The sequence below is a fragment of the Megascapheus bottae genome, chromosome 15 (genome assembly GCF_031878675.1).
Source record: "Megascapheus bottae isolate mThoBot1 chromosome 15, mThoBot2.hap1, whole genome shotgun sequence".
NCBI lineage: Eukaryota > Metazoa > Chordata > Mammalia > Rodentia > Geomyidae > Megascapheus > Megascapheus bottae.
This window is the reverse complement of record NC_143523.1, coordinates 49,905,270-50,189,867: the sequence shown is the minus strand read 5'-3', so window position 1 is coordinate 50,189,867 and position 284,598 is coordinate 49,905,270. Positions and strand designations below refer to the sequence as shown.

The following is a 284,598-nucleotide window of genomic DNA, read 5'->3' as shown; positions in this document are numbered from 1 at the left end:
GAGCCCTCTGGGAAGGTTGCAGGGGAAGGCACCTCCTTTTCCTGCCAAGTAGGAGCATGTCCTCTTCCTGTCTCCAGCGAGAAGGCCCCATCTCTCAGTTGTCCTTTTCTCCCAGGGGAAGAAGAGAATCAGCAATCAGGATTGGTGGCTTGATTGCTTTTTTTGTTTTTGTTTTTGCCTCAACACTATGACTCTGTAGGAAAAAGAAAAAAGAAAAAAAAAAAAGAAATCAGACCACAAAATGGTCCTGAAATTCAAATGTTTACCACGACCGGAGTATACCCATCTGGTGCCCAGTCGCCTTCTGTTTGCAAGTGAACGTTCTTTGTACAGTTGAAGAGTTACCGTAAAGTGTTAAGCAAGGTCCAGGGAACGAGTGAGAGAGACTGAGTGCTTCTATAGCCGGAGCACTGTAGGAAGGGGTGTTTGTTTTGGGGGGCACGCACTCTGAGCACTTAACATGTATATTTACAGCAGCCTCCCTGCCACCAGCATGCCCACTGCTGACAACTTTAGCTCCCTCTCAGTACTCCCAGCCCAGCTGCTGCCCTGAAGGAAGCTGGGTGGCCTTGACCCAGTGTTTTTGTCCTCCCAGCCGGAGCTGTTGCTGTCAATCATCCTCCTGAATGTTGGGGCAGGGGGAGGGGAGAGGCAGTGGGCTTGTCTCAGCTGTGCCGATGAATGGGGTTTGGAGTCCCTTGGCCCAAGGAGATCTGGGGAATGCCAACCCTGCTGCAAAGGTAGGGGGTAAGCCCACACCCTGCAGAGAACCCAGACTCCAGACCGCAAGAGGCCCGGCCAGCAGGAGAGCTATCACCCCACAGTGACCTTTTCTTGGGGGGCTGGTCCAGCCAGCAGTCATAACCCTGTAATGACATCTGTGCAGCAGCCCAGCCTCCCTCCCCCACCCCACCACCACCTCTGCCTGGGGCAGCCCCCACCATGCTTCCTTTCTCTCTGACTTTGGGAGCTTTTAGGGTCAGCAAAAGACATCACTGCCCAGGCTAGTGCTTAGAGAGAATTAAGTGCTCAGAGAATCTGGTAGCCCAGGGGACAGGAAAGTGTGCAGTTGTAATTAAGTTCAAAAGGGACATTTGCTTGTATTAAGTAGATCTAGCGATCTAGTTGAGAGGTTATAGTGGATGCCTTATATAGGAAGTATCTTAGCTCTATTTGTGAATTTGTATTTATTTTGAGTTATACTTGACACAGAATTCCTTTTTTAAAAAACAAAACAAAACAAAATAAAAACACCCGGTGTGTATTATGAGGAAGAAAAATTCACAGTTGTTAACATTTCTACAATGACCAGTTTTTGTCACAACACTGAATTTGGTAGCTTCTCATGGAAAAAAAAATCTTTTCAGTGATTTTTTTATCTGTATATATTTGAGGGCCTTTTTTAAAAAAAAAGAAAAAAGAAAAGGATGATGATGGTTTGATATTTTGAGATTTTTTAAAGCAAATAAAAAGAGGCATTTTCAACACTTTAGTTTTTTTAGGAAAGGAATAAAATATTAAAGATTTTGGGAAGCATTTTGCAAAGCTAATTGAGCTGAAAGAAAATATTTGTGGTGAAAACTTTTCTCTTTTTCCTATTAGTTCTTTTTTTTTTACTATGCTTTGGTATGTAAAAAGTATGCAGCTGCATTACATTAAGAAGGAAATATTATCACATAGAATATTATATGAAGTTGGTACATAATTTTGATAAGAGGAAAAACTCTTTGCAATTCTCTAAGCCATATTGTTATTCTGTATTGTCCCTCTTGGGTGAAAATATCAGTATTAAGTAGTAACAAGTGTATTAGCCAAGTGTTTAGATTTATTAATATGCTCTTGTTCTGTATTTATACATATGTGTATTTTGGAACATATTGCCTTTCTTAAGGGGAGCTGTTTATAAACATATAGCAAAAAAGGGGGGAACAGTGGCCCCATTGTGTTTGTTAATGCTGATATTAACCAACAGACCATTGTAACAGATGTTCACCAACCTTTGTGTTTTTCTCTCATGATGATGATTTTATTAAATTTCATGGGGGGCGAGGGGAAATGAGGTATGGACAAGGGGAAGAAAGCTTTGGATAAACCAGCCCTCTGCTGTGTGCCAGCCAGACCCGATAGGGGAGGAAGGGGCGGGGCCAGCCACAGCCTCCCGATGGCCCCGCCCAGATTTTGTATATGAGCCACGCCCCCAGGCCCCTTTGCTCTGTAAACTCGGATCTGCCCACTTGCCCCTCCAGCATCTAATAGACTTGAATCTATGCCGAACAAGTACTTAATCCACTCTCACGACACTGCAGCCCAGTGTAACAACTAACCTAAAATAAAAGAGGGGTGTTGCCTGCAATGAAGTGGTCGAGCGCCACCCCCTTTCCTTCTACCCCTTCCCCAGGGCTGGCGGCATCTGTGATCACTGCTCCTATGGCCAACCTCACTGTTTGACCTCCACCCCCTGGTCCTGTGTGTGTGTGTGTGCGCGTGTGTGTGTGTGTGTGCGCGTGTGTGTGTGTGTGTGTGTCCAGCTAAAAAGACAAACAGAACCCGTGGGCCCCTGCTCGGAGGGTAGATGGTGCAGACTACCCACCCTGCCAAGGGCGCCCGGGATGGCATTCCGTTGTGTGCCTTATACCTGGAGTCTCTGTATTTGGCTTGCCTAATGGGACTATAGCCTTTTCATGCTGTATTAAAAAGGACTTTGGAAAGCAAAAGAGGCTCGTGGGTTTGTTTACAGCGAGCATCAGGGGAAGATGGGCGTTTTCACAGGCCTGGAAGAGGGCCAGGGTGGGGGAGGGGATTGGGCTGCTCCAAATTGTCCGGCCTCCGTGTTCCCCATCTGATTTGCCTCCTCCCAGCCTCTCTGCCCCCAAGTGGACGGTGTCTCCTTCTCAAGGGTGAGGCCTCTCCCCCAAGCTAGGCCCCAGGCTGGGTGAGATTGTTGACAGATTAGGTCACACATCAGCTCAGGGCTGGGCCTCTGGGTAACCATATATAGGAGAGAATCTGCCGAGGATAGCAGGCTGAGGCCTGACCAGGGCTGCTAACATTTGGCCCTCGTAGTTGGGATTGGGATTGGGATTGGGGCTGCAGACCCTGGGCACTACACACTGAATAGATGGAAGAAAGTCAGTGAGCAGGAAGTTTTCCTTCTGTGCAAAGCCAGTGTTAGGAGGAATCATAGAGCCACACGGAAACAAGGCTAGTGGAAGTCATCTGCCCACATCCATGGCCCCTGCTTACCAGTGTGTGTTTATCTATTTATTTATTTACTTATTCATTTATGTATTGCCCATCCTGGGGCTTGAACTCAGGACCTGGAGCACTGTCTCTGAGCTTCTTTCTGCTCATGGCTAGCACTTTACCACTTGAGCCACAGTACTACTTCTGGCATTTTCTGTTTGTATGGTACTGAGGAACCAAACCCAGGCCTTCATGCGTGCTAGGCAAACACTCTACCACTAAGCCACATTCCTAGTCCCTTATTTATATTTATGCATTTATTTAGTGACGGTGCTGAGGCTTGAGCTCAAGACCTGGGCAGCTCAAAACTGTTGCTCTACCATAGGAGCCATAACTCTACTGGTGGCTTTTTACTGGTTAATTGGAAAGAAAACAAACTCCAGGATACCACAGCCTGCATTTCGACATCTCCCACAGCCCTGGAGACCAGTCATTCCCCCAGCAGGAAGGCCTTCCGGTTGGACTTAATAGCCCTGTTCAGAGACAGTGACCATCAGAGACTCAGAAGAGAGCAAAGTCCACCCATCGAGGGGCTGGCTGTCAGAGGCCTGGCTGCTGCTGAGACTTCCCCAGAGGAGAAAGTCTCTCCTGGTTTTGCCCAGCAGACTTGAGGTAAAACCAGGATCTGAACCTCATGTTTTCACCTCCCGGCTCTGTTTAAAGGCAGAGCTGGGATGAAGCCCTGAGTTGTAAAGGATGATGAGGAGTGAATGTCACAGCAATCTTGTAGGAGACCAGCAGGGGAAGTGGGGTGGTAGCTTCACCGCTGCTGGAAGGCTGTGAATGCAGATCTGAGGAGGCACAGGTACGGGGTTCAGGCAGAGCAGCAGCAGCAGAGCCTGCTAGGAGTTTAGGGTCCCCAGGTATGACCCTGACTCCCAATATATGACACAAAGCAATCAAGATACCCTGAGGACTGACATTCCAGTGATCCCTGCCCATAGCTCAGGGAGGGGTGCACAGCGGTCCCTGGTGCCTCCCCGGTCTCCCTGACAGTCCTGGCAGGGTGGGAAAGGCAGCAGAGGCTGGGGAAGGCGTGGTGCCCAAGGCTGACAGCAGGGTCCTTTGTAGGATCACCAGCACCACCCCCAGTCTGTGGGCTCTGATCCTGGTGAGATCCTCAAACCCCCATCTCTCACTTCCTCAGAGCTGGCCCCACCATATCACCTCGGATGTCCTGACCCCAGCCCCTTACACCTGCAAGTCCCAGGGCCAGGCATCCAAAGATTTGCTGCCTTTCAAGCTCGTCCCTCCAGGGTTGGGCATTCTGGCTGTTCCCCCAGAGTTCAAGCTGCAGCCAGGGACAGCCTGTCCTCAGTCCTCAGTGCTCTGTGTGGAGGCCCCTCTGCTCCCCTCAATCTATCCTGAAACTGAGTTCCCAGCAGAGGCCCAGAGGCCACTGCTCCCGGGACCCCAGCCACTGCTCCCACACTCCTACATATTAATGCAATTACACGTGCACATGCACACATGCACACACACACACACACACACCACAAACAGGCATCGGGTTCAGAGAGGTTGACCTTAGAATTGGTGAAGAACACACCCCTCCCTGCACTACTCTCCCCTGCTTCCTACTCCCAGGGCAGAGCAGGTGCCAAATTGGATCCCTGCTTTCTGTAGCCTCCTGTGGCTGAGCTGCCTTCCCAGCCCCTGTAAGCAGCCAGCCTTCCTTAGCCCCTGTGCTCTGCCCTGGCCCCTCACCCCTGCCCAGCCTACCTGCAGCCTTCCTAAGAACCATCCAGGGCAGGCAGATGGTTACCGAAGGCCTGAGAGACAATCAGAACCCAAGCCCAGCCCCTCAAGGCCTCTATGCACCCCTTCCATGTCTGCCCTTGACAGTTTCCCAGGGGTCCCTTGGAGGTGATTATGGCTCTGCCCCTGCTTCCACTGTGGTCAGGATGAGAAAGCCTGATGAGCACCCAAGCTTTCTCTCCTTGGGCATACTCTCCATGCCCTCTCCACGTGGCCCCAGAGCCTCCTGGAGTGGTCAACTGAGCTCAGTTCTCCTTCCGGACCCTCGATTATAGTTTAGAAAACACAATGGCTTTCTCCCCAGTGAAGCTCCCTTGGTGCTGGAGCTGAGCTGTTCAGCTTGCCTTCCTCCAACTTCTCAACTTCCTCTACTCACTTGACACTAGGCTGGGCCCCTCTACCTCCTGAGAGCAGTCAGGGGCTGACCCCTGCCTTCTAAGCCTCAGATCCTAGCTCCAGCTATGACCTCGTGTCTTTCACCCACATCTTGTGCAAAACATCTAGATTCAGATGGACTGAATGGAGCCTCAGTTTCCTCCTTTCTAAATGGGAGTCAAGGTCTACTCGAGGTCAGAGTCAAGATTAAACTAGGTGAGTAGAAAGGTGTTCAGTACATAGGGTATGCTCAGAATGGGCCCAATGGTTCCAGTCTGCCTCCCTCCCTCTCCCCCTGCCCCCTGAGGCCACCAAGAGCTTCTGACTCCTTCCCCCTGGTGGGCTGGCAGCATGGAACCCACACCTTGCCCCTGGAACAGCCAGCCCTGGGAGCGCTTCTGGACCTGCCATTCCCTTCCTCAGACAGATACCTACCTCATTTAGTTCTGACAGGGCCTCTGCCTCTGTTTCCCTGTTGTGCTGTGACAAAAGACCCTTGTCCAGCACCCAGCTGTCTAGTCCTCTTTTCCCTGGAACCCTGGTCTCATACCATGGTGGAGACCACTTCAAATTGTGTGGTCTGCTCTCCCAGGACAAAGTTGCCTAGGCATGCAGAATTCCTAATTACTTGTTTCTTGTATATTCAGCTAGTCCTCTTCTGCCCTCTGGTGGCTAATTTTAAGATCTGCAACTCCGGACGGGGGGGCCAGTCTGATCTGTATAGGACACAAAAGGAATCTCCCAGACCTCTCCCACCACACACACACATCCTGGGTGAACCTTAATCCCCTTCTGGCACGCTACATTTGTGCTTGAGAAAAACTTCCAAGTGGTAATATTGGGCTTTCCTCCTTTGGTTAAAAAAAGGAATAATATTTCCAGGTACCTGTGGTTCATGCCAGGACAAGAAAAGCCATGAAATTCTTATTTCCAGTTAACCACCCAAAAAGTCAGAAATGGAGCTGTGGTTCAAGTGGTAGAGTGCTCACCTTGAGTGAAAAAGCTCAGGGACAGTGTCCAGGCCCTGTGTTCAAGAGCCAAGACCAGCACAGAAGGACAAAAACGGGTAATATAGATTGGAAACAACAGAGAAAGAAAGGCAACATCTTTCAAGGCCCAACTTCCCACAGAGCAATCCCGTTCAGACAAAACGCAACCACGTCCTTCCACATTCATCACATTCCTCCCCTCCTCCTCTTTTAAGATAAAGAATTAAATCTAGTAAGTCAACCGTGGCAATAAAAACAATCATTTGGGAGAAAATTAATCCAAAAGAAAGCAACACGAGAAAAAAAAATGGCAGGATCAACAGGAAAACAAATGGTAAGCCAGTTGATCTTCAATTAGCCCCATGGGCAATCCCATTAAATGCAAATGATCTAAATAGATAATTGATTGCCAGATTGGCTCAGAAAAGCAATGCTCAGTGCAGCAGGGATCTGTCTATTGTCTTCCTAGCTCTCCTCGCTGTCCTCCAGTGGCAGTGGACCCATCACTTTGCCATGTGAGTTATACCAGGTTTCATGTACAGAGGGCACTGGGAGGTACCCAGGGTCTCACACTCTTGCCTCCCACGTCCCTGTCCACGCTGCTGTATGGTTTCAGCTTCCTGTTTGAATGCTGACTGTATCGTCGTACAGACAGCAGCAGTGGTCTTGGGAGATGGGACGTAAACATCAGTTTCACTGTGCCCCTGGCCTTGAAGACACAGGGGAATGGTATGCTGGTAACCCTTGGTGTGCAATGACATCAGAATGATTCATGTTACCACCTGCTTTTACGTGGCATGTGTCCCAGGAGGCCATGGCAAGGGGCTGCCCGTGGCCTGCCACTCCAGCAGAGACGACGGTGAAGATGGCAACGTGGGGTACATTTCTTGGAGGATATTTGATGGCTTAACCAAAGAAAACCAAACATGAATGCCCTTCAATTCTAAGTAAAAGAAAGAGACAGAGAGAGAGAGAGAGAGAGAGAGAGAGAGAGAGAGAGAGAGAGAGAGAGAGAGAGAGAGAGAGAGAGAGAGAGAGGAGAGAGAGAGAGGGAGAGGGAGAGAGAGAGCGCGCAGTGGCTCAAACTTGTAATCGTAACTGAGTAGCTAGGAGGCTGAAATCTGAGGATTGCAGTTCAAAGCCAGCCTCGGCAAGAAAAAAAAAGTCCATGAGACTCTTTATCTCCAATTAACTGCCCCCTTACCACCAACCCCGCCCCCCAACACACACACACCAAAAGTGGAGCTGTGGCTCAAGTAGTAGCTTGAGCACAAATGCTCAGGGATAACTCTCAGACCCTGAGTTCAAGCCCCAGGACCAGCCAAAAAAGAAAGGGGAGGGGGAGGGAGAGAGAAAGGAAGAGAGGAAGGAAAGAAGAAAGGGAGGAAGGAAGGAGGGGGGGGAGGTGTGGTTGGTTGGAGTTTTTTGGTTTTGTTTTTGGTCTTGCTGTTGGTGGTGGTGCTGTTGTTAACAATACTGGCATTCGAACTGCACGCTTGCTAGGCAGGTCCCCAGCCTTTGGTATCACTTAACATCAAACAAAACTTACTATAGCTGGCTCTGGTGGCTCACACCTGTAATTCTAGCTCCTCAGGCGGCTGCCATCTGAGGATCTTGATTCAAAGCCATCCCCAGCAGAGAAGTCCGCTGTAGCAAGTGTTGAAATCACCAAGTGTCAGTCCCCTACCTCAGGCTACTTTTCCAAGATGGTTTTGGCCATCCTGGGTCCTTCATACCTGCCCACGAATTTTGGAATCTGCTTGTGAAATTCTACCACTTAGTCCCCTGAGCTTGTTAGGGGTTGTGTCACATGTGTAGGCCAGTTTGAAAACTGCAGACACTGGGCCAGTCTGTCTTCAGATCCATGGATACAGAATGCTTGCCATGACTTTGGATCTAATTGTTTTCAGCCATATTTTAGCTTTCAGAAGGTGTAGCGTCTCTTTTGGTTCAAGTTGTCCCTAAGTATTTCATCATGAGAATTTTCTTAATTCCATTTTTTTGATTCCAGTGTGGAGACACTCACACCTGGAATCCCAGCTACTCAGGAGGCTGAGATCTAGAGGCTTGAGGTGTGAAGGCTAGACTCCATCTCCAAAATAACCAACAAGAAGCAGTGCTGGAGGTGTGATCCTGAATGCAAGCTGCAGGACTACACATGTTAAAAAATGTCTGGAAAGATGGACATTTTAATTGATGGTGACACATCACTTATGACGGATGAGTTTTGCTCTGTGTAACTCAGACCTCAATGAGATCACTATGGAAGGCTGCCAGCCATCTCTGATGTTTCTGGCTAGTAAGAACATGTTTGCAGGGTGTCATGTGTGCCCACACGTATGGGAGAACGTGCAGGGACCACCTTGACATTTGTCCAGCCATCAGTGATTCTCCCCAGCCAGCAACAAGCCAATATTTCCTTTATATTGCACTCAGACTCTTCTATATACAAGAAACAAGACCAGGCTTCTGTGTGCAAGGCTAGGAGACCTGCAAAGGATGGTGTGGGTTTTAGAGGAACTGTTTCTAGAAAAACCCTGCTTTTTTGCTTCACCCTCCAACCCTGACTCCTACGGACATATCTACTTCCTCAAGTGAGAAATATCAGATGACTAAATACAAACCCCTCCCTCCCGGCCTCTGCACCTGAGGGCTGTTCCTCAAACTTGTCCCTGCCTCCCTGAAGTGCTAGGGATGGGGGGGGGGGGTGGGCAGGAAGAACCCTGGAGGGCCCCACGCCATGGGGACCTCAGTTTACCTACTTGAGAATGATTAGAACCATTACCCATTATCATTTGGCTCAGATCTCAACCCTCAAGCGAAGTCTCTTGCTGAGCCTCACTGAAAGTAAAATGGGGAATACCTATGATTAGAAATGGGACTTGGGGGCATGCTATTTCCCATGCTTCCCTCTGAGGACCCCAAAGCTTTTATCCTGCTGCTCGCAGCCCATGAAGCAGAACTGAGCTGGTGGAAAATCTGACTCTGAGGATCCAAACCCCGGGCACTATGACTTCAGAGGGACTGTGGTAACCTGTGACCAGATTCAGAGAACCCCACAGGACACCTCAAACAGAGTCCTTCTCCTTGAATGATGCTGCTAGCCCTGGACTACATGCAGCCCTGGCTAAGGAAGCTCACCCCATCCCTCCCCATCTCCACCCCAACTTGCAATTCTGCTTTGAATCTAGAATTCCAGATTGTTTGGATTTACCAAGCAGTTTAAAGCCCTTCGCTCACCTTAGGCACTGGGGGCCCTTTGTTTAGGATCATCCCTTTTTTTTTTTTTTAATTTTTTTTATTGTAATTAGTAAAAGGGTTACATGCTATTTGCCAGATAGAAGGTGCATTAATTCACATACATTGATACCCTTTCACATGTCTTGGTACCCATTTCCCTCCCCCCCTTCCCTATCAAATTTCAAATATCCAAATACAAATAAATTCAATATATCAGATAACAAAGTGAGATACTATACCAATATGAGGTAACCAAGGGACAGCAAAGGAGATGAGAGACAACATAGTACATTAAGGACAACATTCATTATTCATTTCTGACATGACAGAACTGTCGTTCCAGGGTTCTTATTAGTGTTGAGTATCTGGGCCACACCCTGTGTGACGAGTATTATGTACCCAGCTGAGGGAACTGGAAACTACCCGTGATGCAGCTGAGGAAAATGAAATCTGGTCACTGAGGGGTGGAGCCAGTGCTCAAGGTGGGGGCTGAGGGTGCTAAGGTGGCCTCTCCTCCTTCAAGCAGATAACAGTTCTTCATGGGCTGCTGGGGTGGTGAGACAGCCACAGGCAAAGAGCACTTCCCTAGCGGGTCTTGGGCTCCATCCCCAACACTGCAGAAGCCAAGCCCTCTACAGGGCACCCAGATACATGACAATTATAAAAGGAGGCACCTGAGAAGTTATGAACTTTTTAAAGCCAGACACCAGTCTTTTATAGAAAATATGATTTATTATTACATTTAAGGTGAACACCAGTGTTCCAGAAACTGATTTATTTAACATACAAAGAAAGCAACAACCACCAGGAACTATTTTCTTTCTAAGCACAAGGGTTTTCCAGAAGTTTCCAACATGCGGATTCCAATATGGGGATTCACATTGACTGGGACAGCTCGCAGGTTTGTTCTCAGGCCCACTGTGTCATGGGCATTCTTCAAAACTTACAACAGCAGCTGGGTACTGGTGGCTCACACCTGTAATCTTAGCTACTTAGGAGGCTGAGATCTGGGGATTGTGGTTCAAAGTAAGCTCAGACAGGAAAGTGTGTGAGACTGGGTTTTTTTTTTTCGAGTCCTAGGACTTGAACTCAGAGCCTGAGCACTGTCCTTGGGCTTTCTCAAGGCTAGCGCTCTACCACTTGAGCCACAGCACCACTTCCAGCTTTTTCTATGTATGGGGTACTGAAGAATCAAACTCGTGTCTTCATGCATGCTAGGCACGCACTCTACCATTAGGCCAAACTCCTGGCCCGAGACTCTTTTTACCTAATAAAAACTAAACTAAAGCCTAGGTCCTGAGTACAAGCCCCAGGATGGGAACATCAACAACAAAAAAAAAGACAACGGCAAGCCAGTAGGGTTCACAGTAACCAGAAGGAAAGTCCTCACTCTTGGAGACTATCACAAAAGCCCTGAATTGTGTTTCAAAATTGGGGCCTAGGGTTCTGAGGCCTGTGCCAGCAGGTGGCATCAAAGCTTGGCACAGCTTTATTTCTAGGTGATGCCAGCACAGGATAGCGAGTGGCTGCCCACCTGGGTGAATGAAGGCATTAGAAGCATCCTTCCTCAGACAAAACCATCACCACCATCGATGTCCAGGCACCCAAACCCGGGCTGGGCAGTCACGTGTAATGCTGTGCGATACATTGGGGGCCCAGAAACAGGGCTGTGAGGAAGAGTGGAAGTGGAGAAGCACCCTGGGGGCCCTGGTGGAGGTGTGAGCTCCAGAGCAGCCTTCGCGGTGACAGGGCTGTGCTGTAAGCCCCTGGTGCCAAAACGCCATCCTCGCACCTGGCCGCTCATCAGCTCAGCTGGCCGCAGTCTGTGATGACGATCTTCTTGGATGTCTTCCCATTCTTTGAGCCAAAAGATTCTATTTTCTTCACAACGTCCATGCCCTCCTTCACGTGTCCAAACACGACATGCTTGCCATCCAGCCTGTGAGGAGGCAAGAGCTAGATGAGCAGAGGTGAGCAGGGCCAGGTCGCCCCACGTTCCAGATGCCTGGGCAGAAACAAGTTCTGAAAGCTCACCTGGACAGCTGGATCCTCTAACCCAAAACTCAACCTGAGTTCCCCGAAAGGCTCCCCGGAGGATGCCTGACCCTCAAAGATACATTCTGTTGCACCGGCCCTGTGAGGCCATGCCTCAGGCTGTTCAACCCCATCTGTGACCAGTGAGCCATGTGTTCTGCCCAGAGACGGCAGGGTTACGGAGTGATTCTTTCGTGAGAAATCTACCGAAATGGAACTTCTCAGCCACGAATCATCAATGATGGGCGTGGAAAAACATGGAAGTCCATGAGCAACCCCTGACTCGAGTTCCAACAGTGCAAGAAGCCTTTAGCTCAGCACATAAAGCCAGGAGAGATGACAGATAAGGGCAGAACTGCAGGATCCCCAAGGACTCCTTGGATAGAGTAAACGACAGAAGAGATGGACAGGCCTCTCCATCTCTCTTGCTTGGAGGGTAGACTAACAAATGTCTACTCTGCCATTTGTGATCCTTCAAGTCCTGGAAATAGGCTTCATGAAGTCCTAGCTCTGGGCCAGATGTCCGCCAACACCAAGTGTTGAGACACCAGGGACTCTGTGCAGAGAAACGTCCTTTATTGGAAGTGTCACCAGGGCAAAGATGACCCTAGAATCTGTGGGCACCGGGAGTCACATACTGATACAGGGAGTGATCAAATTCTGCTGTGACACCCATTTCTCTAGGTACGACCCATGATGGAAATAAGCCAGAAAATCTGAGGATAAACCAAGTAATCTGCCTTCTACTCAGGACAGAATGAAATCCAATATGCAGCAGAATTCCCCAAAGGTGTGGAGGGTGTGTGTGCGTGTGTGTGTGTGCACGCGCGCACAGGGTTATAGGTCAAAACCAATGATGAGAAGGCTACCGATGAGCAAGTTGGAATTGAGTTCTCCCTCAAGACTTCCACCAACTTCATCTCTAAACAGATACATAGTCAGATACATAGCCTAGACTTACATGCAGCCACATACTACAGCCACAAGGCTGGTCCCTCATTCCCAGAGGCCTGGTGTGGAGACTTACCAGTCCGTCTTTGTGGTGCAAATGAAGAACTGGGATCCATTGGTGTTGGGGCCTGCATTTGCCATGGACAGGACGCCTGCAAAGGCAAGCAGAGATGAGGCCTGGGCTTTCTGCCTTTGCTGCCTGCTACGTATCAGGGGAGTGCCTTGGGGAGGCTTCTCAGGGGGAAGCTTCTATGGCCTCATTTCTACTTCTCCACACTCCACCTTGGTCCTTAGGTGATGGCACACTGTAAGTTCTTCTTCAAGGTTCTCCCATACCAAGTTACCAAAGGAAAGTCTGTTTTTTAACTAGGAGCTAGGAATGAAAAGGCTCTGGGGAAACACAAGCCAGAAATACAGGGCTACGGGGATACTCCAGGAAGAGACTCATCATAGGATAGGAACGTGTGTGTGTGTGTGTGTGTGTGTGTGTGTGCGCGCGTGTGTGTGCACACGCGCGCGCGCGCGCGTGCATGTGCCTATACTGGGGGCTTGAAATCGGAGTGCTATCTCTTAGCCTTTTCACTCAAGAATTGTGTGCTGCCACTTGAGCCACAGGATCTACTTCTAGCTTTTTGGTGGCTAAGTGGAGGTAAGAGTCTCACAGACGTTCCTGCCCAGACTGGCTTCGAATCGAGACCCTCAGCTCTCAGCCTCCTGAGGAGCTAGGATTACACAGGTGTGAGCCACCACTGGGGGCGGGGAGTGAATCCAGCAGTGCTGCAACTGCAAGGTTTACTCAGGAGCAGGGAGCAGGGACCCTGTCCCTCCACATACCTGGTCCCTCGTGCTTCAGTGTGAAGTTCTCGTCAGGAAAGCGGCTCCCATAGATGGATTTCCCCCCAGTGCCATTGTGGTTGGTGAAGTCCCCTGCCTGCACACAGAGCATGTACTGAGTGGTGGCCACAGAGCCATTCCAGCACGTAAAGGCAGCCATTCACCCTGGCCCACCCACTGGAAGACCCGTGGCCAAGGGAGCTATGCTCATCATTATTCCAATGAAGCAGGAACTAATGAAGTAGCCAGCACTCGAGTATCCCTGCCAGAACAGCCCTCCTCCCCAACAACTCATTACACCTTTTGTCAGAGATAGTTCTTTTGGGGAGGAGAGAGTTGGCCATAGGGCTTGAACTTAAGGCCTGGGCACTGTCCCTGCACTCTTCAGCTCGAGGCTAACCCTCTACCATTTTGAACCACAGCTCCACTTCTGGGTTTTTGGTGGCGAATCAGAGAGATAGTCTCACAGACTTTCATGCCGGGGGTTGGCTTCAAATTGTGATCCTCAGACCTCAGCTTCCTGAATAGCCAGGATTACAGGTGTGTGCCACCAGCACCCAACTGGAGCACATTCTTAAGTAACTCTCCAAAGACCTATCAGAGACGTTTCCCAGGATGTGAGCAACCTCACATCTGAGATGTGACAGGATTTTCTACCCTCAGCCATGAGAGCCAGGAGCACCACCCCCAAGTGTGATGTGAAGGGGCAGACAGCTTCTCAGCCTGGTGCCCACCCTGCTCCACCTTGTCCTGGCAGCCCTCTCAACAAGCCCAGGAGACCCCTGACCAACAACAGGAGGCCTGGGCAGTCCTGTCAGACTTCTGTGGAGTCCCTGATAAGGTGTCCCCAGGTGCCGGCCTGGGCCTCTGGGGACTACTACCTCATGCCATAGAGAGCACTCTGACTCTGGAAGGCTGTGCCCACCTTTCCATGCCTGGGCCATGTTTAACGAGGACCTGGGCATCATGGAAGGCCAGCAGGCCCAGTCCCTACCCACTGCCATTCACATGGCATACCAGCCCCTAGGTGAGGGTGGGGAGGGAATGTGAGGCAGAAGGGATTCAGAGCTATCTCCCCTGGCTGCTTCTGCCCCTGTCTCTGCCCACAGGAGCTGCTTGCCCCAGGATCTTGAAGGCTTGCCCAGTAAAGGACAATGGATGACCTGCAGAGCTCCTGAGGTCCCAGCCAAGCTCTTGTTGCCACCATCCACTTCCCAACCTGACCCAGCAGTGTCAATGTTTTTGAGGTGCAGGCAGGATATGACTAAAGAAATGCATTTAACCGAGAAGACGTGCTGGCTGGGAAAAGCGGCTCCAAGTCGAGGCTTGTCAGTCCCACCCGGTCCTGCCTTCATCCTTCTCCTCTCCCCGTCTTCCTCCCTATCCCCCATGCCCAGTGCTTTTGCAACATGAATGGGGAGCCAAGTCAGATGCTGGCCCTACAAAGCTTTTAGGTCCACCTCCGCCCCACACACCTCCCTCCCAACCCCTCTCCTTTGACATGATCAAGGCCGCCAATGCAGCTGGGCAGGGGCTCTGCGTTACTGGCCTCACTGCTTGACTTCTAGGCAAGCAGAAGCCATGGCAGCTTGAACACTGGCCTCTTAGGGTGAGGAGATAAGCCAGTGGATCCTCACAGCAGCTCCCTGCTCCAGGCATGAACTTACTGTGTCCCCCACAGCTTCCAGGCACTTCCACTACCATCCACACTCACAGCCCACATGGCCAAAGTTCAAAGACCACATTACCTGGCACATGAAGTCTGGGATCACTCGGTGGAAGGTGGAGCCTTTGTAACCAAAGCCTTTCTCACCAGTGCATAGGGCTCTGAAGTTCTCTGAGAGAAGAGGGAGGGAGAGGCAGGTCAACAAGCCCAGCCCCACTGCAGGCTCACACCAACCCCCGAAGGTGAATGGGGTTACCCAGCCCCACCCCTCAGGCAGCAAGAGAATTTACACAAGCCTTCCACTGGTTCAGGAGGAAAGAGCCAATAGTAAGGCCCAGAGAGGGACAGAGACAGCCCCAAGTTGCCCAACAATTGAGCCTCCTGTGGAACTCTCTCCTGGTCACTGTTTTCCCTCAGCCCACAGAGGCCTCCCCACTCCTGCCCACCAGAAACTGAGGAGAGTCCTGGCTCTGCTTTACCTGCTGTCTTTGGGACGACATCAGCCTTCAGCTGTGGGGAGGGAAGAGAGACAAAAAGATCATCAGTCCTCCACCAACCCCAGCAGCAAGCAGCCCTCCATGGCCCACCGGCCCATTCCTGTGACTGTCAACCCCACAGGAGCAGGGGAGCAGCTATCACTTATGGCAAGCTGCTTCCTGAACCTAAGGCTTAGAGAGGCAGCCTCAGTTTCCTAGCCTGTCAGAAAAGATAATGGTGCCACTCTGGCCCACTTCTTGGGTAAACTGGCAGGGAGCTTCTTCAACTGGGGCCAGAGCATCAGAGATCCTTAGGAAGAGTCAGATCCAAGATCCTCAATACAGATGAGAAACTGAAGCACAAAGGGACACCAGAGGTGACAAGTAGGAGATTAAGGTTAGACTGTGACCAGCTAAGTTGGCCTCTGGCCTATCTGGCTCTGAAAGTTATTCTTATACACTAAATATGAACAGAGTGAAATGTAAACTGAGGCAAAACCAGAAACAGATCAGTCAACACCCTGTTCACAGTGAAGCAGCGGTGAAGGTTACTTTGGGGCTCCCCAGTTCCCAGGGACTGTTTCCTTTATTTTTTGAGGGGTGGTGGTGAATCTTAAATTAAGAGGCTGAGCGTGATCCCTAAGCATTTTCACTCAAGACTAGCACTCTACCCTTGAGCCACAGCTCCACTTCCAACTTTCTGGTGTGTCGTTAGAGATAAGAGTCTCACAGATTTTCCTGCCCAACCTGGTTCAGAGCCTCAATTCCCAAGGTCTCGGCCTTCTGAGTGGCTAGCCATTACAGGCCTCAGCCACAGGCACTGGCTGTTCCCTTTTTTAAAGTGCCCCAACGAAAGGCCCCCTCCACCCAGGCAAATGCTGAGTGTCGATCCCCACGAGAGTGGCTGAGTTAAGGCTCATCACCCCACTCCCAAGAGGGACCTTTAGGCCGCTTCCAACCCCCCTGCCCCCCTCGAGGTGGGAGGGCCAGGACAGGGTCCGGTGGAGCAGCTGAGGTGGCCCCACTGCCCAGGTCCCACCCCACTCCCCTTCAGAGCTGGGCCTCGGAACCCCTTCCTCACGACGGATCGGTGAGCCGGGCTCTGGGCACCAGCCCTCCGCAATGTGACCTTGAATTTTCTCCTCCACCCCCACAGTTCCCAACGACCAAGCTGATGCCCCTTCTCGGGAACGGGGAAACTGAGGCTCCGAGCCCGGATGGGGAGGCCCAAGGTCCCCCAGGACGGCCCGCACAGGGCCTGGCCGGGTTCCAGGGCCTCCCCCGTTCCCAGGCCGGGCTGGCCCGGCGGCGCGGCCTCACCTCCAGCACCACGCGGCCGAGCGGCTGCCCGTCGGCGCCCACATCCAGGTAAACCAGCGGGTTCCGGGCGGAGGTGGAGGCCGAGTCTCCGGCGCCGGCGCTGCTGTAGGCGCGGGCCGCGGGGAACCGCAGCGGCACGGAGCAGGGGCGGGAGAGCGGGCGGAGTCCGAGGAGGCGGGAGCCGCAACGCAGCGCCAGCATCGCCGGCGGGAGACAGGCGGGCACACCGGAGGAGACTGACGGGCGGACCGGAGAGGGAGACGATGGAACCGCGTGCGCACGGGAAGCGACCCCGGAAGCCGCGCGCCGCCGCATTTATTGGTCCTCAGACCACGCCCCTTCCTGCCCACGCCACGCCCACGCCACGCCCCCTACGAGCCGGTCCGAGAGCGACCTCTGCCGGCGCCAGACGGCAATGCAGGAAGCTCGTGGTGTTCAAGGACGTGAAGCCCTTCAAGCTGAGCGGGGACCAGAGCTCTATGTAGGGCCACAACCGTGCTCTCCACCTCCCTCCCCAATAAGGCTGGTTCATTTTGGTGAGGACCTCAGTGGTATCTTTTATTAAGGAAAAATACTAACATGTGGTCAGATCTAAAATATGAGCACAAACAAGCTTTTATTTGAATGTAATAAACGTCTACCTTTGTGCCTCTCATATAAAGGCTCAAACCCAAATGATTTCCTGCTGCTCCCTCCTCCATAGTTATTGCAAACAGACACCAGGAGAGTCGCTGGCACTGAGAGTCTGAGAAAGGTGGAGATAAGAGGCGGGATTAGAGAAGAGGAGGCAGCAAGAGGAATCAGGCAAGCAGAGACACCTCCCTTTGGCCCACAGAGTGACCATGGGCCTCCCTGTCCTGACCTGGGACTGTCTCTGCCAGCAAGACTGGAAATGCAATCTGGGGCTATTGTGCTCCTGCCAGACCCCAGACTTCTCTACACCAGCCATTCCATAGGGAAGGCAAGGAAACATGACAGGAATAACATCTGTATTCTACAGAAGGGAAACTGAGGCCCAGACAGAAGGTCTAGCCAGAACCAGGAGCACCACTTCCAGCCTATGTCACTCCTCCCAGACCTCCAGTGCAAAGGAATGGTCATAGTCTCTATTATGCTTTCTATTCAGGTCTTTGCCAGCTGCTACACACTGTGTATTGGTGATGGCAATGTCAAGTCTGACTAGTGAGGGTTTAGAGTTCAGACAGTGGAGGTTCAGCTGTAGAAGTCCAGAGGCTGAGAGGCCAGGGAAACCATAGGAGCTGAGCCCTGGAGACAGGTGGCCTTAGTCCCTGGATCAGTTTATAGAACAGTGTGGAGCGATCACTGCTGACCCAAACAAATTCATGAGATCAGAACAGTGTCTAGATCCCTCCTTCTGGAGACTCACAGCCTCTGCCTTTGTTTTCCTAGCATGCAAACGTGCTGAGCCCTCAATAAAAGCCCTACAATCCTTAGCTTCTCAGGGGGCTGAGATCTGAGGATAGTAGTTTGAAGCCAGCTGAGGCAGGAAAGTCTATGAGAACTCTTGTCTCCAAGAAACTACCAAAAAGCCAGAAGTAGAGCTGTGGCTCAGGTGGTAGATCACTGGCTTTGAGCAAAAACAAGCTCAGTGTGCAGTGTGCAGATTTTGAGATCTGCCTTTGTTCACAAAGCTCCTTTTGTCCAGTCAGAGCCCGTTCATAGCCCTCAGCTCCCTGATCAGCACCATAGCCTGTGAGTGGAGGAACTGAGCCAGTCTGGGACAGGGAATTGCCAAGGGCAGAGCATTGATTGATACTGGGGCCAACATATCTAACTTCAAGGTCAGGCTTCCTCTGGCTCTCCTCAAGGCCTTTAGACAGACTACACAGGAAAAAAGGAAACGGAGGCAGTAGCAGGGACCATGGAACCCAGGGTCAAGAGCAATGATTCCAGGGGAATCAACCTAAATATAACTGAGACTGAGGACAAAGGACAAAGATGGGAAGAGGTGATTGGGACAGGGGATGACCAACCCCAAACTGGGAGAGGTCAGAGCAGCTTTGAGGAATGGCTGTGATATTGGGGATACATGGGGTGACAACTGCGGAGGGCCCCGAAGGCCAGGCTGATGCCTACAATTGTGGATCTGAACTGGGCAGTCATCAAAAGTGCTGTGCATCTCCCCGCTGCTTCCTGCTAATTCTCCACCATCTCAAAAAAAAAAAAAAAACAGCCATCATCACTACCATGCGAATGAACCTGAAGCAAGTTCTACCTTTTCCACCAGCTTGGCCATGAGGTCACTCCTCTGTGGGCTGTCCTTAGTGGTATCAAGAGGAGGGACAGTCCCTAAGCTGAGTCACGATGACACCTACCCAGTCCTGGAGGATGCCAGGTGCAGGTGAGATGACACAGGTGTTGGACTCACCTGCTCTTCTAATATGGACCGTGTCTGAGAAAGTGCAGCACTTCTCCCCACGAGGCTAGGGTAGTTTCTAAGCCAGAGAGCTGATGCTTGTTGTCATGGTGGATTCTATGACACGTTGAGCTCACAGAGCCAAAGAACTGCCAGATTGAGTGGACTTAGAGCCAGCTTTGCAGGGAGGGGACATGGCAAATTCAGGTGTCTGCGGGAGACAGGCAAGTGTATGAGATGCTACAGACACAGGGGCGTCCAGCGGGGCCCCAGCCAGAGGGGCCACCACTGCTGAGCCAGCCTCATTGACTAACGTAAGCTGGAAACTTCAAGTTGCATGAAAATTGAGGTTTTCAATGTTGACAACCAATTTTCAAATGAAATCAAACACCAAATGAGCCATCAAAGCACATCTACAAGTTAGATGAAACCTCAAGTTCACAATTTGTTCTTTCCAGTGCATACGTAAGAGGGGGTTAGAAGTCAGCGAGGGACAAAGACTTGGCCATCACCAGAAAGTGAGGCAGGTTTAGGATGTGGTCAAACCCTTCTCTGCACTTGCCAGGATCGTTTCTAAAGATTCACTCGCAGATGTATTTTTAGAGCAGGGCTAGGCCCCGAACTTCCCCTGGGCATGGGCAGGTGCCATGTTATGTAATAGGCATGTAGGTGGCATGTGTGCAGTGGATGCTGGGGTTGTTCTAGGGGCCCCAGGAAGGGCTGGGTAAAGGCAGGTGCCCATGTGGGCACAGGGTGGGTCTGCTCAGCCCTTATCAGTGTTAGTCACTGGGAGATACAGCTACTGGGCAACATGCTGGAGAGGGCTAGGACCCTTGGAGAGACCTTGGAGAGCTGCTGGGCTAGACTGGGAGAAGAGTTCATGGGTCCATCTCTCTAGGTGCTGATTGAGGAGCCTGGGAGAACATTTTGTTCTGGGCAGGTGATAGGGAGCTGTGACAGCTGTGCTGTGGCAATGCTGTCTGGTGGCATCTGCACAACTGGTAAAGTCATCAAGGAGCGTATCAGCCTGGCTCGACTAGAATAAGAAGCCAGGCCCTGAGAGGAGGCAGAGAGGACCAGGAAAGGAAGTAACTGTTGAAGCCCAAAGTGGTTGGTGATAAGCACAGTGACCAGAGAGAAACAGAGCTCAAGGGTCCCTGCAGCAGGGTTTGACCCATCTCCAACTTCCTAGATCTTGTCTACCCTGCCAGGCCATGGACTTCCCAACCTGAAACTGTAGGCAGCTAGCCATTGGGGGTTATCTATATACCTGGTGTGAGCCAGGCTGAGGAAGGAGAAGTTGAGAAGCTGTCACTGAAGAGTTGGTAGGAGGACAGCTGAGGCCTGGGGGAGAAGGTGACTCTACTGGCCCAGGCCTGGAAGTGTGGACAGAGCCCAAATGGGGGAATCTGACCTCCCATTTCCTTCTAGCATTTTCCTTTGCTTCTACATCCTTTCATTCCCTCCCCAATTACTCTCTGAACCCTTGTTGCATGCTCCATCTTTTCTATGGTAATTATTCGTCCAGAAAGATGATGTTATGGAGCTCTGGGTTCTCAAGGGGTCAAGGAATGAAGGAAGGAGAGAAGGAAGGAATGAGCGAGCAACTGAATGATTGAATTAGTAAATGACTAGATGAGTAAGCAAACGAGAAGATGAGTAAGGGAATGAATGAATGAGATAATGATTGAAGGAGTGAATGCACTCTGTCCAGGCCAACCAAAAATTAAAATAAAGGGCCAGGAGTTTGACCTAGTGGTTAAAGTGCTTGCCTAGCATGCATGAAGACCCGGGTTTGATTCCTTGGTACCACATATGTAGAAAAAAAAGCCGGAAGTGGTGCTGAGGCTCAAGTGGTAGAGTTCTAGCCTTGAGAAAGTCCAAGGACAGTACTCAGGCCCTGAGCTCAAGCCCAGGACTGGCAAAAAAAAAATTAAAATAAAGATGATTTCAAGTACATAACATTGTGCCCAATCGTTTGGATTCTGTGGGGTTGTTATGGGTGAATTTTTTTCTCTTCTCACCCTGGGTTCCCCTGGGAAAGATCATTATACCAATTTAACCCCCAAATGGCATGACCAATTTGGGAGTTCTTCCTCTGAAAGTGTGCTCAGAGCCAGTGTTTTTGAATTAACTGGGGCCTGTGTGGCTGCTAGTCTGGGCTGCATCCTCCTTCAATGGAAGGGACGGGGCTGAGGTATGAAGGTGGGGGAGACCACTGCTGCACTAAGAGCCAGTGCTTCTATCATGCAGAGAAAATAGGTATCATGCCAGTGAGGAGCCAGTGGCTCAAACCTGTAATTCTAGCCACTCAAGAGGCTGAGATCTGAAGATCCCACTTCAAAGCCAGTCTAGGCAGATAAATCTGCCATCTGCCATGGGAGGAAGTTTGAAACAGGACCCTGCAGCCGAAGGTTGAAATGACTACTGCCCCAGCCCACCGCTGGACTTGCAGTGTCCTGAGTCAGAAGCATCCAGCTAGCCCATTTCTGGATTATCTGCAGAAACTAAAGCAATCCACATTGGCTGTTGGGTCATCACTCCAGGAGCAGATAACTAATACCCAATACCTCCCACACCAGCCAAAGCCCCGGATTGTCCCAGTGCTCTGTGCCACTCAGCATGCTTGTGTCACCAGCTGTTCTTGGCCAAGACCCCGCAGGTTCAGACAGGAAGCTGGCAGGGCAAGACAGAACTTGCTTGTGTCTATGAAGGCAAGGAGTAGATTGGCCAAGTTATCTCATAATCTGAAAGTGAACAAATAAAGCCTAAGGAGGGGGAGTGTTGAAGGAGCTAGAAGTCCTGGCTTGAGCTGGATCTAGGAGGATGGCACCTCACCTTTTTTTTTTTTTTTTTTTGTCAGTCGTGGGGCTTGAAGTCAGGGCCTAGGCACTGTCCCTGCTGTTGTTGTTGTTTGTTGTTCCCAGTTCAGAGCCTAAATGCTGTCCCTGAGCCTCTTTGTGCTCAAAAGAGGCTAGCACTCTACTACTTGAGCCACAGTGCCACTTTCTGGCTTTTTCTGTTTATGTGTTACTGAGGAATTGAACCCAGGGCTCCATGCATGTTAGGCAAGCATTCTACTACTAAGCCACATTCCCAGCCCATCTCTGAGCTTCTTTGCTCAAGGATTACTCTACTACATTGAGCCACAGGGCCACTTTCTATTTGCTGCAGGTTACTTAACGGGGTAGGGTGGCTCACGCCTGTAATCCAAGCTACTCTGGAGGCTGAAATCTGAGGATCAAGGTTCAAAGCCAGCCCGGGCACAAAAGGACCTAAGACTTATCTCCAATTAGTCTCTAGAAAATGGGAGGTGGTGGTAGCCTTGAGCAGGGACAGCACCCAAGGCTGAGTTCAAGCCCCGTGACCCACAAGAAAAAAAAAAAAGGTCTCACAGACTTTACTGCTCAGGCTAGCTTTGAACTGCGATCCTCAGATCTCAGCCTCCTGAGTAGCTAGGATTACAGGTGTGAGCCACGGACACTTGGTTCAGTACCTCATTTTGTGACTCCGTTCTGGAAATTGACCCAAGATGCCTCCTACAGGATGGCCTTATAGGACTGAGTCTGCAAGCTCAGCCTTGAAAGTGAAGAAGTGGAGGCGCTGGCAGGAGGAGCAATTCATGCAAGATCATACTTGGATGAAATAATGTGTCTTCCTGCCTGCTCCCTGGTCTTCATCTTTCTTTGGCAAGTGGTGAGCTCCAGGGGTGTCTCTGAGATAGATCACAGGGGACACCACACAGCCTTTGCCCAGCCTGATGCTGGCATTAGTCATGTAGGTTGGTAGTCCTGCCCAGTCCTCTTCCAGAGGGTCTTTGGTCTCTCTGTGATAGATTCCAAGTGGATGATCTGGACTTGAACCTAGGCCAGGCTCACCCCACAACCTGGGCTTTCCCCCTCTTGCTGGGCCTTCTTGCTGTAGAGAATCTTCCATTGGCCTCTGGACTTGTCTGATGGCCTCTGACAGCATAGCTAACCACCATATAAACCTAAAACCCTGAGTTTGTATACACAGTTCCCACCCAGAGTCAACAGGGAAAGGAGCCAGTGAACAGAGCCCAGGAGGTGCCCAAGCCAGCCCAGACCAGCCCTTCCTACAGCCTCATTCCCACCTTTATTTACCACTTAGGATTTACTTTTCTCAGTGCCTCACCATTCTAAGGAAAGGATCCCATTACCAAGATTGTCTAATAGTGGGGTCTGACCCATTGCCAGTGCAGCTTGATAAGACCTTGCCTGACCTCTGAGCTCTCCACCATGCAGACAAACAGCCTGCAGTTTTACACTCTATCCCTTCCTTGATCTGTTGGCCAGTGCAGTTTTCTTTTTCCCTCCCTCCCTTCCGGCTCTTCCCTCCTTTCTTTTTGCTTTCTTTTTATTTCATTCTTTGTGTCAATCAGTACTGGGGTTTGAACTCAGGGCCTTACATTTGCACTTGGCTAGTTTTATTTGCTCAAGGCTAGTGCTCTCCCAATTTAGCCACAGCTCTTTTTTTTTTCCCCAGCATTTTGCTGGTTAATTACAGATGATAAGAGTGTTGTGGATTTTTCTGCCTGATCTCAGTCTCCTGAGTAGCGAGGATTACTGGCATGAACCACTGACTGGAGGCTTGCCCCACCCACTTCCCTAGACACTTTTGTGTGGTCTTGGGCATACAGAGACCAGCCCACCTGCCCTCAGCAGGGTCACAGGTGAGGTAGAAACCCCTGGGGATGGAGCACATGCGGGAATGTCTTCACCTCCTGCTGTGTGCATAATTACTTTCCTCATAGTCAGTGGCTTCTTTGGCTTCTTCAGACAAATAGGGCTTCAAGTCATTCAAAGTTCCAGGAATTTCACCAGCTAGAAGCAGTGTCCAGGCAGACAGACAGACCATGCTTTAAAAAAAACAAAAAACACTAAAATTTTCATAGAAGTCTTATTGCAAGAATCTGCCTTTCCCAGAATCCAGCTTTCCATCTTTTTATACCGCTCACCTCCTCCTTCCCCACCTCCTCTGCACACATCTCTCTCTCTCTCACACACACACACACACACACACACACACACACACACACGCACACAGGAACTGTGATTTCAGGATTTGATGTTTTGGGGGTTTAATATTCCAGAATTTAATTTTGGGGGATTGTGGTTTTGTTTTTTTAATTTTGTGGTTATTGTTTGTTTTTAAGAATTTAGGAATTGGGCCTAGAGTTTGGCCTAGTGGTAGAGTGCTTGCCTAGCATGCAGGAAGACCCAGATTTGATTCCTCAGTATCACATACATAGAAAAGGCCAGAAATGGTACTGTGGCTCAAGTGGTAGAGTGCTTGCCTTGAGGAAAAACCCAAGGACAGTGCTCAGGCCCTGTGTTCAAACCCCAGGACTGGCAAAAAAAAAAAAAAAAAAAGAATTTAGTAATTCTGAGCTTTTGGGATTTCATATTATGGCACCCCTCAATTTTCAGATTATGGCAATCCTTAGATCTTAGCCTCCCGAGTAGCTGATGGATGGAAGCCTCTAAAACCCAGCTGTAGCCCCTTCTGAACTGAACAAAGCAGTTTTCTGCCTGTCTTCTGTTTCTCTCCCATACTTCTCTCTTCCTCCTCCTTTCCTCTCTTTGTCTTTTGTGATTATGACTGGCATCACACCCAGCCAATCCTCCCTCTCTCCTTTTCTTCCTCCTTCCTTCCAGTATCTTCCTTTCCTTCTCTCCTCACTCAAGGTTGGACTTGACTCACCCTCCGACCCATCCTTTGTATATATTTCCCTTAATGCATTTCTATAGCTTTATCAGGCCTGGATCTGCTTCCAGGACAAGTCTGAGAAACTAATACCCTGACCTGGATGCTTCTCGTAGGAGTGGCTTCCTGCCTCCACCTCCTCACAGCCAGACCAACCCTCCTTCTCTTCTCTTTACGTGTGTGTGTGTGTGTGTGTGTGTGTGTGTGTGTGTGTGTGTGTGTGTGTGTGCATATGCACTTGGGCTTGGATTCAGAATCCTGTGCTCTTGCTTGGCTTTTTTGCTCAAAGCAGCTACTCTACCACTCAAGCCACACCTCTGCTTCTACCTTTTTGCTGGTTAATTGAGACAAGAATTTCCCTGGCTTTGAATCATGATCCTCAGATCTCAGCTTCCAAAGTAGCTAGAATGACGGGTATGAATGAGCTACCAGCCTCTGGTAAATGTTTGTTTTTGTGCTTGCAGCCTCCAGTCCTGCACAGGACTTGGCTATGAGCCTAACAGAGGCAGGACTAGGTGAGGGGGACTGGAGAGGGGGGAATGGTCCCCTTGTAGGTCTTCCCTTCCTCTGGCCATAGATTTGCTACCTAGCCAAGCCAGCCTGTCATCTCCATTCAATAGCGTCCTTGGCCTCTCTCTGGTTAGGCCTACTGGCTCACCACATAACTCTGCACACAGCCAGATCCCACTGTGACTCCAGCTGGAGACCCATCCATATCATAGGTGGAGCTTTCCACTGCAGACCAGGCAGAGATGACTGCCCTCCACCTCAGGAACTGTGAGAAGTCTTGTCTGGAAGATTCTCTGACCCTCACCCTAAGCACTCAGGAAAGAGTTAATATTTCTATTCTCCTCCTCCTCTTCCTCCTCTTCTTCCTCCTCCTCTTCCTCTTCCTACCCTTCCTCCTTTTCTTCCTCTTCTTCATCCTCCTCTTCCTCCCCCCTCCTCTTCTTCCTCTTCTTCCTCCTGTTCCTTTGTGTGGTAACTGGGGCTTGAACTCAGGGCCTGGGTGCTATCCTTGAGCTTTTCAGTCAAGGCTAGCACTCTAACACTTTGAGCCACAGTGCCCCTTCTAAGGGTTTTCTGGTGGTTGACTGGAGATAAGAGTCTCACAACCTTTCCTGCCCAGTCTGGCTTTGAACCTTGATCCTTGGATCTCAGCCTGCTGAGGAGCTAGGATTACAGGAGTGAGCCACTGGTACCCAGAAGTCCCTGAGCTTTTTTGCTGAAGGCTGGCACTCTACAACTTAAACTATAGTTCTATATCTGGTTTCTTGACAGCTAATTGGAGACAAGAGTTTTTTGGACTTTACTGCCTCCCTCCCTACTGACTTTGAACCACGATTCTCAGATCACAGCCTCCTGATTAGCTAGTAGTATGAGACCCGTAAAGACCCCACAACGTCCTAACGCTGCCTCACTGGGGATCAAGCTTCCAGCCCACGCATTGCTGAGAGACACACTCTAACCACCTCCAACCTCTACCAGTCAGTTTTCCAATACTATAAAAATAACTGAGGCTGTCAGTGGTGGCTGCTGTTTGCTTCTGAGAAGCCAGCTGCTCAGCCACCAGCCAAGGCTGGCAGGGGTGAATGCCCAGGCTGGACAGTGTGCCCGCTTCATGCAGCTGTGACTTCCTGTGAACAACTGATGATTTATATCCTTGTGCCAAGTTTCTACAAATAAAGGATGGGTGGATTATTTTCTCGTTGGAGGGCAAAACCTTCAACTGTAGAAGTTCTAGAAAGTATACATTAGGAAATTCAAGCATTCGAAGAATTTAGAAAAAAATCAGAGATTACAAAAATTACGGGTTGGGAGATTAATTCTCTATTCTTCAGTTCTATATCTGTTTACATGCTTAATTGTGTACTTGTGGTATCTACCTGAAGAATTTACAGCGAGACTTGCCATGACACTCCCATTTTTTTGCTTTTCCATTGATATGAAGCATTGGATGAATTAAAATCACAGAAGAAAAAAATACTTGAAGAAGTCATGGAAAAGGAAACTCACAAAACAGCTAAGTAAATTCGTGAAAGGTTTGATCCGAACTCGAAGAAAACAAAAGAGTTTGAGCCACCATCTGCTGGAGCAGCTGTAACTGCAGGACCCGGACAAGAGAGTCGTCAGCAATCTGCAGCTCAAAGAAAACTTTCACCAACACCCACAAGCTCTAATCAGAGACCTCCTCCTCCACAAGTTCCAGTATCTCCTGGACCACCAAAGGATGCTTCAGCTCCTCGTGGGCTGCCAGAAGGCACTGTGACTTCCGCCCTACCGTCAAATGCTTTACCGAGACCTCTTGGACCCCCTGCTACTTCAGTGCCTGGAATGGGTCTTCATCCTCCAGGTCCACCCTTAGCAAGACCTGTTCTTCCCCGAGAATGAGGTGCTCTGGATAGCACTGTTGAATATTTAGTTGGTGATGGTGCACAGAACAGGTATGCCCTATTGTTAGCAGTGTTTGTCTCATAATGTATGTCTTTGAAGGAAGAATTTGAATACATTGCCTTTCAATGTGCCTACTGTTTTTTCTTGAATCCTTCAAGAAAAACTTAGACCCCAGGCTCCAAGACTTCCAGAGTTTAATTTTGAGAAGAGGCAGGCAGTTGAAGGCTCAAGTTTAGTTGATGCCTTGACATCAGAAAGTATGCTTTCGTCTGAGAACCAAGTTAGTGAAGAATCTTTAGAAGAACAAGATGCTCTTGATAACAGCACAGAACAGACAGATGACAAAATACCAGCTACAGAGCAGACAAACCAAATGACAGAAAAGGCATCTGGCTCAGAAGGACAAGAGGAAAAACTAGAAGAAACAGAGAATGAGGAAAACTCAACAAATGAAGACAAATCAACAGTTTTCAGAGCTGGTTCTATTACTAATCTTGAACTAAGTGGAGAATCTTTGATGACAAAGTAGTAAATGTTTCTATGCGCCTTCAACTGCATATTTGTAGTCTTGTTGATGTCAGTTATTACTTTTTTGATGGTACTTAAACAATTTTTTGCCCCTAAACATGTATTCTTGATACCATTTAAGTTCAGATTGCCTAGAAATTTCAGGATATCAAATAAGCTAGTGGATGTTAAGGTTAAAAGCAAGCAATACCAGTGAAATAGGATACTTTTGAATGCACAATGATCCACAATGTTCCACAATGTTAGATAGCTTTTAGATATTTTATCTATCCTAACCAAAAAATGAATAGCATTTTTGTTTTCTATATGTGTATCATTTGTAAATAATATCTATTTTGACATAGGAAAACTTTTGGTTAAGAATAAATTCTCTAGTTGTGTTTGTCTTAAGGAATGCAACACAATTAAGATTTTTGAATATTTCATCATTAAACACTGGTAGAATTTTAACTCTTGAAATATTTGCCAATGGGGTAGAGATATCTGTTTAGGTGTTTACAGTAAGTGATATTGAAGTTATAATCGTAACTACATAGGCATTGATACAAATTCTCAGTAAGAATGCAATTAAACAGTCAAGTGCAGTGTTTCTATTGGTGTCTTTTATTTTGCAGCTGGGCCAAAGGCATATGATATATATATGTATATATATAATTAGTTTACGCTTACATATTAATATATAGGAAATATGCCTGCATTTGACTATACTTGAATTCTTAGTATTATTTATGCTTGTAAAATAATGATGACGATACATAAGTGAATTTTGTGCCCTTGTATGTGTTTTGTTAAGGAAAATAAAGATGACCTGGCAGCAATAAAAAAAAAATAACTGACATAAACCAACTTACAAAGGAAGAAGATTTGCTTAGGCTTACAGTTTGGGATATTTCTGCCCTCAGTCCCGTTGCTCTGAGCTTGTGGTGGTGATGAAGGCTGGGGCGCGAAGGAACAGGAATCAGCATAGTTGAGACTAGCTAGCAGCAATACCTCCCTGGTCAGGACTGGCTCCAGTCCCCACAGGCGCTGTGGCTGCTGGGTAAGTCTTGTTTGCTGAGGTCCTCCATCCTGCCTGGCGCCAGCCTGGCTTGCTCAGCTCAGTCGCACCTTAAGTTTGTCCCAGCAAGCCATCTCTCCCAACAAAGAGCCAGTGTCCTTGAGACAGCAGGTTCTTTCCAGGCAGTCAGATCATCAAAGCAGTGACCAGGCCCTGAGCAGCTGAGGACACAGTGAGTGGTTCTTTGTGGGTGCTTGGCTTTGAGCCTCTACCCTTCAGCAGAGGTCAGAGCAGAGAAAACAAGAGGTTCAGGCTGGAGAGCCAAGGGAACATTTGCCAAGATGGTGGCCAAAGGCCAGACAAGGGCTCCCTAGGTGGGATGCAGGATTTTTGCCCCCCTCACACACACAACTCAGGCCTCCAGGATCCAGCTTAGCCTGACACCCAGCAGCAAAGAGTTGTAGTTTACACCATTTTCTAGCCAGGGAGGTGATCACATTTTTATACTGCAACTTGGTTTCTCCCTTCTTCCCTGCTCATCTCATGCCCCACTGTTTCTTTTTCTGCCTATTCTGATCACCTGTTGAAACTCACGTGCAAGCCAACTATCTTTGCTGCTGGAATGGCTCACCAGTTCCACAGAGCCAGCCTCAAACACCCACAACTGGCTAGTGAGTAGTGCCCAATGGGGACACTGGACTGAATACATCCTAGTCACCAGCAAGATTTAAGTCAATGGTCAGTGCTGTTGGCCATCCCACACTCTTTCAATAAAGGCTATTTAAAGGAGAGATCCCAGTGGGTGACTAAACAACTCCAACACAGTAAGGGAGGCAGAATAGAAGCTGGCTTAACTCTGGCCAGATGGTGTGGCACTGACTTGTCAGAGGTTGCCTACAGAGGATGCACAACACACTCAAGAGTAAAGATGAATAACTTAAATTCTATGAACATCAGTAACTTATATTCACCAAAAGAACCCATTTAGAAATGAAATTAGTTGAATGCCAAATATCTCACACCTGCAAATTCTAACTACTCGGGAGACTGAGATCTGAGGAGCAAGGTTTAAAACCAGCCAAGACAGAAAAGTCCATGAGACTCATCGCTAATTAACCAGCAAAAAATGGCTCAAGTGAAAGAGTGCCAATCTTGAGAGAAAAAGCTAAGAGAGGCTGGGCGTGCGGTGGCTCACACCTGTAATCCTAGCTACTCAGGAGGCTGAGGTCTGAGGATCAAGGTTCAAATCCAGCCTGGGCACAAAAGGACCTGAGACTCTTATCTACAATAACCTCTAGAAAACAGGAAGTGGGGCTTGGCTCAAGGGTAGGGTGGTAGCCTTGAGCTGAAGAGCTCAGGGACAGAGCCCAGGTCAAGTTCAAGCCCCATGACCCACCAAAAAAAAAAAAAAAAGAGAGAGAGAGAATGAAGCCCTGTCCTGGCATACAACAAAAATAAATGAAATTGGGACTGGGAGTTTGGCCTACTGGTTAAAGTGCTTGCCTAGCATGCATGAAGACCCGGGTTCGATTCCTCGGTACCACATACATAGAAAAAAGCCAGAAGTGGTGCTGAGGCTCAAGTGGTAGAGCTCTAGCCTTGAGAAAGTCTAAGGACAGTGCTCAGGCCCTGAGCTCAAGCCCAGGACTGACAAAAAATAAAAATAAAAAAAATAAATGAAATTAATGGTAAAGCTATAAACTGGAATGTAATATTCATAATACATTTCTCCAAGCCAAGTGTCTATCTAGTGTGTAGAAAGAACTCCCACGAGTCAATAAGAAAAGGTAAACAGCTCAGTGGACTGGTTGAAAGACTTGAGCAGGCATTTCACATATGCACACACAGGAAAGCAAATGACTCATAGGTGGGAGAGAAGGCAGCACATAGCCTCACCTGTCTCCTGCAGAAAGCCCACGAAAGCTCTCTCCCTGGATGCCATTTGTACCCACTAGAATGGCTAAAATTATTTTTAAAAAAGGCCATAACTGGAACTTTCCTACGTTGAGACTTGGGAGCATAAGTGTCATCACTGCAAAAACAAACCTGGAGTTACCTAATAAAGCTAAAAATACAGTTACCTATGACACCGAAATTCCATTCCTAGACAGGTATTCAGAGAAGTGAGTACGTGTATGTCCACACAAATATTTACACAAATATACATCAGAGCCTCAAACCAGAAACTGCCCAAGTGTTCAAAAATGGATCCATGTATCCAGGTATTCCCAGACAGCAGAATGCACAAAAGCGTAACTTCTGGCTCATGCCTATAATCAAACCCCATGACCCGCCCCCCCCAAAAGAAAACATTTTCAAAAACTGTTGCCAGGCTGCAGTAACTTAAATCTATACTTCTAGCTGCTACCCAGGAAGCTAAGATCTGGGGATTGTGATCCAAAGCCATCCCGGACAGGAAAGTCCAAGAGACTCTCAAGTCTATTTGACAAGCAAAAAGCCTGAAGTGGAGGCATGGCTCAAGTGGTAGAGTACTATCCTTGAGCAAAATAGCTAAGTGAGAGTGTGAGGCCTTGAGTTCAAGGGGTTCAGTACTGGCACCCAAATAAGTAAATGAATATATAAATACCACATTTTCTTTATTCTGGAAGAATTCAGTGCATAGTGTGGAAGGGCAGAGACAGGGAGAATGAAATTCTGCTTTTCAAAGACAGTTGGTTCCCAGGACTTCAGACAAGGCATTATTTGAGTGCTGGGAGGCCAGAATGCTGGACTGGATGATGACAAGCAAGGGGAAGTAAGTCCAAGGGCGGATAAGATGGGGTGCATCATGGGAGGGTGACACAGCTGGAACTTGCCTGCAGGACTGTGCCCCAGGTCCCACCCACCTCACCTGCCGGTGTCTCAGGAGGAGCAGGTGGGAGCGTCAGCTTCCTGCTGCATGCCCTGGGCTCTGGAGTGGCCTACACTGGCAGTCGTGCCAGCTGTGGAGCAGAAAACATGGGTGTGTAGAAGTAGGTAAGGAAAAAACGGTGAGGGCATCCTCTCCCGGCACCTCTGGACCGCAGGGAGAGCATCCGGCCTCGTGGGTGGCTCCTCAGGCTCTGAAGCTTCCCTAAGCATCCAAACCACCCAAAGCTAGGGCCCTCTCAAGAACCCCCTTCCCCTCCTGCAGAAGCCAAGTCACCTGGAAAGCCTAGGGGCTCTCTCTGCTTAGGTCAAGAAGCCGAAGTCACCTGGGCTGCTTCCCCCATGAGTCCAAGAGAGTCACAAGAGCTGACACAGGTGACAGTCTGTGAGCAGGTCCCAGAAAGCAACTGGGGCCTGGCCACATCAGGAAGGAAACTCCTAGAAGAGGAGGACTGGGCCCACTGGTTTTCGCAGGTGTCGGGAAGAATTCATGAGTCATCCTCACCTCTTCCCTTGGCCCCAGATTAGGCCTCGTGCTGCCTCAACACCTATTAGCATCCCCTGCCTCCTTCCTCAGGCCTCACCCCTCATCCTGCCTCCATCCAGTAGTCTTGTTTGTGCTGTGGCAACGGCAGGAGGCCCTGACTGCCTCCTGCTCTAGCCCGAGCCCCAGTTCTCACTGTTGCCCGCCTCCCCCCCCCCCCCCCCCCGCCCCGCACCCCGATCCAACACAAGAGCTAAAGAAGCTGTGGCGAATTCAAACCCTGTGTCAGCAACATCAGAGCATACAGCATTTCTGTCATCTGGAATGGGGCCCTGTATCCCCTTTCAGACACCCAGCTTGCCCTGAAAAACACCTCGGGGCTGGAATCTATCCCTACGCTCAGGGACAGTGCCCAGTCCTTGAGTGCAAGCCTTAGGACACACACAGACACAGACACAGACACGGACACACTCACACACACACACGTGTGCGCATGCGCACACAGAACATACAGTACATTTCTTTTTCTTTTTTTTTTTTTTTGCCAGTCCTGGGCTTGAGCTCAGGGCCTGAGCACTGTCCTTGGACTTTCTCAAGGCTAGAGCTCTACCACTTGAGCCTCAGCACCACTTCTGGCTTTTTTCCATGTATGTGGTACCAAGGAATCGAACCTGGGTCTTCATGCATGCTAGGCAAGCACTTTAACCACTAGGCCAAACTCCCGGCCCCACAGTACATTTCTTTACACCTGGGTCATTTCACTTGTAGTCACACCTTCCCCACTACCCTTCTGTGATTTTCATTGTGGATATGTTTTCGTTTTGTGAATGCAATTCAGTTTGTCTATCTACCTTCCTTTTGATGGAGCAACAGAATGAGAATGTTTTAAGTCTTCGAGTTGTTGTTGTTGTTGTAGTATAGGGGTTGTAGACAAGTTGTTGTGGGGGCATATGTTTTTATTTCTTTTAGGTAAATGCCTATAAATTGAATTTCTAGAAAAAATATGCTTGTGGTATCTATCTATCTATCTATCTATCTATCTATCTATCTATCTATCTTTCTGGTTGTAATAGTCAAAGCTCCCACCTCTAATATCATAGAGTTCTGGCTGTGTTCATGCCAGCATTTGGTATTGCCAAAATATATTATTTTATCGTGTTTTTGATTGATTGATTGATTGATTGATTGAAAGTACTAGGGCTTGAACTCAGGGCCTGAGGTTGTCCCTTAGCTTTTTCATTCAAGGCTGACATTCTGCTACTTGAGCCATACCTCTGCTTCCAGCTTTTTGGTGGTTAATTGGAGATAAGGTCTTATGAACTTTCTGGCCTAAGCTGGCTTCAAACTGAGATCCTCAGATATCAACCCTGAGTCTCGAAGATTACAAGTGTGAGCCATCTAGCACCAGCTAGATCTTTTTTTAAAAAAAAATCTCTTGGCTGGGAGTTTGGCCTAGTGGTAGAGTGCTTGCCTAGCATGCGCGAAGACCTGGGTTCAATTCCTCGGTACCGCATACATAGAAAAAAGCTGGAAGTGGTGCTGTGGTGCTGAGGCTCAAGTGGTAGAGCTCTAGCCTTGAAAAAGTTCAAGGACAGGGTTCATGCCCTGAACTCAAGCCCAGGACTGGCCAAAAAAAAAAAAAATCTCTAAGTACTTGTACAAAGGAGTTCTATTTAACAAAGAAGTTTATGAATACAATATATCTTGATCTATGTCACACTTTTCAACATTCTTTTTTTTTGGCAACTTCCTAATTTTTTTATTGTAATTAGTAAAAGGGTTACATGATATTTTCCAGATAGAAGGTGCATTAATTCACATACATTGATACCCTTTCACATGTCTTGGTACCCATTACCCTCCCCCCACACCCCCCACCCGTCTTGGTTTTCCCCCCTTCCCTATCAAATTTCAAATAACCAAATACAAATAAATTCAATATATCAGATAACAAAGTGAGATACTATAACAATATGAGATAACCAAGGGACAGCAAAGGAGATGAGAGACAACATAGACTTTTCAACATTCTTACCCATCTCTCCCCTTATTAATTCTCTCCCTCTTACTAATTTTATAGGATATACATCGAATTCTTGTCTGAATTTTCCCCCTCTTCTCTTTCTCCTTTGTCTGCCCCATTCCCTTTAGCCCCACCCCTTTTGAGTAACTACTTCCTGGTGTTTTACTTCAGAAGTTTCTTTTCTAAGCCACATTTAAACATCTCTAGCATCCACACACCTTGCCTTGTCTTTGACAAGAACCTGTATTATCTAAGCCAGATATGTCAACATCATTTCCCTGTCCATATGTAGAGTGGACAGTCTACCTTTGCTAGGTACTCTGGGTGCCATCTTGCCTCTGAGCACTTGCACATACTGTTCCTTCTTGGAATGCAGCCCCTGTCCTACCTCATCCCTGACTCATCCCCTGTGGTTCAGATCACTTGACAGCTTTTTCTTCCTCCTCTGCACTCATCCATTCATCAGGCATTCATCAATTCATCACATGCACTTATTAGGCACTAGCCACGTGTCAGGCTTTGTTTTAGACACTGGGGAAATAGTAAATAAAGCAGACGTAATTCCCCATGCATAATCTGTGGGAACAGACTGAGAAATTAGTGTGTGGTGTGGCCTTCTGCCCCCTTGTGGACAAGCCCTGCTTTGCAGCCTCCTCTAAGCTTTGCATGCTCTTTGGTTAACTCTTCTCCAAGACTTGCACGCAGCAGCACGCGCTTTCCCAGCCAAGGTAAGGAGTACAGGAGAACAAAGACCAGGCTCAAGTCTCCTGGACATCACAGAAAATTTATAGAGGTATTTTATTCACGATTATGCTCATCCAGTAGGGCTGTGAAGGGAAATAAGAAAGTAAGATGCTTGCTGCCTCAAGGAGGCAATGGAAGAACTCAAAGCCAGCTGGAAAGCATGACAGGGAGCTGTCTTCCCTCACTTTCCACCAGGGGAAGCTCCCTGTGACCTGACTACCTTTGACAGGTAAGATTAGGGTCCTGGGGTGCTGCTCAGATTTCTATTGCTAGATTCTGGCAGCAAGGGGGCAGGATCATCAAGAGCATGGTGTGTCCTCTGTGCCCATCCCTGCCCTCAGCCTAGCTCAGGTGGAGCTGAGCACCTGAGTCTAAACTGGTTGTCCTCAGAGCTTTCTAGCAAGGGTGCATTTTACTAGGAAAACCACAGGACACAGACCTGTAGAAAGACCTCCTTCAGGGCGTGACCAACCACCTTAAGAGATGACCTTGCCCTCTAAGGCCTTGGCCCAAGGTGGTGCTCGAACACAGGGTCTGAATGATGCCCCTTAGCTTTACCGTTCAAGGCTGGTTCTCTACCAGTTGAAACACAGCTCCAATTTTGGCTTTGTTTTTTGTAGTTAATTGGAGATAAGGGGGCAGGAGTTTGGCCTGGTGATGGAGTGTTTGCCTAGCATGCAGGAAGACCCTGGTTTGATTCCTCAGTACCACATATATAGAAAAGGCTGGAAGTGGTGCTGTGGCTCCAGTGGTAGAGCTCTAGCCTTGAGAAAGCCTGAGGACAGTGCTCAGGCCCTGAGTTCAAGTCCCAGGACTGGACTTTCCCTTCCTAGGCTGGCTTTGAACCTTGATTCTCAGATCTTAGCCCCCTGAGTACAGGAAGATTATAGCTGTGAGCCCCCCAATGCCTGGCTAGGTTGGGTTTGGTTCGATGAAGATTCCTCTCTAGTCACTTACAGATCTAGCCCATATTGCATGGCTGAGATGGATTTCCTTTAAGAGGAAGTTTTGTGACTTCACATAGTAACCATGGCTGATTCGGCCTAAGGGGCTGGAGGCTAACTCTACTCAGTAGTGTGGTTCTCCTTCCAAGGGTCATGTGGCCTCCATCAGATGGTGACTCATTCACAGGTCTGGTGACATTTAGGACTGGAGTAGCCACCCTTAGTCTCTCACTTTCCACGTGGCCTCACCACATGGTCTGTGCACATGGCAGCTTTGGAGATTTGGATTGGCACGAGTGGCTTGAGGGAGATTGGACCTATGAGAGCATTCCCATGTCTCTGTTTTTACCACTCCCAACTCTCAAGCCTGATTGCAACCTTGACTTAACTGTGCTGAAGAGTTCCCACCCCTCCCAGCTCTAAGCTGCATTGTAAAGCGGCTCTTCCCCTGGCCTGACAAAGACAATGAAGGACATCCTGTCCCAATCACGTCCCTTCATCCCTGGTGTTTTTCCCAGATGGCAGCTGGCATGCAGACACCTTGGTTTAAGAAATTTTGGTTTATGGATACACGTCTAAATGCACACGCATACACACTGCGGGGAGGGAAAGGAAGAAGGACAGAGAGAGAGAGGGAGTGAGAATGAGGAAGAGGGGGGCGGAGGGAGAAAACCATTGACTATTCCAAATTCTTTCCCTTTCTGAGCTCAAGGAAAATTTTCTCCATCACCTGCCATTGTAGGTTACTATATTAGGGTGTCTGAGCTCTCCTGTTTTAAAAAAAAGTCTGCAAACATTAAAAGCTTAAGCTATTCTTAGTGTGTGAGCTGTACAAAATGGAAATGTTTCTTTATTTGGAACCAAGACTTGTAGTTTTCTAATTCTTGATGGGATCCACAAGTGTCCTTGAGACATCTTCTTACTCTCACCACCAGGAACAAAGGTCTATGGGGATTGGGGAACAGTTTGGCCTATGAATTTGACTCAGTAAATCAGTTGAGTAATTCATAGCAGGAGATGGTGCCAGGACGAGGGGGAGACCTTGGAATTTCTTTCTTTCTTATATCAAATCTCATGGGGCAATGAGTTGCTGTACCCAACCCTATCTGAGAGATACTTCCTGCCTGTTCTAAGCTTCTCTGGCATGTGTCCTTCTCAGCCTCTCAACTCATCTTACCTGCAAACACTTCTTCAAGAAATCAGAGCTGGAACTGTGTGCCAGTAATCCTTACTACTCAAGAAGCTGAGGTTCGAGGTTTGCAGTTCAAAGCCAGCCCACCCAGAGTCTTATATCTCCAATAAACTACTCAGAAAATGCTGGAAAGGATGCGGGGCTCAAGTGGTAGAGTGCTAGCCTTAAGCCAAAGAAGCTCAAGGACAGTACCCAGGCCCAGAGTTCCAGAGTTCAAGCTCCAGGACCAAGGGGTGGGGGAAAGCAGAGCTAGTTTCTGTTGCTGGCACCCTGAGCTTCCTGATTGGCATATATACTAGGGAGGTGGGATGGAGGTGGGAGTTGTCATTCATTGTCTGGCCTCACTGAGATTTTCTAAGCATGTATTTTAGAGGACAGAGACCCAACAAGACTAAGGACGCTGATTCTGATACCTTAATTTTGCCCTGGACTTTCTAAGTCCTCAGGTAGACTCCTGAGAAACTCATCCTTCTTTTTGGGGTCAGATGGCACTGTAAGCTGGGGGAGGGATGTCTGGCACTATTCCCGCCCTAATCTATGTCTTGAGCATTGTTGTTTTATGAATCCTTCTACACTCATCATTGCAGCAGAGACCCAAGGCCAACTTGGCTAGAAGAAAGGAGCTCGCCTGGCTCCTACCACTGAGGAAGATAGGAGTGTGAGTGGATAACACTGGAACTAGGTTGTCTTTCTGTCACTCTTCTCCATCATTCTTAGAATGGCGGCCTCATGGCCTCCAACTTCAAGCTCTTCAATACCTTCCTGAGACATGACAAATGGGCAGTCCAATTCCACATCCACCCAGTTTCATAGGGATGCTTATTGGTCCAGATGGATTCTAGGCCAGCCCCTTATTCCAGTCATTGTGAGCTGGAAAGCAGTATTGTGTGCTTTGAGCATGGAACATTGAGTCAAGTAATTCCATACCAGTTCTGGGCTCTAAGAAGCCTCACACACTTCACACACATTGTCTTTTAGAACCCACCACCACCACTGGAACTAGCCAGGCTGGCCTTATGGTAATGAGAGACATACAGCCTAGTTACCTCATTATTCTGCTTGACTATCAGACAACTACCAAACATAGGGGTGTAGCAATCCTAAACCAACCTGCCTAGGAAGACAGACATCTGAGCAAGTCCAACTGCGATTAGAAAAGCCTGGCCCAGTCAAGCACACTATAGGTAAAAAGACAAATGGCTTCTTTAGGCCATTAATGAGATAGAACTGCTTTATATGTGGCCAAATCAAACTGATAGACTGCCTAAATGTTCATCATATCAAACCACGGGAGCAGTCACAGCTCTGCCTTCCAGTTGACAATGGACTAATCAGAATCCTTCCCTAAGAGCTCTTTCTAGACACATAGCTAGGTTACATTTCCACGAGCCTTTGCTTTCTCTCCCCACCCCGCCTTTTTTTTCTTGTCCTAGGGCTGGAACTCAGGGCCTGGGTGCTGACCTTGAGCTCTTTTTGTTCCAGGCTACTCATTTTGAACCACAGTACCACTTCCAGACTTCCAGTATTCTAGTGGCTAATTGGAGATAAGACTTTCCTTCCTTGGGCTGGTTTTGAACCTTGATCCTTAGACCTCAGTCTCCTGAGTAGCTAGTATTACACACGTAAGCCACGGGAGCCCTTTTGAACATGTGCCTTCTTATTATGATCCTTTCCTGCTGGCCCTCAAACTCACTTTCTATGGGGTTCGCCTTGGTTTCCCTGATCTGGCAGCTGAATACAGGGCATTTCAGCAGTGCTCCGCTCAAAGAGCAGGTCACTCACTGGGTTCTGGTGGTATGATGTCCCTTTGAGGATGAAGAGAGACACAGAGGGAAGTGAAGAGGATACGACTCACAGGGAAAGGGACTGGCATTCCTGGAAGTCACACACACACTGGAAGAGTGTGATGGGGACAGTGGGATCTGAGGGCTGCTGTCTTTATTGGGTCCAGGGAAAGCAAGGAGATCAGGTCTGGCCAGCGCCATCTTGGCCACATGGTAGGATCTGGCATCTGTCTTCTTGGTGGGGGAAGGTGAGGCCCCCAGCTCCCAGACGAGGGGTGTGCCTGAATCCTTGGACAGAGGGGTGGCTGATAGGTAATTAGACCTCTCAGTCCAGTGCCTGGAACTGGCAGTTTCCTGTAACCCTGTCCCCTGCCCTAACCCTATTTAGGCCTAGACCAACTCAGGTGCCATCACGCTATGCCACAGGTCTCCATGTTTGTGTCTGGTCTCCTGTCTTGCTGGCTGTTCTCCCGTCTCCATGGCATCCCAATCCAGCTCTCTCTTGGGGCTGAACTGGCTTGATATTGTTTTGGTTCTTTCTTTCCTCCCTGGCCTGTTTCCTAACTGTGTTAAGTGTATTTGGCTACAGGTCTAAGACTCCAAAATCCAACCTCTCGAAATACGGCTTCTCTGTATTCTCATCTTACAGCAGAGGTGCAATGGGGTGGTCACAGTCAGCAGGCTGGAGCTCCAGAAGGTCATCCTCTGACCTGTGGCATATATGTCCAGTCTGCACGGGTGGCTGGGCCAGTCCAGCAGGCTGGATCCAGATAAGCCTAGAGAAGTGGTGGGCAGGAGAAGGTTTCAGGACACAGATATCTGTAATGGCCACACGGAGGAACCGGGAGGAAGCAAAGAACTAGAAATAGTTTCAAGGGTGACTGGTCATGTTTTGGAGATGAGAGTGGAACTTATTTCTGAAATACATTCCAAGGCAGCCTACAATGGGAAGGATTCATCACATAGGCATTCGGGCAGCCATGGTCTGTGGAGAGAGGAGACACATAAGGAAGAGGAGAGTGGAGTGAACAAGGGCCTCAGGTGTCCTTGGCAGGACACAGGGCCAGGACTTCCCGGTCTCCTGAGAGTGACTCTGAGCGTGAAGAAAGGACCAGGTACGCTGCTGGTGGCCGGCTCCACAGCAGTTGAAGGACAGAAGGTCTTCATGGGGGCCTCACAAGTGCCTGGATACTCCAGGGACTATGGGGAAGACATCAGAACAAATGGAGAGGATATTGTCTAGGAATCCCTTGGAGGAGAATTTCCAGAAAGGCAGAGCAACTGTCAAGTGTTGCTGTGAGATGCAGGATGTGAACATAGGCTTTTTGCAACCAGGAAGTTACTGGGGAGCCAGTACTGGACACAGAAGAGAAGGGGGAGCTGGTATGAGGCCAGGGAGGGTTGCTGATCCCCCAGGAATGGGTGGCCCCATACCTTCTGGGCCTGGGCACAGGATGATCTGGCTGAAGGATGAAGGTGAGTCCTTGGGTCAGATTGACAGCTTGTAGCCATCTCAGTGAGGGTGTGGGGTGAGAGTGAGGTGGGTGTGGCTGAGGAGGAGGTAGGGGAGAGGCCATTTCCTTGGAATGGTGGTGGGTGGAAGGGAGACCATGGAAGCTGGGCAGGTGCCCCGAGGCCTCGGTGACCCTGGAGACCCCGGGGTCTCCTCCTGGAAGCCCCCCCAAAGAATGTATACGGAGACTTTGCAAGCAAGGTGGGCTGCAAGAGAACAAAAACTTCAGATGACCCCTGGCCTAGGGTCACAGTTTGTGGAGAGGAGCAGAGGGAAGGCTGAGCCCAGGTGCCCTGAGGTAGGCCCACCACTGGGCTTTCGGGTTTCAGGTTGTTAAGCAGAAATGTTAAGAACTTTGCTTTTTATCCTGAAGTTAGGAGAGCAGAGAGTACTCCCTCCCTGCTTACTTCCTGCATTTAGGGCAGAGATATTCTCCCTCCCCCCCTCTCCTCACCAGTCCTGGGACGGAGCAGTAGGCCTGGCCTGGGTTACATTCCTGAACTTTTTTGCTCAAGGCTACACTGTACCAGTTGAGCCACGGCTCCGTTTTCTATCTTTTTGTGTCAGGTGGAGATGATTCCCATGGACTTTCTTGCCTAGGCTGGCTTCAAACTATGATTTTTGTAAACATAACCTGAAAACAAGAACTCCCATGATGATGTAGCCTGTGTGCACCTCCCGTTCCACACCCCCACTTTGTAGAGCTCCTGCCTCCCTTTCTTCCTCTTTCTTTCTTTCTTTCTTTTTTTTTTTTTTTTTTTTTTTTTTGAGGATTGTGGGCCTTGAACTCTGGGCCTGCGTCTTGTCCCTGAGCTCTTCAGCTCAAGGATACCACCCTACCCCTTGAGCTACAGTGCCACTTCCGGTTTTCTAGAGGTTAATTGGAGTTTCACGGTCTTTAGTGCCTGGACTGGCTTTGAACCATGATCTTCAGATCTCAGCCTCGTGAGCAGCTAGGCTTACAGGCGTGAGTCACTGCACCTGGCTTGTAGAGTACATTTCTGATTTCTATTGTTTTTTCATAAAAAATATAGGTTGTCCCTCATCATAGTGGGCCCTTAGCTCCCTGGAGGCGTCAGTGCCTTAGGGCATAAAGAACTGGGTAGCCCCATTGGAAAGCTCCTTATCCCCAGTCCCTCAGCCCCTTCTTAGGCTGCTCAGATTTCTACCATACAAGACTGGCAGAGGGTAAGGCATGAATTTAGCCCTCATCAGGACACACACTCTCTCTCTGTTTTTGTTTTGCTTGTATTGTAGCTTGAACTCAGGGTCTAGGAGCTGTCCCCGAATTTCTTTTGCTCAAGGCTAGTGCTTCACCACTTGAGCCACTGCTCTACCTCTGGCTTTTTCCAAATAGCCACAAGATTCTTACAGACTTTAAAGCCTGGGCCGGCTTAATGTGATCCTCAAATCTTAGCCTCCTGAGTGGTAAGAATTATAGGCATGAGCCACTAGGACCCTGCTTTATGGCGTTCTACCACTTGGGTCATACCTCCACGTTTATCTGGTTAATTGGAGACAAAAGTCTCATGGATTTCTTGCCCCAGCTAGCTTCAAACCATGAACTTTGGATCTCAGCTTTCTAAGTAGCTAAGATTATGCTACTGGGGCCCAGCTTAGAGCTCTATTTTTCATGCAAATTCTTCTTTCATATCTTTATCTCCCCAAGAGAATCTAGCTACCCAAGTGCTCATCCAGAGGACAGGAGTGAGCACCCAGACCTCCAGGACAGGCCTGTCCCCTGGGACCTCAGTCTGCCTTGTCTCCTGCTCACTCATTTCTCCCAACCCGAATTACCACGTACCCAACTCACACTGGTGGATGCATTTGGGGTTCCTTCTCAGAGCACACAGAACCAAGGTGGCCATGCTTGTTTCTCCCTAGTGCTGTGGCCAGGCTGAGTGGAGAAAGGGCAGTGCCAGCCATCAGGCTCTGCCAATCACATATACTTCCTCTAAACTTAAATTCCAGACACAGAAATGTAGCCTGTGCTGGAGTGCTGAGGCTGTAAGGCTGGTCAGACTGTGGTATGGGTAGGAGCTAACAGATAGAGCCTGAAGAGACCTAAGCTATCCTTAGAGGTGTGTCTTCTGAATGTGGTGACGCAGAAACCTGGCTCTTCCTCCATTTCTTTAGTCCTGGGTGCTCTGGTCCTCTGTGGCTGTAGGGACATGAAGGGGGAAGTCCTCAAAACCATTCCGATGTTTGCTGTGGGCATGTGTTTAATGACAGGATAGGGTGGTGGTCTGTAAGAACAGAAGTGAAATACCCAGACAACACCTCACCACTCACAAAACAGCTAATTCACCAGAACCTTTTTTTTTGTCAATTTATTTAGAAAAAAATTAACATGGGCAAATGAGATAACCTCAGTGTTACAACAGAGTATAGAAATGTCTAGCAATAGTCAAATAATTTGATCTTTAAATACAAAATAACCACATGAACACCTAATATACAGGTTTCATCTGAATACATATTTATTAGATAAATATTAGAGGTCACATCATCTAACTACATACAGCTTTGCAAGACTAGAAACCACAATTAGTTTTCTGACCAGTTGAAGAGATGAAATGATTGCATTGTACAATGTACAGACAATGGCGATTTGGGTGGGTCACTTCAGGCTGCACTGGTGGGTGTGTCAATGTGTGGGCGTGTGGATTACCTGTGATCATGATATCAAAAAATTATACAAAGTTATGAATTTGGTTACAATTTTCTTCTGAAATCCCCCATTTCTTTTCATTATTTCCATAGCACCCTAAAAATACACAGGTGGCAGAACTAGCACACTGAAGCTCAATAGTACAGGTAGGTAGAAATTAAAAACAAAAACGAGAACAAAAAAAAAAAATAAAATACCTTTCCACACAGGGTCAGAGTATATTACACGGCTGAGACAAATGCTAACAGGATCTAGTTTTTTAAGTTTTTTTTTCTTCTTTTCCACGCATGATGGAGTTTCAAGCCTTTTTTTTTGTGGTTGTTGTAAAATAAAAACAATACACATTCCAAGAGAAATGAAAGCATCTGTTGACATGTCTATTTCTCATTTACATATGTACACACGTCCCTTGAGTCACTGGGGCTGCTCACTGCCCTGTCAGGACAGGTCAGGCCTGAGACCTGTCAGCAGCAGAATGTAGCTCTCTGGGCGTTACAGGTCAGAGGGGAAAAGGATTAGAAGTTTCTTCAAAAATAAAATTGCCACAGGGGAACATGACACATGGATAAAGCTTCAAACCAAGGAGATGGGAGTGAGTGATTGCCTGTAGGGGCCCTTTGTCTGCCTGTTCCCAGTCTATAGTGGGGAGTGGGGACAGACTCATGCCGGCGGGTGGGTGGAAGGATGCTGGCACAGGAAAGTGGCTTGCTGACTTTTTTTTGTTAAGGTTACTTAATGGCTCCAGGATCAGGAAGTTAACTTTCTAGAACTCAGGCCTACCTCTGCTACGGGATGTTGCCTTTACTTGTCTTGTTATTTATACGGGATGGCTCCAGTGCTCTCATATTCCAAACTACTCTGGAAGGGGGCAATCCTAGTGCCTGGGTTTCAGGTATCAGGGTCTAGAGCTGGCCAGGAGGGCTCTGGAAACCAGCCCAAGATGGCAGGAGGAGGAGTGCCTGGTTGTATGTAGATTCTCTGCACTAGAAAGCCAAGGGTAAGTCTGTGAACAGAACTGAGGTGCAGTCAGGGACCCCAGGTCTTTCTGGGTGACTATCCACATTACAAAGCAGAAACTTCTAAGGCATCTGTCTCTCTGAAGCTGACATTCCAGGTGGTCCGATGCAGATTGTGGCCATGTGCTAACTGGCACAGTCTTGTCCCTATCAGCTGCCAGGGGTGGGGGAGATGGCTCTCAACAGTAGGCTTCCAGATCCACAACCTCCCAGTATAGCCACCCATTCTGTTCCTCTCTCATCTATACAAGTAGCCCTGGTTGTTTTTTTTTGTTGTTGATTTTTTTGTTGTTTTGTTTTTTTAAAAAAAAGACTCAGTTTTTGTTGTTGAGTCAAGGTATTTTTTAAAAACACCAGCAAGGCAATAACCAGGTCATGAAAATGTTTGGAGTATTATCAAAGACGATACCAAAATATTCACAAAGATATTTACAAAAGCGATTCTTAAAATAACTGCTTTGCATACTGAACAACAGGTGGTCTGGAAAAAACCTTGACAAAAAGGGTCAAAGGAAGAAAAAGGGGAGAGGAAACAATGGCAGCTTTCCTACAAGAAAACCTTGTGCCGTTTCGGTGAGGAGACTGAGTCAACTGCTGGGACCACCTTTCAGGTACAAGCTGAACAAGCCCTGGGGGACACTAACTGCCCACAATAAGACAGGGACATCGACAGCCACCAAGGATACTGACAATGGATGGGAGGGCAGGAAAGGGCCCTAAGTGGTGGTAGCAGCAGCAAGGAAGGGTGCCAAGAATATACAGCTAGGACCCCAAATGACAGGACAATCCAGCAACACCATGGCTTTGCCTGGAACAAAGTGGATGCGTGACAGTGCCCCATGAGGGCCCTAAGCCAGATGGAGTGAACAGGGAAGACCAGAGGCGGCTCTCGCCGAGCAGGAGTGTGTGTGGACGGGGGGCAAAGCAGGGAGGGATGGGGTGGCTAACTGCCACACACACAACCCATGCGTTGCCTGTGGGATATCTTGGGGCATACGGTGACGGCCTGGGCTGCAGCTTGAGGCAGCCTTGAGACAGATGTGCTGGGCTCCTATTGGCCAGCTCAGGCTTCTGTCCCAACTGCCCCTGTCCTGTCTCTCCACTGTGTACCTCTGCCACTGGCTGGACACACAGGGATGGGGACCCAGAAGGAAGCCATGTCCTACTGAACAGTCAGAGAGGCAGGTGGGGTCGAGAAGAAGAAAACAAGAGCACACGAAGGAAATGGTTTGCTTGTCGCCGAAGTCCAACGTGCCTTTCCTTTGGTGACTTCATAACTTTCCACGGTCACTTTCACAGTTTAAAAAGCAGGGAGTGGCTTATGGCAAAGTTACAAGGGGCTGCTCCTGATGGACTCCCGGCTGTCCCTTTCCCCCTCGACGGCCCCCATCTGAGAGCTGGGGTGTGATGGTTGGGTGTACACACAGGTGTCCTCTCTCTGACACGGGCTCTCTTTCCTTCTCTCTGTCCAAGACTGGGCTCTGATCTGAAGGCCTGGTCATGGAGCCTCCAATGTGTTGTCCCGGCTCCAGGGTGACCCCGATCCCCCTTTCCCATCGTCCCCGAGTAGAGGTGGGGGATCTTCAGACTCATCACCTCTTTTCTGACAAGTGTTTACAGGGCTTCTTGGTGTAGATGGTGGAGGCCAAAGTGCGGGCCCTTGGCCTGGAGAGATGTTCTCCTTCCTAGATTTGTGCTTTTCTGGGGTGGGTTGGTGGTGGATAGGTAATTTTCACTGTGGCCAACTGTCATGGCTCCTCCAAAGGCTTGTTGTCTCTCCCCACCCTGACCTGGCCTGGCGGTGGGGGTGGTTCTTTCAGGCTCTAGTCACTTGAAGGAGGCTCTGGGCTGGGAAGCAGGGCTAACAGTTTAGAAAATGGAAGAACTTTGGGGGGCACTGTACTGGAAGGTCATCTAGAGGGACCTGAAGCCACCACTGGCCTGGGCCTCTCGCCTCTGGACCAGGCACCCCTCTGCAGGGGGTCATCTTTGAGCCCTGGGCATTCAGGTGGATGCAGCCTCAGCCCTACACAACCTTCCCGGTGCACCTGCCCGCACCCTGGCCTGAGATTCTGGCGAGGGGTGGCTTGACACCGGCACCTAGGAGGGAGGGCAAGTGTGTGGGATAGAGGGGGCAAGAGGCAGAGTGGGGAGGGTTGGCCCCCGACGGAGGGTGGGCTTCAGTTGTTCTCAAAGAGAGATAGGAGGTCATCGTTGCTATTGCTCGGAAGGTCTGGGGGATCCAGATAGGAGAGGAGCTCATCAGGATTGGTGAGTTCTGGCAGGAGCTGGAAAAGAGGAAGGAGGAGGTCCAGGTGAGGGGCGGGCCGAGACGTGTCCAGCAAGAGGAACAAGGGGTCCTGTCGGCCTGCTTAACCCCCCTCCACTTGCTTCCTGTGGTGCTAGTCCACAAAGGGGACAGTGAAGTGCCAGGTGTGGGCCCGCTAGCTGTCCCCTCCATGCCTGTTGCACTCCATCTGGGGCAGGCGCAGCCAGGCCCCTCTCAGGCTCCGACTCAACTCCATAAGCGAGGAAGGCCCCGTTGGCAGGCCACAGCTTCCTCCTGCTGGAGAGTTTCTCTGCCTCCTCGGATATGACCATGGCCACAGCAGACCACACGGCCTCCTGGAGAAACTGCACTTTGCAGGAGGTGCTTCTCAAAATGCTGGTCCTGCATCTCTCCCTAGAGGTCCTGATGATACCACCTGTCCCTGAGGCCAGAGGGCCCCTGTCCCTTACTGTGACATTGGTGTGGAGTCCCTGTCACATGGGAGGGGGGCAATCCTAACTGATAGCAGTTCACTGCCCTAGTGGGAGGAGGGGGTGAGATGGGTGAGAACCCAAGACAGCTTCATAGTAACCGAGTTCCCACAACACAAGGCCTCTGACACTAGGGAGAAGGTGACAGGGCTGGGAGGTAGAGAACAAGAGTGGCCGAGAGGCTTCCTCTGAAAATCTAGCATCTGCATAGGTTGGCCAGCCAGCCGTAGCCCCACGTCCCCAGGTGGAGAATGGAGGGCCAAGTGTCCAGTTCCATTCCAAACAGGTGCCCCGTCCACCTGCCTAGCCCCAGTTGCCCCACAGTGCCCAGTCTTGCAGACTATGAAGGCCTCAAGGTGAGAAACTCTCGAAACTCAGCTGCCTACTCGGACCTACCGCCTCCTGAATGTGCCCCAGAACGGATTCTCCTGGCCCCCCTCCCCATCTTGGCACCCCACACAGGGGGTCTCTTGGAGTGAGCAATGGAGCAAGCGGAAGCAGGGAATGGATAACACGTGGACAAGAAAACTGCAGACAGACAAGACCAGCAGGATGGACAGAAGGGCCTTGCTACTCCAGGCCCTCGCTTGACAAGGGCCAGAGAGGGAGCCACACAGAAACAGCAAGCTCAACATGGGGAGGGTCAGGGAGAGTCGGAAGAAGGGCAGGGGACCTCCTGAGCTGCCTCCAAAGTCCTGGCCCCGAGGGCCCCTGCAAGGGCCTATGGAGGGTGGACAGGACTAGGGGACAAGGCTGTGGCCAGCGGGGTAGGGAGGAAGGGGCTGGGTGAGGAGGGGAGGGGTCCTCGGTGACACTTTTCTCCATGGTGGGGCTGTCTGGGCCCCACCCACCAACCTCCCACCTCTCCCCCACACCAGGGCCTTGAGCCCTCAACACCCTCCCCTTCTTCTCGGGCAGGTCCCAGTGCCAGGCCTGACCCCAGGCCGAGGTTGTGTGGTGACCCCAACTTACATCCAGTGAAGGCTCCGGCATGTCGGATGCTCCCTGCGCTCCGGCCTGACCCTCTAAGGCTGAGGAGGGGTTAAAGGTCAGGTCGCTGTGTGGATGGTTGCTGGGAGCGGCCTGTGCTGGCTGCCGGGGAGGCTGGGAAGGAGGAGGAGGAGGAGCCCCACTGTGGTGTAATGGAGGCCCTGACTGGCTGCTGGGGTGTGGTACGTGCAAGCCTTGTTGTATGGAGGGATGGGGCTGGTCAGAACTGCCAGCGTGGGGCATCTGTGGAGGAGGAGAGAGCAGGAGAGAAGAGAGGTGAGGTGACGGAGGAAGTAACGAACCCCCAATAGGAATGTCCTCCCCCCGCGCTGCTATTCGGGGAGGTTTGTGGAAGGGGGGGGAGGGGAGGGGGCCGCAGGCGGCACAGAGCCCAAGAGGGCTTTGAGACGGGCACAGACTTCTCGGCGACCTCCCACTCGACACTGTCACAACGAACCACAGTGAGGGCAAAATGGAGAAGCAACATGGGCATGTTTCTGGGGAGCGGGCGGGTGCTGCCAGCGGTGGCGTGGGAATGCAGGCCTCTCACAGGGCCAGGGCAGCGGAGAGAAGACGCAGACACACAGCACGGGCGGGCGTGCAGCTCAGGATGGGGGACGGTGTCCCAAGTGAACCCTGTATCCGAGGCAAGGCTGGGCAAGCAGGTGTACCCAGTCTGCCTCTGGGGAGCCTGTGACTCAGTAGGCCCAGGCTGGTCTTCCTTCCTGGCCACTTCACAAGTCAAGAACAGGCCTCAAGCTGGAAGGATACCTGGGGAAGCCAGGTGCCTTCAGATCGTCAAGGATGGGGCGTTGCTCACGATTTCTGAGGAAGGGAGGGGGCCCCTGCTGGTGGTTCCCTGATCAGCTCCTCAGTTTACACCCTTCAACTTGCATTCCCATTCAAAACCAAGCAGCCACCTGGGTGCCAGTCTCCCGCCTGTAATCCTAGCTACTCAGGAGGCTGAGATGGGGAGGATTTCAGTTTGGAGCCAGCCAAGGATATGTGAGACTCTTATCTCCAATTAGCCAGCAAATCCCCCCTCCCTCATTAAAAACAAAAACAAAAACACCATGAAGCTGTCTGTGTCTTCAATGGTAGAGAACATGCCTTGAGCAAAAACAAAGGCCAGGTGCTGTTGGCTGGCTCCAGCCTGTAATTCTAGCTACTCAGGAGGTCGAACTATGAGGCTCAGGGTCGAAAGTCCAACTTATCTCCAATAAATTACTAAAAAGTCGCGAGTAGAGCATAGCTCAAGTGGCAGACCAGTAGCTTTGAGCAAAAGAAGCTCAGGGACAGAGCACAGGCTGAGTTTAAGCAACCCTTCCAATATCCCCCCCAAAACAAACAAAGTCCCAAAATCATAACCAAAACAAAATGAAACCAAGTTGCCCACGGAGCAAAGGATGGCTCTGATGCAACTCTGTCCTCCGCTGTTTGTTGTCACAAGCAGGCTGAGTGGAAGCCTCTGGGGGGCTTCCAGTCCCACTTCCATACTGTCCCTCAAATCAGGCTGCCTGGGACCAAGTATTTCCCTGGTCTTCCGTCCCCTGCCCCCCATTTCTTGGGTAACACAGAACACAGCTCCACATTCTTCCAAGTGGCCTCCATGCTATCCTGACCTCCCAGACCCTTGTGTTCCTCCTCTTATTTCTGCTAATAGTGACTTCTCAGGCCTTTGGTGGCCTGTAGTCCAAGCAGACCCTTCTTCCTGGGAGACAGACTTCCTCCCACCCCACCCCCACCCCCCGCCCATTCCAATGTAACAAGTTGCAGCATGGTGCTCTTTTACTCCAGATCGTGCAAATAGGAGATGATCATATGACCGTGGGGGTGGGACCCCACCTATGACTATGATATGACACCAGGCAGGTCACAACTGTCTACAGTGGAGGCCCCTGCTCATGCCTATGGACTGTCAGGCCACCCCAACCCATACCACAGTGCCCATTCTGGGGGAGCAAAGAGGAGCTTCACCCTCCAGGGGGGCAGCCCAGAATAGACAAGTCCTTAGATCTTCACACATAGCTCTGCCCCTTGACCCCAGCTGGTTCACCTTCTATCTCCTGGCAAGGAAGAATCCTTGGATACATCGGTATCTGGCTGGGGGATCTCAGAGCTGGTGTGCATGGGAATGCTCGGCAGTTGGATGTGTTTTGAGTATGTTTGATGTAGCACTCTCCCCCTCCAAGCACAGCTGTAGCTCGGGGTCTGTTTGCCTTCTGTGAGAAGTCTAGGGAGTAACCTGGGGACTCTGAAGTCAGCCCCCACCCCCCCTTGCACAGAGCCCTGGTGGCAGGGCTAACAGAAGATAAGACAAAGCCTGGCTGGAAAAAGTATATGGCCTGCCACCACCATCTTCCAGAAGGCCTGAGGAGCGAGGAAGTCTCTGGAGGTGGAAAGTCTCACATGGTGTAGAAAGTTAACATTCATTGTTGCTGAGGCTTGGGGGGTGGGAGGCTGTGTGGTCCCTTTCTTTGGGACACAAAATGGAAGATGAGAGGCTTGGAGGTCATGGCCTCATGCTCTCCCTTAGCTTTTACACTCAAGGCTCGTGCTCTACCACTTGATCCACAGCTCCACTTTGGACTTTCTGGTGGTTAACTGGAGGTGACTTTCCTGCCAGGGTTAGCTTTGAACTGGGATCCTCAGATCTCAGCTTCCTGATTGCCTAGGATTACAGGCGTGAGCCAATGGCATGGGGCTGGAGTGCTCTTTCTGACTTGGGCCCTCAACTCTGCTGGAGAGACGAGGATCCTTTCTACCCCCAACTCTGGCTGCTAAGTTCCTTAGCAGTGGATTCTACTCAAGGTCACTGAAACCTCAGACAAGGTGATTCAGTCCTTTGGTCTTGGTTTCCCCTTAAGCCTCAAATACTCTTTCTCTATCCAGGCCCTTCAAGGGTAAAAAGCCCTCTATATTTTGGTTCACACTTGGCAAAAGCCTGATCCAAGAGCACGGTTCAAGAAACACTTGTTACATAGAAGTGGGATCGCCCAGCATATACTAGACAGGACTCTGGAAGACAGCCAGGGCTCCTACCACTGCTGCTAAGCCACAGGAAGGAAAGGCAAGTGGCCAGCACAGGACACCAGGCTCCAAGGCGGATCCCAGCCACTCCGGGATGAGGGCACTCACAGGGCACTTGTGCTTCCATGTCCTTCCTTTTGCAGGAGATGGTGATGCCCTGAAGATTTACATCCTTGAGGGAACAAGTGCCTGGGTGTGGAACAAACTTCTAGGTGGCTGGATCGTGTGTGTGTGTGTGTGTGTGTGTGTGTGTGTGTGTGTGTGTGTGTGTGTGAAGCAGTCTCCAGAAACTACAGAGTCTTGGGAGAACAGCCAAGTTCATAGGTGCTGATGGCCTACTTTAGTCCTCTTCTTTCCTTCTAAGTCGACAATATCCAATTCTTAGAGGTCCCTTTGCCTGGGAGAGAATCAAACTTCTCCCCATGAAGAAAAGTCCCAAGGGAGGGCCTCTGCCCCAGTCAGCCCGGGATAGAAGCCCAGACAGCAGCTGTGGGAAAGGTCAGGGTGCCACAAGGAGGTACTCACAGTTTCTTGCATGGGGTGACTGAGGGGTTTCTCCAGGGCAGCCATGTTGTTGGGCATGTCCGGGGGGTGGGAGAGCTGGGGGGGTCCATGCATGAAGTCGTTCATGGATGTCCCACCGGGGTTCCCGTGGGGAAAGTCGAAATTGCCATGGCCTTGGTAGTTGTTGCCTGGGAGGGGAGGGAGGGAGATGGGGGTAAGGTGGGGGCGGACACCCACAGGGAAGGGGTTGCCCCCAGGGATTAGGACACATGGAGATAAAAGCCACATTCTCTTCTTCCTGGGTAACTGGCAAGGCACCTGTACCCTTAGGTTTCTGGGCAGTAATGCAGCTTTGTCCAAGGTGCCTAGTCCAGGGACCAGTTCTGTGGCTAGAGTGGGACAGATTGGGAGAAAAGTGGACAGGCCAGCTCCTGTGGGGCAGGGAGGACATGGAGCAAGCCTGCAACAGTTGCTGCTGAGCTAGTCCCCTCCATGGTTGCATGGTATAACTGAGATGCAGCCCCCCCGGCTCTTCTGTAAGCTGCCCCAGGCTCCTAAGGATTTGGATGCAGGAGGTCCGGCAAGCCACTGTATCCCATGCCACACGGCAATGGCGAAGCTCAGAGGGTCAGCGCGCTGAAATGCTGTGGGACTTTGGCAGGGTAGACTGGTGCCTCAGGGCCACATATTATCTGGGAGCTGCCACCTTCTGCATTAAAAGGTGGAGTATTTTCTAAACAGCCACAGGGTGGTGGTGACCTGGCAAAGGCTGGGGCTCCCAATGCCTGGACTTCTAGGGGAGGTGAAGGGATGGGACAAAAATGGACATCATGAGAAAACCACAGGAGTGCCCAGGACAGGAAGCAGCTGCAGAACCCAGCAGAGCAGGTTCTGAAGCCCCTGGGCTTGGCCCACTGTCCCTCAAGTTTGGTGAGTTTTGGGGGTGTGCTACCTCGGCTTCTTTCCCTTCCTCTTCTCCACCTGCCACCATCAGCACAGACATTAGACACCCCTTAGGGTCCCTCCCTCCTGCCCAGCTTCACACACCTTGGTTGCTGTAGTCACTGGAGTTGGTGCCACTGGGGGGAGGCGGGAGCGGATAGGGGGATGGGCCGGGGCCCAGGGCAGCGATCATCTCCATGACATTGGGCATAATCATCTGGCTAGGGCTCATGGTCTTGAACCGCTTCGAGGGGATGCCATCAGGGTCATCCTTAATGTGCAGGTCGGATTTGATGGGCACCGGCCGCCAGCTGCAGGTGGGGTCGATGGTGACTTCTTCGAACTCGGAGCTGGGGGGAATCAATGAAGGCAGCGCTGAGGATCTGGGTTTGCCTGGCTTTGCAGGCAAGGGTGGAGACAAACATCCTAGGTGGAGGATCTCTACCCATTCCCATTATTGTGCACAGGGCAGGACTCTACATCTGAGTGAGATGGGGAAACTGAGGCTCAAAGAAGCAAGCGGCTGGGCTTTAGGTAGCTGGCCACAAGGCTCCCCTTCTGGGAGTTGCTATGAAACACTGTTGGCTTCCTGCTCTGGCTGAGCCTCTGTCCCCTTTGGGATGCTCATTTGCCCCCAGGCCCACAAACTTCCAAAGTCAGATTGTAAGGAAGTATGAGTGAGTGTGCGTGTGTGTGTGTGTGGGGGGGGGGGGTCTTTTGGCCTGGCCAGGGACATGATCAGGGCTGTCTTCACACCACTCTTTCTCACAATCCAGGCCCCACCAGTAGGGGCCCACTTACTGTTGGATGGCATTCAGGATCCCCCACATGTACTGATCCACCTCCAGACCCTCCAGCAGAGCGGTTTTACTGCAAAAGAAGACCCTCTGTGACCATGGGACACAAACGAGAGCCCAAGAACGGAGCTTCTCTGTGGAGTTCGGGTTCAGTGCTGTGTTCAGAACAGGAAGAAGTAGGTGGAGCCCCAGGGAGAGGCCAAGGGTGGGGAGTCCTTCTCTCTCTGTGGCCTGGCAGGGATACCCCTGGTGGGGATGGGAATCACTCACTTGCAGACAGGACACCTCCAGGTCCCTCTCTCACAATTCAGCTGCAGGTACGACTCCAGGTCAAAGCACTACAGAGGCAGAGAGAGAGAGAGAGACAGAGAGACAATCAGACAGTCAGACAGACCAGACTACACCCTGGGGAATCTTAGGAAGAAGTTTCTGTTAGGGATGGAGACAGGGAGAGGGTGGAATAAAATGACATGGTAAACCAGTCATGCAGACTCTCCGGTGCCTCTGCCCACCCCACCATCCCTCTCATCAGCACTTTGTACGCACACGACTCCCTGCCTACCATCCTTTGGGAAGTTCTCCTGGTCTTCCCTCCAGCCCTGCTGACACACTGTTTTTGCCTCCTGAGACCAAGAGTGGCCCAGGGACCCAGGACAAAATGGATCAAAACCCAGGGGTGACACCTGGGTTTTGGCAGGAGTGACTCCTCTTCTGGAGAGCAGCCCTCATATAACGCATCTCTCCCCGCCTGGGCTGCCCACAGTTTTTCAGAGCCAGCCTAGACCGTGACACTCATCTCTCAGCCACCTGCTCAGGCAGAGGTATGCCAGCCTGCTCTCTGATTCCCCAACCTGCTGGCCTCTGACATCTACCACAATGACATGTCTAGACATTTCGGGGTACCCGGAAATGGAACCTAAAGGAGAAAGGATGCCCAGGCAATATGTGAGGTCATACTGATGACCAGACCCGGGCCCCGTGGGCCCCTCTGCCTGTCTCTTGCTATCCCTGCCACACCCTGGGTGCCTCGCTGGAGACATGTCTCCTAGAAATGCCCACCTGGACGTGCTTGCAGTCATGGCCCCGAGCTGGCAGCTGGATGCGCCGGAATGTGATGGGACACTTCAAGGACACCTTGATGGCTGTCTGCTCCACGCCATCCTCCCCGTTGAGGGTCGTGTTGCCCGAGGAGGCAGCCACACTGCTGAAATTCCTCTTGACTACAGAGGGCAGAAGAGACATGTGGGTGAGGCGTGAGGCTGGAAGAGGGGAGGGGTAAATCCTGCTGAAGGGGCAAACCCTGAATGTTCCTTATGCCCATGTACAAAGGAGAACTTAATTCCTCAGACTCCGCTCCCCTGAACTTGAACGGGAACTTCAAGGGCGACACATGGCCTGAGGAGGGGATGAGGCATTCTCCTGATCTCTGCAGAACAGACCCCACCCTTTATGAAGCATGGGAGGGGGTGGGTGGATTTCTGCAGAGCTCACAGAAACTCAATCTGGCACTTGTCAGATTTACTGGATCAGCAAAAAGCTCCCTTCAGGCCTAGCCTCACACTCCCTCCCCGCAACCTCCCCACGGACTCACTTTTTGTGATGCAGTGCTCGGCTGGGAGCAGGCGCTTCTTGAGGAGACCCTGTAGCACGGAGCGCACTGAGGGCCTGTGCACCAGCTGCAGCACGAAGAGGTGGGACTGTGGGGATGAGCAGAGAGCACGCTTAGTTCTCACCTTGGGCCTCCATGCCTACCCCATCTGTAGCTTCTGTACTCCAGGTCACCCCAGGCTTAAACAACGCCTCCATGATCTGTAGGACAGGGTCCTCTAGGACCTGGGAGAAGGAGTCCCAGAAGCCAAAAGATACCCAGGGACTGAGAAGCTCTGGGACAGTGTCTCTGCTCCAGGCCAACAAGGTGGACACTGACTCTGACTCTGGAGGGGTTTAATCCTCTAGGTAGTGGAGGTGGGTTTGGAGAAAAAGGGTGGTTAGCCTGTGCAAATTTCATGCAAATGTGGGTGCCCCGGGGGAGGGGCTGAGGAGGGAAATAGAGGCATACGTAGGCTGTGTGGAGGCAGGAGGGGAAAAGGGGAAATGCTTGAGGTCTGAGCACAGAAGCTTTGATCATTCTGGAGACAGGGGTGGCATCCCCAGGACATGTCTTGACCCTGTTCCGGGCCCGCCCAACACACTCACGCAGCAACAGGCTGTCACGGTGATCTGGATGGTGTTGCGACCGGGCTGGCAGACGTGCTTGAGGTGTAGTGGCTTGTGTGAGGTCTTATTGTCGCCACGCTCAATGGTGAGGGGTGTGGCATTGACGCTGACCTGCACGGAGGCCGGCCAGTTGGTGTTCATCTGCCGGTCCTCATGGTGGTAGCACTTGAACTGTAGCTCTAAGTCGGACCTAGAGTCGGGGTGCGGGGTGGGATGGGCTCAGCTTGACTCTGTGAGCCAACCCCCTTCCCCACCTCCAGATGCATCATCAGCCTTCAGCTCCCAGGACCCAATCCTGGTCACTGGTCTTTCCATTGCTCTCTCACCCCAAAGACCCACCCCCAACACCCTGACCCCTCATCATCTCCACACACCTGCTGTACTCCTGTTAGGACCTTCCTGGCATCTCCCATTCCCCCAGGACAGACAGAAGGAACAAAAAGACAGCTGCTATATGACAAGACTAGCTCAGAGGCTAGATCCATGGAAGCAGCCCTTACAGGCCAGGGCACCTCTAAGGAAGGGGTATGGCGGTACAGGCACTCTCAGTTTAGGCCCATTTACATATTGGATATTCTTCTCTCTAAGCATCTTAGCTCTTGAGTCCTGAAGGCCCTCTGGAGGCCAGTGCCACTCAGAGCAGTCTAGGGGATCTGTGTGAGTCTGAGTGTGTGTGTGTGTGTGTGTGTGTGTGTGTGGTGGCTTGTCCAGAGCAGAGCCCCATCTCCCGTCTTTGGGATGCTCACTGGTAGCTAGCTAGTTCTAGGCACCAGGTGACCATGTGAGTGAGCTTTGCCCAAGTACGAAAGACACAGATGAAGACGCTTTAGGTTGATTATGGCCTCTTGAAGCTGTTGGCCCATGTTTCAGATCTGCCTCTTGCCGGCTGTGGGAACCTATTAATGCTCTTCTCCAGCTTGCTTCCTCATTTGTCAAGATCACAGCAAGACAAAAACCCAGGTGCTGGCCTGGGAGCGGCCCTCCACGCCCTGTCCTCAAGCCTGTCCTTAGGGTGAGGGTCAGCCTTACTGGGTCAGGTCCCTGCCTGTATAGGTCGGTAGTGGTCGCTGAGCCTGCCTGGCCCTTCCTGCTGCCCTGTATCTCTGTGGCTCTTCCCAGCCTTGGGTGGCTGGTTCCTGCCCTGAGCCTGTGGGTTCCACATGACCTCCCCTGGGACTTGGGAAGACGGGATGCACAGGTAAGGGTGACAGGAAGGTATGGCCACAACCTGTGCAGGCCCCACCGGGACGATGCTCACCTCCACATCAGCGTCTGGTGGACTGTGGGCCTCAGGTGGAACACGTGGTTGCTGACGGCCAGGTTGTGCTCCAGGCGGAAGGGCTCCAGCACCACGCCATCCCGCACGGGGAATGTGAGCCGCAGCTCATCGGTGTGGTTGGCTGGAGCGGGCGGGGTGGGGGTGGACACAGGGCTGGTCAGCCACAGACTGCTCGGACCACAGCACGATCTCCCTTGCCCACCTCATGTGCCACCCCCAGGCATGCTCAAGGAACCCAGAGGAGAGCTAGAGCCACAGATACGGTGTTGTGACCACATCCACTATGGAACCCTGGACTTCCTTAAATCTGCTTGACCCCGAATTCCCCAGCTTCTCCTTTTGTTGTCTTGTTTTAGAAAGCCCAGGGTCCTCCTGATGGCCTTTCCCAGCTGGAAGCTGGGAAGTGGCCTGGGGCTGGTACAGCCCCCACCCCACACTTGTAATCTAGATCTGAGTACTGAGGTTTGAAACTAGCTGGGTAGGGAAGTCTGTGAGGCCTGTATCTCCAATTAACCAGTCCAAAATATCCAATAGTGAAGCCATGGCTCTAGCACTAACCTTTGAGGAAAAAAAAAAAAAAGCAAAGGGATAGCACCCAGGTCCCGGGGTTCAAGCCCTAGTACTGGCATACACACACACACACACCCGCACCTGCACACACATTCCAAGTAGAGCTTTTCTACAAAGTGCTCCCATGCCTCTGCACGGTTCTGCACAGGCAGGCAGCCCAGCACCCAGACATCTTGTTTCTGGTCCACTGAGTTCCTGTTTGGAGCCAAATTCAAGGAAATGAAGAAAATGTGTGGGGCTCTTACCTGGGGGTGGCGGCAGAGCGCTCATATTTGGCTTGATGTCTGGTGGGAAAGGTGGTTTGACATCTTGGCTGGGGGACAGGTAGGGAGGGATGCTGCTCCCGGGGGTCATGGGGGGCGTAGGGTTGCCTGGAACAGGCGAGTGGGGGTAATTTGCCACAGGAACCGGCCTGGGAGGCTGGAAGAAAGAGAAACCACAGATGGGCTATGGCTCACAAGCATGGCAGGGGGTCGTGGCTGTGAACTTTCACTGCATCTACTCCTACCTAGGGCTATTCCCCAGGAATGGAATCATCCCAGGGAAATCTTTCTCTCCTTCTGGCCCCCGATCCCTCTGGAAGATAGGCTAGGGAAAGGATTTTCACCCTTCATTCAGGGCCCAAGCCCTGAGCTTCTGCAAAGGCAGGTGGATGCAGATTTCCACACCCACTAGACAAAGTTGCACACAGAGGCTCAGAAGAAGGGGAACTTGTCTGCCCAGGAAGGGAGGAGAGCGGCGACCAGCCTGGCAGCCTCCCATACATTGTGGCTCGAGGATCCTCTTGGGGTCCTTGATTCACGTTTCCTCTTTCTCTCTCAATTCTCTAGGGCCTTTGTGTGTCTTTAGCCAATCATCAGAACTGCAGACTTTATATGGTGGGTATACTTCCCCCATGAACCCCAAAAAGCTGGGTCTGCAAAGTGTGGAATTTCTAAGAATGATGGTGGTACATACCCTGTTGACATTCCCTTGGCTGTAGTTGCTGTAGCTGCTCCCCGAGAAGGCATTGTTCTGTCCATTAAACTGTTCTGGCTGTTGAAAACAGGATAGGCAGCTTGGTGAGTGGAGGGCATAAGCGCTCCCTCCCTGATTCTCCCCTGAGACTGGAATCTGAGGAGGGAACTTCAGGCCAGGGAGGGCCATCCAGACTGGTCTGGAGTCTACCCATAGCTATCAGCTTAGCAAAGGCATCCACAAAAATAGCAACACCTGCTGGGCGCAGGTGGCTAATGCCTGTCCGTAATCTTAGCTACTCAGGAGGCTGAGATCTGAGGATCGCAGATCAACGTCAGCCCAGGCAGAAAAGTCCCCATGAGGTTCTCATCTCCAAGTGACCACTCAAACACTGGAAATGGTACTGTGGCTCAAAGTGGTAGAGCACTAGCCTTGAGCAAAAGAGCTCAGGGATAGCACCTAGGCCTTGAGTTCAAGGCCCAGGACCACCACCACCAACCAGCAAAAATATCATCAACATCTAGTAGGCTGAAGTTGGGAGTCAAGACGGCAAAGACACAAGGCAGGTGACCATGTCTGCCAGCATGATTGTTCGTTGAGTCAGTATAAAATAGGGCAATGATGCCATCCCTCTAGAGAATGAGTTTCATGGTTCTCCTGAAGGAAAAGCCTAGAGGCCCCAGGATACTTGTCACAATATCCTTATAGAGTAAAACATCTTCAGTTAGGCTCTGGTAGCTCACACCTGTAATCCTGGCTACTCAGAAGGCTGAGATCTGAGGATCCTGGTTTGAATCCAGGTTGGGCACGTAAACCCTAGACTCTTATCTCCAATTAGCTAGCAGAATTATTGAAACAGAGGTGTGATTCAGTTTAAGCCCTACTACTGGGGAGCATGAGCATGCATATGTGTGTGCGCACACACACACACACACAGAAAAGCAAAACAAAAACAAGAGGAGAAAAAAGTAAACTCAAATACCCATGGTGTATGTATATATATATAATATATATACATATATGTTTATATATCTATATACATATAATGATCTCTGTGGCAATAATTAACATACTATAAATTCAGGCTAAGTACTAGTTCATGCCTATATCCTAGCTGCTTAGGAGAATGGGATCTCAGAGTCATAGTTCCAAGCTAGCCTGGGCAGTAAAGTCTACCAAATTACCAATGAATCACCCAAACAAGCAAATGAAAAACCCTGTAAGTGAAGCTGTGAATCAAGTGGTAGAGTGCCAGTTTTGCGCGAAAAAGCTAAGGGAACATGCCCAGACTCTGACATCAAGCCCCAGGACCAATACAAAAATAAAAACAACCACAAAAACCCCAAATCCTACCTGGGTAAACAAAACAAAACAAACAAAAAAACCCAAACAGATTCAAGACTGGCTTCAATAACTGCTTCATTGCTGCCCTATCTGCATGGAGATAACAGTTTACATAATAAAATGTTAATATATTCAGGGTATATTCTTTAAAAAAAAAACCCACAACTTTATTGTTATTTCCTTGTTGGTGCCATAAATAACAAGAAAAAAAATCGCTATCCAAATTCTGTAAAAATAGGAACCAGGAAAAGCCAGTCTGCCTTCCTGTCCACTGACACCAGACTCCAAGCATGGAGCTTCTGTAAGAAAACATGAATGTATTGTATGGTCCTCCCTGAAATCTCCCCTGGATGCTTCTTCAGGGAGCACATATCAGGGTCAGGACTCAGGGTGGGGCCACAGATGGGAACAGTAAGCATGGGAGATTTGAGGCATCACCAGGGTGTGCACTCACCTTGTAATACTGCCCCATGTTGACGGTGGGGGGCGGGTACTGCCCAGTGCTGGGCTGACTTGGCATCCTTTGCCCAGGGTAGTTGGGGGAGGTGAGTGGCCTTGGTGGAGTAGGAGTGGGGTACTGGCCTGGCTGGGTGGGGAATTGGCTGTTTGGTCCATATTGCTGGCTTCCATAGTTGGGCTGTGGCTGCAGAGAGAGGACAGGAGAAAGGCTGTCACGTCCCTGTCACCTATCTGCTCCCTCTAATTCCAGAACTGAATTCAGGAAATCATTCCTTGACTCTAACCACGAACACCCTCCCTGCCTAGAAAAGGAGGCAGTCTGAACCAGATGGTGCCTTCAACTCAAGCACAGGTCCTGCCTGGCCAGCTCATGGCCCACCTTCCAATGAAGCCATTCTTCCCGACTCACTTGTCCTTTGACACTTTCAGAGCATCTCTACCAGGCCATTTTAAGGGGGCTGAATTCTAAAGCGTGCCTTTGTGTCTCATAGTGTTTGCATCGGGTATGTTGCCCCCTTCTGTGGTACCCCAAAGTAGCAGGCCACTGGATGTGCTCTCCAAAAGCACCCTACAGTCTGAGGGCAGATCTAAGCTCACACTCAGCAGAACAGTGAGCAATGTCTAGATCTAGGCCACTGTCAACCTGCCACGTTTGCAGAGATCAGGAGAACGGGCTGGTGAAGGGGCTGGACAATCCCTCCTGGCAGAGGAGATTCAGACAGGGGACATTCTCTGCCTGGAACATCAAGCTCCTCATCTGGGCTTGTCTTATGTGGTACACTCAGGGGTATGGCAGGCGACGGTGCTCCTGTGTATGGTGGGGCATGTCAGAGTGGCCAGCACTTCAGGAACTCTCCATGACTCACTCATGTGGAATGCTCTGGCTATTCTGAATACAGAGCTCATCCTTCAGCATTCTGTGCCTCTCTCCACGGCAGGTGTGTGGTGTCTGGTGCCTGCGGCTTACCAAACAGAAGAATCTTGCAGGGACCAGGTAACCTGACTCAAATCTACCCTAAAGTTCCACCATCTCTCTGCTGGGATAAGCGTGTCTGGCAAGATGAAGGCCAGAGCTCCTCATCAGCACCTGGCCTGGGATCAAGCACTGCACATCCGGACAACAGTTGCGCAGTGTGGAAAGTGCTCCGTGAGGAAGACAAGTATTCCTTTAGGAGCCAGGGAGACAGGCATGGTCATTCAAGACTATAACCCTAGCTGCTCGGGAGGCAGAGAAGGAAGGATCAAAGTTTGAGGCTGGCCCAAGGATAAAAGCCTAGGATGGCCTAAAGCATAAAATGAGATCATATTCCCAAAATAAAGGCACTGGAAGAGTTGTGCAAGTGACAGAGTGCTTAGTATGAGACTCTTGAGTTCAATATTCAGCAACACACACACACACACACACACACACACACACACACACACACACACACACACACACACACACACAATCTCATCCAAGTTCTCATTCCTTAAGGCTGAGGAGGCAGAGAAGAGGCCTCAGCAACCGTGTGGTATACCAGGAGTCAGGCCAGCAGCTCGAGGTCCCCCAAGGACAGCCATGATCCTGTCTTTCTCATACCCACTGTCCCCCGCCACCCCCTTCCCTGAACTAGTGCCAACTAGTTAAGAGGGTCAGGGTTTGCTCCAGCCTCCAGGATAGTTAGCAAAGTCTCTGGCCCCCATTCTTGAGTCTCCATTCTTCATCAGACTCTGGATAACCTCTGGCCAGTGCCAGGGTAGATGTGGGAGGGAACAATTAAGGAACTTGGTTTCTTTGGTCTGGAGACTTAGGCCACAGTGTGAAACCAGATGGTCTGAGAGTGGGGTGCTTATAAAGTGGGCTTCAGTACGTGAACAATTGAGGCAGGCTTCATGGGGTAGGGGGTAAAGGGAAGCATGGCTGAGGGAGGTGTCACTGTCACAGCTACATGACTTGCTCAAGTTGGCAGATGACAGCCACATCTCAACCCCCAGGAGTTTAGACTCCCAGAGCCCTTTCTTTTGGCCCCATCCATAGCCCCTGACACTAGTCTTCAGGGCCAGCCCTTCCCAGTCTCAACCTGTTTCCACACTCACCTCTCCGGGGTATGGCCTCTTTATGCTCTGAATAGGGAGGGACTGGGGCCGGGGGCCCGGGTACGTCTGCTGGGGCATCCGCTGCCCATGTGTGCCAAAGGGGCTGATGCCGGGAGGCCGGGGCTGGTTCATGCCCATGGGAGGGCCGCTCATCCCCGAGGGAGTCATGCCAGCTGCCATGCTGGCAGGGTTCATGCTACCCCCCATGGAGGCAGGCCCACGTGGCCCGGGCTGGTTCATGAATTGGCTGTTATACGCCTGGGTGGGACCCATCTGGAAAGAGGAACAGACCTTCAACGGGAGAAGAAGAAGAAAAAAAAAAAAAGAATAAAATGCCACATGCATTGAAAGTGCAGGGAGGGCAGGGTAGGGGGGTGGGGCTAAGGGATAAGGGGCACTTTCCTGTATGGCTTGCTGCTACTGACCAGGCCCCCAGAGGAGGCTCTGTCCTTCTGGGCTCACTGTTGCCCTCTGCAGGCCACACAGAAAAGATGTAGCTGGGGCATTAAGGGAGGGCAGGGAGCAATCACTCCAATGCACAGGCAGCATTTCCAGGGAGGCAGGCAAGAGGACCAGGGTGGGGGCTGGGGAGGGCAGGGGGAGGATACAGGAGAGGGAGACAGATGAGGATGGAGGCTGAAGTCCTTTCCTGCAAGCCCTGGCGCCTGGTCAATGGAGAACACATACCCTCCATTTACCAAGACATGGCCCTAGCTTCCATTTCTATCTAGCTGCTCCGTGGACCCACCTCCACGCCTCCTGTCCTGCATCGTTAAGGGGCACCCCTTCTCCTCACATCCAACCCCATCCTTCTGAAGGTCTGGGGAGTTTCCCTGAGGCCTGAACAGGACCCACAGAGGGCATTAATAGGACAGAACTGGCCTTCAAGTTCTGGGGACAGGCTGGGAAGAAGGCCATGTCAGGCACTGAGTCCACCCACTCACTCTTTGGGGATGAGGGTTCCCGGAGAGCAATGCCAAACCTCTTCCCCCCATCCCTAACACCAACCACCAACCCACACCGAACACAGCACCCAAATATCCCCGCTGTCTCCAGGGCACGGCCACACCAGATCCTAGCACACTGCCTTCCCTCCATGTGCTTCCACGGAGAGCCAGCACACGGACCAGCTCCCTGGTGGAAAGCACCCACACCCAGCTCACTTCCCCAGGCTAGACGGGGACCAGGGGACCCTTACCGGTCCATACTGGTTTATATCCTTGTTCTGTGTCTCCTGCAAAGCTGCCACTGTAGCCGTGGCTGTGGCCGTGGCTGTGGCAGCGGCGGCTGCTACTGCAGCTGCTGCGGCTGCAGCTGCAGGCTGAGTGAAGTCGGCTGGTGGCCTGGTGTGTGGAGGGATGCCCATGCCTGCAGGGGCGTTAGGACCCCCAGGGTAACTGTGGGGAGAAAAGGGTAGAAGAGTTACAGATGGAGCCGTGTCTGATCCTAGCTGGGCTAGGAAGACAGGGATGGGGCAGTACCCAGGGCCTTCCCGCACCCAGCTCGTGCACCTGGAGACAGCAGAATGCAGAGCCCAGGGTGGGCAGGGGCTTCTTGAGCTGGTGGTCACCACCAGTTGGTAGTGGCTGACTGCAGTTGTTGGTGCTAGGTGGTGCCTAGCATGTCTTCATCACCCCGAGTACATGGAGTCTTAGAACACCCGGGCCTGGTGCCCAAGCCCCCCCAGTGTTGCATGGCGGGGCTGTGGTCAGTTCTAGGAGCTAGGCAGAGCTAAGGCCTGGGTAGAATTGGGGTGGCTTGTCTGCTTTGCTCTGCCTCACCCCAAATCTCTCCTAGGGGTTCCCTGCTCCTTCTTCTATAAAATGGGGGACTTTAGTCTCCACCTCATTCTTACTTCCTAGATGAGGCACAGCTCTAAGGCAAATGACCCCGGGGCCTCTGCTCTTTAGCATCTTTCAGTTGGTGGAAATAAAGCACACAAGGATCACTTTGAGAGGCGAGCATGTCACCCGGCTTGTGTAGTTTCTGATCCTATGACCAGCCCCCAACCCTGATAGGTTACCAGGACTAAGGCAGGTGACAGCCATGCTCACACTTCCCGGGCTGGCATCTGCACTGGCACACGGAGGGAGGGGGGAGGGGAAGGGAGGGGCTGATCTGCTCACCTGGCCCCGAAGCCCCCGCTGCCGGGGTAGCTGGGCCGTCCGTACATGCTCGGCTGGATATAAGGCTGTGCAGGGCCGGCCTTGGTGGAGAACTGCTGCTGCTGCCCAGCAAACTGGGGGGAGTTGAGGCCGGGGTTGCTGGTGGTCATGCCTGATGCCATGGGGTTGCCGCCTGGATTCATGGGGTTGTTGGCATTGGCCATGGGGTTCCCCAGGACCTGTTAGCACAGAGAGTGGCAGTCACCCATGGAGGGGTCATGGGGAAAAGGAAGAAATCGAGGCACGGGGAGTGGTGCCAAAGGGGCGTGGCAGGTGGCATGAACCATCCCCACGAGGTATGAGAGCTTCCGACAGGGATGGGGTTTGGTGATGGGGGGAGCAAGGAAGTGTTTTAGGAACCCCAGGGAAGCACAAAGTCTCCCTCCACGCTGAAATGCAATCACTTGCTGAAATCTAACTCTGGCCACGCAAAGGCCAAAGACCTCCACTTTACAGAACTCTAACAACACAGAGAAAGTTCTCTTGCTTATCCAATCAGAGTAAATGTTGCTTACCCTATCACCTGCTATACCCTAGAAAGCTAGCCCCCTCTCCCCACAACACACTCTGAAAGCCCTCTAAGGGAAGGCCCCATGAGACAATCTACAACTGAGGCAACTGGAGACCATTTCTGGGCATGGAAGTGGATGGCCCCTGCAAGCAGGGCTCCAGAGCTGGAGGGTGATGGCGAGGGCAGGGGGTGGGGGGGAGCAGGCACAAGGCGGTGGTGGCCTGAGAGCGCAGGGCATGAGAGGGTAGGCTACTTTCTAGAAGAGGATCTAACTGGAAACAGAACAGGCGCTTACCTGGCTCTGGGAGGTGTTGGTCACTCCCCACACCGTGGTAACCACGGAGAGGGAGCCGGGAGGCTGGTTGGTATTCTGCTGCCAGGGGACAGAATCATAGGGAAATGACCCATCACTGCAAAGGAGACAGAAGAAGGCCCATTAGGGCTGCTGGACCAGGGCTCTGGTGGCCCAGCCAGTATCTTCACCCCACTGGCATGCCATCCTATATCATGGTCACCCCAGGCCCATGCCGTGTCCTGTGCACTGTGACAGGCCATGCACAAGTGGCTACTCTCCACCCTCTCCTGCCTGGCTGTCTCACCTGGGCCCAAAGTCTTTAGGCCATGTCAAGAAGGAAGCAGCGTCACTTGAGGCTCACCCTGAGCCTCTTCTTCACTCTATCTCTGGCCCTCACTCAGGAGATGCCTGGGGCTCCGGGCCCAGCCTCAGTAGAAGCTGGAAGGCCATGTCTGAGAGCTCTTTCTCTACCGGAGGCTGCCTCTGGCCTGGCCTTTGGAATGTAGGTTTCCTGTTTCCCCCACCCCCACCCCACAAACCCCTACTTATCACTTACACTCTATGCTTCACCCCATCTCCTGCTACATTCTGAAGCACTCAACCTACCCTACACACCTAAGGCTCAACTTGATCAGAGCCCCTCACAGCTTCCAATGCAGGTCAAGCCCAAAGACTTAAGAATGATTTACCTGACTGGCTACCTCCCCCGACCCCATCAGTACCATCTTCTCTGAGCTGTCCCTGGACCGCTCTTCTGTTACCAGTGTCCCCTGACTCCCTCCCTAGCTAAGCAGGGCCTACCTGGATGTGTGAGGCCTCCCTAAAGGAACCAATCCATATCAGACGCAAGGGTTCTGCCTCTCTGGTGGGCCTGCCTTAGGCCTACTAGGTAAGGGTGAAGGGAGGTGTCCGTGCTGGAGGAAAGGCAGGTGTGGGGTACAGTTTCCAAGGGCTCTGGTTCTTTCCCAAAATCCCAGACATGGACCGCAGGAAGAACAGTCCATGTCTGTCACTGGCTGCATTGCAGGTATTTCATTGGGCTGAGGTGTGAAAAGCAGGTGTCTACAGATGGGCACGCTGGTGTGTCCTGTGCCAGGGTGAGTGGTGGGGCCGCTGCTGCCCAGGGACCCAGCCCTCGTGAGCTCAGGGCCCTGGGGCAGGTTTCTGTGCTCAGCTTCCTTTTTTGCAATAATAAGGGCATGAGAACAATACCTCATGCACTCCATGTTTGCCAGCTGCATACCTCAAGATCCACAAGGAACAAGACAGAGCATCATGGGAAATAAAATATTGAGCCTACTTCTCAGAACACAGAACCCTGGGGCCTCAGGGATCCCTCCACTGACACTGGGAATCTGGATATGTTTTTTTTTTTTTTTTTGTAGGATATGGCTTTACAAAGTAAAGAAGAGATCCTGAGTACCTGCTCTTTAGCATGGCGACTAAATATGCAGGAATAGGCAAGGGTTCTCTTAGCAACCTAACAAAACAAGCCCCAGTTTGTCTCTTCTCCCCCCTGTTCTCACTGATACCCCTGGCCAGTGTCTGCTACAGGGTGACTGCTGTTCTTACACCCCACTGGAAGCTGGCCCCTGCACCCTGCAGGGTACCGTCCTGCCGCACTGGAGGCTCTCAACCAAGCTTAGTTCCAACTTCTCTGTGGTGGGTGGGACTTGTGGGCCAAAACAGGTTCTTTCCTGTTTGATCCCATTCCTCTCCACATGCTTGTGAGAAGCAGTTAAACGACAGTGCCCAAAGTAGGCATCCCTACCACCTGGCTGGCACACTCACTACCCCACAGAAAAGACTCACATCTGACATGTACACAGGGAGCCAGCAGACGCGTGCCCTGGGAGATGTGGCATGTACACCAGGAAGTGACAGGTTCCCCATGGGGGTGGGGGCTGTAGGACACACAGGCTTCCCTTCCATAGGCATCTCCACATTTGTGGGGCTGGTGACTCTTATGCTGAAGGCTCACACCTGTGCAGTCCCCATTGCAGTAAGCCTGCTGATATGTCACCGGGGGAGAGCGGGGAGCCTAGTCTGATGCACAGGCTCATGGCTGTGCCTGCTACCAGACAGAACGGAGGAACTTGCTAGGGCTTGCCTAAGGAGCTCAGAGATGTCCTTTGATAAACACTGTTTAGTCTACAGCATATGAAGCCTAGGTAGGGGTGCTTTGGTATTTGGGGGCCACCCACTGGAAAGTACTTTTCTCCTTGGTACATTCCTGACTTCTGTGCAAAGGGAGAGCAGATCTCCAGGGACCTGAGAGCCTCAACTCTGTTGGTGATCCTGCCCCACTCCATACAACCTGATCCTGCTTGGCACTGATCTGAAATCACCAAAGGCCCTCATATATAGGCCCATCCAGGCAAAACTGGCCCCCACTCACTCATCTCACCCGAGGGGCCAGACCAGAAGCCATGCCTGCCACGTGCCTCCTCATTCGGGCAGTTGTGTCCCCACTGTGCCTCTTCTCATTCTAGAAGCTTGGTTACCAGGAATAGACCAGGAAGCCTAGCCCTTTGGCATGAAATTCTGCCAGCTCCTTGCACTAGGTTAGAGCCTCCTGCTTTGTTTCTCTCGCCCAAGGAGTTGCTGCTTTGAGGTCTTAGGCTCCTCAAGTCTGGCTTGATGTTCTTACATACTGAGAGGCCTGAGAGGCTGAACACAAAAAGGTACCCAGGAAAAGGCCACTGCTCCAGGGGGATGCTGAGAATAAACTGTATGTCCACTCACAAAGCCTGATTGCCCAATACCTGCAGTATCTGTGGCCACTTGGGCCTTGGGGCCCAGGGAAGGGCAATGATCCCAGCTCTCCAGGTAGAACAGAGAGTTAGCTTGTTCCCCTTCCTATAAGCAGTGTCAGGGTCCTCATCTGCAAAGTGGGTGTGATCACAGACCACCCCCCAGGGGCTGCAGTGAGAGCTGGCTACTGGTATTATCATGCTCTGACAGTGACCCCCAAAGGGGGCTACACCATCCCTGGTTTTCTCAAGAAAGTCATTGTGGGGTATGTATGTATGTGTGTGGGTGGTGGTGGTGCCTTTTAGCATAAAGGGACAGGGGCAATTCAAAGTTGGGCCTCACAGACAGCAGAGAAAATTCAAACAGCATCCATCCCCTGAGAAGATGCTTTACATAGGAAATCACTTCCCTTAGCCTTGGGTGGCTCAGCTGAAAGGGAGCCAGGGATTGGAAATTATTATTATTATTATTATTATTATTATTTTGTGGCTTGAACTCAGGGCCTGGGCTCTGTACCTGTGCTTCTCTGTGGTCAAGGCTAGTGCTCTACCATTTGAGCCACAGCCTCTGTTTATGGTATTGAGGAATCAAACACAGGGCTTCCTGCATGTTAGGCAAGCAACTACCACTAAGCCATACTCCCAGCCTGGAAGATTATTTTTCAGTATAACATTTTGAAATTTTGCAGGATTACAGGTCACTTATAGGATCTGGAGCTTGTTGGCTCTGCCACTGACAGCTTCAGCCTCCTCATCTAAACACTGCCATAGGATGAAATGTGAGAGAACTCAAGCCAAGACCAGTGTGGTATTTGCCAGACAGGCATTCATTCTCACTCTTATTTCTCTAGCACAGCCATGGTGTGTGCTCCCCCAGTCACATGAAGGTGTTGTCCTTTGAGGACTTACTCACCTAATAGGAAGGACTCGTACCAGTGATTCCTGACTGTTAACTGAAGAGAATGTGCTTTCCAAGCTCTGAGACTTTCCTGTTTGCCTGCCTCTCTCCAGCTGGTGAACTCCTACCCATACTTCTAAGCCTAGCTGCATAATCCCTTTGATGATCGTCCTAGCAGAACCAAGGGTATTTTTCTGTTTGCCGAGCATATTTTATATCTTTATTTTTTTCTTGTAGCAGTACTGAGGCTTGAACTCAGAACCTGGGTATCATCTTTTAGCTTTTCTGCTCAAGGCTACCACTCTTATCATTTGAGCCATAGCTTCGTTCTCGGCTTTCTGAGGCTTCATTGGAAATCGAGGAGTCTCACAGGCTTTCCTGTGGGTTGATCCTCAGACCTCAATCTCCCAAGTAACTAGGATTCACAGGCGTGAACCACTTACTGGTGCCCGGCCTGGCAGGCATCTATTTCATATAGAGCTCTTCCTGTGGTGAATACCCTACATGGTTTACATGTCTGTGTGCCAGCTCCACAGTGATTGAGGTTGGTTTCCTGAATGCAAGAAAATAAGCTAGCCCAGGGATAAAGGAGGTGATTCCTAGCTCTGCCCCTACCCCACCCCCTACCTCCCACCTCTGGAGTCAGTGTCTACACTGGCATCCCCAGAAGGCAGAGAAGGGGAGGGAGAGGTGGGCTATTTCTTGCCTGGCACTTGTGGCAGCTGTTTTATTTGGGAGAAGCAAGCAGTTCCCACTATGGGCGCTGTCAGAACCTAATTAATTTCCCCAATCCAGCTCTATGGGTGGGGCTGTGGGCCAGGCTGTACATCGGCGGCTAATGAAAGGTTAAGCCAGTGAGAAGCTGAAGCGCCTGGTCTCTTTTAATTTCAGGGAGCCATTAACAGCATTCTCCATCATCACAATTACCAGGGCTGGCTTCCTCACCTCTGTGGAACCCAGAAGGGACATGCGCACTTCCCGCACAGGAGAGGGTGTGAAAATTTTCCAAGGAGAACGCAGAAAGGGAAAAGCTCCTTACATCTTAGCAATCTGGAGCAGATGGATGGAGTTAGATGTGTGGCTCTTTCCATTTTCTTTTCTGTGTTTTTCTTTCCTTTTTTTTTCCCCCTTTAACATTTTTTCTTAACATTTCTTGGGCAAAAAGGGTCTACTACAAACTGAGCTTTTGGCGCATCGCCACAGAAAAGAGCTAAAAACGGCTGCGAAGATCAGGGAGAAGATGGCAGCTGGTTTTGATTGACCTTCTCTCTCGGCTGGCCAAATGAACACATACTAGATGGTACTAGGCTCTGAGGGCTAGAGAGTAGCCTGGGCTGCAGGGGTAAACAGAGAGTCCACGGGGCTCCTGCAATATGCATTCTGGTCCGGCTCTTAATGTTATTCCCTCTATGGATGAGGAAACAGGCACAGAGAGGTTGAGACACTGCTCATTTTGCCCAGCTGAAAGACAACTGAGGTGATGATCCTCACACCTGGAAGAGGAAGGTAGCCTCTGATCTTGAGCCTTTGTAATCAAATTAACAGCACAAACAAGATTTAGTAGGCTCCTAATTACCTTTGCAATGCTAATTTGCATACAGATAACGTACTAATCATACATGACTGTTTTAACCACTCATTAAAAGCTTGACAGAGCCAGGCTGTAGTGATTTATGCCTATAATCTTAGCTATATACAGTAGGTATACATCACAGCTGGATGCCAGCTTGGACAAAGAAGTCCATGAGGCTCTCATCGCCAATTAACCAGCAAAAATCCAAAAGTGGAGGTGTGGCTCAAGTGGTGGAGCATAAGTCTTGAGCGGAAAATCGAAGGGAAAATATAAGACCCTGAGTTTAAGTTCTGGCCAACCACTGAAGGCCACAGAACAAATGCCAGATGGATCTTCAAGCTCCCTGCCAAGTTGTTTTGCACTGTCTATCAAGAGCTGATCTTGTGTGTGTGCGCGAACGTATGTCCACGTGTGTGTGTGGGGGGGGGGCTGCTGCCCATCTCTTATAAAGCCATCGTGAAGTTATAGAGCCCATGTGGCCATTTCCAGCTCAAGTCTTTGCTAGTCAAGACCCCTCATCCTTGAGAAGGGTCCTGGCCTGTTTTCTCCTCTGGAATCCAGCCCCAGGCTGCCTCTAACCAGGCCTTCATCAGCAAGTTCCCAGTTTTGCCCAGTGACTTACTTCTCCACTGGCCAGACTGAGTTTTTCTAGAGTGGAGATATTCTGCATCTCTGCCCAGCTCCAGGATAGAGTCATCTCATTCCTGATGAGCTCAACTCAATGAAGACCCAGTAAAGGGGTGGCTGTGGTCCAGATATGGCACTCTCTGGCCCAAATGATCATGGCCAAGCAAATCTGAGACAGGTCTATAGTGAGAACACTGGCCCAACATCATCAACCTGAGCAAAATGACTCCGGGTAAAGAAGGTGAGGCAGGATGTGACAAGAGCAGATGACAGGCTGGATGATTCTGGAGAGATGATGGCTGGGTCAGAATGGTGAACCTAAAGTATCACACCAAGAGCACTGCCCAGCCATGTTGATGAGATGACATCATCTGTTGCCCGTGCTCAGCGCTAGAAATAGCCTACAGCTTTTAACCTGATTGAGGTGAAGGGAAACGAACGGTGTGTGTGTGGTGTTTGCTCCTCCAAAGTCTTGGTTCTTAAGTCTAGGAGTGATACCACTCAATTCCTCTGAATATGTAAGGGTGTTTTTGCTGTTGCAGTGCTTAGGAGAAGCAGCTACTTATTAGAAGAATCATTAGGCAGCAATCCCCCAATAGTAAACATTCCACCAAACTCTGCACAGGCCATTGGCCATCTCCCAATCCACAGGAATACTGGCACAGGGCGGAGGTAGCTGTGACTATTAGTTGGGGTGGGCTTGGTTGGGGTGATGCTGTCCAGGCAGGGGACACTAGCCCTAATGAGTGAACCAAAGCCTTCTCTAGTTCACAGTCAACAAGCCTCTAATTCAATTTATAAGCGTGGATGATGGAGCTCCTAGTTCTGCATGCAGTGTGCTCTGGGCCACCAGTTCCTCGATCGGGAGGGATAATGAGAGCCGATCAGACTGCAAATGTTCTCCCTGTTCATTAGCAGGGTGCGCCCAGGGAATGCAGACAGTATGACAAGCCCCGCTGTTCCCAGGTCAGCCTGCAGAGGGCTGCAGAGAGCAGCCAGGCTCAGCAAGGTGCCCTCCAAATAATTAACTGGGGGAAAGAACTAATCCTGGCCACGGGCTCATGTGTGGCTAGTGCAGAGCAGCCTGGCCAGCGTCTAGGTGCCCAGAGGCCTAAAATAAGCGTGTTCCTACCCAGGATTCCAGTCTTTTGGCAGATCTGGCCCAGGCTCATATGGCTTCATTGCGATGGGTGTAGGCTGGGTTGTGTTCCTCCATTAGGGTGACACCACCAGTCCCAAGACCCTTCTGACATCCTGCCTGCTCTCGGTTTTCTTGATTTTTCCTAAGTCTGCTCAGGAAAGAGTCAGAAAGGTCCTGGTTCATGGCTCCCAATATTCTACCTGATACTTTGAAGGAGAGACAGTCCCCTAGGGAAGGACTTGGCCGGTGGGGGTTGGGGAGTACTGCTCTCTTCCTATTTTTGCCCTTTCCTTTTCATTCCCACCCCCTCCTTTCCTTCCTTTCTATATGTTTTTCCATCTTGCTATATAGCCCAGGCTGGCCTCAAATTCCTCTGTAGCTAGGATTATAAGCATGTATCATTACATCCAGCTCAAAACAGCATTCATTCACTATGGAGATTTTTATTTTTAATTAAGAAAAGAGGAAAGGAAAAACAAGTGCCTCTCTGAAGACCTGAGAGTCTCCCAGTTGCTCAGAGGCCCTGCCCCAGACCCCAGTTCTTACATCCCGGGGCTGGGGGATTCCCAGGGAGACCTGTGCATCTGCACAGGGAGGCACCTGCCCACTCACCTGTGCGACAGAGTGGGTTTCATGGAGCTCATGGAGTTGAGGGGGGGCTGCATGGGGAGTTTCCCAGGGGGGTCGCTCTGACGGCTCTTCTGATGTCGGAGCAGCAGCAGGCGGCCAAGCTCCTCACACCAGGAGGACAGCAGGGCTGTAAGGAAGGACAGGGTGGTCAGTGGGCATCCTGGCTATCATCCAGCTTCCACCACACCCTTCCCACACTGGGTGATGCCAGCTTGGCTCCCAGGATTCAGTAAGCAGCGTTTTCCTCCGTGAAAGGAGACTAACACCCCCACTCCCCCACGAAGGATTCCAAAACATCCATTGCTAAAGGTTAGTCGGAGGGGACAGCGTTTACTGACAACCACACTGAGAAGCACTATGGAGTCCAGACAGTGAAGATGTGGTCAGAGATGGAGCCAAGGAGGGATGGGAGAGGACAGGAGAATGGTAACACTTCATGTTCAGGGCAGGTAGGCACTACCTTCAGACATGTCTCCTCAGACTGGGACTCAACTTCCTCCAACTCCCCTTTGGACTTTTTTTTTTTTTTTTTTGCCAGTCCCTGGGCTTGGGCTCAGGGCCTGAGCACTGTCCTTGGACTTTCTCAAGGCTAGACCTCTTGGGCCACAGCACCACTCCTGGCTTTTTTCTATGTATGTGGTACTGAGGAGTCGAACCTGGGTCTTTGTGCATGCTAGGCAAACACTCTACCACTAGGCCAAACTCCTGGCCCTCTCTTTTGGACTTTTAAGGAATTCTTTCCCCAATGTGCACTTTGAACAGCTCTACCTGGCTTCTCCCCGTGGATACGTTAAGCCTGTGTGCACAACCAGGAGTGTCTTTAGGGAACCTCCTTGACCCCGAGACTCCCACCCGAAACACACATAGTACCTGCCTTCTCACCAAACCCACTGCTGGTCACTGCACTGCTGGGCATTAGGAAAGGAAGGATGTTTCAGAGTGGAGGGGGGTAGAGGGTTATGGGAGAGACTGCCACAGCCACCACACATGGGAATAGGCACAAGCCAGGCTGATGTCCAGGCTGAGTGAGCTTTGAATAAACTGATAATGGGGAAGGGGTGGAGAAGGTGATTTTCTTTCATCCTTCACTGTCCCAATGTGGTTGCCAGAGGCCAAAAAGCATTGTATAGATCAGCGAGTCTCTCAGCCTGGGCTCCATTCACAGCTGTGTGACTGTAAGCTGCTCACAGACCCCTTCTGGGCCTCAACGTGTTTGGAGGTAAAGAGGTGTCACCTCCTTGCTGTGCCCTCCTGACTGTGAGAAGGGGCAGATGAGAACACTGAGAGAGACATCCTGGGAACCCCACTTCAGCTCATTATCTCCTCTTGCTGAGTCCCTGGAAATAAGCCCATCCCTTCTCTTCAAGGTCTTCAGTGTGCATGCAAATTTGCTCCCCCATTTGTGCGTGTGTGAATGTGTGTGTACACATAAGTACGCAGATACTACTGGGACCTGAACTCAGGGTCTGGAAGCTGTTCTGTAGCTTTTTTGCTCAAGGTTGGCACTCTGCCACTTGAGCCACAGCTCCACTTGTGGCTCTCTGCTAGTTAATTGAAGGTAAGAGTCTCACAGAATTTCTTGCCTGGGCTGGTCTAACTGCAATCCTCAGATCCAAGCCTCCTGAGTAGCTAGGATTACAGGCATGAGCCATGGCTGCCCAGCTGGGGTGAATTTTAAAGGATTTCATGTGGGCCCCTGCTCCATCTGTGCGGGTGCCCTGGCTGCCATCACACAGGGAAGAAAGTGTGAAGGAGGAGAGGTCCTTCCCCTCGCCTCTCACATGCTCAGAAACTGGCAAGGCTCCTCCAGTGGTGCCCAGCACACATCTGCTGTGGCTAGAGGGAAAGCTGCCTATTCAATGAGGCTGGAACAAACAGAAGTGCATTTCCAGATTGCTCCATTCTTCTCCAGGCCCCTCGTTACGTTCCTTGTGTGGGGGCACTGGGCATCTGGGAACTCATTTGCATGCCAAGCACGAGGCAGCCTGATCACAGCGCCAGGACGTTCACCGCCAGCCAGCACAAAGGACTGCAGATGGTGCGGCCCACCGCGTCTTCCTAGCCTTGCTCTCTCTGAGGGAAAGCATGCACACCACACTAAGGGGCTAGGGCTTTCCTTCCCCTTCACCGGCCACCTGCTTGGCCAAGGGTGCCCCTTTTCTTCCTGTCGCTAGCGGAGTGCTATCTGGAGAGGGAATTAAGGCAGAGGCAAGCTTTTGTGCAGAGCCTAGTCACAGGGGCCTGACATGCTACAAGCAGACATGGTGTGTGTGCGTGCGTGTGTGTGTGTGTGTGTGTGTGTTAGGCAGCCACAACTACTTCACACACCTTGAAGACTGCATTCTTGCAACCGAAAGGGCACGTGGGACAGTGAGGGAGGGCTGCTTCTGCCCTCTACCCCCTCAGCAGAGAGGCTGGCTACTTGCAGAGGCTGCATGTCAGTTTCCTCCCCTCCTAGACCCCTGGACAGTAAGTGGGTACAGAGTAGGCTGTCACCGTGGCCCAGATCAACAGGAACTGTGGGGAGGCAAATGTTGATGACTGACAACAAGAGGGAACTGGAAGTCCCCCCCTCCCCCCAAAAAAGGAGAACCTGGGCAGCATGCTCTGGAGCCTGACAGGTCAAGGCAGAGGCAGGTAGGGACTGCACAAAGGCTGGGGCGGGGTGGGGGTCAGCAATGTACCCAGTGGTGAGAGGGTGGTGTCAGTCCTGGCTTGGACCTCTCTTTGAAACAGCTGGAGTCAACAGGGTCTCTTCTATCCCCTAGACAGCCAACGTGCTGGCCCTCACCTTGTCCTGAGAGCCCCTTGTGTGTGTGTATATGCATGTTCTGATACTGGGGCCTGGACTCAGGGACTCACTCAGCTTTTTCACTCAAGGCTGGTGCTCTACCATTTGAGCCACACCTCTACTTTTAGCTTTTTAAGGTTCATTGGTAATAAAGAATTCCATAGATCTGTCTGCCTAGGCTGGCTTCAAACTAGGTCTCCCCAGATCTTAGCCTCCTAAGTAGCTAGGGTTACAGCCATCAGTGCCCCATCTCTTTTTTTCCTCTTCTTACAAAGAGCACTTGCTTGGCCCCAGGGAAGCCCCAGCAGTGTGACCATCTCTCTGATGGACAGAGGATGTTTGGCTCCCTGCCTGGTGCACTTGTGGCCAAAGCTATATATACCACTGGCCATAGAACCACTAAGATCTAAAGCTGTACCCTCTAGGAGCTGAGTGTTTTTCAAGGAAGATGCTCTAAAGCTGTGGACTGGCCAAGGACAGGCACTTCAGGTTTACCATGTCCCTTCTGGACTCCTCCCAATTAGAGGCATGGAAGGGGGGGAGGGGTCCCTCTGCCTCTGGGGAACTGAAAAGCACAGATCTGTCTCAGCCAGGGTTGGAAGTTGGAAAGGGGTTGAAGGGTGAGACCAGGCAGATGACAACAGCTACAGTCTCCTCAGTTCAGGCAGGATCTGTAACAGACCCTGGCCTTCCCAGGAGGGTACAAACTCATCTCCTCTATGCAGTGCCCAGGTGTGGAGAGGTGGCCCCTGGAGAGTTTCTCTCTACCCCCCAGCTCCAACCTCCTATGGCAGGCCTTGTGCAACACAAACAAGCTGGGTGGAGCCACAGGAATCTGGTCTCTCAGGCTTCTCACTAAGTCCTGTCCTCAGTCCTCACCAGCACATCAGACACCTCACTGTGTCCATAGACAGAACCCAGGGTGGCAGCAGGGGTACAATCTGAAGGACTCCATCCTTCGGCCCTGAGCCTCAGCCCAGATTTTCCAAGTGCTCTCCAAACTTCTCAGCACAATTGGCAGAGGTGTGGAGCACACAAATACCAACAGCCCAACGCTTCCAAAATGATTCACTGCGATCTCCACCCCTCTTAGCCGGTGTCTCTGTCACCAGGCTCCAGACACCTAAACCACTTCCACCATAGGTGCCAACATGTCTGACAGCTCACCCAGGATTCAACTCACCAACAACTGCTGAGCTCCTGTGCGCAGAGAGCCTGCAGTGGAGTGAACTAGGCTAGGGTGGGCTCCCCTCCTCTGGTCTAAGCCTCTCAAGACAGCATGCCAAGCCTGTCACCGGGTAGGTGTAAGTGCGGACTGAGTCATCACCCTGAGGCACTGCAGTCCCCGGATCAGTGTTACCTGCCTGCTACTACAATGGATGGCAATTTGCATCTGTGCCCTTGGTAGAGGGACCATGAGGAGGGCTGCAGGACCTTGGCTTGGCTGTCCATTTTTGATCCCAGAAGAGAGACAGATGTCCTAGGTATGCGTGAGCAGCGGTCCATAAGGGGTCACGCAGGTGGCTTATCTAGTTATCTAGGTTACTTAGTTATCTTCCTAGACAACCGGTTACCTCGCTCAGACTGCAAGGCAAAAAGGCAGTTCCCCCATGCAAAAGCAGCTGTCTCTCCAGGTGGAGAAAAGGCACTTGTGGCCCTGCAAGGAGGTGGTGTGCACACATGCCGGCTCCTGTAACTGCACAACCGCAGTGAGAATGGAAATGGAAGATGAAGGGTCTAAGGACAGGGGTACCCAGAAAAATAGGTCTGAGAGGGTAGTGAGGAAGAGGGAGGTCACCAAGGGAGAGCAAGGTCCCTCCCATCCCGCCAGGATCTTTCCAGGAACGCACCTCACATTCAAAAGGGCCACCCCTAATAGCCTTTGGACAGAGGAAAAATAAAAGGGAAACTAGAGGTAACAGTAGGACAGGCCTAGAGATCCCCAGGTGTGCCCACGATGGATTTATTCAGGCAGAGGCTGGGCCAGACATCTAAGGGAACAAACAAGCTTCTCTGGCCACGTAGGATAGGTTGGTCCTTTTCACACTGGGCTCAAGTTTGCCAAGGAACAAGAAACCAGGGGCAGCTACAGTGCCACAGAGCAACAGAAGTTCCCTGGGAAGGTGTGAACAGAGAGCTGTGGGGTGCTCATTGTGCTTCAAATCTGGGAACAAGGATGACAGGAGCTTTGTCCAACATGGTGCAGATGGCAGACCACACACAGAATGAAACAAAGGCATATTGAGGACCAACTCATGGTGAGAAGGATAATAAGGAGCGGAGGCCTGTGTTCGTGTGTGTGTGTGTGTGTGTGTGTGTGTGTGTGTGTGTGTGTGTGTGTGCGTGTGTCCCAAAGGGAGGGAGGGGTTCTGAGACTCAGGAGGTCCCTGGGACGGGAAGACCCTGAAATGGTGAGGAAGAGGTCTTCAGGGCAGAGGGCTGCCTCTTTTCCCTCCAATCATACCCTGGGAAGGGGAGAGGGTAGGCAGAATCTCTGGATGGATACAAGTAGAGTTCACTTTCAATAAAACAAAACACTAATGATACATTCCAGATGCACCTCCTGGGACAGCCAGATGAAACGAGAGATCTGACCAAGGCCTCTCGCATGCTGTACCAGGGACAGGAGAGCTAGATCCTCATGCTGAGCCCCTTCCTGCCTCTCCTTCCCCCCAAGATATGTACCAAATTCTTCTTCCCAGAAGAGGTCTGGGAGCACTTGCAGCCACTTTCTCAAGATGGACTCCTGCCTTGTGCTACCCACCGACTGATTACTGCATGTCATGTGTCCTTGCAGCCTAGTTCACTTGCATTTTGCCTTCTGGCATCCAAGCATCCTGTGCCAGTCTGGACACTTGTAATCACAACAGCACTATCCCACCATTTGTCTTTCTCCCCTGCCACCCCACCCAGTCACATGGCAGCCAGAGGGATTTTTCCCCTAAATGCATTCTGGTTACCTGTGGTGGACAGGAGATGTTGATGGAGACAGACAGGAGCCATGAGTTAGGCTAGCCAGGGCTTGTCCCAGGGCTCAGGAGCATCTCCCCAGAGGCCATGGTGGGATTGGGAGGGGGGCTTTCCACAACCCCAGCACCCAGTTCAAGGTTGAGCACATGCTATGAAGCCAACACATGACTAACTTGTCACCAAGAGTCACAGGCAGAAAACACCTAGTATGAGGAGAGGATGGGGAGACACTGAGCACACTGAAACCTGGGCCACGGGTGGGTATGTCTTCTTTAAGAGCAACACATCTGAATGGAATCCTAACAGGATGTCCAGAGACTGGTGTTGTCACCAACTAAAGCCTGCCATAGTATTGAGTAATCCACTTGATGACACACACAGCCACGATGGTAGTAGAATAAAGGTGAGCAGTTTACCTGTTAAGCAAGTAACCTAGGACTCTACCTCCAGCCTGTGTCTCCCCACCAAGGAGGCTGGTGTTGGAGCTTGGATTAAGGAATTTTTTTTTTTTTTGGTGTCCATTCGCATTCCTTCTCCAGCCAAGAACACGGCCTTCTTGTCCCTTCTGAGAGCAGGTTTTACATTCTCCTGCCCTCTGAACTTCCATTTCCCCATTGTTGGCGCTTCAGGGAGTTAAAGGCAGCAAGTTTCCTGCCTGTGCCTGATCTAAGACTCCAGACCAGTACACAGAAAAGGGGTGGCTCAGGTCTGTAATCCTAGCTACTCAGAAATGTGAGATCTTGGGCTGGGAGTTCGGCCTAGTGGTAGAGTGCTTGCCTAACATGCACAAAGACCCAGGTTCAATTCCATGGTACCATGTACTTAGAAAAGGCCAGAAGTGGTGCTAAGGCTCAAGTGGTAGAGTTCTAGCCTTGAGAAAAAAATCCAAGGACAGTCCTCAGTCCCTGAGCTTAAGCCCAGGACTGGCAAAAAAAAAAAAAAGAAAGAAAGAAATGTGAGATCTGAGGACTTAGTTCGAAGTCAACCCATGAAGACAAATCCAAAGCTCTAAGACTACAAAGCCCTAATTAACTACTACAGGTCTAGAAGTAGAGCTGTGGCTCAAATGGCAGAACATCAGCCTTGAATATAAAAGCTCAGGGACAGTGCCCATACTCTGAGTTCAAGCCCTAGGATTAGGACCGGCGCGCATGCACACACACACACACACACGCACACACACGCACACACATGCACGCACATGCACGCGCGCGCGCACACACACACACACACACACACACACACACTGCAAGATCCTGAGTTTAAGCCTGAGAGGGGACTGGGGGAGGAGACATCCATTGAGTTTGAGATGACATATCCTGAACTTATCTCTTCATCCTATCTACATAACGGGACAGGGAGCAGAATCCCTCTGTGTGAAGCCCCCTGAGACAAAGGATAGGCTTGAGCTTTACTCACACATGAGGTGGCAAGTCTGAGGCTAAAGACCCCTCTGAGAACATAGAAAGCAACAAAATGCTGACAACATCCTGCTTCCAGGAGGCGGCAGTGTGGGCCACAAGCAGGCTGGAGCCAGGGCGCCTGGGTCAAAGCTTAGCTTGACAGTATAGCAGCTGTGTGCGCCTGGCTGGCTGTGTTCCTTAATTTCTCTGAGCTTCGGTGTTCCCTCTGTCAAATGGGGACAGTCAATGTTACTTTCCTCATAAGAGTCTAAAACAGGCTGGGGCCCTGGTGGCTTACTCCTGGAATCCTAGCCCCTCCTTCAAACTTCATGACCGACCAAAAAAATAAAAATTAAAGAGCATTAAACAGGCTCACACATGAAATGCTTGGTCAATGGACAGCCTCAGCTCCAAGCCCTGTAATACTCAGGTGCTCCACAGAAATAGAAAACAGAACCCTGCCCAGTCCCTGTCAGTCTTGTCTCTGACTCCCTGAAGATTCCCCCAAATACTCAAAAAGCCAGCCTGACATCTTCCTTCACTCTGACTGGCAAGCAGTGCCCCCACCCCAATTACCCACATCATCTGTTAACCTAGACCCCAGGTACTACATGCTCGCCCCAACAGCTGCCCACCCTAGACTCAAAAGCACAGGGAGATCTGGACTGTGGGCACTGGTGAGACCCCCTCCTCAGATTTTCCCTTTCCCCGTGCATCCTGCTCTGGGCCCCCCGAAGCCCCTTCACTGACAGGCACCCCCAGTAATGGAGCAAAGGCCCTGCCTCTCCCCTCTCGTTCGTGGCACTGTCCCCTGTCCCCCTCCTGGGAGGAAACAACACAGGAAGTGCATGACAGGAGCACTAGCCACTATGGGCTCTGAGGTCACTAAATGTCAGTGTCGTCTTGGGCCAGGGCTACAGGGGTACAGCTGTAGGACGGACAGACCACGTGAGACCACAGACAATCTTTCACTTGTCCAGTCATTGGGCACTATCTTATCTCACTCACACCTCACAAGTGTCCCCTTTGGGGCATGCCTGAAGGTGATCCTGTGCATACCGGAAGAAGGGGAAGAGGGAGGTGGCTCTGCTTCCCGCCTGTGTCCCCAATCTGTGACATGGCATTGGAGAGTAGACAGTCAGCAGTAGATAGCTCAGTGCCATCCTGGCTTCTTTCCCCGCTCTGATACCAACTTTCCATGGGCAACAGGACCACTTTGTGTTCTTAGACAAGGAACCGGTCATAGGGAATGTCACGTGAGCCAGGGTGGGGGGAGAGAACTAGCTCCTGACAGAATGACTGTGCTGTTTCTCAGCTCACCCTTAGCAGCTTGTGGTCCTGTGAAGTGTTTCTGCCTTTTCTAGATCATTCCTGTATCCTGCTCACCAGCAGGTGTGGTGAGGTGAGAAGGCAGACCATCTGCTGGTCTGGAAACCTATCTTTGTCACCCCTGCAGCTCGGGGGAACAGCTGCCTGGGACAAGCATGGCGACTCACAGCCTGTCCCCGGGCTCTGCCGGCTCCCCAGGTTGGGAAGGGCCTGTCTATTCTGATGCTGCGGTTCAGCCTCAGGCCAGCTCTAGCCCTGGAACATGGCTGCTTGCTTCACCCTCTCTCTGGGAGGGCTCCAGGCGTGTGAACGCTTCTTGGGAACTGAACTCTGGAGGACCTCTGAGCCCACTGGGTTGATTTCCCAAACCGGTTTGGCCTTTCTTCACTGAGCGGAGCCTGTCTGGGAGCCTCAAGAAAATCTCGGCTTGACAAGTGCCCTGCCCACCTCACACTTCCACCTGGGCATGCCTGAACAATTCAGGCTCAAATGCCAAGATACCCTGGGCACTGTTCCCATCAGAAAAAAAAAAGGTCCCTTCCTTCTAGGGGATCCCACCTCAGCACTGTCCCCAAAGTGCTGTGGCCTGCGGATGGGCCTGGACTGGGACAGGGGCCAACATGCAGCGTTTGGTTGGCAGAGAGCAGCTGGCAAGAAGCCGGGCCTTGGGAGCCAGTGGCTCACACTGCTGCTTCCATAGACCCTCCCAAGCCCGCCAGGCAAGACTAAGCCTAGGCTTTCTGTCATCTCAGAGATGGACATTTGCTTAATGGGAGCAGCAGACAGTCCATCGCAGAGGAAAAGTACACAGCATTAAGAACACAAGTGCCAGGGGCTCATGTCTGCTGTTCCAGCTACTCAGGAAGCTGAGATCTGATGATCGGGGTGTGAAGTCAGCCTGGATAAGAAAGTTTGTGACACTCTTATCTCTGATGGACCGCCAAAAGCAGGAAAAGAACTGGCTCAAGTGGTAGAGTGTCAGCCCGGAGACATTATTTGCCCCAGTACTGGCAAATAACAACAACAACAACAACAACAACAACAACAACACAACGTAATTCTAACTAATCTGGAGGCTGAGACCGGTTTTAAGCTAGTCTGTTCAGCTATAAAAGGTCATCTCCAAAATAACCAGCAAAAACTAGGGCTAGAGGCATTGCTGAAGTGGTAGAACACCTCTGGCTGAACAAGCAGAAACCCTCAGTCCAAATTACAGTATTGTTAAGAGAAAGGAGAAGGAGGAACAGAAAAAATGTGCTGGAGAGAGAGGAGGAGCAGAAGAAACAGAACAAGGATGTTAGAGAGAGAGAAGGGGCCTTGAAGAGGGAAGGACACAGTCACAGCGTCCACTTTCAGGGCCCTTGCCAAGGCCTGACCCTGCCTTCACAACAGGCTGAGACCAGGGGGTCTCTATGTACGTGAGCTCTGTGTTCTGGGAGGCACAGGTTCCAGCAGGACAGATCTCAGTGTGTCAAGGTGCACCAATGTCTAGGCAGGCTGCCGGGGCCACCCCATCCGACATTGCCCCAACAGTCAGAGCACAGCCCAGAAGCAGAGCTCTGGGCGGTGATGAAATCTGCCACCCAGGGAGGCGAGGATTCGTTTTCCTAGCTGGCCTCTTTGGGTCAACACTCGCAGTGTGGTGTGCGTGCAAGGTGTCGAAGAAGCCACACCTACTGTGCCCACGGCCATCAGCTGCCCAAGAAGCCTGCAATTGCGCTCAGGCCTCATTCCAGCAGGAGCCACCCCGAGAGCCTGTTTTCCATTCTGCACATATGGCAACTCCCCTGGGCTAAACACCATAGCCTATTGTTTGCTCCCAGGAAAGCTGGAGGGGCTAAGAAGGGGTTATGAGAATCAATTTCTCTCCTGGGTAATTTACTTTCCTGAGACTTCTCAGCTGGGTGAATGCAGTCTGGCTGTGCCCTCCTCCCAGCCTAAGGAGGAGAGGCTGCAGTGAGTCCTGATCCTTTCCAGAACTGCACAGAATCCTGGCTGTGTGTGTGTGTGTGTGTGTGTGTGTGTGTGTGTGTGTGTGTGTGTGTGTGTGTGTGTATGTATGTGTGTGTGTGCACACGTGCGTGTACTAGGGCTTTAACTCAAGGCCTTGAAACTGTCTTTCTGCTTAAAAAAATTTTTAATTGTTATTATAAAGATGATATACATAAGTCAGGTAAAGCTCTTTTTGGACAATGTCACCTCTTCCCCTTGGCTTTTTCACTGAAGGCTGGTACTCTACCACTCAACCCACAGCTCCATTTCTTTCTTTTTCTTTTTGCCAGTCCTGAGGCTTGAACTCAGGGCCTGAGCACTGTCCTTGGGCTTTCTCAGGACTAAAGCTCTACCACTTGAGCCACAGAACCACTTCCAGCTTTTTCTATATATGTGGTATCAAGGAATCGAACCTACGTCTTTGTGCATGCTAGGCAAGCATTCTACCACTAGGCAAAATTCCTGCCCCCCCCCCCCCAAAGCTCCATTTTAAGAGCCTCATTGAGGCTAGGGGTTGGTGGCTCACATCTGTAATCCTATCTACACAAGAGGCTGAGATCTGAGTATTACAGAATGGAACCAGCCTGGCCCGGAATACCCACGACTCCATACCAGCAGCTCCCTAGAACCACACAGGCTCTAGGAGCTCAGAAGGCACTGCAAGCCATGTGCAGTGTCAGTTCCCAATGGGTTTTCCCACAAATGCCTTGGCTATTTGACAGGATCTTAAAAAAATCACCTGAACAAGCCTATTATTATGTCCCACGTGCTCAGTGGGAGATGGGCAGGCAGATGACCTTATTGCTTCATCTACCCCAGGGTGCACTCCTTCCCTGGAGTCTCCATATACTCTGGAGGACGCCTGCCACTTTCAAAATACTTGTTCAGTCACAGATATGTGTGTGTGTGTGTGTGTGAATACTTTTCTATTTGCAGAAGGTTCTTTATGTGATGAACCGATTCTCCGTGGGTTTAAGTATCTAGTTGCCTCGTAGTGATGAAAACGAGAATGGTTTATAAGAATTCCATTTACTGCCAGAGCTTCCTGGGTGCACCTGTTACTCAAGGTGTCACACAGCTGGGTGATGTCTGGGTAAATCCATCTCAATGGGGGAGTCCGGGGGCAGGGCTGAACCATGTGGAGCTCTAGGGCTCTCTCCATTTTTCCCAATCTCAGAATCCAGTGGTGGGCCCTACCTCTCGTAGACTTCTCCATCAGTAAATGGAACCAAAGAAGATATATTCCTAACCAGTTCCCAGTTGGCTAATGCAAATGAATGTACCTCTCAAAAACGACTGCTCTTGCCAGGTGCGATGGCTCATGCCTGTAATCCTTGCTACTTAGGAAGCTGAGATCTGAGGATCGTGCTTCAAAAGCCAGCCTGGGCAGAAAAGTCTGCAAGACTCAATGTATCAAGTTTGAGTCCCAATCTTAGACCAAAAAAAAAAAAAGCTAAGGATAGTGCCCAGACCTTAAGTTCAAACTGGCAGAAAAACAAACAAAAAATTAAAGATCATCATCAACAACATGCACACACGCATACACGCATGCACAAATGCACGCCCACGCACACACTCGCACACACACACACACACACACACTCCCTGTTGCTTTGGACCAAGGGGTGGGAGTGAGCTCAGAGCCTGGCTGGAGGCAGATGCTCAGTTTCTGCGTGAAATGCATTTGTGAGGGAGCAGCACTTCCCTTTTCCCTTCTGTTGCAGAATGCATGGATACTTTGGGGAAACAGAAGAGCCATGTGGCCAGCAAATGTCCTCTTGGGTTTCTGCTGGCCTGCTCCGACTGCTTCACTCGAAGCCCTGGAGATAGATGCCCGTGGGACAAGAAAAGGACTATGGGGCAGGTCATCGAGATTGGGTGGAGTCCCGGTTTACTGAGTAGCTATGAGCCCCGTGATCTTGCACGAGGCCCCAGTGGGCGTGGGCCCCTGTTGCTTCACCTGCCTTGACAGGTGATCATGGCTATGGCTGGAAAACTTGTCTTGGCCCGGCACTGCTCTGGGCACTTGGGCCATGTGGTCTGATGAAAGCTCCTAGGCTCCATTCTAACCCTATTTCCTCTGTAGCTTCCCAGCTGCCTGGGGGACAGCAGTGTGGTTCTACACCTCATGGTCCTTGGGGGCCCACTTCAGAGTGTCTACAGGGGCTGAGTTGGGTCTTGCAACCCCACTGGGCTCTTGGGAAACAAGTTCAGGTACATCGGGGAACAGACAGCAGCCAGGGCCATCAGCAGCTCAGGGCCATTTCCTTGCTTCTCTTCCAGAGCTGCTGGCAGAGAAAAGCATCATTTGTTTGGGTCTCTGCAGTATTTAATCACCATGTAGCTCTCCCTCCCTCCTTCTCCAATCCAGCGCCTGCTCTCTCACTGCAGGAAAACAGCTCTCTGCCTTCTGCCTCTCATACAGGCTATGAAAAAATAAACACGGCATGCAGAGAAAGAGAGGGAAACATGTGGAGGGAGGGGCCTGAGAGTCAGATGACCAGCTAGCTGACCTAAACCCGAGTGGGTACCAGCTATGTAAGCTTGGAGCTCAAGCAGCCCAGACAGGGGTAAAGAGTGGTTGCCCCTACCACAGGAGACCGGATAAATCCAACAACCCCTTGGAGAGCTACATTAAACAGTCCTGACCTTGTTGGGGTCTAGAGGCCATGGAGAATATGACGACAAGAATATACTCTGTTGCCTTTAACAGAGCTTGGTAAACCATGCAGGTTGGACATGCCTTCAATTCTACACCCAAAAGGCAGTTACGCAGGAAGACTGTGAATTCAAGGCCAGCCTGAGCTACACAGTAAGATTCTGCCTCAACAGAAACAAATATACTGAAAGGAGAGCTAGAACACACAGGAACATGTCCTTGGAAAGGTCAGTTGCAGATTGAGCAGAGATTTTCTCTGTTCACTTTCTGGACAAGCCTGTGAAACAGGGACCATGATACCCACTTTATCTCCTCTCTGGGATGCAGACAGGGTAAGCATGTGTCTAACAGCCACCAGCAAAAGTAGTCAAAAGGATAGCTCTATCCTCTTTGAATGAATGGAATTACTTTTGTGTGCATGCTGGTCATAGGTCTTGAACTCGGGACCTGGGTGCATTCCTTAAACTTTTTGTGCTCAAAGCTGATACTCTTATCACTTGAGCACAGCTCCACTTCCAGCTCTTTTGGTGGTTAATTGAAGAAGAGAGTCTCACGAACTTTCCGGCCCAGCTGGCTTTGCACTAAGATCCTTAGATCTCAGCCTCCTGAGCAGCTAGGCTTACAGGTGTGCACCTCTGGTGCCTGGCTGAAATTACCTTTTATTTATATAAAGGCTCAAATCCATTCTCCTAACATTTTGGATACAGGTTGGAATAGAAAGCAGGGGTCATATCAGCCAGAGTTAGTATGTGTGGTTGCACCTTATCCTTCTCTTCCCTTCTGTGTGTGTGTTTGCGCGCGCGTGTGTGTGTGTGTGTGTGTGTGTGTGTGTGTGTGTATAGATACTGGAGCTTGGACTCCTGGACTCGTGTTCTTCTTACTTGGCCTTTGCTGTTCAAGGCTGGCCCTCTACCACTTGAGCCATCTCTAGTTTTGAGGCTTTCATTTCTTATCTCTGAAATGTTCTTTTGAAGAGGTGGGGCATGCACACAATATGGGACATACAGGAGCCAGAAAACAGTCTGTGTCCATGAAACGCAGGTCTTCAGCTTCAGCCTTGTCACACAGTTCTCTCCTAGGGAAAGATCACTCCTGGTGGCTTTGGGGCTTTCTTTCCAGCACTGTTGTATCATATCAGGGCTTGACAACTTCTGCCTGGAAGGCTGTTTTTGCCTAGACATCCACATGGTTCATTCCCTCACCTCCTCAGCCAGGGCTTCCTCGACTTTCCATTTTATAAGTTCTAACACCTCTCTATCTGACCCTCCCCCCATTTCCTCCAGCGCTTCTTACCTTCTAGTGTTAAAAAAAAAAAAATCTTACTAGCTGACTCTCCACTCCCCACACTGGCATTCCCAATGCCAAGGATGGCATGTGCTACAAGAGCAGGCCCCAGAGCCATACCCGGGGAAGAAGGTGGGAAATGGGCTGAGAGGAAGTGGGGGGGCACAGCCACCCTCTCTCCAGTTATAGAGAGCCCTGCTTTACCTGCTGCTAGGACCCCTCTTCTCCCTCTTGAATCTATGTTTCAAGACAAATACACTCCTGGAGGACAGAAAAATGGTTGTTCTTGTTTCCTCTGGGGATCTGGTGTGATCCCTCCTTCACACCATCGAGATTTACAAAACAACAACAACAACAAAAAGGTATGTGGGCAAGGATATGCATTATCTAGGTGACATGGGATGGCAGGAGAATACTTTTATCATCTTGAGTTCACAGAAGACTCTCAAGGAAGACAAACTAGCGTTAACCCTAAGGGAGAGTAGATAAAAGTTTCCTGTGATGCAAATACAGGAAAGTGGAAAGGAAAGGGCTGGAGGCATGGCTCAAGTGGCAGAGACCCTGCCTAACAAGCAAAAAATGTTCTCAGTTCAAGATCTAGTACCATAACCATCAGGAAGTAAGAAAGAGAACCATTCAACTAGCTCAGAATGAGTCACATGAAGCAGAAACCACACAGCACAGGGAGACAATTTCTGGAAGGATGGACTTCCTTTAGGCTGTGCAGTGACATAGGACAGTCTCACAGAAAAGGCAAGAGGTGATTCGATGCCTCTGCTCCCCAGTCTGGCCTCCTATCTCTATGAAAAACCAAACACTGAAAGACAGAAGAGCTCCAGCCCTGTGTCTTGCTCCATGCATAGATAACCATGCAAGAAGAAACAAATTAAAGAGCTCAGGGCCTGGTGGGGCCTTGAGAAGTTTGGCTCGACAGGGCAACAGCATTTAACAAAACTCACACCATCCATCACTTGGGCCCAGCCATTTAGATACTGGGCATTTGATTAAACTAATATGGGCTGCTAGGGCGAAGCGTGGCTGGACGCTTCCTACCCTCGCCTACAAATTAGACCGTCACACACAATCCGATTACCTTGACTGCCACATTTATCTAGAGAGAAGGGCCATCTATCACTCCTCAGCAGCTGGCTCTGCCCACCCCACATTAACTCTATCACAAGAGGAGTCAAGTCTGCCCGGAAGTTACAGCAGGAGATATTTACTTAGTCATTCGCTCCAGCATCTCCTCAACACATACACTTGTGCTACTCCATAAATTTAGCCAGGGAGAAAGTCCAATCCTTGCTCCTTCCCTGCATGAAATCTGTACCTGTAAGCTCTTGGGTCTATGCTGTTTCAGATAGCCTCCAGCTGAGACCTTGTGCATAACCCATTACCAACCCAGTCCTCAGCACCACATCTGGGAAACAGGATGGGGGATGTAGCACTGCATGGGATTCTAGAACTTTCTAGACTCACCTAGAATGTTCTAGATTCCTGCTGCCTAAAACTAAGATTGGGGGCCTCATCTAGCTATTGAGCACTTGACCTCTGATCAAGAAGCTGAGTTCAGATTTCATTTCACTTTTACAAAAGTGTCAATGTCCCCATGGGCCACCGGCTGCAGTGTTGGCCAATGCGGATGAGTGACTGCTCTTCAGGGTATGTGCCCAGTGCAGAGCTCCAGACACCTCACAAAGGCTGAGTCAATGCCTCCTGGAGTCAGGTAGTCACACCAACCTTATGAGAACTGCCCTGAGGCTTCTGTAGGGTGACCAAGGTCATGGGAAGACCTCAGGGACACTAGTAAGCACAGGACTGGGAGTCTGGTAATGGATGGGGGTGTTCATAATAGCTTTCATCACCAGGTTCTGGGGAAGCCCAGTCCTTGCCCTGGTCTTCAGTTTGGTCTAACTGTCTGCTTGGGAAGAGCTGGTATGTGGAAGGGGCAGGGATGTGCTTGCTGAGGCTCGTTCTAGGTCTCAGGGCAGGCAGACACCAGGTGAGACTTGGATCTGCTACAAATGGGTTTGGTGGGGATGGGGAGGGAGGGGGAAGGAAGGAGGATAGCATCTAGGAACATATACTTAACCCTAGTCCTCACTTATGGGCTGTGTGAACTGCTTCAAGCCACCTCACCTGAAAGGTTTCCTTTTTAATCACAAACTACAATAAAATCACAGGCATGCACAATCCTTTGTATGAGGATCAGATGGGACAGGACAAAGCCTGCATGTCAGCTAGGCGTGATGGAATCTGTGTGCCAGTGGCAGGCAGGCAGTGTCTCCCCTCCTCTCCCCTGCTGCTTCAGAGCGGCCTGATGCAGAGCAATCACCTCCCACGGCCAACGCACCCCCTGTGGGCACAGCTGGAGCTAAAGAGTCCAGTTCTCAAACCCACAGGCATCCTGCTGGCAGGCCACTTCTCACAAACCAAATGCTGGAAAGGAGCAGACGCCGGTCAACCGGAGCTGGCCACATCCCCTGCTGGCCCCTCTCAGAACGTGATTCCCAGGACTACTGCCTGGGTACCTGGCAAGGGTACTGTGGGCTCCAGCTGGCCTGAGTGGTTAGGAAGGACTGCAGGAGAAGAAGGGAGGGCACTGTCTTCACGAGAGGTCCCTGACCATGCCTGGGAGATGTGGACAGGCGACCTTAGGAGTAGAGGGCAGGCCAGGAGAGTCCAGAGGGATGAGGAAACTTAAAGAAGCTTGAGGTGAGAAAGGAGTGGGGAGCTGATTATTGGGGATCTAAGCAGGCTCCCCAGAATGCCTTCCTCCCTCAAGGTTCTTTCACTTGCTTTCACTGACCCAATCTGAAGGTATATTCAGCCACTCACCCATTAATCTAAATGAGTTTATAATGTACTTCACCATGATAGGCAAGGAACAATAACTGAAGGGAAAATAATAGGGTAGGGGAAGGTGGCAAGCCGCTCTCTCCCTAGCAAGCTGCCTCCTCAACGGCAACACAGGCAGCCAGGAGCTCAGGACCAGTAGCATCGCCCCCCAGCTCTCCCCAAAATGCCAAAGTGCCAACACTCCTTTGTTGCTACTTAAACCAATTTGGGGGTAATTCTGCAAGCAATTGTCTTCCCATTTACACTGCGTCTCTGTGATTGCATCCAGGCTGATGGTTCAGGCTGTAATTGTATGGTAATCACTTCTGTTTATGATCGATGAGGAAATCACTATTGTTTTCCAGTATGCTTGTTAAATCAGAGGAGTGCAGGGGTGGGGGAATACGGTGGTGGGGGGGGGGAGAAGAAGCATTTATTTTTGTGAGTTGGAGCCTTGGGAAAAAGAAATATGGAGAAGTACCCCCATGAGCTCAGAACCAGAGGCGGAGATAGAGAGAGACAGAGACAGAGACAGAGACAGAGACAGAGACAGAGACAGAGACAGAGAGAGAGAGAGAGAGAGAGAGAGAGAGAGAGAGAGAGAGAGAGAGAGAGAGAGAGAGAGAGAGATGTGGTGGCACAGAGAAACAACTGGGGGAGACCTGGGTTGCCCAGGATGGGACAGAAATAGTCAAGAAGAGCTAGGAAACATATCAAGACGCTGCCATGGGCCCCACTCCTCATCCACAGTAAGATGGAGTCAGGCACCAGTGGCTCCAGCCTGTAACCCTAGCTACTCAGAAGGCTGAGCTCTATCTAAGGATCTCGGTTCTAAGCCAACCCCGGTAGGAATGGCCAGGCAACTCTCCCCTCCAACTAAACGTCAAAAAGCCAAAAATGGAGCCGTGGCTCAGGTGGCTCGAGTGCTAGCCTTGGGCAAACAAGATTGAGGACAGTGCCCTGGCCCTGAGTTCAAGTACCAGTACTGGCGTGCACATGCTCGTACACAGGGAAACAAGATGGTGCTACACTAGACAGACTTGTCCTTACACACCCATGCCCACATTACCATGCCTGCTTCTCATCCTTTCTAGGTGCCAGGTGTCAGACAGGACGCTAGTTGCCCTCAGGAAGGGAGCCCCGTACCTTCCCTATCTGGAACCTTTGTGCCTTCTCCTTGTCCCTGCCCTGAGGCCACCTACCTGCCTCCAAGAGACAGGGTGGCAGATGGCACTGAGGGCCCAGGTGGCAGGAGCAGGGCATGATTGTGAGCCAGGCCGCTGTTCACTGGGGAAAGCGAGGATCTGCCCACCTGGTGGGTGGAAACCTAAACCTCCCAGAGGCTGCAGAGCACAGGCCTGGGCTGAATGGGAGGGAAAATGCCTCATAGGACAGTGGCAGGCACTATGCAGCACCAGAGGGCCGAGCATGCTAAGGTGGAGGCCAATGGCCCTGCAGAGTTCAAGCAGGCACCAGCTGGTGTGTGCAGCCCAGACAAACCTCTGAGCTGAACTTGGCTGCAGGGCACACATGTTCTTTCAAGCAAGACTCCTCTCCAGCAAGAGTGCATGAGGGAGACAGGCACGGTGTTAAAAATCAGGAGGATGGCAAAAGGTTATCAGGTGCAAATCTGGTTTACTAGATCTGCTGTAGCTAGCCCTGGGGTCACTTTGGCAGGTGGCTTCAGCTATGCTCCAAAGGGAATGGGGAGATGCAGGCTGTACCCCATTATGGATTGATTCCTAACTAGCAGGCAGGCATTCAGAGGGCTTTTATAGCCATGTAGACTAAGGGGTTTCCTTTACACTGGAGTGTGCAGATTGCTTGTGTCCAGAGGCAGTGAGGTCTGGGATGAAAGCAATGATCTCAACCCCATTGGAGGCTGGAAAGGACAATTTATTTCCCTGAGCCCTTCAGATGTACTCCTCACCCCCTCCGCTTGGGGTACATGTCCTAGACTTGCCTAAGCCTGGCCCTACAGTAGACCACTTAATCATGCTAGGGCCTGAGAGGGTACCCCTGGCTGCCTAATTAGGGGCTCGGCAGGGCACGCCTGAATATAAGAGGAACAATTGCTCCTAATTGGACTTATAGGATCCATCTTAAGAAAATAGACTACTTCTCCCCCAGGGACTTTGTTTCTGAAGTATATGCAAACAAGTGATATAGTTATTCAACATGAACACCAAGTTGGTTTAAAACGAGAATTTAAGCTACAATTAAGTTTTCTAAATGGAGAGGGAAGACTTGAGGGTGAGGTCTATTACGTGTGAATGTGTGAATGCTTGGCTGTGGGTGAAGGCATAAAAGAGTGTAACTGTGTTTGCCAGGGGCTCGCACCTGTAATCCTATCTACTCAGGATGCTGAGATCTGAAAATTGTGGTTCCAAGCTAGCCTGGAACCTAGAGAAGTTCAGGACACTCTTGGCTCCTCCTCTTAACCAGCTGGAAGTGAAGCTGTGGCTTGAGTCAGAGCATCAGCCTTGAATAAAAAAGCTAAGGGACAGCACCTTGGCCCTGAGTTCAAGCCCCAGTACTGTCACACACCGAAGGTATGTGTGTGCTTGTTCATGACTGTAGGTGAAGTATGTATTTGTGCATGTGCACTACAATGAACTCGTAAGAAGAGTGTATACCTCAGCTTGTGCATAGTTGAGGGTTGAATGTGTGTGTGTGTATGTGTGTGTGTGTGTGCTGTAGGTGTGTTCACAAGTGCAGATTTGGAATCCACCTGGGGCAGGCTAGATTCCAAGGTGGTGAATATCATTTGGGGGTTTAGTGTCATCCTTCCTCTTAGGGCCTCCTAGCCAAGTCCCAGGCCCAAACAAGGATCCTTCTGTCTAGATCCTAAGTTTTCACAGGCAAAGCCAGTGAAGGAGGGGTCCTATAGGGTCCTCCAAGACCCTAGTGACTTGAGTAGTCTGAGGAGCTGGTGACAAGGTGCTACATATCCTTAGAGAGCACCTGGGGACAGCTTGAGAGGACACCAGGCCAGCCCATTACGCCCTGAGGGCTTCGAGGCTGAGATCCAGACTTCCCCAAGTCCTTCACTGGAGGCTCCAAAGAAGCCCAATGCTCAGATGGAGAAAACAGGGGCTATGACAGGCAAGCAGTATTCCTGAGGATGGAAACAGGCCATATGCACCCCCTCCAGGTCTAGGATCACTCAGCCTTAGTTTCCCAGTCTCCTTCAAAGACTCCCAGTGCATTCTGACCAGGCAACACTGTGACTCTGGTTGTAACAATAAGCCTGTTACATCCAGAGGGTTTGTCCCACTTTATCTGAGAGGGAGTTGATTGCACTGACTGATGACAATCTCAAGGTCAACTGGGTGAATGAATGCTAGTAGAAATCTCTGGGCTGGAGGCCAGCCCTGACAGCTGAGTCTGCTCTGCTGAAAGTCTAGTAGGACTGAGTGTGGTAGGACTTCCCAATGGAGGGAAAGGACAGCCCTGGGCCCTCTAGATCCACCAGGATGAAAATGACCAACATTTACACACCATGTCACAGACAAGTGTAGACGAGCCCACGTGCTCCTCTAATATGATTCACACATTTGTGTCCCCTGCACATGATGTACACACGCAATATGAAACCCAGGTGACATTGGCAACATCCCATCTCCTATTTCTCTTCACCAGTACACAGTCCCTGAGATGTGTCCAAGTCTGCACACCAGCATCTCTAGGATTGTGGGTTCCTGCGGCAGGGGAGGACGGGGGGAACCAGCATGGGTAGGAAAATCTGGGAGACGCTTATCTGAAATTAACCACCAAAAAGCTAGAAGTAGAGCTGTGGTACCAGCCTTGAGTTTGAAAAAGTTAAGAGGACAGTGCCCAGGCCCTGAGTTCAAGCTTGAGTACTGGCACACATGTGCATGGCACCCCCGCTCCCCCACACCCCCCCCACACACACAGGAAGGTCCTCTTAGGGTATTGTTTCCTCCATACCATGAAGGAGCCAGAGCTTGTGCTCCAGGAAAGCAACTCCTGGACCTTTGCTCCTTCTGTGTCCTCAAGTGGCCTTAAGGAGGCTCTCCTGATCCTGGCTGCCTTGCAAAAGTCACTGGAACCCAGTGGGTAGGACTGCCCTGTACCAGTGGGGAGGGTGGGGCTGCTGTCTTAGATGAGGCTGCCTTAAAACCATGGCAATGGTTTTCCTCCTCTAGCTTGGGTATCCCATGGGCTTTGGGGAACCACACTGGTAAATAAAAAGCAGACATGCCCAGGGCTTCCACAAGCTTGTCCTTACCACCCTGCAGAGAAGCCACAGCCTGCTCTAGCAGACACTGAGCTCTGGGCTTCCAAGGGGATGGAGGGGGCTGCGGAGTTCGTGGGAAGATGCATGTTTTGTGTATTCCTTGTCTCCTTTCAGTTTAGGGAGATGCTGGGGAGAAGGCACCAGCAGAGACACTCAAGGGAGGGAGATGTGGGGGACTGGGGCTGCCATGGGTGAAGAAGAGGCCCAAGAGGAAAGCCGGATGATGGCACACCCCCAGGGAGACAGATGATATAGCAACAAGGATAGCTGTGGTTGCAGGGACTGACCAGGTCCTGGCAGGGCACGCAAGGACCCTGAGGTCGAGCTCAGTCATCCAGCTACAGACTTATCAGTTGAACACTATTTTCTCACTGCAGATGAGACAAGTGAGGCTTTCAGAGGCTCTGGAGTGTGAGGAGAAAGAGGAGGTGAGTAAGGCTTTGGAGGGAGCCTTGGAGGTCCAAGAGTCTCTAGCCCCCGCTAGCCAGGCCCTTTCACCTAGAACTCACTACCTGTACCCACTGGACCAAAGCCTCCTCCAGAGTGCCCAGTTCTCATCTGTCATGTCTCCCTCTCCACGGTGAGAAAATCCCAGGAAGCAACCCACATACACTTCCATGCCAGGCTGTCTCCATTCCTCTCCCTGTGCAGTCTGTTCCAGGCACCAGGCAGATGCCAAGGTCTGGGGCTGTTCCCTTTTCAGTGACAGCTTATCCCTGAGCCCTTTGGTGCCAGTCCTTACTCACTTTAGGGACATGGAGGGGGCCTAGGAGCTACCTCAACATGGCTCTATGCTTAGGGCCTCTGCAAGGAAACTTGGGAGCACTCAGACCCTGGCAAATCACTGCTGGACCTCAAAGGGGAAAGATACACAGTCTTTTATGAGTTCAAGAGAGATCACATGGGTCTGCTCCAGCTCTGCTCCGGCGCATGAGCACTTCCTCCAGAGCTAGGACACACGCTGGGACCCCCAGACAGGGAGCTGGGCCATCAGCGGAGACAAAGGAGACAAGCTCACTCCTGTTCCTCTCTCTTCTGCCATTTCACACTGTCTTGTTCCACATAGTATTCAGGAGATAAGGACAGACTTGCAACAGAGCTCAGCAAAGTCTCTGGTCAAAATACAAAGAGAAAAGAGATAGGCAGGAACACCTTTAGAGATGAAGAAACTGAGGCCAGAGGGATTGTGGGAGAAATGAATCAAGAGGGAGCCCAACCCTCAGGTGTGGGAAGGTAATGCAAGCTGTCACTCACTAAACAGGTACTCAGTGCCAGGCAAAAATCTTAATGCTTTCCCCCAGTGCCTGCTCCCCCCCACCCCGACCATGCCACACAACAACCCAGCTTGGTAGGGGTTTCTATTGATTAGGAAACAGAGCCATGGAGAAGTTAAGTGACTACTCGAAGTCATCCAGACCCAGGAAATGACTGATGTGGGTTTCACAATTACTCTCCAATACTGCCTTGGGAGGATTCTGGGTGGCCCCATTTTCAGGGCCCTGAGGGGTTGGGGTAGGGAGGTCCCGTGGGTACCTGTGCACAGAGGGGTAGAAGTAGGTCTTGACATGAAAGCAGGAAGGCACTGTAAGGTTCTAAGGCTCAGACACCCCTCTACTGATTGTGTCTCCCACAGAAGCAACCTCGGACTGAGCTTCAAGGGTCCTGGAGGCGAGGGGGGCGGTTCTTGGGCAAAAGAGTTCTGTTCAAGAAAACTTCTTGCCCCAGTATCATTCACACTATGCAATATGGGAGCCACCATCCATCCCCTCGGGCCCCCAAAGGACTTGATGCATGGCTACTGTGACACTTACACAGCCAAGTACTAAGCCCTAGTACTGCACTTTATAAAAAGGGAGTCCCCTGGAAAGTCGGGGATATGGAATCCGAAGAGCTGGGTCAAGAAGCTGGTCCTCTCATTTCCTTCCTGGGAGACCATTTTTGCTCACATCTCCCCGTGCTCTGGACCAATCATTTAGCAGACATTATGTCCCTTGACCTGCAATCTAGTAGAGTTGACACCAAAAGAGGGCAAGGGATCTCATAAAACAAATGAATATGGGACAATGTTGGGGAATTGGGGACAAGGAGTTTCTTGGGAGGTGGTGCATGAACTGGGCCTTCACACAGCAGAACTGAGAGGGATAGAAAGAAAGTGTTATTCCCTATATCTCATTAGTATACAGTGTAACCAAGCACTGAACTTGTTACACTGCATCCCACTAACATACACTGTCAAGGTTGGGTGGGGGGTGCGAGCCTGGGAGAACCATGACTCCCAGCTACTCAGGAGGCTGGGATCTGAGCATAGTGGTTTAAAACTAGCCCAGGCAGAAAAGTCCACGAGACTCTTATCTCCAATAGACTACTCAGAAAAAGCAGGAAGTGGTACTGGGACTCAGGTGATAAGAGTGCTAGCTAGCCTTGAGCACAAAGAGCCTACGGATAGCACCTGGGACCTGAATTCAAACCTCAGGACCAGAAAAAGAAAATAAAACGTTTGGTTTTAACCTGGGTAAAGTTCTTGAGACCCCGTCTCAAAACCAAAATACAAATCTGGGCACTGGTGGATCATGTGTAATGCCAGCTACTCAGATGAGTTATGAGGATTGAGGTTTGAAGATAGCCAGACAGAAGAGTCTGTTAACATTCTTCTCCCCGATTAGCCACCAAAAAGCTAAAAGTGGAACTGTGGCTCAAGTGGAAAGCACTAACTTCGAGCAAAAAAGCCCAGGGACAGTGCCCAGGACTTGAGTTCAAGCTCCAGAACCAATAACCAATGAAGAAGAAGAAGGAGAAAGAGAAGGAGGAAGAACAAGAAAGAAGGAAGAAGAAAGAGAAGGAGGAGGAGGAAGAAAAACAGTCCAAAGGGCTGGGTGGGGTGGTTATTCAAGTGGTTGAGCTCATGCCTGTGCACTAGGCCCTGTATTCAAGCTCTAATTGTGAAAAATGAAATTAATTGAATAGCAAAATAAGAAACAAGGGTCCTAGGGCTACTTCTTGCTTCCACTTGGAAACATGTACCCTCCCCCATTTTTTCTAGTCTTTCTTGCCACGTGTTGATACAGAATGAAATTAAAAACTCTAGGGAGAGAGGGTCCCATAAATCACCAGGCAGCCCAGGGGACAGGGACTACTGACAGTGACTGCAAGGAGTCCAGCTGTAACTCCCCTGCTCCAGGGGCTCTGGGTTCTTAAACAGGACCTACTCCATTTTTCTTTTTTTCTTCTTCACCCAAGAGAGGCAGAGAGGGCTGGCTGCCTAGGGAGGTCTGGACCAGTTCCAGCAAGTTCCTGGAGCTCTTGGAAGGCACAACCGGTTGCCCTTGGCTCTCCACCCCCACCATACAACTGCAAAACAGGAACTGGGTGACCAGAAGAGGCTTTCCACTGCGTCAGCAGAGCCGGGACAACCCCACTTCCATCCATGCTCTCAGTGGCCCTGCTTCCAAAAAGCCTAAGGAGTCCCAGCGGCCTTATTGGCTCCAGGGCCTCAATCACTCAGGGACCTTGAATGGCCAGGCTACTAGTGGCCTGTAATCCTATCTGCTCAGGAGGCTGAGATCTGAGGACCATGGTTCAAAGCCAGCAGGAGCAGGCAAGTCCATTAAGACTACAATCTCCAATTGACTTAAAAAAAAAAAAGTAGGAAGTGGAGCTGTGGATCAAATGGTAAAATGCTAGCCTTGAGCAAAAAGATGCCCAGGCTGAATTCAAGCCCCAGGACTCACACCAATACAAAACACAGCAACAGGGAAAAAAAAAACAAAACAAAAAACAAAAACAAAAAACCAATGGTTCCCCAGAGGATAAAATCTATGCTCTGAGCGGCAGTTCCAGCAGTGGTCTCACTCGCTCAGCACACCCCTCCACCCCTCCCATCTGCCAAGTATCATACCTCTCCTGGTTCAGCCATCTTCTTCCCACCTGACATTCATTCCTCTACTGACTCCAGACCCAACTCCTACCCATTTCTGGGAAGGGCTGCAAGTGACTCCAACTCTAAAACTACCATTTCCCCCTTCCTACTACCCTCAAGGAGTAGACAGGGACTGCATCTTCCTATTTCCTGCTTCAGCCCCAACTCCTGTCCAGAGGTTAAAGTTGTTTGTTGTTTTTTTTTCTTCTTTTTTTAGATAGAGACAAAAAGCAGTCTTTAGCAGAGATGAGAACACACCCCTCCCAAGGGGTGATGTGCCAAAGGTTATATACAAATATGGCACCAAATCCTAGATACAATCACTGGAGGGCTAGGCCTAAATAGTATCAGAAGTTTGTGGGGAGCACTACACAGCCAAAGCCAATGGCAGAGGGCCCCAGTCCCAAACTCCAAACCTCCAACATGCTTGGAATCCACAGGCTTCGTGAAAGGGGAAGTGAGAGGGGAGAGAGTTGTGCCTAGGCACTTCCTTTACTCACTAAGCACACATGCATTACCCATACTGCCCTGGGCTGGCTACTCATAAGGCCCCATGGGGGGAGGGGCAGCGGGAGAACCCCACAGGGACCCATAGCCTCAAGAGAGGCCTCAGAGAAGTCCCCAGAGTTGGTTCTAAGCAACTGTTGGGGCCACAACTGGAGGTACTGAAACAGGAAAAGGGCCCCCACTTCCTGAACCTGCCTGGCCTGAGGACAGCGGCAGGATAGCCCTGCCCAGAGTCCTCATATGAGAGGGCAGAGCCTGGCTTGGTCTGTCAGTTTGGAAGGCCTACAGCTCTAGAGACTGGCAACGGAGGACACTATGGGTACCCCAGGTGCCACCCCTGGCTCCAGGATGGGCATATACAGGCAGAGGGGTCCTGTCAGCACCTTGTTTTCTTAGCTGAGGACCAGAAATCTGAAAGTGTGGACAATCCCCTGGATGAGCCTTGAAGACCCCTTTCTGGTGTGCCAGGGTTCTGGACAAAAAGCCAAACAGCCAATAGTCAGCTCAGAGCCACAGAAGGGAGGCTTGCTACTGAAGGGGGCATGGAGGCCGCCTCAGGACACAGGGACAAGGTCTTGGGCAGAAGAACATTGCCAGGTTGGAGCAAGAAAGCCAAGAAGCAAGGGGCCTGGCTAAATTCTAAGCCCAGGGCTCATGGTCAGAAGTAGATCTTGAAGCAGTCCCAACTTAGTCCCTGGTCTGCTCTGCAGCGAAGTCCTTTTCCTTTTGCCCCTCTGGGAAGTGGCCTAGCTAACCTTCCCTATCAGTGAGTGCTGCTCAGGTGTTCCCTGCCAAGCTAGATGTGTTTCTTGGATAGAGGCCTTGTTTTTCCCTGAGCAGGTCTCCCTGGGGAGGCAGCTGCTGCTTGGCAGGCCCTGGGAGACTTTCCTCTGGAAGCTGATGTTTCTGGGAGAGTGCTAGGGCAAGCATGGCCCAGCAAGCATGCTACAGCATGAGGGGCCATAGGCTCTGGTAGGGTGAGAGCAAGGAGCATTTTGTATTGCTTGCCCAAGGAGCCCTTCTTCACTCATTGATCTCAGCACCCTTCTCTCTGGGGTGACACAAAGCAACTAGGCTATTGGCCAACTGACGACTCCCTTGTCTGTAGAGGAGCTGGGTTCTCCTGAGGGACTGAGGCTGTATCCATCAAGGTAAACACCTCCTATGCCCACACAGTACCTCTCTTGCTCCTTTTGGAACTATCTGTTCCCAAAGACCTGAGGCCCAGTGAGATATGCTGCCTGGATTGATGGATGACTTCACAGAGCCTGATGCCTGCTGGCACCAGGGCAGTCCTCAGGGAGGTCTGAGACTGCTCCAGGGATTGCTACCCACCCATGCCCCCTGGCTGACCTCTGCAGCATGGCACAGGGCTGGCTGAGGTTTCAGAGACTTGGGGCTCACACCACTCTCTCTTTTGTGGTGACTTCAGGCAAAAATCGAGCCCCAGTTTTTCTCCTATGCAAACTGGGAGTAGCTGGCTGATGTATGCTTCTCTCACATGGAGGCCAAGGATACTAACAAGAGAGAGGGTCTCTATCATCTTCATCTTACATCTGTCCTGTTTCCATCTTTCTAGGCCAACATTGTCCATTGGAACTTTCTGCCATTATGATACTGTCCTATAATCTGAACTGTTCATTAAGGTGGCCTCTAGGTTCCTGTGGCCAGTGAAAGTCTGAGGTGTGGCTAATGCCAATAACAAACTAAACTCTTACTGTGAATCAATGCAAACTTAAACGCAGCCACATGTGGAAAGTGGCAATCATACTCTTTGACCTAGAACTCTACTAATCCCCTCATTGTTCAGGACTGACCCAGCAAAGGGCACCAGAAAAGCCCCTAGGGGGACTCTGTAAAGATTCCTGATAGCACATCTCAGTTTGACTAGCTGACCTCAGTCTAGAGACTCATCTTAAAAGAGTTCCCAAGGGCTGGGCACCAATAGTGACTCATGCCTTTCATTCTAGCTACTCAGGAAGCTGAGATCTGAGGATTTGGGTTCAAAGCTAGCAGGGGCAGAGAAAGTCTGTAAGACTTCTATCTAATTAACTACCAAAAACTAAGGAGTTCTAGTTTAAGCATAGCGCTAGGCTTTGAACAAACAACAACAACAAAAAACACAATCCAAGCTTTGAGTTCAAACCCTAGTACTGGGGGGCAGGGAGAAAGTTTCCAAGGACTAGGCATGGCTAAGTACTTGCTTAGTTGATGTAAATCCAGAAGTAGTCTTTCAATCCTTTTGCCAACTACCCAGGTGAACAGGGGATCAACAAGCTGGGAACCTTTCTGCATTTGGAAGCCCCCACAGCTGCATTCCCCATGGAATAGAGTGTGACATGTAGCCCTTGCCTTCCAGAAAGTTCATGCCAGATCTAGGCATGCTCCCACAGGAGCCACACCTCGCTTCCTCCATTCCCTACAAGGCTCAGGCACATCAGGTTTCCCACATGACAAGGGAGCTCCCAAGTCCTGGAGTGCGAAAAGCTGATGGAAATTCAGAGCCAAGGGAGGCAGTGCAGGGAAAGCAACAGCACTAAGAAGCAAGTTTCAAACTCTGTGCAGGCTGCTGCTTCCGGTAAAGACCCAGATTCTCACCAAAAGCATTGCCGTTTGGTGGTTTCTCACTAAGGAAGTTCAGGGTAAAAATAACTCAGAAGGGACTCAAATCCAACCAGTTACAGGGTAGTCACTGCCTGGCTGAGACATGAAAAAAGGGGAACAGGTTTATTACTAGGTATGAGCCATATGGACCCCAAGACTCACCACAACTCACTCCACCCACTAGTGGGTGACTCTACAGTCCATGGGAGATGAGCTTCAAACTGAGGATCCCAGAACCGGAGTTCCCACACACCATCTTAGAGCAAACCTGATTTCTGGGTGACAAGGCCTTGCTCATTCTAACTCCTTGGCCCAATTTGTGGCCCATTCTGTTGAGAAACACTGGCTGGGATCAACTCCTTGCCAGCTAGCAAAACCTTCGGGTTGGAAGAGGCACCAACTGTGCCCAGACCGAATGATAGTCCAGCCTGTGGTCAAAAGCAGGGCACCTGGGCCCCCTGTGTCCTCTCCTAGTTTCTCCACAGATGGTTTCCAAGTGGACCCAGGATCTCAGGGCCTCTACGCCAAAGTCACATGCCGGGAACCTCCAGTAGCTGCCCTCTTAGTCCCTTGCAATGTTCTGAGAAACCTCTCTCTCAGATCTTCTACAAGATCTTAACAGCCTGATGCCAGGAACCTCCTGCAAGGCCCCTTCCTGCGCTCTGATGCGGATCCACCTCTCTCTTCCTCCAGCTGGCTTCTTAGCAAACACTTGTCAGAAGTCTGATCAGCACCCACCACCTCTGGGAAGGGGGCCCCTGCCACACGGGCTCTGCCAGGGCCCATAGAGGTCTCTGGGTGCTTTCAGCATCAGGGGCTGCCTTCGGACAAAGGAGCAGCTTGAAGTTAGGACCCTCAACCAATGCCGCCACCGAATGCTTCCTAGCGGATTCTTATTTTTGCAATATGAGCCAACAAGGGACAGAGTCTCCTAAAATGTCTGCTGGAGAGACCACCTGGGAAGAGTCGTGGGGGGCACCCTGCCCGCTGGCTCTGGGGGAAGAAACGCAGACAGCCCTCTACAGGCGCACAAAATGGGCCCGGTACACGCCGGTGCCTCTCTCCCGGCCAAGCCTCGGGCTGACACCATGCAGCAGCACACGGCGTACCCACAATGCACCGGCCTCCTCTGTCATACACAGGCTCGCACACTCTCCCCCTGCGCCCGGAGGGAGCCCGGCCCGGGCCCGCGGGCGCCCAGGTGCCGACCCCTCCAAGCACGCCACTTACCTACAAGTAGTTGCCCGGTCTTCGAACCCGCCCTGGCGCCCCCTGGGGCTGGGGCCCGGCCCGCCGCGGGAACAGCGAGCGACTCCGGGCAGGGTTCAGTCGGCGCCGAACAAAGGCTGCGCGCTGGCAGCGGGCGCCGCCTGCATCCCCGCTCCGCGCCCGGGCGGCGGCGGCGGCGGCAGCGCGGGGGGCCCGGGCGGCTCCGGAGCCCGCTCGCTCCGCGCTGCCCGCTCCGAGGGCGCTCCGGCTCCCGCGCTCCTGCTCGCTGCTGCCCGCCACCGCCGCCGCCGTCCGGCTACCGCACCGCACACATCAATTATTCATCGCCCGTCTCCAGCTTCCCGGGCGAAGCCAATCACAGGCAGAGGCTCCGCTAATGGGGCCGCCGCCGCCAAGGAGGCAGCCAGCCGCGCGCCCGGGCGCAAGCGACAACCCCCCCCCTCCGCCCCCAGGGACAGGGATGGGCCGGGGGCGCGCGAGGGGAGGACACGGAGGGCGGGGACGCACGGGGAGCCTCAGCAGAACTTCCCACGGCCCGCGCTCTACACCGCGCCGGGGGGCCCCGGAGGGCGTGATCACCCACCCTCCGTGCGCCCGCGTGGGGCAGGGGGCTCCCGGGAAGCCCGGCGCGCCGCGGCAGCGGGGGTGGGGGAGAAAAGGGGAGGAGCGCGGGAGGAGGATGAAAGGCGAGCAGACCTGCCTCGGCGTCTCCAGGGAGCCCCGACTGCTCGCGCGCGCGCCCTCTCGGCCCCGCGAGCCTCGCCATCCGCACCCCCCCCACCTCCGCCCCCCAAACCCGCCGCCCGCACTCACTCGCGCGCGTAGACCGCCAAACCCCGAGCCACTCCGCGGCGAACGAGCGCGAGCGAGTCCGAATCAGAGGCAGCTCACATTTCAAACTTGCACGCAGGGGTGGTGCCGATGCACGCCGCCGCCGAGAGAGCGCACGACCCGACCAGTGGCGCTCCAGCCTCTGGGCGGGGGCGGCGACCAGGCCCCCTTTCCTCCCCCGCCCAGGCAATTAATTGGAAGCAACACTTGTGCGAGTAGGGCTCCCGAAGCGCTGTCGCCCGAGGGGGCCGCCGGGAAGGCGCTGGAAGTCGATGACTTCCACTGTCGCCCCCCCCCACCTCCCCACAGATCCCACCTCCCTCCCACCCCAGGAACCCTCCCAAGAGGTCATGCTAATGAGAGGCCTAGGCGGGGCTGGGGTGGTGGACGCAAGGCCTGGACGCAGGGCCCGGCGGCCGGAGGCCTCGGCGAAGGGGGAGGGAGGGGCCCGGCCCGCTGGGGACATCCACGTGAAACCCGGGTTTAAAGGGTTTTCCGAACCGTTAGGGGTGGAACAGGTCGGCAACCTGGCCTCTTACTTCTCTGGCTTAGGGGCCCCTGGGACTCCCCGATCGCCGGGCGGGAGCCGGGTGAACGTGCGCACGTCAGCCTCCACGGTTCCCTGACCTCCGGGAGTTCCTGTGCCCCGGAGCCGCCGGCTGGAGGGAAGCCGGGGGCGGCTGCGGCGCACGGCCCCGCCCCTTTCCAGGAGCTGCTGCCTTCCTGACTTTGCATCCTGTGGTGGCTTCAGCGTCTTCCTTCCAGCGGGTTCCGCCGCCGGGCCTCCAGGCTTTGAGCTCAAGATTGCCCTTTCCCATCCTCTGCCTCGCCGATCGCCTTGGGTGAACCACTCGCTGGTGGACGCGCGCACTTCCCTCCGACCGTATTTTATAGGTCTTTACCCCACTCCTACCAACTTGCCACTAAAAGTTGTTCGAATTTGGACCTATTCGCCTGCAAGCGATTACGTAGGCACCACCTGATTGCTTACCCTCAACACCCCAAGACACAGTACGACGTGTGGGGGTGTCTGCCAGTACTGAGGCTTGAACTTAGGGCCTGCGGGCTTGATTCCCTCAAAGCTAGTTCTCTACCATTTGAATCACACCTCCATTTCTGGCTTTTTGGTGGTTAATTGGAGCTGAGGGTCTCATGGACTTTTTGGCCTGGGCAGGCTTTGAACTATGGCTATGAGATCTCTGCCCGGCTGCCAGGAGTTCGAAATCTCTGTTTTGGGGCTACCCTGTACTGCCCTCTCACAGGGCACTAACTCCTTTCTACCCCTCATTTCCTTCAGTCTGACTTACCTGTCTGCCCTGCTGCCCGCCCAGGAAGTGCCTGAGACACATCATTCTGGAGAAAGACACACTTGCTCCTTGTTTGACATAAATCGTTAGCAGGCTCTAGTCCCACCCACCACCACTTGAAATATCACTTTAGAGCTGGCATTTGGAAACGCAGTTGTCACGGGCTTTCCCTTGGAGGAGCTGGTTAAATGGATTAATTCGTACTTCATAACTTGCTGCCTTTTTGGACAAGAAGTAGTTCCTGCGAGTGAGATTAATTAGCATCCTCTTCTTGCAGGGCAATCCTGGGGCAGCCAAGAGAAAAACTTCCCTCCTGCTGGACACACATTCCAGGCCCAGCTCATTGTCATCCTCCAGTTATAAATGGCTTCCTTGGGAGGGCATTTACTGACAGAGACATTCAGTGGGGACATGCCCCCTCACAAAGCAAAGCCCCACAGGGATCTGGGTACCCCAACAGCCCATGGGTGGGCTGTAGACCCCTCCCCTACCACTAATTTTCTAAAAAAAAAAACAAAACAAACAAACAAACAAAAAACCAGCCTAGAAAGCAAATAGGGTAGAATGTGTTGGCCCATGTTTCAGAGATGATTGTCCCTAAGACCTGCTGTCTACTGTTAATCTGGTTTTAACCCAAAGTCAGGGCTCGAGACTTGATTATCTAGAATCCAAACAGCAAAGTGTTTGAATAACTACCCTGCCCCCACCTGCCCTTCCCAGAAGTTCAGCAATGACAGTTTACAATTTTAATCTGCTCTTCAGAGCCTTCTGAGCCACTGAAGGGGACTTTCCGGCATATTCTTTATGTATCGCATAAATATAGGTAGTGGGAGCTGAGCCACACACAACGAATTTAGAAAAATCACTCCGGGAGGTTAAGCCAGAATTAGGAATAGAACTGCTGTCCCAGAGAGATCACAACCCAGTGATAGTGCTCTGGGGAAAGTTTAAGAAGACAGCTCACACTTCCTGGTCTCCACCCCAACACACTTCCAAGCCACACTTCCACAGTCAGGGGAATGAGCCCCAGGGCCTAAAAAGAGAATTACAAATTCAGAAGCCACTCTTTTAGCTCTTTTCCAGGTAAGTCCCTCCCCCAACAAAGTAAATTCTCCCCACATAATTAGGAAAACATTGTTTTCAAGTATCCATTCACTCTTCCACAACCCAGAAGGCCTCTGGCCCAATCTGGCCCTTTTCACATGCTAATTTCAAAACCCTCTCCAGGACTCTTCAAACCCCTCAATCCCACTTGGTTAACCAGCTCACTGTAGTACAGCACACCCCAAGTCTACTGCCACCCCGCCAGTTCTGGTTTCAGAAGGGTTTCTCCCTACTGGCTCCAAGTTCCAACTCTACTTCTCTCCTAACTTTCAAAGATTTGTTCAAAAGCCTGGAGCCCAGAGCCACTACTCCACCCTGGTTGGCCTTGATAAGGATCTGTATAGCAAAAGGCTATAGACAAAGGCGCCAGGGCGCTTCCACTCTCAGGCTCTCCCAGAATGACCTCAGCCTGGGGGGCGGGAGGGGGGGGGAGAGGGAGCTTCCAGGGGGAATGACTTGGGAGGGAGAAGAAAGGAAGAAGAAAGGGCGAGCTGCAGCCCCGTGCTGTGACTCCTTGATCAATGCCTGCCAGCGCTCAGGAGGCCAGACGAGGGATCAATAGCGGGTGGCTTTTCCTGCGGGTGTTTGAACTCCTCCTGCCTTGGACTATGCCGAAGAAGAGTTACCAATAAATCACTGGATAGCAGCCTTAAAGGCTAGGGAGCAGCTTGTTCTCCACACCCCCCGCCCAAGCCTGATAGTGCAGAACCCACCACTGCAGGACCAGTCACAGGGGTGGGGAAGAGACCACTATAGGCAAGCATGGGGGGGGGGAGCTGAAGATGGATCTTTTCCTCCCACCCCTACAGGGATCCCTTAGTTTAGAGATAGGGGCTTAGGCTCCGTGGATTCTGTCCTAAGCCAGGCCAGTGAGGAGAAAAGGACCTGCTAAATCATCTACCTGGAATGTAGGTCACCAAGGGTCAAACGTGTCTCTAAGGCTGGGTCACCTCCTGTGTAGCGTTAGGGAGAAAGGAAGGAAGGAAGGAAGGAAAGAAGAAAGGATTGTCCTAGGAAAGCCGAGCTCACTGTGACGCACGGAGAGACAGAACAATGCTCTGGTGGGCACGGGGCCCTGAGCCTGGAGCAGAGCTCTCTCTTCCTCAGGAGCAGTCTGCTGATTCAGCGGGTTTGAACAGGCACCCTGATGATTCTGAGGTGTCACCCAGGCGAGCTCAAGCACTCAGAGGGATGGGGAGGTCAACAGAGGGGCCTCAGGTGAGTGTCCACGTGGGAATGACCAGGCCCTAGGAGCTGCTGGGCCATCTGTCTTAGCAAGAAACAAAGTGCAGGGAGGCCTCTGTGTGTGTGTGTGTGTGTGTGTGTGTGTGTGTGTGTGTGTGTAACTGAACTCTTACAAATGAAGCAGCCACAGAGCAGCAACTGCTCCTTCAATTAGATGGCACTTTCTAAGCATTGACAAACAACATTCTAATCAGCAACTCTCTCTGGATGGGTCAACTATTATTCAATACACAGAGGTTAGATGATTCTTTTGGGGAGGGGTTGGTCTTGGGCTTGAACTTATGGTTTTGGGGGTTTGGGTATTTTTTTTTGCACTACCACTTGAGCCACAGCACCACTTCCAGTTTTGTTTTGTTTTGCTGGCAGTTACTTATAGATAAGAGTCACAGATTTTTCTGCCCTGGCTGGCTCTCCACTGCGATCCTCAGATCTCCTCCTCCTGAGTAGTTAAGGTTACAGGTATGCGCCATGGGTTTCTTGCTCAGATGACTCTTAAAAGATGGGCTGAAATTATTTTGTAGTCTGTCTCCAAAGCCCCTATATTTTCAGTGATGCGAACTGCCTGCCCGCTCTCTTATATTTTCTCTGTATATTATATTATACATATAATCTTTCTTCCTTTTTTTGGAGGGGTATAGAGCAGGACTTGAACTGAGTGCCTTATAATCCCTCAGTTGACCTCCTTGCTCATAATTGGTACTCTACCACATGAACCATGCCTCTAGCTAAGATTTTTTTTGCTGGCTATTTTGCAGATGGGGTCTCCCAGACTTCTCTTCCGGAGCTGAGTTTGAACCACACTGTGCTGGATCTCATCCTCCTCAAGTAGTTAGCTAGTGAGCTGATGGTGCCAGACTACTTTGTATTGCTTAAAGAAAGAGTCAGGGACAGTAGAGAGACATCCACCTGAACCTTCTACCTGTCACTCCACCCCACACCCTTCCTGGATCTATGGCCAGCAGAGTCCTTATTTCAGACTCAGGCTATCTTCTCAGAATGCCGTATTTGTCTTCTGGCCCCAATCCTCTAATCATTTTATCTTGAAAACAACACTAGCCCTCCTACCTCACAACTTTACTCAGCACAACCGAGAACCCCTGCAATTTCAAGGATAATAGAGACCCAGGAACATACGCTGGGATGAAGCAGCGGGTGAGAAGGGGACCCACATGCCAGGCACAAAATGGTCCTTCCAGTGGCTTCATTCTTAGGGAGCTGCCACCCTACCTGCTCAACTGGGAGGGAGGCTAGGCCCAGATTATATACTAGAGGATGCCTCACTGAGGTGCATGGGGGCTGGCAGGCAGGGTTAGGCGTACCCCCCTACCCCAGGCTTCAGAGAGAAAGTAGTCCCAACTTCATGGCTAACCTCAGGAGACCGAGGTGTGTTGGATCTGGTGGCTGTCATTTGAGAAAAAAGCACTAACTGGCTGGCAGCCTTGAATACACCTAGTAGACCTTCTGGGCCTCCCCTCCACCTTCCCCTTGGCAAAACAAGGTGGAGACTACTCCATAACAAGTCCTGAACAAGACCAAGGAGATAATAGGGAGACAGACTGAGAAGCCACTCTGTGTGAACGTGTATGTGTGCCCCTAAAATGTTCAATCCCTAGCCAATACTCAGGCTTAGCTGAGGTCATCAGTATGGGCTCCCCATATCCCACACAGGACTGATGTCCATAAGAAAGGGACATTTGGACACAGGTGACACACACACATGCCAGGCAAAGGTGGGACAACTATGCAGCCGTCGTCAAGAACCTGCAAGCAGCCTGGAAAGTCCAGTACTTCCCCACAGCCTGTGCAGACACCTGACACTGCCAACACATTGACCTTGTTGGAGTTCTGTTCTGTGGGATTGTGAGCCGATTGGTGTCTGGTACTGCACTGGTTCCCCTACGTTTTAGGAATGAATCCTCAGCTAACACATACATATGCCCTTTGAAACCTAACGTATGACCAGCTTTCTCCAGGTAGTTTATTTGTTCATTTGTTCTTTCCTCAAACCTCAGGCTTGAACTCAGGGCCTGGCACTGTCCTTGCTCAAGGCTAGCCCTATACCATGTAAGCCACAGCTCTACTTCCTAGGGATTGTCTTTTAAGCCTGCCTACTTGTAAGCCTAGCTACTCAGGAGGTGGAGACCCTGAGAACTGAGGTTCAAAGCTAGCCCTGTAGAAAAATGAGTGAGACTCTTACCTTCAATTAACCAGCAAAAAAAGGTGTTGCTCAAATGGTAGAACATTAGACTTGGAATGGGGCGGGGGAGCCAAGCAAGTGCAAAAGTCCCTAAGTTCAAGCCCTAGCACAAACAGACACAAGCATACTCTATATCAAAACAGGACTTGGATATATGTTGTATTTACAGTACCTAAAACATGCCTCACAAATATTTTATGAATGAAATGAGAGCCAGCCAACTGCCTGAACTCCTCTTGGGGTCTGTGTGGTCTGACCACCCTGCCCACCTGTCCAGGGCCAGCTGCCTAAAGAACAGTGAGTTCTTCCCTTCCCCAGGGAAGCAGCCGGGTCAGACAGGAAGCTTAGGCCTCTTAACAAAGGGGATGTGGAGGTGGTGGGTGCGTGCCACCCCAGCTTCTAATGAATCTCTTCCTATTGATTTCTCGAGCTGCCTTTGAAGGGAGGGGGCGTGAAGGCAGCTCAAATGTCAGGGCCTCAGCAATCCTACAGTTTTATTGCATCTTCCAGGACCCACTTCTGAAGGGGGCTTCCGGATAGCCCTGAGATCAGTCTCTGGCAGTTGGAAATATCACTTCCTTTCTTGCTGGAGCTGGCTGTCCATCTTCCCGGCAGCACACCTCCTATTTCCATGGGGCTGTCTGATACCATTCCTAGCACTCTTCAGACTGAGCATGCATGTGGTGGAAGATGAAAGTGAGACTAGGGACTGGATCTGAAGCCACACACAGAGGCCAGGCCAGGCCAGGGACCAGGCAGTACTGCGGTGCAGACTGCGCAGGCAGCCTCTAAACCTTGCTGGTGTTATGTGTCCAGCTCTTTTCCTAACCAAGTCCCAGCTTCCCATTTGGAATCAGCAACTCAACTCTCATTGCTTTTCCCTCTTATCTCTTTCCCTCCCTCCATCCTTCCCTTCCTTCCGTCCTTCTTTGAACTCAGCACCTGGTTTGTTGTCTCCTAGCTTTTTCCACTTGAGCCACAACTTCATTTTCAGCTTGTTGGTGGTTAATGGGAAATAAGAATCTCATGGACTTTCCTACTTGGGCTGGCTTGTAACCATGATCCTCAGATTGCAGCCTCCTAAGTAGCCTGGATTATAGGTGTGAGCTATCAATATTCAGCTCTTGTCTCATCTTTCAAATGAGGAAACTGAGGCTCACAGAGGGAGGGGGTAGGGATACCTCTAGTGGAAGACTAATTAAGTGGTTGAGTCAAAGGGAGACCTAGGCCTCCAGATTCATTCCAGGATCTCAGCTAACCTCTCATCCCTCAACAACTTGCCTTGTCCACTGTAGGAGTCACGTGACAGGAGCTGGCTGCACTTGCCACAGAAGTATGAAGCTGAAGTTGGAAGGATAGAGGGTTTTTAAGACCCTGCTTCTTGGGTAATAGGACGGGTAAGAGGAGAGACAGGTAATGGAAAAGTTATGTCCTGTGCCTCAGTGTATTCTGGGTAGTGGAGTAGCAGTTTTCAAAACTCCTCAAGCCCATGAGGTTTGCCAGGAATCCTTCATCACCTGGCATTGCCTTCCAACCTTCCTGCCTCGATGAAAAGGGAGGGGGGGGGGTCCTCCGAGGTGCCTGAGCCTGCAAGCCCCCTTTTCCCAGCTCCTGGCAGCCCAGGGGAGCTGGCAGCTTCCTCCAGTTCCAGGTATCTCCCCCCCCCCACACCTCCGGGCCCCCTGGACATGAGCAGACAGGCCAAGCAGGAATGTCTCTCTGGGTAAAATCCAAAGGGCAAAGAGTGGGAGGCCTGATGTTGAAATCAGCTCAGCAGAGTGGTACATGCCCGGCTGGGAGGCCAAGTCCCCAGGTGAGACAGATGTTGCCTAGAGAGAGGTTTTTTTGGGGGGGGTGGGCCTTGATGTGTCACCCATTCTGTGAGCCCTGTTTTCCCCACACAGCCACTGAGGACTGTGAGCTCTTTCTCTCTTGCCAGGGACACCGGTCTCCAGAGGTGTGCTTAGTTTAGTTGGCTGCTCTGTGCTGCCCTATGAAGGCTGTTTCTGTCTAGGTAAGAGGTTTCCAGCACACACTGGTGGTCAAAGAGGCTACTTCCAAAGTAGCATGTCCATAATCACAGAAATCCAAAGAGAATAGTGGGTGCTGGGAACTAAAACCTGTAGTCTTGCTACTCGGGAGGCTGAGATCTAGAGGACTGACATTTGAGACTAGTTGGGATAGAAAAATCCTTGAGACTCCATTTCTAATTAACTGACAAAAAGCCAGGCTAGAAGTGTGGCTCAAAGGAAAGAGTACCAACTGTGAGAAAGCAACTTGAGCAAGCATAAGCCTCCGAATTTAAACAAACCTTCATAACAACAACAGCACAAAAAAGAAATCCAAAGCTTTCTTGGGGCTGGAGGCATGGCTTAGATGGTAGAGTACCAGTCTTTTGTTAGAGCAAAAGCATCAGACCCTGAGTTCAAATCCTGGTTCCAGATAAACAAACTTTTCTGAAAGGTTCTGTGGATCATATCCAAAAACAGTAACTCTCAAGTGAAGCATAAAACAACCCTATGTTACCGATAGGACTTCGGAGCCTATGGTTGGCTCCTATAGGGCACAGTCATGAGCAATGCTGAAGGTTTGACTTTCATTCCCTCTACATGAATGCTCTGCCTCAGCAGACTCTCAGCCTGCTTAGAACTAGTGAGTTCTAAACTCTGCTTCCAGCCTCTGGTTCCCAGTGCCTTCCTTTACCAACTCAGGCTATGGACAAGGCAAAGGCAGCCCTCCTGCAAAGCCTTCCCTGACTCTCTAAGTGACCAGGACCAAGTTGAAGTTCAAGTTCCTTAAATTAACATTCAAGACATGGAATCATGTAGTCCCTAAAAGTGTTATGTCTGCTGGGCCCCAGTGGTTCATCCCTGTAATTTAGCTGCTCAGGAGTGTGGGACCTACAGTCTGAAACCACAGTTTTAAGCCTGTGAGATACTTATCTCCAATTAACCACCAAAAAGCTGGAAGTGGAGAGGTGGCTCAAGTGGTAGAGTGCTAGCCTTCAGCAAAAAAGCTAAAGGATAGCACTCAGGCTCTGAGTCCAAGCTCTAGGTTCCGCCCCAACCCCCCTTACACATACACATCACAAAGGGAGAGAGGAAAGTGGGAAATTGGTGGCTTTTTCCTATAATCCTAGTTACTCAAGATCTTGGTTCAAAGCCAGCCCAGGCAAAAAAGTCCATGAGATCCTTACTGCCAAATAACCACCAAAAAGCTTGGCACAGAGCTATGGATCAAGTGGTAGGGCAAAAGTCAAGCAAAAGTTCAAGGCCCTGCGGTCAAGCCCCAATACTAGCATGTGCACAACACACAACAAATACACAGGTTGGGGGGGGGCTTTTAGGGAGGCAATTAAGCCATAAATGTGTTGACTTCCTTCATAAAGAGGCTGCTCCCATCATTCTATCAGCCTTATTTTAAACATGCCAATATCCAGAATAGCACAGTGAAGTCACCCAGACTAAGCAATTTAATTACAGTAGTTCTATCAGGTAGCATTACCTCTCCTGCCTCAGTTTCTTTCCTGGGCTGCCTGGGAGGCAAGAGGATTTCAGGAGTCAAGCCGGAGCTCCTGAAGACTCCTCAGCAAGAGGAACCCACACCCCTCTCTGGCCCCAGACAGACCTGGGAGTGTGGTGTGTAATTGAATTTGGCCTAATTACCTAATTGCACCAAGGAACAACCAGTACTGACAGAGCCCTGGGTGTTGGGGTGGCTGGAAGCCAGGAGCCAAGAGGCACTCCAGATTCCCCAGGTATTCATGGAGCCAGCACTGGGCACTTGAACCTTCAGAGCCCTTAACCTCTTGGCTGCTGCTGCTGCTCTGGTCCTATGAAAACCTCAGTGAGGCATCACTGAGGCATAGTGACATAGGAAGGAAGGGGAGACTGGAGCCTGCCTGCTGCTGCTGGAGCCTGTGTGCACGCTCTTCCCTCTGCCTAGATCGGCCTTCTTTGCTTTCCTGCTCTTCTCTCCTCCCCTTCTCCTCCAGCTCCTCTTCTTTCTTACTTGTCCCTTCCTTCTTCTCCCCTCCCCTTTCTCCTTTCTGTCTCTGTCTCTCTTTATCTCTCTCCAGTCCTAGGATTTGAACACAATGTCTGCCCAGGTGCTGTCCCTGAGATTTTCTGCTCAAGGCTAATGCTCTACGACTTGAGCCATAGCTCCATTTCTGGCTTTTTGGGGGTTCATCCTCAGGCTGGCTTTGAAGAGTATAGGTATGAGCCACCATTTCAACCATGATGAAGTCACTGTTAGAGAGTTTGTTTCTCCTCAGTCTGTCATCTCCATTAAGTCCCCATGACTGAGGATGCTGGCACCTCAGTCACACTAGGTCCACGTGCCTGGGGATGTGTGAATGCTCAATAAGCAAATGGCTGAATAACCTTCCCACTCGACATTCCAGGTCTCTCCAGACACGCAGTTTTTCTGGCCTTGGGGTGGGCACCTCATCTGCAGAAGGCAGCATGAACTTGGAGCCATGCCAAGTGAGTCTCTGTATGGCAGGGGGGCCAGGACATATCTGCCTTCACTTTCCTAACCCCTTCCCTGAAGGACAAGATCCCTCTTCAAGCTAAAACAAAGCAAAACAAAATTGGGTGCTGGTGGCTCATGACAAAATCCCTAGTTGCTTAGGAAGCTAAGATTGGAGGATCTTGGTTCAAAGCTAGTCTTGGTAGGAAAGTCCACAAGACTTTTTTTCATATATTTCTTAATTGTAATTAATAGGTAACAGTTATATTCACCATATAGAAGGAGCATTACTTCACACACATTCATTCCCTTCTCATGTTTTTGTCCCCATTTCCCTCCCCCACCCACCCCCTCCACAAGACTCTTTTATCTCTAGTTAATCACAGAAAAACAGCCCATGGCTCAAGTGGTAGAGAGCTAGCCTTGCACCAGATCCTAAAGGATAAGTGCCTAGGTTCTGAGTTGAAGCTCCAAGGACCTGCACACACATGTTTGTGTACACACACACAACACAAAGAAGGTACTGAACTTCAGATAGGAGATCTTACCTTGGGGAGATTAAGAGGACAGGCTCAACTTGTAAGGACAGCTAGAACTGCAGGAATTGGGGATCAGGCTTTCCGCCCTCTCCCTACCATGTGGTCAGGTGGCCGTGAATGAATTAACTTACCCAGAGATAAGCTTTCCTGACCAAAGACAATGGCTGGACAGAGGAATGTCAGGTCTGGGCAACACAAAGCTTATCAGACCTTTCCAGAGGTGGCTGGCTGCCCACTGCATTGAGTCACCAGGCAGTCCTGCTTGGGGACAATTCTACCCTCTAGATACTCAGGGCTTTGTCAGGCTCCTTCTCCCTTCTGGAAGGCAGAAAGGACTGGAATCAAGGTGGAACAGGAACAGGCTGGAGTGGGACTGTGTGTGTCTGGTTTTTTTTTTTTTTTTTTGGCCTGTCCTGGAACTTGAGCTCACGATTCGGGCACTGCCTGAGCTTCACTTTTGCTCAAGGCTAGTGCTCTACCACTAGAGCCACAGCACCACTTCTGACTTTTTCCATGTATATGGTACCAAAGAATCGAACTCAGATCTTTGTGTATGCTAGGCAAGCAACTCTACCACTAGGCCACATTCCCAGCCCATGTGTGTGTCTGATTTTTGACCTGCCACTTGCTACTTGAATGATCTCAAGCCAGTCACTCATCCAACTCTCTACTTTCTTCATCTTTATGAAGATGAAAGGAAAGGTCAGGCATGGTGTTTCACCCCTTTAATCTCAGGGTATCAAAGGACAGAAGACTTTAAGTTTGATACCAGCCAGGATAAAAAGTTAGTGAGACCTAATCTCAACCAACTAGTCAAGTGTGGTGGTTACTGTCTGCCATAAGGCACTAAGGAGTCTAAGGTCAAGGATCACAAGTTTCTGGACAGCCTGGGCTACACACAGCAAAAGCTTATCTCTATAAACAAACACAAACAAAAATGGGAAAGTTACAACACGTGTACTATTTGCCCAGGATCTGGAACATGGTATGGATCCCATAAGAAGAAAATTTCTCAGTTGATCAACAGGACAGATTCAATGTCACTTATTCAAAATGCCTCAGTTTAGAAATTCCTCAGGTTTCTGATTGTCTTTGTGTGTGGTGGAGGAGGTGATGGAGTATTTCCCATATGTAATCAGACACTTGGGAATGGGACTATAAACCAGAATTCATATGTTACCAGTTCTGGGGCTTGAATTCAGGCTTGGGTTTTGTCCCTAGGCTTCTTTTGCTCAAGGCTAGCATTCTACTACTTGAACCACAGCACCACTTCTGACTTTTTCTATGTACGAGGAATTGAACCCAGGGTTTCATGCACGCTAGGCAAGCAGTCTACCACTAAATCACATTCCCAGCCCACCAGAGGCATTTTTAGTGCAAAATATTTTTGTTTAGTTTTATGCTGGTACCAACTACTTGAACCCTCTCTTGGCTGACTTGCTGAGAGCTGACAATCTACCACTTGAACCATGCCTCCACCCTATTTATTTGCTTGTTTATTTATTTTTGGTACAAATCTGGGGACTTAGGGCCTGGGTGCTATCTCTGAGTGTATTTGCTCAAAGCTAGAGTTTTACCACTTGAGCCACATCTCCACTTTCAGCTATTGGAGATAAGTCTCCTGGACTTTCCTATCAGGGCTGGCTTCAAAGCATGGTCCTCAGATCTTAAGTTTCCTGAGTAGCTAAGGTGCCCTGCCAAACTATTGTTTTTGTTTGTTTGTTTTGCTATTTAATTGGAGGTGGAGTCTCAAGGACTTTTCTACTTGAACTGGTTTTGGACCTTGATCCTCAAATCTCAGCCTCCTGAGTAGCTAAGATTATACATGTGAGCTACCAGCATGTGGCTTCCATGTGTGCTCTGACCTGACACCTTGAAGTCAGGCATGGGATTTCCCAGTCTCAGCATCATGTCAGCATGCAAAGATTTGGGGATTTTGGACTGCAGAGATTTGGATGCATGCTCTCCCTCTAGACAATGATAGTACAGGAAGTAACAGGATGTGATGGTGGGAGCAACAGGAGTGGAAAAAGAGTAGTTGAAAGGAGAGCTAAAATTCCAGGGTGACTGGCAGAGATGGGAAGGTGACAACTGCATAGTGCCAGCATGGCATCTAAGAGGGAGAAACACAGACACCTCGCAGCTGAAGGTCTGGATGTTAGGCTACTGATAGGTTTTGGGTGGTCTGATTCCCAGATTCCCTCTTCTGTACCTTCAGCTGAGATGCCCCTGTATCACCACCCCCCATCCCCAGCCTATAAGCCTCCCACCCCAGAAGCTAAAATATCCCTTCCCACTCAAGGCAGAAGCTTAGGACCAAAATCTTCAAATCTAGCTGTGGCCCAACCATGACTTCAGTACTCTTAGAGGAGATCTGGATGACCTTTGGGGCTCCTGGGTAGCCTGTGGACAGTGTCCTATTCCAGGCCATGGGCAAGGAGAACCTCTCTCTGGGGACCACAGATGTGCCCGAGCTTCCAAAATAGCACTTAACCCATTCCTGAGCATCCTCAGCCACATTCTCAACCACTTGCTCCCTGTGGGCTCCCCCTGCCCACAATTCAATTTCCCATCTCTGTGCAGGGGATGGGGGTGGAGGTGAGGTCCATTTTTTCCCTTCTCAGCCCATGAGCACAGATGTGGGCCTGGCACACAGGCGGCCCCCTTGACTTCCAGCATCTCAGCAGATGCTTAATTGAGAGGAAGTAATTCTCAACATCTGGGTGCACATCTGAGAGGGGGCTCGGGACCACAGGGAGCCTGGAGAAAATGGCAGTCTATGCACTCAAGGCGCTTCCATGGCTGACGGTGTTCAAGAGGGGGGGCAGAGCAAAACAGCAGCAGGCGTGCCAGGGTTGTACACAGGTGGACAAGGGTCCCGGAGCATAATGCCGCCGGTGAATCTCAGCAGAGCTGAGCTCAGCTGGCTGGGACCAGTGTTGCTGGGAGCTGAGTCAGTCCCCAGGGAAAGGCAGAAGTAAAGTAAATAAAGAGAGTGGGAGAGAAAAAAGGAGAAAGGAGACAGAGTCTGAAAGAGAGGAAAGGAGGAGGGAGAGAGAAATATGGGAGAGGAACAGCAGACAGGCAGAAATCTGCTTTGTTCATTTCAGAAAGAGGTTACAGGGTAGCTAGGCATTGGTAGCTCTCACCAGTCATCTTAACTACTCAGGAGGCTGAGATTTGAGGATCAAGGTCCAAAGCCAGCTTGGGCAGGGGTATATGAGACTCTTATCTCCAATGCACCAGCAAAAAGCTGGAGAGTGCCAGCCTTAAGCAAAAAATTTCAGGGACAGGACCCAGAGGAGGCGACTTTTTTTTCTCACATAGAATACATCAACTAAGTTCTGATCTTGGACGAGCCCCTCCCCAGCTGTAAGACCCTGAGCTAGAGACTTCAGTCTCTGAGCCTCAGTTTACATCTGGGAAGGGACAGAAACGTTCCATGGCAAGCTCAATGATATTCAGTAATGAGATAGCAATCTCTGAACTTTGGACCTATTGCTCCAACCCAGTCTAGGCGCAGAACTTCCTGCTGGAAGCAGTCAGCTCAGGGGTTTCCACATAAGCCCCCTCCCTCGCCCCCGACCCTTCCCTCCCCCAACCCCAGCATCCTTGTCCTCTAGCTGCACGAGGGAGTCAGAAGCATTTTCTTCCTTACTCAGTAGGGGTGAATTTAGCTACTGCATGGAGTTTCTGCTGTCATTATCATTAGGACCCTATTTGAAAGACAGTCTCCTATTCCCTTCCCCCAGTAATTCCTGTTTCCTGCCAGAGACAATTGTGTCTCTTCATCCCAAACAGGTGAGGCTGAGTCTTTTGGAATTCCCAACAAGAGTCCAGCCCCAGGCAGAATTCCCCAAGTGGCTAGCCTCAACAAGCCCCAAACTGTTCCTGGGAACGTAACAAAGCAGCTGTTCAAGACTTTTCAAGGAAAGTCACTGACCAGAGCTCTAAGCTGCAGGGTTCTGTCTCTTTTTCTCAGCCCAGGAACAGTAAAGGAAACTGGTAAGGCCAAGATGACTTTGCTTTCTTCTTAGCCACCTGCCCTGGCCACCACCCTGTCCCCAGAGAGGAAATTACCACCTTGTAGAGCCTCTACTGCAAAACATAAACACCTGGTTGCCTGGGCAGCACCTCGCCAGGGTGACAGGGATCCAGATGGTCCCTGAAGAGCCAGCTGGGTTGCCACGGAAACCGAATTGCTGCTGCTCCAATCAAGAGACCTGGATTCTAGATCCACCAGTCTCCAAGCTTAGAGAAGTGAAACGATTTGCATAGAGTTACACAGTAACTAGGTTTCAGAGCCTGGGTTGCAAGGCTTAATAATAACAATGTTGGCCGGGAGTTTGGCCTAGTGGTATAGTGCTTGCCTAGCATGCACGAAGACCCGGGTTCGATTGCTCGGTACCACATACGTAGCAAAAAGCCAGAAGCAGTGCTGTGGTTCAAGTGGTAGAGCCCTAGCCTTGAGAAAATCCAGGGACAGTGCAAGACCTCTGCTCCTACTCATTTTTGCTGTTGTTGTTCCAGTAATAGGGCCAGAGCCTTGTGCTCTCACTTCCTCCCCTCCCCCCATTCAAGTCTAGCCCTCTTCCACTTGAGCTACAGCTCTACTTCTAGCTTTTTGATGATTAACTGGAGAGATGAGTCTCCTGGACCTTGGTGCTTGAGCTGGCTTCAAATCATGATCTTCAGAGCTCAGCCTTCTGAGTAGTTAGGATCACAGGTGTGAGTCACCTGCACCCATTCTAATTCTGGCTGTTTTCAGTGCCTCACTGAAAAAAAAAAAGCCAAATGATCACTGATGATCAAACAAGTGAGTCTTTCTAAATCTCTGCTTCCTCACCTGTAAAGCGGGTGGTCCGGGGTATGTATGTAACATCATGATGAAGGAGAGCTCACACGAGCCGATCAAGTCAGGACTGAAATGGCTAGAAGTCAGATTATTTCCTAATCCATATCCCCTTCCCTGACCTGCCCTAGCCCTCTGAGTCTAAAAAGGTAAGCTAGATAATAATTGTGCCGTCCTTAATTCCTGTCTGTCTGTCCCAAAAGGCTGAGTTCTGGCTCCATTTCACTCTAACACCCCAGCATCCTTCCTCGGGGGGCAAGAAAGCTAAGCCTATCTTAAAACCAAAGCTCTGGCTTCCTTGATCCTCTTACCTGGGCTTTCCTTTGCAGAATTAATTGCTGTTGAGGGCTTTATTAAGCCTCGGGCACTCTGGGGTGGGGGAAGGGGACTGTTTTGGCAGGTCCTTCTGTCCAGGGGGCATGTTTGGGGTACGGAAGCTGGGAAGACTCAGAAAGGTAATCCTGTGCCAGGGCCCTGCAACTCCAGAGAGGCTGGAGACTGTTAGAGCATCTTCGGTTCCTGGCAGTCTCAGGCAGGGATAGCCTGGCCCAAGTTGTGGTTTCATTTCTGCCCTTGAGGAGACCACCTGTCCATTTCACAGAGCCAGCCTGTCTGCCTGCCTGCCTTCCTCCCTTCCTTCCTTCCTTTTCTCCCTCCTTTTTTCCTCCTTCCCTTTCTTCCTTCCTTTCTCCCCCCCCCCTCTTTTTTTCTCCTTTGTGTCTATACTTGGCCTTGAACTCAGGGCCTGGACACTGTCCCTTAGCTTCTTGCTCACTCTACCACTTGAACTTGAACCCTATCTCTACTTCAAGCTTTTTGTAGTTCGTTGGAGATGAGTCTCTTTGACTTTCCTGCCCACACTGGCTTCAAACCTCAATCCTCCCTTAGATCTCAGCCTACTGAGTAGCTAGGTGTAAAGCACCGCACCCAGCAGCAGTTTTGGTTTAAAGCACACTTTAACCCTGATCTCAGCCCTCTCACGCTCCTTTCCACCTAGCAGAGAATACACTCAGGGTTTAGCTGTTGGACCAACACCTGCAGCTTAACCCAGACCCAGCATGTGGCTTCCACAGACTTTATGTGCCAGGCACGGAGGCCATATATACTCTCCTCTTGCCATTCCCAAGAAGTTCAAATGAGTGATACAATGTACCCAGAGAAGATTGGAATCCCCCTGAGGGGAGAGGGAGAGGCCTTACGACAGACCCTAGAGGTATCTGGTATACACACACGTGTGTACACACACTATGTTTTCCGTATCTGCTGCAGATCATACTTTGACCATTTGTTGCTGTTTCAAAAGAAACAAAAAACAAAAACCCCTCAATGTTTCTATACAGGTCTGGTTTGCGTTTGCGGTAGGCATAGAATGAAAAAGGCTAGAAGGGGTTCCTCATCTGCCCTTGCTCCTCACCCCTGCCACAGCTCTGCCTCCCTCCCCACTGTGTGCTCCTGGCCCCCAGGGACCATCCATCCATTCATCCTGCTCCCCACCCCCAGCCTCGGAGGCCAAGTTCATAGAACTCCTCCCACTGTGCCTTTTCTTCAAGGCCTGAGCAAGGCCACCAGGTCCCAGGCTGTATTTCTCAAGGAGCTGAGGGAGGAGGAGGAACTGGGGCCACTGCCCAAGGCCAGAACTTCCTCCACACACTCCTGGTCACTGAGAAGGCAGGGAACAACTCAACTCAACTCTCTGAGCTCCAGATGGGATCCTTCTGGGGGCAGTCTTAATTTCCGCACCAGATCAAGCCGTCTTTCCCTCTCTAAGCCTCCATTTCCTCCTACATAAATGGGTGTGCTAATACATAGCCATAACAGCAAGAGGCGTGCCCATAGACACGTTTGGTCCCCAGCACCCATCTGACCCACCACTGGTTCCCCCAAGAGGCTGTAGATGAGGTCCAGGGCCTTTCCCGGGGCACCTGGATGGCTGTGCGGTGCAGGTGACTGAGAAGGAGGAAAGGATCCTCCCACACTCCAGTCCTGCAGAGCTTGGATATAAGACAGAGTAGGTGTCCAGGAGGCAGGCATTCCTGGCCTTGGAAAGGTGCCCCAGCCAGCTGGGTGGCTGTGTTTCAAGGGCAAGGCCTTGCCTGCCTGCTGTCTCTGGGGGAAGCTGGCAGCTGCTAACAAATCCCCAGCAATTTGCACCCACCAATCCGGCCCTGCTCGCTGGGCAGCCACAAGCCATTTTTCACGCAGAGCTGCGCACAGCTTTGTCTTTAGAGAGACAGCTCTGGCAGGGTGTCCCTGAAAGAGGACATTTGTCCTCCTGGCCGACCGATTGGAAGGTGGCTATGAACAGGGGTGGAGGAGGGGTGGGGGGAGTGTAGGAGGGTTGGGCTGGAGGAAGGAGAGTGACTATTGGGAAGCATGAGAATGGAGATAGGGGCCACTAAGACAGCTCAGGAATATCAACCCTCTCCCCAACAATCACAGCAGGTCTCCCCCAATTTGGCCAGGTAGAAGCAAGAAGGCTTGGCTTCCAAAATGGCTCATGACTGCCTTTCCTTGCTCAAAGATTCCTGGAGGCAGAAATGACCATTGGCCTCTGTGCCTTTGCCCCATTTCAACCCTGCTTTGGTAAAAGGAAGATATTTACGCCAGGGCTCTGGTGTTGGGGTCTTTCTCTGAGCCTAAGGCTGCTGCATGGAAGGTGGTCAAGGTCCTTTGCAACTGAAACATCAGGGTAGAACCCAGCCTCTTCCTAGGCCCTGGTCCAGGGGCCACAGATAGAGAGGGGGGAATCAAGTGTCCTGGATTCTTTATCTCCTGGCTGGCTGAGAGCCCAAAGCATGTCACAGTCTTCCTGTGATCTGCTGCTGACATCTCGCACTGCTATGGGGACTTGGAGGGGGGGACCAGAACAAGCAGGTGTTTCGGGACACAAGGCTGATCCCTGGGCCAGGGCTTCTGGGTGAGGATGTAAAGGTGAGCTCTGAACAGAGGTCAGCCATGCACATATCCTCAGCTGTGGTGTAAGACAGCAGGGAGCGAGGGAATGAGCATGGCCTTTGTCTCCAGAGTTAGTGATCTGGCCTAGTCAGTCCTGTTCAAAGAAAGACAGGCATTTCCATGCGGTGTGGCTGTGTGAACAGCAAAGGTGGAGAGCTCAATATACTGTCTAAACTAGGAACAGTCCACCCCAGATACCTGCAGGCCACAGCCCACAGTAGCCCACCTTGTATAGTGATCCACACATATCCTCCACCTGTCCCTAAGGAGCCTGGCTTCTTCCTGCCTGGACACTTGTCCCTTCTCTAAGCACCTGTGGCCTTTCTCAGACAGCCCCGGGGCATCCTGGGGCCTCCCACACCTTCCAGGCAAGCACCTTCCAATTCAGCCCACAGCATCCAGATGAGAGTCCACAGTCCTCACAGCTTCCGGGGGCAAGCAGGGTGCTAGCGAAGGCAGTGGACACCCCAGGCCCTGTCTGGGTTCTGTCCCCGGCTTGCTATGGCTTGGGGGTAGATTACCCTCCCTGGTCTCCAGCTCTCTGCCCTCTGGGCTTGAACATTTCCAGTTCTATTCTTTTAAACCATGCCAGCTGCTCAGAGGGCAGGGGGTGTCAGCTGAGGTGACACGGATTTATTGAAGCATGGTTTTCTAGCAGAGACATGCGGGGGGCTCTTGGGGACGTTGGAGAGAACGCCTGCCTCTTGCCTGGTGCTTGGTATCCACGTAGCTAGCAGGCTGGGCCACTCTGTGTGCAGGAGGCTGATGTTTCAAGTTGCTGATGGCTGGCACATGGTGGTGGGGGGGCTGGGTGGGCACGCCACTGCCTCAGAGGAGAGCCAGGGAAATGGGGGGGGGCACTAGGCAGGTGACCTTCTGCATGACGCAGGAGAGGACACGAGGCTGGCTCCCAGGAGTGGCGGGCTAAAGATGCATCCGGTGTGCACGCGCAGCTCCTGTTCTGTGGACGCGCAGAGGCTGACGGCTGCACCAGAACAAAGAGCTGGGGGCTGGGTATCAGAGGGCCCCACGTGGAGACGCCTGCCTGGGCTGCTCACTGCAGCGTCTGGGCTGTGCTCACATTCCGCACTCTCTGTCTCTATCACACACACACACACACACACACACACACACACACACACACACACACACACTACCCTGGGGGCCTGTGCGCCTGCTCCCAGCCACCGGCGCTCTGCGCACAGCCCGGCTCTCCGCCAGCTCTCCTGACAATGAACCTCTCTGCGCGGCATGATCTCATCCTCCTCGGGGCCCAGCCTGGCCTCCCGACAGAAGAGACAGACAGGGAGAGGGGCGGTGAGCATTGCCCACAGATGCAGCCACACGCACGTGCACACATGCACCTACACAGCCACACATAGACATACACAGCTATGCACACGTACACCCCTCAGTGTACAGCCAAATGCACTCGGCATGCATGTACAGGAAGAGGCCCTCCCCCTCACCGCCTACAACACACAGAAACACACACACACACACACACACACGCACAGCCTTGCACAGGTACCCAGCTATATGCACACTTGCAGAGGTGATGATCAATGCAGAAACAGAAAGACAAGCTAGACATGGATAAGAGCATTGAGGAAGGAATGACCAGACAACCAGACACCAGCGCCCCTCAGGGAGGAAGGACAGGGACAACTGCACTGGCGAGCCAGACAGCGTGGAGCCCAGACGGACAGGGAGACAGGCAAGAGGAGAGGCAGCTTCTGGCTGCAGCCACTGCGAGGACACAGCTCCACGCAGAGACCTCCTGGGAGGGATGGGGGGAAACTGGCACCCGCAGCCTCGCCAGGGCAGTCACCCCAGGCCATGCATACCCACCCACAGAGTCAGGAGCTAGTGAGAGCTACCTTTCCCTGCAGGGAGGGATCTGTACTGGGAGACTGACTAGCAGAGAAGAAAGGCTGAGCTCGTTTTGGCATTCACTGTATATCCTATGTGTGTGGGATCCTCCCCTCCTGACCCATTAGGGGTCGCACTGCATTTCCATAAGCAGCTGAATGGCAGGTGAGCAAGGTGGTCAAGAGGGCGCCTGATGTCAAAGCCACTCCTGAAATTGGTATCATTGCTTTGTTTCCTGTGGCTGCCAACCTGCACCCAAGCAGGTCCTATGCCTGCTAGCCAGAACCAGCTGCTGAGGGCCCCTCTTCCTGGGCTCTGTGAAACATGAACCAGGGCTGACACAGGTTTGAGTCCAGTCAAGGGAGCTCTAGGGATGCTAAGGCACAGGAACGCCCAGGATACTCGGCTGTAAAATGGGTACACTGAGAGTGTACTAACTAGCATAGTATGTAGACAGTGCATGGTAAGGGGCTCTGTAAACTGTAAAGAGATGTGCTAAGCTGAGGGTGAAGACAGGAAAGGAAGAACAAAACCTTGTTTCAGGAAAAGTGGTGGCACTGGAAATGGTACTTGGAAAGGCACAGGGCCACGTGGAAAGACCCAGTACATAGGTCTCCTAGTTTAGAAAACCGACCAGCCTTGGAATAACTAGGATAGAGTAGGCAGAGCCCTCAGCCTGGGATCAGGAGGCTGGGGTTCAAATTTTAGGTTTGTCATTTATGGCTGGTGAAGTCTAGACAAGTCACAGGCACACCCTGGGCTCCAGGCCCTCATCCCTAGATAATAATCTGTCTCATGATGCAGGGAACTATATAGCAAAACACAGGCGAGTACCCAACTTTCACTAGTAGCGAAAGGGCTTAACAGATCCTCCACCAGGAAGTAGCTGGGACTTCCAGAAAAAGCCTTCTTCTCTTCTTTTTCCTTCCAGTTAGGAATTCCCTGTCTTGTTTTTGTCTACTGATTGATTCATTGATTGACTGACTGATTACAGTGCCGGAAATGGAATCCACAAATGTTCCACTACTGAGCTACATTTTTTGCCTCTTACTATACTTTTCTCTCCACTCTACTCCTGTTTCCCTGATTCAGCATCATCAAGCACCCAGTCTCCCCAGAGATCTGCCAACTGGCCCCCGCAATCAGGGGACTAAAGAACATCATTCCCTACCTCTGGGTTCCCGAACAACCACTTTTGACTTGATTTGAACACAAAACCATGCTCCCCTCCTCTCCCAGAGCAGGTGCAAAGGTTGGTCTCTTCACCTGAAATGGAGCTCATCCACTATTTCTTTACCTGCTCAATTCTTTCTCAGTTTGGGGGGAATGAATCTGGGGTCCAGCATGGTATGCAGCCCCCCAAAAGTCTTGGCTTTTCCTTAACAGTAATTAGCACAACTTGAGCATACACATTCACTCCCCACCATGAGTGCACGCTTCCATCACATTCCATAATCATTTGATCAGTGGTCTGCATAAGCTATCACTTATTTTCACAAATAAAACTTCATTGGTGGCAGGGAATGTGGCTTAGTGGTACAGTGCTTGCCTACCACGCATGAGGACCTTGGTTTCAGTCCTTGGTACCACATAAAACATAGAATTAATAAAACATTCTTGGCATCAGCCATATTCACACCTTTACCACATATGGACAATGATGGCTTCCCTCCAACCCACAGGGCCTAAACTAGACCCTCCTCTGGCCCTTCATGAGAAAAGATTGCTGAGCTCTTCCCACAAGAAAGGAGGTTTCACGGGGCAGGATCCCTGCTTGTTCTCCTGGGGGCCTGAGCCCCGGTCCTCACCTGCACACATGGTGTGAGAGAAATATTTCCTGGCTAATACCTGGTTTTTAACTGCTTCTAAATTGTTCTGATGTCTTATGAATACTGCCGATTGCAGCAGGAGTGGGGTGTGAGGGCATCACACAGGCTTTCTGTGAGCGAGGTACCCTCCACAGTGAGGCTTGTGTGGACAGGAGGCATTGCATTCAAGTCCAATTATGGACATGCTTCCTGAGAGGTCTTTCAAATATTTTCACAAAGGCTCTTTCCAGACACACTCCAGAGAACTGGCTAGCAAATCACAGGAAAATGTCTATTTTGATTACTTGTTATTCTTTTATTGTTTTTGTCAATTCTGGGGCTTGAACTCAGGGTTGGGTGCTGTCCCTAAGCTCTTTCACTCAAAGCTGGTACTCTATCACTTTGAGTCACAGTGCCACTTCCACTTTTCTGGTGGTTAATTGGAGTTAAGAGTCTCGTGGACTTTCGTGTGTGGGCTGGCTTTGAACTGAGATCTTCAGATCTTAGCCTCTTGAGTAGCTAGGATTACACCTGAGAGCCACTGGCACCCAGCTATTGTGATTGTTATACAGAAAAAAAAACTCTATTTTTTTTTATCATGCCTTATTCTGAATCGATAGTTAATGGTAACAAAACCCGTCACAGAGTTCATATATCATGTCACCTGCTTATGAAACTTAACACGATCTTTGCAGCATGGGTCAGATGATCACCCCTACCATCCATAGGAGTTGAGGCCCAGAGACTGCATGCTTCACAAGTGACCGTGAGACTGTCACAGGTTTGTCTGATTTAACTCTTGCACACGCCTGCTGCCTCGGTGAGCTCATGTCAGTGGCAAGCGTAACACTATGGCTGTACGTTTTGTTTTGTTTCTGAGATAGGTTCAATCTATTGCCCAGGTTGGACTCAAAACTAATATATCTGTCTTAGACTCCCAAGTGGCTGAGACTACAGTAGTGAGATGCTATACCAGAGAAACTATAACTGTAGTTAGCTTAAAGCCTCTATTTGTAGCCTTAGAAACTGTGGTCTCAGCTGGGCCTGTCTGTGACAAAGTCAGTTTGCATAGCAGGCTTTTAGGATCCTGCATGTACTTGTGTGTGTGTGCGCGCGCACACTCGTTCGTGTGTGTGTGTGTGTGCATGTGTGCTAGACACAGGATTTCTGCTTCTTGCTCGGCTTTTTCTGCTCAAGACCACAGTTCCACTTCTATTTATTTATTTATTCATTCATTCATTCATTTATTTTTGGTGGCTAATTATAGATAAGAGTCTCTTGAACTTTTCTTTCCTGGCTTGCTTTGAATTGCAATCTACAGATCTCAGCCTCCTGAATAGCTAGGATTATAAGCATTAAACCACTAGCACAACACATCATTTACTTTTTAATAAGTGGAGTTTTGAATGAGTGAGTGGATGAGTGAGTGAATAAACACAATGGAGTGTAAGCAAGGGTAGTTCATGGTATGTCTGCATGATCTGGATTTAAATACCAGCCTGTGTGACCCTGAGTAGTCTTTTCTGTTTCTCTCAGCCTCAGTTTCCTGAAAACGGACCTGTTACTCATACTAGAGGTTCATGGTGGTAACAGGCATATGCCTTTAGCACGGGGCTTTTCCTGGGGTACAGCCTGCCTGGGGGGAGAGTCCCCACCGACCTATGAAAACCTGGGGGCAAATATATGCTGGGAAAGACCTGCCCCATCTGTGGCTCCGAGAGACTGAACTGCCTGCCTCATACCTAGGCAAACTGAGACATAGCATGGCCACAGCCTGAGGTTAGAGGCCCCATCCACTTTCACACCACACCCATGGAACCACCAAGCAACACTTACCAGCAGACTTGGGAGTGAACTTGTCCCGGTTTGCAGCACACACAGCCAGCAGTCGGTAACCAAGGTCCAGGTCAAACCCTTGCTGGGCCGCTACCCGGCTAACTACCTGTCAGCAGGAAGGGAAGAAGAGCAGGAGTCAATCACCATCCCCACAAAGCTCTGAGCCCAGAGTGGGGAGAGAGACCCATTTCGTACCTAAGGATCATGGGGCTTTCCTGTGCCTTTTCCCCAGCTGTCACCTGGAGAGGTGGTGGCATCCTCTATTGGATGGTCCCAGCCAGGCTCCTGCTCCTCACAGGAACTTCTCCCAATTTCCCCTATAAGTCTTGTCTTCTCCCCTCCATATCACTGAGCTCCCATCTCACCGTAGTGAGGTGGCCTGTTATTCCCTTAGGACTGGAAGCTCTGGTTCTGCCTGCACTCCTGTATTCATACCTGCACTCCACAAGCTCAGGACAGCGTGTGACTCTTGTGACTCTTATCTATAAAACCGTAGCTACTCAGGAGGCTGAGATGGTGGTTCAAAGTTCGCCCAAGGGCTGGGAGTGTAACCTAGCCTGTCTAGTGTTTGCTTAGCATGCATGAAGCCCTGGGTTCAATTCCTCAGTACCACATACACAGAACAAGCTGGAAGTGGTATTATGGCTCAAGTGATAGAGCTCTAGCCTTGAAAAAGCTCAAGGACAGTGCCCAGGCCCTGAGTTCAAGCCCCAGGAGTGGTTAAAAAAAAAAAAAAGAAAAGAAAGAAAGACAAAAGAAAAAAAAAGATAAGCCAGTCTAGGCAGAAAAGTCCATGAGACTCTGTGTGTGTGTGTGTGTGTGTGTGTGTGTGTGTGTGTGTGTGTGTGTGTGTGCGCGCGCGCACGTGTGTGAACTCAGGGCCTAAGCACTGTTTCTGAGCTTCACACACACACACACACACACACACACACACACACACACACACACACGAAGTGGCTCAGGACATGGAGCTGTCTGCAGGGTTCCCTGGCCAGGCTGACACACCCAATGCTACCGTGGCCCGAATGCAGGACTCTGGGGTTCAGCCTGAACCCCAGACTCTAGCATGGAGTCTCAGAATGGCCGTGCCTTAGAGCTTATGGTTATACCTGTTTGAGAGAGAGGAGAATGGGAGGGTTGTTCATCCCCTGTGGAGGAGGCAGTACAATCAGGGTGCTCCAGGGGCCTCACATAAGGCTCTGGAGGCTCCAGCCCATCTGGCTTCACCCTGTCCCCACCCTTCCCAGGCATCCCATGACTGGCAGAGCAGCACCCTCCTGCCTGCCTCCCTCGTTAGCAACAGCCAATGTGGTATCCTTATTAAGAAGGAGGAACCTGGGAAAATAGAGTCTCTGCGGAAGACAGCTGGGGCGGCCATGGCTGACTGGGAGAAGTGCTCCCAGATGTGGTGGCTCTGCTTCTGAGGGAGGGATGCCCATCCTCAAGTCCCAGGCCACCTGCCAGCCCAGCCAGAGATACGCAAGGTGTCTCCAGAGCATGCAGGCTGCCATGGGCTTATGCCCCTTCCCTGGATCCTCCAGAATAGCATCCCACATCAGACTCTATCTATCTATCTATCTATCTATCTATCTATCTATCTATCTATCTATCTATCTATTTATCTATCTATCTATCTACCCATGCAAGTACTGTGGCTTGAAGTCATGCTTTTTTCCTTGAAGGCTGGTGCTTTACTACTCCAGCCTCACCTTCACTTCTAGCCGCCCCCCATCAATGGTTGTGGGGCTTAAACTTGGGGAGCCTGGACACTGTCCCTGAATGCTTTTGCTAGTTCTCTACCACTTAAGCCACACCTCCACTTCCAGCTTCTTGGTGATTTACTGGAGATAGGAGCCTCATGAACATTCCTGCCTGGACTGGCTTTGAAGCAAGATTCTCCAATCTCAGCCTCCTGAGTAGCAAGGATTACAGGTGTGAGCTGCCAGTGTCTAGCTTTCCGGCTCTTTTTTAAGGTGTGTGTGTGTGTGTGTGTGTGTGTGTGTGTGTGTGTGTGTGTGTGTGTGTGGCAGAGAGGAAAAGAGAGAGAGACAGAGACAGAGACAGAGAGAGTATTAACAGAGAGAGAAGGCCACTTCCTCACCTAAGAGAGGTGAGAGAGAGTGATACGCTGAGTCAGGGAGGAGCCAAAGGAATGTTCTTCCCAAGACCAGTAGTGCCTCAGGGAACTGACCCCAGGGCCCTCTCTCCTGGAAACACCCCAGGCTGGGCTGGTGTCCAAACCAGAGGAACAGGGCCTTGGTCACGGGCATGTATGGTGTTAGTTTAGCCTTTCTCCTGCAAACAAGCCTTGACCAGGGGCCTAGGGCTCCTGTCCTTGTTCCCACAGGCATTCCCTGTCTTTCTTCCTCTCTGTGTGTGTCCCAAGAGTGTCCAGGTCACCCCACGGTGGGGTGCCCTCACTGTCAGTCTCCCTACGGGAAAACGCAAGTTCCTCACACATTTTTCAAGTTTGCAGGCAGGCATCTGGAGATCCAGGAAGGTTCTGGGCTTCAGGCTTGCTGAGGCTCCTCTGGTGCCACCCTTGTACCGGCCTCTGGCAGGAGAGCCCTGGGGGGTCACCAGGGCACAAGGGTGTGAGCTGGGTTTGGGCTGGTGCAGAGCTGAGGTGGGCACCCAAGAAAAGCCAATGCCTAAGGACCACTGGGAGGGCTCAGGGCTCAGCCAATACAGCACAGAACACTCATCTTCCACCAGAGGCTCCTTATCTCTTCTTTCCAGAGGAGTAAACAAGGATGAGTTTCAACCCAAGCTTGGCAGTGAGGGACAGAGCCAAGACACAGGCCCGGGCAGTCCCAGCCGGGCACTGTGATTCACACCTGTAATCTCAGCCACTCAGGTGGATCTGAGGACCACAGATAAATCAGAAAGACGTTCATCTCAAAAAAAAACCAGCAAAAAGCCCGAAGAAGAGCTGTGGCTCAAGTTCCTTGAATGGAAAAGCCAAGTGAGACAGCCAGGTCCTGTGTTCAAGCCCCAGAACCAGCAGAAAACCAAACCAAAAGACAAAAAGAAAAGAAAAACAAACAAACAAAAAAAGAGTTTCTTGTCTAGTCTACAAAGGGTTAAGGCCATAGCTCCCAACCTGCTAGGCCCTGGGTCAGGGCAGGGAGGCAAAGGTCCCCAAATTTAGCTAACACTAGCCAGTCCGGTTGCTCTGGTTTTAGAAACTATTGAGCAACGGGGACTCAGGGCTGAGAGCAGGCAGCTGGGAGGACAGATAGGCTGGCTTGTCATTGAGGCCCAGAGCGGGTGAGGCCTTGTTCCATATCTCCCAGCACAGGTGAGACAGAGAGTGAACCGCACTAAACTCTGTGACCCTAGACTCTACCACAGCTCCTGGCTTTCCCTGGCCAAAGCTGAAGACACCCTCCCCCCCCAGGGAAGTCCTGAGACTTAGAGTCCGAGGGCTCTGGGTTATGTATGCGTGTGTATGTCGGGGGATTGAACCCAGCTGAGAAGCTGTGATTTCAAAAGGCTGAGGGCACTCTGGTGGGCATGGTACTTGGCACTACGGGAACTTCCCACGAGCCCCCAACACTCCTCCTCAATAGAGGTCGGAGGTGCTGCCCTCTGCTGGTCACTGGGCCTTGCTACTCTGCCTGAAACTGGCCCTCCGGCCCACACATAGACCCAGGCAGGGAGGTCCTGCAACCAGTCTCCACGCTACAGAGACAAGATGGCAACTGGAGATCATGTGACCAGTACATGGGTTCCCCTGGAGAACATGTGCTGCCTGCTCCCTACACAAGCTGGCTTGCACTGGAGAAGGGGGAGCAAGAAACTGGACCCCACAGGCCTTCCTAAGTGACATCCTCCAGGTAGGAAGGGCAACTGGAGGCCTGCTGGACAGCCAAATAGTCCTGCTACTCCACATCCTGGGCAACCTAGGGCAAATTACTTAACTTCTCTGTGCCTTAAAAGAGTCAAACTCATCTCCGGGGTGCATGGTTAAGTATGACTGTTTTCATGTCCTGGTTCTGTCTTTGTGGCTACATCCTACACCCTTCGGGGTGGAGGCCTTACTTCATTGCTTTCATACATAGGGCAGGTATTTGATGCTGCTTTTTTAAATTTTTTTATTTTTTGCCAATCCTGGTGTATGAACTCGGGGCCTGAGCACTGTCCTTGGGCTTTCTCAAGGTTAGAGCTCTACCCCTTGAGCCACAACACCACTTCCAGCTTTTTTTTTTTTTTTCTACATATGTGGTACCAAGGAATAGAACCCAGGTCTTCATGCACACTAGGCAAGCACTCTACCAGTAGGCCAAATGCCCAGCCCTTGCTGTTGCTTTAAGGTCAGGCATGAGACAGGAGACTGCTTCTGCCACTTGCAAGTGATTTAACTCCTGTGGGCCTCAGTTTCATCATCTGTGAATCAGGTGCCAAATACTTTTTCCATTGCTGGGACAACAGGCCAAAGCAGGTAGGCAGTGAGCTTAGAGGATGAAAGGGGGTGCACAAGGAGGCTTTGAGGTGCCTTCCCTGGTTTGGGGAAGGCTGCCAGCTGCCTCCCACTACTTCTGTCTGTGGCATTGGCCACTAGAGGCTTTTTGCTGCTGCAGGGCCATACAGCTAAGTGTGATCTGCCTCTGGGGAGGAGAGGGAGCCAGTGCAGCAGATCCAGGGCAGCTGGTTCTACTCTCCTGCAGTTGGGGCCCAGAGCTGCTTTCTGGAGTTGAGCCTGAGCTGCTTAGACATTGGTGGCCAAACTGTGTCCATGCGCCACCCCAGGCTAAGTGGTTTTTAATTTATATCCTCGGAGTAAGCCTGACAGATCCAGAGGAGTTTGGAACTGGCTTCCCGAGGTCACCCCTCCATTGCACTGACCTGGAAGCCTGGCTGAGCTCTGGACGGGGAGAGCCTGGGTGTGCACACACCATCAATGAGTGCGGAGGGCAACCTGTCAACGTCTCCTCAGGGCAAAGACTCCCGCTCCCTGTGCTGAGTGTCAGGCTGGAGGGAGGGCAGCAGGCACTGGATCTTCCAACCCCCACAAGACCTTCCTTCCTCTTGGAAGTCCTCCAGAGCTCCTCCGTGCCCCCTCTCAACTGCCTTTCATGCTCCCAGGTAGGTGGCCTGAATTGCACCCTGCCTGTCTTCCCAGGGCTCTGATGTGTCTTCTGCGTGGTTCCTGGGGTCAGTGTTCTTCTTGAGTGGACCAGCCTGGCCACAGTGCTGGTCCATGGTGAGGAAGGGTTACTGAATGAATGGATGGATGAATGAATGAATGAACAACAAATCTGAAGTGAGGTTAGTTACTGATCTACCCAGACTGGCCAGGGCCTTTGTCCAGTTCAGTCCTGTGTCCTCGGCACAGTGTGTTTTGGGTATAGTGTGCTAAGAGGACCTCCTCCTTTCCTTACAGCTGGGGTGGGAGTGAGGGGACGTAGGGCAACATCTGTCCATGTCTCTGGGCTTAGGCAGACCCAGGATCCTCACAAAGAGGATTAAGGCAGCTGGGGGAGGGTAAGGGGAGGCCAGGTCTGAGAAGAGAAGGGTCCGGCAGTGCAGGTGGCCTGCAGGAAGCCAGATGGTGTGGGCTTCTGACAAACAGAGCCTGCCTCCCTATCAGACAACCCCCACAGCCTAGTGTTCCTGCTGCTGAGGCAGACAGGCCTCCTGTGGAGTCCAGGACTCTTCTGAGGCTGGGTGGCAGTGGCACAGTCAGCAACAGGCCTTGATGTCCTCCTCAGTGAGATGGGTGGGACACAGTATCTACTGTGGACTAGCTGGGCCTGGCTCACAATGGGGACTCTGAGGTGACTGCTGCCCAAGCCATCATTTCTCCTTGAGACCAAACTGCTGCCTGGAGCCCTTTAGGAAACATGGTGCCTTTAGACCCATGTTGGGCCCCTGAGCGACTTCTGGCCCCATCCTCTGATGACCTGAGACAGTCCATCTCCCCAGCCTCTAAAGCTGACCCAGGGCCTCTGTGAGCCTGCCCTCTATGGCTGCCCTCAGAAGCATTGTGCGCTTATGAATGCAGGCCACTGGGCTCCGGGCACCACAGGCTGCCAGAAGCTTGTGTGTGGTTCTCTTCAGCCTGGCAAGTCATGCCTTGATTTCTGTCTGGGCCAGGCCTCTGTCCAGCGTGTACCCAAGGGCCTGCTCTTGAGGCTCCCTGGCCAACTGTGAGCATGTGCACATGTTGCTCTGTGACCCTGGGGTTGCTCTCCCTGGCCCCAGCTGCTTGGCAGTCTTCAGCTTGCAGAAAACTAGCTTTTTTTGTTTGTTTGTTTTTTTGACTAGCTCTACCTTGTAGGCAGCTGGGGACTCCCTTTACCCTGTGGCCCGCCTTGTCAGTGATTTTCTCAGTCACTTCAACATACTGGGCCATCCCACTTGGGAAAGTTTTGGCAGAGGGGAGCCACACATGATAAATTAAGCATCAATTGTTGTTTATTTGGCTAGACGGGTGGATGTTATAGACTCTCAATAAATGATTCAAAAGGATAGAAGGATGGTGGATGGATAAATGGTGGATGGATGGATGATGAATGGTTAGGATGATGGATGGGTGAATGGATGGCTAGATGAATGGATGTGGATGGATGGAAAGAAGGGGATGGATGAGTGGATGGATGGATGGATACGTGGACAGATGGTAGAAGGACTGGAGGATAGATGAATGAATTGATGAATGGATGAATATAGATGGATACATAGATAGAAGGGTTGAAAGATGGATAGATTAATGGATGGATGGATGGATGAGTAGATGAATAGATGGGTGGGTGAATATGGATGGATACATGGACAGACATGGACAGATGGTAGATGAATTGGAGGATAGATGGATGAATGAATGGTGAGTGGGTGAATGAATAGATGGATGAATGGATAGATGGGTGAGTGGATAGATGGATATAGACAGAGGGTAGATGGTGGATGGATTGGATGATAGGTGGATGAATGAATGGGTGAGCAGAAGAATGAATGAATAAATGTGTGAGTGGATAGATGGATAGAGATGAAAAGTAGATGGATGAGTGAACAGATAAATAGCAATAAAAAGAGCTCAATAAATGAAATAAACGAACGAATGAATGTCTGGTGAAAAGGAAGGCTAAGAATCCTTCAAACATCTCCTTGCTTTCCTTGTAAGAGAACACCGCAACCACAAAGTGAGCCTGTCTCTCTGGGATCCACAGAATCTCCTCTTCTGAACCAAGCAGGAGGCGTACATGGCACAGCAGTGCTATCCTTCTAGCTCAGTGTCTGCCAGCACTCACTCCCATTATCTGGTGTCTCTCAGACCCAAGGACAGGCCTGCACCCCCTCGCTCTTCCCGTCCTCCCACTGGAATGACGAGCACAACAGGCAGATGTGCACTTACGGTCAGGCAGCCCATCAGACTCTGCTCGAAGGGCCGCTGGAAGGCTCGTGGATCTCCACACCAATCCAGCAGTTCCGTGGCGGCATTGTGGAAGTTGGCAGGATTCTGTAAGTGCTGTGGGTAAAGAGAAGGAGGCGGCGTGAGGCTCCAGGATTGAGGCTGGCATACAGAGCATGGGGTGGGGGGTGGATAGGGAGGCTGAGCAAGGAAGACTCAAGGTCCAGCCAGGGAGGAGATGGTCAGGAAAGGGCAGAGGGCAGGCCAGGACCCACGAGCTCCCTCAGCCTCTCTCTGCACACCTGTCTTTGAGCATGGGGCCTCCACTATCCCAGCACCCAGCAGGATGGAGGCCAGGACACGCCCCTTGCAAGGATAGGCCAACTGCATGCTGGGAAGTCATGGGGCCCTGATGCTGGTGGTTAGGGTAAAGGTGGTCCCTGCTGGTCTCCTCTGGCCCCCACACTTGAAGTTGGCTCTCCTTAACCCAACACCCCTCCTGCCTCCTGGCTCTGTCTTCAGAGCAAGCTCGCCTCACAGACAAATAGGGCTTGTCATGGTGGTGCTGTGTCTGGTGTGTGTGTCTGACAGTGTCAGGCCCTGTCTACTTCAGGGTGGGGAGGGGCTGCTGGCACTACTTGATGTAACTCCTTACCCCTGGCTTCCCAGGCCCTTTGCACATGACAATGAGGACCAGGAGAGAATAAGACTTGTCCGGGTTCCATGGGCCATGGTCCAGGCATGCTGAATTCTGGGGTAACACTGTGGCCCAGTGGTGGCTGTGGTGACTGAGGGCCCACAAAGCATCCCATGGGAGGACTCTAAGCTAGCTGCCCGGCTTCAGGATAGTGACAGGTTCCAAGTCCTTGTCCCCTTGTTTGCTGCAAGGGATAGCAAATGCCCATCCTGGGGCTTAAGTGCCTTGCAAAGCCAGGGTGAAGACGTCTTGAGCACTGAAGGCTCCTGCTGAAGGGGTGCAAAGCTGGGGAGCATGGAACTGCTGTGGGGAAGGTTTCTGGGGTTCTTCTCTTCCTGTATCTTCTAGTAGCCCCTGCTTTCTGAAGCCTCCAGGGCCCCATGTGTAAAATTGGGTACAGCAGACCATGAGATGGCAGTAGGGGGTTTACTTTGTCCCCCCCCACCCCCGTTTTTTTTTCCCCTTGGATTCTGAGGTTTTTTTTTTTTTTTGAATTCTGAGAGTTTACTTCTTGCCCCTGGGGTACCAAGCAAAATGAGGCTTAAAAATAGGAGAGGCAGTAGAAATGTGGCTCAAGTGGTAAATGCCAGCCTTAAGCATTAAGGGCTTGCACCTATAATCCTAGCTATTCAAGAGGCTGAGATTTAAGGAGCACAGTTCCAAGCCAGCCAGGGCAGGAAAGTCTGTGAGACTCTTATCTCAAATTAACCACCCAAACAGCTGGAAGTGAGGTGTGACTCAAGTGGTAGAGCCCTAGCTAGCTCTTGAGCAAAAAAGCTTAGGGACAGTGCCCAAGTCTTGAGTTCAGGCTGCAGAGCCAACATAGAGAGAGAGAGAGAGAGAGAGAGAGAGAGAGAGAGAGAGAGAGAGAGAGAGAGAGAGAGAGAGAGAGAGAGAGAGAGAGAGACAGAGAGAGAGAGAGAGAGAGAGAGAGAGAGAGAGAGAGACAGAGAGAGAGAGAGACAGAGAGAGACAGAGAGAGACAGAGACAGAGACAGAGAGAGACAGAGACAGAGACAGACAGACAGACAGACAGACAGACAGACAGACAGACAGACAATGGAAAGCATGAGGTCTGAGTTCAACCCCCAGGACAGCATCAAAACTACCCAGATGAACACAAGACAGGTAGGAGAAAGGGAAATCACTGAGAAGCTCCTCCCTCCATGGACACAGCAGAAGAGAAGGAAACCAAGGAGAAAGACAGCAGGCAGGCTGTGACCAAGCCCTCCGTGATGGGGCTGTGATGCTGACGAAACAAGATGAGGCCTGGTGGCTCTGACAGGGTGCTGGACTCAGGGGCACTCCCATGTGGGGCTGTCCTTGGCTCAGATTCCAGCTCCTGGATATTTTCCTGGCTCCCCCATGGCACAGCTGCTGGTGGCTCTCAGGCCGGCTCTCTGCAAGCCTCTGTCCCATGACTTGTGGGGGACAAAAGGGACTTCTGCTCTTCTGGAGTCTCTGCTCTTCTCCACATGGCCCCGAGGGGCATGCAGAGGCATGTGGGCTCTTCTAGGAAAGCTGTTACACAATGTCAAGCTCATTCCTGCCAGGCAGCGGCCCTGCTAACTGAGTTGTTCCGTTTATTTACACGATGTCACACCTAATTAGCAGGGTCAGCAGTCTCTGCTCCCCTTTGCTGCTCCCTGCTGATGGCACACAAGTGGTCACAGTGCCCCCACCCCTGTTTAGGTGGCTGGGTGTGGCCCTCAGCCCAGCCTCATGGGTAGAGCCAGCAGCAGGCATTCCTTGGCTGGTTGTTGCACTGGAGCCTGTGTCTGTGGTCCTGGCTGGGCCCCAGGCACTTGCTGGTGACTGTGTCAGCTGTCTTTCTGTGGCCAAAGTGCATCAAAGAGATGCTACATGATTTAGTGACACATACACAACACACCTGGTCCAAACCCCTGGCCCAGCCACTGAGCTGACACAGCCCTGCTTCGGCATCCTCATCTGTGAAGACGGGTGATGACAGCTTGCAGGGCTGTCCTTGTGAGGAACCTCGTGGCAGTGTGGGGGCCTACCCACGGATTTTGTGTGTATGTTTGTGCAGGTCCTTGGGCTCAAACTCAGGGTTTGGGTGCCATTGCTGAACATTTGTGCTCAAGGCTAGTACTCTACCACTAGAATCACAGCTTCATTTTTGGCTTTTTTTGGCTAATTAACTGGAGATAAGCATCTCATGGAGTTCACTGCCTAGGCTAGCTTTGAACTGTGATCATCAGATCTCTTCCTCCTGAATAGCTAGTGGCACAGAGAGGGGCAGAGGCCAGGCCAGCCTAGATAGAACAGGATGCATACACAATGGGATCAGAGTCTGGCTGGTACTGGACATGAATGCCCTGTGCTTCAATGGACAGCCTGGCTCATCTACACAATGCCTCAGAAGGTTTGGAAGACTTCCCATGTGTGCTGAGTCTGCAGGGATGGGGAGGAGACACAGCCACGCCGAGACAAGGGCAGGCTACCCTGGACAGATTCAGCCTCTTCCTAACACCATGGCCCACCAGCCCTTCTGTGAATGAAATTACCCATGCTTCCACCCACGGGTCTATCCATCTATTCATTCAAAGGGAATCAAGGCATCCATCCATCTCCCCACCTGTCCACCCAGCCATTCATCCATTCACTCCTTTATCCAGCCCTCTTCCATCTCTGCATTCATCTCCCAATTCACCCATTCACCCGGAAGTTGATCTCTCTATCCCTGCATCCCTGCATCCATCCCTACATCCATCCATCCATCCATCCATGTTCTCTACCCACCCACCCATCCATCCCTGTGGTGATCCACCCCTTCCAACCTCCCATCTACAATACTCAGGCCTCACCCTAGGCTGGGCTCTAACTAGCTAGACTTTGCAAACTTGGAGGTGACAAAATGCAGCCTGGTGGGAGCCCTGATGCCACGTCTTGCTCAAGGTAGGGCAGATGTGGTTTCTGGGTGCCCAGAAAGACCCTGGGCTCCAGTAAGGGTACACACATGCTCGGGGCCTTCATCGGTGAAGCCCAATGAGGGGAGCTCTGAAGGGCCATCGTGTTGAGATGCAGCCCTGGCTCTCTGAACCCCTCAAAGCTGAGACATGGTAGAAGTGGTTGATGGTGAAGGCTGCAGAGAAGACAGGCCAGGGAGTGTTTGGGGGACAGGAAGCTAGGCCGGGAGTAGAGGAGTGGGAGGACCGGGAAGGCTTGAAGGGCCCAGCAGAACATTGCCACACTGCTGCTCATACCTGTGTTGCTATCTGGGCCCCATGCAAGGCCTTGTGCGGTGCACAATGAGCCTGTGCATCTGGAGTCAGTCAGGGGAGGCAGCGGGCACTCAAGCATTCCATGATCAGCGGGAATCCATGAAGATGCCCACTGACTGCACAGGGGAGGTGAGACAGTGTGTTACCAGGGTCTCTTCTGATGCGTATTCAGGTTTGTTGTCCTAGGGAGGGAGGGAGGAAAGGAGGGAGGGAGGGAAAGAGAGATGGGGGGAGGAATGCGGGAATGCAGGGGGGAGACCAGCAGAGAGCAGGTGTCTCTTAAGCTGTAAGCCTGACACACGGGCAGGACCAGGGGGTCATTGTAAGCAGGACCAAGGGCAGAAACTGGGGCAGAGGCAGAGCTGGGAGAGACCTGAGAGCAGAGGAGGGAGCACATGGTCTCGTTTCTATTCTATGGGAGAGGATGAGCAGAGACTCGTAACTGGCAATTGGACGGCCGACCAGGCTGGGTTCAATCTAAAACAAGTCTTCTTCAATTTCCTCTTGGCAGACCTTGCCCAAGCTCCCAGGATGGCTGTTTGGTGCCAATTGGAGGACATCCCCCCCATTCTTGAGGAACTGCCTCAGTTCACCCGGGAGGGCACTGTGGGGAGGCTGCAGCAGGCACTGCCAGGCCTATGGAGGCTCCCCAGGCTCCTGCTGAGCTTACCCCAGGTGGCCACTGAGTAGGGCTGGCTGCCCTGTCACAACCCTCTCACAGCTCCCTACCAGGGAGGACGATGGGGCCTGGAGGAATGAAAGCCTCAAAGCTGAGCATGAGCCCCCACTATGTACAAGGGGAACTAGGACTTAGGTCCAGGACTGCTTGATGTCAAAGCCTGTGTTCCTCTCAGCCCTGCTTCCTTCTCCCTATTTCAGGTCTGGGCAGGGAAGCTGAATCCAGGGGCAGCTCATCCCACTCAGCCACCAGGTGGGGGCACTCCAAACCAGCCTGGCTGAGAAATGGCTAGAGGGGGAGCTCGCCATGCTGGGTTGGGCAATGAGGTCTTCTTTGCACTAGTGGGGTACCCTTTCTGTGACTAGGTTTTCTTTTCTTTTCTTTCTTCTTGAACACGATCTGGGCACCGTCCCTGAGTTCTTTTGCTCAAAGCTAGCCTTCTCCCACTTAAGCCACAGCATTATTTCTGGTTTTCTGGTGGTTAATTGGAGAGAAGTGTCTCAAGGACTTCCCTGATCAAGCTGACTTCGAACCATAATCCTTAGATCTCAGCCTCTTGAGTTGCTAGAATCACAGGTGTTAGCCACTGGCACCCAGTTTCCTTTTCTATGAAATGATTCACTTTCCCAGGACCTCCACTCTCTTCCTGCTTCTCTCCTCTCTGTCTCTGTCTCTGTCTGTCTGTCTGTCTGTCTGTCTGTCTGTCTGTCTCTCTCCCTCCTCACCTCTCATTCTCTCTCAGTGTCTCTTTTGTGCCAGTTTTAGGGCTTGAACTCAGAGCCTTGGTGATGTCCCTCAAAGGTGGCACTCTGCCAACTTGACCCACACCTCTACTTCCAGCCTTTTGGTGGTTACGTGGAGATAAAGAGTCTCAATGACTTTCCTGCCTATGCTAACGCTGAACCATGATTTTCAGAGCCACCAGCGCCTGCCTTTTTCTCTTCCATCAGTGAACAGTTGGAAGTCAGGGGCAGGGAGCTTAGCTCTGGGGAGGCAGCAGAAGGAGAATCATCGTGTTAAGTGGTTCCTGCATGGACCACCTGGCTCAGAGCCCAGAGAGGGCATGACACTGGCTCACAGTCACAGAACAGGGAAGTGCCTCTGGCACTCAGAGGCAGACATGGAGGGTAGATACCAGTATAATGTTGGCCTTTGCCTACCATCTTTCTCCCTCAGCCCCCACCAGCCTCCCTCTCATGACTCCAGCACCTTCTGCTCAGCCTGTCCTGTCTTCACCCCAGGGCCCAACCCACCTGCTTAATGCACTGCAGCCGGTCGTTGGTCTGCTGGATGTGTCTGTCCATAGAATTCATTCTGGCCGTTTCGCTGGGTTCTACCCGAGAGCCATGAACGTCCAGCCTGCAAGAAGACGACACCCAGTGTCAGTGCTGGCATCGGATCTGTCCACCTCTCAGTCTCCAGGGCCCTTTCCACCAGGGCCTCTGCCCACCTCAGGCACCCCGGCTGCCCTCCCTCTCCAGGGCTGAGCGGGCACAGCTGGCCCTGGAAAGCAAACGGGATCCCAAGGGGCTCTCTGTGTGCTTGGGTGTGCGTGTGCACTTGCTCATTAGCACCACCCCCTTTTCCTGTGCCATTCCTGGGGTTTGAACTCAGGGCCTGGGTGCTGTCCCTAAGCTTATTTTCCTAGTGCTCTACCACTTGATCCACACTTCCCCTTCTGACTTTTGCTGGTTAATTGGGGATAAAAATCTTATGGAATTTCCTGCCCAGCCTGGCTTCAAACCACGATGCTCAGATCTCAGCCCCTTGAGTAGCTAGGATGACAAGCATGTGGCACGGGTGCCTGGCAGAGCACCACACCGAGGCTTAGGAAGAGGAAGACAGCTGCCAGGGCAGGGTCGTCACTCTTCTCCTGCCACACTACTCTGCCACCACTGACCCACTGAAGGGGCCCAGTGGAAGGATGGAGTCTGCAGCCGCTACTCCACTCTTTGAAGAGGCTGTGAGGTCTCGGGGTTACAAGAGAAGACTGAGGTTCTCATTCAAAGGGTGAGGGCGAGGAGGAGCTGGCTGGCTGTTTTCCTGCCTATCCCTTGGCCTCCACATTGAGCACCCTATCAAGGGAGCGTTGGCATTGCCTGGCTTCAGCCGTGCGAGAAAGGCAGTGCCACAGGTGCCTTTCCCAGCTTATCCTACAAAAGCAAGCTCCAAACCTACCATGCCTGCTGCTTCTTTATTTTTAAAGCATTAACACAAAGCCAGGTGCCAATGGTTAGCTTCTGTAATCCTAGCTACTCAGAAGGCTGAGATCCGAGGATCATGGTTCAAAGCCCAGGCAGGAAAGTCTGTGAGTCACTTATCTCCACTAAAAAAAAAAAAAAGCCAGAAGTAGCATTGTGGCTCAAGTGTTAGTGCTAGGCTAGCCTTGCCCAAAAGAAGCTTAGAGAGAGCACCCAGGACCTGAGTTCAAGCCTCAGGACAATCACCATGAAAATCAAAATGATAGCTTTCTATTATTATAGTTGTTGTTGGAGCTAGGGCTTGAACTTTGGGCCTAGGCATTGTCCCTGGGCTGCTTTTGCTCAAGACTAGCACTCTACTACTTAAGCCACAGTGCCACTTCTGGCTTTTTATCCTGGTTAGTTGGAGATAAAAGCCCCATGGACTTCCTTGCTTGGGCTGGCTTTGAACCATGGTTCCCAGATCCCAGCCTCCTGAGTAGTTAGGATTACAGGCATGAGCTACTGGCACCCAGCTTGTATTGTTATTTATTTATTTTTTTTGCCAGTCCTGGCCTTGAGCTCAGGGCCTGACCACTGTCCTTGGACTTTCTCAAGGCTAGAGCTCTACCAATTGAACTTCAGCCCCTCTTCTGGCTTTTTTCTATGTATGTGGTACCGAGGAATCGAACCCGGGTCTTCGTGCACTCTACTGCTAGGTCAAACTCCTGGCCCCATGTATTGTTATCTTTAAGTAGTTGTGCAAGGGGGGTTACAATTCAGCCTGTCAATGTATGAGTATAATTTATTTTGACCAATGTCATTTCTTAATGTTGCCATCCTATTTATACTGTCTGGTATTTACTTGTTTTCCTTAATAGAGTCCAAAGAATACCAAAATATATTGTAGCAGTGTATGATAAACAACATACATATACACCTCTGTATGCAGAGGGAATCATGTATGCGTACTTATGTATGCCCAAAGTGTGTTCCCATTCGAAACAGAGTCCTTCCATTTTTAACAGCTGTATAACATTCGAAAACACAAGGAACACTGGAAAGCTGACTCTCTGCTGTCCACTTACCTGAGCCCAGCCTATGCTCCCCTTCCATGGGGGAGGCTCACACACCCGCTCAGTGAGAGGGGGCCTCAAGCTTCTTGATGCAGCAACAGTCAACACACGCATGCATCTTAAAAGCACACTCTTCCAATGGGAGAGGGCTGGGGCTGTGCACATTTGTATTTTTGATGCTCATTACGTTGGAACCCTTGTGAGAGAAGGCAAAGGTGGGGTTGCGCCCCATATTTATTTCCTCCCCCTCATCCTGTTGAGCATCTCTCCACCCACCGCGCTCGCCACCTATCACACATTTACACTCCGCCAGCACCCGTGTGTCCACCTGTCCACCATGGACCAGAGCCACAAGCTACTGTGCAGAGACCTGTGTGAGACGACAGGCTGGTGCCTGCATTCGCACTCCTGGCAGGGTCGCCTACTGAGGTCCTCTTGAGCCTATTCAGGTGCCAGTCCAGATCCTGGGCACAGACAGACCCTGTTAATCTCCCATTTTGTAGAAGAGAGAACAGGCTCAGGGTTTCTAGTCAGTGGGGAAAGAGCCATCTCCAGGATCCCAGCTTCCCTATGACCTGTTGAACAGGTCTTGTGGAGGGACGGTGGGAACCCTGCTGAGGCAGTTGTGGGGTTGCAGGTGTATGGGGGGCAGTTTAGGTCCTCTTACGATTCCAGAGTACCCCTAGGCAGGGCCTGAGTTCACCTGAGGTGCTTAGGCCAGCACTCAGGTGGCATAGGCTCCCAGTGCCCTGGCCTCCCCCAGGGAAGTAGCCAGCACCCTACTTCCTGTTTCCAGGCCCTATTGGAGCCCAAAGCTCCCTGCAGGGAGCTGCAGAGGTTCAGCCCACCCAGTCATAATGGTGCCTGCCAGGATCCCAGTGATGGCTGCAGTGGCACAGGCCAAGGACAGCCAGACAGAATGACACCCAGCTAAAGGAGCCTATTAAGCCAAGCCTGGATCATTTGAGTGACTAAGTGAGCCCAATGAGAAACCCCAGCACAAAGAAACCCCAGCCCCCTGGGGAAGCACCCACCAGCAGCAGCCCACCATGACAAAGGACCTGCAGCAGCCAAAGGGGCCAGCAGGGGGCGCTGTTGGCAAGCCTCAACACCTAGAGGACCAGAAAGCTGCCCGGTGGGGATTGGGGTCCCTTCTGTACTCAGCCAAAGGAGCACTGGGTTCTCCAAGGCTGGATGACACAGTTCAGGTACCTCTGGGTTTAGGCCTCATCTGTAGGAGAGGATGGCATGAAGGGAAAATTAGGGGTCTTCTCAAGCAGAGGCTTCTGCTCAGAGGCTTCTCTAAGTAGAGCCTTCCAGGATGGAAATGCATTTATTAGGGGGTCTGAGACCTGGGCTGGGGCTGGAGAAATGCTTGTTTGATGACCAATAGTTTCCATAGTCTTGGGGTGAGGGTGTTCAACCCACAGAGGAAAGTTCCAGTTCCTGAACTTAGCTCTCCTCATCTGGTGACTTCGGGGCTTTTCTTTCCTGGTCTCCCTTTAGTGAGCCAAGAGGTAAGCTAGCTCTGTCCAAGACCCAGGAGGGTGCATGGGCAAGCCTTCTGCAGGCCATGATTAAAGAGAATTAGCTTCTGGAGCCAAAGGGTCTTGGTACCAACGACAAAGGTGCTTTGAGGCTCCTTTACTCTAACAGTCCAGCTGGTTTTATTTTTTGCGGAGGTGGGGGGGGGATCCCAGGCCACAGGGGTCAGTCCAAGGTTATTTTGAACATCTGGGTCGAATCCAGTGGGGGTGGGGTGGGGTGAGTAGACAGCTGGCAGAAGATATCACAAATCACAGGGAAAATCCTGTGTTGTTTCATCAGTTCAGGCAAGCCTCAGCCTAACTTGTGACCCTTCTGCTTCAGCTTCCCGAGTGCTGGGGTTACAGGTATCTGGTACCACATCCAACTGAGATGACATTTCTAAAGTGCTAAGTGGTGGGAAATCGGGATTATTAACACCAGGAATGGATTCCTCTGAATGGCTAAAGGTCCCAGGTAGGGAGAAAGGAGGGACGGGTTGAAGGAGATGTAAGCAGTGGAGCTTTGAAGATGCAGACTGGTTGGGTACCATACATAGCGAATTTTCGTTCCTTCCTTCCTTCCTTCATTCCTTCCTTCCTTCCTTCTTTCCTTTCTTCCTTCCTGTACAGGGCTTCAGACTTGATAGGCTGGTTACTCTACCACTTGATCCATGACTCCAGTCCTGTGTTTTGCTGGTTATTTGGGAGATGGCATTTCATGGACTTTTCTTTCCTTGCTGACCTCAAACTACAATTTCCTAGATCCCAGTTTCCTAAATAGCTAGGATTATAGGCATGAGCTGCCAATGCCCTGTCTTGCTAAGTATTATCTGAATCTTTAAAAGGAGAAATGACATGAATTGCCCTAAGACATGCAGCCAGGAAATTCTGCTTTTCTAAGTAGCAACTATGTTCTTTTCCACTCCTCCAAGATGGGTGGGTGGCCAGAGTACCTTTGCTGTCAACACCTTGAGCCCCGACTGAAACCCACAAGATGTCCTCTTTATTCCATCTATCCTGCCCAAATCATTTTCTTTCCAGAGCTGTCTCAGTGTGCCTGAGCTCTGCACAATGGCTGGGGTCAGGGAAGTGGCAAACTCTTGGAGGCCAGCAGGGGTCGCCCTCCGCCGTGCGAGCACTGTACTGCTCAGCTCAGCTCAGCTCAGCTCAGCTCAGCTCAGCTCAGCTCTGCCGCCTCCACCTCCCCAAGGCTCCTTTAAGCTTTTACAAGTCCTCACGAATCCTTCCTGGCTGTAGTTTCAGCTCACAGCCAGGCCTGGGCTTCTTCCTGCTGCTCATCTGCCAGGGGATGGGGGGGCAGGATCAGTCAGGAGATCTCCCCCTTCCATTCCTCAAGGGGTTTTGGCCTTGCTACCTGCTACCCAATTTCTCTTGTCTGAGCAGTTAGGCTGCCATGTAAAGCTAGGATAAGTGACTGAGCCTCAGTGTCCCTCTCTAGACTAGACAGCCCATCAAGCCTCAGGGGAGGTCTATGTCAGATCCTCTGGTTGTTTGGAAAACTCCATGTAAGCAGGAGTAGAGCTTTATAAACTCCAAGTTTGTTCCAAGGCAGGTCCTGTGGAGCCAGCAGTCTGGAAAACAAGAGAGATCTCTTCTACAGAGGAATGGGGGGGGCTGGACACTGCTCTCCCCTGCCAAGAAAGGTAGTCAAAGCTACCTTTCCTCCAGCCTTATGCTGAACTGAAGTGTACTTGGGGGAGGGAGGACTCTCCCTTCATGAGGGGAGGGAGGCCGAGGAAGAAGGCTAAAACTTCTAGCTGTTCTAAGTAAGGGTATGCCAAAACTGGAGGCGACAAATGGTCCTTGGCAGGTTCCCCGCGGGGTACAGAGGCAGGGGCTCTGCCATTTCAGTCATGCCTCCAGCTCTGCATTTTTGCAGGTTATTTTGGAGATGGAGTCTCATGGGTTCTTGTGCCCTTGCTGACCTCGAATGATGATCCTCCATATCTCGGCCTCCTGAGTAGCTAGGCTCACTGCCTGCACCAGGAACAGATAAAGCCACACAGGCAGCCCCTTGGGCTGTGTGAATAGTGGTGTGTTTCTTATCGTTCAGGTTGAACTGTTCATCTGCACACCTGACCTCCCCCTCCCCCCCGCCCCACATACACACATCCAGGAAGAGGCCTTTGCACACTGCAATGTGCAGGCCATGTTTCCGTGCCACTCTGCATCACTTCAGAGCAGGTATGAGCACACACAGGCGGCCTGCTCGGATGCACTTGAACACACACATCTCATGACAGCTTGCACAGGCAAGTGGCAAGTCCCCAGGGGAGCTGTGTGAGCACCGGTGTGCAGAAATGATTCAATCACCACACGCGCCGCACGCATCTGCAGTTTGGGTCCTCTAGGGAGAGCAGGGCCAGCGTGGCAGCCTCTGTCTGCTGCTAGGGGATGCTCTTGGCAGGGAGCAGGGGATGCATCCTGTCTGACTCCTTCACCAGAACTGGGCTTCGGAGGGGGATAGACCCTGTAGGTGCCAGGCTTGGCAGTAACTCGTCACCCGGCAGGTGCCAGCACTATCAGGGTCCTTCTTGGCTGCCCCTACCATGCATCACTCCCAGTCTCATGCCACACCGTCACCTGAGAGGCTGCTTGCTGAAGCCCAGAGCCAGCTCTGAACACCATGCCCCACTCTTTGTCTCTGACTATCCTTCAAGCCAGAATGTCCCGCCTTCCCATCCATCAAGGCCTGGAAAACTGTCACCCCCAGAACTGCCAATTCCATACTCCTATGCCCTTGGCATCCCTGTCACGCAGCCCCCAGCCTGGTGGCCTAGCTCAGTGGATGCTGCATGGATTTCCCCTTCCACTGAAGTGCCCAGCCCAGGCGTGGCATCCAGTTAGGTGGACATGGGATGGATGGCCTGATGACTAGAAGCACACTCATTGCAAGGCATGTATATGATCTAGAATGTCAGGAGCTGAGGGATAAATGACCCATGTGCAGAAAATCTTGGGACTGCAAGATGACAGCCACAGTTTCCAAGAAGTGTCTCCCTGTCACCTCACTTACGCTTCCCAAGTCTATTGTGGTATTCTAGTCTAGTGACAATGATCAAGGCTTTGAGAGGTCCAAGGATTTGCTCAAGGTCACAGTACCGAGAGGTGGTGGTGCTAAGATTTGAAGACTGGTCTGGTTGCAGAGCCCATGTTTTTGTGCATTATGCTCTCTTCAGGAACAAGGCTGGCATCCTGAGCTGTGAGGTAAAGTAGTGACTATTGTTGCTATGCTCATTGGGGTCCAGCCACAGGCCTGGCTGACTGGACAGCGGGGGACATAGGCCACAGTCTCTCTCGCATTGCTCTCAGTGGCCCTGACCTGGCTTTGCCTCAGGCTCCTGCTGCTAGTTCAAAGGCTCAGATGCCAGGAAAGGGGACAGGGAGCAGTTATTCAAGGGCCCTGGGGGACACGGGAAGGAGAGAGGCTGGAGACAGGCAGGGTCTTCTGAGCCCTATAGAAGGCTATAAACACCTCCCAGATATTCCTACAGATCTAGCTGTAGGCAGAGGAGCCCTTTCAACTGTCCCTTTACTACCTTTCCTTAAGGCTCAGAATCTACCCATCTGTCATTCAGAGGGAGCTCCAGACAGGGCAGAGCCAACAGCACCCCCCGCCCCCCCCCCCCCCGCGAGGGAGAGCCAGACAGAGCCCACAGGATCCCCAGGCCCAGAGACCACACCTCATTTCCTGCACCCAGGGGAGGCATGATGAATCCACCACTGCACTCTTCCCACGGAGTCCAGACATGTCCAGCCGATCCTCCATATACCCTTCTGCCCAGACACTCTTAAGTACCTGGAACCAGCACAGGAGCTGAAGACTTCTAGGTGATCTCCCCTGGAAAAGCCCAGAGAGGCAGATACTCGATTCCTGACTATGCTCTGTCTCCAAACTGGGGGTCAGAGCCCAGGCTTCTTCCCACCCCCCTTCTATCTAAAGGAGAGCCCCAGGGCTGAACCACTAGGTGAACTAATGCTTCAAGCAAACTCATACCGCAGTGTCACAGCAGTCTGTCCCATTCTGTTCTGCACATGAGAAATCAGGCATAAGAAATCTAAGGCATGGATGAGGAATTATCCTGGGCAAAAGCCAACCAGAAGGGAGCTATTGACATGAGGTATGAGTGTCAGACGAACACAAACCAACCAAGCAGAAACCATCCTCATGGCTTATATCCAGAAGGGATCTGGGGATTTGCTCAAACACATCCTAATAGTTACACCAAGAGGAAGCAGGGTGAGGCTACGTATGGAGCAGAGCCATGAAGGTTCCAGTTTTAAGATTCCTTAACTTCTCTGAGCTTCCTTAGCTTTCTCTTACCTTCTAACCCATCCAGGCCAACCTGCAATCAGGCCACAGATAGCTCCCACAGAGTTCTTTGGAGAACAGCTAGCACCCCAGAGTAGGGGTGAGACTGGGTGTTTATAGGTCAAGGGTGATGAGGATATGCGCTCCATGCCCATTAAAATCAGTGGGGATTTGCTGTTTGGTCCCTAGGTTGCTAGGTATAGATTCTCCCTCTCCTTGGATGTGAGGCCCTGCTGTGCTGAGGCTTTCTCCAGCTCCCTCTCTTTGCAGAAAGCCCTTGACACTGGAGTGCATCTAGCAGGATCTGGCAAGGTCATGCTGCTCTGCGGACTGTCCTATGTCAGCAGTCCTGCAGGAACAAGTTGGGTTCCCTCCGGTCACAGAAGTGCTTCAGTCTTGAAAGCTCTCTAGTGTTCTAACCTTGTTCATCATCTTCTTGCCATCCCTGCTCAGGTGGCTTGAAGATTTTTAAGATTTTTCAGTCAAAATGAGCACTCGAGGGCCAGGAGTGTAGTCTAGTGGTAGAGAGCTCACCTAGCATGCACGAAGCCCTGGGTTCTATTCCTTGGTACCACATACACAGAAAAGGCTGGAAGTGGTGCTGTGGCTCAAGTGGCAGAGCCCTAGACTTGAGCAAAAAGTGTCTAAGGACAGTGCCCAGACCCTGAGTTCAAGCCCCCGGAATGGCAAAACAAAACAGCACTCTAGTTTTTTTGTCGGTACCACTGTTGGGGCTTGAACTCACGTCCTGAGAGCTGTCCCTTAGCATTTTTGCTCAAGACTCATGCTCTATCACTTGAACATCAGCTCTTCTTCTGGAGGTAAAAGTCTCATGAACTTTCCTGACTCGGCTGGCTCTGAACCATGATCCTCAGATCTCAGTCTCCTGAGTAGCTAGGATTATAGACATGAGCCACTGGTGCCCTGCTAAATTACTTTTTAAACTTAACGTTGTAGACTTGACAGTAACATTGTGGAGAGACATTCTGTGGATGGAGGGTGAGCAAGGGGCTCCCCTCACCCTTCCTCATCTGGGCACCTTTGAGAACCCTGCAGTGAGCCTGCCCAGAGCTGAGCAGCTGGAGTTGACAGGGAGGCAGGGGCTGGCCCGAACGCTAGGTTGGAGAGTTGGAAAGACTGTTCTCAAGACAAAGACCAGTCATGGAAAGTTCCAGCAGGGACAGAGTTGAAGGTCTGGGACATGTGAGCAACTCCTGAGCAAGGGCCTGCATGCCCACAGGAAGTCTGTTCAGGTTGGCAGAATCTCTAAGGGAGAGGGAGTTAGGGAAGGGTCACTGCCAGGGAGGCAGGAACCAAGATCTGTGCAGCAGAATTCATGTCCCTGCAGAGCTCCACGCTAGGACTGCAGCCCCGTCAGGAGAAACCTTCCCGATGTCCACCAAAATTCACTCGCTGGCTGGGCACAACCTTAAACATCCACATCTTGAAGCCAATGGACCACCAAACAGCTTTCTCAAGGAACATGCTGCGTGCATGCGTGCGTGTGTGCACACACACGTGCCCATGGGTCCACATGTGCATGTGTGTATATTTGTCCTAGGGTTCAAATTCAAGGCCTGGGCATTGTGTCTGAGCTTTTTTACTCAAAGCTAGCACTCTACCACTTGTGTCATCACTCCACTTCTAGCTTTTTTGGTGGTTAATTGGAGAAGAGTCTTTCCTGCTTGGGCTGTCTTTAACTTGCAACCCTCAAGATCTGAGTAGCTAGGAATTATAGGCATGAGCCACTGGTGCCAGGCAAGGAACATGTTCTAAAATTCCAGAGAAAGACTGATCTAAGAGGGTTGTGGATGCTGGGGACACCTCCCACCCCCAAGAGCAGAGCCAAGGGGAGGGGTGTCCCCACAAAGATGTGGTCAGACCCCAGGCTGCTTCTGAGAAGAGAACCCATAAGAAGAGTGGAGTACTAGATCCTGATTCCACTGCTCTGTCTGGCTTTCTAGAGTCCAATCCTCAGAGAAACCTAGCCAGCCAGAACTCGCTAGAAGCCCTACGCCCCTCCCCCAAGAGGGCTGGTCCAGGTTGGCTACTTCCTGGAAGGGGAAAGGCCTGAGACTGCAAGCTGATCCCTTGCTCCCCCTATCCAGGTAAGGGGCTCAGTGGCCAGGGATACAGAGTGAGGAGGTCCAGGTAGCCTGACCTGCCAGGGGCTATCTCGTGAGGCTATGGGGTGGGTAGCCCCCCACCCCCAGCCACTCTGAAACCCCTGTTGACAGTTCTGAGCAATAAAGAAAACAATGAAATCCTTCCATACCCTACTAATGCCAGGCCCACTTTTGGTTTTTTATGAGAATTATAACAATATAGCCAAAGGAGAACCATTAATACCATCTATAGGAAGGAAAACAAAGACTGAAAAGTCATGAAGGAATCTAAATTCTGCCCGGGATTAGAAGATGGTTAAGTCTGAGATTGGAATCCAAGGTTTCTCAGACATCAAAGGCCAGTCAGTAGCTGTCCTGAAGCCCAGCTATCATTTGGTGGATACAGGATGGGAGAACTGTAGCAGGAATCCAACCCGGGGGGCACAGGGACACGCTGAGAGCCTCTCTGTCCTGGGGGACCCCAAGTTAACCAGCCAACCAGCACACAGCACTGCACGCACAGTCAACCTCTCTGGGTCTGGTTCCTCAGCTCTCTAAAGATGGAGCTCATGGTGGCACTACTGTCTTCTCTCTGAACCCCGATACTCGGGGACAGACAGGTGTTCCCCATGTGGCAATCACTCATCACTACAACAAACCCCAAGTTCATCTTTCTACCTGAGGTTCTCTCCAACCCACTGAGATGGGCCTCACTTCTCAGATCTTAAGGCAAATGAGGCTGAGAGAAGTTATGTGATTTGTTCAGAGTCACACAGCTGGATAGGGGAGTTTTCTGGAACTAGAACCCAGTTTAATAGTACAGCAAATGACCTGCTCTGACCACTCGTGTGGTGAAAGGGAGGGTATTCTGCTTTGCCTAGCCCATACTGTCTGGTGACTGGGTATCTGCTCTCCTCAGATCTCTGGCCCGGAAAGGAGGTACTTGAGTGAGGTAATTTCTAGGGAATCTTGAAGATTAAACGTTCTGGTGGAAGCTGGGGGAAGATAGGATTGAACCACAAAGAACTTCGGAAAGGTTCCAGAGATGCAGGACGGATAAATTTCCCATCCAACCACTAGCTAGCCATGCCTGGCATATGGAGAGATGACAGAGGCAAAGCTAAAATGGGGGTACCCCAAGGAGAAAGAGGGATACAGTCAGACTCCAAGGGTCACAATCTAATAGAGAGAAGATCTTTTTTCTTTTGCATATAAAATCATCTGCCCCAGGTCCTTCTCACCAGGCTTGGTTGGTCATGCCAGGAAGGTAGCAGGAAGGTCTTTCTTTAGGAAGACCCTAAAGAGAAGGAGCTGGACCCCTCAACCTTCCATCTGCTTTTTAATGAACCGGCCCGACGACCTTCAGTGATTTCCAGCTTCCGCTGGCTCTTCTGAAAATTCCAAAGTGCTATTTCTGACCTGTGATTTACTATTGCTGTACGTCTCTATAAGCAGTGTTTTAGCTTAAGTGGCAGTTGCATATTAATTACAAAGTTAATTATGTGCTGTGTAATCATGCTGTAATTCATTAGTTTACTCTACACTCTGAGAGCTTCATGCTAATAGCAAGATCTGACAGGGATCAACAAGAAAGCTCCATTTGGCGATCCACAACAGGACTGAAAAGGCCTTGTGACCCCATGGAGACATGTCCCCGGGACCCCCTGTGACTGGGTCTGTGCCCTGCTTGGGGCTGAGGGGCTTCAGGTGGATGGAATCCTGGCTGTAGACAGCCTCAAGCCCATGCTGCCTGCAGCTGCATCTGCGGAGCTTGCTGGCAAATCCAGCTGGGTCTTGTTTGGAAGTCCAGGGACAGGAACAGAATTTGTTTAAAATTACTCACGGAACAGGGAGTCACTTTTAGGTGAAAAATTAACTGCTCAGATCACCAAAACAAAGTAGCCATGAGTGCAGAGCAGGACGTAAGCCAGAGACGGGGGGGGGGGGGGAATGGGGGGACCTCAGATCTCCAGCAGGGAGAGAGGTTGGGGTGGGGAGACCCAGGCTCCAAGGGTGAAGGGATTTGCTCGGGTTTAGACTCCCTCAAGTCTCTCCTGCCCCTCCTCTGCTGCACACTAAAACCATCCAGGGACTCCATGTGGAATGCACACCCCCTCCCTATTCTCCTCTGCCTTCTTTTTCGTCTCCTAGTTTTGGAGCCTGGCTGACAATCTCCATCTCCTCCTTAGAGAATCTAAGTCCAGCCACCTTGTCTGTAAACCAGGCGCGTAGAGACTCCCCTTCCCTGTGCAGCAGCCACACGAGAATGAGGGGCTCCTGTCCATACCATGTCCTCTCCAGTGTCATTCAAGGATATTCTCCCAAGGCCTAACGTGAAGATCAGGCTATTCTCTCCAGTCTGAGAATCGCTGTGATTTAAAAGTCAATGGGAACTGGTGGTTCATGACTGTAATCCTAGCTACCTCAGGAAACTGAGGTCTGAGGATGATGGTGCAAAGTCCTAGGAAACTCTGTAAGCCTCTAATCTCCAATTAAACACTGAATAAGCCAGAGTGGAGCTGTGGCTCAAGTGGTAGAGCACCAGCGTTGAACAACAACAACAAAAAAAAACAAAAAAACGAACGCGGGGTAGTGCCTAAGCCCTGAGTTCAAGCCCCACTACTAGCACACAAAAAAAGAAAAAATAAATCAAGTCAATGTGAGCAAAACCAGGTCTGTTCCCCACCACCCCTCCAGGCCCCGGAAAGCTGCAGGTCAGATTTCAGGCCCAGTTACAGGAGGGGATACTAAGGTTGAACCTCTCCCCCGGACATAGCGATCTGATGGCTGAGACCCTTACTTTCCAAATATAAACCTGCTTGTTTATTTTTGCTGACAGCTGAAAGAAAGAAAGAAAAAAGACGTGGAAGTCCTTTGCCTTCTGGCTCCAGTCAACAAGAGGAGAGAGAAAGACTTGGAGCCCCAGCTGGCATGGGAGGAAGATAAATAAGGAAGGGGGAAAAAACACAAAACAAAACAAAACATGTCCTTGTGCGACAGTGGAATGTTTTAAAAAGAGGTGAAAAATACAAGGTCAGGGACAGATTTCAGTTTTGTACAAATTTCAGCAGGCTCAGGAGGCAGGATGCTGTCGCCTTGGCAGTGCTTTTTGAGGGGTGTGTGTGGGGGAGATGGGATTCGAAGGGAACTCGTTTTGGAGGGAGAACAGGGAGGGACTGCATCTTCACAGCCAAAGCACTGTGGTTTCCTTTCCAGGGAACCCATCGGTTTCCCCGGCAACCATGAAGTCCCGCCCCCAAAGTTCTGATGAGAGACTGGACTTGGCCTGGGATGCTCTGGACAATTATCTATGACCAAAGCTTCACCATCACCACTGGGCAGTGAGCTGGGAGGGAGAGGTACAGAAAACGTCAGCTAGGCAAAATGATGAGGCCCCTCCCCCACCCCCTGCCCATCGCTGCCCTCCCCTGCCCCTACCCCAGACTTGTGCAAGCAACTACTCATCCTCAGATTCATTGCTTCCCAGGGCTTTATGTCTGAGCAGGTAAAAAATGCCAGAAACAGCTTAGAAGCAAGCTGGAAATTTGACAGCATCTGAGGAGCCCGGGAAGCTGTGAGGACACAGGGGTGAAACGTAGTGAGTCCAGCCAGGACCCAGCTTCCTGTACAGGATGCTTGGGTGCAAGGTTGGCAGGTTGGCAGGCTCTAGGGGACCTGAATCAGAGCAGGTCTGGTTCTTTCAAGTTATCTCTCTCCATTTACAATCTCCTCGATTTGCTCCTGGATTTAAAGCCTGTCTTCTCAGGGAAAAATATTGAAAGGTCTGGTCTGGAAAGATGCAGGCTGTGCATCAGATGTGTGTGTATGTGTGTGTGTGAGAGAGAAAGAGAGTCAGAGGAGCAATGAGTCAGGGAAGGGAGGAGAGGAGACAGAGGGGCGGGGGTGATGGCATTTGCACAACACTTACCCAGCCGCCACTGGGAGCCAGGCAAGTGCTCTATAGGCATTATCTCATTTAACTGTGCTCTCCAGCAGCCTGGAGAGGCAGGCACCACTAGTCCTCTAGCAGGGACTGGAAGGGTTAAGGGATCTGCCTAAGGCTGCCCCAGTACTTGCATGATACCCTGGTGAGTCACACCTGCTGTCTCCAAGGCTCATTCTTGTGCACCTACCTAGCACCACAGCACCAGAGACTGGGGGTGGGGGGGTGTGGAGAGACCAGTTGGGGCAGAAGGAACATGTGGCTTGCTGTTTGTTCCCAGGTGGCAAAGGAGACAGAGAGGTTCCTGGGATCCTGCATGCCACTCTCCTCCCCAGAGCCTTTCCTGTCTTCTAAACATTCTGCCTCCGTGTCCTCTCTTAGGAAGCCACCTGGGGGCTGTAAAACGGCCTCCATTCCTGAATCCCACCTGGAGGCAGGCTGCACCATGGTGGAGATGCCATGGGGCCTCATCATAGTCTCTGGTAAGCCCAGAACCCAGCCCATCCACAGCCAAGGGGCTGGAGGCTCTGTAAAGGTGCTCAAGTTCACAAGGGGCAGAGTATGCTCCTTACCCCGAGTACACTAATGTGTGTGTGTGTGTGTGTGTGTGTGTGTGTGTGTGTGTGTGTATATATATATATATATAATTTTACTGTTATTATTAAGGTGCTGTAGAGAGGAGTTACCATTTCCTAAGTCAGAAGATGAGTACAATTCTCTTTCAGAATACATTTCCCTCCCTTGCTTTTTTTTTTCTTTTTGGCTGGTTCTAGGGCTTGAACACAGGGCTTGGGCACTATCTCTGAGCCTCTCTGTGCTCAAAGTTAGTGTACTGCCATTTGAGCCACAGCACTCCTTCTAGCTTTTTTGAGTAGTTTATTGGAGGTAAGTGTCTCATGGGAACTTTTCTGCCCTAGCTGACCTTGAACCACAGTCCTAAGATCTCAACTTCCAGAGTAGCTGGAAATAAAGGTATTAGCTACCAGTGCCTGGCAAGAATACATTCTTAACTGAGGAGGTTGGTGTTGAGGACAGCCAAGCCCTCCTGAGCTCTTATGTATCCTGTACTACTTTGTGCACTCTGAATATTACTGTTATTATTGCTATTATTATTATTTATTATTAGTTTGAGCTCAGGGGTCACACTTGCTAGGAAAGCATTCTATCATGTGAGTGAAAGCTCTCTTTGTTTTCACCATTCTTCAGATAGTTTCAGGTTTTTGCCTGGGCTGGCCTGACCAAGATCTTCTTACTAATTTGTGCTTACCAAATAGCTATGATGAGAAACACATACCACCATACCCAGCTACTGGTTGACTGGGGTCTCTTGGACATTTTTGCCCAGGGCTGGCCTTAAACCAAGATCCTCCCAATCTCTGCCTCCCGGTTAGATAGGATTACACAGATAAGCCACTGTGCCTTGTTTACACATATTATCTTATTTTGTTCTTTAAAACAGACCTCCAGTACCACCCAAAACAAAATAAAACTAGGAAGACAGGAATCCATAGCTTACACCTGTCATCTTAACTGCTCAGGAAGCTAAAACCAGGCAGAAAATTCTTTGAGACTCCATCTCCCATTAACTAGCAAAAATGCGGGACTGGATGTACAGCTCAGATGGCAGTGCACCAGCTACAAGCAATAAAAACCTACCAAGAGCAAGATGCCAAGAGTTCAACCTCTGGCTAACTAAAATAAAATATACAAAATGAGTAAAGGATCAAACAAACAAACTACAAAGTACATGTTATAAATAGTGTCACTTCAAACATGGGGAAATTGAGGCACAGGGCTTTGGAAACAATATGGACAAGGGCACACAGTGAGTGAGATGCAAGGTCAAACGTGAACTTGGCTAGGCAGATTCCCAGGGCTAACTTTGGCAATCCACAAGAATATGATGCCTCTCTGATCTGCCTCCTAGCCTTGTGTCCTGGGTTCTAGAAGGTTCTGATAACCTGTCAGGCTCTGGTTCCATAGACCTTACTGCCTGAAGAACTCCTGGGCTTGCTCCAGGGAACACAGAGTAGGGCCTAGAGTATGTTTCTTCCGTGTGTGTGTGTGTGTGTGTGTGTGTGTGTGTGTGTGTGTGTGTGTGTGTGTGTCTGTGTACGTGCACATAGCTTCAGGTCTGTGCTGCATGCAGGATGTGCATGTAGCTGATTTATAACCCTCAGAGAAAACAGAATTGCAAATCTCACCCACAAATCTTCCTTATCGAGGTACTTTCGACAGGCAGACACATCGTGAATTCCCAAGAACAGGCAGGCCTCCCCCTAGCCACAGTTCCATCCTGCTCTCTGCTCCCTGGGGGCTTAGTGGGGGAGTGTTAACACTGTCAGGTCCCTCTGGGTGCCAGTCATCCAGCCAGCTCACCCCAGGACTGGTGACCCATCTGGGTGAATCTAGTACTGTCCAGATCAAACACTGCTCCTGAGTCATCGAGCCTAGGACAGCCTCAGAATCCCCTCCTGACCAGTCCCTGCACACTGATGGCCCTGCTGTAACTCTCATTGCTCAGATGGACAGGGGTGAGGGACCCTTGAACAGCAATGGCGGCAGCTGCTGGTCTCCGTTTATTGACTGGCTGTGCTGCCCTTACAAGAGGTGCCTAGAGGTAAGGCCCCCAGGACCTCTTATGCCAACTTGGGCTCCCAGTTCCAGCACAGGTAAGCTGATTCTGGAGTCTAGGTTCAGAACAACTGTAGCCTGGCCCCTCAGGTCCTAGGCTCAAGTCTTCAGCCCCTAAAAGGGTGTCAGGCTCTGTCTTTAACACACAGCCCCTAACCCTATATCTCCCAGATAGTGGGGCGAGGGGTGGAGGACTTCACTTGCTCTTTACTAGCCCCATTCAAATTTGCTCAGTTGTGGGAGATTTTGCTCCAATCCCAGACCTTGCCAGTTCTCCAAGGTCTGTGATAATCCAAACCCTTCCCAGGCTGCTTCTGCATTTGAGGGTGGTGAGGGCAAGGCACATCCAGAAGCTGGTGGCCCAATCTCAGCTCTGCCCTGCCCTGTCCTGCCGGGGGACCCTAGCCAATAGGCTGCCCTTCCTGAGTTGAATTTTTTGCTTCGGGAAAATAGCTGGGTTCGTTCTTAAGATCACTGAGATTACATCCAGAGTACAAGAGGAGCCTTGATCCTCAAGACAGGCATATTCAAATGTAAGTATAGACACACACACACACACACACACACACACACACACACACACACACACACACACAGTTCAGGAAGTCAGGCTACAGAATTCCTCAACACTGCACCTTCTGGGGCTTGCCCTTCCTGTGAGGTGTTTCTCTCCCCTGGGCCTGGCACCGGGGCAGATTCACAGCTCCTCCTCCCCCAGCTCAGACTCTCTCAGCTCCAAACCTATAATCCCAACACAGAAAATGACAGGTTTGCCCAGCAGACGCCCTCAGCTGGCTGGCGGGTGGGGAGCTGGGTGGTAACTGTGGTGGTGGCTGGGAGGCAGGCTCGGGCCATGCAGCCATCGAGTCATAAGAGGTCAATGTCAGGGCCAAACACCATGGGGACTGTGGGCAGAAGGCAAAAGAAAGAGAAGAGTGGGAACAGTGATCATAGATTTCAGGCCTGGTCTGAGGCTGGCTCCCTGTGAAACAATGCCCAGGGAGGAAAAGGTTATTCCCCTAGAAGCCCAAGACAAAGAAGGGAGTTCAGTCTTCAAGGCTAGTATTGTAGGATTTGAGGACCTCCCCCACCCATGCAGGCCAGCCAGGCCTTCAGGTGGGCACAGTTTGGGCTTTGGGAAACTGCAGCGGAACCCTGGCCTTGCCTCAGCTGCCTGGGGAAAGCCTGGGAATCTTGTTTTTGCATTGCCTCTGGGAAAGGCTTGGGAACCCCTGAATGGCCTTTTCTGCCTTCCCCCTAACACACACACACGCACACACGTCCCGTCTTGCAGGAGTTCAAAGCTGCTACTCATATCCTGACCACATCCACTGCCCCTTTACTCTGAAATGGACTTTTCCTAAGATCCAAAGAAACCAGGGCACCAGGGCCCCCTGTTGTCCCACCACTGAGAAGAGTCACCAAAGAGTAAAATCCCTGCCCTCTGGAACTTGCCATCAACGCTGGAAAAAAGATTGTCTCTGGATTCAGAGCCATGTGGCAAGTCCCATCTGGGCACGGCCATCCATCATGCTGCTCTGACTACCTATGGCTCACACTGGCTTTCAGAAAGTCTTATTCCTTGCTAGCTTCAGTTTCCCCACTAAAGCAAGCACAGAGGGAGGCTGGCTTAGGGGCGCAGAGGCAGAGGGTGGTGGTTTTATGAGTAAGAGGAGGAGAGCCTGTGCAGGGCTGGGCCGGGGAACTGCGGTGGAGGCTAAGTCTGAATCTGAAATCAAGGTGGAACTTTAATCAAGGAATCTGACAGGCCTTGTCTGAGTAGTACTCAGTGGCTCTTGTGTCCCTGGGTGTCATGGAGGGACAAGGGAGGCTTTCTGCTCAGAGGAGGCAGCAGTGTTTGTTTGGGATCCTTGGCCAGTTTGGAGTTCTCCTGTGACCAGCTCCAGCATGGGGTTGAGCCAGCCTCCCTCAGTACAGCTGGGCACAGGAGAGGCAGAGCCTGGGCTTACCATCATCTGATAGCACACGGGGCAGAGGAGCCAGGCAGCACCCAGCGTGGGGAAGGAAAGGCCCACTTGGACACCAGGACAGGGCCATGACTCTCTGCTATCAGGCCATAGCCACCACCATCTCTGGTCCTCTTGGCGCTTGGTGATGGAAACTCTCAGGAGGTTATCTCCCCTCACCCTCTCTATTTGTCCCCTGCCCTGCAGGCAGATGTGAGGCACAGGCCTGCCTCCATGCTCGCACCTCTCTAGGGAAGGGGACAGTGGGACAAGCAACAGGACAGGTAGATGGTGGAGAATGCTGATTGTTGTCCCTGTGGTCTCTCACTACACAAGAATGTTCAGTGGAAGCCCCACCCCCCACCCTTCCCCAAGAGGACAGGTGGCACAAATGGCAATTGTTCCTGTGGCCTGCCTGCCTGGTGTGCCTGCTCACCTGCTGCCCGGTTCCCCACTTGCCTCGGCCTCACCAGCCCCTTCCCTGCCCCCTCACCGCCTGAGATGGCTGTCGCCATGGCAACCCTGTTCATTCAATCCAGGGATAATGAAGCCAATGTGTTTTTCATTTCCATGAGGTAGAGAGCAGAGCTGAGAGGAGAGGAGAGGGGGCTTTCCCTGCCCGCCCCTCCTTCCTGAGGAAGAGACAGCAAGCAAGTAGGGCCTGGCCAGCAGAGGGACAGACCCCCGCTGGGCAAGAAGGGGGTGAAACCCAGGCCAGCATGCTCTCAGCCTCACCATAGCAGACAAGCGTCTGAGAATGCCAGCCGGAATGGCAGGCCTCTCTGTCAACTCTGAAGAGGAGGGGTGGCCACAGAGTTCAGGTAGGGTAGAGGAAACAGGCATTTTGGGGGTGGGGGGGTGTGTGCGCGCGCGCGCGCGCGCACACACACACACACTACACACACTGGTACTGAGTCTTGACCTCAGGGAGTCACCTATGGCTTTTGTTTGCTCAAGGCTGGCACTCAACTACTTGAGCCATAGCTCACTTCTGGCTTTTAGTGGGTTCGATGGAGTCTCGCAGACTTTATCTGACCTCCCTGGCTTTGAATTACAACCTTCTGTCCTCAACTTCCTGAGGAGTTAGGAGTACAGGTGTGAGCCAGCAGTGCTCACATTGAACTTTGGCCTCTTCAGGCTCCTTTTAAGGACAATCAAATTCACCAAGCACCTTAGTGAGAGTCTTAGTGAGAGTCGGGGGTCCAGAGACTCTGTGGTCCAGGAGCCAGGATTTATGATTTCTCCGCTGGAAGAGTCCACAGCTCTCGTCAGTTGCTCCAGGTAACGGTGTATCTGTGTGTGGAGACGCACTGCCCACGGGCAGGTGCACTCAGTAGGTTTCTTTCAAGTGGAAGCCGCCTGGTCTTCTTCCTCTGGGGTCTTTGGCTCAAAGCATGAAGACAGCAGATGTTGAGGAGGTTTGCCTGAGTCAGTAAGCAGTCAGCTGGCCTAACACCTCTCCTTCCTTCCGGCTCTGAACGAGGTGCCTGTTCATCCCCTCATAGGATTAGTGGAGGCCTGAGCAGGGCTGGCAGAGGGATGTGCGGTGGGGTGAGCGGGGAGCCACAGTCACTGCCATGGCTCGCTTCCTGCAACCCCTCTGGCAAGAAGCCAGGAGGACCCATCCAGAAGGCCCAGCCTATCTCCCTGATAATTCAATCACGTTGGAGGCCAGCGGCCCTCTGTCCTGGCTGAGCTGGCGGATTTTGGGGGGGAGGGGCGGGAGGAAGTCTATGGAGAGAGGAGATGGGGGGAGGGGGGCCGAGATGGAAAACTCAGAGCAGGCCTTGAAAAATGAAGAAATAAACCTGCCAGGAGGGAGACAGCTTCCATCCGTCCTCCATAAAGCTGTCTTAAGAACCACAAAGGACGTCGGCTGGGCAGAGGGGGCTGGAGGTGGCTTCTCTCCCTGCTGCTCCCCCCCCATGCCACCCAGCTGGGCTCCAGCCACAGCATAGTGAGGGTTGGAGAGGAGGGGCTGTGTGGGCTAGAAGAGGGGAAACAAGAGGCAGACATGGGGAAGGGGCAGCTGTGGGAAGCAAGGGGCCCCTTGTCTGCTCAGTAACATTTGCACACAGTAGGCACTCAGTGTGTGGGGGCTGGCAAAGGGAAGAAACACATGCTGTGACTACAGCAAGCTAGCTAGCAAGCAGAGGCTGAGTGGCTGCCCAATTAAGCCACAAGGAGCCTATCTTCCTACTTGACAGCAAGCAGGCCAAAGTCACACGGCAAGCCAGAGCCTCCTGGGCACCAATATGGGGGTCCAGCCCACGGCTGCCTTTACCAGGAGTTGTGCTGTGGGGTGGAGACATCTCTCTTCCATGTCCTCAATGGCTACCATTACTCCCAGTCCAGGTTGTTCCAGCCAGGGGGATTTCGAGGGACCCTGAACCCCACTCACAATGTCAGACCACATGGAAAGACAGGGAAAGCAAGTCCAAAATCGACAACAGAGATACAGCCAGCATGGGCCAGAGGAACCTCTGGTGGGAGCAGTTACAGGCAGTTTTTATGTTTCATCTCTTCTTTGTGACCTTCAGGCAGTCTATGACAAGTGTAAATAACTAAGAGGACAAGGACATTATTAAAGCTGAAAATCAATAGTCAGTGTGCTACTAAATGCTACTGTGCCACTAACTACTACCTTGCCCCAATTATAGGACAAAGCCAAAGAAATTCGTGTTGAATTAGACAGCAGCTACACTAAGGCTTCTCCATGGTAGTGTGTAAGCCCTGGAGGATGTATTTAGGCAGAAAAGGAGGGGAGCAGATTGGCTTTGTATTTGCTGTGTGACTTTAGGCATGTCCTGTACCTCTCTGTCTTTCCCACCACCCAGACCCGGCTTGAGGACGAGGAGGTCTGAACAGGCTAGAATTACACTGGAAGACTTCATGAGCTGGGGACAGGGCAGCTGAGGTATGTCCAAGGCAGGGTAGGCCAGCTCAGAGGAGGGCGGAGGAGCCTGGCCCAGCAGCTCAGGAGGCCAGGGGCCTGTTTACAGTGGAAACACAGACTTGAAAAGAGTTCACTTTTCCACTGTTTTTGTGGTGGTGCTGTGGGGAGCAGGGCTTCCTGAGAGGCGAGGCCAGCTTTCCAAGGCCACACGGAGTCCAGCCCTGTGCTGGCCTCCAACAGGAAACATGTTTTCAATTTACAGGTCCCTGCCAGGCGCTGCAAGCCGGCCTGTGTTCCACTGGCCTGTGTGGGGAAGAACGATTCCAGAGCCCACTGCTGGGCCGAGTAGTAACCGGGACTGCCATGGGGCCTTGCTTCCACACAGCTCCCACCATGATACCCAGCATAACAATGTGTGTGTGTGTGTGTGTACACACTGGGACTTGAGCTCAGGGCCTAACATTTTCTCTTGGCTTTTCCACTCAGTGTTGGTGCTCTACCCACTGAAGCCACAGCTCCACTTCCAGTTGCTTGATGGTTAATGGAAGATAAAACTCTAATGGACTGCTCTGCCCAGGCTGGCTTCAAATGGTGAGCCTCGGATCTCAACCTCCTAAGCAGTTAGGATTTCATGTGTGAACCATCAGCGCCAGGCCAACCTAAGTGCTGAATACCTCAATGACTCCGGATCCCACCTTCAGAGGGCAAGAATTCCCAAGATCACCAGTCTGTTAGCAAAGAAAGGTCTCAACCCACATCGGCAGATTCCTGACTGTGTCCCCTGGCAAAAGGACATACTCTGTATCCCCTGTTGGACAGGCACAGCTCCTAAAAACCAGGGGATGAGCCTGTGAGCTATCTGTCCTTCACATCTTACAAGAGGAGCAACAGAGGCTCAGAGGAAACTCCTCTAGCTTCACATAGCTGGCAAACTGGAAGTCTCTGAAAAGATTGCAAAAATGCTGCCCTCCATCCTGCATCTTGGCTTGGCTCCGGGCGGTTTGCATCATCCTTGCCTGGGCCATCCACAAAACCTTGCTATCAAGCAATGCCGGGAGAGGCATGGCAGGCCTGGCTCTCGGGCTTCCAGGCTGGTGTAGTCAGCGCGGCGATCCCGTTCTTGTTGAATCAGTGCTGCCTCCGGCCCCAGCTCTTCTGCACAGTGGGCCTTCATGTACTGCCCCTCACTTTCTAGGACTCCCAGAGCACTAGCACTAGAGAAAGGCACATTTTCATGCGATAGAATTCTTTCCTTGTTGGCTTTTTTTTTTTTTTTCATGAGCTGTCTCCTCTCCGCTTCTAACCCCCCCCCCCCACAAACAAGGGCCACGATCCTGGCGGGGGATGGGCAGGTTCTCAGGGTGACTCTCGTGCTAGACCCCAGGACCACTACAGACAGTCCATGCAGCACCCAGAGTTCCCACAACTAATAAGGTGGGTACTTGGAACTGACTACAGGCTGCCTGCCCTGCTGGATGGGGGCAGGTTGTGGCCCTTGGGAGTGGGGAGGGGTGGAGACTGTGGGTGAGAGTTCTCTGTGATTCGGAGAACAATGAGTCAGGACAAACAGGCAGGCAGGACAAAGAGCAAGATTCACAACAGGAAGCTAGAAATAGGCCCACTGACATCTTTCAGAAGGGCACAGTTCTGCTGCCCAGGACAGAGTGAGACAGTCAAGATGAGGAGGACTCAAGCAGCCCCAAAAGTGAAAGAAGGCCTGACAGGGGGCCACACTTTTTGAGGCAGGGAGCTGGGAGAAGGAGAGGAGTGAGACAGGAAGCAGAGACAAATAGCTCTACATCCCAATTTTGACTTGTTTTTTGGGGGGATGCCAGCACTGGGAATTGAACTCAGGGCCTAGGCATTTTCACTCAAGGTTAACACTCTACCACTGGAGCCACAGCTCCATTTCTGGCATTTTTGGTGGTTAACTGGAGATAAGAGTCTCCTGGGCTTCTCTGCCCAGGCTGAGTTTGAACTGCGATCCTCAGATCTCAGCCTCCTGAGCAGCTAGGAGTATAGGTGTGAGCCACCAGTCCCCAGCTTCTAGGTCTCTTATGAATCATGCCTCGTACCATGGTTCTGTCCCTTTGTGGGTGCCATGATAGCAGTGTCTAGGATCAAGAAAAGGCCTCCCATCAGGCCAACCTTCCTGGGTTTTATGAAGGCCGGGTGGGCTAGCCAAGGTGGTCCACATGTTATGTTCTCCCTCCTGTCTGACTCACACCTTGGCCTCTGCTCACGCTTGGGGGAGAGGCCTGGGGAGGAATGCCAGAGACATGTGGGAGGATGATGGGCCTCCTGCAGGAGGGCAGGTGCGTGCTAAAGCTGTGACTCACTCCTGCAAGAACTGGGACTAGCTGCACAAACTCCTCTCCAGTTCTGGGCCTCCGCTTCCTCCAAGACAGAGGCTGAGATGGTTGCAACCTCAGCTCCATATTCTCCCATCCATGGTCTTTTTTTGGGTATGGGATGGTCTCTGTGCCGCCTCTTTCCCACACTACTGCATTTCCAACTAACAAGGTAAATCTGTCTCACCACTCACAGGCCTAGGATTTTGAAGGCCAGGCTTGCAAAGGGTCAGCTTGGCTACAAAGGGGTCCCACGCACCCCAAAATGAGTATCCGAGGGAGCAGATCTGCTGTCTGACTACATTTGAGCCCCGGCCTTTGACCTCTAGGGAGCTCAGTAAGAAATGATGTAGTGTCTTTCTTTCCACAGATCAAAGCCTTCTCTGGCTTCCCCATTGCCCATCAGCGGTGACGCCTTGCCCCTCACCTTGCCTCCAGCTCTCTGCTGTGGAGGTGACATTTAGGTCCAGGGGTGAGGATGCCTTTGTTATAGCTCCAGGTGTACTATCCAGTTCCTCACAGTCTTTCCTTGCCCTGGGACATGCTCTCCCTGCTGGGCAGAGTCTCTGCCCAGCAAAGTCCAGGCCAGAAGTCCCATGACTGGGGTCAAGGTCAAGAACTTAAAGTTGAAAGTCAGATGGACCTAAGATCAAATTCTGACCCACTAGTAAGTGATCAAGTGATAATGAGCATGATAATTAACTTCCCTGCTTCTCTTTGTTTTGGGTTTGTGTTTTGCTAGGAGCAGAGTTTAGACTAAGGATCTGGTACCTCCTGGCCTTGCTTACTTCAGCCATACCTCCAGCCTGACTTTTTGTTGATTGTTTCAGACAAGCATCTAGCAGACTCTTTTGCCCTGGTTAGCTTTGAATGCTGATTCTCTGCATCTCAGCTTCTTGAGTAGCTAGTGTTGCAGGTGTGTACCATCAGCACCTAGCCAGTTTACTCGTTTTTGAAATAGACCTGTATGAAAATTAAGTTAGATGACACATGCATAGTAAATGGGGCATGTACTAATTAACATGACTACCTTTAAGACTCCTCCAACACACAACATACACTGTCACACAGAGCAATGTAACAGTGACTAACAGCAAGGACCAGATCCTAAAGCCTGGCAAGGTAGTCACTTGGGCAAGTCACTTGCTGTTTGCTAATTGAGGGAAAGTCTTCTTTATGAGTGACGGGGTGAGGGTGGGTTGGCTGTAATATGTCATACACATGTGTGGAAATGTCACAATGAAATTCCCTCTTGCATAGCTAATATATGCTGGGCTGGTGCTGGTGGCTCACACCTGTAATTTTAGATACTCAGGAGGCTGAGATCTGAAAATACAGTCTGTGAGACTCTTATCTCCAATTAACCACCAAAAGGTGAGAAGTAGCGCTATAGCTCCCGTGGTAGAATCCTTATGCTAAAAATGCTCAGGGATGGTGCCTAGGCTCTGAGTTCAAACCCCAGAGTCAATGGTCACACACATTACAAAAACAAGCAAAAACATCCTTTCTTATTAATGTACTGGATTATCCCCACCCCTCCTGCAAAGCAGCAGGCTGCCCTGGTACCCTGGCTACCATGCTGCCCTCTGTCTCTTTCACCTTCACCGCCACCTCCTGGACCTTCTGTACTCCAGAAGCCACCAGGACTCTCAGGTCTTGGGTCAGTTTAATATCCTGAGATAAACTGCCTTTAATTCCGGTTGAGTCCTCCACTCCAGTTACCATGGTCAATTCAGGGGAAGGATCTACTCTAATCCTTTGAGGGTGAAGAACAAGGAAGACAGAGGAAGGGTCTGGGTAAAGAGCAGTAGTGGTTCACTTGAAATGACATTTTGGACTTCGTGTTCTCCTGCTTTGTGTCCTAAAAGGTGTGACCAGACCCCTATGTGGTCTGTGCTGGTACTGAAGGTCGGATGGGATGACCCAAGGTTAGATCAAAGCAGCAGGTTAGCGATCAGGACCAGAGCTGGAACCCTCCATGGTTTCCCTAACTTCTTGGCACCTTGATCTTCTCAGTCATGCACTGGAAGAGAGTGATGCTCATCTTCTGGGTGGAGGAGAGGGATTTGGACAGAGAGTTGGGAAGGACTTCATCATTATTAACTATTCTAATGACTACCACTTTGGGGCACTGGGGTAGTTCTGCCTTCCAGTGGCTGGTATGCCACGGCTTGCTGCTTTCTTCCTGCCCTTGGGGCTCTGGGGTAGTTTTAGATGCACAAATACATCTCAGGGAAGCTGCCACTGCCCAGCAACGGGGCCCTGGACACCTTTGCCCCACAGGCCTGCCTACTCAGGTGTCACACTGGTCTGTTGGGGCTATGCCGTGGCTGGAGAGTGACTTGTGCGGGTACCAGCAATGCTAGTGCCCTCTGTGTGTTCCATCCAACCACCCATTATGGAGTACCCACTGCACACGTGCTTCTGATCTTCACATATATCACTAGAATAGACCATGAGGATCAGTAGGGGACTGTTTTGTCTCCCCCAAGAGCTGAGCATAGACCTGCACAAAAAAATAGGTGCCAACTATGTTCTGCTGCCTTACCATGGCTGACAGAGACAGCATGGAGGAAGAGCAGGGTTGTGCAGAGAACGTGGCCCAGCATCAGGTGTTAACTGGGGCTCCTGCCCAGGCAGGAGATGGGGCCACCCCCACATGGCCCCACACCCAAGGCTAGCTGGGCAAGTAGGATGCCAGCAGAGGAGCTCCAGTCCCAGGTTTGAGTGACAGCACCACCCAGACCCTGAGCCCAAGGCCCTGACGTCATCCCAGGTGGGGCACAAGGCCCCAGCACTGAATAATTCCTCCTCTGTCACTTGCCAGGGCTCAGCCGCCTCTAAGGCCTCATTAGGATGGGGCCAACCTTTTCACCTCTTGCTGTTAATTCTCTTGAGCAGTGGAGAACAGAATGGGAGGGAGCGAGGCGTGAGAGAGCCTTTTCATTTCTGGAGCTCACTACCCACAGGCCTGGAAACCTCCCGGGGGTGGGGGGTTCTTGGCTGGGCCTGAGGGCCTGGGGGGTGGGGAGAGGCGGGCATCGGAGGGCTGCCCAAGTAAACTGACAGTGAGCATCAAAGAAGGGACAGTTTTCTGAAAGTAGGCTGTGGCCCCTGTCCTGAGCTGGCCATGGGCCTTTGCCAGGGGCTGCAAAGGATGGCTCAGGGCCGAGGAGGACTGCCCACCCCGGGTGGACCACACAGAGGGACACAAGCTCTGACACAGCCTGTGTCCAGAGGTGCGTAGAGATCTTCGCTGTCTTCCTGGTGACCTGGCCAGGCATCTCTACCTGGGGCTTCAGTTTCCCCGCCTTGGCCTCAGTTTGTCAATTAGTGTTTCTGACACGAAGGGTCTCAGAGGAGTTAAACGAGCCTACAACACTCCTGCTCCATCTCATTTCCCAGAGCCCCCGCTGAGCAAACCTGCTTGGCTCTCAGGCAAAGTCCTAGCTGCTAGCCAGAGGGCAGAGGACCTGGAAGAGCCCAAGGGAATGGTCGATAAATGGCACATCACACCCAGGAATCAGTTTCTCTGTCTCTGGGACTTGGGCTGGCAGGCAGCCACTGAGCCTGTGGTGGGAGGGAAGGGGAATGAAACCCACAGTTTACTTCAGGGATCCTGGCCATGGAGATGTCTATCTTTTTTTGGTTTGTAGGTTTGGTGGGGAATGCCAGTCCTGGGGCTTGAACTCAGGGCCTGGGCACTACCCCTTAGTTTCTTTTGCTTAAGGCTAGCACTCTGCTACTTGAGCAATAGTTCCACTTCCAGCTTTGTGGTGGTTCATTAGAAATGAGAGTCTCATGGTCTTTCCCACCCAGGCTGGCTTTGAATCATCCTCCTCACATCTCAGTCTTCTGAGTAGCTAGGATTACAGGTGTGAGTCACTTATACATGGCAGTCGTGGGGTTTTAACAGCAAGACGGATCTGGGTCTCACAGGCTTGTTGCATTTCAGCCTTCCAGAGGAGTAGGAAGAAGGGAACCAAAGAAGGAGCACATGGTGCCATCTCACTGGGTTGAGAAGGGGCAAAGACTTGAACCCAGAGCTGTCTGTCCCTAAAACCCATGTGGAAACTACTTGATGCACAGCATTCTTCATCACCGTCTTTACAGGAACAGAATTGGAGTTCCCCAGCAATGAAAAAGTCCAACCATCTGCTGAAGGGGCCACACATAGGTGGGGGAATGTGTGTGTGGGGAAACCAATGTCAGTCTTCCTGGAGGGTGTCAAAGGGCAGGCCAAGCTGCCTAAAGGATGAAAGGATATTCAATGTTTTTCTCCCCCACACAGAAAAATCTCCCTGATGTTCTATAGGTTTCAGTTAATCCAAGTCTTTCTGGCTTCCTCCTTGGTACCCTGAGGAATGAGTACATACACGTGCATGTGTGTGTGTGTGTGTGTGTGTGTGTGTGTGTGTGTGTGTGTGTGTGTGTGTGTGTGTGTCTGCACGTGCACATATGTGTGTGTGTGCAGGAGACTGTGGGGAGCAGAGGGCTGGGTGTGTGACTGTGATGGGGAGTCTAGAAGGTAATGAGGGCAGGGAGAGAGCTCAGAGGGCCCACTTAGTAAGATTGTCTCAGGCTAGGCTGTCCCACTGGTCTGTGACTGTTTGGATAGAGGCTCTTTCAGAGTCCCCAAGGCTCTGGAAGAGGTCCCAAAGATACCTAGAGAAGTGGTAGAAGGTCCCAAAGAGCTGGGAGGCAAAAGGTGTTGGTCCCCAGACCAGAACATGACAGGTGGGAGGGTAGAGTTGCTGGGAACTCAGGGACCACTGGTGTTCTACTTCTTACTAACCAGTTCTGCTCCAGGGGGAGCCTGGAATATTTTCTGTGGTAACACTCCACCCAATAGCCAGGGTGATAGACCTCAGTGGCCTTGTCCCCCCTCCTGCTGTGGTCACATCCCAGAATTGAGAAACCTGATGTATGGGCAGACAGAGAGACTGGATATCTGGGGAGATATGTGCTATGTAGCAAATGACAGCTTCTCACAGAGCCTACATACAGCTGAGGATCCTCCTTATCACAGCACCTTCCAAGCCTGGAAAGAACTGGCACACTGGATAAAAGCTACGTGGTTTACACCTATAATCCTAGCTACTCAGGAGGCTGAGATTTGAGGATCTCAGTTTGAATACAATGGAGACAGGCAAGTCCATGAGACTCTTAGCTCCGATTAATCAGCAAAAAGCACCAGAAATGGAGCTGTGGCTCAAGTGGTAGATTGTTAGTTTTGAGCAAAAAAGCAAAGGGATAGAATTAAAACCCCTGTACAGGCATATACATGCTCTACTCTGGGTTTGTTTTGTTTGGTAGTTACTAGGAGATAAGAGTCTCAGAGACTTACCTTCCCTGGGTTGGCTTGGAACCATGATCCTCACATCTCAGTCTCTTGAGGAGCTAGCATTACAGGTGTGAGCTATCATGCTCAGCCCTTTATATGGACCTATACAGTGAGGTTCAACCGAGTGAGTCCTAGCCATGACCCCACCAGCCCTGTTCACCTTCATGACCTCAGGTCCTTACTCTGCACTGCAGGATGGTGCAGAGATCAATTGTTCTGCCGACATTTCCCTTCCAAGCCTGTTTCTCCACCTGCAAAAGGAGCAGCACCCAGCATACATTGATCATTCCATGTGTGACCCCTAAGAAGGGATGCGGCAGCCATGTCACATAGCACTTGCAAGGGAAGGTGGGACATGGGCATGATGGGAGAAGATGCTCCTGGCCCTTGAAGTGGGGAGGGCAGAGGCCCATCACCCCTGTGCAGGAGGCATGGCTTAAGGCAGGTGTTCGAGGGGTCCGGCAACAGGTGACAAGGGGGGAGGCCACTCGTGCTCCTTCAGGGCAAAAGGTACAGCATGGTAAAGATCAGTGGGTGGGTGTCATTGCTGTAGCCAGGGTGTTGGCAGAGGTTGGTGAGGAAAGGAGGCTGAGATCATGCCAGCATGTGTTGGCCATGGGCATTACAGATACTTCTAGGAATAGGGATCCAGGAAGCTCCTGGAAAGGGCAACCAGATCACTGACACCCCCACCCCCAGGTGGGCTGTGCTCTGGAGGCCTACCCTCAGCTGTCCCAGGAGAGAGGGGCGGTTGATGTATTGATTCATGTACCTCACTTTTAATTATAGCAGGAATTTCATTCATGCTACTACGAAATGCCCAGGTTCCGCTGGTCCCTGATACGGGCACAGACCCCCTTAGGTGAGATAAGATGTCCTCCCCATTCCCATCTTTGTCCTCATGCCACAGTAGGCTCTGTCACAGGCAGCTCTCCCTCTGGGCAGTCTGAATTGGGAGTGGAGCAAGCATCTTGATGAGGAACTGTATATGGGCATCTTCTGTATATGGGGGTCTCCTGGTTCCTTAACCATCCATGTCACCTCCTGCTATCCTGATCAGTCACACTCACACCCTCACACCTGTTCACAGGCTGGTACTCAAGTCCCCTTGTAGGCCAGGGCCACTCATCCTGGGTGTCTAGATAAAAGGAAGAGAAAGCTCTGAAAGGGAAGCTGGGCTTTATTAGACCAATCATGGCTCCCGGAGGCGTCTGGGGTAGGGGAAGGGTCTCTGAGGAGCGAAAGGCCTGGAGAATTCGCTTCCTGGCTGCTTGCCTCTCCTAGCCCAGCTCATCAGGAGTGGCTTCAATATTGTCATTCAGACGAGACCCAGCCAGCTGATGAGCCCCAGGCCTGAGGCCCTTTTTCCCAGATGCCAGCTCCCAATTCACCAAGTCTTCCTGCCCTCTCCCAAGCCAATCTCACCACAGTCTCTGCCTCAGAGTCGCTTCCCTGCAGGTAACTTGGGCCTTTCTTCCACCTGCTCTGTGTCTGGAGCCCATGCTGAGAGGGCAGTCAGGGCAGCAAATATCACAATATTGACATTCTGAGCTGGTGTGTGGGCCTCCTGTAGGCCTTCCCTTCCCAGGAGAACTCTGGGAAGGGACTCTTGAGGGAACAGGCTTTCCCCCTGGAAGCCCAGTCTCTCCAGTGCCACCTGAAAGAGCAAAACTATCACTCTCAGACTCAGACGTGCTCTGTGTCCCCAATCCTCTGTCCAAATGTCCCGTGCAGCCCCGAGTCCAGTCTGCACACATATAAACAATGAAGAAGTCAGGACCTCCCGGAAGTCATTTGAATTTGAAGAGGACAGGGACACAGGGTGGCTGCCATGAAGGGAGATCTGGGCTCTCCTGGCCAGAGACCAGACTGTCTTCCATGCTTTGTTTGGAAAGTGACAAAGCTGGCCAGTCACCCTGGCTGTCACATACCCCAAGACAACCGAGTCAGAGCCTGTGCTGTCTTCTTCACTGGCGACAGCTCTCTGGGACCTACGAAGATCATCAGCTTAATAAGCATTCCTGATGTAGCCCAGGACCATGGCAGTTTTGCTCAATGCTAGTCACTCTACCACTTCAGCCACAGCTCCACTACTGCTTTGCTGGTTTATTAGAGATAAGAATCTAACAGATTTAACTGTCCAGACTGGCAGCTAACAATCCTGAGATCTTAGTCGTCATTGTCGTGTGTGTGTGTGTGTGTGTATGTGTGTGTGTGTGCCTGTCCTGGAGCTTGAACTCAGGGCCTGGGTGTTGTGTTGTCCTGATCTTTTATGCTCAATGCTAGTGCTCTCCCACATATTCACAGCTCTACTTCAGCTTTTCGGTGGTTAATTGGAGATAAGAATCATATGGATTTTTTTTTTTTTTGCCAGTCCTGGGCTTGAGCTCAGGGCCTGAGCACTGTCCTTGGACTTTCTCAAGGCTAGAGCTCTACCACTTGAGCCTCAGCACCATTTTCGGCTTTTTTTCTATGTATGTGGTACCGAGGAATCGAACCCGGGTCTTCGTGCATGCTAGGCAAGCACGCTACCACTGGGCCAAACTCCCAGCCCCTCATATGGATTTTCTTTCCCGGGCTGGCTTTGAACCACAATCCTCAGCTTCCTGAGAGGTTAGGGGCCATAAGTACCTGCTTCATCTGCTTTTCTTGTCTTCTTGTCCTGCGCCCATTTCAGAGATAGAAAAGCTAAGTCAGAGAGAGATTGTGACTTCCCAGAGTCACACAGGAGCTTTTGGCCAGGATCAGAGCCTCATGTTGGCCAAGATCAAAGCTGACCTTCTGCCAGCCCTGGGGAGAAGGGACAGGGAGAGGCCACATGGCTAATCCCCCCACTTTCATCTGTCCTACGACACACAAGTATTGATTACCAGCCTTAACTCAGAGCAGTTTCTTCGTTTCCTTTCTTTTTTTTTTCCAACCAAAGCTTTCTGTTCTTCACTTTTTTTTAGAAGAATAAACTCAAAGCTGCTCCTATGATTAATTACCAGCTGCCTAACGCTCTGCCACTAGCAATTTCTGGAAAGGGAATGAATTACCTTGAAAAACATCCGAAAAGAGAAGCTGCCATGAAGGAGAATTTCAAAGGTTACCTGACAATTAACAGGAGGTTCCTGGAGCTATCTTGGGGTGCTGACAGGCCCCGTGGGAAGCATGTGCGCCAGCCTGGGGCCACCTTCAGGTTCCAGACAGTGGCAGGGTATTGTGGAAGGCGGGTGTTGAACAAGCAGAAAGGGAGATACTCTCCCGAGTAGCTCTTCGGTTTCTCCCCACCCCCCCATCATGCTCGCCAAAGCACTGTGTACTGCTTAATTCCCATGGACCTGGGTTCAAATCCTTACTCCACTATTTACAGTTCAATGGATTTCTTGATCTTTCAGAATAAGCCATAAAGCCAGCTTCCTTCAGGGACCCTGATGGGAAGAAAAGTGTATTTCAGGTGTATGATGCCTGGCATTATAGAGTTGATGGCCAAAAGGCTGTGGCATTTAGGCTAGGCGCTGGTGGCCAGACTTGTGATCTCAGGAGGCTGAGATCTGAGGATCACTCAGACTCTAATCTCCAATGAACCATTAAAAAGCCAGAAGTGAGGCTCAAGCAGCGGAGTGCTAGCTCTGAGCAAATAAAGCTAAGGGATGGCATCAGGCCCCAGTACTCGCTGTGACATTTAGAAATCTTGACTTCTAAGCACCTACAGCCCCCATCAGCAATGCCAGCAGCAGCATCCTCTCTTACAGGAGGACCTGGCTGTGCAGGCCCGGGAGAAAGGGACCCCCTCAAGGTCACACCGCAGGAAAGGAAAGAAACCATACCATTGGGGCTCCCAGAATCCCACTGGGGCCCCACAGAGAAACCTTGGGCATCAGAACAGCGATACTCTTTCTCCTGGACTGGCTTCAGGGTCATCGCACCTTGGGAAAAAGGCCCTGGGGCCATGGAAGCACCTCTTCTAGCATTGGACAGTCAGGTAAACAGAGGCCCAGGCCAAAGGTCCAAGGTCCCAGTGAACAAATGCCAGAATCAAGATTTGCACCCAGAAATGGCCACCTCAGCTTGTTTGTGAACCACACCAGTGATTATGCCCTCTGTCGCCCAAGCCCCATTTTCTGCAAGATGCATACCCCATGCGGTTCAGAGAAGTAAGGACCATGTGAGGACAGGGTTATGGTGCTGGAAGCACCAGGTCTGTCCCTCTAGAACCCTGGCACATCCCCTGCCCTACTCAAGCACTCACTCTAGAGAGAGGCCAAGTCAGAGATGCCCTGGGATGGAGGAAGCATCCATTTGCATAATGACATACATCCCAGCAAAGCTAGCCAGGACCCCATCCCACTTGTGAGGTGCAGGGTGCTACAATCAGCACCCCTTCACCAGTCAGGCAGCTTAGCTGCACACCTACCTCAGTGATCTGTAAGTCACCAGTGTCCCCCGCGCTGATCAGCAGCTCGCAAGCCCCTCACCTCACTCCAGCTCCATGACCCTGTAATGAGAAGGGATGATCCATGAGTCAGTTCCACGGGGACTCTGACTCTGACTCTGACCATGGTTAGGCTCTCTCAGGAACTGGGCACTCAGGGAGCTGGGCACAAGGAGCAAGACTACCTAGCTAGGTGGGCTCTGGCTGGTCCATTTCCTTAATGCACTACCAGCAGAGCTGTAAACCTCTTCTAGCAGAGACCACGGCTAATGGTGGGAGAACTTGTGTCCAGTACTTGCAGGTCAGCCTCCACACCCATCAGCAGCCCTGCATGCTCAGCTGGTGGGCACCAGGGAGATAGCTGAGCCAAGGCTGGCTTTAAAAGCATTCCTGAGACCTGGTGCTGGAGGCGTGAGCTTGGTAATCTGAACAAATTCATTCAAATGCTAGTTTCACCTGCTCATCAAGTATGTGGCTGAAATATGTGTATATGTACTGGTACTAGGGCTCAAACTTAGAATGTGAATATTTTCCCTTAGCTTTTTAGAGAGCCATGGCATTCTATCACTTGAACCACACACACACATTCACTTCTGGCTCCCCGGGCCCCCCGACTCCCCCCCCACCCCGCCCCGGATAATTAGCTGTGAGAGTCTCACAGCCTCTCCTGCCCAGGCTGTTTTTGAATCTCAATCTTCGAATCTGAGCTTCTCATGTGGCCAGTATTATAGGTGTGAGCCACAGGCAGCCAGCTTGGGATACATTTTCTGAAACCTCCCTGCCTCAGTTTCCTCCTTTGTGAGTGTGGGGGATCAAGCCCTCCCTCAGAGAGATACAGACTGTAGAACACAGTGCATATAGAATGTAGAGTCCTGGGTCCCCCCAGCTCAAGTCAGGCAGAGTGTGCCCATTCTAGCCACCTCTCGGCCCTTCCTAGACTCCAATTGAAATACAAGTGTCTCTTGGGTTCAGTGCTTCCCTTTCACACAGAAGGAAACTGAGGCATAGAAGGGCAGTGTCTGCCTCATCCCAGAGTTGAGCAACACGTCATGGGTTGGGGAGGAACTGAACTTGGCCTCCTGCCTTCCAGCACCGACAGCCCAGACCTTTCCCAAGGGCAAGATGGCCTGGCCAGCAGAGCTGCTGACCAAGAGAAAATGATTGTTTTGGCAGCTGAGACAGAAGCCAGAGCCGGAAAGCCCTTGCTCACTCGGGGGTGAGTGTGTCCAGAACTCATCCAGGCCTCCAGGAGTCACACCACCCAGCTGTCCTGTGTTCAGAGTGTTCTGGCTCCAAGTAGCCACGGCAGCCTCTAGGACCAGAGGGGAAGGGACCTGTCCAATGTCACACAGTGACGAGCAGGGGTTAGGTCCTGGTCAGGGGATGTGAGTCTGCCTGGTTTATATCATTCACTTGCAAAAGACGGAAGTATGAAGTTTGCCTGGGCTATTTATTTCCTGAAATCTACAGGGGAACGTGTACTCTCCAATTCACATAGGAAGATCAGAGAGGTTCTCTAACCTCCTGAGGCCACACAGCTAATAAGGAACTGGCATGTATATCCGGACCTTGCCCAGCAGTGGGAGCTAGTGACAGCTGCCCCTCACCGCAGAGAAGGGGGCTCAGGAGCCAGGAGCCTGGGCCAGGCTGTGGACGTGGATGTGCTCCCTTTATCAGTGTGTTAGTGCCCTCTGCTAAAAGCTCACAGGCAGAGGGGGTGGAGGAGGGGTACACCTGGGAGGCCATTGAGAGAAGACAGAAAATGTCCCTGGTTGCTTCCAGCCTGGGAAGACCACAAGATAAACAGGTCTGGGGGAACCTTTGTACCAAGAGGGGTGCAGCCTGGGCTGTGGGCAAGTGGAAATTGACTGGTCTCCTCATGGGTGGGTCCCTCCAGTGCCTAGAGGACTGGGAGATGATGGTTATAGGGGAGGGGGCTTGAGACCTCAACACAGGCAAGGCCCAGGCAATTGCAGCCTGAGTGAGGCATGCTCTCTCAGCATGGTGGACTGTCTGGGGAGCATCCCAGAGCAGGGGGCAGGATACAGGACTGTGTTCAACCTGTCCAACGGGACCTGAGGCACTATGGGACACCGTTGCTGGACATGGTATAGGTGGAATGAATGTTCCATGCAGGAGATGTCATCACTCATGTGTGAGGACCAGAGCCAACAGAGGTCCAGCCCATGTGCCCACCTTGTCATGAGGTCAGGGGACTGGAGTATGGAGGGTTAGGTTTGAATCCCAGGTTTTCTGTTGCTGCTGGGTCATCTTTTATCTTTATTATTTATTTAGTTTTGTCTGTTGTGGGGCTTGAACTCTGGGCCTGGGCTCTGTCCCTGACCTCTTCAGCTCAAGACTAGTGCTCTACCACTTGAGCCACAGTGCCACTTCGGTTTTCTGGTAACTGGAGATAAATAAGAGTTTCATGGACTTTTGTGCCCGGGGTTGGTTTTGAAACGTGATCCTCAGATCTCAGCCTCCTGAGTAGCTAAGATTACAGGCGTGAGCCACTAGGCGCCGGGCTCTGCTGGGTCATCTTTAGGCAAGTAGATCAGCTTCTCTGTGTCTCCATCTGCTTTCTCAAAAAGGATCAGTTTCCCCTCCAGCTACTAATCTCCTAAGAGAGGTTCCAATCTGATGTGGAAGAGCAGGACCTTGGCCAGAGAAGGACTACTAGTAGAGGGGTCAGATAGTTTCCATGTGGCTTGCTGGGCAGAGGCGGGCACACCTGTGAGCCTCGAGCTCAGGGCTCCTGTCACCAGATCTCACTCCTCACATACTCTTTTTCTGTCTGTCTGTCTGACTCTCTCACACACACCCTTGTGCCCCAAGCCTGAGAGCTATGATGGTGGAAGCAGACTTGAGGTATAGAGGCAGAACACTGAATGGTAAGGAACTTTCAGCAGTGGAAAGCAGGTAACTTGCTCCAGGTTGTACATGGCCAGGTGGAGATCAGGACCAAACCCATTCCCAGCAGACCTGCTTCATTCTTACCTGAACTGACCAGAACCAGCGCTGGACATCCTGACCCTCAGCCTCTGTCTGAGCCAGACTGGGCAGCGAGCGCTGACCCCTCTTCTTACAATTGGGCCAGATGACTTCAGAGCTAAGACCACAGTGCCTTTCTTTGACCCCATACCAAACTCACCAAGGGATCAGGTCTCCTCAGCTTGGAGCCCACCCACTTGGTCATACATCCTCTCACAAGACCCTAGGGACAACTCCCTCCCCTCGCCCCCCCCTCCTCCCTTAGAGACCAAGGCTGGCTCCAGGAGCCAGGCAAATATTTACCCCTGATGGTTATCCAAACCTTATCCAAACTTGCTGCTGCCCTGCCTCCCGCATTCCTGGAATATGTGTTCCCTGACCTCACTAGGCTGGGGGCTGGGGATCCAGACCCAGGGAAGGAATGGACTCGGGGTCCCGGGCAAGGAGAGGCCAAGGCCTGATGGCTGACATGCCAGAACTGCCAACCCACCCCCCAACCTCTACCCAGCCACTCACCCTCCAGGGGAGTTCCAGGCTAAAGTTGGAGGAGTACAGCCTTACCCACTCACAGGGCCTACCCACCCAGGGGACACTGAGCACCAGCTGACTCCCGGTGGGGGATGTGGAGGGAGCTATGCTGATGCCACCATATGTATTTTAGATTTCAGGGTTCCTGTACCTACTGGGCCCCTCACAGATGTAGCTAATCTCTCTTCTCTCTCTTCTCTCTCTCTCTCTCTCTCTCTCTCTCTCTCTCTCTCTCTCTCTCTCTCTCTCTCTCTCTCTCTCTCTCTCTCTCTCTCCCAGTCTCTGTAACCCTCACTCTATCCTCAGTACAACCCATTGGAGGCCAGAGGCCCATCATCCCCAGCTCCCCTAGCTACAGCATAAGGGGACAATGACTCTGCTGAGATTCCTTTCTATAGATCTTTCCCTTTCCTGAACTTCCAGAACACTCTGGTGGGCTCTTTTATTTCTTTTTGCTTAATGTACAACATGACTGCAGGTTCCAAAGACAGGGACCTGGTCATCTGCATTCCAGGAATGGCAGAGACACATCTGGGGGCGTGGGTAGCCACAAGTGCTCAGAGGAGAATACAGGTCCTCTGAATATTTTCCCCAACACAGCAGCTCCTACAGGTGGCTTCCAACAGCCTAGGGCTTACTGAGCCTGTGACACTTAGTAAACTGGTGTCTTGGGGTCCAGAGGTACCCTGTCTGTCCTCATTTCCTCTGAGAACTCTTCTTCCAACCCAGGAAAGCCCAGACTATCTGGCCCTGCCCTGATGCACAGACTCTGGCACTTGGGCATCTTCTCTTACTGGCAAATGCCACAAGGATCTGGGACAGGGGGAGGCAGCAGCATCTGGTTGACCGGCTGGGGTAACAACCCAGCCCAGAGGAGGGCAGGCCTGGTGGGTCTGAGACACTAGAGGCAGTCATGCAGAACCTGATATGGTCCCTTCTTGCTTGCCTCCGTGGGTGTGGCTACAGAGCTTCTGTGTCCATGTCAGTGTGGGCCACACAGCAGGGAGGGACTCAAAGAGAGGTGTTAGAGAAGGGTGTGGGCTCCGTGCATCCAAGACTGGGTTCTCTCATTGAAATCATTTTTATTATTATAAAAGTGATGTACAGAGGGGTTACATAAGTCAGGTAGAGGACATTTCTTTTGGGACAATGTCACCCTTCAGCTGGGAACATTTGTATATGGCTTTCCTGAAGGAAAATTGCCTGAACTTACAGGCTTTTTCTTTGTCTTTTTTTCTCCTCATTTCTCAAAATGAAAGCTATAAACCAGCCCCGAGGAGCCTTTTTTTCCTTTTCCCTTCCCTTATCCCTGTCTTCTCCCTCTTTCCCCTCCTCTCCCCTTCTTTTAACACCTAATGGCTTACCAAAGAAAGGAAAGAAGACCAGAGTAGAAGAGTGGCTGGTAGGACCAAGAGTCTGCAGCCCTCAGACTCTGAGGCAGAAGGCTTGCTCCCTACAACCTAAGTCCCCTAACATGGGGAAGCAGGGCTGGACGGTGGGACAGAGGGCAGGAAGGTGTGTCCTCCTGGGACTGGAGCAGGGTGAGGGCATGGGGCATCTTGGGTAGTTTTCTGGATAGGATGCATTCTCTGCTAGCCCAGGCCCAGAGCCCAAGTAGGGAAGTGTTCAGGGCTGATGACAGAGCTGTGGATGGCAGGCAGGACAGCAGGGCCCATGTGAAGACATCATCGTGCCCACCTCTGAGCTGCCACATTTGCAAAGGCCACCCTGGAGTGACACCTCCGCAGAGATCCTTGCCTCAGAGGGCTAGAAAGTAAGTCCTTGCTCTCTTTACACATTATCAGGGTCCAGTGGCAGATGACTTCTGCCCATCTTGCCTTCCAGACACGTGCTGGTCAATGGTGCCATCCTATCCTCTTGGTAAGGGGCTTGAACAGAGATGGAATGAGGGCAGCAAGAGGAAAAGGCCTATCCCAAGTGATAAATAAAAACACTAGGATTTGAACCCAGTCCCTGGCTTTCCTTTCCTGTCATCAGTATCAGATCCTTGTCTAGGAAATGGTGTGAGGAATGGAAGCTCACATTCTTCCCAAAGCCCTCTGCCTGCTCCCACTAACACCTTCTAGGTCTAGAGGCCCAGGAGCCTGGCATGGGGCCCACTCATATGAGATTATCAAGTGAACAAATTCTCCTCCAAAAGAAGGCACATGTTGGGCCTCCATTTCCTCTTCTGTACCAGAGACAATAAACACCCTGCTCTCAAGGTTGAAGGACTTTTCAAGGTTATAGGTGAGTTACACTGGCACAGAGAGACTGGGCCCAAGGGCTGTGCCCCCAGTGTTCCTGTTTAGGTTGGGTTCAGGGGCGGATACAGGGCCCTGCCAGGAAGAAGGCTCTGGACTCTATCATGGATACAGAGGTCATGCCCTTTCTCGGCTGACCCTCATGCAGACTTAGTGGGTCCACATCAGAACCACTTGTTCCCACAAGAATAGGGGTCCCATCACATGCGTGTGCATGTCCTGGGGCATGAACTTAGGGCATGGGTGTTGTCCCTGAGCTTCATTTGCTCGGGGCCAGCACTCTTACTTCTGGCTTTATGGTAGTTTTCCTCAAGATAGAGACTCAGATTTTCCTGCCTTGGGCTAGTGTCGAACTATAATCCTCAGATCTCAGCCTTTTGAGGAGCTAGGATTACTAGTGCCTGGATCCACCTCTCCCTTAACAGAAGCACCCTTATGTGCAAACTGTGCTGGCTAGGCCCCACCACACCCATCATTCCATCAGGCCTCTCCACTTTCTGAGGGTCATGGTCTTTCTCAGGGGATCACCAATGAGAAAAGTGCCAATGGAGGGCCCTGGGAAATGTCAAGCCCTTGCTTCTCCCAATGGGACGGGCATACACTGAAGTTTGGTGTCCTGCCTCCATTCACTCTGCCATCTCTTACTGCTCATCTGGAGTGTTCTCCCTATCTCTAGGATGTCTCCCCCCTCCTCCCTTCCCACATGCAGCATAAGGAGCCCGGCAGAGGATCTCTACAGAATATTCTCTGAGGCCAAGCCTGTCCTCTTACAGAAAGAGGGACAGCTGGGTCTGGAACCCAGGTCAGCACTGTTATTGGAGGTAGGATTGCTTCACTCCCGATGGCTCACTCCTGTAATCCTAGCTACTCAGGAGGTTGAGATCTTAGGATCAAGGTTCAAAGCTAGACCAGGCAGGAAAGTCCATGAGACTCCTATCTCCAAGAACCACCAAAGAAAGCCAGAAGTGGAGGTGTGGCTCAAGTGGTAGGGTGCTAGCTTTAAGCAAAAAAGCTCAGGGACAGCTCTAGGGCCTTGAATTCAGGCCCCAGAACCAACACACACACACACACACACACACACACACACACACACACACACACACACACACACACACGAAAGAGGGACTGAGGAGCTCAAGGGTAGAATCCTGATCCACAGGGGCTTCCCTGCAGGCCTTCTAGATGAGGTGACGTCACACCCATAGCTGATACAGGAAGGTCAAGAGGCTGAAGGGTACAGGCACCATAATGGCCAAGCACCGAGTGTTCCCAATGACCCCTTCCTGGGGCGAGGGCCAGCCCCGGGCAGTCACGCTCCCCAGCCAGCCCTCCCTCTGGGATTCTGCCCACATGTGTGCCCGGCCAGTCTGAAGTGATGGCTGAGGCCCAGATTTATAAATGCAAGACAAAGCAAAGCACTGTTCTTGCTAGCAGGAGGTGGTGCCGCTGAGCACAGGGCTGTAATGTCACCCAGGCTTAGGGCAGAATCCTGACTCCATTGCTCCCAAGCCAAGAGACCTCCCCTTGCCTCTGTTTCCCCAATGAGGTAATGAAGAGGGAGGAGAAAGGTCTGACTGGTGAGTGCCCTGGTCCTCAGGCTTCCCAGGCATCTGGATCTCCTGTGACTTCCAAGGCTCATGGGCAGCCCCCTCCCTAAGGATGGCCAGTGGGCTCAGGGGGCTTCTAGAGCAGATCACACGCTCCAGCACACCCCCACGTACTTCTAGCAGTTTCCACCAGGAGGGTCTCCAATCTGGGGTTCAAGTCCCACCATTGCCCCCTCACCCCTGCTTGATCAGGGCTAAGTGCCGCCCACCCCTGAAGTCTCATCATCATTTGAGGCCCACTGGATCCTCAGTCTGCCCAGGGGTCCCAGAGACACGGAGGACTCCCCGGGAGCGTCCCAGCTCAGGACACCAGCATAGTCCTAAGGTACCCTGTGTCTTCCATCTCTCAACAGCTCTCTGCCCAGCAATTTGATTGGCTTCTCAGACCAGCCCCCTGGTGGCCTGGGCTTCCTCTTTCTATTGTCCCAGACCCCAGCATTGATGCTGGAGGTGATAGTCTGACAGTACCCACAGAGCTGGTGTGTTGGTAACTTACCCCTATAGTTGTATGATAGGGGTATCTGGAGATGAGGCCTTTGAGAGGTGCCTGGGATGAGAGTAGGTCACAAGGGTGAGGTGAGATCTGAGCTGGCACAGTGGCTGTGTCCTCCATTGTGTCATGATGGAGCATAAAGGCCTTACCTGATGACCAGCATATGGGTCAACTAGCCTTCTGTTCTTTATCAGTTACTTGGTCTTAGGTAGTTTTCCTCTCTCTCTCTCTGTCTCTCTCTCTGTGGGCGTGTGTGTGTCCATGTGTCCTAAGGCTTGAACTCAGGGCCTAAGCACTGTTCCTTAGGTTTTACTCAAAGCTAGCGCTATACCACTTGAGCTCCACCTCCACTTCTGCCTTTTTTTTTTCCTGGTTAATTGGAGATTAAAAGTCTCACAGACTTTCCTACCTGGGATAGCTTTGAACTCCAGTCTTCAGATCTCAGCCTCTTGAGTAACTAGCTAGGGTTACAGGTATGAACCACTGGTGCCTAGTTCTTTTATTTATTTGTTTGTTTTTGTTTGTTTGTTTTTGGTGGTGCTAGGGGATCAACCTAGGCCTTTGAATACACTAGGCAATTGCTCTGTCAGTGAGCTACATTCTCTGTCATTTTGTCCTTAGTTTTTGAAATAGGATCTCATTAACTTTGTGGGGCTAGCCTTGACCTCTCCATCCTCCTGCCTCTGTCACCTGAGTGCAGGGGTTACAGGCATGTGCTGCCACACTCAACCTCAGAGTGAGGTGAACCCAGGGCTGATCACAGCCTGAGATGCTGGCACTAGCACAGTACTTAGGAGCTCATCTGAGGTTTGGTTCTCATCAACACTGTTCCTGTATGGGAGTTCACTGTGAGCCAGTTGTGTCCTCAAAGTAGTTCAAGGAAGTAGGCAATATTATCCCTACTGTACAAGAGAGGAAACTGAGGCTCAGAGGTGCCAAGTCCCTGGTTCCTAGCAGAAAGTGGAAGAGCTGGGCTCTGTGCAAGGCTCTAGCTGCCTTCTCCTGGGCCTTGGGAAAGGTGTGGAGAGAGAGCAGCCTACCCAAAGCCACACTGGCCTCAAGGATATAGAACTGGGTTTCCCAGGCTCCCCTGGCCTGGGTTTTGAGCTCTTGGAAACAAAGCACCATCCCCCAGTGAAGCAGCCCACAGGTCCAGATGTGGGCGGGACAGACGAGGCAGACAGGCTGAGGATGCACACAGCCAGATGACGCACAGGCCAGGCAATTCCTGACTCACGGCCACCCATCCCGTGACTCCACCCACTGCCAAGGCCCCCACCCAGGCCCACTGCAGCCTCCAGAGGCCCCTCCCATTGAGGACCAGAAAGCCACAGAGAGGAAGGAATAGTGGGCCCCACCCAGGGCTGAGCAGGACACAGACACCCAGAGGAAGAGGTTAGGGGCATAGTGCCAGCATTGGCTTTTGCCCACCCTCATCCACAGGAGAAACTGAGGCTGGCCTGGGACCTTGATATTGGCACCTACACTGAACAGCTTAATTGTGTGCCTCCTTTGGATCCAATGCCCCAGGCTGACAGCTCATGCCACATATCCACTGTCAGCTCTTCTCCCCAGGAATTCACTCCTCCTGTGTCCAAGACTCAAAAGCTGTTGCTGGGAGACAATAGCTCACAACTGTAATTCTAGCTACTCAGGAGGCTGATACCTGAGGATTATGGTTTGAAGCCAGCAAGGGCAAGAATGTCCATTAGACCATGATCTCCAGCAAAAAATGTCGAGCTGTGGCTCAAAGCTTACAAAAGTTCAATGCTAACAAAAGCTCAAAGCAACAAAGCTAAGGGACAGGGTGCCCAGGCTCTGAGTTCAAGCCCTAGGAGCAGCCAAAAAACAAACAAAAAACCCAAAAAACTTCCAGGGGCCGCCACAGACTATGGCTTGTAATGCTTCCCTAAAATATGTCCAGATCTTCCTCTAGACCTTTGCCTGTGCTCATCCTGATGCCAGGAAAGTGCCTCATCACCCCAGTCTGGCTCAGAATCTTAGGCTTTATCTCTCAAATCTCTGGTGTTTCCCATAGTATGACAGAGTATCCTGGGGCTCAGAGGGGTAGAGGATCTAGGGTCACGGGTCTGCAAGCTGTCTCTTTACCACAGGGAAGGAATCAGCTGCCCAGGTGTAAGGACATCTCCAATGCCAAGGAGCTTTCAGCTGGTTTGTAAGCTCAAAGTGGGCCCTAATCTGTCTTAACTTATCCAGGATCCCAGTAACTTGTGCCCCTTTCACCTTGGGGTCCTGAGAATGCCCTCAGTCCCTGGGGAACCCAGTTGTCCTCTTACAGTGCAATTCTACACATTCTGAGCCAAGGATGGGCTGGTTGGCTACAGCTTTGGGAGGTAGACTCAGGTCTAAGAGCACCTCTCAAGAGGAAGAGGAGGATGTGGTTGGGAGGATTTGCAGTGCCCCCTCTCTGGCCCCTGTCCACAGGCTCACTGACCTGGTTCACCTGCCTGAGCAGGGCAGAGAGCCCAGGCATACTCCACTTCCTGGACTGGGGGAGATGGGAGTAGAAAATGGCTCTTGTCAGCCTATAGAGATGTAGAAGGGGATTCTGAGAGGTCACCTTGGGCCCGCAGCTCTCAGAAGCATGAATTCATCCTACCCCAAACCCTTCAACCCCAAGGATGCTACTTGCTGGCACAGCCTCCATCTCTCCCTTAGCTTTCTAGGTCTCACAGTGACCCAAAGGGACCAGCAAATTGATGGCTGCCTGGACCAAGAATCTGGGCTCCCAAGTTTCCAGAGCTGCCCCTAAGAGGTTCTTCCACTAGGGTCCTGAAAGTTGGTGACTGCTGGAGAAGTCCAGTCATCAGCCTGTGGGGGTAAAGGCTGGGTGTGGGCTGGTCGCTCCCGCCGATGGGATGTCCCCAGGAGAGGGGCAGGGCAGGGCAGGGACCGGGCAGTCTGGAGCCTGGGGGTGGGAGTCTGTCTTCCTTTCTCGAGAGGACAAGATTCCTAGTGGTGACTCCCACAGGAATAGAAGAAGCGCCACCCTCAGGAAGCTCCAGTGGCCTGGGCAGGGCTCATGGGGCCTGCGGTCTCATGGCCCTAGAGAAGGGCCAGGCTGAGTTTTGCCTCATGCCTGGCCCAGGCCCTTCCTCTAGTCAGCTCCCAGCTTCCTGTTCCACTGGCTCCACCCAGCCCCCAGAAAGGGAGGGACTGTAGAGGTCACCTCAGAAGTGCCAGTGCTTTCAGGGAGGGGGGGCTGGGCTTGAGGGGTGGGGACAAGCCCTCTGTGACCTCCAGGCCTCTAACCATTTGTTTTACAGGATGAGGCCTTCACAAAAGTACCACTGGGTCCCTGCCCTGCTGGTATAACTTCAGATACGGCTGGCCAGGGCCTTTGGGAATCATCTCTGCCAATCAGATCATGTCCCCCCAAGTCTGGCACAGTCATTTCTGAGAAGCCAGGCCCAAGACCAGAAGAGGGAGAGTGAGGCAACTCCCACCTAAGGCAAAAGCTCCTTGTGGCTACACACCAGGGTTGGCATCTTCCACAGACAGCATGGTATTGAATCAGTCTCGGATGACATGGTGTTGGAAGATAGTTGCATTGTACACAAGTCTCAGTGTGGTTCATCTGGATCCTTATAGTGTTGGAGTGTCTCCAAGGGGCCCCAACCCACTTCCTGTGGCCTCAGGAGTTGGGGACCCATCTTCCATGGGCTGGGGAGGGGAAAGGTTGAAGGTAGCCTAGCTGAGGGAGGGGAGAGATTTGGAAGAAACCTCTGCTCCAGAGCTCAGGGTAGTCATGAGGTCAGCTGTGCACTGACCCTTTCTCCTTGCTGCATCTTCACTAGTCCCTTGGGCCTGTGGGCTGCTGCTTGCTGGTTTGGCAGTGACCATCTGTAGAGCCAGGGACATTGGTCTCCCTGAACATAGGCCCGGCATAGATGAGATTACAAGCAACTGTTGTTAAGTGAAAGAGTAAGGAAGGAGGCAGCACAGGGGTAGAGGGAGCATGCCTCCCTGCCAAGCCATCACAACCCTGCTTCTCCCTCGAGGCCTGGAACAGCACAATCTGTGGTAAGACACTCCACAAGGCTGAAGAGGCCCCACTTGGGGTGATTCTGGGGCTGCCATTCCTCCTGCTGCTTTCCTGCTCAGGAGGGCTTGAAGACACCCCCAGCAGTCTGGAGCTCCAGGCCTGTGTGCTCTGCACATGCGCACAGACCTATTCTTTTAGAAGCGTTGGCTATGGCTCTAACCTCCCTGGAGGAAGGGGACCTCTCCACAGACAGCTAGAAACACCTGCTCCCTCCACAAGGGACCCACGGGTGTCCCTTACTTCTCCTGGAGTCCTGGACCAATGCTGGGGCTTCATGTGGGGTGGGTCGTGGACGTGTCAGGCCAACATCGCAGCTCTTAGTTATGAAAGGATCTGCCACCCCACAGAAAGGAAGGAAAAAAGAATCACAGATATGGGGCTCCACAGAGCTTCTGGAAGGCCTGCATTCTGACCTTCAGTCGGTGCCAAACCCATGTCTGCTGGATTACTTGGGGGCTTTCTGGAGGCGTGAGGTGAAGCCAGAACTGTGCCACACATGCCAGGGACTAGGCAAATAGTGGGTATGGACACACATGTCCCTGGATCTGGCCAGCATGCTGCCTTTGGGGCTTCTCCTGGTCAGAGAGGCCTCCATTTTCTGGTTTAGAGGACTGGGAGGGTTCTCTGTCCTATCCTGGCCCAACGAAGCAGGGGGAAGTTAGAGATCCAGGTAGACAGAAGATCTGAATATGGCCACCACCCAGGTTACCACACCAGATCCAGAGGCCGAGAGCTCTGAGGTCTGGCTCAAGGTCCCTGCTAATGGCGTAGCCCAGGAGCCCACAGCTATGTGGCCCCTGTCCCTGGCTCTCGTCATAGCCTCCTGGTTACAGCCGGCCTGAACTGCTTACTTAGACAAATAGGGAAAGAAAGCAGGCACGTGATAGTTAAGGTTTCCTTGACCCCAACCAAGCACGAGTACACACACACACACACACACACACACACAGACTCACTGTGGGTCAGGTGGCCATGTGGCCTAGCAGGACAGGGCTGGGCCTGGCCAGCTCAGGTTTCCACGACTCTGAAGGACAAATGACCAGCTGCCTTTCATCACCCAAAAGAACGCTCTTTCCAAACACTTGGTTTTTGTTTTTTGGGTTTTTTGTTTTGTTTTGTTTTGTTTTTTCTGCTTTCTGTATGTGTCAGAGACCTGCGAGGTGGAACAGGAGCAGAGGTGGGGGATGGGAGGGACAGAAGTGTGTGCATGCGTGTGGGGAGGGGGATGGTTATTTACACTGAGCCTAGCTCCCTTGTCTGGTGTTTTCCTTCCACAGTCCCTACCTAGAGGGCACATGCCTGCTCAGATACCAGTTTCCTAAAAGCAGGGAGAACCCCAGAATCCACACAACATTGGGTATGGGGAGGTTTTCCAGCTAAGATCAGTAAGGAGGGGCCCTCGAGAGGAGCTGGGGATGGAGGTGTCAGGGAGTTACACCTGGAATGCTGGTTTACAGCCTGACCTTAGTGGGAGGTATCTAGCAGAGGAGGACGGGGTGAAAAATGGACCACTCAGACCCCTTAGCAGGCACAGCTCTGTCTTTGTTCTCTGCTTGGGAAAGGCCTATGGGCCAGGGTATTTCCAAGGCACAGAAGCCCACTGCCGAGAAATCTCAGAAAGGCCACGGAGAAATGAGAAATGAGGTCTTCAGATAAAAGCCGAGCCCCAGGCAAATCCTTCAAAGTCACCTCAGTGAATCTCCACAGTAGCTGAACTCTAGGGCAAGCATCACCACTGGGCTTTACAGAGGAAAGCCTGGAACACAGATAAATAAATGCTCATTAACCAAAAGGCCATCTATTCACTAGAGCTGGAATCAGGATTCGAACCCCAAACATTCAACCCTGCCGCCTATGATTTCCACCACCTCCCCACCCTTCCAGTCCAACAGGCCTATCTTTCACAAAGCCCCTGACCACATTTCCCAAGGCCAGGCCTAGGTTTCTACGGAGGCACACAGGACTCAGCCAGCCCCCACCATTCATTCTCTATCTGCTGGGAAGCAATCCTTCCACTGAGCTTTGCTCCTGCCCTGTAGGAAAGAAAAAAGGAGAGCAGGGTGGAGGCAGAGAAAGAAGAAGGGAACCCTGGGCTGGCCACAACCAAGGAAAGAGAACAAAAGACAGTAGCAAAGACAGAAGAGGCCTGGAGGACCAGCGGGGGAAGGAAAATTCACACTGCCCTGGCAAAGAAGGCTGGTTGGGGAAGGAGGAAAAGGAGAGGGACAGTGATAGGGAGAAGGGGATGACCCAGAGAAAAGACGAAGGGATGGAGGGGGAAGGGGATAGGAGGTGGGGAGGGGGAGGAGGGAGGCTAGGAATGAAGCAGAGATGAGGTCAGTGGAGAGAGGGCCCTGGGAAACCAAGAGACAGAGGGAAAGCAAGCCCGCCCACCGAACATTAAACACCTAACAGGAGATGACAAATCAAATGGGAATTACTGCGGTAAAAACATAATTAGAAACTTGATTGAAGTTAAACAGAATTTACATAACACTGCAAATTAACTTTACACGGAAACTATTCACTGGGAAGGCAATGAAAGGCATTTCATTAGTAATCTATATTTAAACAATAGGCACAACGGAGCCTGCCAAGAAGGAACCTTCCACAGAAGCTGGGGGCTGACCCCAGCCACTGGATGCTCCTGGGGAAGAGGTGGGCAGGGTCCAGGGCAAATTCCTGCACCCACTCCTGGGCAGTGGGTCTCCGTGGATGCAAATGGGCTAGGTAGATTCTGATGCTATTGCTCTGTAGCCCTGACCAAGTGGCTTACTTCTTTTGAGGTAGCCTGAAAAACCAGGGTATCAGAGAAGCTGTTTATTCCTGAGTTTTGTGTATGTGTGTGTGTGTGTGTGTGTGTGTGTGTGTGTGTGTGTGTGTGTGTGTGTGTGTGTGTGTTGCATGCACACACACACATGTGCCAGTTCTAAGCTTGAACCTAGGGCCTGGGCACAGTCGCTAAGCTTTTGTGCTCAAGACTAGCGCTCTACCACTTGAGCCACAACTTCTAGTTTTGTTTCCAGTCCCAGGGCTTGATGCAGGGCCTGAGCACTGTCCTTGGGCTTTCTCAATGCTAAATCTCAACCACTTGGCCACAGCACCATTTCTGGCTTCTTTTTTCCTATGGTACTGAGGAATCAAACCTGGGTCTTCATATGTGCTTGGCAAGCACCCTACCACTAGGCAAAACTCCCAGCCCAGTTTTTTTTTTTTTTTTTTTTTAGTGCCTAATTGGAGATCAGAGTTTTATGAACTTTCCCACCTAGGCTGGCTTTGAACCATGATGTTCAGATCTCAAGATCACAGAAGACATTGTTACAAGTAGCAACTTATGTCATCAGAGTGCCTGTGTGCTCACTTGCCACACTGTACCACTGTACCCTGTCATCTCTCCAGCAATGGGGACCCTCTATTGACTCCCTCTGTTCAGCCTGTTCAAATCCCTTCTCTGCATGAGGTGGGTACTCAGCTGGTGCTAGCTAGCATCAGCATGGTGAGGGAGATGTCCCACAGAAGTCACTGCTGGAGATGTGCCCTGCAAGACATTCTAGAGAAGAGGGAAGGCTCAAGGATGCTCGGGCAGGCCCTGTCTCGTGTACTGCCAGCACGGGGCAGCTGCAGCTCCCAAAGTCACCCTATCATGGGCCATGAGGCTGAATTCTAATGCCCGCTCAGCTCCTGAGTCCCACCCACAAGGGTGTATCCAGGAACAGAAAGAAGAGGAGTAATATGAACAACCTGGAGGCAAAAGCTACTCCTGATTCTGGGAGTTCCAACTTACCCACTTTCCCACCCAGAAGGGATGCTAAGAGAGGCAGAGCAATAGAGATGAGATGTGGGAAGAGGGCAGCAGGGTGATAGATGCACACCTAGGTCCCTGCTTACAGCACACAGTGCTCCAACTGGTGAGCTGCTAGTCCAGGGACTCTCTCACCATGCTGAATGCCTTCTTTTAAGATCAAGGATCTCAGAGCTGCATGCTGGTGGTTCAAAGTTCAAAGCTGGCCTAGGCAGAAAAGTCTGTGAAGATTCTTATCTCCAATTAATCACAAGAAGGGAGGCAGGAAGGCAGGCGGGCAGGCGGGTGGGAGGGAGGGGGGGAGAAAGGCGGGGAAAGAGGGAAGGAAAGAAGGAAGGGAGAAAAGGAAAGAGAGAAAAGAAAAGCTGGAATTGGAGCTGTGGCTCACGTGGTAGAGCATTAGCCTCAAGCTAAAATATGACAGTGCTTCTCAAAAGATAGTGTGAAAACAGACATATCAGGATAAGAGGTCCAGAGAGGGCTTAGAAAGCTGGGCTGGATAAGGTTCCTTTCCCCGTTCTGCCACACACCTGAATCATTCACACCTGTATGACCAGGACTGAGAAAGAAGAGGCTTTTAGTCTCTCCTCCCTCTCCATTGGGAGTCTTCTCCCAATATGGCTCATTTATTGAGGCTCCCAAGCCTTTTGTCTATGTCTCCTCCACCCCATCTGCCTGCAGTGCTCTTCCTTTTTGTTCAGTCAGTATTGCCATTTTGCATTCTTCTCCCCTTTCCAGCGAACACCTTCCTCACCCTCTTTTCTGCCCCCTTCCAAAGGCAGGATGGTTATGACTCAGATTCAGGCTCCTAACCCCACTGTCTCCACTCATGCTTAGGTGATCTCATCGGCCACACGGCTTGCAACACCAGCTACAAATACTCAAATTTTATCTCCAGCCAAGACCTTCTCTGCCTTGCAAACCCATATATCTAGCTGCTTAGTCAGCTTTCCACTTAGATCGTTCAGCCATCCCATGCTTTACTACCCATCAAAAGCCAAAAGCCTGAGCTTCAAGGATGATTCCGCCCCACCACTCCCCCCACCCCTGCCTGAGTCCCTGGCTTCTGAGTCTCAGCAACGTTCAGACTCAGTGGCTTCTTGTTTCATCGCTATCACATCTGCTCCCAGTCTCTACCAACTCTGTCTGGGCTGAGGAACAGCCTCTCAGCTAACTCTCCACGTCCCGCATGTCACCAACATGAGTGGGTCCTCACGGCGTTTCTGATCTCACTACTTGCCCTCATGGAGCATCAACCACACCGTTTCCTTCCATTTCCTTGCACACCAAGACACATCCCTACTCACTGATCAGCTGGATTCAGGTTTCTCATCTAGCCAGAGATCTTCCTTAATTAGTTAATCAGAGAACAGCTTACCACAGCCTGCAGCTCAGCTCTGTTTATTGGCTCCTACCTCTTCTAACAAAACAAAACAAAAAAACTCTAGGCCTTGGAGCCAGGAGCTGTTGGCTCAGTTCTATAATCCTATTCAGGAGGCCAAGATAGGAGGATCATGGTTCAAAACCAACCCCAGCAGGAAAGTTCATAAGACTCTTATCTTTAATTAATTCAGTGCCCACGCCTTGAATTCAAGTCCCAGTGCCAACACACAAGCAAACAAGCATCATCTGACATACAGTAGCTTCACTTCTTTTTTTTTTTTTTTTTTTTTTTTTTTTTGCCAGTCCTGGGCTTGAGCTCAGGGCCTGAGCACTGTCCTTGGACTTTTTTTTTTTCTCAAGGCTAGAGCTCTACCACTTGAGCCTCAGCACCACTTCCGGCTTTTTTCTATGTATGTGGTACCAAGGAATCGAACCCGGATCTTCATGCATGCTAGGCAAGCACTTTAACCACTAGGCCAAACTCCCGGCCCCAGTAGCTTCACTTCTGGGGGCTCTGTTGTCCCTGTGTCTTCATGGGAACAAACGTATCATATGGGTAGAGTTTTGTTATACTCCTAATCTCAAGAGCCCTCGACACAGAGGTGACTTCAATAAACAGTTAGAGAATGAAGAAATTAATAATGCCATATACTCATCTCTGAATGTCTAACTGCAGAGGAGGCGTGGGGGGCCTCCTCACCTTCCCTTCGGTCATACTCATGGAAGTGAGGCTGGCTCTGAGTCCATGGGTCTGCCTCTATCACACTATGCCTGCTTGGGGGGAGGGCAGGGCTGGATCTGCTCTTTCTCCTCAAATCCAGGCCTTTAGCTTAGGTCTGACCAGGTACAAGTGTCAGTGAGTGATGAATGAATTAGGAAATTAGGAAGCGGGTAAATAGTTAATCATGGAGCTGAATGGATGGATGGATAGATAGGCCCAATGGATTAGATGGATGGATGAGACAGAATGAAATGGGTAACTCTTTGGTAGGTGAGTAAATGGATGGTGAGTGGATGCATCCCACCACATGCACACAATTAAGACAGTAGGTAATGGGTTCTCCAGGATGGATTGGTCAGGCCAGTGCAACATGGTAAAGAGCCAAAGTATACATGCTTTATCTATCAAATAAGATTAAGCTAAGCAGTTCTAGTATGACCAGAGCTTGCTAAGCGGCCCCCGGCAGGCCAACGAGTTCCCCTAGGCCTTGGTCTTGGGTCTGAACATGTAGATAGAAATTCCTGGGGCAGGGAAAGGACTTTGGGGTTTAAATGCTAGCATAGAGGAGACCTCAGTCATCTCTCTGGGGAAGGGCACCTTCAGCCAGCTCTGCCTTACAGAGCTCTGCCTTTGCCCTCAAGCTTCACCTGTCCTTGCTGGCCTCAGAATGTTATAGCCACAAGGGCGGGGCCCTGTGGCTCCACCTTCAAACAGAGCTTGGCTGCTAGTATGGCTCAACTGCAAAGAATATTCAGTCTGCACTTGTTTACAGCATCCTCAAAGACTGGAATGAGCAGAGAACTGGAGTCCCATAGCCATTTTAGAGACAGACAAAATGAAGCCCAGAGTATTTTGTGGGAGGCTGGTAGCATCCAAGGCATTACAGAGAAACTGCATGTAGATCAGGGATGATTGGCTCAGCCTGTCTAGGCTCCAGAAGGTCTGGATTACCTTTCTTGGTCTGCAGCACAGTGACAGGTGTCAGCTCCTCTCCTCACACCCCTGGCAGCATTGGACTGGTACCCACGGGTTCCCTCCTCTTCCTGGGGAGAGAGACACGTGTGAGTGGCCAGGGAGGGACACAAGCAGCTGTCTTTCCCACCCATTCTTGTTCTGAGAATCTCAGTTTTCTCTGAGCCAGTAAGTATGCTGCCTGATTCATCAGAGCCCTAAATAAATTCATCCCACCCAGCCACTCAAATAGGCAACTCAGTTCCTCCCAGTGGGATCTTTCTTCCCTTCCTTCCTTCCTTCCTTCCTTCCTTCCTTCCTTCCTTCCTTCCTTCCTTCCTTCCTTCCTTCCTTCCTTCCTTCCTCCCTCCCTCCCTCCCTCTTTTCCTTCCTTCCTTCCTTTTGTTGTTGTTATTGTCAGTTGTGGAGGCTTGAACTTGGGACCTGGGTGCTGTCCCTGAGCTCTTTTACACAACATTTGCCCTCTACCACTTTGAGCCACTTCTGGTTTTCTGGTGGTTAATTGGAGATAAGAATCTCCCAGACTTTCCTGTCAGTCTGGCTTTGAATCATGATCCTCATAATTCAGCCTTCTGAGTAGCTAGGGATTATAGGCATGAGCCACCACCACCAGGCTCTTACTTATTATTATTTTTTTGCTCTTACTTATTTTATTTATTCATTTTTTTTTTGCCAGTCCTGGGAACTGACCTCAGGGCCTGAGCACTATCCTTGGACTTTTCTCAAGGTTAGTGCTCTACTACTTGAGCCACAGCACCAGTTCTGTCTTTTCTATGTATGTGGTACTGACTGAGGAGTCGAACCCGGGTCTTCGTGCATGCTAGGCAAACTCTCTACCACTAGGCCAAACTCCCAGTTCCGTGCGCTTACTTATTTTTAAAATAAGTTTTGTTTCTTTTGGAGGTCAGGAGTTTTGGATTGCCTTTCTTTTCTTGATGAGAGAAACAGAAAGCCATCACCTTCCTGTGTGGCCCCCAGGCAGGGTGACAAGGAGAAGCTACTGGGGTATTTTTAGCTAGGCATACACAACCCTTGCCTGCTCTTCTCCCTGTACCAGGCCTTGCTTCGGGGGAATTATCTCACATGGCCAATCCGGCAGACACTTCTAAAGCCACTCTTTGACCCTGTTTGAATTCTTTCCTCATTATGAACTGTTCTCCATCTATCTGGCTGACACTTGGAGCCATCTGACATGTGCACACAGCCCCCACAAAAATCAACCCATGGCCATATCTCACCCTCCTGTGGGCAGGCATGGGTGAGTTCAGACTGTTATCTTCCTTATGATTGAAAGCCCAGAAACAATTTAAGGCAGACAAGCACTCTGACTGATTTACTTTGTGTCTCCATAACTCCAGACTTTCTCCTGTGTCCTTCACGACTCCTGCCAGACCAAGTCTACTTCTGAGATTATTCTACTACTATTCACCTTGTTTTGTTTTATTTTGCTTTTCTTCATTTTTGGCCCTGGTTTTCTTTATTGTTATTATAAAAGTGATGCACAGAGGGATTACAGTTACATAAAGCAAGTAAAGAGGACATTCCTTTTTGGACAATGTCACGCCTTTCTCCCAGTTTTCCTCTCCCCGATTTTCTTCTTTTTAAATTCTTCTGAGTTCCAATAAGTGTGATTTCATACAAAGTAATCACACCCACAGAATGGGTTTGCTGTGCTAGTTGTAGATTTAACAAATACACAATGAAACAACAACAAAAACATGTTCTTTCCTGGATCACCTACGTCTAGACACTTGTCACAAACTTCTAAAGATTCTTGGATCACGTTTTAGGAAGTTCACTGCAGTATGGTATGGAGGAAATTTAGAAGGCTGATGAGGCTCAAGCCCTAAGACCAAGGTGAGGAAATCAGTCATGAAGTACTAGAACTCCACTGTGAGATCCAGGTGGGAGACACAGGTCTCCTAATGATGGAGCGTTCTGAGAAAGTGCAGGACTGCAGAAGCCTGGAGTCCAAGAAAGCATCTTTTCCCAGCATTCCTAAAGGCTTTTGCCTCCCTCTGCTGCTCCATTCAGCTTCCTGGGGCCTGCCTGGTCAGCAAGGGCTAGGTAGAAGCATGCTCCCTTCCACTCTAGGTAGATTTGGAGGCAGAGAATGTACCTCTAGGTGCTACATCCTGTGTTTTTGGTCTTTGATCCTGTGGGATGCAGGGGGACAACTTTCCCTAGACCTCCCAGTATGTGCCTTAGGGACAGGCTAGGATGGTAATGCTGGTGCTCACTGAGCTCTTGGACTTCGCTGGCACTTTCTGTCCTCTTCTGCTAGCGACCCCACACACTGTTGCCTGCCCCTCCTGCCAAGAACAGGATGTAGGCATCCGGAGGTGAGTGAGAGTGTGGGGTCGGGTGGGGAGTGGCCCCAGGACGAGGCTTCCTGAAGCCAGATCGGTTTACCACAGTCAGTTGGGCCCAGGACCGCACAGCTGTGAGTTATAAATGTCCTAGTCAGAGCTGGGGCAAGAGGCCCAGCTGCCAGTGGAGGCACAGTGCTCCCCCCAAGGCCTCCTCCATCACCTTCAGAGTTCATTCTCAGGTGGCCAGCTCTATGACTCTTAGGCTTTCAGCACAGCTCCCTCTGAGGTGCCTAGTATGAGGGGGCTCTGCTCCCATCTTCCTCTGCTGGCTCTCCATTCTTTCAGGTACACACCTGTGGTACCATAGACCCAAGGCCCAGCTGCCCTCCAGTGCCTAGCATACTTATATAGGATCACCTGGTCTAGAGCAGTGAGGGTCAGCAGGGCTGGGCACCTCCAGGAGAGCCTCCCTGAGGTATCAGCATCCCGGTCTGTCCCCTGGACTCCGTCGAGTGTATGCAGAATGGACCCCAGGGCAGAGATGCCAACCTGTACACAGCATGACGTAGGTCCCACCAACCCTGTACTAGATCCTCCTTCTGCTGGAGTCACCGAGGTAAGTGGCACAGGCCCAGATCACAGAGCTTCTTTTTAGGCTTCCAGCTAAGCTTGTACAAATTGGAGTCCTCTTTTTGAAAAATATGCAGACAGCCAAGTGCTGGTGGCTGCCACCTGTGACCCTACCTGCTCAGAAGGCTGAGATCTGCCGATTGTGGTTTGAAGTCAGCGCAGGCAGGAAAGTTCATAGGACTCTTATATCCAGTTAACAAGGAAGAAAAAAGTCAGGAGTGGAGCTGTGGCTCAAGTGGTAGAGTGTTAGCTTTGGAGGAGAGGGATTCCAAGAACAGAGCACTCAGGCTCTGAGTTCAAGCCCCAGGACACACACACACACACACACACACACACACACACACACACACACACACACCAAGAACAACAAAAGCAACAAAAACAATAAATGTACACACATGATCAAAACTACATATTTATAATAAGAAAATAAATTGTACTAAATTCCTGAAGATAGCTACCCGAGCTTCTTTCTCAGGAGGCTGCTTTAAACAACTTACCAAAAAGTGCTTATAATGAAAGTCTCCTAACAGCAACCTGCCACACCTTCCCAGCTAGACTACTTCATAGAACCCAGTGACTCCCAGCCCTCCCTGGCAAGCTTCATGAGCTTCTCAGTAGGTTCCCTCTCTAATTGTCATAGCAGTGATTAAACTAGCCATGATACCTGACTCTAAAGGGCCTTCAGCCATACTGTTCCAAGTACTTTATATGAATCAATTCATTTAATATCACTAGACATGGAGATACAGACTGCATTCATTTTGACACATAAAAGATTTAGAAACTACGCAGTGGCTCACATCTGTCATCCTAGCGACTCAAGAATCTGAAATGTGAAGATCATGGTTCAAAGCCAGGCTGGGCAGAAAAGTCTTTCCAATGAACCACTAAAAAGTTGGAAGTGGAGCTGTGGCTCATGTGGTAGAGCACTTGCACAAAAGCTCAGAAGAGCACCAAGTTCACGCCTCAGTGCAAGCAAAAAAATAAAAGTTTAACCAGCCCAAGATCACACAACCAAAACAGATGTTTTTCTGCACTGGCATAGTTAGTTGCCCTCTAGTCCCTCTGCTAGCTCTCGGGAAAGCTGGGATCATTTTCCCTCCTTGAGAGACTCTAATGGGGCCAGAGGCAGCCAAAGCTGAAACTAAGTAAGCTCATTCATTCATTCATGAGCAACCCCATTCATTCACCACACAAGTGTTCAGAAGACACTTGCAACCTGGATGCAGAATAGAGCCTCCTGCCTGTCTTGCTCTGCGCTGGGCATGCTAGCTTTCTCTGCAGAGGCAGAGGTAGGCACTGCCTGGACTTAAGCTGGCTGGCACGGCTTGTGGCGGGGGGGGGGAGGCACAGGCTCTGGAGCTGAGCTGATCCCAGCGAGGTAGGGAACAATTGCCCAAGATCATCAGCATGCTGTCCAGAGCCCTCATTTCACTGACAGGAAGTGATAAACTGGCGAGAAGTTGATGTCTGGACACGTAGAGCACCTGTGTGGAATATGAGGCTGTTTTCTGCAGGGCAGGTGCAGCCATCCACACAGGTGGTAGTGGATGGAGAAGGCAGGTAGGTACCTTTGTTTTCTCTCTGTGTCCTCCATCTGTCCCCTGGCCCTCCTCGGGCTTCCCCAGATTGCACGCAGTGCCATCGAAGGGCTGGTGATCAGGGATCTCTGGTGCCGATGGCACCGATACGTGCACCACACCAAGGCCACACTGGGTACATTCCCAGGGGGTGCTTTACCTGTGGTTCTCAGTCCTTCCAAGCGCCACCTTTTCCCAATGGACAGAGGAGGAGGCTGAGTGTGAAGCAGTGGGTGAGACAGAACCCTGGCTTCCCCCTTCACAGCCTCCAGCCCTCATCTGGAAGTCTGGCCACCTAGCCAGCACAGGACCTTATCAAAGCCATTCTCCTGCTACCTGGAGACCCAGTCATCTTCAGCCTAGACAGGAAAGCAGAGCAGGGGCATGTCCAGGAAGTGAGATTTGGCCGGAAGTGAGCAGGTGCCAGAAGTTCCCAGAGCCATTTATGCGTCATCTTGTGCAGGGTGAACAGTTCTGTTGAGGGGCCTGAGGGGCTGGGGAGAGGAGAGGGTGGTGCTGTCTAGACGCTGGGTTCTGAGATGGGATAGAGCAGTGAGGGCCTTGCTGGCCCCTGTTTTTCCTGGTCCTTGCCTTTCTGTCCCAACTCTCAGATGTGGCTTTTCTCTTCCAGTATGCTCCAACAGATACAGCAAGCCCCATCTGGGTTCTGCATTCATTATTTATGTATCATTATTTAAATCACTTCAAACCAGTCACTTTCTTCCTATTTAGCCTCATCTAAAGCAGTATCATCTGTGAAATCACGGGTTTGATATACTAATTATATATTTTTTCTAATCCACAGGAAAATAAATACATAACATTAAAATGTGAAATTCAGACCTGCCCACGTGTTCTGGCGGGCCAGTCAGTGTGCAAGGTCTGATCTGAGTATAGGCTGGCTGTGAAGAAGGTGGGGCTGGTAGGGAGAGAGCCCCTAACTGCAGGGGGAGATGAGAGGGGAAAAGGAGGGCACAGAATCCATGCTGGATGGGGAAGTAGGTAGAGATTTCTGAAAGGGCACAGGGACTCAGATCAAGCTGCCTCATCCTCTCTTCAGGGATGCAGTTTAGACTCTGCCATCCCTGTCAATTGTTCCTGTCGACTGTAAGACATTCTTGGTGAGCGCCGAATAGACACCCACACATCTGTAATGGAGTGTGTGTCTAGGACATTGACTTGCTGGAAGCAATGGGCCTTGCGTACTTCGCTCTTTACAGAGATTCAAGCCAGGAGTTCCAGCCACACTGGGATCCCCTAAGCACCTTACCAGGCCTTGAGATCATGGGCCTCCCTCACCCCACTTCCCTTTCACCTAAACAGAGGCCTTTCCAGGAATGTCCTGGTGCCAAGGGGGAGACAGGGCTATTGTGTGTGACAGATATAAAATCAAATAATCAGCTAATCACCAGCAAATTAGCATCCCATCTTTACATAGAACAAATATAGTATTTACGTAAAAGTTGTTAGGAGTTTCTCTCTTTTTAATTAGCAGGAATAAATGCAAAATGAATGGTAATTAGGCAGCTGATGGATTCCATAGTACAATTATGCCTGCAGCAGCGCCCCAGTCCTTAAACACAGCCCGCTCCCAGGAACCAGAGAAGCCTATTTATATAATTTATTTATAAAACAAAGTTAGCAAGAACAGAGGGTGTGGCCTGGGCCCTGCTGGGGGAGGGGCAGTCCTGGCTTTGGGGCAGGGCTCAGGAAGCAGGGAGGGGGGGGGTCTTTGCAAATGCACCACCAAGGCCCCCCTGTGTGTCTATTTCAGGACTGGCTTAGGTCCCTGAGAGAAAGGAACAGGACCTCCCAGGCAGGAAGTGGGCTGGAGCAGTGTGAGGGCTTGAAGCAGCTGTTCTCATCTTCCTATGGGTCTCTTTCTGTCCTCTGGTCACCACCTCTCTCCTTTGCTGGCCCTGTACCTTCACTGAGCAGCTCCACGCTGCCCCTGAGGTGCAGAGAGAAAGGGGATATTCTTCTTCTCTTCCTGGAATTCAAGGGAACCCAGATCTAGGAATAATTGCCCTCCCAGGTGGCAAGATGAGAACTGGGGGTTTCCAAGAATGCATAGGAGTTTTCTGAGAAGACCAGAAATAGCAGAGGGACCTGTATGTGAAAGGCAGGAAGATGGGAAATATCATCACATGACTATAGCTAATTGTATACCAGGTTTGGGGAGGCCGGAGTAAGTGGGCTCTTAGATGCCAGGCTAAGGGTTTGGTCTTGATCCTGGATGACACAGAGAGAGGTTTGGCTGGAGGAAAGGGCAGGCACTTCCTACTCACTGTTCTTTCTCAGGCCCCCTCCCCCACCCAAAGCCACAGAAGAGAGCCAGGTGGATGGGCCATTAGAGGCAGCTGGCCCAGCTCTGCAGAGCAAGTGTGGAGCCGAGCTGAGGCTAACCTGATTACAGGAGCAGGAGGTCTGTCTGCAGGGGTGGGCAGGAGGGAGGACAGCTGCTCTGAGTGAAGGGAAAAGCTCACACACATCAGGCTACTTTGGGGCTCACTGAGCAAGGGGCCTGACTGCCCTAGGAGCCTTGCCAAGACAGAGAGATAGGGGCACAGCCTTGTCCTCAGAGCAGACTAAGCTGGAAAGGGGAAGGGCAGAAATCTGGCTATAGCCCCAGGATAACTAGCTGATAACCAGGATAACCAACATAGCTAGGCATCAGGCAGGATGGGTACTCTGTAGTATGCTGTGCTCTCTGCCTTTCTTTTTCCCTGAGCTTGGACAGCGAGGAAGGAGCCCAGGCTGGTGAGGAGCCAGTTAGAAAGCTGGAGGAAAGCTGAGAGCCATGGCACTCAGGGCCCAGAATGCCTCTTCTGCCTCAGTGGATAAGCAGCAGTGTGCCATTCTTGCCCGCCCCCTCCCCAACTCCCCCGCTCAATTTAGGGACAGCCCAGACTCAGCATGCCCACCTCTAAACTGAAAATGCCAGTATCTGCCCACGGAAGCTTTAAGAAGCTATACGAGCGCACACACGACAGCCATTTGAACCTCAAAGCCCTGAGTGGTGGTTGAACTTGACTTTGACATTGCAGGATCTGAAGGATTTCCCAAAGGGAAACCCCACAGTCTCCAGGACCTGGGGCCTCCAACCTCTTACTTTACAAAAGCATTACTCACATGCCTTTCGCCCCCCCACAGGACTGAAATAAGGTCTAGAAACGAGGTCTGAGCTGTCAGGAAGACACTCTGGACTTGTACGGGAAGACCAAGATCACACCACTTGCTTTCTCTGCTCTGTAAGTCATGCTCCTGCCTTGGGCCGAAATCAATAATAAAAAAAAAAAATCCACGCTGATGGTTTTATGCTAGACAAGGGTCAGCCTTGGAGATGACATTTCTTCTGCCCAGAGCAATGCTCACAATCTACCTTTATCCTGAGACCTCAGCCTCAACTGTAGGCGGCAGCTGAAGATGTTGGGGGTGGTGGAAGATTATGGGTGTGGGGGGGAATCAAAGAGGTGAGGAGCTTCTTGCCGCTGCCTGAGCATCTCTCCAAAGACCCACCGGTGCTATTCATCAACTTGCTTTTCAGGGCTGTGAGAAATCAATGGCATTTGTGCTGCAAACTCATCATTAGGACAGGAAAAACTCTGCAATGGAATTGATTTGTTTAAATATAATAACACAATTTAACAAGAGAACCATGGGGGTGGGGAAAGAATCCAAGCAGACAACATGGCGAGACAGCCCGGAGGGAAGGGAGTCCAACCAGCCTGGCATCACTTTCCAAGTTGCTGCGGAGCGAACTCCATGCTCCCTCTATGGGTGTGTCCACCACTGGATGGACCCAGAGGCCTGCCTGCCCACTGCTATCTCTGCTGTTCTTGGAGATGAATGTTCTTGGTGAAGGTCAGTCCAGAAATTGTGACTCGGCCTGGCTGTGGTCCAGGTATCTGTACAGGACTTGGGAGGGGGGAAGGGGACATCCTAATGAATCTAATAGCTGCTCTATGGGAATGGGCCAGAGAGGGAGAAATGGGAGGACTGTGTTAGGGTAGGGTAAAGGTCCTTCAAAGAACTGGGAAGATGTTTGCCATGTCATGAATATGGTACCCACTGTGATGACGATGATGATGACGATGATGATGATGATGGAAAGTTGATTTTATTGATCCTTACACTGTTTTACAACCTTGCACACACTATAGGTATCATTTCCTTGACATTAGCATGTGAAAGAGGGGCTATTATTACAAATGATGAGACTGAGGCTCAGGGAGGCTACAGAGTTAGAAAGGGATGGAGCTGGGAGCAGACGCCATGGTTGACGTCCTGAGCTTGTTCAGTAACTTCTGAGCTCTCCACACTCACCACACACACAAACCCACGTGGGTGGGAGGTATCATAGGTGACCCAGGTTCTCACCTTAGGAAGCATCAGCTGCCTCCATCAACATTAAACAGAACCCAGGACCTCAGGGAGCAATGGCTCCTCCCCCAGGAAGTTACCAACCCTGCCACCGTCCCCTGTGACCTTTGCACTCTACCAGAATATTCTCTGCAAATGGTACTGCCAAGCCAGGGCTGTCCCCTCCTTAGGGAAGAGGTTCTGAATTCTCTAGAAGGCTGGGGGGAGGGCTGATAAAGTCCTCTATGCAAACAAGGAAACTGAGGCCTGGCAAGGGGAATCAGTCCCTTGGGTCCATCAGTCAAGGACAAAGAGCCCAACCATGACACTGCCTCCCTGTCCAGGCAGCAGGGGAGACACACACACACACACACACACACACACACACACACACACACACACACACACGACAGAGCCGGAGGGGGAAACAAGTCAGGCCTGGAGGGCAAGGAAAGTGGTTTGGATGGGTGATGTGTGGATGGACTGAGCCTAGGAGACCCCAGGAAGTCGTAGGGCCAGGTGTGTATGGGGTTAGGGGAGAAGGGCAGGTTGGGGGGTGGGGTGGGGGAGATTCCTGCACAAGAGGAGAATCTTCGAATTCAAGCAGGGTGCACTTGGCTCCTTGCCTCTGGATGCCCGGAGGAAGAGATTGCCAGGATCTGGAATTCTCAGGCTCTGACTAGGATGGTCCCAGGCAAGGCCAGTTGTAATGACTGAATTCTGGTTCTTTCAGATTGGGTGTCCCCTTGTGCCTTAGTTTCCTCCTCTGGAATGTAGAGCATGAACCAGCTCCCTGTGTGTGGTAGTGAGGAGCTGGATTTCAACAATGTATGTACAGTACTTAACATCTGATATGAATCACTCAGCACACGGCAGGTGGCTGCCGCCATACCCCCCCTCCAACAGGGCCTCTGGGCTCACTACTATGAGACCCACCAACAGGAACCACGGCGTTCACTGGCACCCTACACCCTACACTCTTTGCAGTGCTGCTGCACACACATCGTGGCTTTTTGTAGTATCTCCATAGGGGACCACTCTCACTTTATTCCTCTCATTCAGACCAAGACACACAAGGGTGGCCCCATGCCCCACGTCTCACAGCTGGTAAGACTGGAGGGCTGGAAAACCACTTGTTACCATTGGGTTGACTCCAAAGGCAGCTGGCCACTGGATGAGGGCCAGTGCCGCATGGTCTTTTTCACATTGATGCAGTGTAAGAACCAGACAAACAGAGGCTGGGTGGGGAAGACAAGACACTTGAGAGGTACCCCAGGAGTGGGCAAGCCATCCATCCTTAAGCTCAGATCTTCAAGATCTTTGCTTCCTAGCTACACATGTCAATCTGATTTATTAGGTTTTCAGGGTGTAGATGCAGAACAAGAGACAGGAAAGTTCCAAGACAGCTTTACCTCTGCTTCTGAATGCCCCTGGGGTGTCCAGTTCCTGATCGAGACTTCGGGGAATACTGCCTTCATTCATTCTTGCACGTTATCAGACGGTAGTGCCCATTTTGGAGATGGGAATGGAGAGGCCACACAGGCCACACAGGATCAAGCTTCAAGCACCCAGTTGTTAATGCATACAAGCAGCGCCAGGGCAGGAGGCCACCCTGCATATCTGGGCGAGGCACAGGGCAGGCCTAGAAGTTAGGTTGGAAAACTGAGCAGGAGAGATGTGCCTCCTCCCCCCACCCTGCCACCCCCTCTCTCTGGAAGCCCAGGTACCTAGCTTGGGAGCACCTGGAAGCTCAGTGAAGGGGCCTAACTGCCCTGGGCAGCAGCTGCTCTCAGGGAGGAAATCTGGAGGCACACAGGGCCTTGAACAGACTGGGAAGTTGGACACACAGGGAGGGAGGCTCCTATCTAGACCCCCTAGGACCCCTAGGTGCAGGAACTGCCGGTAGCAGAGCAATTAGCTTCCAGCACCCAGGAAAAAGGTCAAAGAGGCAGGCAGCAGGCACTGGCTGGACAAGGGCCCTGGCAAGCTGAACCTGGTTATTTTTAGTATCTTGATTCAAGAGGGAGAGGCCCTCCTCCCCACCAGGTAAATGTCAGCGCCACCAGCAGATACAGCCAATTAAAGTGGCTGAAGCATAGGCTAGAAAGACAGAGCTGGGGCCCCTGTCTCCGGCTTGCTCACTCAACCGCCCTCCCCAGCCCCAGTGGCTTCAGCTAGCAGGGCTCCTCTTCAGTACAACTGCCTCATGCCCCTACCACCCTAACAGGAAACACAGGTTGGGTCCCCCAAAGGAGGAGAAGGTGATTGTATCCTGAATTTGATCCTGGCTTAGCTGTGTGACTCCAGTCAAGTGTTACACCTTCTCTGACTATCGTTTCTCCCACTGGATGATAAATGAGGCTGATACAAGTCAGAGGGCAGGGAGAGGCCTTGAGTTTACCGAGATCTGTCACCCCCTACTGGGTGTGGGGGGAGAGCAGCTGTATTATTCCGGAATTGAACTCTGGACTTCCTGAGAAGGAACTGGGCTGGTCCTGGGCTGGTGAGGCCTGAGCTAGGCACACTGCCGGGGGTGGGGGGTGATTTGTGCAATCCTGGGTACTTGGAGTTCCAAGGAGAGAGGTGAGAGAGAGACAGAGGCTACTATAGGTCATGAGGTTCAGCAAACACACACGGGCTGAGCTCAGGGCTGGGAAGGCCACACAGCCGCCTGAGGAGTCTTAGGTCCAACTTTCACTGCCACCGAAGCCTCTGGCCCAGCAGCAGCTTCTTCAGTCAGCTATCCACTGCCCGAGGAGCACTGTTCTCCCCCAGTTTAGAATTCTGGCACCAGTATACACCCCCCTAAAAGACGTCCCCTTCCAGCTCGGCATTGACCTGCTCCCAGGAACCTAGAACTTGGAGAAGATCTGGGGGAAACTGAGGCTTAGAAGCGGGGCAGAATCTATTCAGGGACATTTATCAAGTTAGGAGCAAAGCGCAAACTGCCTTCTTCTGCCATTTGGACTTCAGGGTGCATTTGCAGCCTCCTTTCCCTGTCCAGTGTTTAATTCACAGCCCCAAGTCTACCTCCCTAGGCCTCGCCTAGCTTGGATCCCCATGGTGCGACTCACTCCTCAAGGACCATCTGCATCCCCACTTCCTCCAGGAAGTCCTTTCTGACTTTGTACCCCATGCACTGTGGCTATTGTCCTGTAGGCCAACTGGCTATATGGCTGTCCCTTGATGGAAGAGACTGAGGGGACATGAGTGGCCTCAGATTTCCTGAGCCTAGTTTATATCCTCACTCCCTTGTACCTTGTCAGCTGCTGGCCCAAGGTGTGATGCCAACCCCTGACCACAAGATTGTGACTCCAGGACTCTGTGGGCAGAGGGAAGCCAATGATGACAGCAGCAGAGTGTGTATGGGACATCCTGAAGCCTGTCCTGTTCTTGGATCTGCTCTTCCCCAGTCCCCGCTCCCAAATACCCCACCTTCTTAAACTCTGCCCTTACAAGGCCATGCCCTCCCCAGCCCCTGCTCCCTGCATTCTCCATCCTCTGGCATGCAGGTCCCTGTCTTACCAGCAGCTCTTCTTGCCATGTAGCCAGAGCTACTTAGGGCTGGTAGTGCACTGAGGGAAGGCCTAGCACCTGTGCTGCGTTACTCTAGGTATGTGTTCCTATCTGAGTCCCTCAGGCCCCCTGCCATGCCACAAGGGGGATAGACAAGCTGATTTCTAAAGAATTCCTCCTTGGGAAAAGATAACTTTTTGTGTGTGTGTGTGCCAGTCCTGGGCCTTGAACTCAGGGCCTAAGCACTGTCCTTGGGTCTTCTCAAGGCTAGAGCTCGGCCACTTGAGCCACAGCATGTGGCTCACTATGTATGTGGTACTGAGGAATCGACCCGGGTCTTCGTGCATGCTAGGCAAACACTCTACCACGAGGCCAAACTCCCGGCTCCAATAGTGACTTCCTTATGACCTAAAAGGCAATCTTGTGTCTAAGCCATCTCTTCCCCTCTACCCCCTGGCCTTCAGCACCTGCTCCTGGCCTGGGGGCTTTGAGTCCTGGGATTCAGGGCTCAGTGTGAGGCATGGATCTATGGTCCTGGACAAGCAGAAGACAAACTACAAAGCCCTGGAAAGTCTGGATAATGAACCTGAATCGAGGGACACTGGCCAGACTTAACACCAGTGATGTTCTTATGACTCCCCACTTACCTACACATGTGATTAGACACACTCGAGGAGAAACCTCCAGGTCCTGGGAAAGCCACAGAGACAGCTGGACTGCCTCCACCTTGGGAAAGATATAGCCTGCCTGAGCCACAGTCTTCTGTGTCTATGTTAATGCTGTGTATCTTTAGGTTGGTTTCTAGCCTCTCTGATACCACTAGGCCACAATAAAATCCAGTTCAAGCTCCTGAACTGAGATCAGACCCACAAGGGGTGAGGAATGCAATGAGGAATGCAAATGGTGGCCCCAGAGGGTGACCTCTGGTTACTGGCTCCTAGGGCTTCATCCTTCTGCCTTTGGTGAACTCATGTCTTCTGGCAGTGAAGATTTCCGATGAAATGGGCCTCGATCCCCGCTCTACCAACCAATAGCTGTGTGATTCTGAATGGGTTTCTCAGTCTTTCCGGGGTGAGTCTCCTCATCTGCCCAACACGATAATTGGGTTTTATAGACCAATGAGTGGGTAGCTCAGAGAGGGACAACAACTTATCCAAGGTCACACTGCATGCCTGTGGTCCACATGAAAGCTCAGCAGTCCTCTCAGAGGTCCTGCCAGGCCATCGACCCACCCTGTTGACACACAGGAGTGTGTTCCCTTGGGCAGGAATGAGGAGCAGGCGATGGCCTCTTTCCAGGTCCAGGTCTGAGTGTATGTATGGCAGGGGGCAGCACAGGCTAGTGGCAGAGGGACCTGAGTGACAGTCAGCAGAGTCCAGGGTGAGTGTGCATTCTCAGCTGGTGCTGAAGATGGACAGGCATGCCACAGGCGTGCTGCAACTCTACAAGACCACGTGCTGGGTGGGACCAGGCCCTCCGGAGTTGGCCTTGGCACTCAGGGTTTCTGCAGGAAGCCCATACCACCCAGAACCCTGTCACAGCAACCAAGCTGGAGGCTCAAAGCCACACCCAGCGGCTGGCAGAGCTGGCAGGGCTGTGAGGGCGGGCCGCTGGCCCTCACCCAGTGACTGCGCTCCTCCCAGCAGCAGCAGCAGCAGCAGCTGTGTGGAATGGCCTCCTGAGGAAACGAACCCTAACCCTGATTCCCTGCGTCTCGTGTAATTGACTGTGTGACCAGGCTTCTCCCCCAGGAACCACCCTCACGTGCCTACAGACCCAGGCACCCTTTCTGCTGCCTACTACCCACCATCTGTCCATGCGTCCTCCACATGCCAGGCCCGGCTGGCTCCTCACCGTTCAGGAGTCAGAGTCAACTCTTCCCAGTGTGCAGATGAGGAAGTGGGGCAGAGGGAGGCCTAGCCATTAGGGCCTGAAGTCATAGAGGAAGGAGAGGCAGAGATGGGAACAGTCCCAAATCTAGCCTTGCAGTTCACCCCCTTAAATCCTGTAGTTTCCCTTCATCTACTAAGTGGCCCCGTTTACCAGCCACAGCACTAATGAGACACCTCTCCCCCGTGTCCAGTCTCTCTTAGCTGCAGTAGCCCAGCCCAGCACAGGCTTTTCTCACCTCTACCTCTTGTGCTACTCACTCAAGTGCTAGCAACTCACACCTGGTGCCATGCTGACTGAAAGGAAGATCAGGGCTGGAAGCTGATCTAGTCTAACAGGCTAGACTGCAGGAGTCCATCGAGTCCAGTCCTTTCTTCAGCATCTCAACACTGGGGGCCTCTCCTGGGCCAAGATATAACAAGTTGATCTCTTTCCATTAGAAGACAAGGCAGTCTCCGCAGAAGGCTAGAATATAAGTCTGCACAGGTAAGGCCCAAGTACTATCTGCCCTCGGCTCTCACCCTGGTCATAGCTCAGGCGCTACTGTCCTATTTGGCAAGAGCTCTCTGAAGGTTGGGCACTAATGGCTCACGCCTACCTAATCAAGAGGTTGCGATGGGAAGACTGAAGTTCAAAACCAGGCAGAGCAGCAAAATCTGTGAAGCTCTTATGTCTAGTTAACTAACAAAAAGCCAGAAGTTGAGCCATGACTCAAGTGTCAGGGCAGCAGCCTTGAGTAAAAAACAAGTAAGCAACAGGCCCTGGGGCTCAAGCCTCAGTATTGGCACACAAAGGATGAAAGAGCTCTGCCCACTCTGTCCCACAATGCAAGAATTCATGGCAGCCATAGGAGTGGGGAAGGCTCCTGGACTGCCGATCTGGAAAAGAGAATGTGCCAAGCAAGAGAGATGGACAGGCCTGGGGCAGGCAGACCAGACAGGAGGCTCTGTAAATAAAGCACAGCAGACCTTACCCCTGCCCCGCCTACATTTACAAACAGGCCTGCGGCACTTGGAAAAGCACAGAAACCCAGGTGCCAAGGTACACAGGGGCAGGGCCAGAAAAGGAGACAGAGCCAGGTCCTGGGAGCCTCCAACACCATAGCCTGCAGGGAGGGGCTCCAGTTCACCCTAAAGAAACTTCTGTTCTAAATTGTTAGGGATAAAGCTGGATCCTAGTACCACTGACTGTGCCCCCACCCCCCCACCTCACTGCCGCCTTCAGGAGAAGAGGATCAGCCCTCACCCTGGCAGAGGAAGATCTGCCCAAGGTGCACCAGAGTGGTCAGTGCTAGGGCTGGCATGAAAACGCTGTTTCTTTCCCTTCCTCTCGTAATTGTCATGCTGGTTCTAGGCAAGGCTGGCTTTGTGGGCAGTCGCAAAGGCCCTCAAGTGTAAAAGGACCCCCATGTTTGCTGCTACCATGTTGAAATCATTAACTACAAGGCCAGCTTGACAGTCACCTCCTGGGGCCCTTCTCAGGTCTCCTCCCTTCCCAGGCAGATTTCCACTCCCTGTATGAGGGCCCGGGAGCCTGACACAAGCAGGCTGAAGAGCCTGCTACTGACTGTCAGGCCTGCCTCTCTCAGAGCCCCCTCCTGGAGCTTCCTGCTGGCCAAGTTTCCAAAGGACAATCTTAAGGACACTGAACAAAGGGGTCTTGGAGAAAAGGTTTCCAGATCAGGCTTGATAACGGGCCCCGGGGAACAATCCACCTCTTTATTTGCAAGAAACTGGCAGACATGCCAGGAACACTGAGCCAGGACTACAGGCCAGCCAATCCCACAGTGGCCTCAGGTCCCCCTCCAACATGAGGGGCCCTGATGGGATGGAGGGAGGAGGTGAATCTGGGATGCTGGGCAGTTAGTAAGCACGAATTCTGGCCCTATCACATGTTGGCTGTGTAGTCCACTCTCAGAGCCTCCTTTTCCCCCTCTGCCAAGTGGGTTGTAGAAGATCTTACCACAGGGGGAGATAGCTGGAATAAAGAGGAAAAATTCTCACTCAGCTTGGCCTTGTGCCCACTCCTAATGTTTCTCATTAACCCTTCTGTGCCTTAAGTTTTCTCACCTGGAAATGGCTCAGTAAGCTTCCCTCTTGGCCTTAAGGATGGGGTGGAGGGTCCTCACAGGAATGTGCCAGCCTCATGTAATGAGGCACCCCCATGCTTGTAGTCCCAGTTTCCCTGGAGTTAACGGGGGAGGGGGGGAGAGGGAGGATGGACAAGGAGGGAGGGACCGGTGGGCGGAGACCTACTGCTTGGAAAGGGCAGGTAAGGGTCACCTGTTGCGCCTTGATTCACAGGGTTTTCAAGCCTCAGACAGCTTGGATGGAACACCCAAGTTATTACAGGGCCCCACAATCATCCCAGGACAGTAACCTTCAGGAAGCCCCACTTCCCCCACGACCCATTTCCTTGTGAGAACAAAGCTTCCAATTCAGCAAAGCACCCAGACTCTTCTCAGCAGTTTATGTCCCGTCTGACCATGCATATGTGGTAGAGGGAGGGTGTTCTTGTCCAGATGAGGAAACAGAGAGCCAGGGAGGGAGGGACTTGTCCCGTCAGTCCACTGCAGCCCTGAAAACCACAACAGCTACCCTCCCTGACTCAGCCTTCACCAAGAGCTTCCCAGAACCCCTGAGAGCTGTGGATGTTTCTGCAGGGTCAAAACCATCAACCTCTAACCTGCTTCTTATTGGAACACATCTCTCCTTTGTGTGTGTGTGTGTGTGTGTGTGTGTGTGTGTGTGTGTGTGTGTGTGTGTGTGTGTATCTGTCTGTGAAAACTTAGTCCTATGCACTAGTGTGCAATCCTATTTGTGTGTCTGTGAGCCTGCACGTGTATGTGCATACACGTGATATGAGTGGTTTGTGCATGCATGTACATGGGGTTCCTGCACTGGCATGCATGTTAACATAGCTGCTCACAAATGATTGCTCGTGCATATACATGTATGCACATTTGTATGTACTTGGCATGCACGGTATGTTTGCAAGCACAGTTAGAGGTACTACTTATGTCTGCATAAGTGCATTTGAGCATGCCTGTATGAGCACACAGTTGGTACAGGGGGCCTGAGAGTGTGTGAAGATGCCTGCATGTTGTGTGTCTATATTTATGTGAGAACATCAAGTTCAAGAATAAACACAGTGCCACCTAAGTCCCTTCTTCAACACTCAAACCTTTCAGGCATTTTCCGACTCCTCCAAGAAGCTTTTCTGGTTCCCAGGCTCCTCTCAGAATTCCCACATCACCCCCATCCCACATCAGGACATTTCTCCTCCAATGGTACCCAGGCACTTCCAATATCCTTTCCTCTAGTTCCTTGTGTGTTTGTTGTTGTTGTTTCTGGTCTTAGGGCTTGAACTCAGGGCTGGGGTGCTGTCCCTGAACTTTTTACTCAAGTTTAGCACTCTCCCACTTTGAGCCACGGTGCCACTTTCAGTTTTCTGGTGGTTAATTGGAGAAAAGAGTCTCGCAGACTTTTCTACCTAGGCTAGATTCGAACTGTGATCCTCAGATCTCAGCCTCTTGATTAGTTAGAATTACAGGCATGAGCCACTTGGACTAGGCCTCTCTTGTACTTCTTTTCTAGCCCCAGCTGAGTTCTCCCACCTTCCATTGGGTCCTTGGAACAGCTCCTTAGTGACCCTGTTTCCAGATGGAGCCTTTCTTTTCCTTTTTTTTTTTTGTCTTTTCTTTTTTGGGTACTGGGGATCGAACCCAGGACGTTGCACTTGCTAGGCAAGTGCTTTGCCACGGAGCTACATCCCAGCCCCAGATGGAGCCTTTCTAAGGCAATCACAGGACTCTGGTTCAAGCACATCTACAATAGTACTTACCTGACTTAAGAGCTAGAGCTTTCCCCACCACCCTTGGGATTCAATGCCCAGCCTGGTATTTGCAGCCTTCACAATCCCCTGCCTTGGTCTTCCTCATCTTCCCAGGCTCTCCCACTTTGTCTACTGCACCCATCTGTCTACTCTTTTACCTTGTGCACCTTCCAGAACTTTCCAGCTAACTTCTGAACCCCACCTGCATCGGGATAAGACTCAGCACTTCTGGGGGCCCCCTCAACCATCTCCCACTGCCCGATCCTTACCTGCAAAAAGCAGCAGCAGGGCAGGGAGCATATGGCCCAGGCCCTGCTATGTGGGGCTGAGATACTGACACACAGAGACCTGAACTTAAACTCTGGCCATGTGACCTTGGGCAAAGTATCTTCCTGACCCCCGGGCTATTTTCTCACCTGTACCATAGAGCTGGTTATAGCTACTCCCTCCAGGCTAGTTATGAAGATGGAAAGATAATAACCCACAAATACCCAAAATACAGGGTTTCCCTGAGGCTACAACTGGGAGTTGACAACAGAATAGAATCAAATGCCCAAGTGCCAAACCATGGTGCCCCACTCTCCACTGTTCGGTTTGGAACTGGAAGCAGAAAAGTGACCAGCTTCTTCACTTGCTCAGGGCAGACGCACACCCCATCCACTCACACAGGGAGGTACTCAGCACCAGCAGAGCTGGCCCAGTCCACTTACCTGCAGAGGTTTCTTGCAACCAACCAGAACTTGAGGCTGTTGGGTGCCAGGAAAGGAGAGGTTGAAGGAGAAGGAGCAGCAGTTCTAGCCCCACTACATCCACACACAGTCGTTGGAAGTTCTAAAGAAGAGAACAGAGGGATCAATGAGCTCCAGGTTCTGGGTCTGCAGGCAGCCTTTCACCCCCTTCCCCAGACGCAAGATACAGCTTATCTAGGTTCCTCTGGCCAACCCACCCAGGGGGAGCCCTGGAGAAACCAGGGGATGCTCGCTCCTCCAGGAAAGGCACAGGCTCCTGGGCTTCACATTTGAAGCCCTGGAACTGGAACCAACCTGGTCCAGCCTCCACAGTCCATCCACAGCAGCAGCTATGCCCTCTTCACCTCCCACCGGAGCCTGCCAGCCCATGATTCTTCATCCTCACTTTTCTGTCTTTCCAAGGCTTGTTAGCCTCTGAGCCCCTTTTCAGATGGGGCCCTCTGTCCCACTCCCACAGGAGCTTAAGACCTAGCTGATGTGTCTCTTCCACCTTTCCACAGGCCTGTCCCATTCGCTCCCAGAGACCTGGGTGTCTGTTTCCGTTTATCAGTTAACTGGGCTTAGTCTCAAGGGTCACAGGTGTTTTAGATGATGGGTGGATGGATGGATACATGGAAGGAAGACTAGGTAGATAAATGGATAGATGAATGGGTGGATGGATGGTGATGGGTAAATGGATGGATGAATGAATGGATGGATGGAAGCATCACAATTTTGGTATACAGGATATTCAATGAATAAATTAGACAAAGGGAGTCAACTGGCTTGAACTCAAGAATACTGCTGAAACCTGCAAAGCACCCCACACTGTCCAGTTCTAGAACAGGGGCTAGGTTGGTAGGAAGACAGACAGTGTTATTGATGCTTTTCTCTATCATTTTCCAAATGAGGAAACTGAGGGCCCAGTGGGGGAAGGGTTCTTCCCATGGTGTGCCAGCAGAGGGGCGAGACAAGGTCAGGAGTAGAACCTAAGTCTCCAGCCTCGCCCACTGACCGAAAATGTCAGGTCCTGTGGCCCCAGCCATATGGCTCCCTTGTCTTTTGAAGACCCAGTTAACAGTAGAAGGCAGCTTTTAGTAACAGAGTCCAACAACAAAAGGCCCATGGGGCTACAAAAAGTGTCACAGAAAAGATCACCCTGGGAACAGTGCCACTTGATCAGATGGACACCCAGCCTGGACACCTGAAGCTTGGAGCAGGAGGAGGGGACATCACAGGGAACTCCCTCCAGCAAGTCCACACTTGCCCAGGGCCAGAGACATCCCTTCCAATCTGTATTCAGCTGATAGGCCTTTCTTAACCCTTTCCCGCCTCAGGGCCCCTAAGTGCTGTTGGTATGCCTAATACCAGTACCACTACTTGAGAACAGTGTGGATGCATCTCATGCCTTGTGGTCTCTCCCATGGCCCAGAAACTCTATTTTCACAGAGACGCTTGCATTTGTTACCAGCTGTTCTAAGGCCTAGTGGCCAGAGAACAGATAAATTCGTGGTTCCACGTGAGTTACTTCATTGCCTTGAGAACGAAAGACCTACAACTATAGAATCCAGATGACCCCAGAACGGTAAAAGCCAGACTTGGAAGACAATAGACTTATGAGATCCATTTATATCAAGGTCAAGAAGCAAATGGACTCAATGCCTACAGCAGATGGAACAGGACCACAGTCCCTGTACTAGTTTTTTCTTCCCATCAAGGGGTGGAGGTCTCTTCTCTACCCTGAGCTTGAATTTAGATTCAGCAAAGTGTGTGTGTGTGTGTGTGTGTGTGTGTGTGTGTGTGTGTGTGTGTATCTGTATGTATGTATATACTGTGGCTTGAATTCCAGGCTTTCAGCCTCTCGCTTGGCTTTTTCATTCAAGGCAAATGCTATATGACTTGAGCCACACAGCTCTGCTTCTGGCTTTTTGTTGATTGGAGGCAAAAATTTCATATACTTTTCTGCCATGGCTGGCTTAGAACCTTGATCCTCAAACCTCAAGCCTCCAAAATAACTAGGTTATAAGTGTGAGCCACTAGTAAGTACCTAGCTCATCAAGCAAATTTCCATTCTGTGAGAGGTAACATTTTATAAGGCCTCAAAAGTAACAACTTGAGACTAAGCCCCAAAAGGTCTCCCACTGCTGACCTTGACTCATGGACCACTGCCAGGCCATGGAAAGAGACCAAAGGAGAAGGAATCAAGGCCCAGCCAATAGCCAGTACTAGCTGCTATCTATGAGAAAAACCATCTTGGGCCTTCCCCTTCAGCCAGTCTGCCAGAGAAACCCAGAAGCAGACAGACAGCTCAGCCCAACCACACACTGGGGAGATTTCATAACTGGGAGTTGCTTAAGGCCCCTAGTTTTGGGATGGATCAATGGGTATCACACTATGGGAAACCTAGATCCCTTTTGCTTGGGGGAGCAGCAGGTAGGTCCAGCCCCACCTTGGCTTGTTGCCCCCACTTTCTCCTCTATCTGAAAAGCCTTTCCTTTGTGCATGTGTGTGTGTTGGTTGTGGGGCTCGAACTCTGGGCCTGGGCATTGTCCCTGAGCTCTTCAGCTCAAGACTACCATTCTACCCCTGGGCCTGGGCATTGTCCCTGAGTTCTTCAGCTCAAGGCTACCACCCTATCCTTTGAGCCTCAGTGCCACTTCCCATTTTCTAGTGGTTAACTGGAGATAAGAGTCTCATGGACTTTAGTGCCCGGGCTGGCTTTGAACTGCGATCCTCAGATCTCAGCCTCCTGAATAGCTAGGATTACAGGTGTGAGCTACCACACTCGGCAAGCCTGCCCAATTCTTATGCTTCGTCCTGCAACTAGGCAGCATCTCCTCCTGGAAGCCTATCCTGACTTTCCTCCCTGATTATGCTGAAGACTTCATACATATAGCTCCTAGGCTGGGCCTGGCTCTGGGTGAGACTATGCTTTTTTTTCTTTTCTATCTCCCCATCCTTTGATGCCTGTTAAGGAGAGAGGACCTGTCAGAATCAAGCAGTTACCCCTCCTCTTCCTTCCCAGTGTAGAGACCTCCACAGACACCCTGTGCTGACCAACAGGCACCAGGGGCCCGGGGACACAATGACTCGTGCCAGCACAAGACAGGGCAATTCTCAGAGCCCAGTTCCTCCTACACAGACCAAGGGGAGACAGGAAGAGAGTTCACAGAGTGCATGGCCATATGGGGGTTCCCAGCAGATCATGACCTCATCAATGTATGCCATTCCTCCCTTCAGAATTATCTGTTAAAATTGTCAGGCCAATTGGCAGGCCTCAAGTGCTCTACCCAGGGCCAAAGTAATGGGAACTACCCCAGAAGAGCAGAGGAAGAGACTTGGCACAGCCACAATCCCTCTGCGCAGTGCCTCTCTTCGGTAAGGCATTTTAGGGTGGATGATGGGGGTCAGGCCTCTGTGAACTCCTGATACCAAGGCTTTGGCCTGGATGTCCCTCTGGCCCACATCCTCACAGCCCCAGCTCTGTCCTTATGCAGGCAGAACCTCAGGGAGCCTCCTGGTAAGCCATTTCTCTGTCATCAGAGTGATGGGCTAAGTCAATCAACTCCTCTAGGTCCTAGTTTGACTCTCTAGGGAGGGCATGAATCCCAAGAGGCCAGGCTGAAGCCCCCTCCTGCCTTGTTTAGGGTCCCCACAAAACCAGTGACTGTGCCTGATGGCTATAAGCTGGTGCAGCTACCCTTGGCCCCAGGTGCAGGCCACAGCACCTGCTTGGCACCTGTTCTCTGCCTCAGGTACCCCCTTTGCTAAGAAAAAGAAGTTTCTTTACCCAACAGAGAGGCATGGATAAGCCAGAAAGTGACCGAGAATAGCAGGGGAGGGACACCAGGTCCTTGAAAGGGGAAGGGGTCTTGTCCTGTAGCAGAGGGGATTTGCAAGGGTAGCTGGGAAGGCAGTAGCCTACCAGGAAAGAGGGGTGAGTACTCCATTACAAAAGGCCAGCAAGCATCTGGAGCATAGGCTGGGGCCGTGGTGTGGTCAGCACCAGAAGGAAGCTGGACCCCACATTCTCTGCACCCTCCTGGCTCTCAGACTCACCAGGCTGACTGCTCAGTTCACAGCTCACATCCCCCTAGGCCCCTCCCCTGAGAACAGCAGCCGTGGGGTCTGGAAGCCAGCCCAGAACTTTAAACTGTTAACCAGTCCTCCCAGGTGCTCCTCTGCATCTGCAAACCATGGAGAGCATGGCGGATGACCTTCCAGATCCCTCTGGGCCCAGAGATTAGTGATTCTGAGTCTCCACCCCCACCTCCATCACCCAAACCCATCTGGAAGACACCAGCCGGGCAGTGGCCTGGTGCATCATTAAAAATGATTTAAAAGCTTTAAGAAGGGGGTCAAAATGTCGAGGAAGGGGGGGTGGTCTCAACCTATGGTGCTAGCCTTGCTCCTTCCTAGCCCCCTTGAGCCCTAGGGCTGCCCAGAGAAGCTCAGCGTTGTGGAGGGGGTGACAGCTGTTCGGCTACTGCTTAGAGAGGCCCAGGGAAAGCAATTATCTTGCTCTTAGCTGAGAGGCATTGGCTTTTACCCGCCCCTTCCCTCCCTCCTTCCTCCTCCTCCCTTACGCACACGCACACGCGAGCGCAAGAGGACACACACACACACACACACACACACACACACACACCAAGATGCCATAGCGGGCTCTGAATTGCCACTCTCCCCCCCACACACACACTCACTTTCAGCCTCCAGATTCCTCCCTCCATTCTCCAAGCACATTTCCAACACTTAAATCATTTAGCCCGCTAAACCGGAGACGGCAAATGGGTGCTATTTCTTAAAAACATACAGAGAGCGTATTAAATTATTGATAGCCATTAAACAGGGGGAAAAATTAAACAGCTCTCAGCTCTTATCAATCATTCATGCAGTTTCCACTGGGGTGTTTTCTGGAGAGCGATCGCTCAGGCAACCCAGGGAGCAGGCTCCTGCCAGCCAGGAAGATGAGAAAGAGGAAGGCAGCTAGGAGGCAGGGCTGGAGGATAGGAGGGCTGCCCAATGCCCCCCCCCCCCCCCCCCGCCCCAGTCACTCTGGGAAGGGCTGGGTCAGGGGGAGGGGTGGGGCAGAAGGCCAGGCTCACCAATCGCAAACACTGTCTTCTCTTTTCTCACTAACAAAAGGGACACTCCAATACCATCTAACATTGCCCCTTAATTAAGTTCAGTCTGCTTTTATTAGGTACCTATAATATATCTGGGTGTGCAGGATCCACAATAAACAAGGCTGAAGGCCCTCACTTGGGCTAAAGGGAGAGCCTGCTGCAGGGAAAGTGGGATTGTATCACATAGTGACAAAGCCCTGAACAGAAAACCATGGCAAGGGCAGAGAAATGGGGACAGACCCAGATGGAGGGGCGTCTGCCTGCTTGACAAGGAAGACTTTGCCAAACAAGTCATTCTTAGGTACATACTTGGAAGGGGAGCAAAAGAGTGTCCTGGGGCCAAGTAATAGTGGCATTCTAATATGTGGCCCAGGAAAAAGGGCCAAGCAACAGCACCCAGCAATGCTCCCCCTTACCCCAATCACAGCTCTGCCTGTCTTGAGTGACAGAGGCTGGCCCAATAGGATTGGACTTGAGCACAATGAAAGATGGGCACAGCAGAGCTGGATATTCCCAACCTCTCCTCCAGACCATGATCAAATCCAGGCCAGGCCAAGAAAAGGACTCAAGGCCAAGCCAAGAAAAGGATTCAAGAGCCAGCATCATCAGGCATGAGCAGATAAGAGACTGGGGTTCACCCCCAGCTGCCTGGGCCAGCAACACCTCCACCCCCCTACAGCAGATCCATTTCCTGGCTCTGATTCAGGACACCTAAGCCAGTGTGACGCAAGCCACAGAGGCTGTAAGACCAAGATACTGCTGCTCTCTGCCACAGACAGGCCTGGGCATCAGTTTTCTTCAGGAGGCAGGCTTGCTCCTGCCACTTCGGGTGCCAAAGACCTGGGCACTGGGGCTGTGGGAGTCAGTGAACATCTGATACTATTGTGTCTCACTGCTCAAGGCCATCCACAATCAGGGGCCATTTGAGGCTCTGGGGCCTGGCCTGGCCCAGTCACACTCACCGTGGGCTCAGTGGCTTGGATTGCTTCTTCATGGCTCTCAAGAGCTGGGGGGGGAGGGTTCCGGGGGGATGGTGAGCTGCACCAGCAGAGGTCCTGGCAAGTGTGGGGAGCAACCTTGTCAGAGAAAGCTATGTCACTGTGCTGGGGCCATTCAGTGGAGAGTCAAGACATCATACAAAGAAATGAAATCTGCAAACTTGTGAGCAATACAAAGGAGCCTCTCCCTGAACCTCCACTTGCCTGCTTCTCTCATCCTCTCAGCCACAGGAGCTGGGGAGGGGTGGTGGGGGGAGGGGCATGGACACAGTAAGCCGGGATGGGGTCTGGCAGGGCCTTGAGCTCTGTCTGAGCTCTCTGCTGTCACCTGCCCCTCTCTGGGCTTACACTGCTCCTCTGCATAGTGACAAATATACTTTCAGGCTCCTTGTCCCATGGGACAGGGGTAAACTACTGGCTGTCTGTCTGGCAGAGCCTGCTAGGGAACACCGAGTTCTTTAAGCCAACTCTAACACCTCTGCCAGACTCACACAAGTGACAGCTAGTCTCATACCATAGACCCTCGCCCATCCCAATGGCTCTTGCCTTTCCAGCATCCCTTGCACCTTACCTAGGTTACTGCAAGACCCTTTCTGACTAGGCCATACTCCACTGCCTCAGGCAGAGCTTAAAGGCCCAAGCTTAGCACAGAGCAGGTGTCCAGCAGAATAAAAACCCATATGGGCAAATGACCTTATAACACAAATCAAACACACCTAGCCCTGCTGTGAACTTATCCCCACCTCTGCTGTCAGCACTCGCAGGGGCATATTTCCAAGGCTGTCATGCATGAGTTGTGTTCACAGTCCTAGAAAGTCTCTCACATTTGTGAGCGTGTGTGTGCATCAGTACTGGAGTTTAAACTTAGGGCATCTTGCACTCTTGGCTTTCTTGCTCAAAGATGGCAACTCTACCACTTGAGCCACAATTCTACTTCCGGCTTTTTGCTGGTTAATTGGAGGTAAGGGTTTTAGGGAGTTTTCTGCCTAGGCTGGTTTTGAACTGTGATCCTCAGATCTCAGCCCTAAGTAGCTAGGATTACAGGTCTCACATCTTTCATACCTCAGTCACACAACAATCCCTCCACATTACCTAGACTCTTATGCCCCCAGGGCCTTGGCATAGGTGCCTTTGCTTTTTCCAAGTCCTGCTCCAGGACTTGACTCCCTCCCCATTAGTAAATGCTGCACACTTAACAAATCACACTAGCCCGAATTCTAGTCACATCTGTTCCAGTCTAAAGAGGAGACATCATGAATGCACACAGGGTTCCTTCTCTAGTGCTTGGCACCCAGAAACCTCAACTTGGCTATATTCAGATTAACCAGCCCAGCCCCCAGCCTGCTACCTAACAGACCAGTTCTTCCTAATGGCCAACCTCAATAGCTCCCACTGTAATTTTCAAAACCATTCCCTGCAGGGAAAGAGAGGATAAAATTATCTCATCCAGGTGTAAATGAGACAGTATTCTTGGAGCTCCCAGAGCTGAGGGAAGAGGCAGGCTCGGGACTTTCCAGGCAAATAGTAGCAGAAATTGGCCACAAATGAATCATTAACTTTTGACTCATGTAGCTGGTGCCAAAGTCTCAGGCTCTAGCCTATGTGGGCCACTTGGCCTTGCTTGGCTCAGGACTGAGGGCATCTCCACTGCCTCCTCTGGCTTTCTGCATCACCCTACAACCACTGGTCACTAAGAGCTGAAGGCAGCGTAGAGCTCAGAGGTCTTGTGGGAGCCCAAAGCTTCATCCTCACACTTGTATCCTTCTAGAACATCAGCCAGCCAGCTAATTCCCCTTTGCCCAAAGTCTAGTTCCAGCCTGGCCTGCCTACCTGTATCTACCTTTGCCCCAATGACCTCCAGATTCCTAAAGTCCTGGTCATAACCTATGCACTGTTTTCTCTCTGCCAGGTCCTGGGTACCAGGTGTTCAATGGAAACTCCCGTGTTCGTGTGTGTGCGCATGCGCGTGTGTGTGCGTGCATACGCACACACACATTTGTGTGCACACACACAGCAGCTGGGAAAAGGCAGGAACAGACTGGGAAACCACAAGACAGGAGATCTGCCCATTGGTTCCTCCTGAAGTAAGGGCTGGCAGCCCGAGTGGCTGCTAGAGGGAGCTGCAGCCCTCACCCAGCTCAGGGGGGCACCAATCTCCCCCCCCCTCCCTGCTCCGCTTGGTACACTCCCTTCGGGGCCTTGGGTCCAGCTGTCATGTGGTCCAAAACAGGCAGGCAGGCAGGCAAAGGTGACCTTGGCTTTCCCACAGGGGACCCAGAGGGTGCCAATTCCCTAGTCAGATCAGAGCCGATCAACTCCTCCCCGTGGTGGCAGCCTGCAGGCTGGGCTGCCAGTCATGTCCCATCCTGGGAAGCTACCCTGAGAAGGATTTGGATTCTCCTACACCGAGATGGATGGACGTGATGTCTGGAGACACAGATTTCTTCTCTTCAGCAGGAGTCTTCTTGTGCCACCATGGATTCATTCACAATGCACTCACCCAGGCATCTGGGCCCAGTGGCCACCTGTGTGTGGTGCTAGCGTGAAAGGTGAAGGGTGCAGTGCTCGTGGAGGTTTGGCAGGGGTGTAGGGTACCCCTATCCCCAGGCCAGTGTGGTCGAGTAGGGATTTACACATAGATGTCTGACCTGGCCTTATATCCCAGGTGCTGCCCCTTATCTCCTGTGCTCCGAGGTACGTGGCCATCACCTGGACCTCTTCTTGGCCCTTTGCTCATTTGATTCTCAAAACAGCCCCATGTAGCCAGGCATGGAGATGCACTGGCACACACCTGTATCATTCTAATACTGGGGAGGCTGGAGTGGAGGACTTACCTAGCTGGTTATGCACCTTCTGATTCTCAACATGATCCTGTGGGGTTTTACAGAGGCAGAGCACTGAGGACAGAAGAGTCACAGGCACTGCCAGGGGCCACAACCTAGCGGCAACACCAGAATCTGTGTCCTGCTTTTGAACTGGACTTCTCTTATGACGTGGCAGTCCCTACAGGGGCTCATGGGCATGGTGGGGTGACACCTCTAGAGGTAGGTAAGCAGATGGGGGCAGATGAATGAAGAGAGGAAGCAGGGAAAATGTAGCCATAATATTTGATTAATGGCCTATGAATCCAGGAAGGAGATGGGTGAGGTAGGGAGGGATGGGGGAGAATGACGGACAGGGTGGCATTGAGCAAGACCTACAAACGGATATGGTGAATGGTAACCTCTCTCTACAAGATTATATGTAGATTCATGTGTGCGCGTGTGTGCGTGTGTACACACACACACACACACACACAATTTTAAAAGGCCAAGATCAAAAGAACATGGACAGAGGCTGCCCAACAGACACAGCAGCATGGAAAGACACCCTTAGTGTGTCGGCAGGCTGGGTTATCCTGTGTTCTGTACTGAAGCCAAGGGCACAGATAAAAACAACTCTGGTGTACATGGTACAAGGTCCCGTGTGTGCCCACCCAGGTGTGGGCCCTAGGATACATTTAACACCATTCAACCCACTCAACACTCCCCCCCGGCCCCCACCCTCCCGACACACACAGGGGACCTGGCAGCAGCTGGGCCAGGAGACAGCACGGGAGCCAGTGGGCAGACAGCCATCTGCAGGTCTGAAGGAGCTGTGCTCTGCCGTGCTGGTGTCGTCCACACAGCCCCATAAATCAAGAAGCTGCCACCACAAGCTCTAAATCACTCCTGGGATGCGGCAAGCAGGACTAAGAAAGACCAGCATCAGCTCTGCCTACCAGTGGTGGGATGGGGTGCCCTGGGTATTCAGTATCCCTTCCAGCCTGGCCATTACCCTGCTCGCCCGCCCCCCAGCCTGACACACCCCTGCCCCCGGGGCCTGCCAGCCTGCTAAGGCCCTGCCTTTCTTCCTCCATGCTCAGCCCAGTCCCAGAGAGTATGGCAGCCTGAATGCTTCTCCCAAATGCCAGCGCCTCCTCATCCTCCCCCGACCTTCTCCCCTGCCCCCTCTTTTGCCCCCACCTTGAACTGGGCTCAGAATGCAGGGGCTGGACCATCCAATTCCTAGACAGGAACACTACAATGCAGTCATCAGACCCGGTATCTGAGACTGGGAACAACATCAGCAACACAGCCTTGGCCTCCCCTCCCCCCGCCGCCACATCTCCACCCCTCCCCTGTTTATAAACTGGGGAGGGGTGGAGATGGGACAGGGACCTCCTGGGACAAGCCCTTCGGTGGATGCTGATTAATTATGACTATTAATAATACAACCATCTGCAGCTCACGGTGGAGTACGGATGATTAAAACTGGGCCTGGGCCCCAGCGGTAGGATAAATGGGTGTCTGGATGGGCTGTGGGTGTCAATCCCTCCCTGAGCAGATCCAAAGCCTCTGTGTGCAAGGGGGGGGGACTGTTTATCATGCTCAGAGAGGACAGACAGACTGCAGGTGGGCAAGCAGGCAGACAGACACTGGTAGCTGGTTCACCAGAGGGCAAACAACAGACAGTCCCTGGGGTCAAGGCTCTCAGGAGGACTCTGTGTGCCTGCCCTGCCTGCCCTGGGGATAAAACTGCCTGCCACCACCACCCCTCCCGCCTCCAGGAGCCCAGAGCCTCTGCCAGGAACAGCATGGATGCCCTTCTATCCAGAAGCCCGTGACGGATCTAGGGCCATGCTACTTTGCACCTCTGGCTGGTGGCCTCCCTTGTCCCCACTCCAAGCAGGCTCTCTCCATAGAAAGAGGCTCCACCATCTCCCCATAGTGAGAGGAGTGTGTGTGGTCCACGTCCCCATGGCCTATGGCTCCATCCCCACACCTGAACACTGCTCTGCCAGAGCTGACCTGGTCTCTGGCTGGCCACATCGTTATCCACCTGCCAACCTGACTCTGTCACTCTGTTTGGTTGGAATCTCCATACCCTCATCTGCCTGAGGACCCACAGAGCCACCCCAGGTGGTACTCGTGCCCACTTGAGGGATGAGGAAACGGAGGCACAGAGAGACTAAAGGAAGTATCCAGGCCAGGTCTATTATCCAGCTGTGTGTCCTGGAGCAAGTCACTTGCTGACTCTGGGGTTCTATTTCTTTGCTTGTAAAATAGGGGTGAACAGGGCTTTCCCATTTACTAGCCCGTCATGAAAGCAGAGGCCAACTGAACTCTGGAAATGACAAAAGGCTTGTCCTCACTGGTTGTCACAGTGAGCAAAGTTAATTCTGTAGCTGAGGTAACACTGCAGTCAGCGGGCACAATTCCTAAACCTCAGCCCAAGGCCTGCCTGACTGGCAGGGACCCCTGAGGGCAGCAGATGAGGGGCCTGATATGGGCTGTCCTAAAAAATCTGGGGCACTCAGCCACCAGTACGATGCCTATAAGAGAGGTGCCCATCATAGGATGACACTTCCTGGTCACCCACCCTGTCTCCAGTCCTGGCTAGCTCTGGTGTCTAGGGGGTGACAGAGGGGCTTCGTAAGCTCAAAGACTGGGTGCTGACCCCCCTGGAACCTGCCATGCAGTGTAGGACAGCCTCCTGTATAATGGGCGGGAGCCATTACACCCTGAATCCCAAAAGGAATTTCTGGGCTCCATCACTCCCTGGCTACCATGTCCAGTTTGCAGTGGGCAACAGGAGGCAGCACACAGTCCACAGGCGTGGGACAGCTCTCTGGGTGACAAGTGATGGCATATCTTCCCAAACTTTCTACTACATCCATGACAGGCATTACCAATCGATGCCCCCATTCTTATAGAATTCCAATGCAGCCTCTGTACATTTCTCTACAGCATTCCAGGCAGTATAAAACAAAGCCTGCAGGACTTGGGCTTCCCCATGGGTAGAACAACCACCCAGTTCTGCCCTCTACTGGGGCTGCCCTCACCTATCACAGGAGAGGCCAGGTCTGGGCCTCCCTCAATTTGAGAACTATGGAGACAGAGGGTCTGCAGGTGGGAGTTTGATTCTTTATACAATTCTCCCAGGTTTGGGGCTTCTTCCAGGCTAAGGATTTCTGTAGCCCCTTTGTACAGGAGATGGTCACAAGAATGTCCTTCCTATAGCCCGGTCCATCAGCAGCTGTAAGGGACAAACATGGAGTGCTGGTGTAGGGGCAGATGAATAGTTTCTCAGGCCCTGGGCTTCCCAGCCTGCCTCCTGGGCTTTGAAGTTCCTCTCATCATCTAGATTGGCATTTGTAAAACATGGTTCCTGAAATCACAATGTGTGTGGGGGGGGGAGAGGGAGAGGGAGAGACAGACAGACAGACAGACAGACAGACAGACAGCGTCAGTGTTGGGGCTTGAACTCTGGGCCTGGGCACTGTCCTTAGCATTTATATATGAGGCCATTGTCCTATGATTTGAGCCACAGCTCCTCTTCTGGCTTTTTGCTGGTTAACTAGACAAAAGAGTCCCACAGACTTTTCTGCTCAGGCTGGTTTGGAACCATGATCCTCAGAGTTCAGTCTCTTGAGTTGCTTAGGATGACAGGTATGAGCCACTGACACTTGACGCAAGTACACTTTATTTTTTTTTTGTTTTGTTTTATGACATTACTTAAAACACAGAACGAGCTTTGCTCACCACAGACAGAAGTGAAACAGGGAAATGGTGTGGGAACGATGGCTTTGCATCATAGTGTTCAGACCCTAACACCCTGTGCAGGGTCTCAGCTACTGGACTGTGTCCTTCACACAGGCAGAGGCTCACAGCACGGGAACCTTTATCTTCCCCTGAGGAGGACAAGGCCAGTTGGTGGGGTGGTACAGGGGCCAGGAATGGTGCCATGTTTTACAAATGAGGAAACCCAGAGTTGATCAGCTATGTGAGCCCACTGACCCAGGGTCACACAGCAGTGTGTGGCTGAGCTGCACTGACCCAGCCTCCTGACCCAGCCTCCAGAGTATGTCCAAGGTCACTCCTTGGGACTGGTAATACCCCATCTGTGCCACAGAGTCATTTAGACAGGGCAGAGTCACCCTGACCCAAGGCTGGCAGGGTGACAGCTTTTTTACGCCAGAGGTTAACAACTATGATTTTAGGAGGTTATTTGTCTTAATTTTCAGGAATTGGTTTCTCTGGGAAAAGTTAAGTAACACATTGGAGCTCTGGAAGCTGGTCTTTTTAGAAAATATTTATAGCATTTCAAGACAGTTTGGTGGCAATCAGACGCAGCATCTGCTATTTTCCACACATTCTCCAGCAGCTCTAAAACCCAGAGCAATTTACTTACACACACACACACACACACACACACACACACACACACGCACACACACACGCACGCACACACACCACAACAGCAACCACATCCGCACTGGTGAAAATCAAAACCTGTCTTTTCTTTGGGAAAGAAAACCTGATCCACCATGACTTCATGACACACATTTCTGCCCATGGTTTGACACCCAACTCATCTCCATATGAACAGTATCTAAACTTGACATTTATAGCCATGGGCCCTCCAAGATTTGCAGTCTTTAAGTGAGGTTTAAGAGGCTCAGGCTGGAATTGGGGCTCTCACAATCTCAACAGCAAAAAGGGTACCCCTAAACTTCAGGATCTGCATTCTAGCTCTGAAATTGGGGAGGAAAGGAACCCCTGGACACTGATGGCATTCTATGGTGAGGTGCAGAGCTGGCAGCTTGGGAATGTTTAGTTTACCTCCTCTGCATGGATAACAAAACCCAAGCTTAAACAAACTGAGATTTTCCATCTTTAAAAAGAAGTACATTTATTGGGAGAGATTAATAGTACAAGCGAGTTTGATCATGAGAGTTCCATAGTTACTCACAGTGAGTTTTGAACAAGTTCAACCCTCCCCGCCCCCTCATCCCATCTCTTCCCCCATTTCAAGACAGTGTTTGGTGGGTTTCATCATGAGTGAAAGCATGCAGTATTTGGCGTTTCAAGCTTGGCTCATCTCACCAACTGTGATACTCTCCAGTTCCATCCATTTTCCTGCAGATGATATCATTTTACTCTTCTTTATGGCTAAGTAATATTCCAGGATGCATACAGAACACATGTGCTTGAGCCACTCACCAGTTGTTGGGCATCTAGGGAGCGGAGAGATTCTTCTAAGCATAAAACGGGCCCCCCACCCCCCGGCACTCTTCCCCAGGTAGCCTGGGCTCCCCCTGCAGTCTGTTGAACATCTTTGTCTCAGGCTGCACACCTAACCTAGGAGCTGAGAGAGCACTTCCAGAGCTCAAGCTGTGGGCCTTGACTCAACCCGAACTAACCAAAGGATTGGCACTGCAGTCTAGTGTCTCCTGTGAGGAGGCCCTGGGGTGTCAGGTTGGAAATTCAAGGCCCATAAAGAGGAAGGGACATCCTTAGGTTTGATGTTGGAGGAATCAGACCTGCTATAGGAATCCTCAAACATGTAGTAGTTCCTCTGATCTTTGAGTGGGGCGGAGACAAGTCTTAATCCACAAGATTTCAAGGCAGCTGAGAACAAGCAGTGACACTAGGATCTGCCTCTATTCCACTGGCCGGTCATGGCAGGGGCAGAGCTTGGACTTTCTGTGCCCAGGCCACATGCAAACAGGGCATGAGGAGGCCCTCTTTGAACATGCACTGACCATGTACTGGCCAGGGACTGGGGAAGGCTTCGGCCCACACCAGCCACCCAGAGGGAAGCACAACCCTTCCCGCTCCCTTCCATGGGGCCAGGGGCCTGCAGTGCCCATATATCCTCCCTAGAGTCCCCTCCCTGTTGGGAAGTCAGCAGATAACACAACTTCATGTGCTCAGAGTGGCACTGCCTTCCATCTCCTGTCCACTGCCCTGCTCTCCCTCCATCTCCACCAGCCCCTCGGTATCCACTGCCCCCAGCAGTCCAGCAACTGTCCCAAAGATGGCTTTGAACCCAAAGCCATCTTCAGCTGGGTTCCAGTGGCTCACACCTGTAATCTTTGCTACTCGGGAGGCGTAGATCTGAAGATGGCAATTTAAAGCCAACCAAGACAGGAAAGTTCATGAGACTCTCATCTTAAATTAACTACCAAGAAGTTGGAAGTTGAACTATATTTCAAGTAGAAGAGTGCCAGCCTTGAATAAAAAAGCTAAAGGACAGAGCATAGGCCCTGAGTTCAAGTCCCAGTGCTGGCGTAAAGGGGGGAAAAAGGAGTGGGGAATTACTGTAATTGCACAATATTCCTGTATTTCTCATCCTGTATGTTTACATTGTTTATATTCTTTCCCTGTGTTCTGACCCCCAACTCTGCCCACCAATATCAACCCCAGAGGTTTAGCACTTTGTCAGTCTGGTTTCCTGCTTTACATCTAGTGGCTAGCACAAAATCCGTGGTCGGTGTTTGCTGAATGACTGAATGATTGTCCATGTCTCATAAGCTCTCTGCCTACCTCAGGCTAGCCAGGTTGGGTATGATTGATTGTACTTCATGGAGGATGGCTTTGAGATGCTAAGACCCTGAATGCAGGAAGCACACATACAGGGCAGGGCATAGACCCTATGAGACCTAGCCCAGTCTCTTTCAGGTAGGGCACTAGTCCAACTTTCTACCAGCCCAGGAAGGGCATGAAACCCTGTAGTTCTGATATTGCTCTTGCAACTTGAAATGTCGCCTCACAGCAAACCACATCCTGTCCCTGTGTGCTGGCCTCAGCCCCAGGACTTGGGCGCCCTGGCAGAGACCCTGCCCTGGCCAGGCCCAGTTTTCTTCTTCAGGGGACCTGTAGCTCCCAGCCTGCCCTGGGCTGACAAAGGGGGCAAAAGTGGCCTCCTACTTTGGGTGGGGCAGCACAAGAGGACTGAGCCAAATTCGGGTCATGGCTGTTGCACCCACAGCTCTGGGAGGGCTAAAAATAGCCATGTTTACACCCGTCTAGAGCTGGGCTCCAGGCTCTGGGTCACAGGGCCGGTGAGGGGGACTTACTACAACACTGGGGAGTGGGGGCATGTCCCACTCAGGGAGCGCCTCCCTACACTTTGCTGGCTTTGCTGCCTCGGGCTGTTTTTAGGTCAGGGGGGGTGAAAAGTGCAGAGTAGAAGGTTTTGCTTCACCAGGCGAAGCTCTGCTTAGGGCAGGAGAGACAAGCGAAGGCCAGGTCCTGAACTACATTAAGATCCAATCAGTTCATCTCCACGAAACCTGGGACTGAGATCTGAGGACCACAGTTCAAAAGCAGCCTGGGCAGGAAAGTCCATCAGTCTCCTAACTCCCGTTAAGGTGAAAAAAAATGATGGAAGTGGAGTGTCAGCCTTGAATTAAAAAAAAAAAAAAAAGCTATGAGACAGTACACAGGCTCTGAGTTCAAGCCCTGGTAGTGATTTAAAAAAAAGCGGGGGGGGGGGGGAGTATAGCTCTACCTCTTTTTTTTCTTTTAGGGACTCCTGTCATGTTGGGACCCTAGAAGAAGAGCTTTGAGAGGCTCCTCAAGCCTGCAGCTCAGCCTGCAGGGCTGTGTCACCAGAAACTGGCACTGGGCAACAGAGAGGTTCTGAGATCTAGGATGGCCACACCTGAGGCAGGTGGGCAGAGAGACTCTCCATCCGATGATAAATGGCAAAGGGGCTTGTTTAGTGGAATAAGCAGGAGTGGCTCGGTCCACATGGAACGGGGCCACATTCACCTCTCAGGGGGTGAGCAGAAGGGCCCTGCTCTTTCCAGTACATTTGTGACATGGCTCCTCATGACCTCCCTCTTGGAAGGGGACACTTCCTCAAGTTCCAGTCACCTGGGAGCCCACAGGGGGACCTTCTTTCCAGGCATGTCACTGGAAAGTGCAGTCCCCAGATAAGTGCAGGGTCCCATGCTGGATAGCAGGAAGGCCCCAGGGAATCACAGAGGCTCTGAGAGAGACAGGGGCCTTGGGACCAACCACAGGAGGCCACCTTTCCTTGCTGGGCACAGAGCAGGCACTTCTGACTTTAACACACCCAGCTCTGAGGAGAAGTTTCCTTCTTCCCAAGATCCCCTGGGGCCTAGCAGGCTGCCTGCCCATAAAAGCAAACACAGGCAGAGCCTGCCAGGAGAGTGGGGTGGGGGGAAGTACCACATCCAGAGGAGTGTGGGGGTCCCTGTTGCCCAGAAAGTTCCCAGGAGCACAGCAAGCCCTCATGGCAGCTCTCAGCAGGTTAATGATGTCACAGGTGAATTACAAGCCACCCTCCCACCCAAGGCCTGACACTTTGGTTGCTAAACAGGGGGTGGGCCCAGGCTGGCTCTCGATGGGGGGGGCTGCTCCCCACAGGCTCAAACACCAGAGGCATGCAGGCCTCAATTCACCTCTAGGGTTCATAAGCAACGTGGCTCTCTGTCACTCATCAACACCTTCAGCCCAAGCCTGGGAGCCCAGCAAGTCTCTAGAGGTTACTGCTCAGGTCCCCAGGACCCCAGAGTACTGCCGAGGCAGGAAAGATGAGCCCACTCACCTCCCCAACCCCACAACAATGAATTTTTTGTTGATAACAGTCTCCTTACAGGCTAGTCCACTGAGGAAGTTGGACCCCATCCCATGCCTTTCTCTCCACTGGGAGCCTCAGCATTACATCTCTACCTGGGTTCAAATGAACCCTCTGCTTTTGCCCACAGGGATGAGTTTCTCATATTCATCCATTTATGCTCACGAGAGCTCTTGAGGTAGGCGGTCCTCTTATTCCTGTACCTACTTAATAGATGAGGAAACTGAGGCACAGGGTAGCTGGTGACAAGCCAGGGTTCCAGGGGTCCAGCAGCATGAGCCTGGCCACAATATGTCATATGCAAAGGTTCCTGTCCCTGTCCCATGCCACCAGGGCCTTGGTTAAACTATGTGCGCTCCCACAAATGCCAAGGTTTGCCTGAGGCTCCAGACCTGGCCTCACTCAATTTCCTGATCTAATATCTCCTCCCCCTAGTCTGTCCACAGACACTTTCACACTGCCCACAATGCGCCTTCCATTATCCCATGTCCCTTGACCACCAAGGGTCCACATGGGACAGAAGCTCATAGTGTTGCTGGCTCAGTGATCAACTGACCTGTGAGTCCAGGTCTGAACCAACTGGCTTTGCCTGTCCATGGCTGGGAAGCCCCATGGAAAGGCTTCAGGTGGGTGTGGAGGCCCCTCTGGTAGTGTCTTCTCCCCACACTGTGGAGGCGGGGCAGCCCACAGACAGGGACATCAGGACCACAGACGTAGTAAGCACAAAGGCCCAAAGTGACAGCAATTGATAAAAACTTCACCGCGTCGCTGACACCCCATATATCAAAGGCCCCAAATCTCATTCTCTGCTTGCCTGCAATTTCTATCAGAGCTTGCCAGCTGCACATTTATTGAGAAGTTTGTGATCTGACAGGCACTGTATTACCACCATTAATGATGCATCAGTCTCTAGAATTACTGGGGAAACAGTCCAATTGATTTCATTATCATCTCTAGTTCTGCCCCTTTCATTGCAGGCAGCTTTGCTACTACCCGGGATCAGAGCAAAGACCACGGACGGGAGACCCCTGGAAACAGCTCTGGCATCCCTCATCCTCTGCCCTCCTCTGTGATAGCCAGTGCTATTTCTCAGGGATATTTCCCCACAGGGAAAGATCAAGAGCTTGGGTCAGACCTCCCATTCATGCCACCAAAATGGAGGTACAAACAACTGATGATGTCACTATCATGTGCCCCTGAGCACATGATAGTGCACATGGAACCCACCAGCAGCTATAGGCCATGTCCATACTTGGCCCCTGACCACAGCAGGCTGGGCAGCTTGGCTGGCTCTTAGGATAAGCAGAGCGGAAATGCATGCGTGTCCTCATTCTCAGTCTTTGGCCCACTTGTCCCCCAGCCACTCAGGCCTCTGTTTCTCATCCTTGGTGTGTGCTATCCACTCCACCCCTCTCCCATCCTGCAGTCCAGAACTTCCCCTCCAGCCTGTCTGTCTCTTTCTGAGCACTTGTGATTTATAAAGGTTACTGGTCGGATTGTTGTGTCAGTTCCAAGACTTGAACTCAGGGCCTGGGCTCTATCTCTTAGCATTTTTGCTCAAGACTGGCACTCTGCCACACAGCTCCACTTTTGGCTTTTTTGCTGGTTAACTAAAGATGAGCATCTCATAGACTTTCCTGCCCGGCCCGGCTTTGAAACGTGATCCTCAGATCTCAGCCTCCTGAGTAGCTAGGATTAGAGGTGTGAGCCACCAGTACTGACCTCTTATATAAAATGTGTTTAAGACTGAGGTCCCATCTGGTCTCTGGGGGCCCACCTTCATGTTAGGCAGCAAAGCAGACAGGTTCCCAAGTCACGAAGCGTGGGACACATCCAGGGCAGCTTTTGTCTGGCTGTCTAGGGAACAATTCAAACTGAGGGCAGAAATCGAGGGACCCCAGATGGTTCCAGGACAGGGAACCAAGGACAGCTGAGGGGGAAGGACTCACTCTACCCAGAGTGTGAAGGCCAGGGCATTTCTGGGTGAACAGGTCCCCTCTTTGTGGTGACCTTGGTGAGTGCATTCCAGGCCCTCGGTGACAGGCCAGGGACAGTGTAAAGCAACACATTTGCAAATGGGACAAGGACAGAATTACCATCATCTAACCAGAGACACCAGAGCTGGACATAAGGCAGGCTCTGATGACCAGACAGAGAACGGTTGAGCTAGGTACAGGGTTGTGATGAAGGGCCACTGTCATGTAGCAGGCGACAGGCCCAGTCAGGGCATCTTCTAATGACAAGAAACCCTGGTTATTAGGGTTATTTAGTTCTTTCTGAAATTAAATCAGGAGAATGTTTGACTTAATAGATAGTGTTCTGACTTGAAAATAGGTTTTTCCCTTGAAATAAATATCACTGGCATTATTTATTTATGAGCAGTCACCATGGGGCCAGCTCTACACTGAGCACAAACCACTCATGATTATATTTCATCCTCCTAACTACTCCCAACGTCCCTACTTGACGCCCAGGAACCTGAGGAGCCGAGATGGGATAGGGGATGGCTGCCCCACAGATGGCAGGCTCAGGAGACAGGCCGGATCCAACAGCCTACATTTCATCCAGCTCAGTGAGGGGGAATGTGCAAGCCCTTACGACCTGCGGGCCCCAGCCCTTCAACGGGCATCAGGTCCCAGAGCTTGTGTGTACATGTGTGTGTGGCACACACTCAGGGCCTTACACTCTTGGTTGGCTTTTTCACTCAAGGCTGGCGCTTTGTCAGTTGAGCTACACGTCTGCTTCCAGATTTTTTGCTAGTTAATTGGAGGTAAGAGAATCTTTTTCTTGTGTGCTTGGGATGGCTTTGAATTACAATCCTCAGATCTCAGCCTCTTGAGCAGTTAGGAGTACAGACATGAGCTACTCTTGAACTGGTCCAGAATCACTCGTCCAGCTGGCAAGGACTGGAACGCCTAATTTTTTTTTTTTTTGCCAGTCCTGGGCTTGAGCTCAGGGCCTGAGCACTGTCCTTGGACTTTCTCAAGGCTAGCACTCTACCACTTGAGCCACAGCACCACTTCCAGCTTTTTTTCTATGTATGTGGTGCCGAGGAATCGAACCCGGGTCTTCATGCATGCTAGGCAAGCACTTTAACCACTAGGCCAAACTCCCGGCCCCTAATATTTTCTACTGGAGACTTTTCCCTTCATTCTCAAAATAACCCGTGAAGGAAGTTATGACCCACTGCATGTACCGAAGGACCGAAGCTTCCAGAAAGGAAAAGGACTGATGGGAGGGCTTGAACACCACCACTGTTGCCTCTAGAGATGGGTGTCCAACAGGCAGGCAGCTGCTGAGGCCCCAGGACCAGCTCCAGTGCTCCCTGGGGGATTTTTAAGGAGGGCAGAGACTGCCTGGGCTCCGCCCACAGGCTCCATACCTGGCACGCCCCACCGGCAGCCTTGGTAAACAGGCTGACTTGGCTGGCTGGCTTGTGCCCGGGGAAAGCCAGGTGGGAGGACGGGTTCTTTGGCATTAGAGCAGCCTTCTCTTACTCAAGCAGACCTGCTGTCCAAAGGGCAGCTGTGACGTGCAGATCGGGCTGTTGGTGTCAATAGGGGCCTGGCATTGAACGGCTGGGGTCAGACAATGCCCTCGGCTGCTGACTATTTATTTATGCATCTATCCAATGCTCTCTCACATGGCTCTCCCCAAATATCAATCAGCTTCTTCTTGTAAGTCAAACCCACTCCCTTGAGCTGATAAAAACCATCCTGACAGGCTCTTTTATCTCTCCGTTACAGAAAGTCCTCTGCATCCACTCCTTATAGAAAGAGTTAAAGAGATTTCTCATGACAGCTTTGTATGGCAGGAGAGGTTACAGAGGGCAATGAGACAGAAGCTTCGTGTTCAAATCCTGCCAGTACAGTGATTCTGGCTCTGCAACTGTAATCCACTTGTAACATCACATTATTTTCAGCTTGTGTGCAAAATGGGGATATAGATAGGCCCTCCCTCTTGAGCTTCCCTGGAGAAGTAAATGAGATATGGCGGGATACTGGTGGCTCCTATCTATAATCCTAGTGACTCAGAAGTCTGAGATCTAAGGATCATGGTTTGAAACCAATCCAGTTAGGGAAGTATGCGCGTACGCACACACACACACACACACACACACACACACACACACACACACACACACTGTCTGGCATATTACATAGAGCCTAAAAAATGTCCTGGATGTGGTGGTTGTGATTATTTAGTTGGCATTAGTAATCAAAGCGTGGATCTGCCACTCTTTTGCTTCTTGCTGTGCGGCTTCAGATTGGTCCCTCCACGACTACCTCTCCAATTGGCTAGGAGCTCAACTCTTCACCTGCTGGCCTCGTATTCAAATGGCTTCTGATGTTCCTTTCTCAATCTCTCAAGAGCTCTTTTGCCAGAAAACAAAATCTGTTCCTAGCAACCAAACAAAAACCCCAAATCCCACAAGGTTGGAGGCAAGGCACAGTTGCTGAAGCATAAGCCAATAAGCAAATGCAGCAGGTACTGAGATTGAGCCCTTGTCTCAGGCACTCCCCCTCTTACGGTCCTCAGCCATACCTGGGATGACCCTAATTATCCCCCTGAAGTCCCCAGGCACTGGCTGTAGTCCAGGCAGCCCTATCTGTGGCCTTTCCATCTCCCTCCTTCTTGCTCATTCTAGCTAAAGCCTCTCCTTCCTCAATGCTACCCCTAAATGCTCCCTCCTCCATGTGGCCCTCACAGACTACTCAGATTCATCTCTTATTCCTCTTGGGTCCATCATTCTGAAATTCTCAGTGCTCATCTTCCATGTTCTTCTCACGGAGTCCCTAAGGTTCAGTTTCCAGTTTAGAAACTCCTGGAGGTCAAAGGTCTTGGGATGTGTATTTGCCCATTCTTCCATTCAAGAAATTCTGCATTAACCTGTGTTCTGATGGGCCCCATGCCAAGGGGAGACAGGAAACAATGCTAGAAATGGGTGCAGAGGCACCAGCTGCTGGCCTGCATAGTACATAGAGGGAGCCTGTGTGGCCAGGACTGCAGGAATGAAGGATTAGGGTGGCTTGTTGCATAGCAGAACCCTATGCCACAGAAAGGCTCCAGCCTGTTTTCTGGGGGAGTGACACTGTACCAGGGTTCAAGTGCAATGCCTCCCAGATGGCCCAAAAGCCTTAGCCTCATGGCCAGGCTGGATTCTTCTCAGACTAGGCAGCAAGTAGAACGACAATTGAGCTCAAGGCATCCCTGGTTTGCAAAAGGGCACCGAGGGCCTTGACTCTCACCACAATTTGACAGCCTTGTGGGTGGCCCCTTTTTTTCTTTGTTTTTCAGTGCAGGCCTCTCCAGATGGACCAGTGATGGGCAATGCACCGCCGCACACAGCTTGCTGGCTCATAGCTTGGCAGCCTGGCCCCTCTCTGCGCCTCTGTACATCTCCACGAATGCCTTCATTGTTCCTCAATACAAAGTTCCCTGCAGCATCTTACATGTCAGCATGGCTCCTCAGACCACATCTCCAGCTCCAGCTGTTTGTTACTTCAAAGACGTGTGTCTCAGGCCACTGGGGCCACCTGTCCCCTTGCCCTGGGGTGGTGGCAGGGGTAACTGAAGGACCCACTGCATTTCCCAGAGGTTTTCAAAGCACAGCTCAAGAGGGCTCTGAGCGATTGCACTACAGCCACTGGGGGCCCTGGCCCTTCAACTCAAGAGTCACATATGGTGTGACCCTTCTGCCTCAGAAACACTACCATGAACAGCACTGAAGCCAGGTGCTGGCGCCTCACACCTGCGATCCTACCTACTTGGGAGGCAGAGATCTAAGGATCCCAGTTCAAAGACAGCCTGGTTAAGAAAATCCATGAGACGCTAAATACCAAAAAAGCTGGAAGTAGTGGTATGACTCTAGTAGTAGAGCATCATGCTTGAGCCAAAAAAAAACTCAGGGACAGTGCCCAGGCCCTGAGTTCTAGCCCCAGTCACTGTACAAAATAATCAACCAAAAAACCAGCACTGGACCTGTGAACCCAAACCACCCTGGGGTTCTCTTCCCACCTGTCCACTGGGATTGGGCGCTGAGCTCAGTGTTGACCTACTGTCTCCCACTGCAGTCTATGGACCATGCCTGGAGAACACACAAAAATAATGTATCCAGGGCACTGGACAAGTTCACAAAGCAAAAGAAAAGGAAGGCCGGATGTGGGTGAGGTGGGCGGTCCATGGCTACAGAGCCTTAAAAGCTGGTAAAAGGTTTCATCCTTCATAATGATTTACAAAGTGACAGGCACAATACAGATTGACCAAGACAGTGAGAAAGGAGAACCACACAAGTAAAATCACACTCCAACTCCTCTCATGTCCCCAGCGACCTGTCCCCACCCTCCTTAAAGCCAGGAGGCTCTCACCGGCACACATGGGCACATGGTCTTCCATCTCAAACACAGCTGGAAGGCCAGGAGGGGAGGAGGTTCGCCTCCCCAACAAATGATGAGCTCACTGCCATCCAAGCCAGTGAATCCCCACTTACAGACGAAGACATACCCACTGACAGCTGTGTGCCACTCTACCTGCAGGGGACCCACAGCAGGCACTCCCTCATTGTGCCCAGAACTCCTCATTTTTACCTGCCTTGCTTCTGATCTGATGTGACAGTTTTGCCTTGAGTGGCGGCACTGGACCCCAGAGGAGAAGACAGCTGAGAAGGCAGAAACACTCCCAGCTGGGCTCATCTTAGAGAAGGAAGGTACACTGGGCTGGCAGGCAGGCCATACTTGCTCTCTTCTCATGCTGGTGGATCTGTGTGCCCATGTGCTGAGGTCTAATGGGGCAGGGCAGGGCGCTCAGCTGTAGCCAGGTGGGGACAGAAGGAACCGAGATGCTGTGGCTCCAGACTTGACTACAGAGAGAGACTCTCACCTGAGACAATGAACCCAGGCTTGCCCGCCTGCCTCCCCCAAGGCATACACACCAGGTACCTGCCCAGAGCTTTCTATTAGAGGGGAACAAGACTGGCAACTACACCCTGAGGTTACTCATCTGTACCAACAGATAATAGACTGATAAGGAAAAGTCTGAGACAAGGCCTCCTGGGGGGAGACACCCCAAGATTCATCTTAGCAGTGGGAGGAGGCATCTTAGTTTGTTTTTCTAGCTTCTGACTCTGGTAGCTCACGTGTCACCCTAGCTACTCAGGAGGCAGCGATGTGAGGACTGCAGTTCAAAGCCAGCTGGGAGCAAAGAGATTCATTGAGTTCACATAGATTCTCATCAGGAGAAAACTGGAAGTGGCACTGTGGCTCAAAGTAATAGAGCACTAGCCTTGAGCAAAAAAGCTCAGGGACAGCACAGAGGCCCAGAGTTCAAGCCCCATGACTGACAAAAGGGCTCCAGGGACAGACTCAAGACCCCAAAGTGCCCTACCTGGGACATTACTAGTGTCGCCCAGGATGAAACACTGCTTTGGGGAAGCAGAGACTAACATGCATCTACAGTGGTAGCTCTGAATACAGTCTCTGCTGGGAGACCTGGCTCTGCCCCTCCCCGCCCCCCCAATCTTGCTGCCAGGGGTTAGACCAGCCGCCTGCATGGCAGAAACAGAATGACAGAAACGGGAACAATAGCAGTTTAGGGGCTAGCCAAGGGACACACCCTATCCTCAGGCCTCTCATTGCCTCTGGTTGTGGCAAGGCCTGGTGGGAAGGATGAAAATCCTGTGTCCTTCCTTGTCCCCTCTCCTTGACACCTGGTGGCTCCCAGTTCAAGGAAATGAGCTGCACCTTTGCCCATATAGCCCAGGGACCTGCGTCAGGACCAGGTCCTTGTGCTCTGTCTCAGCAGGCCTGAAGGCTGCATGTTTACCCAACAGAAGGGGCCCTCCCTCCTGCCCTCCCCCAGCTGGCATGCTTGGAGTAGATCGCCTGCAGACTCTGTGTGTAGTAGGCTGTGTACAAAAGCCCAGGCCCCTGGCCCTGCCCAAAGTCTTGCCCAAGAGGCACAGCAGCCTGGCCCAGGCTGTGGTTACCAAGGCTGCGCCAATTCTCCCAGGAAGCTGAGCGGGCCAGCAGCAAGCCAGGCACAGCTGACTCACAGGTGTCCTCAGATCCAGCAACTTTACGCAAAACAGCCTAGCCCAGGAGGCGCTGAGAACTCAGCCTGGACCTCTAGCTCCACTGGCAAGGGGCAGACAAAGAAGGGACTTAAAGAAGTCAGACACTGAAGTGTTCAGTTCTTTCTCAAGCAAAGCATCCAAGTCATTTCCAAGTTCAAGTACGCGTATTCCTAACCACACACCCACCAGTGTGTGTCACAACGGTGTCATCTGTTAGTCACTATGCAAGGAATACTCTAGAATGCTTGCTAGATGCCAGCCACGGTGCTAGGTATTGGGAGATCAGAGCTGAAGGTAACCTCCATCCTAGCAGATCCCCAACAGTGCAAAGCCAACAATGCCTGGGGGTACCAGGATATGAGAATACCATCCACCTGATCTGGCAGGCACAGAAGAGCAAGCTGTGTCCAGAGTGGACTTTGCAGGATGCCTAGATGTTTGCCAGGAAAACAGGGCAAAGGGAAATAGAAAGCACATAGCACATAAAAGTGAGAGTTCACCTGGGATAAAATTGAGTAGCTCTGAAGGCCAGGCCGTAGGCTTCACATGGAAGGAGGAGTTGCAAGCAGAGAGGAGGTGACAGGAGCTGAGGCATCTTTTGTTAAGGACCACATTGGCAGGGAGACACTAAAGGGGAGACAAGGGTGGCTTGGGAAACATTTGGGAAGTGTAAGTGGGGAAGGCTTCAGTCCAATATGGCCTACATCCTCCCAAGGCCAACCTCTGGGGACAGAAACCCAATGTCATATTTGAAGTTCAAGAAAGGAAGCAATCCTGGCACTGGTGGCTCAGTCCTGTAATCCTAGGTAATCAAGAGGCTGAGATCTGAGGAGCCAGTCCAGACAGTCTCTAAGATTGTTGCTTCCAATTAACCACTAGAAAACAGGGAAGTTGAGCTGTGGCTCAAAGTGGTAGAGCTCTAACCTAGAGCACAAAAGTGCTAGGACAATGATCAGGCCCTGAGGTCAAGCCCCAGGGACTAGCACACACACACACACACACACACACACACACACACACACACACACACACACACACAGAGGTGAGAGGCCTAGGGCTCAGACAGGTACAAAGGAAGATAAGGTCTAGTACATTGAAGTTTAAAAACAAAACAAACACTAACCCACTTAAAGCCAAGGACAAGCTACTGCTCCTAGCCTTTTTAGCATGAGAAATCTAAATAAGATGTGAGGTAGAAAAAATGCAAGGTAGAGTTATTTACTATATGGAATCTAACAAGAAAAAGTAACTGCCCAAACAAGGTAAATAAAGGAAATACAAAGACTCCAGCCAGAAAACATCAGTTTTTAGAGAAAGTTATTGGCTGATTGGGGAGAAAAATTAGTCCCGGTCTTAGAGATAAGCTTCTGAAAAAGGTGATGATGAGCCAGGAACAGTGGCTCACACCTGTAACCTCAGTTACTCAGGAGACTGAGAGCTGAGAATCCTGTTTCAGAGTCAGCCTGGGCAGGAAAGTTCACGAGACTGTAATTTCCACCTAACCACCAAAAAAGCTAGAAGTGGAGGTATGGCTCATGTGGTAGAGTACAGACTTGAGCAGAAAAGCTAAGGGACGGCACCCAGGCTCTAAGTTCAAGCTTCAGTGCTGGCACATGCACTCACATGCAAACCCATACAAGTAGTAGTAGTAGTAGTAATAATAATAATAATAATAATAATAATAATAATAATAATAATAGATCTATAGTCTGAGTGAAACTCTAGCTAGTAAGCCTTAGAATGTAACTGTGTGCTGAGAAAATTGAGGGATTCCATGACTCCATTTCTGGCCAGCTGCCCTGTCTAGTTAGCTGAGGGCGAGCATCCAAGCCCTTTAAAGGTTACTAAGAAATTTTCCCATTTCAGGTGCAGACTAGAGATGTCAGAATAAGACAGCTGATACCTCGCAGGGTATACAGTTGGTGAAGGACAGGAGGCGCCCATGAAAAAACTGAGTTCTGAGCTAGGCACACACCTCTAATCCCAGCTACTTGGGAGGCTAAGATCTAAGGACTGTGGTTCAAAGCCAGCTTGGGCAGGTAAGTCCATGAGATTCTCATCTCCAATTAACTACTCCCTCCCCGCCGGCCCCCCGGTGGAAAAGCTAGACATAAAACTGTGGCCGAAGTGGTAGAGCACTAGCCGTTAGAGGAAAACAAACAAACAAACAAACAAAAAACCCTCAAGGATAGCACCTGAGGTTCAAGCCTCAGGTCCAGCAAGTTTAAAAACAAAACCCCCAAAGCTGAATTCTTCTAGGTGAGGCAAGGCAGAAGTCTCATTTCATCCCTGACCTACAACTTGAAATCTTGGGAGGATGTCATGTAGAACCCTCACTTTCAGGTAATAATGCTCAGATAGTCTTCACAAAGAGGGCCTTGGCTGTAGAAGGCCTCAAGGAATGAGTGGGTAGGGGAGAGCCAGGGTGTGTCAACACCAGGAAGCTGTAGGGGTAGAGGTCAGCTTCTGCTGACCATGGCCAGAGCCACTTCCCAGCCTTAGGGTTGTCCCTGGGCCCGGGCTAGGGAGACACAGATACCTCCCAGCCCTGGGCCACTGAGCACAGGTCAGAAAGGGAAGAAGAGGACCCCACAATCTCACATATGCCCAGCAATCATTCTATAAGTAGGAATGCCCAGCCTAGGACTACGACACATAAAAGGCGTAGGATTCTGTTTCTCTAAATAGAGGGCTCTCCCTCTCTCGCAGTAGGCTGTGTATGCCTGCTGCTGGCCAACTCAGCAAGGGCTTTCACTGGGCTCCCTCCTTAGCCCTAGAAGGCTGCACCCTCTGCCCATTCCACAGATGAATGAGCAGGGCTCTTCCTCTGGGCCATTCTGGCCCAGGTCTGGTAGGGAAGCCAACCAATAGCTAAATGCCAGGTAGGAACCAGAGTGGGTGCTGGCAGAGATACCTACTGCCCACCCTACTCGGTAGCAGCTTATGCATGGCAGGAGGAGCTGGGCCTTGGACCCTTGGCCTTGCTGCTTGGGAAGACATTTCAAATCCAAGACTGTGCAGCTGGTGCCGAGTCCAGAGCCTAACCAGGTGCTGTGGGGCTGGGGAGGCAGGCAGTCACCAGGCTGTGGTTTTGCACTTGACTAACTCGTGGCTTCTGAGCAACCAAGTGGAGGAAACAGAGCAAAATAAAGCTGTCCACCCACACAGCCCCACTACCAAAGGCAGTGGGCAGCCACGGGGGCCACTGAAGGACATGTCAACCCTTGGAGGGAGTGTCAAGGGCTATATGGCACAGCACTAGTCAGAAAGCAGAGAGCAGGCAGCCAAAGCCACCCTGATCTACACTGGCCCAGGCCACTTTCAAGGTGAAGGAAGGTGTCTCAGGACCTGCTCAGGTTCCCACCAGACTCAGCTGGCTTTGTTTCCACCATCTCCCTGCCCTACCCACTATTAGAAACAGCTCAGGATGTTGGGGTGTGGGACTGGAATAAGGACACCTACTTGAAAAGAACTTGGCGAGGCAAAGTTTACTTCTGCAGAAGGGGGCACCATCAGCCCAAGTCTGGCAGGCAAAGAAGCACAGAAGAGTCTAAAGGCTTTCCTTTTTTTCTTTTTGCCAGTCCTAGGGCTTGAACTCAGGGCCTGAGCACTGTTCTTGGGCTTCCTCAAGGCTAGTGGTCTGTCACTTGAGCCACAGCACCACTCCCAGCTTTTTCTATGTGCGTGGTACTGAGGAATGGAACTGGGATCTTGGTGCATGCTAGGCCACCACTCTATCACTACGCCAAATTCCCAGCCCAGACTGTTCTCTTTTAATCTCTACCTGGTAAGCCCCGCCCTGTGCTCCCATTGGCTGAGCTCAGTTCACAATCTGCAAGAGGATGTGGCATAATTAACAGGAAGTAATTAAAATTCAAAGATCTTCTAATGAGGGATGTCATAATTAAAATGGCAGGAAAAGGATGTATGTAACTAAAATGTAATTACCAAGGGCCAAGCCAACTGGCCAAAGCAGGAACTTTTCATTAAAACAACTCTTACAAGATTAACAGAAAAGAAACCAACTACTTTGATTGAAAAGATGCTTTTCCAGGCTGGGAGTTTGGCCTAGTAGTAGAGTGCTTGCCTAGCATGTACGAAGATCCAGGTTCGATTCCTTGGTACCACATACATAGAAAAAGCTGGAATTGGTGCTGTGGCTCAAGTGGTAGAGCCCAGCCTTGAAAAAGCCCAAGGATAATGCTCAGGCCCTGAGCACAAGCCCCAGGACTGGTTAAAAAAGAAAAGAAAAGACACCTTTCTCACACCACTTCTTTCTGGACCTGTTGACACCCTTCTTTAGGCCTCTGAGGATCACAGGAACCCCAGTTCCATCACCAAAGGCCAAGAAACATGCACCCTAGAGATTCTAAACTTAGACAATATATGTATATATTGCCAATCCTGGAGCTTGAACTCAGCATAGGCACTGTCTGTGAGCTTCTTTGTGTTCAAGACCAGTGCTCTACCACTTGAGCCATAGCACTACTACTGGCCTTTTTCAAGTAGTTTATTACAGATGAGTCTTATGGACTTTGCTGCTGAAGCTGGCTTTGAACTGTGATCCTCAGAGCTCAGCCTCCTAAGTAGCCAGAATTAGAGGCCTGTGTGAGCCACACCAGCACGGGCTCCAGGCAGAAATCTTACTAATAATCCTGAGACTTGGGGGGTTGGCAAGTCAAAGCAGACATCCAGGCAATCCCAATGTACCTATGCTACTGATGGAGAAACTGAGGCTCAAGGGTAGGGGCAGCCCAGCTGAAGGTGCTTTTGAACAAAGGAGAATCTAGGGATAACCATCCTGGATTAATCCCAGGAGCCAAGACAGAAAGCTGCCTTCTTTGACCTCAACCTCAAGTTCAGGAAGTTGCAACACTTCCTTGTTTCCATAGTAACCAACTACTGCTCCAGGAATACACTGAAATGTTTTTGTTCCCTCCTCTGTGCAGGCCCTGGGCCAGGCTGTGAGGACACAGAACGGAAAGAGGGGGTGTAAAGGGAGGCTCAGTCCCACCCCAACCCAAGATAATCCCAGGCGGTGGAGTGGGAAAGGAGAGGCATAGGAGGATGGATTTTCCGTGGCAAAGAAATCCTTAGCTCTGACACTATGAGAGTTCAGAGGTGGCTGCTTCTGATTGGGCTCTTAGGGGTGAGCAGGAGTTCACCAAACTGAATTGTGAGGCTCTTGGGTGGAGCTGGTGTATGCAAAGGCCCAGGACTTCAGGGTGAGTGAACATGCTAGAAAACCATGGTGCAGAGGAGAGTACAGTAGACTAAGGCAAGAGAATTTGCTAGAATGGAGGACGGAGGTCAATTGCAAACCAGGGTACCAGAAACATTTCCTTATGTCTCTCTTTCCTCAGTTGTTCAATGGACATCCTGACAGAGTTACTGCAGCAGCAGCAGCTGCTGCAACAGAGACAGGCCCAGAACCCCACAACATGGAAACTTGGGATACTTTCTGTCCCCAAACCTGAGGCTGCTTTCCAGAAGCACGCAGACACTTCCAGTGTCTTCTCTACAGGGAGTCAGTTCCATGGATCCAGGACCAGACCTTTCCCACCACCCAATTCCAGTTACTGTAAAAGCCTCCCAGCTGCAGGTGCAGCTCTGTGGTAAAGAGCTTGCCTGGCATGCACGAGGCCCTGGGTTTGATCCTCAGTACTACCAGTGGCAGCAGAGCTTCATACTGGTAATCATAGCTACTTTAAGAGGCTGAGACTAAGAGGCTTGCAGTTTGAGGCCTGCCCCAGGCAGAAAAGTCCAGGAAATGCCATCTCAACCGAAGGAAGCTAAGGTTGACATGCTGACGTGCCTGAAATCTCGTTACCATAGAAAGCCTAAACTGGAAGAACTGAGGTTCAGGCATGTACCCAGGCAAGAAGGGAGACCCCAGCCTCAGAAATAACCAGCAGCTGTGCAGCAGCTCAGGCTCAGAGCTCAGATCACAAAGATCACAGCTTGAAGCTAGTGTAGACAGACAAAATCATGAAACTCTCCGCCAACTACCCAGCCAAAAAAAATATAGAGCTGGAGATAGAGTACCCGCCATCTGTGAAAAATGCAAATAAATAAATAAATAAATAAATAAATAATGAAATAAAATTAAAAAAAAAACTGGAGGCTGAGTTCAAACCCCCATAATGGGCTTGAAAGGAAAGGGAAAGGAAAGGAAAAGGGAAGTGAAAAGGAAAGGAAAGAAAAAATAATAGTAGTAGTTCAATCCTAGATATGATTAAAATAAATAAGTAACCACAAAAAATGACTAAAGGATGTCTTACTGGAGTCCACAAACCAGGGTTCAAATCAGTGTCACCAAAAAGAAAACAAAAATCTTCCAGTGGCTTTCAAATCACGGAGCTTGCAGTCATCTGCCTTTCCTTTGTCAGTAAGTCCCTTTATGATCTGGTTCCTTACCCTGTACTGACCGTGTACTGACCTCCTTTCAGCTGTCTCCTTTCCTTCTGCCATCCAACCACACTGGCCTCTGACTTTCCTAGAATACATTGCCCACGTACCACCTGTACAGGGCCTTGCACACAACTCTCTGTCTACAGTTTCTCTCTCAAATGTTCTCTGGATTCACTCCCATGCATCATTTGCTCCACTGCACCCCTTCACAGAAGCCTGTCTTGGCTCTCTGCACCTTTCTAGATCCCCTTCTCCGGATGTGCTTTTCTTCAAAGCACAGATCGTAACTCATGACAGCGTTAAGTTGTTGACCTGTTGATTGTCTCACCTACCTGAATGTCAGCAGGGCCTGCACTTAGCACCAACCTTCTGGCTGCTCAGATCTGGTGCTTCTCAGATCTCCAAGGAAAGGGGGTGGGCTGGAGGGTCTCAGGGAGTCAGGGGGGGACTGCCATAGTTGCTGCTCTGGCCCCTTCAGGGCCAAAGACAACTTGGGAAGCAGAAGGCCAAGCATCTGGCTGGCTTCATTCACAGCTTGGTTTCCTGCCTTCTCGGGGCCTCAGCTGTCTAATCTGGAAGATGGGGATGAAGAGAAGTGAGGCCGGCAGGATGCCCAGTCCCCTCCTGTTCTAATAGTTTGAGCATCTTGGCATCTTTGGGCCCTGGGAAAGGTTATACCAACTGAAACTATAGCCACAAATCCAAGATACTTGGCCACAAAGGCCAAACAACTGGGCAAGGAAAGGGGGAACTCCTGGGGCCCTTATCCCATTCACAGTGCCAGTGCCAAATGGACAAGCCCCAGAGAAGCCCTGGAAGGAGGCTGAAGTGAAGGGAGGTACCTTACTTTAGCATCCACAGGCGCCAGAGTGAAGTGATGCCTACCTGCCTCCAGGCACAGTGAGGGTCATGCACCTTGTGACACCACAGTGAGAAACCCAGGTGAGGCAGTACCACAGCCACAGCAGTCAGTAGAGGAGTCTCTCCCTACACCTCACTTTGGAGAGACACAGCAGGGGCCCAGCATGGTGATTCCTGGAATACCTGTGTGTCTGTGTGTGTCTGTGTGTGTGTGTGTCCTGGGGCTTGACCTTGGGATTCTGCTGGCTCACTGGAGAAGAGAGTCTCATGGACTTTCTTACCCCTGCTGGCTTTGAACCACAATCCTCAGATCCCAGCCTCCTGAGTGGCTAGGATTATAGACATGAGCCACCCTGTGCTCTGTGAACACCTGACGTTTTGTTCCAAATCTGCTAAAAGGACTTGTCCTTCTGGGTGAGACTCAGCAGTTCAATGATGCGGTTGGTCTAGACAGTCCCCGAGGCCTTTCTGAACCACTCTTATCATCATGGCACCATGGTAATAAGACATGGGTGCTCCCGACAGGAGGAGGACTGCACAGCAGTGAAGACCTGCCCTCTCATGGACTCCCACAGCAGCCCAGGAAGCAGGGCCTGTGGCTCAGACTCCAACCCCAGCACTCCTTTCGCATAGCCTAAGGATACCCAGGTAGGCTCTCCCCATACTTCCCAGGACAGGGCTCTGTCTCCAGGACAGATGACCGGGCTGGGAGGGAGAGCCAGGAAGACTCTTCCGCTCTGAACCTCCCAGCATGCAAGACCACTTTCTTCCCTTCATAGCCAAGTGGCCCATGGCCGGGGCCTCCCCAGGCACTTCCACATCTGATCTGCAGAGGTGATTTCCTGGTTGGGACTGATGCCTCCAAGATGCCTAGGCTCTAATCAGAAGCCGAAAAAGTAAAACATGCCCAGGGGACAGAAGAACAACCCCCCCCCCCACACACACACCCTCTCTGCCTACTCTAGCCTGGCAATACTCTGCCTACAGAAAGGTCTCTGGGGACACAATCCCTGGGGTGCAGTGAGAGGGAGCTCCTGAGAACAAAATTCTCCCAACCTCGAGTTTGGGGATGAGTATGGACTACACATACCCTTGGAGGGAGGCATCAGATGGCTGGAGCTGCTGGGGAGGCAGAGAGAAGCCCCCCTCCTCGGGGTACATGGATCTATGTAGGAAGAGGCTCTGTAGTGATGCTGCAAGAGTTAACGGCACCCTGTACCCGGGTGTTAGATAAGGTGGCAGCTAAGGTTACTCGAGGTTGTGGGAATCAGAGATGTGTGGAGGCAGGGGGTGGTGCAGATGGAGACGGCCAGGCACCTCTGGGGAGATGGCCTAAGAGAGAGGCCATTCACAAAGGAGAAAGTCCCAGATTTCTAGGGCCTGCCAGGACTTCCACTCCTAAAGTAGACTCAGCTCCTGCCTAAAGGGCCAAGCTCTGAGGATAAAGTACAACAGACACTTGGAAAGGCCCGATGGGACATCTGAAGTCACCCTTCAGCGGGGGAGAAATAGATGTAGGTCACCTCTCTAAATAAAAAATTAGAAACGGCCAGGTACTTGGTGGCTCACACCTATAATCCTAACTACTCAGGAGGCTGAGATCTGAGAAATGCCATTGGAACCCAGCCAGGGCAAAGTAGATGAGATGCTTCTCTCCAATCAGCCAGTAAAATGCCAGAGGTGGAGCTGTGGCTCAAATGGTAGAGTGGCAGCCTTCAGGGAAAAACTTCAAGGCCTGAATTCAAGCCCCAGTAACAGCACTGGAATACGGGGCAGGGAGAGGAGGGAACTAGAAATCACCTTTTTCTGTTCTTCTCCTGGGGTCTGCAGTACACTAGAGAAAATCCTCTCATACACTATCTGACAACCACAAGACCCATTTCTCAGCACCTAGAAACTCAGACACATGGGACCATGAGCAGGGAAGAGGGAGGGGGGATAATGATTCACAATCGCAGATTGGGGCCACCATTCTCACAGCCTCAACCTTCTCTCCACTCAAGTATCCAGGAAGGGCTTGAAGCATGAGGGTATTCTTTCTGGAAATCCTAGGGGCTCCCCAAAGGAGGAACATTAACCAGCACAGATACTACAGCTGAGAAGTTGAAACCGGCTTCCTAACCCAGAAGCCATAGCCCTGAATCAGTGGTCCTGGCTGGCTTTCCTAGAAGAAGTGGGTGGGGTTCCCCCTTCACTCTAACATTCTTGATCCCCACAACTAGGTGCTACATCTCACAGACAACAAGATGGGAGGGGATGGGAGTGTTGACCTAGTGGTAGAGTGCTTGCCTAGCATGCATGAAGACCCGGGTTTGATTCCTCAGTACCACATACATAGAAAAAGCCAGAAGTGGTGCTGTTGCTCTACCCTTGAAAAAGCCCAAGGACAGTGCTTAGGCCCTGAGCTCAAGCCTGGGACTGGCAAAACAAAACAAAACAAAACAAAAAAAACCCCAAACAAACAAAAAATAAAAAAGCTGGGAATGGTGCTATAGCTCAAGTAGTAGAGTTCTACCCTTGAGAAAGCCCAAGGACAGTGCTCAGGCCCTGAGTTCAAGGTCCAGGACTGGCAAGAAAAAAAAAATGGGATCTTTTTACTAGAAGGATCCACCTGCTTGATGTTCACTCCTCATCCCTCGAGGCCAATTCACCCCTGTGCCAGGGCTTATGTCCCCAGGGACATCACTACTAGTCCCTTCTCTTCCCTCAGCCTCCATCTCCTCATCTATAAAATGTCAAGCGTGCCAGGCATTGGTGGTTCACACCTGTAATCCTAGCTACACAGGAGGCTAAGATCTGAGGATTACAGTTCAAAGCCAGCCCAGGCACAAAAGCCCCATCCAAAACAAAACAAAACAAAACGGAAGTAGCTCTGTGGCTCAAGCGGTAGAGCAATAGCCTTGAGCTGGAGAACTCAGGGACAGCGCCCAGGCTGAGTTCAAGCCCTACGATCGACAAAAACATATGGCAAGTGCCTGTAGGTGGGGCACACCTGTAATCCTAGCTACTCAGGAGGCTGAGATCAGAGGATCGAGGTTTAAAGCCAGAAACAGCAGAAAAGCCTCTGAGACTCTTATTGCCAATGAACCAGCAAAAAGCCAGAAGTGTCACTGTGGCTCAAGTGGTGGTGAACACCACCTTACAGCAAAAAGAAAAACAAAAACACAAAAAGTCAAGTGACACACACACACACACACACACACACACACACACACACACACACACACACACACTGGGTGTAAGGGGTCAAGGAGTCCCACAATAAAGTTGGAATGAGAACAAGAAGAGTGGAGCACCTAAATCACTGTGGCAGCCAGGCACCAGTCAGTGGCTTACACCTATAATCCCAGTTACTCAAGAGGCAGAGATCTGAGGATCAAAGTTCAAAGCCAGCCTGGATAGGAAAAGTCTATGAGACTTATCTCCAATTAACCACTAGGAAACCAGAAATGGTGCTGTGGCTCAAAGTGATAGAGCACTAGCCTTGAATAAAAAATCTCAGAGACAGCACTCAGGCCCTGAGTTCAAGCCCCGTGACTGACCAAAAATAAATAAATATATAAATAAATGAATAAATAAATTAAAAATATCCCCATGGTTTCCCAAGCAAAGATCACCATTCTGAAGAAAGGAAGACACGCGCTGGGCCCAGCCCTAGTGGATGCAGAGCCTCGAGGCTCACTTCCACTTCTGTAGAGGTCCTCACCCCTCCATCAGACTGGTCTGGCTTTGGAGACTGCCCAACCACAAACAGATTTGTGGTCTGATGCCCAAAAATAAAAGGAAAGGAAAAGAGGCCAGCGCAGTGGTAGAGACCTGCCTGCACGCTGGAGGCAGGAAGAAGGAAGACAAGAGCAATTGAGAGGGTAGCCTGTGGGGAGAACTTCTCTCCATAGGGAGAAAGTGATTCTGGGATGAACAATGCTGATCTAGCCAGGGCTGGGCTCTTTCCCCCTCCCCCGTGTCCCATAGGTGTGGCCAGTCTCCCTCTGAAAGGCCTTAGGGGAGAAGCAGGAGGTGCTTTGCAGCAAATTCCACTGGTAGTTTTCTAAAAGAGGAATGGAGGTGTTCTGCCCCTCAGAGAGCCCCCTTTGGGACCCTGTGTGGTGATTTCAGCTCATGCTTGTCATACAAAGAACGTGAAAAACCAACAGCCCAGTTGTTGGTCTGCTCTCGGCTTTGCAATGCTTCTGGCTCATCCCTGCTCTTCTTGATTCCATAAGCGGAAAACGATGCTTCTGCTCATCACCTGCTCTGTTTGTAAGGAGAAGGGAAAATATGATTCTCTCTCACCCAGGAACCCAAATGACATCTCTGCCTTTTGAATACCTCTAAGACGAATGGGCTTCCTTGGTGGCTGAATTAGAGTGTACTGGCTCACGCTTATAATCCCAGCTACTCCAGAGGCACAGGTAAGCCTGAGGCTCACTCTAGAATTAAAGCAAGATCCTGCCTGAAAAAATAAGCGAAGACATAAAGGGCTGGAGGTGTGGGAGGCCCAGAGTCCAAATCCCAATCCAAACAAAGAAACAAAAAAGAACTTCGATTATTACTAGGGGGTCTCTTGAGGATGACAGACGGCCCTTTCTGTGGACAATGAATGGGGCAACACTGCTTGCTCTTCTGCCAGCTGATCACGCAATGACCAGGGTTGCTAGCATTCTTTGCTTTGCTTTTCCTTTTTTTTTGTGTATTGAAGCTTGAACTCAGGGCCTGGTTGCTGTCCTTTACTTTTTCCCCTCAAGGCAAGAGCCTCATGGACTTTTCTGCCTCGACTGGCTTTTAACTGTGACTCTCAGACCTCGGCCTCCTGAGAAGCTAGGATTACAGGTGTGTGCTGCCATCGGCAGGAAAGGCTACCATTCTTAAGCATTTAAGGGTACTGAGCATGCTCCATGTCATCCTCTATGAGGCAGGCTGCAGACGGGCTGCAGTTCTGGTGTATTAAGCAAGGTCAGAAAAGTAAAGACATTTCCTAAAGTCCCAGAGGTCACAAAAGATGGGCCTGAGGGCTGACCCTAAGCCACCTGAGAAAAAGTTGGCCTGTAATAGTGATAGACATCCAGTAAGTTGTTCAATGTGTGGAGAGCCAGGCCATCCACGACCCACTCCAGGAGAGGGTACCAAAATGTACACTCCCTACCCAGCTCCCTCCGCGGGACATCTTGCTGCAGAAAAGCCATCCAGCTGTTCGATCCACGGCTTGTCCTCTCATGGTGGGAAGTTTCTCCACCAGCCATCCAGAAAGGTGAACAGACCCCAAAGGGCCCCCACCGCTTGCAAGCCTCGGGAGCCTTGCCACAGGTGTGTGAGTCCTGTCTCAGCTCAGCCAGGCCATTGGCTGATGGGAGCTACGTGGCCACCCAGCTTCCTACTGCGATCAAGGTCCACCTGAAGAGCAGGAGTGGGAGCTGGGGCAGGAACCCTGGAGTAAGGGCAAGGTCCAGGCACTGGCTCTCCTCCCTCACACAGAGCCCAGCCCACTCTTCCTCCTGTGCCTTCACCTGGGCCTGACACAGGTGACTCGAAGGGTGGGGTGAGAAGGCCTCCACCCTGCTTCCCCATCCACAGAAGAGGTGGGAGTAGGAACAGCCTGAGTGTCATTAACCCAGCACAGGACAAGGTCAGCGAGTGGAGGCTGGGGGCAGGGGAGGGGGAAGGGAGCCACCCATCCTCCCATAATGAATAGGCTTTGGTGGAGAATAAACCTTGCACACTCCCTGCAAGGATTCTGTTTGTCTTTCCTCGTGTTGTAATACCATCAGCCTTTGCAAACATAGCCTGAGCAGGTGCTGGTAGCTCAAACCTATAATCCTAGCTACTCAGGAGGCTGAGATCTGACGATCTCAGTTCAAACCCAGCCGTGCCAGAAGTCTACGAGACTCATATTTATCTCCAGATAAGCACCCAAAAAAGTCAGAAATGAAGGTGTGGTTCCTGTGGTAGAGTGCCCAGCTTTGAGTGAAAAAGCTAAGGGACAGTTCCCAGACCATGAGCTCAAGCCCCAAAACAAAACACCACTGCTGGACTGGAGTTCCAAAGCCACCCTAGAGCTCCATCCTCCTATCTGCAGCAGGGCCTGGCAGGTGCCATGAAACCCTGTTACCAGAGAAGTCAGAGGCCAGCCCTGTCCTCCAGGTTCATCAGGGCAGGAAGAGCATTTGTTTATGTGCTCTGAAGAGCAGCTAAGGGGGGGCGGGGCTGGGCCTGGCAAACAGTAGATGCTCCATAAATGTTTAATGAATTCATAGGCTTGCAGAGCCAGGGTTCCAGGGCCAGCTCTGCCTCCCATTCAAAGCCGACCTCATGCCTTCCAAGGTTCAGTTTCCTGCCTAGAAAAGGAAAAGCAGAGCAGGTAACCCAATCAGCCCCTGACTTCTCCATGCTTAGGGTTTCAAAGCCCAGAGCCAGGGAGGTTCCCAAGTGGAAGAAGGCCTCCAGGCACGGCTCCTTACTGAACAGAAGGGGGCTGCGGGCAGGGCAGGAGATCTGAAGGCCACACAGCCACCCACTGTGCCCACAGGGGTGGGTGGATGAATAAAGTATGGGGATGGAGAAACAGGATGGGGAAAGGAAGGAGAGTGGGTGCAGTTCCTATTCAGGCTAGACTCCATGAATGAATTTTGGAAGAAAGAGACATTGAAATTTCAAAATGGCTGGTGTGTGTGTGTGTGTGTGTGTGTGTGTGTGTGTGTGTGTGTGTGTGTGTGTGTGTACACTCACACACATAGAGAGGGAGAGAATAGGCCTTTCACTCCCTGTCTCTGGGGGTAGATGGCCATCTCTAGAGGATTCACCAGGTATGGAAGCCTTCATGGGCAAAAGTCACAAGGCAGACCACAAGTTCCTGATACTCAGCCACTACCAGCCATTGAGGCCCTTAGCTAGGCCCTGTCCCACTTGGGCCTCAGTTTCTCCACTGGCAAGGGAATATGATGAATGATCTTAACAGAGCCATATTTGCTTTGACAGACGGCCTGACATACTACAGAAAAATGCCCGCAAACCTACCATGGCTTAGGCCTCCACCCTGGAGACCTGAGAAGGCTGTCCTGGTCTTCCTGGTCCCCAGCTGGCTGTCCAAAGCTAAGCCAGAATAGAGTCCCTGCTCCGTCTGTCCTCAACAACCTGCCACAGCCAAAACCTTGAAGTGGTTACAATTACAGTCTGGCTAACAGGATTAGGAGAGCATTGAAATCTAAGAAATCTAATTAGCACGGACACCCCGGCTTCCCCCAGCAATCCTGTAAGTAGCCCCAGCAGCTGGGCTTGAGGAAAGGAGCAGGCCTGAGCCCTCCCGGGCTGCATTTATTACCTGTACAGGTGTGCTGAGCCAGGCCAGGCTTCCTAGGGGAGATGCCAGCTTGGCCTGCCTGGCTGCCTGGCTACCCTGAATCCCAACCAGCCACAGACTTGTCTAGGCTTCAGACCACCAGGTGCCAACCATGAGGTGACTGGACCCTCAGGGGTCCACGTAGCCTGGTGTTTGACTCAACAAGAGCAGGCTGAGTCAGCCTCCATATCCCTAGAGACTACAATAGCCCAAGAAGACAGGATTAAGCTTCACCTAGACTGGGGGCTCCCCATACTGCAGGGCCAGGGCCTGTGAAGCTGATACACATGGGCATTGTTATGAGCAGAGGGCGACATCTGAGGCCCAGAGCAGGCTGTGACACTGTGCCCAAAAGAACATTGCGTGGACCCTTGCACCGCTAGGCCAGGGCAGGCCCATCTCTGCCTGGTTCACTTCCTTCAGCCTCGCTCCCATGTTGAGCGTCTGCACAAACATCAGCATTACCTCCCAGTTCTGTTGAGTTTAGGACTCAAGGCACGGTGTTGGTATCCATCCATGAGACTTCAAACTGAGCCATGGGTTGTTTTTCGTTTTGTTTTGTTTTGCTGCAAACTTCATTTTTCTTTTCTGTGAAATGGAAGGGGGGGGATGGTAATCCTAAATCACAGCTAGCTTACAGTGCTGTTACTGGGGTTAAATAAATTTGGCGGCCAATTCCAGATCCACCAAGTGCCATACGAAGAGGAGGAGGGACTGTGGCTACTCCTGTCCCAAGCCCCATGGCAGGCAGCCAGCTGGTGTGGTTAATTATTTATTTGGATTGATCTCCCTGCCCTTGTTGGATGTAGGCTCTTAAGGAGCACGAACTTCCGTGCCTCACTGGGTTCTGGGTCTCACGGGCCAAGGCCTTCATACTGGAGACACTCAGTAAAACATGGGTGACATAGGTGTTGGAATCTCCTCCCTTTGCAGCCCCTTTCCAGGAAAGGAAGAGCCAAGAGGTGAAGCTGCCACCCAGTGATCCCCATCAAGAAGAACCCTTCCCTGCTCCCCAAATGGCGCTGTAAATAAAGGCTGGAAGCAGCCATGCCAAAGGCTGTGCCCAAACATAAATATGTCAGCTCTGGAATCCATCATTGCTAGAGGAAAAAAAATGAGAGTCCAGGCCTGGTGGCTCATGCCCGTAATCCTAGCTACTCAAGAGGCTGAGATCTGAGGGCTGCTGCCAGCCTAAGCAGAAAAGTCCGTGAGAGCTTTATCTCTAATTAACCACCAAAAAGCTGGAAGGAGAGGTGTGGCTCACATGATAAGTGTGCCATCCTTGAGTGAAGAAGAAGCCAAATAAGAGAGTGTGTCCCAGAGTTCAAGCCCCAGTACTGACAAAATAAATAAATAAATAAATATAGAGAAGTGAGTAGCTCAAGGGGCGGGGGGGGGGGGGGACAATCTTCGTTTGCCTCATCCTTCTACAGCTCCCTCTCCTCGAAGCAACCTAGGGGTAGAGTAGACATTCTGCCCTTGAACCCACTGTACAGATCAATAGACTGAGGCCTGCAGAACAAACTGACAAACTTCAGCAGCCAACAAGCTGCAGCCTTCTCCTCCTCCAGAGCTGAGAGTTACCACAGAATTTGCATTGGAGGCAGTCTGCCCCCATCCCAGCCTCAGGGGCTCTTCAGGACAAAGAGCCCTCCTCAGAGGGCCTGAGCAGAGGCCACTGTGTCCTGCTGGGAGGACCAGGCAGTCACCAGGCAAGACTGCAGCAGCAGCAGCATCGGGTAATTAAGTAGCCAGCCTTTGTTATCCACACAAAACCTAAGGAACCTCATAAAGATTCAACAGGGATAGGAGCCAAGCAGGGGCCCAGGGGAGCAGAGTTATGAATGAAAACGCAGGGGACCCAGTCATGACCTGGCAAGCCATACTTCCTGGTTCCATGATGGGAATGCCCACAGAAAGCTCCCCCAAATTAACTTGTTGGAGCCTGGGTTTCTTAGATCTAACCTCGAGACCTTTGGTTATAGACAAGTCTTGGACTCTGACCCGGGCAGAAGACTTCTGTAAGTCTGGCTGCATTGGAAGAGGGTCCTGTGCTCTAGGGCCACACAGATCCCAAGGTGTCCTCTTCTGCATCCACCCCTGGCTAGCCATTCGGGGGGGACTGAAGTTTGCAGGTCTACTCAACTGGGTCCTTCTCCCTGTGATTTTTATAGAATGGGTCAATGGGTGGACACCTGTCTCAGGCTAGGTCATCTCTAATGAGATGGTGCTGGTAAAGTGTAACTAGGGAAGAACATTTTGTGTGTCTGTTTGTTGTAGCTAAACACCAGCTTCTGGACATTTCTTCACTTTGCTACTGAATTCTCCCTCTTCCTTCCTTTGAAGGGGGAAAGGGACATTTTGTCCCTACAAAGAAGCCAGCAACACTTCTGCATAGAAAAGGCTATTTATTCAATGGTTTTTCATAAGTTCAGTATTTTCTTATTCCCATCCTTTCTTGGTGAACCTTATTCTGAATACCTCCTCTTCCTCCACCTCCCTTGTCCTCCCTGCCCCCAAAATCCAACTCCAGAAAACTCTTAAGCCATCTCCACCCCACCAGGCCATTGCCACCCACACTCCCAAATCTAAACTTCTGAGATTTACATGAGAAAATGTGTTTCATAACTGGGTGTCTCGGGACCAAGAGACGCTTTGGTCCTTGGGGAGACGGGAAGGGGGGGAGACAAAAGCTCAACTGAAATTATAAAACTCAGAGGGAAAAAAAAAAAAGAAAAGAAAGCCACCTCCCTCTAGCCCCAAAGCCACACGTGCTCTGTAGCAGATAGGGCTTTCAATGTGTCTTTTGTTTGATGCTGGAGTTTCAACATCCTCAACTTGAAGAGGGAAAGGTCAGCACAAGGCTCCCGGGTATTCACAAACCCTCCTGGCTTCTACACAGGGGCAAGGAAGAGCCAGAGAGAAGGGTTAGGAATTCCCTCTTCTTTTGGAACCCCTCAAAAAAATTGCAATCAAGACAGGGAAATGGGGAGGGGGGATTGTTCCCTTCTTGAAACTTCCCAGATAGCTTACAAGCAACTTTTCCACTCCTACCAGGCAAACTCTGGCAAAGGCAACTCTGGAATTTAACCAGCAGCCAAGTTGCCCGGCTCTCCAGCCCTACCGCCTGCCCCTTTATCTAAAGTACCTTCAAAAAAACAATAATAAGCAAACCCAGGCACCTCTGGGAACAGCCTCTGGCCTCCTGCCCTGCCCTGTGTAACCAGCCTGTCCTCACACCCACGGGGGAGGAGGAGGCTGCACTAGTTAACCCTCTGGTCTACCAGGCTCCATTCCCAGGTTGCAGAAAGGAGACAAACTGTTGCTTAAGAGCCTTCAGAAACCCTTGGCACCAGGAGGCAGCCCCAGCCTGGCTCTGCCCAGCACCAAGCCAGGGGCTGCCCACTGCCCTTTTCGATCTTCAGGACTGGGTTTTACTCTCCATGCCCAAGGCTGTCCACCAGGGGAGGGGGGCCAGCTCCCGAAGTCCCTGGCAGAGCAGGGAAGACGGAAAGGCTGGCCGCACGGTGCCCTCGCCCGGCCAGCCCAGCCGCCAGCTTCTTGGAGGACCTCAGAGAGAACATTTGTTTGGGCTGCCAAGTTAAATCTTCCTCCCTCATGTCAGGGCATTGGAAAAGCAGTCAGGGGAGAGAGGAGGGCGGGGGGAGCGGAGGAAGAAGCAGAGGGAGGGAAGGAGGGAGGGAGCCAGCGAGGCAGGCAGCCTGGAGCCCCAGTTACTCGGGCACTGCCGGCCCAGGAAGCTGCAGCTGCGGGCCGGGCGCAGCCGGGGCTCCAGGCTCGGATCTAGCCGCCAAGCTTGCCCGATCCAGCGCGGGGTGCCAGACACTCCCCCCGCCCCCCGACCCCGCTAGCCCTGGCCTGGGAAAAGCTCTCAGCCTGCTCCCGGCTGGAGGTACAGCAGAAAGGCAGAGAGAAAAGTTTGCTGCAGGTAGAGGGGTAGGACCGGGCGGCCCAGCCCAAGTCCTGTCCCCCGGGGAGGGTGGGGGGGCCCCCCGGGCTGGCGGCCCGGGCGAGCTCCCGTCCGCCCTCCCTCCCGCTCGGGTTGTTTACATTCCTGGAGTGTCTTTTAAACCTTGGGCTGTGGCCGGCTCCCGGCCTTCTCCGGCGGCTCCGGGGCAGTCTCCCGTGAAAATCTACTGGCGCACAATGGCCGGGGAAGGCGGCCGCCCCTCGCCCGCGCCCCCACCACTCCGGGGCGGGGAGCCTGCCCTCCGCACCGCGCCCTCTCCCCGCCCGGCCAGCTTCCTGGACAGATGTCCCCGTGGCGAGGGGGCGAAGCGCGCCGGCTGCCTGCGCCCCAGACGCCGAGGCCGCGCTCCCCACTGTGTTCTCCCCAACCCAGACGCTAAGAATGGGTAGCAAGCTTCCAGAACCCGCTCCCCTTTCTATCACCCTCGACCTCAGCTCCAAGCCCGGCCTGGCCCCTCCACCGCTGTCCGGGGCTGACCTCCCACTCCCCCGGAGCCGCAGTCTCCAGAGACAGAGGAAGAAAGAACCCGAGGAAATTACTTTCGCATTTGCACCGCGCGCGCGCGCGCGCTCGCACAGCTTCCCTCGGGGTTCGCCTTCAGCCCGGGGCACCCCGTCCAAGCACGGGCCTGAAAGCCCCCCTGTGGTTTTCAGAACCCTCCGAGAAGCCCCCCTAGTACACACCCCTTGGCGATCTCAGCTCTGACTGCGCGCAGCGTTTCCCGGGGCAATTATCCCCCCCCCACACACACCAACTTAACCGCGCTCCCACCTCCCCTGTGCAAAAGTGTGTGTTTTCCCTAGAAATTTCAGATGCACAACTTATCACCCCCACCGCCCGGCCACCCTGAAATGTAGCTCCGTCTCCGACGCTTCTCCAATGCACACAAGCTCACAACTTCGCATCTCTCCAAAGGAGGCAAGAGAGACCGAGACGGTCCTTCTCTGGTCCTTCCCTCCCTCTTCCCGAATCCAGGTCCTGCCCGGCCACCGGGTGGTCAGAGCTCAGAGCCGTAGGCGCGCCGGCAGGAGGCGGGCACCGGCTCCGCGCGCACGGAACGGCACTCGCGCCCCGCACACCCGACGATCCCCGGGTCCCCGCGCTCAGCCGGAGTCGGCTCGGTGCAGCCCGGTGCCAGCCGGCCGCCGGGGCCTCCAGCCCCAGTAGCCGAGGAGAGTGCACGGAGCCCACGACGTTGGCCACTCGTCCCTCTCCCCCTGCCCAAGCGGACCCTTTAAGGGAAAAAGCTCCAGCACTCAGTGCCCCCACGCTCGTACACGGAGAACCCGCGGGGAGCGAGAGGAAGCCTCGGGGCTAACGGGCGCCTGGCTCTGTCCCCAAACTTACCGGGCGCTGCGAGCACCGCTGCCGCCGCTGGAGGACGCGCCGCCGCCGCCGCTGCCACCGGTAGGGCCGGCTGGGGCCGGGAGGAGCGCAGCCAGAGCGCCGAGATCGGCTCGGCCAGCGGCTCGGGCTCCCACTCCGCGCCTGCCGGGGCTGGGAGGGAGGGGGTCACCGCGCAGTGGCCGGGGCTCGCTCTCTTGGCCGCCCGATCGCTGCTCGCTCTCCCGGCCGGCCGCTCGCTCTCCCGGGCGCCCGCCGCCGCCGCTCGCTTTTTTAATGTCCACAGACAGTGAAAAGGAACTCGGCGTTCGGGGGTGAGTAAGTGAATCAACTCGCCCGGAGCCCAGCAAGTTGAAGTGTCAGATTACATTGGCTATTCTATTTCCAAAGGGCCCCGCGCCGCCGGACGCTCGCAAAAGTCGGCGCGGAGCGCGGAGCGGAGCGGAGAGCTGCGCCGCCGCCGCCAGCAGCCAGCGCTCTGCTTTTGCTCGCCTTGGCACGCTCTCTCTCTCTCTCCCTCCCTCCCTCTCTCTCTCTCTCTCTCTCTCTCTCTCTCTCTCTCTCTCTCTCTCTCTCTCTCTCTCTCTCTCTCTCTCTCTCTCTCTCTCTCTCTCTCTCTCTCTCTCTCTCTCTCTCTCTCTCTTTCCTTTTCACCTCCTCACGATCTCTCCTTTTCCCTTCGCTACTCTCGGGGTCTTAACCCCCTCTCAGCTTTTCGTCCTCCAGGCGCTGATGGGCTCCTTGTCACCGCCCCTCTCCCTCTTCTTTCCCCTCCCTCACGGCTCCCTAAGGTCCCCACCCCACCCCTCTAATCCCGACAAGTTTGGAGTCGGGGAGGAAAGCTGAGCCTCGATCGGGACTCTATTTGGGGAGACCCAGATCACCCATCCCTCACGCCCCCCCCTCCACCCCCGTGTACTCGCGCGCCCCCGCCTGGAGTGGTCTCGGGGCCGCGGGGCGCTGTCAGGTATCCGAATTAGGGTGAGTGAGTGGCTACCAAGATCTTCAAAGCCTCCCTGCCCCGTAGGAGAGACTTTGGGGGTCGTTCCTACAAGCTCTGGGACGGGCGCGTGGCGGGGAAGGGGTGCGGAAAGAGGATCCCCGATTTCAACACCAAGGGGAACACTGGGGAAAGCTGCCACGTACCCCCCCCACCACCACGGCTGGGGAGCAGCGAGGGTATCGTGAACCTGCCAGGTCCCAGGCATCCTGAGATGCGGGGATGCCCTGAAGCCTCCCGGGGAACCCTTGGGGTGCAGTGCGCGGGGGAAGGGTGGAGACAGCGGGACCCCGACCCGGGGCTGGGCACGCGTCCAAGCTGAGTGTGCCCACTGGCCGGGGTCCCCCCTCCAGACACCCCGTCCCTGCCCGCGATCGTCCACGTGCGCCCCCCTTTGGCTCACGTCTACTGCCACTCAGGTTAGGAACTCCTACACACACGCCACACGCGCCGGCGCCCACCCGCCGCTCAGCAAACACGCTCTGCCCCCCCCACGCCCGTCCACACCGGCCCTCCCGCGGGCGCCCGCGCACGCGGCCGCCGTCAGTGCACTCGGACCTACACGGCACACCGCACTCACAAACGTCGGTGCGCACAGTCCCACGTACGCCCGGAAAACAAAACACGCTCCCGCTCCTCGTGCCCCAAAGCTCGCGTTCACCTACACATACAAGCCCACTTCCTCTTCCACACCCCTTCCTCCAGCGCCCCTCGAAGGATCGCACAACTCCCCCCCCCACGCCCCCGGGTCTCTAGCCATAATTAGCGCGGGGTAGGACACGCGCGCGCGCGCGCATTCCCCCTCCTGGGCCGCGGGGCTGGGGGGCGGGAGGCGGGCGGAGGAGTCCGCCCGCCTCGGAATCCAGGTGTGGCGCCGGCTCCGCGCTCCGCGTTTTGCAGGCTGCCGTCGTGTCGGAGGCGAGGCGAGGAAGGGAGCTGGAATAACAAAGGCAAGTTGCGGAGAGCGCAAGGGGGCGCAGCCCGGACCGGGCGGCGAGGGGGTGGGGGGGAGCCCGGCACTGCCCGGGCGTCGGAGGCTGCGGGGTCGCAGGCGCACGGAGCCCGCCGAGGTGGGGAGGAAAAAAGGGGGGGGGGACCCAGGGGCGGATCTGCAGCGTGACGTCAGAGAACAATGACACCGCTGTGGGCGGGCAAGGGGAGGTGGTCGGGGCGGGGGTCTTCTCCCGGGGGCTCGGGGCGGGCGGAAGGAGCCCGGGCCCCGCCGGGGCCGCTGCCTGATTGACGAGGTCCGCATGGGAGCGCAGACGTGCCACAGACTTCGTGGGTTGCCTTAGTCTCGGGCAGCGGTCTGAGCGGACCCCGGGCTTCAGCAGGGTGATGGGGAAAGGCCGGAGTGACCCCCCTCCCCAACACACAGACACCCCATTTTAAAACATCCTTCAGGGAGCTGCTCTGACCTCGGCTTGAACTCCTTCGGGGCCAGAGAGATCACTTTTTCCATTGAGAGAGAAGAGACGAAATGCTTTTGCCAGCTTTGAATTCATTCTCGGGGCTCAGATAGTCTGACAGCCGCCGGTGAACTCAGCCTGGAATTCCTGTGGGCTGAACTACAGCAGCTCAGACCTATCAGGGAGTGCTGTGTGTGTGTGTGTGTGTGTGTGTGTGTGTGTGTGTGTGTGTGTGTGTGTGTGTGTGTGTGTGATTCTCCCAGGGGAAACCAGTACAGCAGCTCAGACCTATAAGGGAGTGCTGTGTGTGTGTGTGTGTGTGTGTGTGTGTGTGTGTGTGCGCGCGCGTGTGTCTGATTTTCCCAGGGGAAACCAGTCCCCTTGCCATTTGGGTCCAAAGGAAAACCTTCCTTTCAAAAGGCCGAAGTCTTGGGACCTATGTATCACATAGAAGGGACAGGACTCTGGGATGGCTGTTTTCCCACCCACAGATCAGCATCCCTGGAGATGGTGGTATGAAATCACTCCAGACCCCTAGGGACACCAGGGAGGCACAGTCCTACACCATCCCAACACGGGTCCCATCCTTTTGAGCTACTGGATGGCCCAAGTTCACAGGTGGACAGTCTGGACAACACTTGAAAGGTGGGAATTCGTCATTCTGGATAGTATCTAGGGCCACAGCTGTCCTCTCCCTCACCCCCAGGCAATCCACAGCATTGGAGTGGCCAGGAAGCCACTGCCACCCTCCCAGCTCTGAGGGTTTAAAGACCTGAGCCAGTTCTGTTCACTTTGATCCCTGCATAGGTCAGGGTGCCTGCCATCACAACCCTTCAGTTACCACAACTGGCCACTTCCAGGAAGTGAGGGATGCAGGGGACAGTGACATTGGAGATGACCTTTCATGTTTGTTAGCTCCAGTGTGGAAGCTGTCTTCTACTCTTTGACCAGTCTTTGTACTGGAGAACCAGGAAGTGGCACAGAGGGCAGGGTGGCAGGCAGGCAGGCAGTGTGTGTGTATATGCATGTGTGTGTGTGTGTGTGTGTGTGTGTGTGTGCCTGTCTGTGTGTGATCTCAGACTCCCCAGCGAACAAGCAAGGCGCTTAGGACAAGGCTGAGGAATCTAACTCTGCTGGTGACCCTGAGCCCCAGACTTGGGGGTTTCCAGGTCTTTGCTTGTGAGGTAACCTAGCAAATTGTCTCCTTCTGAGATCCTGGGGAAAACTACTTTTCTTAGTGCTACTAGTGCAGTGGGCGTTGAGTTTGTTCACTGCCTCAGTTCCTCAGAGGAAACTGAGCTGTGGGTAGGGCCAAGTGTGAACTTGGGTCCTCATTAGTGAGTGTTTGTTTGTTTGTTTGTTTATTTTTGCTGGCCCTTCAGTGTCAGCTCTGTGTTCTCATCAGAAGCCTGTGTGGCCCTGAGCAAGTTGTTTTCCCTCTCTGGGCTTCTGTCAACTAAGGGTCAGATTTCCTGGCGGTAATCAGATGTTACTAAGGCCTATGTGTCTTGCACAGAGAGGCCTCAGCTTCTCTGGACCAGAAGGTCTTGAGGGCCATGCAGGGAGGAAGGCACCATTATTCCCCAACCACGGAAGAACAGTGGTCACATGACACCTGGCTAGTGCAGGCATCATCTGGCTCTAGAGGCAGCTTGTGTGCCTTGGGGAGTTCACACTAAGCTATGACAGCCAAGACCCTGGGCTCAGAAGAAGTTAAGATATCAGGATGAAGGTGGTGGTAGGAGGTTTGAGGGCCCTGGGAGATGGCAGGGGATGTGTGCAGGGTATGGTGAGTATGACTGTGTTCTGGGAGTCCTCTGGGTGGAGAGAGGTACATGGGAGATGATTCCTGCTCCTCCAGAAGCTACCTGATCCAAATCCACTCTCAGCCCTTTTCATCCTGGCAGGTTCCAGGAGATATGTGCCATGGGTGCTGCAGGCTCAAACGAGAAACCGCATTCACTGTCTGCTGGGTGTTATGGAACCCATGCCCCACTGGGAGAAGAGTGATGATCTGCTTGGGCTCTCAGGACCACTGGGTAGATGGAGCTGGGATTGGGGTCCCGGTCTGGCTGTGCTCTGGTATGAGGCATGAGGTCTTGCCCTTGCAGATGAGGTAACTTCAAGTCCTTTGGAGTAAAGACTCACCCCCTGCCAAGATCACCAAGAACACATTGAGTCTGCAGTTCCTAATGGATCTAGGAATCATTATGTTCCAACAGAGTTCTCAGCCAGGTCCTTTCTGAGGTATGGGTCAGGTCCTGTACAGAGGGACTGTGTCCTTCCTGTTAGCTTTCTCCATTCTCAGAGGCATCTTTTCTCAGAACACTTGGCCTTGGCCCCCCAGGACTCTCTCCCCTGGGGAGCAATGCCATTTTCTGTTACAGAGCTCTGGTTCAAGATACAGCTCAGATCCCTTCCATTTCTTCTGACAGGAGACTGAGAGCCTGCCTCAAATGTGACACCTTTGTGCCCAATGCCACTGCAGGACTTAGTGTGTGGCTTAAGCACATTACAGCCTTTGTGGTTTCCCCATGGACTCTGAGTAACCACGTACGTTTTGTATACTATGAGGTGGGGTGTCCAGTGGCACGCTGGTTTCCGTGCTGTGGGCTTTTCATCCCGGGACTGCCCTGTGGTCTACTTTAGACTTTACTTTGGAGAGCACTTTCAGGCCCCTTGGCTAGCCGGAAGTAATTGTACGTTGAGGGTACTGCCCAGAATGCTGACTATAGAGGAACTAAAATCTTTGTTGTTGTTTTTGAGACAGCATCTCTGAAAGTAGCCCTAGCTGGCCTTACAGTTGAAATTCTCCTGCCTCAGCCTCCCTAAGACTAGAATTGCAGGACTATGCTACTGTACTCTGGGCCTCATTTTTATGGCTAACTAAATTGAGCTCCAGAGATAAGTGGAGAGGCTGCAAATTACAAAGCTTCCACTAGAGCCAAGTCTCTTCACACAGTAACCCCTCCCCTGGCCTCAGTACCCCACAGGAGGCTGAGGGCCAGCACAAGAGCACAGCCAGTGCAGAGGGCAGAGGAGGGTGGTATCTCTGGCCACAACTCCACTTCTAGATTTTTGATAAGGTTAATGGAAGATAAGAGTTCTCACCCACTATTTTGCCCAGCCTGGCTTGAAACCTCAATCTCAGCCTCCTGAGTAGCTGGGATTACAAGTGTGAGCCACCAGCACTGCACCTGGTTTTGACCCGACCTTTCTCCTGGACCTTCAGGCTTCCACTGAGGGCACATACCCGCCTGCCCTGCCTGTCTCCTGCCTGCATGCTGGGTGCCTTCCAGGATCCTTGACATTATAGGCTAGCACTCTCCTGATTGAGACACACCCCTCCAGCCTAAGCCAACATTACTACATAGTCCTGCCTTTGCCCAGGCTCCTCCTGCCTCCTGAAATACACCCCTCTGCGCTTCTCTAGCCACCTGCTCTTCCTTGAAGCCTCTCCCAGAGGCTTGGCCTCCTCTGACTGCTGCTGGTCCCGCCTCCAGGTTGTACAACCATAGAACTATTGGTTAAGTTCCCAGTACGTGCTAGGCTCTGTGGAGCTCATCCACTTGAACTCTCCAGGCCCTGTTGAGCAGAGGATTAGTACCCACTGCTCCATTTCTCAGACAAAGAAACTGAGGCAGGGGGGAATCTTCTTTCCCCATGTGAGCTCTACCACTTGAAGCACACACTTTTACTTCCAGCTTTTGTGGGTAGTTAATTAGAAGCACCAGTCTCATGAACTGTTTTGCTGGCCTGGCTTCACACCATGATCCTCAAATCTCAGATTCCTGAGTAGCTAGGGTTACAGGTGTGAGCCAGCAGTGCCAAGCCAGACAGAAAAGGGCTATCATTGAGTGGGATGTGGAAAGCCAGCTCTAGTGGAAGCTGTCATGGAAGCAGGCCAGACTAGAGCCTGGACCTGCTAAAGGTCACACAGTGAGAGTGAGACCACACTGGGATCCCAATCCTGATTCCTAGGCCATACACCTTCCTGTAGCCAGTTGGGGCTCCTTTTGAAGGACATGTCACAGACACCAGGATGCTGAGCTGTTCAGTTAGTAGCTCTGGTCCTCTTCCTCTCCCTTATTAAAATGAGACAGACAGAGAGACAGACAGACAGAAGGGGGTGGGGGGAGGAAAGAAAGAGAAAGAGAGAGAGAAAAGAAAAAGAAATCCAGGCATTGTTCCCAACTGCAGCTGGTGCCAACCAGAATCCCTTCATGCAGACTGGAGCAGGAGCTGGGCGGCCCAGGGTCTGGCTCCTGATAGAAAGCCTTTCTATTCTGCTTCCCACTGGGGACCCAGGCTGACAACCCTCCACCTGCCTCCCTGGCCCCAGCTCTGAGGCTTCTGCTGCTCTCTCCTTTTTTGCAAAAATTAAATGCTACTTGGAAGGGCTAGAGAGGCACTCACCCTCTCCTTCCCTGCCCTCCCCACTCTTCCTCTGTGCTGTATGTATGTATGTATGTATGTATGTATGTATGTATGTATGTATTTATTTTTCTTCGACCAGTACTGGGCTTAAACTCCGGGACCTGGGCTCTGTGTCCCTTAACTTTCAGTTAAGGCTAGGGCTAGTACTCTATTGCTTGAGCCATGCCTCCATGTCTGGCTTTTTACTGATTAGTTGGAAATAGGTATTTCTAGGGCTTTCCTGCTGTGGTTAGCTTTGAACTGGGATCCTCAGATCTCAGCCTCCTGAGTAGCTGGGATAACAGGTGTGAACCATGGTGCCCAGACCCCTCTGTGGTTTCATTTCTCATTTCCCTGCAGCCTGGGATGAGCAGAACCCCTCTCTGCTGGGCAGTAGCAGATGGGAACTTTGGGGACCTGTTAGGGGTGTTACATAAAACTTGCCTCCACAGAATCACTTGGAATTTCGGTTGCATTTAAGGGTAGATATGTAAGGATTGCCCACTCATACCAAATACCAGCTAGCCATTTCCCCACTAAAGTCTTTTATAGGCACAGCCTTATTGAGATAAAGTCCCTGGCTTGCCCTCTCCATTGGTCTTAGGAGGAAAAGGAAACCCCCCACAAAGGCCACCTCCCCCACAAAAATCTCACTTTATCTCCCTTTCTGTCCCTTTTGTGAACTATTTTATGACTGACTCCAACTCCCCAGAGTACAATCTGACCTGACCCAGATTACCCTAAATGGGAGACATTCCAGGGCCCCCTTAGGGCCCCTAGGGCATCCTGGTGTCAGGCTCCAAGCTCCCTCCTGTCCCCCACCTGCCTTAGGGGCATGGCACTTCGGTTTGGAAGAAAACTGTATCACCTGTGAATGCCATGGCATCCTGAGGAGGCACGATGGTGGTACAACCTGTTTTGTAGAGGAAGAGACCCAAGTTCAAGAGGCCTGGTAGTTTGACTAAGGTCATACAAGGCTGCCGGGGTGGGGAGGGGGCGGGGTTGAGGTTGGGGTTAAGCTGTAGGCAGTTTATTCTATGTAGATGAAAAGAAACACCACGCCACCCCTACCCCAGGTAGTGATGTCTCCCGAGGATGCCATTCCCAAGCTCCTAATGCTGCTAAGCAGACAGGATCTCAGACACATCGATTCATTCCACAAATATTTATTGAACATAAGCAATGTGCCAGGCACAGAACAAGGCTCTAGGGATCCAGCCATGAAGAAGTATGGTGCATCCATGCTGTCACAGAACTGATGGGAGAGACAGGCCCACACAAGACTTATGTAGAAAGACACCCCTTCCTTCCTGCTCCTTAGAAATTGCCCTCAACTCAGAAAATGGAGGCATGGGTTCTACGCCCAGTGTCCCCCTTTCTCCACTCCATCCCTTCCCTCTCCCAAACTGGCTGTGTGACCCTGAGAATTTCCACCTATGAAATCTGCAGGCAGGTAGTCTTTCACATTTTCCTAGGTTCCTGCCTTACACATACCTCTGGGGCAAATGGTTAATGATTTCCTGGCATGAATAATTTCCCTGGTTTGGTATTTTTTTAGGGTGTGTGTGTGTGTGTGTGTGTGTGTGTGTGTGTGTGACAGGACTTGAACTTGGCCTGGGCGCTGTCCCTGAGTTCTCCAGCTCAAGACTACCACCTTACCCTTGAACCACAGCCCCACTTCCAGTTTTCTAGAGATTAATTGGAGATAAGCGTCTTATGAACTTTAGTGCCTGGGCTGACTTTGAACCTTGATCCTCAGATCTCAGCCTCCTGAATAGCTAGGATTACAGGGGCGAGCCACTGTGCCTGGCCAGAGTATTTTGTTGTTGTTCTTGTCATAAAGGTGATGTACAGATGGTTACAATTATATAAGTCACTTGGGGAGTATGTTTCTTTTTGGACAGTATCCCCCTTCCTTTTTTCTTTCCCAGTTTTTCCCTACTGACCCCACCCACAAGTTGTATAATTCATTTTCAAAATAGTGTCTAGTGAGTACCACTGCTACATTTGTGCATTCTTTGTTCCTCTATTTCTGTGCCCCTTGCCCTCCTGTAGACAGATGAATGAACAAATGAAACAAAAAGAAAAGAAAAGAAAAACAACAACACAAGAAATAAAAGCTTCTTGTCCCCTTTTCCTTGAGTTAGTTCCTTTTGAGCAATCTTATTGTATATGGTCAGATACACACAGACATGGCTCCATTGTGCTCTTCTGCTGAGAGTATCTTCCTGGGTGTGAATGACTGGAATCTTGTGTTGATATGGCATTCTTTGTTGTTGTTTTTATTGTTGTTGTTGTAGGGCTTAAACTCAGGGCCTAGGTTGCTGTCCCTGAGCTCTTTTTCTCAAGGCTAGTGCTCTACCACTTCAAACCACAGTGGCTAATTGCAGATAAGAGACTTGCGGATTTTCCTTCCTAGCCTGGCTTAGAACCAGGATCCTCAGATCTCAGGCTCCTGAGTTGCTAGGATGAAAGGTACAAGCCACCAGAACCTATCATTGATTTGGTATTCTTTTTTTTTTTTTTTTGCCAGTCCAGGGCTCGAGCTCTGGGCCTGAGCACTGTCCTTGGACTTTCTCAAGGCTAGAGCTCTACCACTTGAGCCTCAGCACCACTTCTGGCTTTGTTCTATGTATGTGGTGCCGAGGAATCGAACCCGGGTCTTCATGCATGCTAGGCAAGCACTTTAACCACTAGGCCAAACTCCTGGCCCCCTTGATTTGGTATTCTTAAACCCAAGTTTTCCTAGGTGTTTTGGACCAGAAAGTGACTTCAAAGATCATCAGATCTGAGACCCTCACTAAGCAAGAACATCTTAGTCTCTCTAGTGTTTTCTTGGGAAGTGCTTGTTCACTAGCTTGTCTGCATGCACTCTCTCTGGTAAGCTCTTTCACAAAGCAGAACTCTGCCCAGTAGTGTTTTGGTAAATGTTTAACCTCTGAGCTCTCCACAGTGGGGAAAACCTGATTTGTAGTATTTGTTGATTTCCATAGTGTAAATATTTCCCCCCATGGCTGACTGCTAGCCACCAATTTAACATCAACCAGCTCCCACAGTTTGTGAAAATTTAACAGCCCCACTCTTAGAGAAACCAGTACAAGCAGGCTGCAGCACTCCATGGTCCCTGCCCCCATGGAGAAGTCTGGGCCAGCTTTCCTTGTTGCAAAGTTCTTTTTTTTTTATATTCAGCAAAACATCTGGTTAGTGACCCCATTGAGCCTGTCTTCCGAGATCTTCAGGAGTTCTCGATCCTGTCTCCCTGTGAGAGAAGATTCTGGATTAAGTGGACATAGGGAATACCCACTCCTACCTCCTTCTCTGCCTTTCTCGCTCTGTCTCATCTTCCATTCCTTTCACAGATACTTGTTGGGTCCTGTGTTTCATTGAATGGTGCTAGGCACTGTAGCTACAGAGACCTCCCCTCCTGCCCATCCTACCTGTCTCCTAGGCTTCCTTCTTTTGAATCTCAGACCACCATCCCTTCCCTTCCTATAGTGGGAAGGCTTCCCCCCCCCAACCCTAACCCCAACCCCAGAGCCTTTATCACCCTGTTTGGCACTTATCACTTTCTACCTTGGATTACAGCTATTTGTGTACAGGGCTTATCTCCCTGGCAGACAGAGAGGCTGCAGGGCTGGTTGAAAGAGTGTGGACTTTGGAGCCACATGACCTGACTCTCTACTCTAGCCCTGCCTGCCACACAGAGGGAGGCTATGAGCCCTTGGGGAAGTTCACAACACCTTTGGGAGCCTCAGTTTCCTTACTTGCTGATAACTACTTCCAAAATGATGTGGGCATTTCAGTAGGATTAGAAAGGTAAATTCCGTTTCTTTTCCTGCCTGAGTTCCCATTCTCTTGAGCACAATATTCTGGCGATGCCCCTTTGTAAACTCCTTGTAGTCACAATAGCCATATTTTGTGTACAGGTGCCAGTATGGGGGCTTGAACTCAGGGCCTGGTGCTGTCCCTTAGCTTTTTTGGTCAAGGCTGAGCCATGCCTCCGTCTGGCTTTTTGATGATGAATTGGAGATTAGAATCTCGCTCTCTCTCCCTCTCCCTCCCACTTTGTTCACTCAGGCTAGCTTTGACATAGGATCCTCAGATCTGTCTCCTGAATAGCTAGGATTATAGGCATGAGCTGTTGGTGCCAAGCTAACACAACAACAGTAATAATAATAGCAAATGTATAGAATAATGCTAGGTATGTGTTATTCTAAGAACCTACACATGCGGACTCAATTCATCCTCACAAGCTCACAATATTGGACTTAACATTATTTCCATGAGGCGCAGAGAGAACGAGTAACAAGCCAAAGTCACACAGCTACAATAAGTGGCAGGACTGAGATTTGAGCACAGGAAAATCTACTCCTGGAGCCTTCGCTATTGAACTCAATAACATAGGGCCAGGCCTCAAGAGCTTCTGGTGGCTTAAGGAGTGGTGGTAGTGTCAGGTCCATGATAAATCAGAGCCTTTATGCAACCTGACCCTGACCTGAGGAATAGGGAAGGTTAATGCCCTGCTCTGTCCTTTAGGATCTCCCAAAAAGTAAACTGGTGTGGAAGAGAGGACTTCTTCAGGTGGATGGGAGCAGGGGATGAGAGGACAGAGGACTGAGAAGCCTCTCAGAGAGAGGCCATCAGAGCTGGGGGTCACAGTGGCATTTGTGGTGAGCCTTGACAAATGAGGACCTGGACCCCAGTGGATAGGCATGCAGGAAAACAAGAAGGATTTGGGGCTCATCCAGACAACAGGATGGACAATAAGTGGGATGGAGGCTAGGTGCTAGGAGAAGGAGGTGTTAGTCTGTGTTTCAGGGACCACTGTGTGTCTGGTTCAGGGGCTTTGGAAATCACAGAGAGGGAGAGGTGAGAGCTGCCTGGGCTGCCCTAAGCCACGGTAGCTTCCTGCATTTCTGACTCCAGCATCCTGTACTGTAGATTCAGCTCTTTGTTTACTTGAGACTCAGTTTCCCCTTTTGTGAGCCACTGTATGGCAGGCACTCCTGGGGCAGGGAGCAGGTGGGGACACTGGATGGGGAGGGAGAGTAGGAAGGAAGGGGTGGGGCAGGAAGAGCTCTGTGCCTGGCTGGCGAGTGCCAGGTCTGCCAGGTCAGCCCAGGTGACAGCATACAAACATCTCCACAGGCTACCTGGCACTGCCACAGGCTTCCCCGTTCGGCTGTGTCCACCCACCTACCAGGACAGTTTTCTAGTACTTCCTGTTCCTTCTGTCAACTCAATTCAGCCCGGCCATGACCTCCCACGTATCACTGAGTGCCCTCCAAAAATCCTGAGTGGCTTGCTTCATCTGCCAAGGTCCTTGAGTACTCTCATTTCAAATGAGGAAACTGAGGCACAGGCAGGCTAAGCTAGGGGGCTCCACAGAGGTTCCCCCTGGTAGAGGCAGGATGCCTGAGGGCTGGGCCTGTAAGTTGTAGCTGCTTCTCTAAGGCAAATAGTGTATACATTTCCCTTCAGCCCACCTCCAGGATCCCAAGTAATTCCCGGCTAGGGCCCACAAACCCAACAATGTGGCTGTCCAGGCTTGGGGGCACATGAGGCCCAGGTTCACACAAATTCAATCACAGACTCTCAGACAGACATGAACACCTACACGTCCTTTGTGTACATGCATACATCCTGGTTCAGAGGCTTCTATGTATCTAGATCTGTAGATGCACAGTGCATCCCCTGTAACCCTACATCCAAGCTCTAACCTCTGCAGAGCAACTCCATTCTTGGCCGAGAAGCATTCATAGCTTTCCCTGTAGGTCCTCACTTTTCCTTGTAGGTCCCACCCAAATCATTGTGGCCCCCCCCCCCCTCCCGCCTTGGGTCACTACTGGGTCTCAGGTGTGTAGTGTGGCAGGTACTAGGGGAGGGAAGGTGACCCTTCCTCCTACAAAGGGCTGCCTAAGCAGAGGAAGGAACAGCAGGAAGAGATGAATTAAATCTGGCCTCTCCCCCCTCCAGGCTCACTATGATGCTAATTTGCTATGCCTTTGATCCTCAGCCTCTCTGCCACCTCCTGGCCCTGGCCACTAACTTGAGCTAAAGCCTGGCAGCTGGGCGGGTCTACTAGGATAGTCCTGGGTGAGTCTCCCTTCATATCCCACCCTCCCTTCTCCCTCCCTCCAACACAGCAGATCGGGGTCTTTTCCCTGGAGAGGGGTCTGGGATTATAGCCCTGGTTACTGACCTGACTTTTTCCATTGCAGAACTCAGTGGCAGAGAGAGGGAGGGAGGGAGAGAGAAAAGCTGCTCTGGGGTTCCTGATATGAACACAGTGGTAACATGGAGGAGGAAGGGATAACACACTCTGGCCAGTGAGAGGTGGCCTGGCCTGGAACTAACAAGATCCCTCATCCTCCAACATCCACTCCTCACCCAAGGCTCCACAGAAGATCTCTGTTTCAGTGATTTTTTTTTTAAGTTATTTTGAAACCAACATTTATGGACTATTATTCACTACATTCTCCCACTTCTTCTATTCCCTCTGTCTTAGTCCCACTTTATAGAAGGGCAAGTTGTCCATGAAACTGGGTGGTAACTGGTGGGGGGACCCCAGCCCACCAGAGTCCTTCAGCACAGAAGAGACACTGAGGGCCTAGGGGAAGGGCTGTGCCCAACTTACATGTGAGAGCAGGCTGACATTCATCCTCGCTCTTCTTATTGATACCCAGCCGCATTCTAGACCCTTTCACCCCCACCCCAGTCTTGGGGCTTGAACTCAGGGCCTGGGCACTGTCCCTGAGCCTCCCTGTGCTCAAGGCTAGTGCTCTACCACTTGAGCCACAGAGCCATTTCCAGCTTTTTTGGGTCGTTTATGGAAGATAAGAGTCTCACAGACTTTCCTGCCTGGACTGACCTCAAACCTTGGTCCACAGATCTCAGCCTCCTGGGTGTCTAGGATGACAGATTTGAGCCACATGGGCCAGGAGGGTCCTTGACGTTCTAGACCCTTGTATGAATGCAGTGGTACTGGGGTGCAGAACAAAATATAGAGCAATCATCTTTAAAGATGATTGTAGAGGCCTCTCCACCTGGCCTTGGACAGCTCTATAAACTTGGCATACACGCAATTAAAATGTTTATTAAATTGTATTTCATACATATAAAAGATCATTTGTGAGCTATGAAACACATCACAACCAAGGCTCATGACAACTCATCTTAAGAATGGGATTATTATGGACAGAAAGGCCTCTACTTCCTAGAGGGAAACCACTCTTGGAAGTGTATAAATTGCATCATTCTATTTTTATTGTAATTTTTTTTCTGTGCTGCCACTGGGGCTTGAAAACAAGGGTTGTGTACTCTTGTTTGACGTTTTGCTAAAGAGCTCTACCACTTGAGCCACACCTCTACATCTGGCTTTTTGATGGCTAACTGACTCTCACAGATTTTCCTGGTTGGCTTTGAACCTTGATGTTAAGCTCTCGGCCTCTTGAGTAGCTAAGATTAGAGGCAGGGAAGCCCTGAGAGCTAACTGCACTTTTGAGACATGGCAGTGTATTCTGTCATCCCAGAGGAAAGGAATGATGGAGGGCCCTGAGGGTCCCTGCACCCCAAGAAGCCCCTTTCCTCCCAGGCCATCCTTCACCTCACTTCAGCAATTGCTCTGAAGCCCGACTTTCTCCCCATGCTGCTAGCAGGGGCAGGGAATGCCTGGCAGCTGGTCAGCATCTGAGCAGGGCCAGCTGCCTTCCCCTTTCCATAGCAATCCCTCTACCTGGAGGCTCAGGACATGTGGCTCCTCCTTCCCATCCTGGCCCCTGTGTGCCAGCCCTCATAACATATCCTACAGCCTTTGCTTCTCAGATGAGCTCCAACCCCAAGGCTTCCTTTTGGGGATGCTATCTCTGTTGGATCTGTTCTCCTGGGCCCTGTAGGGGTCTTTGGGATGTAACCGCTTGGGCCTGCCTCTCCTTCCCCAGTGCTTTCAGTGTGTTCCCAGGCCAGTCTAGACTGAGGATTGGGAGACAAGTCCTAGTGACAGTGCTGGAGACTCCTGGGGCTGATTTGTACCCACATCTTCTGTAGATGTGGGAAGTGGTCATTAGGTGTGCCCCACAGGTAGATGCGTTTGTTGAAATTCACACATGCATGGAAGCACGTGTGTGCAAGTGTGTGTGTGTGTGTGTGTGTGTGTGCGCGCGTGCACGTGTACACAAGCGTTCCAGACATGGTTCCAGTCTGCAGTCAGTCTCTATGGAGCAAGTAAGGAAATGTCTGCTTCTTTCCTTCAGCTGTTTTCTTGCTTTCAGTGTGTCTTAGCTCCATGTCCTGTGGGCTAGACCAGAGCAGCTGGGCAGTTCGGTGCACTCCAGCTGCCTCCTGCAGGAGCTGGATGACAGCACCTATGCCATCTTCCCATCCTAGGCCCCTATATAACAGCCCTCACAGCCATGTTCCACCGCCTTTGCTTCCTAGATGAGGCCCCCAAGAAGCCCTGGGGCCACAGTAGACATTTGCCTCAGTCAATGGGTCCTTTCCAAAGTCAACTGACATCAGGAGGGGCCCAAGAGCCTCTCCTCAACTGGGTGGCAAATGCTGCTCTTTCTGGGGACATTTCCCCTTGTGTCCTGTAGGGGGGCGCCATGGCTGTAGAGAGCCATGGAGATGGAGGGCAGCTGCCAGTTCAGCCAGAATGGATAGTGTGGAGAAGCAGCACCACCAGATATGAGACTTGGGGCTCAGGTCACTCCTACTCTGGTGAGCATGTGAACACATGCGTGCATGAGTGTGTGTGTGTGTGTGTGTGTGTGTGTGTGTGTGTGTGTGTGTGCTTCAAGGACCTACCTGACTGTATGCAAAGCCAGCCCTCTATCTCCAAACCTTTACTTAGGCTCCTCCCTAAGAGGGCTTCTGGCTGCCAGCTTGCTTCTCTCTGGACCTGAGCAGCAAGACCAGACGGAAAGAGATTGGCACGATTGCCCAGGGCCACCTTGATGGCAGGATGGTGTGGGTCATTAGCCAGCATAAATATGGGGTTGGGCGAAACTGCTGTCTTTCTTTCCTGCATCACCCAAAGCCACCTGGAAGGCCTGAGCAGAGGCTGGCGCTGCTGTGATGAGTTTGGCACGGTGGCTTGGCAGGCTGGCTCTTTGGCTGGGGACTGTGATAGCCAAGCAGAGCTCAGACCTCCTGGTCTGTTTCTGTGGGGCTGTGGGCAGTCTTTTGCCTTGCTGAAGTCTAAATCTGTACCGCGTGGTGTATGGATGGTGACACTAGCTCAGGCCCGAGGGGTCATGAAGCAGCCACGAAGATGACCTGTGTTCATTTCTACAAACGCTATGCCAGACAGAGTCCATCTTATGCAGGCCACCTCCAGACAGGCGGCAGACCACCCTTATGCTCCCAGAACACCCCACCGGGCCCACCTGGAGATCCCAAGGAGGTCACTGGCTGCAGCAGCCTTCATTCCAAACCAGGGCACCAATCCTAGATGCTGGTGAGTCAAGAGTGACCAATCAGATGAATATCAGAAGGGTTTTGCAAATAACATGCCAGTGGGTTCCCGTTATTGTGTACCCAATTTCTCATTCTGGTTGGACAAAGAGCTGCCTGCGCCCTGCAGAGGAAGACCTGAGTTTGTCTGGGGCCACTCCTGAGATGGCTAAGAAAACCAACCCCCAATTCAGGAGGTCGTAGGCCCTTTTGAAGCTGCCTTTAGGGACCAAGGTGACATGTCAGGGTGTTTCCCTGACTTTTAATTCCCCATCTCCACCCATAGGTAGTATTCTACTTTTAGAGAGTTGAAGAAAGGTGTCCTCGCTGCCTGCCACCCGCCCGCCACTGGGGACCAAGCTTCTCTGCCGCCTTTGTGTGGCAGCCGCCAGCGGCCTTGGTGGCAGACGGCTCGGGTTTCTGATTTTAATGATTTCCTGAATTCATTCTGCTTCCTACCTCAGGGAAAGGAGGAGAGGTGATCCTCTTGGAAATTCACATAATTGCTTTTATTTGATTTTTATTAAAATGCATTCAGGAATAATGTGATTGGCCCCGTTATTACGTTGTTCATCAATCTGGCATAGGGAATCAGCAGCAGAAAAAAAAAAGCAGTGGGCACAGAGCCTGGTATGTGCCTGGTGCAGAGCAGGCCCCTTGTGGCACACGCCAAGGCTTGAGTGTCTTTGGGGAGTCACAGTTCATCGCTGAGCCCCCTCCTCACTTCCCCCAGCCTCCTGCTCCTGTCTGGGGAAATGCACTTGTGCGGGATTGCAGCAAGTGCACTGCAGATGCCCCCCTCACCCCGCCCCAGCCTAGTCTACCCCTTCTGCACCCTCTCTGCCCACCATTGAGATCCATGCAGGAGAGGGCAAGCCTAGTTTGGTGGACTGGCCATTAGCATTTTATTTGTTTGCTTACTTTTTCCTCAAGGCTTAGGCTTTATCACTTGTGCCATAGTTCCATTTCTGGCTTTTTGGGGATTCACTGGAGTGAATTCAGTTGACTGCCAGAAATCAGGAAGTGGAGCTGTGGCTCACAGTGGTAGTGCATTAGCCTTGAGAAGAAAAGCTCAGGGACAGCATCTAGGCCCTGAGTTCAAGCCCTACGACCCACATACAAAAAAATTTGCTTGCTTATCACTGGTGGTCTACTACTTGACCCATTGACCCATGCCTCCAGTGCAGCCTTTTTCTTCTTCTTCTTCTTCTTCTTCTTCTTCTTCTTCTTCTTCTTCTTCTTCTTTTTTTTTTTTCCAATCCTGGGCTTGAGCTCAGGGCCTGAGCACTGTCCTTGGACTTTCTCAAGGCTAGAGCTCTACCACTTGAGCCTCAGCACCACTTCTGGCTTTTTTTTATGTATGTGGTACCGAGGAATCGAACCCGGGTCTTCATGCATGCTAGGCAAGCACTTTTAACCACGAGGCCAAACTCCCGGCCCTTCTTCTTCTTCTTTTAGTGTAATTAATAAAGGGGTTACAGTTACATTTGCCAGATACAAGGTGCATTACTTCTCACACATTGATACCCCTTCTCATGTTTTTGTCAGTGCAGCTTTTTTTTATGGTTACATAGAGCAGAGATTCATGGATTTTTCACATGGGTTGACTTCAAATCGAGATCCTTCAGGTCTTAGCCTCTTAGTCTTCAGACATGAGCTATAATCGCCTAGATCCTGGGGCTTTTAATAAGTAGAAAGCCTGCCTTTACTGGAAAAAAAACCAAACCAAAACAACAAAACCCAAAACAACCCCGCCAAAACCTCCCACACCTTGCTTATTGAGTTTTCATTTTTTTTTTTTTGTGCTACACACCAGATCACTTGGTGAACTTTTAGTGGCTACAGTCAGGGATATTCAGAGACTGAAGATGGTAGGTTTTGAAGTTCAAGAGCAAGGTTCTTGCAGCCATGTATGGCCTTAGCATCCCTCAGAACACTCAGAACAAAGCTTGGCAGACTCTTTTGCCAATTCTGGTCTCCCAGGCCTTTTCTGCCACAGAATGCCAGTTCTGCTCTCCTCTGCTTCCCTGACTCCCACAGTGGGTCTTATACTCTGGGGATCTCTCCATTCATGTCTTCTCCTGCCCCAATTCCTATACCTGCCTCCCACTCTAGAGCTGACACCTGCCCTAGCTGCCAGATGGTCCCAAGAAAAGTTTTGTGTTCAGTCTCTGTGGTCAGGCTGTAAGTTCTGTCTGGGAGAGCAGGTCCAGGCCTTGTCATGAAAAAGGGCCAGGTCTGAGCTGGGAAGGGCCTCTAGTGTCTCAGTTGAGAAAATGTCAGCCTGCAGGGAGAGAAAGAGACTACAGTCCCAGTGACACTAGGCATTGGGGCATTTGAGGATGCAGGGTATCTCATGGTCAGCTGGACTCATCTCCATCCCCTGGCTTGAAGCCACCTGCTCATTTGTCTCTTCAAAGCCTGAGCCTCAGGTCTCCCAGCCCAGCACCACATTCTGATGCCATTATCTTCATGCACGATCCATACTCTGAGTAGGGGATGCTGAGCCCAGAGGGGACAGAAACTGTCCCCAAGGCCACGGGTTGAACAGAGGACACTATCTACCTTCAAGTTTCCATCTAGTTTCTCAGCCAGCCCCATCACTTCCCTTCAGAATAACCCAGATTGAAAGCCATGGCAGATCATCCCTCACAGAGGCTGTGCAGAAGGCTCCATAGGCCTTCCCTGCCTCAGTTGATCCAGCCTGCTCCAGGAAGAGGAGCCACAGAAAGCCTCATTGAGTGCATCCAACATGACAGGTGCCTTCTGGCCCCCCTAAGCCCTTCCTGTTCCCCACCGCAGCAGATTAGCGATCAGAGGAACTGAGTCTCCTCCATGCTGTGCCCCCAGCCTTGCTATGCCTAGAACTCTCTTATCAGATCTCCGTTTCTCCCCTTGCAGCCTGGGGCTCAGCCCCCACCTCCACCACCCCCCATGGCCTTTTTTTTTTTTTTTCCTCTGAAGTGATGTTTCTTTTCCTACCACCAAACACACACAGTGCACAGAGATGTTTGCTCTGCTGCTTTTAAAGTTTCCTTCTGGCGGGGGTGGTGCTGCACAAACCACGAGTGTGGGTGGCAGCTGGGGCTGTGTAGATCTTGGAGCTATTGCAGTCTGCACCCACAATCCTGAGCCTCGGGATCCTGTGCAAAGGTACTGTGCACCCTTATCTCTGTTGGGCTGGGCAGGGCCAATGTTTAGTCCTGTGGAAGCCTGTTAATCCAGCCGGGGTTTGGGCTTTTCCCAGGTAACTGAGGCCTAGCCAACCAGCTGACAGCCAGCAAGTCTAGCCCCACCCACAAAGCGGAGATATCTTCAGAGTTGACCATTCTACTTCTTTCTTCCTGGCCTGCGACTTGCTCTTCTGACATAAGCAAGCAACGTAGTCAAACAATACCGCTTCCTTGAGCTGCTGTCCTGGCCTTGGCCCTTCTGTGGATAGGGTCTAAAGTTCCTTGAGCTGGATTAGAATTTTCAGTTGTGCTATGTGACCTTGGGCAAGTCATGCACACAGCTCTGAGCATCTGATTATGGTTTAGCTATTAAATAAGGAATGTGGAGAAAGCTTGAAGAGGCCATGGACTCTGGAAGCCATGAGGCCAGGAATTGGGCTTCCTGTATATTTAATGAAACTGTAGAAAGTTGTCTTGGACACACTGGCTTAGGTGATAAGAAGCTACTGAAGGTAGCAAGGGAGAGAGCCATGAAGGAAATCTCCTGCCCATCAGAGCAATGGAGGAGGCCAGGAAACAGGGGACACTGATATTTCCTTCTCTTTCCTGACAGGGACCATTAAGTTGTTACCAGAGTTCCTCAATGGCAGGGAAAGAGGGCTCAAGTTTCACCCTACCCTTTGGTCATGGCACCCACTTCCCAAGCAGGCAAAACTGAGAGGGTCCAGCTGAGAGCTTCATTCCTGGCTTCTGTCATTCTATCAGTCATTCTGTCTGTCTCTCTTTTTTTTTTTCCTCTTTTTCTCTCTCTGTGCCAGACTTGGGGCTTGAACTCAGGGCCAGGGCCTTGAGCTTTGTTGCTCAAGGCTAACACTCTCCCACTTTGACTCACAGTGCCATTTCCTATTTTCTGGTGGTTAATTAGAGATAAGAATCTCATCAGGCCAGGGATTTGTCCGAGTGGTAGAGCTTGCCTAGCATGCACGAATCCCCAGGTTTGATTCCTTGGTACCACATACGTAGAAAAGCCAGAAATGGTGCTGTGGCTCAAGTGGTAGAGCTCTAGCCATGAAAAAGCCCCAAGAGCAGTGCCCAGGCCCTGAGCTCAAGCCTGGGACTGGCAAAAACAAAACAAGACACACTCTTGGACTTTCCTGAAGGGGCTGGCTTTGAACTACAGTCCTCAGATCTTGACCTCCTAGGATTTCAGCTCTGAACCACCAGTACTGTCTCAGAGTTCTTTAAGTCTGCTTTCCACTGAACCCTGCTCTGCTGCATTGCTCCTTGACCACATCCTCAGTTCTGCGAATAAATGCTCTTCCCCAGTGAAGTCAAACGTGAACTCTCATCCCATACAAAGCTGGTATTACAAACCTGGAGAACACTCCAGCCTGATCCTCTGTCCTTGTACAGAAGGTTCTGGGCAGCAGCCACAGTGCTGGGTATGCGACTTGGAGACTCCACCTTGCTGTGTGTCCTTTTCCAAGACTTTGACTCTCTCTGGGCCTCTTCATCTTCTCTTGTAATACCTGCCCCCTAGAGTTGCCTGGATTAAAGGATACAGATGCCAGGGGCTGGATGCTGCTTCTCTGGATATCCCTGGGCAGGCAGCTCCCACATGGGATCTCATTTCACCCTCCTAAGGCCTAGGGCATCACACACTTGACTCCAGCATCACCCACTGCCCTGAGGGCGTGGGATTCGATGCAAAAGGACTTTTCTGGACATTAATTTGGACTGAGAGACCCTGTCTGAAAGCCTTGGGATAGAAAAAAATTGTTTGGGCTTTGAACTTTGTACATTTTGGAATATCTTCACATATAATGAGGGAGGAGGCCCAAATCCAAGCATGGTTTGTATTACATCTTAGATTAAGGTAATTCTGCATAGGACTTAAGGTATTTTTGTGTCTGACACTGAGGTTTGTGGGTGGCATTTTTCTTTAACCTGTGACATCATGATGGGACTCAAATTTTTTTAGATTTTAGATTTTGGGATCAAGGAGGATTTTTGGATCAGTCTACCCAGCTGACAGCCAATACCGCAGGTAGGCAGGAAAGGGGTGAGAGAAGCATTCAAGTCTGTGCCACACTGCCGCTGTCACTGCTGCTCTGCAGGCGCTGCCACTGACTCCTCCGACTCCTCCCCCTCCTCCTTCTCCGTTTTCTCCTCCTCTTCTTCTCATTCTTCTTCTTCCTTTTCTACCTCTTCTTTGCCAGTACTGAAATTTGAACTCCAGGCCTCATGTTGCTTAGATGGCACTCTACCACTTAAACCGCACTTCCAGCCCAAATTTTTGCTAGTTATTTTGGAGATGGAGTCTAGTAAGTTTTTCTGTCTAGGATGGCCCTGAACCTTCATCCTCTGTATCTCAGCCTCATGAATGGTTGGGATTATAGGCATGAGCTACCAGAGCCTGGCTGGTGCCCTTTGTCTTCTTCAAGGTGTCAGCGACATCAAGCTACAGTCTCTGAACTCACATGAAACCAGGAAGCTTCCACTCCAGCTGGTGAAGCCTCTGCTCAGCAGTAGGGGCTGCCCTGGGCCTGCCAAGCAGATGGCATACCAGAGATGGTGGCACACCTTGCTGTGTACGAATGCATCTGAGCCCAGAGATGGGGTTCCCATCTTGCTGTGTGAACTTGGTCAACCAACATACCATCTCTGGGCTTCAGTGTGCTTTGCTAAAATGCTTTGGTCACCCCAGGATAAGAAGGGTTGACATTTCATTAATATATACGATGTGCTAGGCATTGAGATAGGCACTGTGCTTCTAGTCTCTCAGTTAACCCTCTTCTGTGTGTTCAGGCTATTCCGATGATGCCCTGCTTTGTGGGAAATGGAGGCAGAGAGGCTATGTAACTGTCTGTGTGTCGTGTGTTCTTGTCAGCCCACGACTGATTAAAAAAAAAGTCTCATAGACTTTCCTGCTTAGTCTGGCTTTGATCCTCAGATCTCAGCCTTCTCAGTACTGGGATCACAGATGTGAGCCATGTGTTACTATGTGTTATCTGTACTATTCCTAATTGTTATCTTCCCTCTTTGATCCTTGATTTGTTGTCATCTTCTGTTCTTTTTCTGCCTTTTGTAGTTTTAATTGAGCATTTAATATGCTTTAGACTTTTTTTAGTCTATCAATTATACTTCTTTATTCAGAGTTTCCCTAGAGTTTTCTTTAAAGGCATAGGACTCTTGCTATGTTGTCTAAGCTGGTTCTGAAATCTAAGTTGCTGGATTACAGGACCCTGCACCTGTCATCAGTACAATTTACAACAAAGCTGATTCCATTTTTAAATAACATTTTATGGTTAGCATAAGAACCTTATAGTAAGAAATTATCAGAAGCCCTGCCCTTATCCCCGTGCTACTACTTTGTTTCATTTACGTTTTGTTGTTATTATATTGAGCAAACTTATACCTGTTGTGTTGGGAGCCAGAGTGGAATCAAACTGTACCTTGACTTGCATCAGACGATGGCTTTATTGTCTTATTGCTTTCTGGCCCTATTCTATGTAAATGACCTAAGAATTACCATATGAATGTAACACCTGGAGGTTCCCTGGGTCTGGAGGAGGGAAGAAGCGGGAGTGGAAAATAAACGCAGCAGTCTCTGGAGTCTTTACCTGGACTGCGGACATCCCGGACCCAGTGTGTCTGTCTCTTTTCTATTTCTTGCTAGTCCTTGCCCCCGATTTCAGGAACCCCAATCTGCGAACCCTGGTTTGCTGCCGGTTGGCCCCGGCACTGTTGTATCCATTACATATCAGAAAAAATATCTTCACTTATTCCTCTGTTTAACCTGGACAATTTTGGCTTATTGGAAGTTTAGTTGTTATTTACCTTGTTTATTTTATTTTATTATTATTACGTTCTTTATTTGCTAGTTCTGGGTTTGAACTCAGGGCTTGTTTACTGTCCCTGAGCTTTTCTGCTCGAGGCTAGTGCTCTATCACTGGAGCCACAGCTCCGCTTCTGGCTGTGTGTGTGTGTGTGTGTGTGTGTGTGTGTGTGTGCCTAAAATTGGAGATAAGAGTCTAGTGATCTTTCCTACCTGGCCTGCCCTTGAACCCAATCCTCAGATTTCAGCCTCCTGAGTATTTAGGGTTCCAGACATGAACTACCAGTGCCCACCTGTCATTTACTTTTGAAAGATAATTTGTCAGGGGACAGAATTCCAGGTCGATAGCTTTGGTTTTGTTTCATGATAAGAAACTCCTACTCTCTTTTTTCTCTGTGAATAAGTTCTTCATTCCTCTATACAAAGTGCTTGCTTTTGTTTTCTTTTATTTCTGTTGGTCATAGGGCTTGAATTCAGGGCCTGGGTGCTATCCCTCAAGGCCAGTGCTCTACCACTTTAAGCCACAGCTCCAATTTCTGATAGCTAATTGGATGTAAGAGTCTCACAGACTTTTCTTCTGCAGCTAGCTTTGAACAATGATCCTCAGATCTCAGCCTCCTGAATAGCTAGGATTACAGGATTGAGCCATCAGCACCCAGCTTGCTTTTATTGACTTTTTTTTTCCCCTCTGAGCTTTCTGGCTTAAGGATTTATCTTGCTTGGTCTTTGATTTTTTAGTGGCAATTTGACTATGACTATATATATATATACAGTTATATATATGTAATTTGTTCTACTTGCTACTCTTTGAGCATTTAGTGTTGGATGTTGATTTGGAGAAATTCTGGGTCTTTATGGCTTTAGATATTTCTTATGCTCCTTTTTCTTTTTCTAGCACTCCAATGGCACATGTGTTACAGCTTTTGTTGTCCCACAGTCCTAGTTCTTTCAGTCATGTTTACTTTCCTTTCCAGTTCTGGAGGATTTTGTGGTCATTTCTTCAAGCTCAAAGATTCATTCCTGGCTGTGTCATCTATTAATGAGCCCATCAAAGGCAAGTCTGTGTTTTCATGAGTATTCTACCTTTATTATTTTATTAATTTATATAGTATAGTATTTATATTCAATAATATAATATGTTATAACATTTAATATTAGATAATATATAATGTGTAATGTATGGTGCATAATATATAATATACTATAATACATTATATGATATGTTATAATACATTGTATTAAACATTACTATATAATCTATAATATTTATATGTTTATATAACATAAAAGTATATCTATATCACATATAGTGTTGGTACTGAGGTTTGAACTCAGGGCTTCGAGCCTGGCACTCTACCACTTGAGCTATAGCTCCTCTTCTAGACTTTTGATGGTTATTCGGAGATAAGAATCTCATTCACTTTCTTGTCTGGGACTAGCTTTGAACCGAGATCCTCAGATTTCAGCCCCTTGTGTAGCTAGGGTTATAGGTATCCCTCATAGTGTTTTAGTTTTCTAGCATTCCTTTTCAGTTCTTTATTAGAGTTTATATCTTTCTGCTTTGTTTTCCACCTGTCCTCCCAGGCTGTCTACTTTTTGTCTTAAAGCCATTGAACAATTTAAAAATGGATGAATTAAATTCAAATGTGTGATTTAAACATATCATAGTCAGATAGGTGAGTCACAGGCTCTTATTTTGCCCTTTGTGAAGACTTGTAAGTTTTTGTCAAAGCTGGAGGTGGCATTCTGGGTGATGCTTCTGATCTTACCAAGGTTTCTCAGGGTATCTGCTCTGGTGATTTAGGCACTCTAGCTTTCCTCATGACTACCTCTCTGACCCATCTAAGGAGAGCTCTTGATGTGTAGTCCTGTCCAGCTTTCTTCTTTTTCCTATTATGAAGATAGGAGTAATAGCGCCATACTTCTTATGTGCTGACATGGAAACTGAAAGTCTGCTGTTTATTTAACACTATTTTTTTTTTGCAAATGTCATTCTTTACTCAATCAATAGGTTCCCCACTTGTGCAAAAAATCATTTCCATGGTTGTGTGTGCCTCCTTTGAACTTCATTCCATTGATCCGCATATCTTTCCTTCCACCAACGCCACACTTTATTGATTGTTGTAGCTATGGAATCTACTTGAAATGGTATGTTTGTTTAGAATTATTCATCAAACTTTGAAGTTTGATAAGTGGGGTGTGGTAGTGTTCACCTATAATCACAGCCCAGAGGAGGCAGAGGCCACACGATGGGGGGTTTAAGGAGAGCCTGAGCTATATAGTGAGACCTTGTCAAGCAAACAGACAACAACAACTTGGTATAGTACTTTACACTTACACACTCAGCTGTTCTGGAAATAGAGCAAGACCCTATCTCAAAAGCTGGGTGTGGTGGCACATGTCTGTCATGATAGCTGTGAGAGAAGGGAAGCTGGTAAAAATTCAAAACCCTATCCCTAAAGTCATGAAAGTAAAAATGACTGAGGGTGTAGATCACATGGCTGGGTAGCTGTCTAGCAAATATGAAGCCCTAGGTTCAAATCTCAAGACTACAAATAGAAAAGAAAAGAAAGTAAAGGCAGGCAGGCAGGCAGGCAGGCAGGAAGGAAGGAAATTTGTTAAGAAGCTATGTGGATTCAGATTCTCCTAGACATGAAGCAGTTAAATTTCTGTTACAGACATGGGATTATTTAAGTGTTTGTCTTATGTCATTTTTGGTATCTTGTATCTTTCAAAGAAATTTTCTGCTTTAAGATATGGAAGTTACTATCTTAAGGTTTTTAAGAAATAATGTTCTCTTTTCACTTTCTTTATTAATACCAGGACTTGACCTCATCTCTTGAGCTTATTCAGCTTGCTTTTATGGTTAGCACTCTAGCAATAGATTCATGTCTACACTGGGGCTTTTTTGCTGGTTAATTGGAAATGGAGTTTCCTAGACTGACTTTTCTGCCCAGGTTAGCTTTGAACTGGCCCCCCTGGTCTGATCCTCCTATGTGGATGACTGGCAGGAGCTACCAGCTCCTGGCATCATAATAGTCCTCTGATTTTTTGGTCACTCCTGGGGCTTGAACTCACGACCTGGGCACTGTCCCTGTGCTTCTTTTGCTCAAGGATAGCACTGTATACCTCTTGGGCCACAGAGCTACTTCTGGCTTTTTCCATATATATGGTACTGCGGAATGAAACCGAAGGCTTCATGCATTCTAGGCAAGCACTTTACCATGAAGCCATGCTCCCAGTCTTCCTCTATGATTCTTTTGACACCTGCCAGATCTTTAGTCTTAAGCTCACTCTGATTCTTGATATTGGTAATTTCTGTTTTATTTCTTTTATTTTTTTCTTCATCAATCTAGCTAGAGGTTTATTGATTTCTACTGATCTTTTCCAAAGCATAAGCTACTGGTTTCACAGAGTTTCTTTAGTGTATGTTCATTTTCTAGTGTATTGATTTCTGGTCTGTATTGTTCCCATATTTCTACTTTGGTTTTAATTTGGTTTTCTTCCCTTAGACTTTCTTAGGGGAATCACTGATGGGTTGGAGTTCTTTAAGACCACTCCCAAAGTTCAATACTATTCCGTGTAAGATTTATTGCAGAAAAAAGATACAGGCAAAATTGCAAAGGAAATGCAGGGAGTCATGTTTGAGTGAAACCAGACATGGTCTCTAGGAGTCTGTCCCAGGTAGAGTCCTGCAGGATAGTCTCGACTGCCCCAGCAATGAGCTGTGACAAAACCTGTGGAGTGCTTTCTGCCACACCCCATCATCAAAGACTCTTTCACTATTTTTTTTTCTCCCAGAAGCGGGGTTTGAACTCTAGTCCTCTCCACACATCTGTGGCTCATGCCTGATGATCTAGC

The 284,598-nt window shown here is 51.3% G+C and overlaps 2 protein-coding genes and 1 pseudogene across 2 annotated transcripts; 1 reads left to right on the top strand and 2 right to left on the bottom strand.

Annotated features, from left to right (window-relative positions):
- Window positions 1-10,744: 10,744 nt before the first annotated feature.
- Ppif (peptidylprolyl isomerase F) lies at window positions 10,745-17,156 on the bottom strand. Its single transcript, XM_090346672.1, has 6 exons — window positions 16,887-17,156; window positions 15,570-15,600; window positions 15,173-15,261; window positions 13,425-13,521; window positions 12,667-12,742; window positions 10,745-11,544 (listed from the first exon to the last, which is right to left on the bottom strand). The coding sequence occupies exons 1-6, from the start codon at window positions 17,085-17,087 to the stop codon at window positions 11,409-11,411; spliced, it is 630 nt and encodes a 209-aa protein (XP_090202798.1). The 5' UTR covers window positions 17,088-17,156; the 3' UTR covers window positions 10,745-11,408.
- A 9,817-nt stretch (window positions 17,157-26,973) lies between these two features.
- LOC150054328 (endoplasmic reticulum junction formation protein lunapark pseudogene) lies at window positions 26,974-27,913 on the top strand (annotated as a pseudogene).
- Window positions 27,914-45,081: 17,168 nt separating this feature from the next.
- Window positions 45,082-257,805, bottom strand: Zmiz1 (zinc finger MIZ-type containing 1). The gene is made up of 25 exons (XM_090346671.1): window positions 257,452-257,805; window positions 211,884-212,004; window positions 193,026-193,117; window positions 174,202-174,282; window positions 140,701-140,806; window positions 134,830-134,943; window positions 127,473-127,578; window positions 72,652-72,796; window positions 65,048-65,162; window positions 64,203-64,420; window positions 63,275-63,473; window positions 62,077-62,349; window positions 59,993-60,181; window positions 58,195-58,272; window positions 57,483-57,657; window positions 56,647-56,788; window positions 55,368-55,578; window positions 54,763-54,868; window positions 54,231-54,391; window positions 53,442-53,509; window positions 53,176-53,244; window positions 52,480-52,724; window positions 51,454-51,620; window positions 47,881-48,141; window positions 45,082-46,436 (listed from the first exon to the last, which is right to left on the bottom strand). The coding sequence occupies exons 5-25, from the start codon at window positions 140,758-140,760 to the stop codon at window positions 46,329-46,331; spliced, it is 3,210 nt and encodes a 1,069-aa protein (XP_090202797.1). The 5' UTR covers window positions 140,761-140,806; window positions 174,202-174,282; window positions 193,026-193,117; window positions 211,884-212,004; window positions 257,452-257,805; the 3' UTR covers window positions 45,082-46,328.
- Window positions 257,806-284,598: the final 26,793 nt, after the last annotated feature.

Coding starts and splice junctions, on each gene's coding strand:
- Ppif (XM_090346672.1), bottom strand. CDS start 17,087: ATGCTGGCGCTGCGTTGCGGCTCCCGCCTCCTCGGACTCCGCCCGCTC. Junction 15,262..15,569: donor TGTCGTCCCAAAGACAGCAG/GTAAAGCAGAGC, acceptor CTCTTCTCTCAG/AGAACTTCAGAGCCCTATGC. Junction 13,522..15,172: donor TCCCAGACTTCATGTGCCAG/GTAATGTGGTCT, acceptor CTCTGTGTGCAG/GCAGGGGACTTCACCAACCA.
- Zmiz1 (XM_090346671.1), bottom strand. CDS start 140,760: ATGAATTCTATGGACAGACACATCCAGCAGACCAACGACCGGCTGCAG. Junction 57,658..58,194: donor GCCAAGGGAATGTCAACAGG/GTATGTACCACC, acceptor TCTTTCTTCCAG/CCTCCCAGGCCGGTTCCTGT. Junction 54,392..54,762: donor CGAGCACTGCATCACAAAAA/GTGAGTCCGTGG, acceptor TGCCCTCTGTAG/TCAAGAGGAATTTCAGCAGT.